Source organism: Anabrus simplex, chromosome 12 (assembly GCF_040414725.1).
Source record: "Anabrus simplex isolate iqAnaSimp1 chromosome 12, ASM4041472v1, whole genome shotgun sequence".
Classification (NCBI taxonomy): Eukaryota; Metazoa; Arthropoda; class Insecta; order Orthoptera; family Tettigoniidae; genus Anabrus; species Anabrus simplex.
In genome coordinates, this window is record NC_090276.1 from 64,827,185 (window position 1) to 65,115,542 (window position 288,358).

The 288,358-nt window shown below is 40.2% G+C and overlaps 1 protein-coding gene across 1 annotated transcript; it reads left to right on the forward strand.

Moving 5' to 3' along the window:
- The first annotated feature begins 2,901 nt into the window (after nucleotides 1-2,901).
- Fbxl7 (F-box and leucine-rich repeat protein 7) lies at nucleotides 2,902-205,851 on the forward strand. The gene is made up of 5 exons (XM_068229810.1): nucleotides 2,902-2,947; nucleotides 9,234-9,439; nucleotides 65,291-66,311; nucleotides 201,621-201,800; nucleotides 205,316-205,851. Exons 1-5 carry the CDS (start codon nucleotides 2,902-2,904, stop codon nucleotides 205,849-205,851), a joined length of 1,989 nt encoding a protein of 662 aa, XP_068085911.1.
- Nucleotides 205,852-288,358: the final 82,507 nt, after the last annotated feature.

Sequence of the window (288,358 nt, forward strand, 5' to 3'; positions counted from 1 at the left end):
CTAGCACTTGGCACAATTAATAAGTGGAAAAATAAACAGCACGTTTCGTAGAAACTAATAAGGCAAACTCAAATATTCAGACTACCTAACTTTACTGTTTCTGAAACTAATCAGTCATGGTTTCCTACTTTTGTGCCGAGAAACACTTTTTCTTTATTTTGCTTCTCAAGTTTCTCAAAACTTCAAGGTCGCGCTACCCCTGCTACTGTTACGACGCGGCAATTTTATCCTGACCCTTTGTAATTCTGTATTACTGTAACTCCTAACGCTCGTGCATTTTTAGTGTTATTGATATCGCGGTTAATCCGCAACGCGGTTGATCCGATTGCGGTAAATCGAGAGTTGAGTGTACATATTATTAGACCTGGGATTTTAAGGCAAATGCTTACTTTGTTCCTAAAAAAAGCATGAAAATTTAAAAATATGTTGACGTTTCATGATGAATCCCTTACATTCATGGGGTTTTATAGTACCCTAAAATGCCTATACGGACCTTTAGACCCTATTTTACTATTTTAGTGCCTAAAATACCTTTTAATTTATTTATTTTAATTTTTAGCCAACATAGGACTACTTAGTCAGGTTTATGGAGGTTTTTCTTCTTTTTGTCAGCCACATACTCTTTCATCCTTCCTGAACATAATTTTCTTTCTGCTTCTGGAATCACTCTTCCTATTCTGTGCTTGTTGATTTTTGTCTGTTGTCTAGTGTGTTTATCTTTGAATATTTTTAATGTATTGGTTTTGTATTTCAAATCTTCTATTGTAATATTCAACTCTCTCATGTCTTTTTTAAGTTATGTAATTCATCTATTCTTACTCTTACTCTTCCATAATTGTTCTATCATTTTTCTACTGATTCTATTTTCTTGTGACCGTATTAGATGGCCTAAGAATGATACCAAGTATCCGTTTCTTTTTCATTGTGCTAGTCACAGGATCTATCTCTTTATAAACTCTCTAATTGGAAGCTAGCCTCCAGACTCCGTTTACTTGATAATTTTTATTTAAACAGGTCCTCACTATTCTCCTTTCTAACTTGAGTACATGTGTCATTTTTACAATCATATAATGTACATCCCTGAACGATATCAGAGCAGCAGAGGTTGGATTTGAGGGGATATAGTAACAGAGAAGTGGACTAGTCTACCACGGAAGAATCCAGGTTGAAAAGGGCTCATCAGGTAGTGGATGGGGAAACGATAGGCGTACGTAGTGAAATGGAACTGAAACTGTAAGTACATTTTTCTATGCCCCTCCAACATCCGTGAGTGTGGAGTATTCTTTTTCTGCTTTCAAAACAGTTTTTTACAGACAAAAGACACAACCTGACCGTGGAAAATTTGCAAAAGGTTATTGTTAGGTAGGTACTGTAAAACAAACTACGAATGAAGGTGATGTAGGAATGTTCCTCATAAATAACCAAACACATACTCCGTTCGCGTTTACACCGTTATGTAACGCCTATAGTGCTGTAATTGTGATAAGTGATTTTAGTGTTAAGGTTTTAGTTTAGTACTGATTATAATTCAGGAATGTCTGTTCAAAAGATGATATTTCCACCCTGAGTAAGTTGTGGAAAAAGGCGAGAAAAAGTATAATAAAAGGCACATGGACCGGACCTACCGCGATCGTGCATGGTCCTACTTTTAAGGACATTTTTCTGTTATGGATTGCTCATGGCATTCGATAGTATTCAAACTACTGCACTGCAGGTGGACAAAATACTAAAAATGTTGATGAAGTGGAAAAAGCACCTTTAGAACGGACATTTAATCGCTAGGTGTTTTTGGCAAATATCTTTAATTCTTTAATTCTGTCTTAATTTTTTTTTAAGAATAGGTATACCACGTTTCGTAAAATAAAAACATCACATTACAGTTAAAGTGTATATTGCAGTATTTTACAGTCTATTTTCTCTCTATTTACACATTTTAAAGCATATTTTAAGTGCCTATTCTCTCCTTTAAAAGCTTATAAAAGCCTATATTTTAGAGCCTAAAATCCCAGGTCTAATAGTCATCATATACTCGAGTCGAAAAGATACAAATTTACTGCTAACGTACATGTCATTGTGAAGTATACAAAACATAACATGTGAGATCATATTACACATACCCAGTATTATGCAATGTCCAGTGCACTCTGACTGGCTTGTAGTAGATCATCCTCTGTTGGGCACAGAGGGCACTGAAGCATGTGGCTCGTGGTTTCTTTTTGTTCACATTCACACCTTGAATCACTTGTGCTGAACCTCCATTTCGTCCAGTTATCCCTGGATCTTCCCACTCCTGATCGTAGCCTGTTCAGGGACTTCCAAACCAGCCTGCTTTCATTATGTCTAGGTGGTAACCTCCCAGCTGCTGGCATCCATCCGCGAAGGTGAGGTGTCCTCTTCTTCCACAGCTCCAGACGGTAAGATGTCCTCAGGAAGCTCTTCCGGGATCGCAGCCGTTGCTGAGGAGAACAGTATCCATGCAGCCGGTGGGCGCTGTTCTGTTCAACTTTAAGCCTCTCCCTGTTGGCAGCTACTTCTCTGCGTACACGGGGTGGCGCTATTCCAGCCAGGTAATAGAGCTTATCTGTAGGAGCAGGCTTTAAGCAACCTGTAATCAACCTACAGGTGCCTCCCCGAAGATTGCGACCCACTTAAGAGTTATGATGCAATCGGGCGTTCCCTGGGCAGCAGTGAAATCGCCGGCTAATCCTTCCATAACAGGCACATCATCTCGGTCCTTTTCAGGACCACAGTTCAGCGTCATTTCGGTGAATATTGAATTTAATATACCAACAACAGAAGAAACCTGTAAATGATGATTATTGGCTAACTAAAGTGAGAAGGTTAAGAAATACTGGAGTAAAGAGATTCAGGACAAAGATAAGAAATTCAAATGAGAAAATCATGATTAAAGTGAAGGATGTTGAGAAGCAGATGATTATGTCAGAATGTGAGACTTAAAGAACATTTAGCGAAATCCTGTGAAATTATCGTTATAAATAGGTCAGGTAACTCTTCTTGATATGCCTGTCGTAATCATGTTGTTTTGTCTGTTCTTTTCAGTCGTTTTATGAACATTTAATAAGAAGCACCTTATTGTATGCTGCAATTCGTAGTCAAAATTTTCATCCATCTGACGTCATAATGCCGTCTGTTTGGTAAAAATGTATCCATATATTCGCTTTTTTATCCTGCAGTGTCGTAGAAGGCAATGGTAATGATATAGAACGGTTGACTTGTGAACTCATGGGTTATGCCTGTTGCTCACGGTAAAATTTTCTGTCAAATTTATTGTACGATAATTTAATTTTATAAAATTTCTGTTGCTCATGGTCAAATTCAAGTTTTGTAAAAACTTTGATAAAACTTTTCATAAAATAGGACATGTTCTATTCCGTAAAATTAATTTTACGAAACGAACCAATCAGCGAAGCTGACATCACGATGATGCTGGCGCTACGTCATGAGAAGATTGCGAAGCTCAATTGTAAACAAACACTTCTTTCTAAAATGGCAGGATCCAGTTGGACTAAGGAAGCGGTTAGCGTTTCTCTGGACGAATACCAGAAATATCCTTGTTTGCATGAAATTAAAACGCCACATTACCACAACAGAAATGCAAGAAGAGAGGCAGAAAACACAATCGCCTAACTCCTATATGAATGCTGGTCTTCTAACCTCAAGTAAATTTCGACCAAGGACAGCAATCCTCTACCTTCTTCTCTTCTTTTGATCCAATCCCGAGTCCAGTATTTCGTGGCATTTCTTTTCTTCCTTTTTACCACTGTACAACATATAATTGCAGCTAAAGCAGCAAGTTTTGCTTTGTTTGTTGGAGCCATACTCTCAAAAGCAATGTAAGTTGAACAGCTGATCCTTGATTTAAAAGTGTATCGATAGATGGCAGCACATACACGTCTTAGTTCAGAAGTGAGTTCATAGTGGCCATCCTGATGCTGTCACGGATTTTATAAAATATTTTTACCGTGAGCAGCACAACTTGTTTTCACCAAATGTTTGTAAAATTAATTGTGCAACGAATTTTACGAAACATTTTACCGTGAGCAATAGGCATTAGTCTCGAAGGAACGTTATTTTTAAGATACATGGCCTTCAGTCTTTCTAGTGTAGCTATCCTTCGATAGGTGTTCCCAGATAATGTCTAAGGCAGATGTCATGATGGAGTCTGTTTGTACGTAGACGTTTTTCTCTTAGCAGCTTGTAAGTTATTAGGCACGCTCTGTCATCTCTTGAATGTATTTGGAAACTGGGAAAGGTTGGAGAATAAAAGAGTATCTAGCATGGAATAGTATTCTTCCGTGATGAGAGGAAGTGTGTACTCTCTGGCTTGACAGGTAGTAATCAAACATGGCTGCATGCAATTACATTAGTAAGGATGAAAATCACAATGTCAGTAGCTTAGCAACCTGCTAAGTACAGAATGTATTGCGGGTTAGGGTAAGCCTTCGCCTGCAATTATTGGAGTGATCATTTAATTATTTGATGTTATGATTACTCAAAGTTGGCTGAACTTAGAGACCTATCAATGTCTCATGATTCACCGGCAGGTAATTCCGGAGAGAATAAAACAAAAATGGAGCAAATCGGTCCAGTAGAACGGACGGACGGATTTGCCAAAGCTGTTTTAATGAACTCTTTTAATATATGGGACTAGCTGTAGTATCCGGCGTTGCCCGAATATTTTCTGAATATTTACCTTTAAGATTTGCATTACCAGTTAGTTATGTGTGATGTAAATTTTTATAGAATTCCTTTTTGACTTGCAGATTGATATGTTATGATCTATTATGTAGTTTTAAAATTATTTAGATGTGTTTGATTTCAAGTTTTAGATTATTTAATTTCCGAGTAAAACTTCGTCCTTATGGAAGCTCGAATCGACTGGGAAGTATTTGATCCTGCCAAAAATTAATAAGTGATAACTATATGTATTTAGCCGTCGCACTATAGATACGATGTACAGGATTTCAACTGTCAATGGGACTGTCCCCCTCCCGCCCTCCACTACTAAGAGATATAAAATCTGGATTGTCACCATTAATCTCAGTGACCCAGAAAACTGTAGATTCGACACTGTTTTCGATTACTTTTATATCTCACTCCCCCTCACCCATACTCCAAAGGGGACTGAACATGAATTTAAAAAAATTCGGAGTGTCACTAATTATTTCAACTACCACAAAACTATGGATTCGATAATATTCTAGATTATTTTTATACCACCCTCCTCGCCCCCTGCCCATAAGGGTGCTAGGGGTGTCTTACCCTCACGCGGTTTGTCTCCTGATACTAATTGATAAGTGCACCAAGTTTGGTGAAATTGCTCCAGAGGTTTAAGAGGAGATGTGTCATGTACACACCCACACCCACACACCCACGCACACACATACATCAATTTTTATATATAGTAAGAAGAAGAAGATAATATTTTTATATGTAGTTTTTCGATTAATTTTATATCTCACCCCCTTCGCTCCCCACTTGGACTTGCAAAAATCCGGAGTAATACTATTCATCTCAGAGACCCTGAAATCTATGGATTCGAAACTGTTTTAAATTATTTCTATATCTCACCCCCTCCCTCTTTGCTCCCCACCTAAAAGGGGGCTAGACTTTAAAAAATTCTAGAGTATTACTTTTCAACTCAATGACCCCGAAAACTATGAATTCGACACTATTCTCGATTATTATTGTAACTACCCCCCCACTGACCCTCTCCCTTAAGGGCGCTAGGGATGGCTTACCCCCCACAGTGATCGTCTCCCGATAGTAAGTAATACGTGTACCAAGTTTGGTTGAAATTGCTCGAGTGGTTTAGGAGGAGATGTGTCATTTACACACACACTTCCATTTCTATATATAGTAAGATTTTTATACTCGTACTTCATCCCCTTTCCATCCCCGCCCAAAGGAGTCCTATGAGTGCCTTACACAACAGTATATTTCTTCCAGATATTAAGTCTTATTTGTACCAATTTGGGTTGGCAGCTATGCCCAAACGTACATACATAATCTCACTGCTCTAGAATTCTGGAGCTGACGTTGCCATGGTTACGACAGTTCATTTCTTTATCCGATTCCTAGAGCAGGGTTAGTGTGGTGCCAATATCTCCGTAACGGGTGGTTTTAGGGCCTTAAAACATGGTTTTCGGGCCCGTATGGCTTACCGAGTTTTGTTCTTTGCGTCAAGAGGATTAAATTGAGCTTTGTCTCGTCCGTACACGACAAATTCGATATTTTGCCTATAATAGTATAAGAGAAAACGGTTTTCCTATAAAACCCCCGTCTTTTCAAAGATTTTAAGATGATATGCATATCGAAACCTTCCCCGGGATGAGTATACTCTACATATGAAGTTTGGTTGAGATCTATCGAGCCGTTTCGACGTGATGGTGGAACAAACAAACAGACAAACAGACACGAACAACTTTATTTATAAGAATAAGTAAGGAAGTAAAGGCTTTCGAACAGAGAAGTAAAAGTTGTGATGTGGTGGCATCTGTTCAGAGTATTTAGGGGAACTGAATCACTTAGTTAAATATTTGGGTTGTGAATATTCATCCTGGGGAGGCGACAACCCGCTATACAGCAGTGATAACACAGGTGGAATGGCTAGGAGTTAATCCGGTAACTTTTCCTTACACGCTGTGCATAACTTCCAGGCGTTCTGAATGGTGATACGAACAGACTTTTCTCCCCACGAGACATATATCCCTGTCATGGCCATCCGTACATATTTCACATCACAGTCTGCACAGTTGCTAGGAAACATTGCGTCTACATTTAATATCGCTAATTTTCACATGACCGCCAGTCAAAAGACATATTTATATCGAAAAGCCTAATACATGTCTTGGCCTGCGAAGGCGACTGCTGCCCAGACAGTAGAGGTGCAGGTAATTCAGAGCCTACCCGCAGACGAGAATTAAAAAAAATCCTTGGACAAACTGGGAATCTTAGCGTGGGTCTCTGCTGCCCAGATACCAGGAGGATGGTTAATATCGAAACTCAAATAAATTAATGTCTGATATTCTACAACGAAGATTAAGAATTTAAAGCTGTAATGTCCAAACTAAGCGACACCCTGCCTCTTAAATGAAAATATCCTACACCTTAATATACTACTTATGCACATTTCATACGAAAATAAAGGAAACACGCACATATTTCCAGGATTATTTACATTTTAACAGAAGTAAAATAACATATTTCGTAAAATTCTAAAACAAGGATCACAAAAACACGTATTTCTACTACTAGTGTTTTGAGGCTCACATGTGGTTGGCGAGTGTTACAAATTTATTTTATGTTTCGACGAATATGGAATAAAATTCTCTCGAATTTCCCCAGCTATCCTTTTCGAACTGCCGCGTTTACTCTGTTGATATTAGATATCACAGAAAATTGGGTTAGTGTCAGGAAAGGCAACCTGCCGTAAAACTCGGCTTAACCCTTTACTGCATGAATTATTTTTCATTTCCGTTTTGTGGCGAAAATTTCAACTTTAAGGTTCAACTGGCGTTCAATGTCTTAGATTTACCAACAATTCTTAAGTGGGGCTAATATCTTAACACTCGTATGTGATATTGTTTGCCATAATGGAATATATATACGATTTTTCGCAATTTTTTCGCTAAGCGTTTAAAATATTCAAAGACCGACCACTAGTGCCTATTGGCCATGGGTGCGCATTGCAAGGCGCAAGTATGCTTGCACGGCCGTAGGTCGGTATAATACTGAGACAGAGGTACTCGTGAAGCCTGTGGTAATATGATGGGGAGGGCACACGGAAAATAAACGCTGGTTGGTTCGCGTGGAAGGAGTACCTTTGGTTGTAGGGCTGCTTTGTCGTCTGGTATGTAAGAAAACAACCAGGCATCATCATATATGTATTTGAATAGCTTTACATGCTGTACAGTTGAAACTATACCGTAAAACTTCAGTAACAAGTTAAAGCAGCAAACTAGAACGTCGTATGATTCAAATATGAATCACTATGCATTGTAGAGTTTTAGTGTACAAATAGTGCCGACCCCAACTAGTTGGGAAAAGGCCGAGGAGAGGAAGAAGAAGAAGAAGAGTATTTGTTGAGACTTGTATGGACAATCTTATCCACGTCGAAAAACCGACACAAACAGCTGTGAGTTATTAAGACACTCACTTTTCTACGTCTCCTTCTGCAGTAGTTTCTGACACTAATGATCTCCACCTCTCCATATAACTCGTCAAAGTACCTCTGCTACTTAAAAATCAGCTCCCTACCGGCGAACTGTACCGCGTATATCGGAATGGGGAGCACGGCTCGATCGCCTCAAGGTAAACACACACAATTGAAAAGCCTTGCAGAATCGTTAGACATAACTTGTGTGGCTTTTGTTTGTAGCTCTGAGAAGTACGCCTCATTAAGCTGGAAGTGGCACAGGTAGATTACATTACGTGGTGCTCATATTTCAGTACACAGTACCGTTCAACCGTGCAACTGCACACAGTTACATTAATAATGTCTTACTGCCGATGGCTAGATTGACCTTCAGCTCACTGTTAATGTATATTAAACTTTATATAATAAAATTTATTGTTTAATAGCAAAGTTGGCCGATTGATGGTTGTTTTACACCACCACCTTCGCTGAATGGTCTGCGAAGGAACCTTACGTTCAGAGGAACCTATGTTCGATTTCCAGCCGTACCCGAGATTGTAATAGCGTCTCATTAATTCCTCCAGATATTCGGTATTTTTGTTTATCGTAAGATTATCTTGAGAGTAATGAAACTAAGCACCCTTAAAAGTTACATTATTAAATAAATGTTATGTAAATGTAAGGTCAGGAACATTACACTTCAAAATTTTGCAGATTTAATTTTTAATCATAGTAAATACTGTATATTAATTATTTTATATTTACATTTTATGAAATTTCAACACATGAAATTGGATTTAAACAATTGTGGTTTCAGACTACAGAGGGGCTGTCACGATCAGATTTTCAATATGCGTCAGGTAACGTAGATCTAGTGAAGGCTTATGACAGAGTACCGAAGGGAAAAACTCTTCGCCAGGTTAGAGTGGCATTAAGGGTATATTATTAAAATCACTTAAGGGAATTTGTGTTGACAATTGGGCTGCAGTGAGAATTGATGGTAGAACGAGTTCTTGGTTCAGGATACTTACAGGGGTTAGACAAGGCTGTAATTTTTCACCTCTGTTGTCCATAGTTTACATGGCTCATCTGCTGAAGAGTATTACGTGGCAGGAAGGTGTTCAATTACGTGAAAATGTTGTAAGCAGTCTGGCCTATGCTTACGACCTGGTCTTAATGGCAGGTTGTGCCGAAAACCTGCAGTCTAATAACTTCGCACTGGAAAATAGGTGCAATGAGTATGATATGAAAATTAGCCTTTCTAGGACTAAAATGATGTCGGTAGATACGATATCCAAGAGAACTGAATGTCTAATTGGTGATACAAAACTGGAATACAAAGATAATTTCAAGTATTTAGGGCGTGTGTTCTCCCAGGATAAATCAAGGTGCAGTAAAGCTAGCTCGCAGTTGCAATCAACATTATTCTATGAGAAGGAAATTAGCTTCCGGACGAAACTATCTTTACATCGGTCTGTTTTCAGACCACTTTGCTTTGCGGAAGCGAAAGCTGGGTAGACTCAGGATATCTTATTCAGTAGTTAGAAGTAACAGGCATGAAAGTAGCGAAAATGATTGCTGGTACAAACAGGTGGGAACAATGGCAGGATGATGGTCGGAATGAGGAGATACAGGCTAAGTTAGGAATGGACTCGATGGATGAAGTTGTACGCATAAACTGGCTTCGGTTGTGGAGTCATGGGAGGCGAATGGTGGGGGAGAGGAGAATAATCGACTCTGTTAAGAAGGGTAAGAGAAGTAGAGGGAGACTAAGCCCACGATGTTTAGACTCAGTTTTTAACGATTTAAAGATAAGAGGTATAGAACTATACGAGATCACAGAACTAGTTACAAATAGGGCATTGTGGTGGCGGGTAGTAAATTCACAGAGGATTGCAGACTGAATGTTGACAAAACATTCTATAACGAAGATGTATATACGTTTTTAAGTTAATTTTAAATTATAATAAATTTAATTTTAAATAGTTATAGTGGGTTTGAACCCCATTGTCGGCAGCCCTGAAGATGGTTTTCCGTGGTTTTCCATGTTCACACCAGGCAAATGCTGAGCCTGTACCTTGATTAAGACCACGGTCGCTTCCTTCCCATTCCCATTCCATCGTCGCCGTAAAACCTATCTGTGTCGGTGCAACGTAAAAAAAATTGAAAAAATAGTTATAGTGTTCGATATATTCCGTTTATGCATGTGCATAGTTATATGGTTTGGCATAATAGCCTAACCCCCAACATGTAGAGAAATAAAATAAGAATACGTGGAGTTAGAGCGTTAAAAATAAAAAAAAGACATTTACAGATTTATATCCTAGAGCAGGGCCTCTCAAACGCCCTAAATCTCACGCGTGCAAATTAAGGTGCAGAGTTCCTGCGCACAGTGCATCGGTCCCATTCGGCTCGGACCAACGCTTCGTCTCTGGGCTACTCGGCTAAGCTCGGCTCAACTCGGCTCTGATTTGGAGCGCCACGGAGCAAGTGAGGAAGAGGGAGACAGGCGGAGCGAGCGAGACAGGCGTGGGGAAAGAGATAGACAGCGCTATTGCTCCAAATGGAGGAGCGGGAGTCTGCACTCTGGTCAACCAAGCGAAGTCGTCTTTTGCACCGTGCACAGGTGCATGCACTCTGAGAGGTCCTGTCCTAGAGTATTATGAATTTCCTGATTAGATTGATTTAGCTCATGTTAATAAATGCGTCCATTAATCGTGATTTGTTTTTAACCTTTACTGAGTACGATGTACGTCCAAAGAAACCTCTGTATTTCTAAACCACATGAAAGAGGAGGCTGTTTTTTTTTACATTAATGTGTGTGGTAAAGTTCATTCTTTATGTTGGTAGCATTGTCCTAAATATGGCTATCAGGAGTTTGAGTATTTACGGACTGAATTTCTTTGATCTCAATTTCTAGCATTTACATTTTTAATGCAATGTGCCCTTGTATCTCACAAATTACTCTGTCCGACTCGTTGGCTGAATGTTCAGCGTACTGGCCTTCGGTTCAGAGGGTCCCGGGTTCGATTCCAGGCCGGGTCGGGGATTTTAACCTTCATTGATTAATTCCAGTGGCTCGGGGGCTGGGTGATTGTGCTGTCCTCAACATCCCTGCAACTCACACAATATACATAACACTATCCCCTACCACAATAACACTCAGTTACCTACACATGGCAGATGCCACCCACCCTCATCGGAAGGTCTGCCTTACAAGGGCTGCACCCGGCTAGAAACAGCCACACGAAATTATTATTATTATTATTATTATTATTATTATTATTATTATTATTATTATTATTATTATTATTATTACAAATTAAACTGATAATATGTAAATGTTTAGAAAAATTTAAAAATCGTAATAATTATGGATACATTAGAAGGATGATTGAAGAGAAGTTGGTCAACAAAATACTTATTGTACAGGAAATGTAGAAGAAACCCAGCCTGGATGGCTTACGAAAATGCACAAAGACCTCGCAGCAGCGGGTGACAAGGAGGAAGAGATACAGGACAGAATAACATTTAGAATGAAGGTGGTAGAAGTGAGGGGTGCACCAATTCGATTCACTACCTCTTCATTCGTGATTGGATCTACCTATCTCACCTTCGGTATCCTTCTGTAACACAACATTTCAAAAGCTTCTATTCTCTTTCTTTGTGAGCGAGTTATCGTCGACATTTCACTTCCATACAGTGCCACACTTCAGGCGAAAGTGTTCAAAAAAACCGCCTTTCTAATTCCTGTATCAATGTTCGAAGTGAGCAAATTTATTTTCTTAAGTAATGCTTTCCTTGCTTGTGTTAACATGCATTTTATGTACTTCTGCCATAATAAGTTATTCTACGTACCAAGTAACAAGATTCATCTACTTCCTTTACGACTTTATTTCCAATTTCCTGCATCACGTGATTTCGTTCGACGGCACTCCATTACTTTTATTTTTGATTTATTTTCATATTGTAGTCCTTCTCCAACGGGGCCTCCGTTGCTCAGGTGGCAGCGCGTCGGCCCTTCACCTCTGAGTTTCGTGCCTCAAATCCCGGTCACTCCATGTGAGATTTGTGCTGGACAAAGCGGATGTGGGACAGGTTTTTCTCCGGGTACTCCAGTTTTCCCTGTCATCTTTCACTCCGGCAACACTCTCCAATATCATATCATTTCATCTGTCAGTCATTAATCATTGTCCCAGAGCAGTGCGACAGGCTTCGGCAGCCGGCGCACTTCCTATCCTCTCCACAAGATGGGGGCTTCATTCATTCCATTCCTGACCCGCTCAATGACTGGAAACAGGCCGTGGATTTTCATTTTAATTGTACTCCCTCTCCAAGACTGTGTCCGTAGTATTCAGCATTTTCTCGAAATCTTCTGCAGTTAAGGACCCATTGCAAATGGTTAGGAGATCGGGCTTCATGCGAAGCCTTATGGCTGCTCAAACTTTATCAGGTCCAACACCATAAGCAGCAGTAAACTGTACATCAGTCAGATGGAACCACAGTCATCTAGATGCCGAGTGAGTTGGCTACTCGGTGTCCGGATCGTGTAGCTACGAGCTTGCGTTCGGGAGATGGTGGGTTCGAATCCCTTTTGATTTCTTTCCAGTCTTTGTGTCGCCTAAAACCTTCGATGTGTTAGTGCTAGGAAAGAAAAATGGTGTCAAATTGCCTTCGGGAAAACCAAATTATCATAAATATCGCTTTCAATAAAAGAAACTCAAATTGATAATGATTCACTAACGCATCTTTTCGAGAGACTTCTGTATGGGATTTCGAGTCGACAGGTGCAGGATTCAGTGCAACGAAAGGGGGAAACTGACCCAGGGCCAGTTATACTACCACGAATGAATCATTCTCAAGAGCAGGGGTTTCCAACCTTTTAGCAACTGCGTACCACTTGATATTGTTAGAAATTTTGGCGTACCAACAGTTCTTTCTTTTCACAAACATATTTACTGTCGGAAAGTGCCCAGTGGCTTGTTTTATTTTAATAAAAAGCTGAGAAAACTTCATAGTTAATTATGGACGCACTTGTATTTCGGTTTTTTCAACCTCCCAGTCAACATTGAATTTCACTGTGAATTCACAGTGAGGTCACATGTGAAGGACATGTGAATTACATGTATTTCGCACGTACTTCACAATTTGCGCCTGATTATGCCGCAAATGATTTTGCAGTGAATTATTTGTTAACTCAAAATGAACTTTCAGAATTTTTTTTTTTTGTGAGTTTCAACGTATTTCTTTACTTCTCAGTCAGCATGCAAATTCACAGTGAGCTCACAGTGAATTTATTGTCAAATTCAGTGCTGACTGGGCTTTAACAAGACAACAATAAATATATATTGATTTTTCAAAATATTCTTGCTAATTCTTATTTAAAATATATAGAGAGATATATGTATATTAATAACATTTTTATCCCTTTCAGACCTGAAAGAAAACTGGAGGCGTGAATTTTTGTTTGTTTGTCAAAAAGTGACTAAAATGCTCCTCAATACACATATTGATAGTTTATTTTACAAAATAAAAACTAACATCCGTAAAAAGGACCCACACAATTGTGCGTATCAAAATTCAAAACCTCGTTGTATCACATACGATGATGTATCTTCAAAATTTACGTTCACTAACCAATGTACACACTTCATTGAATATATTCTGGTATTCAGTAAAGCTTCTAGATTAATATAAATGCAATAAATAAATACTTACTTTTGGCACTACTGCTTCTCGCCATCTCGCCGATCAACTGTGCTTTTTAAACTCTTCTTCCTTCGCCCTGGCGGTCAAGCGCATACTAAAAACAATTGAAATAGACGCCACGTGTCCCGCACAATCACTGCAGTCCGGTCTAGCGCCGAAAAAATATCAAATACGGTCAGGGATAAACAAAATACGAACCCGCACAATTGTGCGTACTCGGTCTGAAAGGGATAATAAAGGAAAAAATAAAACGATTACTGAAAATTATAATTTTTGTTACTCATAGATCTAAAACACAAAATTCTATGTAATTAGTACAAACTAAGCAAAAGACCAACAACATAATCAAAAAACAACTTTCATTGCGAAACTTGTTGTTGTTTGCCTGAGATTAAAATATCAATATCAGGAGTAATGGAACTAACCTTCACTCTTAAGTCCTTTTCAATACTTATTCTGTTTCTATGTTTATTTTTGTTGTATAAACGTTCAGAAAATCTACTCTCACTCAAGTAACTTGTAACAAACGTCCCCTCTTTTCTCTCTCCTTTTACATTCGATGCATCGGATCGACCTGCTTGCGTACTCTATCTGCATTACCTCTATGCTCATATCACCCACGCGTACCACCTGAAACACCGGTTGGGGACCTCTGCTCCAGAATATGATGAGATGAGCCCTCTTTGACAAAATAGCCTTGAATATGTCTCTCAGTTATGCCATCCACTAATTGTTCACATCGACCATCTGTACTCTAACACTAGTCTTTGATAATATGGCCATGCATCAACACTTCACAGACCGTCACATCACCGTCTGCAAGATCACATCTACATCTGTATTCCAACGCCCCTCTTTCGCGAAATGGCGTATGGATTTTAGTTCCGGAAGTGCCCGAGGACATGTTCGGCTCACCACGTGCAGATCTTTTCATTTGACACCCGTGGGCGACCTGCACGTGGTGAGGATGAAATGTTGATGAAGACGACACATACACCCAGTCCCCGTGCCAGCGGAATTAACCAATGATGGTTAAAATTCCCGACCCTGCCGGAAATCGAACCGGGGACCCCTGTGACCAAAGGCCAGCACACCAACCATTTACCCGTTGAGCTATAACCCTATTTGATAATATACCTCTCATTCATTGCCATCCACAATACTTCACATCACAGCCTGCAAGATCACATGCACCGTTTGTACTCTAACGCTCCACTTTGGTCATGGCAGTGCATCAGATCTTCACATCACCGCCCGCAAGATCACTTCGATCGTTTGTACTCTAACGTTACTCTTTGATCATATGATTCTTAGTTATGGCCATCCATCCTTACTTCACACCACAGCCTGCACGTTTGCTAGTTAACATCGTATGACATATTTTGTATCGTTAATATCAGATGACTCACTGCCACAAGACATATTTACCAGCTGTACTAATCGGGCTTTGCCCTCAACATCCTTGTGACATACATAAAAAATGTGACATCGTATTTTCCTTTGTGCTGTTCAAATACAGAAAAGCTTGTTCAATTTCATCTCGAGTTATTAAAAATAGGGCCTTGTCTATAGAACATGATGAGTAATGACAGTTTGTTGGTATCTAAATGAGTTTGACTGCTCGCAGTAGGGAATGTGCTGTTCGTGAGTCACGTCTGCTGACTCTGGCAATAAGACAGATACTATTCTTCTTCCTGCTGGACTCTGTACAATCGTTGTATTGATCCGGATCACCCACCCATGTAGACTAGCACAACCACTTGTCCGCGAGTTTTTATTTTTGTACCGAGGAAGAAATACCACACAGGTGGTCGCCAATTAACCGCTTTTTATCTACACACAGCTATCGTCTAGATCTAGAAGATGATCCTCAGTTTTTATTACATACATACATAGCCTACTTTCATCACTTATATATTTTAGATAGTCTAATATGCAGATGCAATGCCACTGATCAGACAGTGAATGAGTGAATGAATGGATGAATGAATAAATACACTTCTCTCCCAGTCACGAATGACCACCGACTGGGGAGAGCGTATTCGTTTATTTTAATCTAAAACATTGCATGTAGTTAAATTTGAACGTACTACAAACAAACAAACAAACAAACAAACAAACAAACAAACAAACAAACAAACAAAAACAAGATCCTTATAAGGGACTTCTTGGATTTTAACTAAGTTATAAGTTTCTCTGATTTCTTTACATTTCTTTTCCCATATACCTCTAATAATATTAAATATTTCTCCGTGTGTAAAGTTCCTGTTCATTTATAATTTTATCCAGCTCTTTCCCATCTATATATTTCTCTCTAATATTTATCGTTTCTTTACAACCCTTAAGCAGATGTGCCACTTCCGTATGTGAATTACATAAAATACATTTATTTGCCATTTTTTAACGTAAAGCTTTATAAACTCACGTCAGCCAATAAATTATTCTTCTCATTTCCCTTTTTTGTTAACAGTTGCGTCCTTATAGTAATTTTTTACTTATTTTGCAAAATTCTATTAGTGTTCTCTTGCTGTTGAATTCTGTCCTTATTATTTGTCTTTTTGTATCTTTCACTCTTTGGACGACCTTTTTATACAATCTTCTGTCATCCTTTGATGCCAGTAAGATCCCATTCCTATGTATTCTAGAAGCTTCCACCCAGTAGCCTTCGTTTAGATGTTTCATTTGGCGCTGATAAGCTATGCCTAAAATTTCACAACCTCCCCCCCCCCCGTTTTTAATCTCAATCAATACTTCACTATTCGTTTCGCAATATCAGCCCGTATACTCACCCCTTCACACATCATTCTTACTCCACTATTTGCAGTACAGTTTGGCGATCCCAATTATTTTGGAAAATTTAGTAACGATCACCTGTAAGGCTACAATTCCATGATCTATTCCCCAAATTTCCGCTCTTTAAAATACCTTAGCTTTGACTCCTAAAATAAATAGTTTTTCTGTATTTTGTATTCTGTGTTAGGCATCTTTTTATCCAATATTTTTATACTAGCCAGAGCGCTTATTGCCCATCATTTTTGCTCTTTTTATTTGATCTGACCCTCTACCATTGCTGTTTATAATCGCCCCTAAGTATTCGATTTTTTTAATCACTTCTAACTTGGTCTTACCCATTCACTACTGTTCAGTCTTAGAAAGCTTGGCACCCCTTTTACAAACCATTGTTCTGGTTTTCTGTGGATTGATCATACAGTGCACCATTTATTATTTCAGTGTGAATCACTTGAGGGGGGGGGGGATAATCGTTTGATCTAAAGTTATTTTAGGTTCAGAGTCATGACTAGACGTCGGATTTTCAGGCAGTGATACTTTAAATTGCAAATTAATTTGATTAGTAGGAAGTGTCATCCAGCCCGTTCGTCCATAATGTAGCGAGAGTAGCATACATTCTAGGAGCTCTGTTAGGCCGCGCCCCTATTGTTTATGCAAATCTCATAGCATAACCGTTGTGCAGATTAGAATATACTTGTTACTCGGTTCAGTTAGTTTGCATTGTAACCTGTTACTGCATAAATGTGCGGACTCTAGTCATGGCAAATGAGCAAAACAAGGTTATGTTATCTAATCTAATTAATATTTCTCCTCGTGGAGCAAAAGGCATCCAGGAAAGCTGAAACTTCGGTACGTTCTGCGGCCAGGTCTTTTACTTCATCCTCTGTTTCCCGCTATTCCAATCAGTTCCTCTCTAACTATTCGCCTCTAACTATTCCTAGGTCTTTCCCGCTTCCTATTTCCTATTCGGTTCAGTTCTAAGACCGTTTTTTCAACTGCTGCGTCCTGTTTTCTTAATGCGTGTTCTATCCATCCCCACTTTTCCCCCTTATTTCTATATCATTTGGTTTCTCGTTGGTTTTCTTCCACAAGTTTTCGTTTGTGATCACTTCCGGCCATCTTATATCGATGATACGTCGCCACAGCGATTGACAAATACCTGGAATAGGTATGTGATTTCTTTAGTGACCTTCCGTGATTCACACACCTTGATATTGAAGAGTCGGATCTTGGTTCTGCCACTTCCTCTTCCATATGCTCCTCCTCCTTCAACTTCCTTCTTCGACCTCTTTCTTCTTCTGTTACTTCTCCTTCCTTCCTAATTTCTTCCACATATCGGGCTGAGTGCTCAGACGGTTGAGATGCTGGCCTACTGACCCCAAATTGGTAGGTTCGATCCTGGCTCAATCCGGTGGTATTTGAAGGTTCTCAAATACGTCAGCTTCGTGTAAGTAGATTTACTGGAACATAATGGAACACTTGCGGGACAAACTTCCACCACCTCGGCTTCTCCGAAAACCGTTAAAGTAATTAGTGCGGCGTAAACCCAATAATATTATTATTTATTTCTCCCACCTTCTTCTCGTTTTCCGACCTCCTCCCTACATTTATTCACCTTCTTGTCCTTCTTCCACCTCTGTGTTCTTCTCTTTCGTGTACCTTCTTTATCGTGAAAATGCCTATAAAAATGCACGTAATTCAGGAAGATTTATGACCAATGAATTCAAATTCTCTAACTTAATTTTGAACGTCTCATCGAAGTTGGACTGGTGGATTAGAGAATCAGTTAAAGAGTCCTGCAGGAAATTAAAGGGAAGATAGGACTTCTTCTAACTGTGCGGGAAAGGACTGCTTACTTCGTCGAACATACGTTTTCCGATAATACCCTCCAGACTAATTTAATCGAAGAGGAAATAATCGGGATAGTAGACCGTGGTAAAGTTCCTTCATGATTTGATGAAAAATGTTCAGTATACGACCTGTCAAGAAATGAAACGTGTAGTTGAGGACAGCAAACTCTGGTTGCATCAACATGGCATTGCCTGTTGGAACTAAATGACAGACTGATCGAGCTTTATATAAACTCTGTATGTTGCTCATTGCAACGTGTTCAATTTTGCGTAAATATCTCTTATGGCTGTGGGTCACCGGAAATTTTGCGCCACGAAATTAGAGATACAAATATGTGCGACGCGATGATATCTAGAACCGCGCAGGCTGTGATGTGAAGTCCTGATGGACGGCTGTGGAAAGCTGTGTACCTATCTTTGTGAAATGGTTACAATTAATTAATTAATTAATATTAATTAATTAATCGTTATCAGTTTGAGTTTCGCTTCTTTAAATACTTATTTACGATCATTTAATTTTCCCAAAGGAAAATTTGACACCAAAGACAAAAACTCTCACAATTTCAATCTCTTCCTCGTCGCAAACTGCACGTATGAAGATACTGTATTCTCGACATGGCTGTTAAATGGGTAACCTGCCACCCATCTGGTTTTGCAATCTCGAGTCTCGCCCATGCAGGAACCATTGTATTCCTTTAGGGCGTGTAACTTCCGTGTTATTCATAACCTACTTGTATAATCCTCATTGCAAGATTAATATGCTAAATTGTCATTTGAGTAGACAGCAAAATGAGTGGGCTGCGACAGGCTAAGTAATTCTCTATTACGGTGACCTTTCTATTGGGGACTGTTCGAGAGTTTCCTACAAGCTACAAACGGACAGAGGAACGAAAAAACCCACCATAGCGAATTCCTGAAGAGATTTTGGCAGAAGAAAAATAAAAAAGAAGAAGAAGAAGGGGAAGCCGTCAGACCAATCTGACAAGTTCAAACGCACTCTTTAAATTGGGCATAACGAAGAAATAATAATAATAATAATAATAATAATAATAATAATAATAATAATAATAATAATAATAGAGAAGATCAGACCAAGTAAATGGCGCAGTTTCTATGTCAAGGGTGCTTACATTTTATTTATAAGATAAAGTGATGTTTAAGTGCTTTATTATTATTATTATTATTATTATTATTATTATTATTATTATTATTATTATTATTATTATTATTATTATTATTATTATTATTAGAGTCAGGGTGTATAGGCAATAGTAAGTGAGAATTCAAACTTACGAAGGCGACTAACAGAACAGTTCTGCTAGGAATTTGCATACACCTTAGGGATACGGCCTATTAGAACCCCTATAAATTATGCTATTCTCGCTACATTACAGAATAGCGGGTTAGACGACAGTTCCTAAAATCCAAATGGCTTTCCCTTCTAACGTATTACTGCCCAAACATCCGGGATCTAATTGTTATTGTTTTAGTTGTTTCTGTTACCACTGTAACGTCTCACTAACACAGTACGTATTTAGTGACTCTGCAAGAGGTAACGTCTAAGGCAGAGCATATAGCCGACGAGGCTTGAAGTAAGTTACAGCAACATTTGCCTGGTGTGAAAATAAAAGCACCACGAAGAGCTATCTTCAAGGTTGCCGTCGTTGGGTTCGAAACCCTTAACTCCCGAATGTACAGCTGCATGACATCACCGTCATATCCGTCATCATAATGAACCTTTGGCATTCATTTGACCGCAATAAGCAGATTAGCTGGTAGAGGGCAGGGATTCTCATCTCAAGGCGGTGGGTTCCATTCCAGGTCAGTACGCCAGTCTCATGTCCGTAGATTTACCGGCACGTGAGAAACTTTTGGAGAACAAAATTCAGGTAACCTAGCGTCTTCGATAACCGTAAACGTAAAGACACTAACTTTATTATATTATCCTTACGATACAGACAGCAAATTTGGCGATATAACTTCATTAAACATTAACTGCCTTGCTGGTATGTCGGTGTTACTCCATTAAAGACAAATATGACTCGTAACTTTGTGTCTTCAATTTCGTGCGATTAAGGTTCACTCGGCATCAAATATGGCCCGAGCCTGGTTCCCTGTGGTACACCAGCATGCTGGTACTTGTTGGTCACAGTGTACCTCACCAAGAAAGGAACCGGTTTAAGAGTCGTGTCTGGCCCGGGGCTCAACTGCTCAGTCTCCACTAGACCGACCGATAAATCGAAATTTTGGAAATAAAATATAACATTTGTGCTGCAAGGAGGGATAACTATGACTGGACTGGCTATCGCCTGCATCTCTGGTGCCGCCCCACTTCTTGTGCTATCTCCAAACAAGCCCTCAGCGACCATGCCTACCAACCTCTCTCTCTCTCCTCTGATATAAAGATGATTTCAAAGCTGGAGAGTGTTTTCCGTACTTTACTTTCAAATCATAACATATGCCGACAACGTTTAACTTCGTCATCAACGGAACTACATCAAACCTATACAGGATTATTGTTGCTGTTTCAGAACACTTAACATCGCAGTAACGTGGGATTCTGTCGGGTGGGAACGTTCTTAGTCTGACTTATGCTGGCAATTTTGTTTTTAATGTCTACCTAAATGACTCGGAAATCGAAAGGAAATTCAGTGAATGTTGTACTAGCACCAGCATTGAAACGAAGCCTCAGTGAAAAAGAAGAAGATTGTAATAATAATAATAATAATAATAATAATAATAATAATAATACTAATAATAATAGATTTAAGAATTTCTGTGAAAAAACACATTTATGACAAATATAAAAAATGTTCCAGATTTTTAATAACAGAAATTGATCGAATAAAGTAGGTAAAGAAATTCAAATATTTGGGATAAACGATTCAAGAAAATGGTTTGGAAAAATCTGCTGTAGAGGAAGGAATACACAAGATGGAAAGAACAGACGGTATAACTAGGAATATCTACAACAAAAAAGGTGTTTATCTAAAAACCTCAAAATACAACACTACACCGCAGTAGTCAAATCGGAATGCCTATACGCGAGTGATTGTATAGAGCCGGTATTGAATTATAAGCTGAATAAATTAGAAGCCCTGAAAAGAAAAATTATATGGAAAATACTCGGTCCGATAAGAATTGCAGAACTCTGCAAATCACGAAGTAAGGATGAAATATACCGGAACATAGAAAATATAACAGATACAATGCGGAAAAGGCGATTGATACATTTTGGATATTTATACAGAAAGGATGACGACAGGTTAAGCAAACAGATCTTCAAATATCTTTGGAACAAGAAGTCAACAACAACCTGGAGTCATGAAGTCGAGAAAGATTTGGAATGAAACAATATAAGAGAAGAAGAAGCAAAAGAGAGAGAGAGAGAGAGATTTGTAGAAGGAAAGTGTTAAAAATGGAAAGATTCCAAGGTCGGGAGGGAAAGAAAACCAGGCTCAAAATGGGCCGAGGAGAGAAAAAAAAGAGACATAGTGAGCAGATGAAGGTGTAGTGGAGGAAGAAACAGGAACAACAAAGGATGAAGCATTGAAATTGTCTCGCGGTCCCTAGGTGACCCTTACGGAGAAAGTAAGAAGAAATAATAATAATAATAATAATAATAATAATCGAAGGTTTCTACCGAAGCCAAACTTAGTCAGTATCATACAGTCGTTCTTACAGAAGCACTCTACGCAACGGATACGTCATTATTAACTACCACCGGGCGAGTTGGCCGTGCGCGTAGAGGCGTGCGGCTGTGAGCTTGCATCCGGGAGATAGTAGGTTCGAATCCCACTATCGGCAGCCCTGAAGATGGTTTTCCGTGGTTTCCCATTTTCACACCAGGCAAATGCTGGAGCTGTACCTTAATTAAGGCCACGGCCGCTTCCTTCCAACTCCTAGGCCTTTCCCATCCCATCGTCGCCATATGATCTATCTGTGTCGGTGCGACGTAAAGCCCCTAGCAAAAAAAAAATATATATTAACTACCAACGTCAAAGACATCGATAAAATTGAACGACAGATACTGAGGAAAATATCTGGATCCAAGATTTTTTTTTTGGTAGTGGCTTTACGTCGCACCGACACAGATAGGTCTTATGGCAACGATGAGATAGGAAAGGCCTAGGAGTTGGAAGGAAGCGGCCGTGGCCTTAATTAAGGTACAGCCCCAGCATTTGCTTGGTGTGAAAATGGGAAACCACGGAAAACCATTTTCAGGGCTGCCGATAGTGGGATTCGAACCTACTATCTCCCGGATGCAAGCTCACAGCCGCGCGCCTCTACGCGCACGGCCAACTCGCCAACTCCAAGATTCAAGCTGGCATCTGGATGCGTAAAAGCTAAGTAGAACTGTATTCGCTGGATGAACGATTCACCTCACTTTCACGGTAATTTTCTGGTCATATAGTACGAATCGACGACTCTCGCTTGACCAAGAAAGTCTTTCACATCATCAACTGAACCCGACAATCCAAAATACGCTGGTTGGTTGGTACCCAAAGTGACCTCACAGAAATCGATATTGATCCACTTGCAACTACACGGAATACATACAGGCAGGAAATCAGTACACATAACTTCATACCAAAATCCCAACAGGAAGGAATTTGGAACTCAAAAACGCATGGACTCAAGAAAGAAGACAGTCTGCTACATAGAATCATGGGTATGTTTATGGGCTTAGAACACAACAGATGATTACAGATTCTTTGGTTGTTCCCCTCGTAGTAGCCTCTTACGACACGCATGGAGTACACCCCACCCACAGCGAAGTCCCAATAAATCGAAAGGAATATTTTGTATCATGATCGGTGTCCAACAGTATGGCAGCTGATCCAGCATACAACATTCCCAACCGGGCGAGTTGGCCGTGCGGTTAGAGTCGCGCAGCTGTGAGCTTTCATCCGTGAGATAGTGGGTTCGAATCCCACTGTCGGCAGCCGTGAAGATGGTTTTCCGTGGTTTCCCATTTTCACACCAGGCAAATGCTGGGGTTGTGCCTTAATCAGGGCCACGGCCGCTTCCTTCCCACTCCTATGCCTTCCCTATCCCATCGTCGCCGTAAGACCTGTCTGTGTCGGTGCGACGTAAAGCCAATAGCAAAAACAGAAAAACATTCCCATGCCACGTCACAAAATGTCACGGGGAAAACCACGGAAACCTGTCTTCAGGATTTCCGATAGTGAAATACAACCCCTGAATGCGAGCTTACCTCTGTACGGTCTGTACCACACAGCCCGTTTACTAGGTATTCTTCATCTACTTCTTCACATATGTCGTTTTTCCTTTTAGCCTAGTATTCTTTCATAAGTAACGAGTGGGCATGTGTCCGTTGCTCCAACAAGTGTGTGTCGCCTAATCTTTCTCTCGTTTAACTGCCGGTGTTTGTGTGATTTTTCTGATTGCATCTTGGTCCTGTATATTTGGCGATCTTAATTCTGAAAGCTTTCTTTTGTTTGTTTTTACCAGTCCGGTCTCGTAGGGTTGTTTTTGAGGAATATGTTTGGATTTTGTTTGATAGTCTTTTTCTAGGTATCCTACGAATGGGTTTCTTCACATACGCTTTGCGTCTGTCATTTTGTGTATTTGTTGGGTTAATGGTTCCAAAACTTGTGACGCAGCTCTCTTTCGCTGTTTATCACGAACTGGTGGAACTCTAAAATAGAAATTGCCATCGTTTAAGTGTGGTATAGGCCTATACTAAAATTCTTGGACCGAGCTCGATAGCTGCAGTCGCGTAAGTGCGGCCAGTATCCAGTATTTGGGAGATAGTAGGTTCGAACCCCACTGTCGGCAGCCCTGAAAATGGTTTTCCGTGGTTTCCCGTGGTACCTTAATTAAGGCCATGGCCGCTTCCTTCCCACTCCTAGCCCTTCCCTGTTCTATCGTCGCCATAAGACCTATCTGTGTCGGTGCGACGTAAAGCAACTAGCAAAAAAATAAAAATAAAAATTCTTGAATGTATTTTGACATAAATGTGTCTTAGAGCTGGGGGCGGGATTTTCATTCGAAAATTTGTGTGACTGAATATAGTAATGTCTGTGACGAAAGTGTAACCTAGCAATCGTACTGGCTGTGATGTAAAGTGTGTACGGAGGCGAGACAATGTAACCTAGCAACCGTACTAGCTGTGATCTAAGGTATGGATGTATGGTGAGGCAATGAAATCTAGCAACCGTGGATGCTGTGATCTAAGGTATGGATGTTTGGCCAGGCAGTGTTACCTAGCAACCGTGCAAGCTGCGTCTTATGACTGGCGGTCATTGAAATTACCAGTCGTTGATGGATGGCCATGATCCAGAGACATACGTATAAGACATATTTATGATCATTTGATTTTCACATAGGGAAATTTGACACCATTTTTGTGTAGGTTAATACTTGAGGTACAGAAATAAAGGTTAGTAACAGAACAGAATGCCTCTATGCCAGTGAATGCCTGTCGATGAACTACAAGTTGGATAGAAAAAAATGTAAATATATATATATATATATGGGCGCTTTACAAACTGAAGGCAGATGGATACCTCGGAGCAACGGAAGAGTTCACCAGAAGGTGGAGGAGAAATTCTCGGACCGTGAGGAAGAGGCGGCTGGCGTTTCTGGGACATTTGTAGAGAATAAACGGAAGCAGACTTACCAAACAGATATTTGATTGCTTCTGGAAAAGGAAGACCACTACAACTTGGATTAAGGAAAGGTTGAACATCTCGGAGGTCCAAATGTTAGAGATAATAAACAATTTAGGAATGCAGTGAAAAATTTGTGGAAGGAGGAACGAAGAAGACCGGGCGAGCCGGGCAGAAGAACAACGGAAGCAGGCCAGTGAACGCATGAAGGAGTACTGGACACAGAGAAAACTCCATACAAAGAAAAAGAAACAAAGTTGTAGCGTGATCCTAAGTGGTCAGTTCGCTTGTAAGAATTAAAAAAGGAAAAGATACAAAAGTGGTTTAATGTAGCAAGGCAACCTATGTCATATTTATGTTTGTAAATAACTATGTACACTCCACAACACAAAAATTGGCTAGCAAATTTATGTTTAATTTTATGCATTCTCGAGGATATTCGTAAATTGTGGATAGCCGGTGGCCAAAGAGATGACACTTGGAATCCTACCACCTGCGCAATATGTTCATCCTATTTCAAAAAAGAAGATTTTGAAAGAAAGTCAACTACGGCGGCCGGCTCGTGTGTGCTTGAGTGTACATTGACCTTCATTTATACAGTTATTTACAAAATCCTAGGTGATCATTTCACAAAGATGAGACGTAGCGAACCGAATGGGGAAAATCTTATTTTCATTAATATTAATTTAATGGGCTTCCTGATGGATATTATAAGGGTGATAAAAATACAGCAGTAGACTGAACACTATCCCGTAGGCCTTGTAAAGGTATTAAACCCATGCGGATGTGGCCATTTTATCATTTCTAACCACCGGCAATGCTCTGGGCTCCTGGGAACCACGGCACGCACAGGGTGACGAACAGTATACTGTGTCTTTGCTTCTTGGTCGTGAGTGGTGTTTTTAATTTATTGAATCGTATTTGGCGAACTATGGAGCACGTAAATAACTCTCTATGATTTCCGTTTTCTTTGCCTAGTATTCCTTAATACTCCTGCTTGCTGTTTCTTTTCCCCATCCAGTGTTGTTTCTTCTTGGTACTGTTTCTGGTTCCTGCAAACCCTCAGATGTTTTTATGTTGTTTCTAGATGCATTTCTGTCGTGGATGTCTCCTTCCATGACGTTCCTATCTCGGTGTTAATAATTCTCTTGGCAAAAATATGTCTTATAGCTGAGGTCATCGGAAAATTTCTGTAACGTGAGGCGACAAAATGTGTGATGTAAGGTAATGTTACCTAGCAACCGTGCAGGCTACATCTTATGGCTGGTGGCCATCTGAAATTAGCAGCCGCTCTTCAATGAGCATGACCGGGACACATATGTATGATCATTTGATTTTCGCAAAGGGAAAAGTGGGTTCTTTTTCTTATGAGGTGCCCTTTCTATTGGACTTGTTTAAATGATTGATTTTTTAATGCAGCTGTTGTCACTAGTTCTCGATATGTGTCCGAAGAATTTAATTTAATCCTTCGTTTTCGTATGACGTCTGATATCCTGCCGCATGCTTTGTACAATATTCTTTGTTGCTGCGTAATCGGTGTCCGAGGATCTTTCTCTTTAACTTCTCGATTTCTTTGCAGGTTAATCCCAGGCATTCTGAAGCGTATATTATTTTGAAGAGATTCTGAAGGTGATCGAAAGAAAAATGATCTATAATCTATACAAAAATCAGTCTGCAGTGATAAGAATAGCGAGTTTTGAAATAGAAGCAGCAATACAAAAAGGAGTGCGGCAAGGGTGTAGTTTGTCCCCTGTCGATTTAAATGTGTATATGGAAATAGCAGTAAAGGAAATGAAAGAGAAATTTAGAAAGGAAAACACATTCCAGTGGGAGGAAAATAAAACTCTGAGTTCTGCCGATTATATATTTTATCTGGCTCTGCAAATTATCTTGAGAAATTGCTGAATGGTGCAGACACAGCCTTGGAGAAGAAGTACAACATGAAAATAAATAGGTCCAAAACAGAAGAAATGGAGTGCAGTCGTAGGTGATGCAGGAAATATTAGATTAGGAAATTAAGTCTTAAAGGAAGTGGATGAATGTTGTTACTTGGGTAGTAAAATAACTAACGATGGCAGAAGTAAGGAGGACATAAAATGCAGTATAGCACAAGTAACGAAGGCCTTTCTTAAGAAAATAAATTTGCTCAATTCAAACACTGATATTTAAATTTGAAAGATGTTTTTGAATACTTTCGTCTGGAGCGTGGCATTGTATGGAAGCGAACCATTGGCAATAACTGACTCAGAAAAAATAAAAACTTTTGAAATGTGGTGTTACAGAAGAATGCTGAAGGTCAGATGGGTAGATCGAGTCGCGAATGAAGATATACTGAATCAAGTTGATGTGAGGAGATCGATTTGTCTAAATTTGACGAGAAGAATATATAGAGTGAAAGGACACATTTCAAGACACCCAGGGCTTATTCAGTTGGTTTTTGAGGGACGTGTAGGCGGTAATAACGGTAGAGGTAGACCAAGGTGTGAATATGACAAGCAGATTGGATCAGATGTAGGATGCAGTAATAACGCAGAAATTAAAAGGTTAGCGCAGGGCATGGTGGCATGGAGAGCTGGTTGAAACCAGTCTGTGGACTTATGGCTCAACTAAAAAACATTATTATTAGTAGTATTGAACGCCACTTACAGTACGAGAGATTTTAAGTTACGCCAAGGAATTGGGTAATTCTTCCGCAATAAATCTTTAATATGCCGGAGTTGAAATACACATATTTCAAATAGACAAAGAAATTCCTTAAGACAGTGGAGGATTAGACATTGCAATTATCTGTTTAGTATTCAGCCCAAGGACTGGCAAGACCCTCAGAATAGCATAACCAAAGGTTATACAGCTATGGGAAAACCTCGAAACAGAAACGATGGTGGTGTTATACTGAGGCATTCAAGGCATGAGGAGGGATGAGGTTGTTTGCCATTGCTTTCCTCACTGGGCCAGAATCTGCTATTGCAACACCTCTCATACAATCCTGTTCCAGTAGTTCTGCTCCGAGTTTGGTTATTAGAGCCTGATGTTTATGCATTTAGCACAACGGTTGTGCTATGGGCTTTGCACAAACATTAGGGATGCGGCCCATCAGAACCCCTAGAATTTATACTACTCTCCCTACATTACTGAAGAACAGCCCAGATGACACTTCCTAATAACTAAATTTGCTTCCATTCTAAGATATTGCTGCCTAAAATTCTGGTGTCTTAAGATTTATGTCATATTTTGATAGTTTTAGGGTATAGAAATCCGAACCCTAGTAGGTCCTTTGTTAATATAACAATGTTGTGAGATGGACAGCAGGCAATGCTATGATGATAAACGGGGTTAAAAGTCGGGTTATGAGTTTCACTAATAGGAAAAGTCATCTCAGTTTTAATTGCTGCGTTGATGGCGTGAAAGTTCCTTATGAGAATCACTGTATCTAGGTGTTAATATAAGGAAAGACCTTCATTGGGGTAATCACACAAACGGGACTGTAAATAAAGGGAACAGATCTCTGCACATGGTTATGAGGGTATTTAGGGTTTGTTGTGAGAATATAAAAGTGAGGGCATATAAGTGTCTGGAAGGATCCCAACTAGATTTTGGTTCCAGTGTGTGGGAACCTGACCAGGATCACTTGTTTCAAGAACTGGAAAACATCATCCAAGAAAAAACAGCTCGATTTGTTCTGGGTGATTTCCGACAAAAGAGTAGCGTAATGAAAATGTTGCGAAGTTTGGGCTGGAAAGAATTTGGAGAAAGGAGACGAACTGCTCCACTACGTTTTATGTCCCGAGCTGTCATTGGGAAGAATGGCGTAGAATGACATTAGTGGACGGAAAAGTTTGAGTGGTGTTTTTAAAAGTAGGAAAGATCACAATATGAAGGAAAATTGGGGCAAATATCTGCTTATAGGAAGGAGAAATAGGAATAGGAATAATTTCCTAAGAGGAATGTTGAATACATTTCCAAATTCTTTGCAGTTATTTAAGAAAAGACTTGTAACAACAGATAGGGAATCTGCCACCTGGGCAACTGCCCTAAATGTAGATCAATGGTGTTTGATTGATTGATTGATTGATTGATTGATTGATTGATTGATTGATTGATTGATTGATTGATTGATTGATTGATTGATTGATTGATTGATTGATTGATTGATAAATGTTCTGAGACAGATCGAATATCATACCTCACAAATTAGCCATATACTAGAATTACAGATACAACTGTCGGGGACTTGGTTTGCTGGATGGTGTAGCACAACAGAGCACCATTCATAATATGTTGGGTGCCTGGGGGCAAAAGGATTTGTAGAAGTAAGCACCTGGCCGGAAGAGATGAAAGCTGCGTTCCAATAGAACTCTTGTCAGAACGTGTAAGTAACTATATAGGACATGCAGCTGTCTGCATGGTAAATCTTACACAGTTATTAGACCCACACACAACTTATTGATCTTTTAATTAATGCAAAAACCCGTAAAACATTCAGCTGTTCAACCCAAAATTACTGGTTGATGCTATAACATTTTTTTGCAAGTTGCTCTATGTCACACCGACACAGATAGGTCTTATGGCGACGATGGGACAGGAAAGGGCTAGGAGTGGGAAGGAAGCGGCCATGGCCTTAATTGAGGTACAGCCCCAGCATTTTCCTGATGTAAAAATGGAAAACCACGGAAAACCATCTTTAGGGCTACCGACAGTGGGGTTCGAACTCACTATTTCGCGAATACTGTATACTGACCGGACCTAGGCGACTACAGCTATCGAGCTCGTTGAGGCTATAACCGTACATAATGTACAACGAATTTTAATTTGGTTGGGAATTTAAGGCCGGGTAATATTTATGGCGAAAATCTGAACCCCCATTTCACAGGTATTGTGCGCGAAGCTCGGCCATCCGTGTGGGAAGCTACCAACAAAGTCACTGTTTTCATGTCCCCCGGCAACGCAACGGCCACGCCGTTGCTACATCTTAATGAGGTCCCCGTGTGTCACGTTGACCCAAAAATTATTATTTGATTTGTCTTATATAACCTATTATATTTTAATAAACTCTTCCACAGGCCGTGTTGGCCTGCGGTTAGGGGTGCGCAGCTGTCAGCTTGCACCCGAGGGATGGTGGGTTCGCACCCCTCTGTCGGCAGCCCTGAAGATTGTTTTCCGTGGTTTCCCATTTTCATACCAAGCAAATGGTGGGGCTGTACCTTAATTACGGCCGTTTTCTTCCCACTCTTAGGCCTTTCATCTCCCATCGTCGCTATAAGACCTATCTGTGTCAGAGCGACGTAAAACATATTTTAAAAACTTTTCTAGCATATTAATTAATATTGTTTTCATAATATGGCCATATGATCTTGATAATACAGTTACAAATTTATTATTGGAAATTGTTTATAAAAAATCACGTATTTCAAATATTCATCACATTTATGCGGAAATTGAAGAAACACAAAACATACTATTCAGAGTAGCAGTATCAGTCTTAATAGAGAAATTAATGGACGAGGCCGACAACGCAAACTCTCCATGTACGCCGATGATATGGCACTGGTATCTAAAACACTTTCAACTATCTTCAACAAGCTAACAATTCTATTGTCTTTACGTCGCACCGACACAGGTAGGTCTTATGGCGACGATGGGACGGGAAAGCGCTAGGACTGGGAAGGAAGCGGCCGTGGCCTTAATTAAGGTATAGCCCCAGCATTTGTCTGGTGTGCAAATGGGAAATCACGGAAAACCATCTTCAGGGCTGCCGACAGTGGGGTTCGAATACTGGATACTGGCCGGACTGCAGCTATCGAGCTAACAATGTGAGCGGTGGATAATGAATTCCTAATTAACCAGCATAAAACTGTGCAGACGATTTTACGCAAAGGAGGAAGAACAGCATTGAAACGAGAATGGAGAACATATACAAAACGCAAGCAGCTTTAATTATCTAGGTATCACGCTGCAAACATCACAAACTGCCCACACAAGGCACGCCAAGGATAGGGTGGCAACAGCTGTAATGAACGACATTACAATTCTAAGTAAACTCTCAATTGATGTAGAAATAAAGTTGTTCCGTGCCAAAATCTCACAGATAATCACACATGGATTGGAACTGATATGAGGAGTGCCTTTCCAAACGAAATCTACAAGACATCGAAAATGTGAAAGCAGTGCATATGAAAAAATCCATCAGGCAAGCAACTCAGTGTTGAAAACATCCTAGGGATATGAGCTATAAATTTTATGTAAATAAAGTATAATAAAGTTCCGAATATATTCTTTATTTATTCCTAAAAATTACAATCCTTTTCTTAATCATCGTTATCCTGTCGATTAGATGAGCAGTTTTCCCTTTTCTACCACTACGAGCGCTAACGTGGGACAATGCGTTGTTTCACTTAAGCACCACTACGAGCACTAATGTCGGTCAATGCAGAGTTTCACTTAAGGGGATTCGGAAATCAAAAAAATTTTAAAATGACTTTTTCCAAATGTTGCCTCATTCAGTTATATGGACACTGCTGATTAAAATGGTGTATAATTTATTTTAATACGACACATGGAAGTATTCTAAAGAAATATTTAAAAATATCAATGCATAAATGTCAAATTGGGGAACTTAGACGTGTTTTTTTTTTTGAAAATATAAATATCTGGCACCTTTTAATCTAGAAGGCTGTGGTTTTCACTGTTTTATTCCTGAATGTTATGCGCAGAGGTTTCCGGCACTGCCATAACAAACATTTCAATAGTTTCGATTAAATAGAGTTGCATTTTAGGCACTGTTGTGAGTAAATGTGCGAGTGAACATTCTGTTTTACTTTGAAATCATATTCTGAAAAATGACTTTTTTTCCACATGTTTGACCAATTATCTCAGAAACTACACTGGATAGGCAGTTCATTGTTTGCAGAGAGTCACCTTGTGCCATGATACAGCTACTGAACCAGATAAAAGCACTTCACATATATAGTTTCAGATTTACATATATTTTTAATGACATTTTGTTGTAAAAAATTTGGAACTTATTAAACAAATTCACAATTTTACAATCGTTTGTTCCAACCGTTCCATGCTGGTTCAGTACTTACAGAAAGGGTGTATATATAAGTAGGAAAAATATCAAAGCTCTAAACTTAATACTTCCTGAGATAACGGGGCATCTTTTCTGTCAGATTAACATTATCAAGATAGGGCTTTCGGACTCCCCTTACGCCCGTATAAGTAAATTCGGTGCGGACATTTTTCAAAAAATGGAAAAATGCCTTAGGGTATTGAACCAAGGAAATATTACAGAAATGATTATGTAAATAAGTTAATTTGGCTTGGATCTGAATCAAAAAGGAAACGAGTAAAGAAACAAACGATTTTAGGCTGATTCCGGAACTGCATTTAAACCGCAGGTGATTTTCGACATAATTTGTTAAAATTTGATAGAGCTATCCAGTACTTACAACTTGAAACCTTTCCGGGCCCTTTAACCCTTCAACTTTCGGTGCAATTCAGGGAATTGCTTAATTTTACGTTTTTCGTAGTAAGGGGGTCCCTACTTTTTCTGCTAAGAAATGTATTCAACATTAAAAATTGCTTGGCCTCTGCAAACACGGTCAATCCGGACTGTGTTATGAGCTTGCAATAGAAATTTTCCTTACGGAATAACTTCCATCTGTACTTCCCTGTAAACAGCTACAAACAGAGCTGCAGGGAAATAAGTGGGAAATGTGTGAAAGTTTATATTCCACAGACGCTATGAGTAGTACAGACTGGATGACTATGAACTACGACTTATAGTAAATTATAGTAACTATGTTTCCAGTTCACGGTTTTCACCATCGAGTGTGTCCAACAAAGTGTTTCATCTGCCGAATACAGAATGTATTTACGAGTTGAGCGAGAAGACTTATGAGAGATACCATGTTGTGAACTGCGCCAAGAGACAGGCCGCATAAGTGAAATTGTACACGTCATCCTAAAGACTTCCTTCCGTTTCTTTAGCCAGTGCCTTCATTAAGTTTCTGAACATTGCGTCCAGTATCTCTAATCCATTACGAGAAGAAACTTGTATTCATTATCTACGTAATTTCATTGTATGGTCATTGGCTGCAATAACATTTTATTATTAAATCTCTCGGCAGAAATGTTGTACTTATGGCTAGATTGAGAAGCTGGATCAGAATGTAAATAGTGCACAGTTGGGATAAAGAATCCCGTTTACGACCATGTTATACTGTTTTTTTTACGGGGCTTCCTCTCTCCAAATCTGTATTAATACCGAAATAGTACGGCTACCTCAGGTATATTCCAGGCTGCTTCCTTTCCAATCTCATGAAAAAAATTCTTGTCGGTAATGATAGTCATAACACGTCGACACAAATGTCCCAAGATCACTTCATGAAGCAACAACAACTGTCGATTACGTAATGTTGACCGAAACTAATAATATCGATGACTGTGGAAATCGAAATCGTATTAGTATCAGAACGGTCAATGATACAGTATAATTGAAAATTAGACTACAGAACATATAATTTACTCTGCCTTAAGTAACCATTCTAATTGAGTAAGGAACCGGAGTTGTGGGTGTGCCGCAAGGATCTAGTCCAGGACCATGATTGTTGCATTATTAAGGCAACGATTGTATAATCACGTGATGGTGGACAGACATAACCTGCACACTTTTTGGTTTTGAAAATATTACTTTACTACAGGGGATTGTCAATATATGGTTTGCCACAAGAATCTAATTTAGGACCACCGTCATCGAACAGAGCTAAGGTACCAATCATGAACATATTATGTTCTGGACTGAATGTGGCTCACCACTTTTTGCAGTAGATGTCGTCATACTAAGTAGGTGATTCTGGAATGGAGCGATACAAAGCCTGCGAAAGCACTTCATCGCTTCTCATATGCAATCACCCAACGTCGAGGTAGTGAATCGAAGTTAACATGAACAAAATTTCAATCAGATATTAAGAGTGTGTGTTCTGTTATAGAATTTAAATGTATTGTTTATCCCGGCAGAAAATGCATTTGGGGTGGTACAAACGATCCACGGTATCCCCTGCCTGTCGTAAGAAGTGACTGAAAGGGGATTTCAAATTGGGATAGGGGTTGGCGACCTCGGATCCCCTGGCTGAGTCAGACATTGCTTCCACTTGCTTGTGTCGGGGTTCTCAGTCTCCTTTTCCTTGTCCGACCCGCCTTTCAGTACGCCTCCTTTTTTCCGACAACCAACGATATTACGTTTGGGAATCCTTGGGTGTCTCATTTTCACCTCGATTCTGGTCTTTCACTTTTCGTCTTTCTGGTTAATATTAAGAGAGGATGGTTCACCTGTTGTACTTCCTCTTAAACCAGTAATCACCACGAGTACCAACATAGTGTTACCAACACATAAAGGTACTTCCACGCAAAATTCCGGACCTCAGCGTCTCCGATAAGCGTAAAAGTAGTCCGCTGGACGTAAAACCAATATTAGTATCACTCTTCTCTTGTCTTTTCTTGTCTTGTCTTGTCATTATGTCCTACTAGGGACCACGCAACAATTTCAGTTCCTCAGCCTTTGATGTTTACTCTCTTTCTTTCCAATATTGCTTCATCTTTTCGCTGTGTTTCTTCTTTATTTCCTGAGATCACTTTGTGCCAGTTTTCTTTCCCCCTTTTGTCTTGGAATCTTCTAAGTTAACACGTTATTTCTATAAATACATTTTTCATTGATTTCTTCTCCTCTTGAATTATTTCGTTCTATTGTCATTACTTTCCTTTGTTTTTGAACATTCTAAATCCTTGGGAAAAGAAAGAGTCGAGAATAAATTGCATGAATTAATCGTAAAAAAGTAAAGCCAAGCCACCTCTGTTCAGGCCTCCAAAAGGCCTTTGGAGGAGCGGAAGATAAGAGCTTAGACTAGTCCAGGATGTTTAGGCATTTATAGGTTAAAATGCAAAATTACCGATGCGAATAACAAATATACCCTTACCCGGACAACAATTCTGCTATGAAACTTGCATAAATATTAGGCCCTCGGCCTATTAAAACTCCTAGAAGTTAGCTTGCTTGCTTGCTGTTTAGAGGTGCCTAACATCTAGGTCATCGGCCCCCTAGAAGTTATGCTAGTCTCTCTACATTAGGGAAGAGCCGTTTAGACGACACTTCCTACTAGGGGTCCCGCCTGTTAGAACTCCTAGAAGTTATGCTACTCACTCTACATTACGGAAGAGCCGTTTAGACGACATTTTCTCCCAGAGGCCCCGAATATTAAAACTCCTAGAAGTTATGTTATTCTCTCTACGTTACGGAAGAGCCGTTTAGACGACATTTCCTACTATTGGAACTTCTAGAAGTTATGTTACTCTCTGCATTACAGAAGAGCCGTCTAGACGACATTTCCTATTAGGGGCCATGACTATTAGAACTCCTAGAAGTTATGTTACTCTTTACATTACGAAAGAGCCGTTAGACGACATTTCCTACTATTAGAACTCCTAGAAGTTATGTTACTCTCTCCATTACGGAATAGCCGTTTAGACGACATTTCCTATTAGGGGCCCTGTCTAATAGAACTCCTAGAAGTTATGTTACTCTCTGCATTACAGAAGAGCCGTTTAGACGACATTTCGTACTAGGGGCCCCGATTATAAGAACTCCTAGAAGTTATGTTACTCTCTGCATTACGGAAGAGCCGTTTAGAAGACTTTTTCTACTAGGGACCCCGACTATTAGAACTCCTATAAGTTATGTTACTCTCTCTATATTACGGAAGAGCGAGCTACACGACACTTTCTACTAGTCAAATTAGCGTGTAGGACTGTCCTAACCTATTACTGCCTAATCCCGGCTCTTGGTAGGTTTATATATAAGTTCGGCACTGAGTGGGATACACTGGTTAACTCAATACCCGGCCGCCTTTGCCCCCCAGGAATTAACTGGTACTCATTAACATGGGAATTGAACCCACGCCCTTCCGTGTGAACCGTGCATTCCTTTACCGCTTCAACTAGACAGTCATATATAATCAGAATAAGGTGGTTTCTTTTGGACACTGGTTCTCGACAAGGGCAATAAATTAGTAACATTACTTGTTATAACGTCCCTTCTAACAGCTGTCTTTCTTGACGCCGAGGTGGCGGAATTTTGTTTTGCAGTCGTCAGCCTGTTCGAATGGAGGGTGTTTTCACTTTTAAACAACCTCAAATGTCACAGACCTTAGCCGGGATCGAACATGAATAGCGAAGGCCAACCACTTAATGAGTGCGATACCGAATGAGGTCGGCTGACCAAGTAGAGCGCTCACTGCTATAAATAGAACCACTTAATTCCTTTCTGCTGACCTTCCAGTTATGTTTGTGCACGGTATTTGTTTCCATGTAATGAACTTTCACTGCTGACAGTCTTCATTCTATGAGTTGTCTATACATTTTTAAGAAATAAAAGTACCTGTGTTTATCTCAAACAATGCCATTCAAACGTCGTACATAACATATGGCCTGTGAATTGTAATTGACAGGGCAATAAGCTTTCGTAGCTTAACGGTTATCACCATTACCTGCCATTCTAGGTGGGCCACGTCCGATCCCAGGTACTGCCAGAAATTTAAGATTGTCAGGAAGCCTGGTATGTGGTTATGTAGGTACACTGAGGTCACTTCCATTGGGAGTGTGTCTGAAAAGAACTGCACCATCTCGGGTCGAGGACATGAATTCATCCGACTCCGTGGCTAACTGATTAGCATGCTGGCCTTGGATCCAAAACGTCCCAGGTTCGATATCCTGTTGGATCGGGAATTATAACCTTCATTGGTTAAATCCTTTGGCTCGCGAAGTGAGTACTGTATTTGTCTTTCATCTTCAACATTAGGTCCCATACTCAGAGATGCGTTAGGTCGCCCAGGGGCGTCAAATCGAACGTCCTGCATCAGGCTTTTCCAAATGACATACGCCATTATTATTATTATTATATATTTACGGTGTTCGACGGTGCCCAGGTGGATCAATTTAGTCCCACAGAAATTATTGTACTTGCCGGTAAATCTACCGATGTGAGGCTGGAATATCCGAGCACCTTTAATTACCACTGGACTAAGTCGGAATCGAACCTGCTAACTTGGGCTTAGGAGGCCAGCGCTTCTAATATCTGAGCCACTGAGGGTCACTGTTGGATGCGTTGAGACGAACGCCCAAATCTAATCCTCGAAATCCATCTGCAGCTAAAATCGCGGACGTGGCCATGAATCGAACTCAGGGCCTTTGAATGGAGGGCGTTGACGCTGACCAGTTAGGCACGGAAGCAGACTGCAGACATCCATCAACTTAGTAAGCTTGCAGTTTTGCATGACTAAAGCCCGGACATGTAGGTATTTATAGGTTAGAATGTAAACGTACTAAAGCGAGTAACAACTATTGTCTATCCTGCATAACCGTCCTGCTATTAGATTTGCATAAACAATACGGGTACGGCCTATTAGAAGCTCTGGCAACGGGGACAGTCCAGACAACTCTTCCGCATCATACCGAGAGTAGCAAAACTTCTAGGGGTTCTGACAGGCTGTAGGCTACCCCCTAATGTTTATGCACATCTCGTAACAGAACTGTTGTTGAGGCTAGAGTATACTCGCTCTATAAGTTTGCATTCTAACCTATAAATTCCTAAGCATCCAGGCTCTACAAATTATTACTGCCTAAATATGTGGGCCCCATCCATGACTGTTTATATCGCAATCATAACCAGGAGACCACCACTTGTCCGTGGAATCTCATGTACGTGGAGGCAACTTTCCATTTCTAAATTCTCATTTGCGTTGACCGGAATTGGAGAAACGGCCGCCTTAGTGAGAATGACAATACCACGTGACACACCATTATTATTATTATTATTATTATTATTATTATTATTATTATTATTATTATTATTAGTTTTTTTACAATCGGCTTTGCGTCGCATCCGACACAGATAGGTATTTTGGCGACGATAGGATACTAAAGGGCTAGGAGTGGGAAAGAAGCGTCCGTGGCCTTAATTAAGGTACTGCTCCAGCATTTGCCTGGTGTGAAAATGGCAAACCACGGAAGACCATCTTCAGCGCTGCCGACAGTGGGGTTTGAACCTACTATCTTCCGAATGCAAGCTTACAGCTGAACGCCCCTAACTGCACGGCCATCTCGCTCGGTATTGTTACTATTATTAATATACACAGCACACCACTAGCAACCATCACAGAAACTGGCAATGCTGAATACATCCTTTCTCATTGGGTTGGCGTTGTGAAGGGCATTCGACTATAAAATAGGAGCCATGACCACATATGCGACACATTTCGCACCCGAAACTCTACGAGGGTGTGGGAAAAGCAACAGAAGAAGAAGCAGAAGAAGATTGATTTATGTCTGCAACCGGTTTGTAAGTTGGTAACCATTCTTACAGCATACCAGGAGGTAGAATTCTGATATTCCTGTGCTTGGAGACGTGGTAGGTGTGCCTCAGGGATCTGGTCTCGGACCGGCGTTACTTCACAGCAGCAGAAGCATGTGTCGCAAAGAGTGGAGCTGCTCGAGGAGTAAAATAATGTTCACCAAAGATCTGATACAGACCAGTGTTGCTTAGGTACAGCCGCAACTAAAATACAATGCTTTCGTACAAGCACGACGAAAAGTGGTGCCCATTAAGATCTGATCTATGACTGGTTTTGCTTTCGCTGTTCTTGTTAGGAAATGGCAGTACGCCGGTGTGGTGAAATGTATGTAGGTATGAATGGATGTTTTCATCACTGTCAGTTATGGAATGGGAATATCCGTCCTTGAGGAACTTCAGCATTCCAGTCAGGGACATACTGTACGGTCTGTCTTGCTTTTGTGGACATCTAAGTTATTCAAGCACTGAGTGTGTCTTGATACCCAGAAATGAGTGACGTTTTGAGACACGTTTGACAGAAATAATTCCTCTTTCTCTAGCCTTTGTACGGATGATTCACAATAATAATAATTATTGATAAAAACCAAGTAAGTTATATGCAGAATTTTCAGCAAAATTGCAAGAAAGATAAAATTGAAGCGGCATATGGGACAATTTCACAAGCATCTTTCTTTAAATATCTTGGAGAAATAATTCTTCCTTCGGGATTAGACAGTTTGGCCTATACGGAAAGGGCCTCAAAACTTCAGAGATCGTTTAGAGTAACATGTGGTTACTACAGTGAACGAGTAATCTCACATAATGCTAAACTGAAACATAACAAAACAGTTATCCTACCGGAACACAGTGGGTAATTTCTAGCATCCAGCCGGCCAAAAATAATATTTTCAACCCTTGTCTTTGGTGCGCATTTTCTGTGAGTCGTGTTTATAAGATTCTTGGGTACAATAATTAAGTATTGAAAAGTTGCGCTGTCTGATTATATATTCTCACCGAAGGCCTAAAATGGCTCTCCTCCGTCAGGGCATCATATTCTGGCGAGACGAGCGCCCAGTAAAGACATCAGAACTGAATATTTCTTTAGCTTGCAATATGATTATATTAGATGAAGGTATGTATTTTTATATAGTATGTAGCATTTTCTGAAAATTACTATATTGTTGTCCGAAATATGCACTTAAATTCAGGTACACGGTGTCCAAGCGCTATCTAATTATACAAATTCGAGCTGACTTTCAAAATGGATTGCCTTTGATTTCCGCAATGAAAGTCTTTTAGATGAGTTATCTATACTTCAAAGGATAGAAAACTGTGACTTTTTGCTGCGACCAGGCGCGACCATGGGAGTAATTAATTTTTTTCAGAAGCCATGTACTCTGTAACCCGGAGGTCGGTTTTCGTGTTGTTGAGGAACACCAGGGAATACAAGCGGAACGAAGATATTGCGAATATTGTAATTGAACATTTAGGCTTTGAGGATTGTTCCGGGGATATATCCAAGTCAATAAGAAAATCTGCCAGTATTTTGTGTGCTAAAATTCGATCACGCTGGACAAAATGTGGTAGAAAAAGGGACAAATTGCTGAAGTACAATAAAAATTGGTTCGAGCAGAGAATGAGCCTTGCAGAAGGACGTGCATCACAACAATGTCAGGACGAGCCTGCCATTAGCTTACTATAGCTCATTCCATGTTAAGAAAACAGTATTGCTCTTATGACAACAGCGTTGCCATATCGAACGCTCCGCTCAACGCCATCACGGGAAAACGGCGGCACATGCATTTGTGAAATTCAGTATGTAAGTTCAAGACAAAAGGCTGAAGAAACTAAGCTAAAAATTACTTTTATGAACTGAAGGGGACGTGGGGTTTACAGGGGCCACTTTCGGTTCGTACAGAATCAGAGGTAAACTACGGCACATAAGATATTTCAGCACTGAAGTATAAGGCAAAGTGCGAGAGAAAATAGACAAATAATTTTTATGGACTTGAGGGGCGGGTGATGTATTTAATTGCATTTAATAAATTTATCCAGACGATAAAAGCTAGAAAACAGACGCAGTAAATAAATACTGCAGATGACTACAAAAGATCACAGTATTAATGTTAAAGAAATAAAACACACACGTAGGCTTATCGCATAACTCTCATTCAACAGAATACATTTACGCACTGATTTAGAGCCTAAAATACACACGCAATAAATAAATACTGTAGATGACTTCACTACAGAATTTCAGGGGGGAAACGCGTCTATTGGTTGATATCCGAAGCAAAGTGTTGGCAATACCAATGATGGAAACCGCTAGAAGATTCTTCAGAGAGGCTTCGACTTCTGCGGATATTACTGGAGTAGATATAAATTTAATAAACCATCTAACGTGCCATCGTAGAAACTCTTTCGTGTGGGTATGCCATTGATAAAGTAACATTGGCATGTACGCAAAGGAAACTATACAATTATACTTACAAGAATACAAATCGTACTACATGCCTGTAACTTTGCACAAACTCTTGGGTTCTGGCACTGTATTATACCTATTGGACACCTCTCCGAGGAAGCCCAGGAGACCAGGAATGAAGATAATAGGAATACTTCCAGAAAGACACAAATACTGACCTTTTCCATAGGCTGCTTGTATCATCGACCCTTATATTACCAGCTTAGGGAGATCAAGGAGGAGGAAGTTGATATCGCTTTCACGAGAAGTGCTCAACTTACTCTCTGAGCCTCCTGTATCTGGTTCTGCCGAAAGAGATAATGAAAGTGACGATAGCGATTCTGATGTAACTGCACCTAATGAATAAATTGTTTGGCAAGTACATGTATTCCTGTATCTGTTTTTAAACATTCTAAACAGCATGTCCCACTATTAACATCTATTTAATTTCTTAAAGCTATAACGATAAATTATTAAAATTACAAAGATTTCTAATTCTATTCCTGGCGTAGTAATTTGTTCTTTGTACTTGATTGACCACACACTTAATTATCTCCTATAATAGCAGTTACATACTAAGTTTTATGTAAATCGGTCCATTAGTTTCCGAGATACGGTTTTTGGCCGGCTAGATTCCTGAAATTACGCACTGTGCGGAAGCTTTATTGCATCAGTCATTGTAAACTTGCAGATATTGGAAAACAAGAACGTAAAATTGTTAGGAATTTTTTTGTCCCCATGCAGGAAACTGGAATTTGGATCAAAAGGCGAACTGCAGACCTTTGTAGTCACACAGATAGTGTCATCAGTTCTATACGGATGAGACGTTTGAATTTTTTGGGGCACATTTTTAGGATGGATAATAATAGCCTCACAAAGGGGTTATTCATTGTAATACATTCCCAAAAGAGGAAAATAAATGAACTGGAGGAAACAAGAGGAGAGATGAATGAATTGAGTTTCAAGGAAGACATCACGAGAAATCGCGAAGGCTGCAGGACCTCAATAAATAAACATACATTTATGGCGAAAACTAGTAGCAGGACTGGTACAAAGTGGTCAGAAGAACGAAAGAGGGAACACGATGAGTTCATGAAGAGATTTTGAAAGAATAGGAAGGCGGAAGTCGTTGAGCCAGTGAAGAAGTCCCAACGAGCTCTATGAAAGGGCATAACGAAACAGCAACAACAATGATAATAATAATAAATAAATAAAACCTCCTTAAACATTATAAAAATGTAATTCGAAATAAACAAGAAGGATTTCGAAAGGGACGCTCATGCGTTGATGCCTACTTTACCATGAAAATGTGAATAGAAAAATTCAGTGAATTAAACTTGGAAAGTCACGTATTATCTTATTCAGCGCATCAGAATAGCTCTAATGCATGGTAATGTCATATCCCGCCTGGTAAAGATCTGGATGAAGTTTTTCTTGTTTAATGCATGAATTTTTATTTTATGGATATTCAAGATATATTACATTAGTAGTTTAATACATGTAAAAACAAAACAATGTTAGAAATGTAGTTTATTCTAAGCCCTCTAGAGCTGGGGATAAATAACTGTTACGAGAAAGAACTGGAATGAACAATACTCCTAACAGGGTCTTGAGTGTGTTTACTGTGGAGTGACAGTTGTCACAATGACAGTGTTATTTCTCTGAAGGCGATGCTGGTTCGAAAAGCGTCAGCATGTTAAAAGTATCACATTACCTATTATCCACAATATCATTTAGTGGTCGTGAAAATCCACGTCTTAAAATTACATTTCACTATGTACAATCCTTTTTCCCTTTCCTTTTCTACTCCGTCGTTTTTTAATCCTCTTATAATCTTCTTTCTGATTTATTTCTTCTATCAGCTTGCATTCGGGCGATGAGTTTGAATAATAATAATAATAATAATGTTATTTGTTTTACGTCCCACTAACTACTCTTTTTACGGTTTTCGGAGACGCCGAGGTGCCGGAATTTAGTCCCGCAGGAGTTCTTTTACGTGCCAGTAAATCTACCGACACGAGGCTGACGTATTTGAGCACCTTCAAATACAACCGGACTGAGCCAGGATCGAACCTGCCAAGTTGGGGTCAGAAAGCCAGCGCCTTAACCGTCTGAGCCACTGAGGCCGGCGATGAGTTTGAACCGTACTGTCGGCAGCCAGAGAGATTGTTTTCCATGGTTTCCCATTTTCACACCAGGGAAATGCCAATTAAGGCCACGGCCGCTTCCTTCCCACTACTAGCCCTTTCTTATTTCATCGGCGTAACGTAAGGCAGATTGTATTTATCCCTGTCATTTTCAATTACCATCCATTTAATTCCTCTTTGCTCTTTGAGGAACACGAAAATAGGACACATCTTAAGACACCTAGGTGTTGAGGGATGTGTACGCGGTATAAACGGTCGGGTATGAATATGACAGATTCGAGTAGATGTAGATGGAGTAGTTACGTACAAATGAAAAGGTTAGCAAAGGATAGGTAGGCATGGAGAGCTGCACCAAACCAGTCTATGGACTGATAACCCTAATACACACAATTCTTCTTCTCCTTTTTATTCTTCTTCCTAATCTCAACCCCTTCCTCTTGGTCACCTTATCAACCTCTTCCTGGCACTTTTTCTATTTAACTCTGTAAAATCGTGTTCTTTTTCTACTCCGTCTTGTTTCTACGCCCGGCTGAGTGGCTCAGACGGTTGAGGCGCTGGCCTTCTGACCCCAACTTGGCAGGTTCGATCCTGCCTCCGTCCAGTGGTATTTGAAGGTGCTCAAATACGTCATCTTTGTGTCGGTAGATTTACTGGGACGAAAAAGATCTCCTGTGGGACAAAATTCAGGCACCTCGGCGTCTCCAAAAACCGTCAAAAACAAGTAGTTAGTGGGACCTAAAACAATATTAATAATAATAATAATAATAATAATAATAATAATAATTCTATTCTTCTCCTCTTTCTGTTAATTTATTCTCTTATCATTAAGTTTTTCTTTTCTCTTCCTTTTCTTCCCTGACTTTCTCGTATTCTCTCAGATTGTAAATCCCGGAAACGTACTGAAGGTAACTGACATCCCAGGAAATATTCCCAGCTGAAGGACACGCAGACCGGCCTTGCACAGCAGTATTGGCCCACGGAGAGTATAGTGAGGCGCTCGAACGAGGAAGGGGAGATGAACACAGTGACTGAGGTCAGAGACCGGGTAAAGGCACTCTACAGTTCGAGAAGACGTGGGTGGCCATCGCTATTGGTTCGACTCCTAGGCCAGACACCTGTAGGATTGATGGGTTCCGTGCAGGGGCCATGAAAACCGAGAGGCTCACCTAAGTAAGGTTCGAATCTCGACTTGTGAATGTGGATCTTTTGAAGAAAAAATTCCGCCCTTATTGCAAGGGCACACTGAGAGGAGGTCACGTGGTTATGATCACGATATCAGCTATCACGTAGTTCGAAGCCCGCTGCCGGCAGCCCTGAAGATGGTTATCCGTGGTTTCCCATTTTCTCACCTGCCTGTGTCACTGTGACGTAAAGAAAATTGAACAAGAAAGAGCTATCACGTAGAATTGAATGTAAATCTCGATTCATTTTTGGTTTTTATGTAAGTATTTAAAGGTACCGTTAATTAATCGCACGGAGATGAGTGGCTTGGACGGTTGAGCGCTGGTGTTCTGAACCAAAGTTGCCAGCTTCGTTCCTGGCTCAGTCACGCGGTATTTGAAGATGCTCAAATACGGCAACCACCAGCCGGTGGAATTACTAACACGTAAAAGAACTCCTGCGGGACAAAATTCGGGCACCTCGCATTTCCGAAAGCCGTAAATATAATTATTCGAACGTAAAATTATTATTATTATTCTTTCCGATGAGGCCTGCTAAGGACCACGTGCCAATTTCAATTCAATTCTTCATACTTTGTTGTTTTCTCTTCCGTTCCTTCCAATATATTTTTTCATCCTTTCACTATGCTGCTTCTTTATCTCCTCGGACCACTTCGCACCAGATTTTTTGTTCAGTCTTCCTTGGAATCCTTCCATACTTACTACCCTCTTTCTAAAAATATCTCTGTCCCTAGTTTCTTCTTCTCTTATATTATTTCTTTCTAAATCTTTCTTTACTTATTGAATCCAGCTATTTGTTGCCTTTTTGTCTCAAAGGTATTTGAAAATCTTTTTTGTTAATCTGGAATCATCCATTCTGTAAATAAGACCAAAAAATTGCAATCTCCTTTTTTTGTTTCTGTTATGTTTTCTATGTTCCTGTATATTTCATCATTAGATCTCAGTTTCCATACTTCTGTTGTCTTCACAGGGCCTAAATTTTTTTCTCATGATTCTCCTTTCTAGTACTTCACGTTTATCTAATGTATAGTTTAGTACCAGGCATTCACTTGCATGTAAGCATTCCGGTTTCGCCACTGTAGTGTAGTACGTTATTTTATTTATTTACTAATTATTATTATTATTATTATTATTATTATTATTATTATTATTATTATTATTATTATTATTATTATTATTATTATTATTATTATTATTATTATTATTTTATTTTTCCCGGTTGAGATCAAACCAGGAACTCTATAAAACCATCAAAAAAATAGCGACGACGATGAGGAAAAGAAGACTGACATCTTATGGGCACATTAAAAGGATGAATCAAAAGAGATTGGCCAACAAAGAACTCCTTCTGGTAGAGAAGTGTCCTGGGTGTCTTACACAGATCCACAAACATCTAGCATACGTAGGTATCAAGGAGGAAGAGATACAGGACAGAACAACATTGAGGAAAAAGGTTGTGGGAGTGTGATGCACCCGAATATTCACGGAACATCTCGGTGGAAGAAAGAGAAATAAGAAGCCAAAGGCGAGAGTGCAAAGAGAAGGGCATCAGTTTGCGTGACAGAATGACAATTGGATTGTGTAAACCTGGCCAATGGATGGCCGTATCGAATGAATAAAATAATAATAATACTAATAATAATAATAATAATAATAATAATAATAATAATAATAATAATGTAAATCCACAGCCTGTTTCCAGTCATACGACCGGGTCAGGAAATGGTATGAATGAAACCCCATCTAGCGTCAAGGATAGGAGTTGTGCCGGCTGCCGAAGCCTGTCGCACTCCTCTGGGGCAATGATTAAAGACTGTCGGATGAAATGAAATGATATTGGAGAGTGTTGCTGGAATGAATGATGGACAGGGAATACCGGAGTACCCGGAGAAAACCCATCCCGCCTCCGCTTTGTCCAGCACAAATCACACATGGATTGACCGAGATTTGAACCACGGAACTCAGCGGTGAGAAGCCGGTGCGCTTCCGCCTGAGCCGTTTCTCCAATTTATGTGCATCCCTCCATTTGACAAATCATTTGGGAATTGTTCCGCTCGCTCCGAAAAGTAGGTCTTTTACGGTGATTCTGTCCACGTTGTATGATATTTGAAAGAAGGAAATTCCTGGCCCGTAGGCCTATATATTGTTCTTGTCTCCGTTGACCTCCTCACATTGCGAAATAGAGTCTTCAAGTCGAACAGTGCGAACGTTTGTTGCGGTTAATGACGATTATGTCTTAATATTATCCCATTTCTTCCAGGGGCGCTGTTTTATTATGAGCCTCTTCGATTTCTTTCTGTATTTTGCCAGTTCTTCCTCTAAATAATTCTATTTGGGGTCTTCACGCATTAGCTTCATTCGTATTTTCAAAGGCCGTCCTTTCCTTTTTCTCCCTTCAATTTCCGTCTTACGCAGGTCGTTGTCCTTCCTCCGTATAACGCGACCGAGGCTTCTTGGATCTTTTCTGCCATATATATAACTTTCACTGTCCCTCGAATGTGTTCATTCCGGATTCTATCCATCCTGGTCACTCCACACATTCATCACAACATTATTTTCTCAGCAGCTTGCATCCTACTAGTCGGCCCTGTGGTGCAGGGGCAGCGTGCCCCGGGTTCGATTCCTGGCCAGGTCAGGGATTTTTACCTAGACCTGAGGGCTGGTTCGAGGTCCACTCAGCCTACGTGATTAGAATTGAGGAGCCATCTGACGGTGAGATGGCGGCCCCGGTCTAGAAAGCCAAGAATAACGGCCGAGAGGATTCGTCGTGTTGACCACACGACACCTCCTAATCTGCAGGCCTTCGGGCTGAGCAGCGGTCGATTGATAGGCCAAGGCCCTTCAAGGGCTGTAGTGCCATGGGGTTTGGGTTTGGTTTGCATCCTACTAACATTTGCTCTATTAACAGGCAATATTTCAGTAACATACGTAATGGCTGGTCTCAGTGCCATCTTATTATAAACTTTCCCCTTCAGTCTCAGAGGTATCCTTCGATCACAAAGCACGGGTCTAGGATGACACGCCGGTGGACAAAACGCCCATTTACCATAGAGTTCATTTGAAAATACAGGTCCTTACTCCACACATGTTCCTTGTATTTATATCCATTATCAATGTGTCAATTTTACACGAGCTCCACATCTTGTCATTGTCTATTATCTATACAAATAAATAAAATTGATGTGCCTGTTTGTATTGTCAAAATAACAGACTTTTGCTAAGTTTATATTAAAGTATATAGATAGATAGATAGATAGATAGATAGATAGATAGATAGATAGATAGATAGATAAATGTCTTTATTGGCGTAGTTAAGGCCATTAGGCCTTCTCTTACACTAAACCAATTTGTACATAGAATCAAAGTTAACACTACCGTAATTAATACTAAGTATAGCACAGTTAAAGACAATCTAAATATTTTATAACAGAAATAAAATTCCACCCCGGTGAGATAAACATACTTACAACAATAATAATAGGCCTAATAATAATAATAATAATAATAATAATAATAATAATAATAACAGCAATAATAATAATAATAATAATAATAATAATAATAATAATAATAATAATAATAGCTAGTGGTAATAATGTACTAACACCATCAGTAAAGGACTAGAAATGCACAGTTCATTCATATCCTGCTGTACCCCTTAACGCTCTTTTAAATGACCTGGTGGTTGGTATTCCTCTGACGTCATCCGGTAAGCGATTCCATTCTCGGGCGGCAAACACAGAAAATGAGTTATTATATGTTGCAGTTCGATGGTGAGGAATGACGAGCAGGTTTGATGTTTGAGCCCGTGTACCTCTGTTATGCACATTTGAGAAATAATGGAAACGCGAAGAAAGGTAAGTTGGGGATGATGTAGTAAGGACTCGGTGGAGGAGAGACAGAGTATGATGATTACGACGAACGTGGAGTCGCGACCACTCTAGTTCTAGGAAAGATGATGACACGTGGTCATATTTTCTTAGATTGCATATATGTACTTAAAGGCTATAACTAAAAACCAATTTTTACAATTTTTGTCTGTTTGTTTCGGCTAATCTCCGAAACGCTTGGACTGATTTTGACGGAACTTTCACTGGCAGATAGCTGATGGTGTAAGGAGTAACTTGGGCTACATAAAAATTTTCAAAACAATTAGAGGGAGGGGGGGGGCGACAGGGAAGACATAAAAAATAGTAGGCGAAGTAACCTATTTGTTGTACAGGAACTAGACGAAGTTCATTTTAATCCCTTTGACGCAAAGAACAAAACTTGGTAAGCCCTAAGGGCCCTAAAACTATGTTTTAAGACCCTAAAAACAACCGTTATGGAGATATTGGCACTGCACTACCCCTGCTCTAGGAATCCGATAAAGAAACGACCAACCGTAACCATTAAGAGGTCAGAATTTAACATTGTTCCGTATTGAAGTGAGTTCACTAATAAGTTAAAAGAAAGTATATAATGGTTCCACCTCTCAATACTATTAAAATAAGAAATGCACGTTTACATTCCTATTTAATTAAAATTGGTACCGATTTCGACCAGTATTTTTGGTCATCATCAGCCGATCACAAATAAGTGTAAAACAATGCACAGATAAATACATTGCAAAGTATAAAGAATTCTGTAGGTTGCTAATAGTGACGCAGTAAAATATATAGGGAGTACTGTGCGTTGAGTCAATCACAAATAAGATGCACAGGTAAAAGTATGAAATTTAGATGATACTGCCAGATGCAGTTTATGAAGCACTATAACACATTGTTATAAAAAAAGTCTAAAATCAAAATACGTATTTATCAGCTGCAGTTTATAAGGCACTGTATTTTTTTTTTTGCTAGGGGCTTTACGTCGCACCGACACAGATAGGTCTTATGGCGACGATGGGATGGGAAAGGCCCAGGAGTTGGAAGGAAGCGGCCGTGGCCTTAATTAAGGTACAGCCCCAGCATTTGCCTGGTGTGAAAATGGGAAACCACGGAAAACCATCTTCAGGGCTGCCGATAGTGGGATTCGAACCTACTATCTCCCGGATGCAAGCTCACAGCCGCGCGCTTCTACGCGCACGGCCAACGCGCCCGGTCTGTAAAATTTTGGGGAATAGCACTGCCCGTCTATAGATCCGAAAATTATGAAGAAGTCACTGATCAAATACGCAAATGTACTACGGAGTAAGTTCCTGAAGAGTAGATCGGCACTGTAAATCTCTTAAGTTAGATCAATGAAGTTATTAAAACATATGACATAGAGAAAAAAGACAATTGTGAAGAGAAAAAATACTAAAAAGCGCAATGTTGGAACAGTTGAGGAGCGTAATGACATAGCGTGAGATATTTTGAAGGTAAGAGTTGTGATCTGCCAAAAATACTGGTCGAAACCGGTACCAATTTTAATTAAATAGGAATGTAAACTTTCATTTCTTATTTTAATAGTACTGAAAGGTTGAACCATTTTATACTTTCTTTTAACTTATTAGTGAACCGTAACCGTGGCAACGTGAGCTCAAGGATTCTACAGAAGTGAGTTTAGCCACCCAAAATTCGTACGCATATTAATTACTAATCTGGAAAAAGTAAACTGTGCGGAACAGTATGTAAAAATGTATGTATGTCAATATCAATATCTCCTGGCACACATTGACAGACGATCTAGAAAATTGAAATTCTGAAAAATTTAGCCTGTAACCGACGGTAAAATTCCAAGATGTTCAAATGTTATGTCACTCACTTTTTTCTTGAAAGGATCATATACTTCCCAGTCAATTCGAGCTTCCACAAGGACAAATTTTTTACACAAAAATTAAATAATTTAAAACTTGAATAATAATTTATTAAGGTACGCTCGAAAGAGCGTTAACTACAAACCAAAGATACTTTAACACTCATGGAGACCTGATTCAGAGTACAATAACAAAATCATAATAAAATTGAAATGATCTCCCGAACAGGGATTAGTTTTCACTGCTGTAATCAGACAAAGATTTTGTCCTCATCTGACATACTGTTATATGATACAGGGTACATTTCTGTCCGCATAATTCACACACACACCTTTCGTTCGGTGAATGAAAAAGCTTATTCTCACAAATCTTATAATGAAATCCATGAATGGCCAGTCTCGTAACGGTATCTCTTTGCTCCTGGTTCGGCTTTGTCCAGTTGCGGTCGATCATCGCTTATGTTCCAGAAAAATCAATATCCCTGTTCTCTTCGTCCTCCTACGTTACAGTAATTTGTTGGATGCCTCACTAGAAGGCAGACGTAGTCTTAGATCCTCCATAAAAAAACTTGAAATCAAACACATCTAAATAACTCTAAAACTGCGTAATAGGTCGTAAATATGAATCAACATCTCAAAATGGAATTCTATAAAACTTAACTTCACACATAACTAACTGGTAATACAATAATCTTAAAGTTAAACATTCAAAAACTATCCGTACAGCGCCGTGTACTACAGCTAGTGTGTAATAACAGTTTTAATTGAACGTGTTAACTCTGAACTACAACCACCAATTAATTGATTTTTTCGACAACCTATTAAAAAAGTGTACTTAAAACTTACGACTCGGTTTGCCTATAGAGAAGGAGATAAAACTAAAATACATCTTCGAGGCTTTATCTCAAAGAGGTTGAGGTTGTCAGTGAAAACGAAGCTGTATGTATGTCTACCCATTAGAACTGTTTCTTGACACGTGGTCGGGGATGAGATGAGAGGAAATTATATGGCATGTTTTACGGTTGGATGCCCCTCCTGACATCATCTCATTTGAGCAACTAATGAAGACGAAATTGATGACGATGAGTGACAATGGGGTAAGGATGTTGAAAGTATCGGCTGTCGCCCATGAATAAGAACTGCGAAAGTGGGAAACCACGGAAAACCATTCTCAGAACAGCCGCCGGTGAGGTTCGAATCTACGCGTCTCCCGAATAGCTTGGCTTCATAGCCGTAGGGCATTAACACGTGCGAGTATTCCGCTCGGCTAATGAAAACGAAAATATTTGTAATTTATTTTTGTAACTCGCAATTAATTCATAATTTTGCTCACCTTTGAGTGTCCAATCCTCGTTTCCGTTTCTCGACAAGGTCTGGTGTTAAATGAGATTAATTTTCTTAGCGAGTTTTTACGACCACATCTGGGGAGTTAATGAGATGAAATGAATGACGTGTTATATGATTGTAGAGAGGAAGAGGGTGAAACTCTGTGCTGGCACATAGCCTACTCCTGAGCCGGGCTGAGTGTCTCAGACGGTTGAGCCGCTGGCCTTCTGAACCCAACGTGACCAATTCGATCATGGTTCAGCCCGATGGTATTAGAAGGTGCTCAAATACGTCATCCTCATGTAGATAGATTTACTGGCACGTAAAATAACTCCTGATGGACAAAATTCCGGTATCCCATCGTCTCCGAAATTCATAAAAGTAGTTTATGGGACGTAAAGCAAACAGCATTATTACAGTCGAACCTCGATATCTCGAACCTCCGTTACTCGAATTTTCAATATCTCGAAGTAACTTAAATTTCCTGGCCATTTGTCCTATTCTTCACGTGTATTCCTTTCTCTGTTACTCGAAATTCGGTTACACGAATTTATATGATTCAGTTATGCGCTATAGATTCTAAAAAACGGCATTCTTCATATCTCCAAATTTCGATAACTCGAAATAAAATTTAACTCCCGAGGTGATTCGAGATATCGAGCTTCCACTGTATTATTATCTTACCCCTGACGATTAGTAGCGGGTCTGTTCAAAGCTTAACGTCTCCATCCGACGAAAGAATCACTCTGAACAGCGTCATGTGCCCTCAGTCCGTATGAACACTGCGGTAAGGTATTGAATTGAATTCAGGCTTTTAGTATGCAATCTAGTGATTATAAATTGTATACAGGCCTTACCACCACCTCTTCTACCATGCCAGCCAATGTTGTAACGGTGAAAATGTTTTCGAGCAAGGGGACTCGAACCGGTAGACAACAGTATTCGATCATAGACACTTGACGCTTTAACTATCGTGTCCACAAGGTGGTCCATAATTTTGCTGAACTTTGTTCTTTGTCCAATTTAAAATATAACCTGTCAGAAAAAATATTGAATCTTTATTATCTAATACGTCATATGTTCGAAGACATATACAACTAACGTATTTCAATGCCTTTTGGTCTCTGAACATATATTGAGTGGACATGCTTTCATTGTACATGGGAACAAAAGAAAGCTTGGACTCTGAAAAAGTGGACGTTTTGTCAGCGGACATAAAACAGTAGAGTTAACAGCCCTGAACCCATGGCACTCCTTTACCTGTTTCCAGTTGCTCCAGCCAGTCTGAATTCGGCTTTTTATTTTCTAAGTGTCCACTCTCTTCAGTAATCGATTCCAGGTGTTACAATAATACTAATAATACTGTTATTTGCTTTACGTCCCACTAACTACTTTAACTCTTTTCGGAGACGCCGAGGTACCGAAATTTAGTCCCGCAGGAGCTCTTTTACGTGCCAGTTGACGTATTTGAGCACCTTCAAATACCACCCGACTGAGACAGGATCGAACCTGCCAAGTTGGGGTCAGAAGGCCAGCGCGTTAACCGTCTGAGCCACTCAGCCCAGCAAACCACCAAGAAAGAATACAGGCACCCTCTGGACAAAGGAGAGGAAGGAAAAACACTGCCAGAGGATGCGCAATTACTGGGACAACATCAAAACCCACCCCAAACGCAACAGTTGAATATCGTGGTTCTGAGTCAGCCTGTACGGAAATAATAATAATAATAATAATAATAATAATAATAATAATAATAATAATAATAATAATAATAATAATAATAATAATACGGTGGATTGATGGAATATTGTAATGTTAGAGGTTTGCCATGGAGTAATTTTTCCTTGTCTGTATGAGTTGATTAGACCGTTTGTTCATAGGCGTTCCCACTGTGTTCTCTACCTCATCCATGCATCTTGTCGAGCTTCAAGGACCATTCTCCTAAATTAAACCCTGCTTAAAATCCTATAAAGCCTAATTATAGTTCAGCACTTAAAATGGCGGTACATTTTTGTTATGAAACCGTTTGTTTGGCTGGCGTGTTTCTGGCTGGGAATATTATTAAAAAAGATAATTGGCGTTGGCCACGCATTGAAGTCTCCACGGAAGAGCCCGAGGCGTGAGGAGAGAAGGAAAGGGAAGTGATGTACATCTGTATGCGGGACTGACCTGGCGTGAGTTCCGGAGTTCACAGGAATGTTGTGACCTGTCAAGAATCTGAACGTAGCCGTCTGCTCGTCAGAATTCGATTCCCAGTTGATCTTGTGGAGATAAGGAACTGTACTTGCAAGCAAAGAAGGTAGTGATGATGAAGACAAGATATCGTTAGCCAGTTTCTTTTCTTTTTATGGGGGTGTTACATCGTTTTGATTTTAAAATGCAGTGTTTCAATTGATTTATTTACTTTTTAAGAGAAGAGGGTCTTTCTATATTGTGAGCACCACCCACGTTTGATGGTAACAAGGGCTCTGTTTGAGTTGCACCAACGGATTGCAGTTTTGAGTGGAACATGGTGCGTCGAAACTAACAATTGTAACGATGAGAGCTCGGAAGTAAAAATTCGATTCAACTTAATTCATAATTTTAGTTTTAATTACATATTTAATGAAGGAATTCAAAACTTTAAAATGCAAAATTCTGGTAGTAGTCGACGTGAAATACTTCTTCTTTCAGACAGTATATATTTTTAGATAAACATAATTTATTAAAAGGGATCTCGCGTTTGTTAAAGAAAAGTTGCTTGGAGAATTTAGAATCAAATATTTGTTCCACATGAAATGAAGTTGGCAAACCCGCAATGGGCATCCTTGAAAAATAAATTAGTATAACTGGAATCATATTTGGCTTAATCACAGTAGAGTTACAGAAATTGGGATTTTGAAACCTTACCTCTCTTGGTTCTGAAGTATATCAAAAAAGTCATCTCCATGTTCTTAGTTACAGAGGATCGTCGGTTTTCAGGCAGCACGTTGCGAAGCATCCAGAAACTTCCCTCCACATCAACGGATGTCCAGAGTTCATACTTTAAGGAAGTGAGATGTTCCTCTTAAAAAAATACTCACTCACATCAAAATTTCCTCCTTTCAATATTTCACTTATCTTGCGCATAATTTGATATTCCTTTTTCTTTTTCAGGCATTGATTTCATTTTTAATTTCATTTCATTTTCTCTCAACCCCTATGGGTATGGGACGCAGATGAGGAATACACCCACGGTATCCCCTGCCTGTCGTAAGAGGCGACTAAAAGGGGCCGCAGGGGCTCTCAACTTCGGAGCGTGGGTTGGCGACCACGGGGCCCTTAAATGAGTCCTGGTACTGCTTCCACTTACTTGTGCTAGGCTCCTCACTTTCATCCGTCCTTTTCGACCTCCTCGGTGAACTCTTGTTTTTTTCCAACCCCGATGGCCTTTCATTTTCACGACCTTCATGGCCCTTGCCTTTCTTCGTCTGTTACCTCATTTTTTCTCTTCTTTTATATCTCTCTATCTCTCTACTCCCTGTGGGTGGGGGGCGGTGATGTAAAATACTTCCACGGCCAAGAAGCAACTAAAACGGGTGACCAAGGGATGATTGAATGAGAACCATGAAACTACTTGTAATTAGTACCACCACGCGGGGAACACCGTGGGTCGCCTTTACTTGCGAGTAGTACCGCTATATGATGTACTTAATAGTTTTGTAATTAGTAGCAGTAGGCAGTGGTTCACTGTGGGTTTACAGTACTTATGATTAATACCACTAAATGCGGAACACCACGGGCTTACGTTGCCTGTGATTAGTACTCATTGTATGAGGAACATCACGGGAATACCTAGGTGAGGAACACCGGGAGTTTGCGTTGCCTACGAGTGCCGCTATATTTTTAGAAACACCATAGGTCGGTGTTACCTGTGCAACGTACAATACTTGTGCGTAGTACCATAATGTGTGGAATACCGTGTGTCTACGCTACTCTTGATTAGTACCGCAACATGACAAATACCATGGTTCTATTTCATAGTAATAAGTAACCTTAGACCTGGATTTTGGAACCCTTTAGACAAGAAGCCTCATCGATTCAGGATTGTTTTTTTGGAAGCAGTCCCATGGTCAGTAATACTATAGTTCTAGATAGTTCCCGGGAATGTGGAGCATTGCGAGTCGGATCCACTGATTGTTTTAAATTCATATTCATCCGTGCATTCTTCATCATCACGTTGTGAATTCTGGTCAGTGGATGATTTTGGACTTTTAAATTGCCATTACATTTCGTCTCATTTCGTACCATTAGGGGCGGATGACCTGGATGTTAGGTCCCTGTAAACAACAAGCATCATCATCTTTTTCTTTGTTACGAAAGAAAATATATTTTAGAGGTGATAGATGAACTTATGAACGAACGAAAAGTTGGGGGAAAAAGCCGTTAAGCCCTAACAAAAAAGGCTAAACATGAACTTGTAATCGAAGAAACGCCGAGAAAGGCAAATAAATTCAAATAAAACTCATCGTTTTCTGGCCTACAACGGCCCAGAATGAACATACAGTATGTTAGGTCTCGTCTCCGGACAGTCGAGAGAGAGGAAAAAATATTCCTCATCTTCCGAGCCCTAGCAATTATACTTGCCGGCCTGAGAGGCTCAGACGGTAGGGGCGCTGGAGTTCTGACCCCAGCTTGGCAGGTTCGATAGCGGCTCAGTCCGCTGGTATTGAAGGTGCTCAAATCCGTCAGCCTCGTGTCGATAGATTTACTGGCACGCAACAGAATGTTCATGCGGGACGAAATTTCGGCGTCTCCGAAAACATTATTGTAATGAAACTTGTTAGGGTGATCAAATAACACATGAGAGCATCGTTGCGCTCGTGCCTTTGTTATATAGTGTCCACTATATGACAACAAATCTAATTTTTAATATATTCATACGCTGCAGACGTTAGTAAAATAATCATCATTTACCTGTAATGATCACTAACTGATATGAGTAGACTCTGGATTTTTACGCAGTAACAGGTTAGAATGCAAACTACTTTGGTTATTAGAAAGTGTCAGCTTACCCGCTCTTCTATAATGTAGCAAGAGTAACCTAAATTTTAGGGGTCCTGATATACCGTACCCCTAACGTTTATGCAAATCTCATTTCATAACTGTTCTGCAGGTAGTGTGTACTTGTTACTCGCTTCAGTAAGGTTGCATTCTAACGTATTAATTCCTAAAAATTCCAGCTGTAAATTTAAGCAAGAAAGAACTCGCACGAGTACAGTACTCCGCTGCATGGAAAAATATAGAACTGTGGACATATTTTTGGGCTTAGAAGACGAGAGAGTGCAGATTAATTGGTCGTTCCTCTCTTAGTGGCCTCTTACGACATACAGGCGGTACAGTGTGACTCCAAACACAGAGTTCCGATAAACTGAACGAAAAATGAGTGCAACCACAAAAGAGTGATAATGTTCATGAATTGTGAGGAAATGAAAGACATTCTAGATCTCGTAAATATAACAGTAATCTAATTATTATTATCAGTCAGCTCTGTGGTGTAGAAGTAGCGTGCCTGTCCCTTATTGCAATGCCATGCGTTCGTGTTTCGGCCAGTTCAAGTATATTAATTCTGGACTGAGGAGTAGAACAGGGTTCACTTCATACAAGCTCTTAGTTACACGAAGAAAGCGCACAGTGAGAAGATGTCGCTAGTTTACATAGACGAACAGTGGTTGTCATGGTTACAACGATGTCGGGGAATTTTTGACGCCATTTTCAGATAGAACCCCAGCCCATTGTGTCAGATTTCCTTTTGGAAAAATCAAATGATCATAAATATGTCTTTCAATATCTGTATGGAATTTAGAGTCGATAAATGTAGGATTCGGCGCATCAAAAATGGGGAAACTGACTCAGGGCCAGTTAAACTACCACGAATGAAATAATCAGTTCTCCAGAGTGTGGTGAGATGATGTCTCTTTAATACAAGGCCATCCATCAGTACTTCACATCACAGCCTGCAAGATCACATCGACCATATGTACTCTAACGCCTCTCTTTGATAACATGTGTCTCAGTCATGGCCATCCATCAGTACTTCACATCACAGCCTGCCAGATCACATCGACCATCTGTACTCTAACGCCTCTCTTTGATAACATGTCTCTCAGTCATGGCCATCCATTAATACTTTGCATCACAGCCTGCACGGTTGCTATGTAGTACCGCGTCACTCATTTTCTATCGCTCATCGCAGATGACTCCCAGTCATAAAACGTACTTACATCAAAACACGCCTCATATGTGCAAGCAATCTGGTTGAACAATAGTCATATTGGCAGATCAAGATCCTTAATAGGTGGTTGTGCCACGTATTTGATTTTCTGTCCCATGTGAGACGGTTCACTTCTCAATTAGAATGAATGGTAAGGGGAAAGAGAGCTAATGAAAGCAGTAATAGTGACTGGAAGTTACAAAGGCAGAGTACATGCTGGTGAATATTGTTAGCAAATGGTAGGATAACTTCTTGTCATTACGACTCATCCGTCTAGTGAGAACACTACGGTAACAGCCACATTCTTGAAAAAGTCGTAAAAGGAAGCAGAACCATCAAGTGCCGGTTGAGATCAGGAAGAGGAAAGCCGTAAAAATAATATAAAAAACGAAAGCCCTCTATATGGCATGCTCATAAAGATACAGACGACTTCCACCCATTCCACCCCTGCTTCCGTGTCTGTAAAGCGCTTCCACGTGTCTCGCAGGTTAATAAAAATAATTATCAGTCCACTTAGGTCTGCAGAGTGGCTCTCCGGGCTGTTATTGGAAACTTCGTATCAAAATCTTCGTCCGTTATTACTCTTCTAGAATTTTCAGTACTGCCAACATAGGCAAAAACTCGAACATTTCTATTCAAAACATGTGGATGGCGCCATGGTGTAGGCGGAGGTGTATCATGCCTGTCACTTACTTGGAGTTGAGTAGCTTAGAGGGTAGAGCGCTGGTCTTCATAACTTAGGTTGTCGGATTCGATCCCATCTCAGTTCACTGGTATTTGAAGGTATTCGTACACAATAGCCCCGTGTCGGTAGATTTACTGGCATGTCTGCGAGATAAAATTCCTGCACTTCGATGTCTCCGAAAATCGTAAGAGAGACGTAAAATTATCATCTAGCCTACAGCACATGGGCCATCTATCCAAATTATGACCCAGTTTTGCTTAATCTGATCTGATTTTGTTTACAGAGAAAGATTAGTTGCACTTCAGTATTAATGTCCGTCGGCTTGTAAATCCTAACATACTGCCCGATAAAAAAAAAACATTGAAGCACCCATTAGGGGAGGAGGAATTGAAATGAAAATTTAGGTTTTGAGAGGGTGTGTAATATTATTTCAATGATTACAAAATCGACTCTAATTTACAAAAAACTTGGCTGGACGAGCCCCCTTATCAGTATGATATTGCATCCCCTCTGGCATGGATTCATGCGCTGATTCGGTTGGGAAGGGTGTCAGAGCCGTTGTATCCTCTCCTGAGGCAAGCTGGCCCACATCTGTTGCAACTGGTCTTTGATATCCTGGATGCTGGCACTAGGACGGAGTTAATTACCGAGCTGGTCCCGCACAATTTCTATCGGGGACACATCTGGGGATGTTGCTGACTACGGGAGTATCTCAACATCTCGCAGACAGTTCATAGAGACACGTGCCGTGTGTGGACGAGCATTGTCCTGTTGAAAAATGGCACACGAAACATGAGGACGCAGGATGTACGTGAAGTACCCTAGTAACATCAGTTCCCTCAATCCCTAATAGCTGTGATCTCAAGTCATTAGCGATTGCTCTCCACACCCTGACGCCAGGAGTAACACCGCTCTGATTCTCCTAAACATGGAAAGAATGGCACATCTACCCCAGGCCGCCACCATACCCGCAGACGATTGTCATCCGGGGTAGTGCAGAACCGCGATTCATCGCTGAACACAATTCGACGCCATTCATCAGCACTCCATGCCTCCCAGACTATGGATTTAAAAAAAATTAAAATTGAAAATTCTATATTTTGGTCAAAATTCGCAGTATTTAGATCACGACTCCCCTAACGTCTAGTCTTATAAGTAATTCTTCATAGGAGAATGACCATTCTATTTTAAGTTCATCCTACTTTAGATCACATCTTTAAAGATGGTTTTGTTTCTAAGTGTGTATCTCGTATAGATTACAAGTTTCATACTCATGATACTGTTAAGGCTAAAGACTTTTACCATTCTAAAAACTATATCTACACAAATAATTCTAAGTGTTATCCTTGTGATTTTATGCCAAGTCTTTTAAGAAACTGAGATGAAACATTTATTCCATAAAATAATACATAATTAACTGTAGGATATAAAATAATCGACAGTTATAGCCCTTCAGGCAAGCATCTCAATGTTGAAGACATCGTAGGTGATATGAATTACGAATTTTAGGTAAATAAAATACAGTAAAGTAGAACATACATTCTTTATTTATTCCTAAAAATTACAATCCTTTTCTTAATCGTTATCCGGTCGATTAGATTAGCAGTGGCTTTTTTCTACCATCACGAACGCTAATGTGAGTCAATGCAGACTTTCACTTAAGCCTTTATAGCTACATTCGGTGTGGACATTTTCAAAAAATCAAAGAAGCCTGAGAGTATTGAACCAAGGAACACATTGAAATGGCGTATGGCTTTTAGCGCCGGGAGTGTCCGAGGACATGTTCGGCTTGCCAGGTGCAGGTCTTTCGATTTGACGCCCTTAGGCGACCTACATGTCGTGATAAGGATGAAATGATGATGAAGACGACACATACACCCAGCCCCGTGCCGGCGAAATTAACCAATGATGGTTAAAATTCCCGACCTTGCCGGGAATCGAACACGGGACCGTTGTGACCAAAGCCCAGCACGCTAACCATTTAGCTATGAAAGGAACACTTTAAAGAAAGAATTGTGTAAACAAGGTAATTTGGCTACGATTTGAATCAAAAAAGAAAGCTGGTAAAGGAACAAGCGATTTTAGACTGTTTTTCCGGACCTGGATTTAGGTTGGAAGTGATTTTCGAATTTTTTAAATTTAGTTTGATAGAGCTATCCAAGACTCACAATTTGAAACCTTCCTAGGCCCTTTAGCCCTTCACTTTTCGGCACAATTGGGGATTTTTAAAATTTTACGTTTTCCCCAGTATGGGGACCCCTACTTTGTCTGATAAGAAATGTTTTCAATATTAAAAAGGTGTTGAATAGGTGGACATTTTCACTTGACAATCGAACTTTAATCTGCCCCCTTACCGACGGAGCTTGTTTGTAAACCCGGCACAGAAGAAGAGGGACAGACACTGAAGGGCGCTCGCCGCAGCACGCGATCAGAATCAAGAGAGACGAAGGAAGGTTATTTCGCCGCCAGCTATTTCTTTGTTATTCGCTCTGCGCTGCCTCGATAATTACGTTCGTATGGGCGTGGTGTGCGCCATGGGAATATATTTATTTAAATATCGGACTGAACCATATGCTAGTACTCTCACGGTCTAGCTGGTTCATCTCGAGCACGCACGCCACTCACGGCTTCTTGAATACCTCCCACTTTCTCAACCCACCGGCAAAATATAATATGCTCATTGAAATAAAATGGAATCCGCAGTGAGATGAAGGAACCGTTAGATTGGAACGAAATCTTATCAATATGATGGTCATGCTAGAAATCAGCTTTTGAACAGTGCTGCTTTCTCCCCGTGCTGACTTATGGCTGTACAAGGATTGGAAAGGTAGAGTTGCCATCGTTACCGAAACAAAGCCTTCTGTAACGTGCACAGCAGCGTGTCTCGCAAAAACTTGTCTTTTAAGATTCGAGTCTGTTATACCTGTTGTACACCATCAAATTGGTATTTCAATTCAATTCGTCACAAGAAACGTTCTGAAATCCTGTCAAAGACGGTTCGACATTGCTGAAGATATGATAGCATTTTGTTTTAATATGTTCACCAGTGGGATATATTAATGAAATGAAGTGAAACACGCAATAAAGCATGGGGAAATGATTAACGTGGTTACCTTCAACATCATTACTTGCCGTGTACTTACTGCTATAACATCATTTGCACAGGTTATACAGGCTGTTTCTAAATTCCCATGACAGACTTCGAGCGCGTGCAGTGGGGACCAAGACGGTTAAGTTTAACGTAGGAACTTGTGTCCGGAAACGTATCGTCTTCCCTATACCCGTAAAAAACACCAAAGCACGCGTTCAAATCTTCCACATTTTCGGCGCCACTGACTAGTGATCACGTGATGTCTCATACCCCTACAGCTTTGTTGACATTCCAGACATTCAGTTGAGTGTGTGATCCGCACGGAGACGTGTTGTACCTGCTGTTGTACTTGTGATTTTCGTTCATACTACAGTACCGCAGTAATTCTTTAATGCGTACACAGCAGTAAGCTGTACGTACAGTAGTTCAACTGCACCAGAGATATGGCCAATAGTGGACAGGTCGTAGTGGTCCGATTGCTTGGCCTGCGCGTTCACCCGACTTGACACCGCCAGACTACTACCTGTGGGGTCGTATGCAAACTTGATTTATGAGACCCCTGTGGAATCTGAGGAAGATCTACTGGCGCGGGTTATGGCTGCGGCGGATGTTGGAGGACCAGGTATTGATGATCGTGTGTACTAGAAAATGATACGTAGGTACCGTCAGTGTCTGTGTTGATGTCGGTGGTCCTCACATCGACCCCCCGCCTGTAGCTGGACCCAGACGACAAGCAGCAGAAGTTGGACAGAGCGCCGAAAATGAGGGAGCTGTGAAAGTATGCTCTGGTGGTTTTTTAAGGGTAGCGGGAAGACGGTGCGTTTCCGGACATAAGTTCCAGTGCTAAACTTAACCGTCTTGGTCCCCACTGCAAGCCCTCAAAGTCTGTAATGGGAATTTAGAAACACCCTGTATTATATTGCATTTACACACTTCTTCTCAATTCTCAATCCGCTCCCGATGGCTATCTTCCGTCTGTGATGTGTAGTGTAGTCGAGCTCGGAGGTGAAAATACCAACGTATTTCTTCAAATTGTCAACCATTCGAAGACCAGCAGATTTCTGAGAACCTGAAATCGTCCTGATTTCTTTTGGATCTTTTCCAGTTCTGATTACAAGTACTCCTGGTGCGGGTCCTATACACTGGACCTATACTTTAATTGGGAACTTACCAGAGACGTGTACTCCCTCTCTTTTACATCCGTACTGCAACCTCTAAATACCCTCAAAACTAGGGCCCGGATATTTATGCAGTAATAGGTTAGAATACAAACTTACTGAAGCGAGTAATAAATAGAGTCTACCCGCTCGGCAGTAATGCTGTGAGGTTTGCTTAAACATTAGGGGTTCGGCCCATTATTTAGTAACAAATTTACTTAGTAGGAAATGTCAACTAGCCCGGCTCTAACGTAATGTAGTGGGATTAACATAAATTCACCCCGTTTATCATCATACCATTGCCCGCTGTCCATCTCACAACGTTGTCTAGATTTTTATGCAGTCGGTCACAATCCTGTAACTTATTTATTACTCTATACATTACAACATCAGCCGCTGAAATCCCATCTCTGATTCCAGTTCTTTACTCTTATCTTTTATAGACCTTTTTTTTTTTGCTTGTGGCTTTACGTCGCACCGACACAGATAGGTCTTTTGGCGACGATGGTATAAGAAAGGTCTAGGAGTGGGAAGGAAGCGGCCGTGGCCTTAATTAATGTACAGCCCCAGCATTTGCCTGGTGAGAAAATGGGAAACCACGGAAAACCATATTCAGGGCTGCTGACAGTGGGATTCGAACCCACTGTCTCCCGGATGCAAGCTCATATCCGCGCGCCCCTAACTGCACGGCCAATTCGCCCTGTTTTATAGATATTATTATTATTATTATTATTATTATTATTATTATTATTATTATTATTATTATTATTATTAATCGTATTAGAAGCGATGAACATTACATTAAGAGATAATAATACACACGTATAGGCCTATACCTAAAATACTTGGATAACTGTAGAGGACCAAACGCTGCCCACTTCAAGAGCATATGGTGTTTCCCTGTGCAAGTCTTCTACTGTACAACGGGCTGGGCATACACCATACTGTGGTCTGCTCCTCTCCACATTCATACAGACTGGAATCTTCTCTGAAGCCCCACTTCTACAGGTTTGACCTGCATTTCGTGACACCTGAACGTAGTACTTCGAGTGTCTTCCAAGTCACCCTGTCTACTGTGTGACCAGGAGATAAATCTTCTTCTGGCATCATCCAGTCATAAAGAAAATATAAAGGTCCAATAACTCCGTTCTAAAAGAGTTTAGAATTGGAATGAGTCTCTCAGGTGAAATGCGCTTCCATCTACTTAAATACTTTTTGTCATGCAAAGTGGAGAGGACCTAAGGAATATGGAAAAGGTTGTCATCCAGGGCAAGGTTGAGGAACAGGGGTCAACAAGGTAGAAAAGCCAGATTACAAGTAGTGTGCAAGAAAAATGCATGACCTAATCAGGCAAGACAGGGAATCACGGATAAAAGAAACCACTTTTCCCTTTGCGAAAATCAATTGATCATAAATATGTCCCCCGGTTATGGCCATCCATCAACGGTTGCTGATTTCACATGACCATAAGACATAGCCTGTACGGTTGCTAGGTAACATTACCTTACATCACTGTCTGCACGGTTGCTATGGTTACACGTCTGTCACACATTTTGTCACGTTACGTTACACAAATTTTCTGATGACCGCCAGGCATAAGACATATTTATGTCAAAAGTTATTTAAGATGTCACAGTAACCAACAGACCCCAGGATTTAAGAGAGAGATTCTACGGGATTCTTAACATTCGCCTGTATATCCATTTCCCGATAGCTCAAATTATCTTGGCTTCTGTCATTAAGTTTACAAAAGAGAAACTCCAGAAAAGCTGAAGGAAGTTTGGAGGGGTCAGTGTTGGATAAGAAGATGGCAGAAGACATCAGATCGGTCACAAAGGTTAATGACGGCCTAGAGAGAACAACCACCTTGAAATGGCTGTGGGTCGGTCGTGTTCCTTGGCACATGGACGAAATTGATCCTGGGGTGGAATCCAAGAGACCAAGAGGAAGTTTACTGGAGTTCACTGGCAGAAAATTGCCTAAATCCGTTTAACCTGGAAAGAATTTGGGAAGAATTACTTGGACTTAGGAGTTTAAAAGAGACCGAGCAAGTGGCTGTAGGGTTTTCCTTCGGGAGATATTGGGTTCGTACCCCAGTATCGGCATCCCTGAGTATGGTTTCCTGTGGTTTTCCATTTTCACACTAGACAAGCGCTGGGACTGTACCTTATTAACGCTTCGGTCGCGTCGTTCACTCCTCTATCCCTTTTCTATCCAATCGACGCCACAAGACCTATCTGTGTCAGTGCAACGTAAATCCGATTGAAAAAACTTGAAAAGATCACAACACTTTGATAGGAAGGAGGAGAAGAAGGTGAGAAAATCGTGGAGGGATAGTTGCCCTTTCCCAAGCGTTACCATGAGATATAGCCCAATTATTAACTTAAATATTAAACAATAATACAATTCTTTTGTTAATCATTAGGCTGTAATAGGTTAGAATGCAAACATAATAAAGTAAATAATAAGCATACACTGCCCAGACAACAGTTCTGCTATGAGGTTTGCATAAACAGTAGGGCCCCCGCCTATTTGAACCTCTAAAACTTACTATTCTCACTACACTACGGAAGAGAGGGTAGACGAAAGCTCCTACCGGGTAAGTTAGTTTTCATTCTAACCTAGTACCGCCTAAACATCCATACTCTGTTAAACATAAATGAGAAATCCGAAGCCAGTTATTCCGGGGAGGAAATGCTTAATTATGTTTTAATGTTTCAATGAAAACGTACAGGTGATTGTGTACAATATATTTTTGTTTCCTTTCAGGTCATGGCGCACGTTCCTCCACCGTCGCGGTCGTCCGCGGCGTTGCTGGGTCGCCTGTCCCCCATGGTGTGTCCGCTGGCCAAGTTAGGCAGGTCGTCGCCTTCCATGGAACAGTACCACCATCTAGAGCACGGTTACCAGCACCAGGCTTACCATCTGCAGCGTGGATCGCCGTCGCTAGATCAGGGCTACCACCACATGCTGGGCGGAAGCAGCAGTACAGGTCGATCGTCATCTCCTTCGCTGGACTGCGGCGTCACTGGAGACTTCCAGCTCAGGGGTTCCCCTGCGCTACGCAGGGCATCCTCGCCCACACTTGATCACTTGCAGTGTTACCACCAATCCCCCACACTGGAGCAGAACTACAGTGGGGGTAGCAGTAGTGCTGGACACCATAACAAACTTGGGAGGGCTTCGCCGTCTCTGGATCAAGGATACCATACTCTGGTGTCCCCTAGCCCTGGACCGTCAACTCCTGGACCGTGGTCGGATACACACCCCCTTCTGCTGCCTCAGAGTGCAGCTGCGGGGGGTAGTTCAGGAGTGGCAGGATCCTCAGGCAACGGTGCTAGTGCTCCAGCTTACAAAGGTAAGCGTCCTCACTCTAAGAGCTCACCATTCGAACGCTTGCCGGATGATTGTGTTCTCAGGGTGTTCTCCTGGTTGGACAGTAGCGAGTTGAGCGTGTGTGCGCGGGTTTGTCGACGGTGGGAGAGTTTGGCGTGGGAACCTTCGCTGTGGCGTGCTGTGCGCTTGCGCGGGGAGGGTGTGTGTGGAGATAAAGCGATAAGGGCAGTGCTGCGCAGGTTGTGTGGACAAGGGCGGACAGGGGCTTGTCCTAATGTGGAGCGTGTGTTACTCAGTGACGGTGCCAAGGCGACGGACAAGGGACTCACATTGTTAGGCCGAAGGTGTCCGGAACTGACGCACCTGCAGCTGCACGGCTGCTCTGCGGTTACCAACCCTGCACTGTTCGAGCTCGCCGCAAGGTGTACCAACTTGCAACATCTTGATCTCACGGGTGAGTCATCTTATACAACATACCTTGTTTTTTATTTTTTTATTTGGCATGTAAAAGGGCACCATCTCTGTTTCACCTTTCGGTGTACGACGAGTTATTTATATAGCATTTATTTTATTCTTGAATCTTACAGAAGACTGGTGTGATCAAATGCTGATTGTCTTGATGTGATGTTTAAGTTCTTGAGGCTGGGGAAGAGTTTGTAGTACTGTAGAAAATTCCCTTGCAAACGGGGGGGGGGGGGCAATCTGTCACAAGGCGGAGAGTCGTTTGTCTAGATTCCTCTGGCCAGTCACAGAGTGGTGAAGTTATTATATAGAATGTCCCAGGAGTCTTCAAATGGGCATTATGCCTTATTCCGAATTATTTCTGAGATAGAACACATTTAATGTACATTTGTTTTCGGTCAAGTGGTGCGCACATATGTGTCGTACCCACCCAACCTCTACGACATTGTATTCCAGCTCAACCTACCTCATGGGAACTTCTGACGAAGTGAGGACAACTGGACTAGACAAAAGAGTGAGTGAATGTTCGGCTGCATTTACAGAAAATTGAAAGTTGGAATAGGTTAAGCATTATCTGATCCCATAATAATTAAGATAGGGGTTCCTCAAGGATGTGTTATGGGACCTTTGTTATATTATACATATATATAGTGGAAATAATAATAATAATAATAATAATAATAATAATAATAATAATAATAATAATAATCATCATCGTCCCTTCCCCGAGCCATCAGAATTAACCAGTGAAGGTTAAAATCCCCGACCCAGCCGGGAATCGCACCCGGAGCCCCTTTTATCAAAGGCCAGCTTGCTAACCATTTATCCGTGCAGCCGGACAATGATAGGAATAGAGAACTGGGATCAGAGATAAGGCTCTGTGTGGATGATGTTATTCTGTATAGAAAAATACGTACGTTACAGGATTGCGAGCAACTGCAAACAGAGCTTCCCGTTGTTGTGATATGGATAACAGACATGGTGCGATGGCAAACGGGGTTAAAAGTTAGGTTGCGAGTTTCACCAAGAGGGCGAGTCCTCTCAATTTTAATTACTGTGTTGATGGGGTGATAGCACCTCATAGGGATCACTGTCTGTTTCTATGTGGAATGATCTTCCTTGGCTTATTAAGCGTGATTTTAAATGAAGGTTACAGACCTCTTCATATGGTTACGAGGTTATTTATAGTTTTTAGCAAAGATGTAAAGGAGAGGGCGTGTGAGTCAAAGCAAGACCACAATTAGAGTATGGTTCCAATGTATGGGACCCTCACCACGATTACTTGATACGAGAAACGGGAACAAATCCAAAAGAAAAACAGCACGATTTGTTCTTGGTGATTTCCGGCAAAAGAGTAGTGTTATGAAAATGTTGCAAACTCGAAGCTCATCAATCAAAGAGGTCCGCCAATCAGCACAATGAATATACAGTGGTATATGTTTACTTATGTACTACATCTTAACATCATTCAGGAAATATGTTTTGAAATGCAACAAGAAACAGAACTGTTGGCATTTTAATGTTGATTTTTATGGCGACAATTTATTTTATTGTGAATGTTTGTTTTGACGTACGCGTATGTTCTCGTTAGGGATCTTGAGATTTTATAAGTCGCTGAAGAAAGGTTTGGATGTGGTCTCCAGCATAGACAATGTTAGGATGTAGTAAATAAGTAAACATATACTATTGTATATTAATTGTATTGACACGCGGAGCATACTTTAGCCCTGTTTCACGTCTTTGATGAAAATTTCTGGTCAGTACTGATTAATACTAACTTAGAGTTCGGAAGACTTTGGAGTAAGGAGACCAGCTGCTCGACTAAGCGGTATGTTCCGGGCTGTGAGTGCAGAGGTGACGTGGAATGACATTAGTAGACGAATAAGGTATGTTGGGTATTCACACCGAAGGCTGGTTTGATCCTCCTCAACTCCACCAACAGATCTCATAGATAACGTGAAGAAGCATACTAGGGAAATGAGGAGTGATGAAGTTTCCCGTTGCTTCACTCATCGGGCTTTAGGTTGCTATTACATATTACTTTGCCAAGCCCACTGAAATGCACGCTCCAACCGACCCTATGAGTGATATTTCCACACCATTCATAAAGGGACTGGCTGCAATACTAGCGTCGCTCATACCTCAGTCACTTTCACATTGTCAAAGCCAAGGATAAGACTGAGACAGTTCAATGAAAACAACAAATGTATTCTGGCCGTACCAGAGGACACAGTGCACTGTAAACACTGCATCTCGCCTGGGTGGTGTTTTTGAAAGTAGGAAACATCACAATATGAAGATAAAAGTTGTAATTCAAAAGGAGAAATTGGGAAATTATTCGTTTATATGAAGAGGAGCTAGAGACTGGAATAATTTTTCAAGGGTGATCCAACTTCTTTAAAGTTGTTTAAGAAAAGTCTAGGTAAACAACGTATGGTATCCGCCACCTTGGGGACTGCCCTAAATGCAGATCAGCAGTGATTGATTTGATTGGCTCGGCTGTCACGCCCCCCAAGGTATAGTAGGTATTCACTGTTTTTGTGACGGACTGTACTCTGCCAGACACGATATTATCTAGCAGCCATTCCTTATGGTTCTCCCGTAGACAGTTCAACGTCTCTGCAATTTTCTTGTTAAGTTTAAAAGTTTTGGTTGTGGGAGCTCTTAACTCTAATCGATGCAGGTGCGATTAGTAAGTTTGAAATTTTATGGCAAGGCCTCCTGGGAAGCAGCCTTTTGGCATGTTAATGAAGACAAATGTAGAGTTCGTTGGCTGTTTGTGAGTACGTGCATTCTTGTGCAGTTGCTGTTTTAAAGTGAGGTCGACAGGAAACCGTCCTACAGCCTGGCTGCAGCTATTTCAAGGTCGATCACTGGTTTGCATTAGCATAACCCGTGAAAAGCGCTATGCAAAGTTATGACGAACTCCTCGCTTCTTTTACAATAGGGTCCTTTCTCCTCTGCCTTTGTGTACGTCACAGCGTGGCGTGATTTCAGGCTCAAACGCACTTGTAGTGTAACAAAGCATGTGTCCTGTTTGTTTGTTTGTTTGTTTGTTTGTTTGTTTGTTTGTTTGTTTGTTTGTTTTTAAATCCTTTTCTTCCAGAGACTGATCATAATCCTTTCAGATCCTCTGTCATTTACCATATAAGCCTTATTATAAGCTACTAGCTGTTAGCCGCGGCTTCGCTCGCGTGGATTTCCGAATTTCGTTCCTCGATACTGCTACTAAGACATTATTTAAAAATACTTAAAGTATAAAAACTTGCCGAAAAATTTAGTTTTATTTACCCCAGAAATTCTTTGTAAACCACGTTTGTCTTACTGCCTTTAGGGGCTGAGATGACCAGGCTACTGGCAGCACTAACTGTGGAACATGCGACATAGAACTGTACATGCGAGAAACAGTCCTCTCTCAAGTCGAAAAAAAATTTTTTTTTTCTTTGATATTTGCTTTACGTCGCGCCGACACAGATAGGTCTTATGGCGACAATGGGACAGGAAAGGACTAGGAGTGGGAAGGAAACGGCCGTGGCCTTAATTAAGGTACAGCCCCAGCATTTGCCTGGTGTGAAAATGGGAAACCACGGAAAACCATTTTCAGGGCTGCCGACAGTGGGGTTCGAACCTACTATCTCCCGAATACTGGATACTGGCCGCAATTAAGCGACTGCAGCTATCGAGCTCGGTCGAAAAAAAAATACGGTACGTGTTTCTTTAATTTAAACGAGATTCCAAATACCAATTTTCACGTCGGTAATATGTTAAGTTTTTGAGATATACTCATGTTAAAAATTCGCTCCCTCTTTCACTTCTTTTCACTCTCTGAAGTGGATGTTCTGAAAACAAACAAATACGTATTTCTTTATCATTAATGGAGATTCTACGTACCAATTTTCACGTCTGTAACATCTTCAGCTTTGGGGATTTAAGTATTCCCATAAAAAGGATTCAATCCATTTTTCACTTATTTTTAACACACACCCCCCCCCCCCAAGGTGGATTTTCTGAAACCAAAAAAAATGTGCGTTTCTTTATTTTTAAAAGAGATTCCAAATACCAATTTTCACGTCCTTAAACTGTTAGGTTTTTGAGATACAGATATACTCATTTTAAAAATACAAATAAACTTATTCTAAAAATGCAACCCCCTTTCACCCTCTTAGCGACGGTATATCCAAAAATCCTTCCTTAGTGAGCTCCTACAATATAATATAAATGCATCTCCAAAATTTCAATTCTTAATGTTCAGTAGTTTTGGCTCGGCGATGATGAATCAGTCAGTCAGTCAGTCAGTCAGTCAGTCAGTCAGTCAGTCAGTCAGTCAGTCAGTCAGTCAGTCAGTCAGTCAGTCAGTCAGTCAGTCAGTCAGTCAGTCAGTCAGTCAGTCAGTCAGTCAGTCAGTCAGTCAGTCAGTCAGTCAGTCAGTCAGTCAGTCAGTCAGTCAGTCAGTCAGTCAGTCAGTCAGTCAGTCAGTCAGTCAGTCAGTCAGTCAGTCAGTCAGTCAGTCAGTCAGTCAGTCAGTCAGTCAGTCAGTCAGTCAGTCAGTCAGTCAGTCAGTCAGTCAGTCAGTCAGTCAGTCAGTCAGTCAGTCAGTCAGTCAGTCAGTCAGTCAGTCAGTCAGTCAGTCAGTCAGTCAGTCAGTCAGTCAGTCAGTCAGTCAGTCAGTCAGTCAGTCAGTCAGTCAGTCAGTCAGTCAGTCAGTCAGTCAGTCAGTCAGTCAGTCAGTCAGTCAGTCAGTCAGTCAGTCAGTCAGTCAGTCAGTCAGTCAGTCAGTCAGTCAGTCAGTCAGTCAGTCAGTCAGTCAGTCAGTCAGTCAGTCAGTCAGTCAGTCAGTCAGTCAGTCAGTCAGTCAGTCAGTCAGTCAGTCAGTCAGTCAGTCAGTCAGTCAGTCAGTCAGTCAGTCAGTCAGTCAGTCAGTCAGTCAGTCAGTCAGTCAGTCAGTCAGTCAGTCAGTCAGTCAGTCAGTCAGTCAGTCAGTCAGTCAGTCAGTCAGTCAGTCAGTCAGTCAGTCCATGTTATTATCTATCTATCTATCTATCTATCTATCTATCTATCTATCTATCTATCTATATTGCAATGATAAGAAAAATTGACAAGAGGGTTCACCTTTTCAATACAATACATTAAGTATATAGTATTACATTAGTCGTGGGACTAGTTTCAGCCACTTATTGGTCATCATGAGCCAAAATAAAAATTAAGCTGATCATATGATAACAACTAAAACATATGCATATATAATAGAAAGGCAATGCGTTCATTCTTCAAGCCTCTGTGAATTTGTAACTTGTACTATGGCCTTGTTTAGTTCTATAACTGTTTCGATCATTCAAATCTGAGTCTAACGATCGTCGCCTTGATTCTCTACTTCCCTTGCCCTCTATGACCAAGTCCGTTATTCTCCTAGGTAACCTGCCCTCCTCCATTCGCCTCACATGATCCCCTCACACACAGAAGCCAGTTTAAGCGTACAGCTTCACCCATCGAGTTCATTCGTAACTTAGCCTTTATCTCGTCATTCCGAGTTCACTTCCGTTACTTTTCCCACCTGTTTGTACCAGCAATCATTCTCGCTACTTTCATGTCTGTTACTTCTAGGTTATGAATAAGATATTCTGAGTCCGCCCAGCTTTCACTCTCGTAAAGCAAAGAATACTGGTCATCATAACTGTGACCTCGCTGCATTAGCTTTGCTGCTCCTTGAATCACCCTCACTTACTATTCTACCATCGTGGGAGAATACACTTCGTAAATACTTGAAGTTATCTACCTATTCGAATTTTTTATCCCCTGCGTAACATTCAGTTCTCTTGGTTTCTTCCCTGTTGACATCAGTTTCTTCGTGGAAATGCTCATTTTCATACCATACTCATTGCACCTATTTTCACGTTTCAAGATGTTAGAATGAAAGACTTCAAGTACAGTCTAGCATTAACATCAAGTCATCAGCATAAACCAAAGTAATAATAATAATAATAATAATAATAATAATAATAATAATAATAATAATAATAATAATAATAATAATAGCAAAGCAGAGTCATTTCCGTACAGGCCATGAAGGCCCTTGGAAGGGTGGAAGGTAAAGACTTTCACTACCTGTAATCTCGGCTTTTGATGGGGTAGAGTGGTTAGCACTACGTCCAGCCGTCTTTACCCGCAGGAATTAACCTGGTACTCATTCCTGGTATAGAGTGAGTGAACCTCAGAGCCATGTGCACCTTCGGAAGTGGAAATATCATTTTTTAAAGTTTTCAACTTCCTAACGCGGGAACGATCCCTTGTCCTTTCGGGTGAACCGAGCATAATAATAATAATAATAATAATAATAATAATAATAATAATAATAATAATAATGTCTGACTCATTGGCTAAATGGTCAGCGTTGAAGCCTTCGTTTCAGAGGGTCCCGGGTTCGATTTCCGGCCGGGTCAGGGATTTTAATCGCGTCTGATTAATTCTTCTGGCCTGAGGACTGGATGTTTGTGTTTGTCCCAACACTTTCCTCTTCATACTCATACAACATACTACACTACTAACCACCAGAGAAACACGCAATATTGATTACATCCCCCCACATAGGGTTGGCGTCAGGGAGGGCATTCGGCCGTAAACAGGGTCAAATCCACGTGTGCGACAGAGTTCGCACCTGCGACCCCACGGATATGGGAAAAGCGGTATAATAATAATAATAATAATAATAATAATAATAATAATAATAATAATAATAATAATAATAATAATAATCTGCTTTCAAAGTCACAGGTGGGCCTTCAGAAGGTACTGCCAATGGAAAATAGTTCTACAGTTGACTAGACGTTGAAATAGACTTTGATAAAAGAAAGAAGTGCGAATGAAAAGATGTGGAGAATGAGGTTGGCGGACAAGGCCTGCTGGAATATGTCAGCGCTGGCTGGATCCGCGTACTGGCAATCAGTCCAGCAGGCAGTGACTGACCTGTTCTCTCTCTTTGTCGGATGTAAGACGAGTGTAGTGGCAACGTTGCCAATTGTGGCTGCACTGTCACATTCCGGCGCTTAAGAGCAGTGTGTCGCTCAATTGAAAGGTATTGGCGGATGTAGCCTATAGGTCACGCTGAAGGCTACCAGTCTCCGCTCCATCAGATACAGTAGGTTAAAGAACAGGCAGAGAATAATGCTTTATAACTGCTATCTACGACGGCGTGTTGAAGTTCCCACAATTACTTGCTTCTATCGATATCGCTTCGGCATTGAAGTACACTGTCTGCTTAAGGGGAAACCCTTGAAAAATTTATATTCTTTATCTTAAGTCATGACAAATATACCAGGGTGCGAAATCGTAAGAGAAAAAAAATATGGGGGAGAAGGGTTCTGATTCGTACATTATGTGAAAAATTACAGCTAATTTTATTTCTTTCGAATCAAAATCCAGAATACTTTTTAACAAAAGAGCGACAATATTCAAATAAACCTAGGCTTACCTCAAAGACAAATTCGAAGGCGCTATTACTCCTCACTGAGTAGAGTTTACCTGCCAAGTGATGTCTACAAGGTGGTCCAGGTGACCCAGTTATCAGGAAGAGTAACAGAATCTCAGAGTTTCAAAGTGGCCCATTAAGTTCGTCATGGGTAAACTCCGTATTTTTAGGCCGTAATAGGTTAGAATACAAACTTATTGAATCGGGGAACAAGTATAGTCTAACCTACACAACGGTTATGTTATGAGTCTTGCATGAACTTTAGGGGTACAGCCCGTAAGAAACCCTACAATTTATGTTACTCTTGCTAACAACAAGGTATTTCTTTCGGTTGCTTTGATGCTATGAGCAACACTGAACCCACGTAGGCACTAAACGGAGTGTTCGTATTAATGCTTTCAAAAGATCGAAATAATTTATAACGGCCTCACTGGCCGTACAAAACATGATATTCGTTATATGATCTTGGATATACACACATTACAATACATTATTTTCAGTAACATTTGTTTTCTAATTTATTCTTACAGTTCTCTCCTTTGAAAAATTGTAATGAGGGCGAGTATTTTTTGAAATTTCGCACCATGAAATAGGTAGGTAGGTAAGGGTTATTCTGCCCGAAGGCAGGTCCTGAGCCGGAGTTTACGTGCGGTAGGGTGGCCAGTTCCTTTCCGCTCCTCCAGTTCCTTTCCGCTCCTCCATTTCCTTACCCCCACCAACAGCGCGTGGTAACCCATCCAACTCCTGACCACGCCCAACGTTGCTTAACTTCGGAGATCTCACGGGATCCGGTGATTCAACACGGCTACGGCCGTTGGCCCATGAAATATACTACTACTTTATTCAGCGTATCCCAGTTATTTCTGGAGTTGCTGGAACCACCTAGGCTCGGTTTGGTTTCTGCTGGATGCCCTTTCTGACGCCAAGCGACTTTTGAAATGAAAAATCTAAACAAAAGATAGACCGGGCTTCGAACCTAAACCTTCCGGATGGGAAGTGAGCAGGTACCGCTATTGAGCTAATCGCAACCCTCTCAAACTGACAAATATAGGCTTTTACAACTGATCGTAGAAGGTAAGGTAGAAGGGCAACGTGGACATGAATGGACAAAAATCAGGATTACTTGAAAACTATCCAAAGGAAATTAGCACGAATTGTTGTTGATGATTTCCGATAAACGAGTAGTAACTATAATGTTGCAAACTTTGAGCTGGGAAGACTTGGAAGTAAGGCGACGAGCTGCCGGACTAAGCGGTACGTTCTGAGCTGTCAGTTCGGGAGATTGGTGCGGAATGGCATTAGTACTTTTTTTCTTACAAGTTGCTTTACGTCGCACCGACACAGATAGGTCTTTTGGCGACGATGGGATAGGAAAGGCCTAGGAGTTGGAAGGAAGTGGCCGTGTCCTTCATTAAGACACAACCCCAGCGTTTGCCTGGTGTGAAAATGGGAAACCATGGAAAATCATCTTTAGGGCTGCTGAAGTGGGGGTTCAAGCCCACTATCTCCCGGATGCAAGCTCACAGCTGCGCGCCCGTAACCGCACGGTCTACTCGCCGGGACCAAAACAAAACTACCAGTGCCACTATATTTTATTTTTGTATCATATTTTTTTCACCTGCCCGACTCCATGAATGAACGGCCAGAGTTGAGGTTTTCGATTCAGATGGTTCTGGGTTCGATTTCCGGGGATTTTAATCGCGTTTGATTAATTCTTTTGGCTCGGGACTGGGTGTTTGTGTTTTGCCCTACACTCTCCTCTTCATATTCAGTCCTAAAGCCAGGCCAACACTCCACTCTACCAACCACAACAGGAAGGGCTTCCGGCCTTAAACCAGAGCCAGATCCTCATGTGCGACACAGTTCGAACACGCGACCCCACAGGTGAAGCAGAAGAAGATTTTCCCACCTTCCGTGTTTACTGTTTGAGCTGTTGAATATAGTTTTTTTCTTCTTTTTACACTTATCCTTGGGTGACTAAATCTACCTGCTAGAGTGAAATCAAAAATAGCCCACTTCCGCTTGGAGGAAATTCATTGTTATTAGCAGGCGGCTTTGTAACACGCAATGTAAACATAACTGTTGTTTCGATGGGCGAGGAGCTTTACTGGACCGCAAAGTTGGTATGATATATAAGATGGAGGCACTAAACTAATCAATAACGTAATAGAAGGGAAAAGGAGGCACTAAACTAATCAGTAACGTAGTAAAAGGGAAAAGCTCTCCATTGTTTTGAAGAACAGGCCCACTGCTAAGGTCGTGACTCCATACCTGAGGGCAGGCCGCGTGTTTTTAATCGGACATTCCATTCTTTTATAATAGAGGTCACTCTGCTCTCATCTCTTATCTTGGACGTTAATATAAGCAAGTAACGGTAGATTAAAGGATTAGCTGCTTGCCTACGGTGCTAGAGGTCGTGAGGGTGCTTGAGTCTAACTGTATTGCAGGGAGGGAAATTGTCAAGTGCGTTCTTGGGGTTGGACTAACGAAGGAAGGAATTAAGAAAACATAAACTAAGTTGGCCGTTGGTCAAGTCAAGCAAATTCGTTAGAAAATACAATACGTCTGTTGCTTGGTTCTAAAAAGGCCAATGTAATCTCTTTTATCGAAATTGAGATAGTAAGAGATACAAACTCGCTTTATCCTGGCCTAAAATGTATTAAAATGGCCAGTATCTCTGATAAGTACACCCCTTGTGCGTGGGGGACGCAGACGAAGAATACACCCACGTTATCCCCAGCCTGTCGTAAGTGGCGACTAAAAGGGGAGACCGAGAGATGATGAAATTAGAACCATGAGAATACTTGTGTTTAATACCATTACGTGAGGAACACCATAGGTCGACGTTACATAGGAGCAGTACCATTGTGCAAGAAACACTACGGGTCTGGACGTTGTTTGTGATAATGGTCATCGTGTGTGTTCTACCGGTCGGTTTCACTGTGTTCAGAATGGGTCTGCGGTACCTGTGAGTAGTACCACTAAGTGAGAAAAACCACGGGTTTGGCTGGCGCCCATGATTAGTACCACAGTATGAGTAAAACCAAGGGTCTGCGTTACCTGAGAGTAGTAGTACCATTATGGGAAGAACACCATGGGTTTGTCTTGCCATAATGTGTGATACGCTGTGGTTCTACATTGCCTATGATTAGTACCAGTACATATAGGAGGAACACCATGGTTCTGCATTACCAGTGATTAGTACCATTATGTTGAAACACAGGATCCCGTAAGATCTCCGAAGTTAAGCAACATTGGGCGTGGTCAAGATTTTGATGGGTTGCCATGGGCTGTTGGTGGGGGGGTAAGGGCATGGAGGAGCGGAAAAGTACTGGCCACCCTACCGTACGTAAACTCCGACTCGGGCACACCTCTGCGGAGGTTCGGACCTGCCTTCGGGCAGAATACACCCTTACCTTAGTACCATTATGAGGGGCCGGTGAGCTGTATTGTGGACCCCTTTAGATAATGAGTATCATCCCAGTAATGTCCATGGCTAAATGGTTAGCGTGCTGGCCTTTGGCCACGGGGGTCCCAGGTTCGATTCCCGGCAGGGTCGGGAATTTTAACCATCGTTGGTTAATTTCTCTGGCACGGGGGCTGGGTGTATGTGTTGTATTCATCATAATTTCATCCTCATCACGACGCGCAGGTCACCTACGGGAGTCAAATCGAAAGACCTGCACCTGGCGAGCCAAATATGTCCTCGGACACTGCCGGCATTAAAAGCCATACGCCATTTCATTATCCCAGTAATGAAGACATTATGAATTGGATTCGCTGATTTTTTTTTTTTCAATCATGATCTTTTCATCATCATTCATTTTAGATTCTAGGCAGTGGATTTATCTTGAAGTTTCAATTTCCTTTTCGTTCACCTCGTTCCTTTAGGGCCGATGACCTAGCTGTTAGGCCCCTTTAAACAACAACATCATCACAATCTGATAAGTACTAAACGAACAGTTAAAAGTTTATTTTAATAAGCCCTTGTCAATAATGTTAATTACCGACAAAGATTAGAGACCTGGGAATTTTTAAAGCATACGATAGGAAAAAAAAAAATACTTGATTTCCACAAAAAATGTGTGAAGTTATTTAAAGTAAGTTGTTGAAGATAGTAGTTAGAAAATTATATTTTGTTAAGTAGGAAGCCATATTGCCGGCCCCGTGGCGTAGGGGTAGCGTGTCTGCCTCTCACCCGGAGGCCCCGGGTTCCATTCCCGGCCAGGTCAGGGATTTTTACCTGGACCTGAGGGCTGGTTCGAGGTCCACTCAGCCTACGTGATTAGAATTGAGGAGCTATCTGACGGTGAGATAGCGGCCCCGGTCTAGAAAGAGAAGAATAACGGCCGAGAGGATTCATCGTGCTGACCACACGACACCTCGTAATCTGCAGGCCTTCGGGCTGAGCAGCGGTCGCTTGGTAAGCCAAGGCCTTTCAAGTGCTGTAGTGCCATGGGGTTTGGTTTGGTTTGGTTTGGTTTTGGAAGCCATATTTTCCAGTATCGTCTTAGTTAAATGTAACTTAAAAGCTTTTCAATCGTTGAACACACAATTTCAATATAAATTAAAACACTATAACATATTTGTAAAAAATATACACACTATTAAACAAAAATGACATGTTTCGTTCCAGAACAACATCATCAGGTTCTATCAAATCACGAATATGTGTACAGTATTGTTTATGTTGCGTAAACTTGTCAGTGACAGAGAGTTTGGTGAAAACATGAACAAGTATTAACAAATAATACTAATACAATTATTATAAAACTTTAATTCATATTAAAATTATTTATTTGACAGACTGGAAATGTTTAAGGTTACATTTAGAAAATTATAAGAAAAAGTTTAAATGCTCATAGCTCGAAAACAAGATTATTTTTGACATTGGTCCTTTTAGAAGCAAACCACAGATTTCTCGAGAGTACTTCATTTAAAAAAAACAGTAATTATCCACACATATCATACAACGAACTTCTCCTAAATTTTGAAATAGAAAGCTTGGAACTGAGGAGGCAAAAGGATGACATGAAGTTTCTGTACAAAACTGTGAATTCTATTATTGACAACGCTGACTTTTTATGCCTTTTGAGATTCCACGTGCCCCGCTTTAATGCGAGGACAAATGTAAATTTTCATAATAAAAAAAGTCAGAACAAACGCTCACAAAAATTCCCCATTCTACAGGCTATGCAATGTCTACAACAGTGCAGTTCAGAAAAATAATTATTTAGACTTCTGTGCACCTCTAGACCTGTTTCTACAACAATTCACCATCTCCATGAAAACTCTCTAATTTGTAATACTGATTTGAGCCACCAAATGTTTTATAAACATTCCACATTAAGCCATATTCCATAAATGTAATTATAAGTGTTAGAACTAGAAGAAAATAATAGTTTAGATATGAAATTACGATTTTTATTTTTTATTTTACTCTTTCTTGTAAAGATTAAATTAGATTAGATGTGAAATACTGTTCTTTTCTCATTGTAAATATAATATTTTTTTTTTTGCTAGTTGCTTTACGTCGCACCGACACGGATAGGTCTTACGGCGACGATGGGACAGGAAAGGGCTAGGAGTGGGAAGGAAGCGGCCGTGGCCTTAATTAACGTATAGCCCCAGCATTTGCCTGTGTGAAAATGTCAAACCACGGAAAACCATTTTCAGGGTTGCCGACAGTGTGATTCGAACCCACCATCTCCCGAATACTGGATACTGGCCGCACTTAAGCGACTGCGACTATCGAGCTCGGTAAAAATATAATATTAGAATAGTTTAGGTATTAGGTTATTAGAAGAGTTTAGATACGAAATTATGTTTTTATCTACTTATTTCTTGTAAGGGTTAGATATGTAATATTATTTATTTCTCAACTTAAATATAATATTAAAATAGTTTAGATATTAGGTTATTAGACTGATTGAAAGATTTAAAAAAGCACGTGCAAACATTTGCCACTGTAATTGGGATTGGAAATCCTGTAGTGTGCAGTAAATAAATGAATAAATAAATAAATCTCATAAATGAAAAGGAAAGTATGTTTAATTTCTGAAATGTATATTTACAGGAGACTTGTTGACGAAATTACTTTAACCATTTCTAACGCCATTATCATTTCAGTTCAGTTTTAGTCTACAGTGTTTTTATTACTCAGAGAAAAACTTTAATGGGATTTTGCTAGCACGTATAATTGAGTTTAAAATGGCCAAGTAGAAACTGTGTGGGAGAGTTGTCACCTTCAGGAGTGAAAGGATTGCAATTTTCATACTTTCACCTAGCAAATATCCGGTTGAACTTTTGTCTTCTCACTCTCTTTAATTCTCCTTGTGCAATATTGTGATTGAAATATCTTTACTCTACCTTGACTTTTGTACTGAATTTACATAACAAAAAAAAAGAACCTAGAGCGTTATTGTTCTGTTTCCAAACTTATAAACATTCCATAGTAAGCGATGTTGCCGACTGACTTCACAGGAATACCAACCACAGTGTCGTTCAAAAGGGCGTTAAGAGGTACATCAGGATACGAATGAACTGTGCATTTCTGGTCTTCCATTGATTGTGCTATTACATAATTATAACTACCTATTATTATTATTTTTGCCAGTTTCTTTACGTCGCACCGACACAGATAGGTCTTATGGCGACGATGGGATAGGAAAGGCCTAGGAATTGGAAAGAAGCGGCCGTGGCCTGAAGTAAGGTATAGCCCCAGCATTTTCCTGGTGTGAAATTAGGAAGCCACGAAAAACCATATTCGGGGCTGCTGTCAGTGGGATTCGAACCCACTATCTCCCGGATGCAAGCTCACAGCCGCGCGCCACTAACCACATGGCCAACTTACCCGATACTAGCTATTATAATAATATTATTATGTCTCGCCGGGGTGGAATTGTATTTCTGTAAAAAAATATTTTAATTGTGATTAACTATGCTTTATTTAGTATTAATTACCGGGCGAGTTGGCCATGCGGTTAGGGCCGCGCAGCTGTGCGCTTGCATTTGGAGATAGTGGGTTCGAACCCCCACTGTCGGCAGCCCTGAAGGTGGTTTTCCGTGGTTTCCCATTTTCACACCAGACAAATGCTGGGGCTGTACCTTAATTAAGGCCACAGCCGCTTCCTCCCCACTCCTTGACCTTTCCGATCCCATCATCATCGCCATAAGACATATCTGTGTCGGTGCGACGTAAAGCCAATCGAAAAAATTAGTACTAATTACGGTAGTATTAATATATGATTCTAATGTACGATAATTGGTTCTCTCGTGGCCTTAACTACGCCAATAAAGATATGTATCTATGTTTCTTAATCTTTGTATGAGACTACACACTATGAAACACCACAATATGGCATCAAATACGAATTGTATAAGTCTGCTGTGTATCCGTTTTCACTCACCGTCTCCCGTGTCTGAGCCCCTGGCATTATAGCCAACGTTTTGGATACGATTCTGTGCCTATTCGTGGGGTGGAAAATGTTATTTTCAATATACCTTAAACTTAAAACGAAAAGTCAGGCTTGTGAGGTATCTTCTCCACCCTGCTTTGCGGAGTAGTGTTTGCACTCGATACACAGTCCGACTCCATGGCCTGGGTTCGATTCCCGGCTGGTTGGGGAATTTTAACCAAAATTGGTTAATTCCCCTGGCACGGGGACTGGGTGTATGTGGCGTCTTCACCATCATTTCATCCTCATCACGACGCGCAGGTCGCCTAAGGGTGTCAAATCAAAAGACCTGCACCAGCCTCTCTGGAGGCCACACGCCATTATTATTATTATTATTATTATTATTATTATTATTATTATTATTATTATTATTATTATTATTACTTGATACACACACATTTAGAGAGACTCAAAATATTTGAAATACGTGGGGTTCTAGACACAAACACTGCTGGACTAACGAAGTGAGAAATGTGGCGGTATTGGTACGCACGAGAAATCCAGAAAGAAATTGTGATAAATTTCGAAAAGTGGAATCCTGGATATTTTTTGAAAAGTCCTTCGTCACCAGCGAGGTACCGGTGGGAGACTAAAGCGTCTGAAGAACTGATATAGATACAGTAGTTACTTGCCGGGGTTCAAATCTGTTGTCGTAAAATTAAGATGCGTTCTGACAGTTCTTAGAGGGAGGACCGTCTGCTGGCTGGTTGGGTGGGGAGGAAAGAGTTGCCATGGAAACGTGTAGGAACCCACAGCGGTTGCCATGGAGATAAGCCTGCTGGCTTGGAGTTGCCAAAACTCTCACTTCTGAGTTATGTACGGCGGAACACAGCGGGTTGAACATACGAACAAGTGAGCCGAAAGTGAAGGGAAGGAGTAAGAAATACAGGAATGTGGCAACACTGTACAATGCTCCTCCCTGCAGCCCTATCTGTCACAACACCTTTATTAAGGCCACGGCCGCTTCCTTCCAACTCCTAGGCCTTTCCTATTCCATCGTCGTCATATGACCTATCTATGTCCGCGCGACGTAAAGCCACTAGCAGAACGCTTCTTTTAATATTATGGTTATAAGCCAATGCATTGTGGGATTTTTTAAATGAAAAACTATATTCCTTTGATTTGGATTCTATGTTAAACTGGAGGCCGCGTTTCTGAGATCACGATATCATCATCGCGTAATCATCGGGAATCGAATCCGAGACTCTGTGTACTGAAGGCTGTTGCTATGATCAATCACTGTGGGAGTCGGACCTTCTGTCCTCAATATTATGCGGCCCAATCCCGGCTCAATCCATTAAAGGCAAAATTCTGGCACATCGACTTCTCTTAATATCTATAACAGTTCAAGGGTTGTTGTTGAACAAATATAATACTCACTGAATTGCATTCCAGTCGTGAGGCATAAAATGAAAGTGCCCGCCACGGAATAGGCTGTTTATTCTCTTTTATCCTAGTAAAATCTCCGCTTCACGGAAAATCCACTGTTCTAGCCCTTAAGGCAAGAAACGTAATGTGGAAAACATCCTAAGGATATGAGCAGCAAATTTTAGGTAAATAAAATTGAATAAAGTATGAGAATATATTATTTATCTATTTCTAAAATTTACAATCCTTTTCTTAATCATCGTTATCCGGTCGATTAGATTAGCAGATAGCCTTTTTCTACCACTACGAGCGCTAATGTGAGTCATTGCATTATTTCACTTAAGCAGCACTACGAACGCTAATGTGAGTCAAAGCACAGTTTCACTTAAGCCCTTATAACTACATTCGGTGTGGACATTTAAAAAAACACCTGAGGGTATTGAACCAAGGAACACATTACAGAAATAATTATGTAAATAAGTTAATTTGGATTTGAATCAAAAGGAAAATGAGTAAAGAAACAAAAGGGATTTTAGGCTGTTTTTCCGGAAGTGCATTTAGGCTGGAAGTGATTGTCGAATTTTCTTTTTCTTTTTTTAGTTTGAAAGAGCTATCTAAGACTCGCAGTTTGAAACATTACCGGGCCTTTTAGCCCTTCAACATTCAGCACAATTGAGGAAATTGCTTAATTTCCTAACATTTTTCGTAGTATGGGGACCTCTAATGTGTCTGCTAAGAAATGATTTCAACAGTAAAACATAGAATTATCGATATGCCTTTGGGCTTGGAAGACGAGACAGCGAGTAGAGATTCTTTGTTTGTTCACCTCTTATTAGTCTATTACATCATGCAGCATCACTCTACCCACAGGGAGATAAAGAGTTCAGATAAATCGAAATAAATAATTTTCTCTTCCTTCTGTAGTGTTCAAAATTTTGATTAATGTTTTCCCCTTAAAATTATTCGCCATTGTTTTGTTACAGCCGCTCGTTATAGGCCTAATACGTCCAACAAAATGGCGTCGTTCTTCCATCCATATGACGTATAGTACACTGGTTGCCTGGTTACGGTGTCACTCTTTTATCGAAGCTAAAGTTCTTGCGTTAATTCCAGATAGACCTCCAGCCCAAAGATATATCCATGTTAAAACCGCACATGCTGTTGAATAAAACACTAGAAGTCGTGAAGTGCACTTATCCTTGACTGCGGTGACAATCAGAAGTTATTTCATAGCGTGCCTTGGAAAGCACGCTGTGGAGAATGTTACAGCAGCCTCTGTTTATTGCAGCCGTGTCAACTGCTTCACAGTCTGAGAATCGCGCGCTGCTGAGAACGCTTCAGAAGGCCTTGTCAACTCTACTGCCTAGTCATTTCACTGAGACGTGTCTACGCGGTACATTCGATAGTCGTGACAGCGAAACATGCTAAGCAGATCACAAACAAAGAAATAACGTTCTTACTTCTAAGGCTCGCAGACTTCTGCATTGTATGTTACAGTTTATATTACGGTACTTGATGACCTGCTAACCAGTATCCGATGACAGCATCTATCTCTGTCATCTGAAGTTACTGTAACTTGGAGAAATACAGACTGACTGTGTTATATAGTAGTTCAGGCGTTCGGCTCCGATGCCCAAGCTAACTAAGCCGAATACTGGCACAGTCGATCAGCATTTAAGTGGGTTCAAATATTGTTGTTATAATATTTATACGAGGTTTCTGCGCTTGGGATGAATAGGTGGACAAGGAATTGACTAAAGCGTAAGTTAACACAATACATTTTGTAATTGTATTTCTTTCCCCCTTTTTTAAATTTAAAAATTGACGAATAGAATATCTGAATAAGCAATGGCAATCTTATAATAAGCTCTTCAGCTGGACTTAGAAGTCAGAATATCAGGTAGTGTATAAAACTTGAGAGAATTACAAATGAATTGCTCTTGGCGGGTACAAGATTTACTAGAGCACGATTTTCTCCAATCCTTCACACAACATCGTCCAGCCTGGCAGAGGCATCAGTTTCTAATTGCGCACGTCCAGCCTATAGGTTTCTTTTAATTAAAGAATTTACACAAGGTGGACCCGAGGTGGGCTTATCTATTGCCCAACAGTTTATAACTTTCTGTCGCTCAAGGGACTTCACACCAGACTCAAATCTACACACCGCAATAGATTTACAGGGGTATGATTGCCCATACTAAACGGCCTTGATGACAGATGAAAAGGTTAGTTGTAACCGGCCATAAACAAAACGCAAAGGAAGCAAAGCACTTGCACTCCTTCTAGAAATACTTAAAACCCTAAGTGGGCTTATGCCGAAATGATTCAGAGGCCAAGCCTATTCTACACCGGGATGACTAAATGAGAAACATTAAATACCACGAGAGTGTTAAGAATTTTAGAGGTCCAGAAACTTGAGTCACCCATGCCAAGTTGAATTGGAATCAAGAGAGGGTAATCACCTTTTGTTCCCTTAACATTATATATTTCCCAGTAGGGAATAGAACAGAGTCCTAATACTGGCCGAAAATTTTACATTTAAACCACCAGATTTAGAAATTTATATGAAATAAAAGAGGTTGATACCTTCCCTTCAAGCTATCTGTAGGAGCTATCGAATGGTTATGAAAATTCTGCCAATACCTTGTGTTGCTGGGCCTTACGAAGGCCGCCCGGGGCCTCTGCCTCTTTAGTACACGGCATACTCGAATAACTGGAGCAAGATGAAGACAGTACGGCGTAAAACGCCCAGTTTTATAGTATAGCTGAGGGGAATATTCCAGAACTCTTTACTGATAGGCTGGATTCCTGTACACACCCCGAATTTCGATTGGCTAGAGAAAATATTTACGAATTTCTGATAGGTTGATAACTATTGAAGAAGGAACCAGCATAAGTGTTGACAATTTTAACACACGAACAAAACAATCTTCAAAAACTAAGGTTGGCCAATAGTAACAGTAAATTTTCCGTTAAGAATTACTTATCGTTGATCCCGCCAGAGGGGGCACTTAGACCGGTGGTGGAGACATCTAACAGCTGAAAATCCAAGTATCTAGTAATACATCAGTTCAAGTTCAATTACATAGATGGCCTTGTAGAAGGCGCACAGTTAACTGGCCGGAGAAGGTGTACCCCCGGTATTATTATTATTATTATTATTATTATTATTATTATTATTATTATTATTATTATTTTAGTTCGTTTGGGCCATCTGAGGACCATGGAGCTTTTGCTTTAGTTGTGTTGTTGTCGATTTTTGCCACTTCTGGTGTTCTTGTTGGTGAGTTTGTCTGCTGCTTTCTTCTTGGTACCTTGAGGTTTCCTCATGACCCAGTAATCCTCCATTTTCTTGCCGAGCTCTATCTTGAGTTCATCGAGCCATTTCCTGGTCTCATTGTGGTAAATTTCTGTAAGGGATGGTAGGTTTTGGTAGTTGAACGATAGTTGCTTCTGTTAATTATTGTATTATGGCATGATTAATATTAAGATCTCCGAGATCCTTGTCTACCTGCTGGATCCACAGCGATCCATTGGCTTTACCCTTGCCGAATGATTTGAAGATCTTACAGGACAGCCTATGGGAGTCCATTCTATACAGATTTCCATATAAATCCACCTTCTTTTCCGATGACATCTGTAAGGGTTTCTTGGTGTTGGTAGAGATCACGGTTATTATTATTATTATTATTATTATTATTATTATTATTATTATTATTATTATTATGTTAAAAACCATTCAAGTTGGAAGATACCGCGATGGCAATGCTTGCTCATTATAGTATAACAACATAAATTACATTACAACAAAAAATACAACAAAAAGAGGATTGAAAAGAAAATATTACCAGAAATTTAATGACAAAAGAAAAGAAGAATAAAAGGGGAACACTTTAAAAATATTCATTTAACACTACTTACGACTTGTATGACATAATACTTCAGCAATCGCACAGAAATTCATATGAAATTTATGAAATATATTCTATTTCCTCGCTTAATTTTCCCCCTAATGAAATGCCTGCTTTAGATTTTTTAAACGCCAGGCTGAGTAGCTCCGGCGATAGAGAGCAGGCCTTCTGAGCCGAAGTTAAGAGGTTTATTCCCGGTTCACACCAGTAATATTTGAAGGTGCTTAATTACGCCAGCCTTGTGTCCGGTATCCATAGATTTATTGGCCCTTAAAATAACTCATGCGGAACAATATTTTGGCACCTTGGCGTCACTGAAGACTGTAGTAGTTAGTGGGGCGTTAAATAATTATAATTCATCATTATCATCTTTGGTTTACAGTCCTAAGACTGATCACTTTCCGCTTAAAATTTCTATATTATCCTACGATTTGTCGCTTCCTTCATTGAAACATAATTCTGTACCTAGATGTAAATTCGAATTTGTTCAAGGAATCTATTGTAGGTCTCCCTCGTGAAAGTTTTCGTTCAGTGAATCCTTCTGCCACAGTGGAACATTGTGAGACCCCACCATGAAAGATAATGGTTACGAATTGTGCGAAGCATCAATCTCTCTTGGTTCAGTGTGTCTAGAATTCTGGCGTTTGACATCTTATCTCTCCACGTCACATTTACCATCTTACCACATCTCAAAGGCTTCAAGACGGTTCTTTTCATTTTTGTTTAGTGTCCACGTTTCACAGTGCAACTGCTCGTACAAACGCATGTAGCATTCTCACTCGGATGGGTAGAGGAAGATACCTGGAACACAGTAATCTCATCTTCGGCATAAAAGCTGTTTTCGGCTGAGCAATATGGCATTGAAATGGCGTGCCGGGAGTGTCCGAGGACATGTTCGGCCCGCCAGATGCAGGTCTTTTTATTTGACTCCCGTGGGCGACCTGCCCGTCGTGATGAAGATGAAATGATGATGAAGACAGCACATACACCCAGCCCCCGTGCCAGCGCGGAATTAACCAATGATGGTTAAAATTCCCGACCCTGCCTGTAATCGAACCCGGGACCCTTGTGATCAAAGGCCAGCACGCTAACCATTTAACCATGGAGCCGGACAATACGGCATTTAACATTACTGATGCACCTTCAATCCTCTGTAATATTCTGACGTAGGTAAGTGAATGGACTTGCTCTTTATTCGAGTTATCAGTACGGTCCAAATTTTTATTCATTATCAAAGTACGAAATATATACATAAAAATGAAGTAAATATAAGTTAAATATGCAATTAATAATGTAATATTCATAAAATTATTCATAAAAGTGTTAATGCACTAAATGTACAAAAGCTTCGTATATGTTTTGATGATGATTTATGGTTATAATATGATGCAGTACAATTGTTTTAAGTACAGGCAACTAATAAGGATTGCTAAGGCAAGATATAAAGAAGAAGAAGAAGACAGAGACATGCTTTTCTTTTTAGATAATTTATATAATCTACTGTTTATTAAATAATCAAATTAAAGACATAACCGAAATATTCAAATATTTAATAATAATGTTATGTACTGTAAATAGCGGTATATTACCTAATGAATTGTTGTAACTATTTTTTCCTGTTGCTCTCATGTTCTGAAAATGAAATAAATAAATGTCACTAAATAAAGTTCATATTGAACCTGTCCTTAAATCCATATTAAGTAACACAAATAGTACGGTAACTTTTTTTTATCGTGATGTTTTGGGCTGGTCCGATAAAATTCTCAGTATCGCAGGAAGTCTCCGGTGCTTATTTTAAAAGATGAAACCAGCTGGGTGAAGTATCTTACGGGGGATCTTCTCGTTCACCACTAATGATCTTGCAAACAGATAGAGGTTGAATAACCTAGATTTCGTTTCAGGACAGCACGGAGTTCATTAGAAACTCTGACCAATGAAAAGCACCTAGACATCCCAGATTCTGAGAAAGGATTAGTGCTGTCGTATGCAGTTCAACCACTCGGACTTAATGTATTTCACAGACGAAGGGTTAGAAATCCCAATTTTGCAGGATTTTAAAGCCAACCGTAACAATTGAAATATATTCAACATGGGGTGAAATGTGCCGATTAATTTACTGTAGTTTGAAAATTAAACAAGCTGACACTATTTTTAATTTTTTAAATAATTACCTAGATATGTAAAAAATGGTACATTCTTCACATAATATGTAAAAATATAAAATGAAACACAGGTATAACCATATCGCCGACATTTCTCATTGGCAGTTGTCTACAAGTAAAAGAATGGAATGTGTAATTCAGCGTAATCATTAGATAAAAATTCTCGAGTAATTTTCGAATTTTTAAACAGTTTGGGTTAGTTGAAAACGTTAAGAGAACACATCCAATATTCGCGTTTACTGGCAGCTGTTGCTGTAACTCAACTATGAATAAAATTGTGGCCGGATCTGAGGTTTTATGATTATGTTTATAACGTAAGAACAATAAAAGTCATAAGAACACAAAACAAATTCCCCAGCAAAGAAAAAACATAATATGAAAAAACTTGTTTGGGGTCAGCCGCCGACCTCCGCCATTGTTACGCGACTCTTAATAGTTTCGTGAACGTGTTTGCACTGTGGTGAAAATAAGTGTTCTGTGAGAGACTGCCGGTAAATATAATAGCTGTACGGCTGGTTTTAAGTTCGTGTAATTCTGTATGCAAAAGAAAACGGGAAGCGAACTGCGGGCGCATGATGTTTCAAAAGCACATATTCGGAACTGAAAAGACAAAAAGAGTTGGTAACAGCCGCAAAAAAAAAGTTATCGCTGCCAAAAGGTGGAAATTTTCCGGACGACACCGGTAAGCACTGATGCACAACAAATGACGAATCCGAGGCGGAGACGAGAGATCATCATCATCATCATCATCATCACTAGAACCCGAATGTTTAGGCATTTCCCGTATCGGTAAACTGGAGTAAGGGGTTAACACGAAGATTAACAGTAGAATGTGCGGTACAGTGACTTACTACCAGCTTGATATTGTAAATACACCACAATCGCTTAAGGCTGTATCACACTAGACTAGCAACTAGTATTGGCAAACCGTACTTGTGGCTAGCACCAGAGGTCAGTAAACCTGTCACACAAGGCTAGTACTGGTAGATAATTACTCGCCGCTAGTAACCCAGTTGTTGAAGAAACTCTCAGTGTTTGCAGAGCTACTTTTTATTTGCATTCTTCTTCATACACAAATAAATCACATGAGGGATTCCACAAATATCCATACTTTTCTAATATGATTAAAAAGTTTATAATTTGCTAGCCATTCCACTTTAATGTATCAACCATTTTGTATGCACGGAGTACCGAACTACCCCACCTAATCTGCACCTGTTTATCCCTTAACAAGGAAGGTAGGGTTTCTTGAACCACAACAAAAATACAAGCAGCCACTTGTCGATGAGTAATGTGTGGTGTGGGTGCAATTCTAAACCAGACAGCTTTCAGAAATATCGCACCTTGCCTTCAGAATCAATATGTCTTATGGCTGGGGTTCATCCGAAAATTTATGTAATGCGATAAAAATTTGTAAAGGAAATGACGTCACATTAGTCATTACTGTAGGTCTGGGTCGCCAAAGATGCTGCGCCTGTGGATTTGTATAAATAGTGTTGAAATAGAACGTGCACCGTCAATCACGTCACATTAGTCGTTACCGTAGGCCTTGGTCGCCAAAGTTGCTACAAGTTCCTTTGACGTAGAGTTGATATAGCATTGTTTGTGAGATATAGATGATTGATGAGAAAAAATGAACCTCTGTACGCCAAAGATGCTCTGTGAAATGATGCAAGTAAATCGTTCGTTATCAATATTTGAGTTTCATTTATTGAAAAACATAATCATTAGCTTTTCCCAAAGGGAAAAGTTTATTTTTTTGTATACTGTATAGGGATGGCATTATAGTTCACAAATCTTTCTCTACCGTTCAACGTTTCTTTGTATGTTATTAACGAATGATCGTGGACTGGGTACATTATTGTATTATACACGCTGAAGAGAACCATATAGTGGCGATGTATCTGGTTGCACCTAGTTTCCAAAGCGATCATGAGATCAAAACTGAATACGATATCTTCGATAGGGAGAATGAATCAGGAGAGGAGTCATCAGATGCTTTAATTGTAAAACACCAATCTGTGATACATAGTGAGTGACAATTTACGGTAATTATGCCCTCTAAACTTGTCTTCATCCACTATAATAGTGAATAGAAATTAATTTGTTCTCGATATAAGTACAAAAGCATAGAATTTCTCTTGACAGTGAATTCTCACTCTTTATGATTTACAGTATGTGCTGCGGGTCAGTATTTCTCCCACAATGTTATCACATAGCAGTTTTTTCGCAGGCGTAACGACTATACATTGCATTAATGAACAGACCGTGACTTTGCCGACACATTTCCAACATCTACAGGGAAACATTGTTTATGATTACAGTAATTATTCGTGTGGGTTTTTTCTGTTAGTGACGAGTAATTACACAATAAATGTCAGCTTGTAATATTGTAGTACTTCCAGTGTACTCATTAAGACCAGTTTCCGCTGGGGTGTAACAAACCCCACCTCAGTTGGTGCGGAACAAAAACGGTATACTGTATTTACAACATGTATAATTCTGATGTAATAGGCACAGAATCCTCAATGATACAGACACCAGAGGAATACATATTATCTGACAATAATTCCAGGTTGCAGAACAAGAATGTCACATGCTCCAAAAACGGGCTCAGGTGATGGTAATATTTCGCGGATCAATTCAAGATGCTATGATGGAGAGAAAGGGCAGGTTATCTTCAATCACGGCTAGAAGAGCTCTTTATATGGTATAAGGGCATCGACCTTCTCATTACTGAGCCGACATAATGTAAAACAGGATATGATTTAATGTGTAATCGCGAGAGTGATAGCTTCAAGTTATGCACAGTACATTAAACACACGTACACACCTATCTCTTTTAATGGAGATGAAAGGCTATTTACCGCTAGAATACCTCAGTGGTGCCAATTTAAGGGGAAGAAAAGTTACTAAATGTTCGGCAGTGGAGATTTAATGATCATGCTTGAATTTCAGAGAGACGGCGAGATGATGCTGAGCGCATTTAAGTGTCGTGTATGATCGCTCAAAAAAGCTTGAATGTTCCTCCTCGCATTTAATATACTATCAGACTTAATTTTAATTATTATCAAATTATAAATTACAAACGCTGTGGTTAACCACCACAAACATATACGGAGGTCGAGTCATAAGTCATGGCACCAATTTTTTCCTCGCGAACAGGAGACAACACGTAAAATCTAAGATATGCATTTGGAAACGTACGGTATGTACTTGCGTATGATGCCACTAGATGGTGTATGTAAACAACAGTGTGGGTCTAAGCATGTCCCCACGTTTAGTGTGTGAGTGAGAGCGTCACAAAATGGAAGTCAACAAGCAGGAACAACGATCTATATTAAAATAGCAGTTCTCCGCGGCAGAAATGCACGCCAATGCCATGCAGAGCTGCGGGAAGTATTAGGTGTGTGACTATAAACTAATCCCCAAAGTCAAGAAGCCATTACGCGGACAACGGTTTGCTAACAGAAAGGACATCTTAACATCATTTCGGAGAGAGGTGTCACACGTTAGCGATACACATGCAGCGAATGGTATTCAGCGCTTGCCCCTCCGCTGGCAACGCACAGTGGAAACCTTGGGTGATTATTTCGAAGGTCTGTAACCAGTGGAGATCTGTCCTTTGTTCGTAGTCTTGTGTATTTGCTGTCTATACTATAATAAAACAATGTTTACCTATGGCCTGTGTTCTGTCTCCTTCCTACGAGAATCTTCTGGAGTCAGAATTTGTCTTCAGGCACTAAGTACATGCCCTATATTTCCAAATGAATATCTTAGATTTTCTGTGTTTTCTCACGTTTGCGAGAAAAAAATAGTTGCCATGACTTATGACTCGACCCTCATATATGTTCAATTGCTTCCGACAAGAGTTCCTGCGTGTAAGTAATACAATACTATGTGCTGATTCGTTGTTTTTGACGTACGTATAGAGGTTCCAGTAACAGCATCGTGTTTTCGACTGAAACAGTTCAAGAAAATGGTTTGGAAAAATCCGCTGTAGAAGAAAGTATACACAAGATGGAAAGAGTATACAGTATAACTAGGAATATCTACAACAGAAAGTATTTATCTAAAAACCTCAAAATACAACAACACAAAACAGTAGTCAAACCGGAATGCCTATACGCGAGTGAATGTCCAGTATTGAATTACAAGCTGAAAAAAATACGAAGTACTGGAAATTGTACCAAAAATACTCGGATCGCTAAGAACTACAGAACTCTGGAAATTAATAAGTGATGATGAAATTTGCCAGAACATAAAAAACATAACAGAGAAATGCGGAAGATGCTATTTAAATTTTTGGACATTTATATACAACCTGTGACAATAAAGTTCGGGGTATAGTCCTGTACTATCAACATAGATGAACAATGCACGACTGTGACCTTACCGTCCTTCGAAATAGTTCCCTCCCATAACTATACACTGCTGAGATCGGCGATACATGTCCTGGAAACTTTGCAACAAGGCTTCCTCTCTGATGGTGTTCAAAAGCCTCGGCACGTTTCGCTGGATGTCAGGAATATCGTCAAATCTCTTTCCTTTCAAAGCGAGTTTGATGGGTGACTTTTCGGCTCTGACCTTTTCCCGACGAGGGGATTCCGGAGAACGCCATTCCATGCTTTGCCGATTCGTTTCAGGGTCGTACCTGAGACACAAGGTTTCATCCTCAGTGACAATACAGTTCAAGAAGTTTGGTGTCGCATCCGCCGTTTCGACAAAATCCTGTGAAGCCTCTAAACGTGCCTGCTTCTGATCGTCAGTCAAGTGATGTGGCACAAGATGAGAACACGTTTTCCTCTTCCCTAACTTCTGGGTAACGATTTGTCGCACGGATTCACGGTTAATCTGCAGTTCATCGGCTATCATGCGCACAGCTAATCGCCGATCGTTCGTGATTAATGTCCTCACCTTCTCAATGTTTTCGTCACTGACGACGGTCGCCGGTCTTCCGCTACAGGGGTTGACAGAAACACTTTCCCGGCATCTTCGAAAACGCGCGAACTACTCGTACACACACTTTAAGGAGAGTGCTTGATCTTCATAAACACGTACCAGCATCGCATTCGTTTCTTTCGGTGTCGTGCTAAGCTTAAAACAAATCTGTGCATTGATCTTTTGGTCGTTCATGTTCCTGTTCGCAGTTCAGAACCAACACACTAACACGCACTGTGTCAAACAGGTCTTATCCGGCACACACACGATGTTCTACTGAACAACGTTGGGAGCAGGTGGTCAAAACCTGTTGCTACGCAGGTGCAGTGTTGTGTGTCGCCAGTGTTGCCGGATCGACCGTTCTGACTCTATTCACCGAACTTTTTTGTCACAGGTTGTACATGACAACAGGTTAACCAAACAGATCTTCAGATATTTTTGGCACAAGAAGTCAACAACAACCTGGATTCATGAAGTCTAGAAAGATTTGGAAAGAAACAATACAAGAGAAGAAGCAACAAAGTGTGATATTTTAGAAAGTATTTAAAATGTGAAGGATTCCAAGGTCGGGAGGGAAAGAAAACTGGCTCGAAATGGTCCAAGGAGAGGAAAAGGAAGCACAGTGAGCAGATTAAGGAGTATTGGAGGAGGAAGAAGGAACAAGAAAGGATCAGGCATTGACATTGTCACGTGGTCCCTAGAAGACTCCAATGAGAGAGAAAGAAAGAAAGAAAGAAAGAAAGAAAGAAAGAAAGAAAGAAAGAAAGAAAAATAACTAGTGGGCCCGCGCTGCTCCGCACCATTTGTTATAAATAGATCAGATATGCCTGTCTTAATCATAATCTATTGTTTTGCCTGCCCTTTTCAGTAGTTTTTTTTTGAAAATTTAATAGCGGTACATAATAACTAAATCAATCATAATGTAGTTCGTAACACTTCTTCCCATACAATATTCACTTTCTCAAGAGTTTGTTTCTGCGCTTTATTAATGGTCATACTAAAGGCTGGTCGACATGACACCTTCCCGTCTGTACTTACGTAGACTGTCTTCTCTTAGCAGCATGTAAGTTGTTAGGAACGTTCTGCCATCTCTTGAGTATATTCAGAAGCTGGAGAAGGTCAGAGAATCAAAGAGTATCTAGCAGAGAATAGCATTCTTCCAAGATCAGAAGAAGTGTATACTCTCTGGCTTGACAGGTAGTAACCAAACATAGCCGCATGCAATCACATTACTATGGATAAAAATCACATATAGGTTATCAGAATATTAATGAAACTCTTAATGCCTTAGTAACCCGTTAAGTAAAGAAAGTATTGCAGAAAAGATTCGTTAGATGCAAATAAATTAGTCTTTATCATTTTGAGTTCCATTTGTAGACAGACGTGTGATTTTCCCAAACAAAAATTTAACACCATATTTAAACAATAATGGTTATACTATGTAGCATACTTGAAAAACATGTTGTAGAATGAAATATTACAACCTGTGACAAAGTTCGGTGAATGAAGCCAGAACGGTCGGTCCGGCAACACTGTCGACACACAACACTGCACCTGCGTAGCAGCAGGTTTTGACCACCTGCTCCCAACGTTGTTCAGTTGAGCATCGTGTGTGTACCATGTAAGACCTGTTTGACACAGTGCGTGTTAGTGTTTTGGTTCTGAACTGCGAATAGGAACATGGACGACCAAAAGATAAATTTACAGTTTTGTTTTAAGCTTGGCATGGAGAGACGCATGCGATGCTGGTACGTGTTTATGAAGATCAAGCAGTGTCCTTGAAGTGTGTATATGAGTGGGTCGCCCGCTTTCGAGGAGGCCGGGAAAGTGTTTCTGACAACCCCCGTAGCGGAAGACCGGCAACCGCCTTCAGTGACGAAAACATTGAGAAGTTGAGGACATTAATCACGAACGATCGGCGATTAACTGTGCGCATGATAACGGATGAACTGCAGATTAACCGTAAATCTGTGCGACAAATCGTTATCCAGAAGTTAGGGAAGAGGAAAACGTGTTCTCATCTTGTGCCACATCACTTGACTGACGATCAGAAGCAGGCACGTTTAGAGGCTTCACAGGATTTTGTCGAAACGGCGGATGCGACACCAAATTTCTTGAACTGTATTGTCACTGAGGATGAAAACTGGTGTCCCAGGTACGACCCTGAAACGAAACGGCAAAGCATGGAATGGCGTTCTCCGGGATCCCCTCGTCGTAAAACGGTCAGAGCCGAAAAGTCACGCATCAAACTCGCATTCAAAGGAAAGAGATTTGACGATATTCCTGACATCCAACGAAACGTGACGAGGTTTTTGAACACCATCAGAGAGGAAGCCTTGTTGCAAAGCTTTCAGGACATGTATCGCCGATCTCAGCAGTGCATAGTTATGGGAGGGGACTATTTCGAAGGACAGTCAGATCACAGTCGTCCATTGTTCATCTGTGTTGATAGTACAGGACTATTCACCGAACTTTATTGTTACAGGTTGCATGAATGAAATGTGAGGAAGACAGCGTTAGGATAATAACCACAGTGTAACTCTTATAACTTCTTATAAAGTGACCAGGGGAGGAATGTCCTTGAAGGAGTGTTAAAGGAATCAAACTTCTTAGACATACTATAGAGCTCCATCAGACACTCCGGAAACGTGACCTCCCCACCCCGCCCCTCGAAGTTGTGGTCACCACTGCTGTCATCCTCAGTCCCTCCACTCCACGCCCGACACCTTAAGTGAATATTAATCTGTCAAGAAATATGCAAGCTAATTACAATACGACTCTGATTTATTATATACTCTAACTATAATCTGCGTACCTGATTGCTCTGGGCTTCAACAAAATTATATTGTCTAGGTTGCCTTAGGCACACTTTCTAACTAGCATGTATCAATTATCTACTGCCCTACATTCTCTTAATCATGTAGAATAATTTTGCTATTCTTCCCGGATGCATCCACTCTCTGTTCAAATAAATTGACTATCGTATACACTGAGTTTCTTGTTCAATTTTCTTCGTATCATCCTCATCCATAACTTTTCTCTAACTTCTCCAGTCTTTAAACAATCTTTTAAAGATGTGCAAACTCCATTTTTTCAGAACATAGTAAACATATCTGTTTTGTCCCTAGGTTTTTTTTTGTCTACCTACAGTAACCACCATATTGTACCCCTCATTCCTCTTTTCTGCCCACTATCTATGATTGTCCTCATTCTCAAAAAAACATTGCAAAATTCTTCCACAGTCATCTTATTTTTGAACTGTGAATCAATTTGTTGCTTTTCAATATCCGTAACTCTTAGAACTATTTTTTTACACTTTCTTTGATAATATGTACTATCCCTTTCCCACTAGTATCCCATTCCAACCATTTCCAGAAAGTTCCGTCCCCATCCACGCAGTACCCTTGATTTTGAATTTTTCGTTTGGTGTTGACAACCTAAATTGAAATGTTACCATCTGATCCCAACGACAGTCTTAGCCAATACTTAAGTATCGTATTAACAACATCTCCCTATGGACTTGCATCATTATCGAGCAACTGGCTTCGTGGTTTGGGTCACGCAGCATTCAGCTTGCATTCCGGAGAGAGTGGGTTCAAACCGATTGTCGGCAGCCCTAAAAATTCTTTTCCGTGGTTTCCCATTTCCACGCCAGACAAATGCTGGTACTGTATACCTCTTTGCACATCATTCTTACTTCACAGTATGCTGTACAGTTGGCGTTCAGTTGTGTTGTGTTTTTATGTCGGATGATGTGTGTTAAGTAGTTCACTGTGTGGAGCAGTCATGCTGCGAGTTATCGGCTTTGTCTGGAGTCGAGCCAAGTGAACAGCAGTCGTCTGTTTTGATAGTCTAACCCATCTGCAAGGAACTGCTGGCTGAAGTGACCAATGCGCGTGAAGCGAAGTGAAGGGTGAGACTTATCAATCAAGATTACAGAAGCATCTCCCGTTCCGGGTAAATACCACCCAACCGGAGACCTGCTGTGAGAAGGACAGGAAACTTTCGTAAATAGCCATAATTAGTGAAATGTTATCTATTATATGGTATTATTGCGTGAGTTTTCTAATTGGATCATATTAGATCATACGAACATTAGATTAAATTACTCCAATAAATTTTAATTTAATATTATTAGATTGCACGTACTTTGGCTCGAATGAGGAAGGAAAAAAGGAAGAAACAATTGACAAATTATATACCTGGCAACTGCTGGTCAACCTTAGATACAGAGTATAAACACGCCCAGCGAGATCCGCAAAATCATTGCCGTCCTGGTTAATGCGATCATAATGACTCATTACGGCGCCAATAAAAAAACCTATCAGGTGGATCGGGTAGGAAAGGGTTAAGGTTGCGGCCACTGTCTGTCCTACTGCACCCTCATTGAAATTATCCCTTTATTGATGCGATTGTAAGGGTACTAAAAATTACTAGATATACTACATGTAGTGAGAGAGAGAGAGAGAGAGAGAGGGGGGGGGGCGGGAGGGAAAGAAACACACGTCAAGAATCCAAAGAAAATTTAAGCTTGTGAGGTTGCATTCAGGAGGTAGTGGTTTCGAATCTCTCCGTCCGCAGCCCTGAAGATGGTTTCCATGGTTTCCCATTTTCACACCAGTCAAATTCTGGGGCTGTACCTTAATTAACCCTGGATGAGTAAGGTGTAGTTGTTACAGCACTATGAGTAAGGTGGGGTATATACGAACCCCCACACATTGAAGTGTAAATATAATGAGCCGAAACATTTTGAACTTTCCTTTAATATGTTGCAGATCCTAACGTAACATTATGTTATCAATTTAATGCAAAGAAAATTATGTTCTTTAAAAATTATAGCCAGTAGGCCTACATAAAATACAAAAAAAAAGTCACAAAAGAAGGTACTGCAATGTACTTTAGTATTGTTTTTTCCGGATATACCGGGCAAGTTGGCCGTGCGGTCAGAGGCACGCGGCTGTGAGCTTGCATCCGGGAGATAGTGGGTTCGAATCCCACTCTCGGCAGCCCTGAAGATGGTTTTCCGTGGTTTCCCCATTTTCACACCAGGCAAATGCTGGGGCTGTACCTTAAGTAAGGACACGGCCGCTTCTTTCCATCTCCTAGGCCTTTCCTATACCATCGTCGCCATAAGACCTGTCTGTGTCGGTGCGACGTAAAGCAACTAACAATATATATATTTCCAGATATTTCAGCCAATGTACCTATTGTAGGTGATCATTTTGTGTTCCTGACATACCGGTCTATTTCAAACACCACAGGCATAGCATCTTCCATGAGATCAGAAGGTCTTCTTGGAACTTCCTTGCCTAGCTGCTCTTGATAGATATACGGATAGTTTTAATCAGAAGTAGTTTCTCCGTCCATGGAATCATCAATTGGTCTCCTAATGTCAATAAAAGCACGTCTAGGTTTGTTGTACTTTGACCTACTGAAGTTAGGTTATGGCGAAGGATCATGAAGCCATTTAGACAAGCTCCATTCAGCAGAGAGTTTCTTTTTACTAATGTTTGTCAGCGCTGTCTTGTTGTATTACACAATTATATCATGAAAACATGTATACAATTAATTCTGAAATGGTTACATATATGTTATGTATATATACAAATCAGAAATGATAAACAGCTCAGTGACATTGCACAAGAAAAGGTATCACTTTGAGTAAAATGGGGTGAGAAGATACCCCAAGGTCAGTGTCCAGGTGATAAACACGCAGACCGAAGGTCACAGTGGCACTGACTACCTGCTAGAGATACAAATTCAGGGAAGATGAAAAAACCAATGTTACCAACTTCAAACAATCCCGGAATGAAAATGCTCTGGGGTGTGGCTGCACCCCACCTTACTCATGCAGGGTTAAGGCGACGGTCCCTTCCTTCCGTCGCCGAAAACATTCGATGAGTTGATGCGATGTTAAACAGGTAACAAAAATAATAATAAGTCGGCGGAACTAGAGGTCGTATTTCTGTATAGTTAAAAGTGTAAAATCTGTTGTACACGACCAAATCCTAGACTTCAGAAGAATTTTCAGTACTTCATAAGTTTACTCGTCGAATCATTTGTAATATTACAGAATTCTTCAAAAAGTCTTGAAAGTGAAATAAAACAGGTTCCAATCAATCAAAGAGTTGCCAAGTCCTCGACAGAATTGACCAGTGGGATTTGAGTATTAACGGTGCGTGCTAGACCGCTAGGCATGCTGGGATTTTTGGGAATCAAAACAACAAAAATGGCTTCCTCTTTACAGCGAATAAAATGGCAGCGTGCGAGGAGACTGCAAGAGAAATATCTCAAGGAAGTGGGCAGCATTTATGTTTATTACCGTACTGTAACATAGAAGTAAACATTATCAGCAATGTGCGATATATAATTACCGTCCCTTATTATTATTATTATTATTATTATTATTATTATTATTATTATTATTATTATTATTATTATTATTATTATTATTATTATTTCCGATGAAGCCTGCTAAGGACCACGTGCCAATTTCAATTCAGTACTTCATATTTTGTTGTTTACTCTTCCGTTCCTTCCAATATTCTTTCATTCTTTCACAATGCTGTTTCTTTTTGTCCTCGGACCACTTCGCACCAGTTTTCACGTTGAAGCTTCCTTAGAATCTTTCCATACTCACTACCGTCTTTCTAAAAATATATATGTCCATAGTTTCTTATTCTCTTATATTATTTCTTTCTAAATCTTTCTTTAGTTCTTGAATCCAGCTAGTTGTTGCCTCCTTCTCTCAAATGTACTTGAAAATCCTTTTTGTTAATCTGGAATCATCCATTCTGTAAATACGTCCAAAAAATGCAATCTCCTGTTTTCTTATGGTTTCTGTTATGTTTTCTATGCTCCTGTATATTTCATCATTAGATCTTAATTTCCATACTACTGTTGTTTTCACAGGGCCTAAGAATTTTCTCATGTTTCTCCTTTCTAGTACCTCAAGTTTATCTAATCTATAATTTACTACCAGACATTCACTTGCATATAGGCATTCCGGTTTCACTACTGTAGTGTAGTGGTAAGATTTTTAGATAGGCTGTTTTTGTTATAAAAATTATTTGTGATACCATATGCTCTTTCCATCTTGTGTGCCCTTTCTTCTACTGCAGATTTGTCTATTATTATTATTATTATTATTATTATTATTATTATTATTATTATTATTATTGAATTATCATTTTTCATGTAATAAGATATGAATTTACGTTGCACTGCTGTCATATTTGGTCAGTTCATGTAAGTAAACGTAATATAACATAACCTCTACAAATGATGATATGGCAGTAAATATATTACAATCAAAAATTATGTTCAGGGTAAACACATTAATCTCTTCCCTACGTAAATTATGCTTTATTGCATATTTCTCTTCTTTTTAAGGATATATCCCACCAGTATTGTGGCCAGGATCGGCCGATGAAGGGCGTTATAGTTACAGAATGATGGTACAACACAATGAAAGTGCATGCTTGTCTTGCCATTGTAAGGAGACTGATATAAGTGAATTATAGATCTGTTGGTTCTACAGGTATGTCCCGGAATGTTTATTTAGTTTATAGTTTGTCAATTACTGTTTTATTTTCTTTCTGTAAAAATTCCATAGGGGAGGTGTTCTAACGCTGGTAACGCCTCCACCTCCCCCCCTGTATCCCATTGCTAGTCCAGCTGCTGCTTGCATTTCCTCAATTTAAAACTAAAATGCTACCAAACCTTGGCAAATCTTGTCAAATCTTTAGCAATCTTCGACAAGATTTGGCAATTTTTCTTGTAAAATATTGAACTGAAAGAACGATTTGATGTTGTACAAGATGTATAGCAGCAGCTCGTACCTTTAGACAATGGGTTGCGAAACACGCTGCTGTGCACGTTACAGAAGGCTTTGTTTCTGTAACCATGGTAACTCAACTTTCTAATCCTCTCACTGAGGTGTTCACCGATAGTATGATGGACAGTACAATGAAGGTAGTAGCATTCTTGTTTCAATGTATTTAAAACCTGACACTATTGTCTCGTAGGTCAACTGGGATTGATATTTATTGACTGATTGACTGATTCACTTCTAGGGGGCATTAACACGAAGATCATTCCCAGAAGAGGCAGCCCATATCATTATAAATTCGCACTCACTCCGCGATCGTTAATGAGTTTAGCTTTCATAACTCGATAACAGCGCCTTGATTCAATTACTAAGCAATTAATTGAGTCGGACCTGAATTATAAACTCCATTTACTTTCGTTACGGCCATTGAGATTCACTCAGCCTTACAGCGAAGCCGACGAGCGATACTTAGAATATTCTGCTGCAACCACATGTGTTTTTCTTTCTTTTCATTCCTTTTTAAGCTGTTGGCAATAAATGAGAAATGCTTCTAAGACCGGTTCTGCTCGTACATTGATCATTAGAAGATCTGCATTCGCTATACATTGATGTTGTAAAACGAATTCTAGATGCACGAGTGAATCTCATAGTATGCAGCAGGCAAGTGAATCAGAAATATATGATGTTCAACTATGGACAAAATTTATTATTGTTCGTCCCCTATATGTAGGCTTCCCCTTCGTGCTGAAGACAGGCTGTGCAGTGTAGTTGTTCAGACTTCTCTCGTTAAGTCTAGGATGCCTTTTCCTGTATATATATACGCAACACTCCACGTCAAGTCGGGCAGAAAATGAACTGGAGTTTTTTTAAATTACGAAAGTTTTAAAATAGATGTAGAATATCTTCAAAATCAAGATTATGTAAACAAACGTAATTGCTTTCTTCCCGTACCCAGAAAGATACGGAAAATACCCCTGTGGGTGGGGCCGGTACAATAACACCCACGATATCCCCTGCCTGACATAAGAAGCGACTAAAAGCAGCTCCAGGGGCTCTAAACTTGGGAGCGGGGTTTGGCGACCACGGGTCTCTTAGCTGAGTCCTGGCTTTGCTTCCAGTTACTTGTGCCAGGCTCCTGACTTTCATTTATCCTATTCGAAATCCCTTGTTCTTTTCCGACCCTGACGGTAGTAGAGCACTCGAGACCTAGGAAGTATTTTCAAGCCCTCCGTGGCCCTTGTCTTTCCTTGGCCGATACCTTCATTTTTCGAAGTGTCGGATCCCACTTTCCGCACTTTTTTATTAGAAATCCTCTGTGATTGGTTAAACTCCGCTTTATGGTAATGTAAACTTTCTTCAGCCTATCCCAGTTATTTCTGGTGTCTCTGGATCCACCCAGGTTCATTTCGCTTACGACCGGATGCCCTTCCCGGCGCCACGTCATTTTTGAGATTAAATTCTCAACCCAGAATCGACCGGGATTCGAACTTCAACCTTCCCGTGGGCCACTGAGCTAATCACCCCCACCCCCAAATTCACGCTAATATATATAGCATTGCCTTTGTAAGTGGACAGAAATGAAGGTCCTGTTGTTAATAGTTCATTCGAAATGTGTATATAAAAGCTGAGTGTCAGGAAAGTACACTACAGTCGAACCTAGATATCTCGAAGTAATTTAAATTTCCCGCCCGTTTGTCCTATTCTTCACGTGTATTTATTTTTCTGTTACTCGAAATTCGGTTGCACGAATTTCTCGATTTCTCGAAGCAAATATTTCCTCTCTTGAAGCAAAAAAAAAACAAAATCTGTAACTCGGATTTTGTGCAACATTAACTGTGCAATACGGCATTTGTGGTTTGTGAGGAACAGTTAACTAGGTTTTTTTTTTTTGCTATTTGCTTTACGTCGCCCCGACACAGATACGTCTTATGGCGACGATTGGATAGAAATGGCCTAGGAATTGGAAGGAAGCGGCCATAGCCTTAATTAAGGTGTGAAAATGGGAAACCATGGAAAACCATCTTTCAGGGCTGCCGACAGTGGGGCTCGAACCCACTATCTCCCGATTACTGGATACTATCCGCACTTAAGTGACTGCAGATATCGAGCTCGGTCAGTTAACAAGTAGAGAAAGGTTTACATTGATGCTGGGAGCTAATATGAGGGGAACCGAAAACTAATACTTCTAATGATCGGAAAATCGGCGAAGCCTCGCCGTTTCTGGGGTGTGAAAATTACCGGCCCCGTGGTGTAGGGGTGGCGTGCCTGCCTCTTACCCGGAGGCCCCGGGTTCGTTCCCGGCCAGGTCAGGGATTTTTACCTGGAATTGAGGGCTGGTACGAGGTCCACTCAGCCTACGTGATTAGAATTGAGGAGCTATCTGACGGTGAGATAGCGGCCCCGATCTAGAAAGCCAAGAATAACGGCCAGGACGATTCATCGTGCTGACCACACGACACCTCGTAATCTGCAGGCCTTCGAGCTGAGCAGCGGTCGCTTGGTAGGCCAATGCCCTTCAACGGCTGTAGTGCCATGGAGTTTGGTTTGGTTTATAAGCCCGTAGATGCATATGATTAAATTAAACGCTATGCATGCTCAAAAACGGTATTCACTACATATCGAAATTTCGATATCTCGAAATAAATTTTAGCTCCTTCGAGATATCGAGATTCACCATTAGCTGATAATGCGCAGAAAGTAATATCTCCAAGCAATTTAAAAAAAAAAATTTCTTCAAAATTAAAAATATTGTTTCTGTCTGATTCCTTGTGATACGTCCCATATCCTTACTACTGGCTACATGGTGTCTTCTCTGCTTCAGGTTTCTTTTCCTACATTCCTCTGATAATGTTAGATACTTTTTCAGTTCTACGTGGTTTCTCCCCTTCTCTATTTAATAACTTGATAATACATTCTCAATTTTACCTGTGTCTTTCCCACCTATATATTGGCTCTATTTTCCTTGCTGCTTTGCAGTTTTTTTTATATTACTAGGTTTGTCACATCAGTATCTTTATTGCGTAAATCCTCACCTTATTTCCTTGTGGCTTTATTATGATGAACACCTCCCAGCCTCCAAATTATCCATCTTATTTCCCGTCTGATATTTCGCTTCTTGTTGCGATATTTTCACTGATTCTACATAATTATACTGGTTTTCTCTATCGGTTACATTCAGGCATTATTGTTTGTCTTTTTATGTTTGTCACTTTCAACTACCTTTTTACACAATCATCTGTTGTCCCTTGAAAAATCATTTTCCCAGTAGTGTCCCTTTCTTAAGTCACCATAGCTTCTTAACCGCATTATTCCAGTAGCAATTATTTAAATATTAATGAATCAGTGCCTTCCTTATTTTAAAATATAATTGATTCACTATTTTCTTCTGTTTCAGAAAAATAAGGCATTCATTTTTTGTTAACTGCATGTGGCCACTGTCAAAATACACTAATGGCCCCGACAACGTAGTGAGCGTTTATATTAGGTGTTGGATTTGTACGAAATTGTACTTCAACACCCCGCGACACGTAGGCTTGACACAAGCGTACGTCCTGGAATGATGAATTTGTCACATTTGGGGCACATGCTTAGACGTCATTGAGATTCTCCGCTGTAAATCCATTTTCTTCTTCTTCTCTAGAATCCTGGAATACGGGTCCCAGAATATTGAAAATACTTATTTACTTGCCCTACACGTGTGTAGGCGAATGTGTTTGTGAATAACCACTGTCAGCACTAGCTTTTGAAACAAAGACAACTTATTTCAAAACCGAGAGTACAACTTCCTGAATAATAAAACTCTTATATTTCTGAGATATGGTTCTGTGTTCAAAACTGTCGAGATCAAATCCAGCATATTAAGGGGATATTTCACACAGATTCGTATCACTACATTTGGCAGCACATTAAAGATAAGTCCATTTTCAATGCAAAATTCCTACACTTTGAAGTCCAGGAGGAACTTTTGTCACCCATTCTTCTTCTTCTTCTCAGAACTCCCTCTGTGAGGCACTTGCTGAGTTTCGGCTTCCGGATCCCAAGATAGCGGGTTCAAACCCGGCAGAGGTAGTCGGATTTTTGAAGGACGAAAAAAGTCTATTCGACACTCCACGTTGTACGATGTCGGCAAGTAAAAGATCTCTTGGTGACAACATTTGGTGTTTACACGACACAATTCATTAAAACTCAGCCGTAGACGTCCAAGAGAGATTCGGTTTACTCTGTCCAAAGTGACGAGCAAGCAGCCAGATGGCGTCAAATTAACATGGTTATATAGGGTAGCTGAGGCCATACGATTATTATTATTATTATTATTATTATTATTATTATTATTATTATTATTATTATTATTATTATTATTACCCAGGCGTTTAGTCAGTAATCGCTTAGAATGCAAATTAATTTGGCTGGTAGGAAGTGTCGTTTAGGCCGCTATTCCGAAATGTAACGAGAGTAACATAATTTCTAGGGGTTGTAATAGGCAAGCACCCCGAATGTTTATGCAACTCTCATAGCAGACCTGTTATGCAGGCTATGATTTGCTTTACGTTCCACTAACTACTTTTACTGTTTTCGGAGACACTGAAGTGCCGGAATTTAGTCCCGCAGGAGTTATTTTATGTGCCAGTAAATCTACCGACATGAGGCTGACGAGCACCTTCATATACCACCGGACTGAGCCAGGATCGAACCTGCGAAGTTGGGGTCAGAAGGCCGGCGCCTCAACTGTCTGAGCCACGCATCTCGACTATTATTGTTATTATTATTATTATTATTATTATTATTATTATTATTATTATTATTATTATTATTATTATTATTATTATTTCCCGGATGTTTAGGCAGTCATAAATTATAATTCAAAGGAATTCGGCCAGTAATAAGTGTCATGTGTCCTGTTTTTTCCGTAATATAGCCATAGTAACATAATTTCTAGGGATTCTGATATACCGCACCCCTAATGTTTAAGCAACTCTCATAGCAGAACTGTTGTGCGGGCTAGAATATACGTGTTTCTCACGCTAGTAAGTTTGCATTCTAAGCTATGAATGCCTAAAAATGCGTGCTCAAATTATTATTATTATTATTATTATTATTATTATTATTATTATTATTATTATTATTATTATTATTATTATTATTATTATTATTATTATAGCTGCCTCTGTGGATCAGCGGTAGAGTGTCGGCCTCCGGATCCCAAGATAGCGGGTTCAAACCCGGCAGAGGTAGTCGGATTTTTGAAGGGCGGAAAAAAGTCCATTCGACACTCCATGTCGTACGATGTCGGCATGTTAAAGATCTCTGGTGACACATTTGGTGTTTACCCGACAAAATTCATTAAATCTCAGCCATAGACGCCCAAGAGAGTTTCGGTTTACTCGGTCTGCCATCTAGTGGGGGCCTAGAGTAAAACGGAACGTCGAAATTGACGAGCAGACAGCCAGATGGCGTCAAATTGAAATGTCTGCACACGGTAGCTGAGGCCATACGATTATTATTATTATTATTATTATTATTATTATTATTATTATTATTATTATTATTATTATTATTATTATTATTATTGGCAGTGTAAGTGTTGCGGGCGATACCATTTCCGCGAGAAGCGCTGAGTGGAAGAGGACAATCAGAAGCAGCAGCACGTGCATGTGTTAATTGCAGCTTCTGGTTTTACTCCAGCGCGACCGCTCGTTCGGCTTTTCCCGACAATGTTCGGAGGCGCTCGTGGTCGACCTACATCCAGTATGGCGGACTGGTCCGGTCTGGCCTGGTCCATTAGGTGCACGGTAGCTGAGTGGAGCGGAGGACACGTCATTCATTGCAGGCAGGCAGCCTCCTCCTCCTCCTCCTCGCCTTCCGGTCCACCACACACCATACTGTATTAGAACCTGCTCATCAACCTCGAGCCGGCCACATCACCACACTGCCCATTTCAGTGGCACAATCGGTTAGTCATTATGATTGCAGGATAACGGGTTCGATTTCCGTGCCATTTGAATGTGTTGGAATGTGACAGCTCACTGGTGTTGACTTCCAATTCGTTTAACATTTCCCATCCCATGCCCGAGTTAACTCGGATTTCAAGCAGTGCACTTTTCTCCTCGTCCGAGTTCTGTCTGATGCTGCAGTTTTCTTGGCTCTTTTACCAGAAATGTATAGGCTAAGCGAGCAACAGGTATAGTCTAGCCCGGAGAAGAGATCTGTTATGAGAGTTGCATAAATACTAGGGGTACGGCCTATTTGAACCCCTACAAATTATGTTACTCTCGCTACATTACGGAAGAGCGGGTTAGTACACACTTCCTACTAGCCAAATTAGTTTTCATTCCAACCTATTACTGCCTAAATACCGTGGCTCTTATGTTGTTGTTGATGATGATGATGATGATGATGTAGGAAGAGGGTGAAATCCGCTGTCGGCATCATCAACAGTACCATATGAACACAGCGGAAAGGTTTGAAATTCAACCCAAGCTTTTGACACGCTCTTTAGTGATTAGAAACTAGGGGGCTAATACCACTACCTTCCTTACCTACCACCCGGCATTATCATGGCGATGGTTTTTCCACCATCGGAACTCGGAGCAAATAACCACCAGTTAGGCCATGGAGACTTCACGCCTTAAGGATCTTGGCCACTAAGCAGGCTTACATACAGATGAAGTGTTGTGTGTTAAGACCACAACAAATACCCAGACCCTCAAGATAGAGGAATTAATAAACCATATGCATTCCCTTCCCGGCCAGGAGTCGAATCCAGGACCGCCTGAATCGAAGGCCACTGCGCTGCTCATTGAGCCAAAGAACATGACATTATCGTCAATAATAATGTCATTTTCTTCTACGTCTCACTAACTACTTTTTAAGGTTTTTGGAGACGCCAAGATGCCGGAATTTTGTCCCGCAGAAATGCTTTGACGTGCTACTAAATCTATAGACGCGAGTCTGACATATTTGTGCACCTTCAGATATCACCGGACTGAGCCCGGATCGAACCTGCTAAGTTGGGATCAAAAGGCCAGCGCCTCAACCGTATGAGCCACTCATTTCGGCTATTATTATTATTAATAATTGTAATGAATGAACTCCTTAAGTAACTATATGAACAGTGCTACTCGAGTAGTAAACTAACTATGGTAGAAGTAAGGAGGTCATAAAAGGTACACTACTATAATAAGCATGGATAGCCTTTCTAAAGGAAAGAGATCTGGGTACTTCAAACATAGAGATGGATATTAGAAAGGTAGTTCCTGACAGGTGAACGATTTGGTGAAATTTGAAGGGAAGAAGAGATAGAATGGTAGTACAGATATTAACACACCCGGGAGTTGTTTAGTTATTTCTTGAGGGGAGTGTAGGTGGTAGACGAAGGCATGAATATGCCAACAGATTAAGAGTAGTTGTAGGATGTAAGAATTACGAGACATGAAAATATTTGCGCAGGATAGTGTAACATTGAACATCAAGCCAGTCTATGAACTGATGGTACAGTTCTGTAAGAAAAAGGGAAATGAAGCGTGTAAATACTGACCCGCAACTCTTGCGTTTCAGGGTAGTATAATGTAATGAGATGTTTGTCTTGCGGGTCAGTATTTGCATAAACACTGTTCTCGTCACAATAAGTGATCGAATGAAAGTTGTTAAATTCTTGAGTACAAGCACGATCGAAAGGAGATGGCACCACATTACCATAGAGATTTATTTTTGTTATTTGTTTTACGTCGCACTGACACAGATATGCCTTATGGTGACTGTGGCATAGGAAAGGAAGAAAGTGATCATCACGTCCCCAGCATGGGAAACCACCTTCAGGGCTGCTGACTATGTTGTTCGAAACCATTATCTCCCTAATTCAAGCTAATAGCTATGTGACCCAAAATCGCGTAGTCAACTCTGATAGATTATCCACACTTTACCAATGACAGGGCGCTCTCTACGTCTGCTGTGCAATAGAGGTTGAATATGTGTGACATGTGCCCTTTTCATAACCACTGATTTAGTTTCTCTAATAACTGCCTATACGTGCCTATTGACTCTCTCTTTGCCTTGCTAGCGCCCTGATGGGAAAAAGGAAAACGCCTAGCACACGCTCGCGGCGTTCTATCGGCAATACAGGGATACTCATTAGTCACTTACCTAATATAGCGTGGTGTTAATAATTGTAACACATTCCTGTTGAGGGCGCGGTAACGGGTGTTGTGTGGGTGAGAAATCTGACCCGGAAGGAAGACAGCTTGCTCTCTCTCTCTCTCGGTGTGTGGCAGGGTGTGGTCCAGCTCATAACACACGTGAACAAACTTTCTCATTCACCGCCGAATATCCACTAATTGAATGAGTTACCATTGTTAATATATTCAGGTCCTAAAGTGAAAATTTTTCATGCTAGATATATCGATGGTCTAGAACCATGTTGTTCTAACTCCCATTTATCTCATTTTATAATAGAAGCGATTTCATTTTAGGGCAGTCAATTTATACCTCGTGGATTTCATGAAAAGTTAAGCCTTGGCATGTTTTTAAACTATCAAGAATAGTGGTGGGTTTAACTCTATGAACAGTACATATTATAAATGGCCATATCTAGTGAGGGACATATTTTAAAAATCATTATTATTAAAGTTTAGATACAATGTTGGAGGTTTCAAAATGAAGAAAGTAGAATTTGTAACAATATTAGTGCTAGATTTTGTCTTAAATTTCTCTCTAACTATAAATATGATTCTATTATATACTTAATACTAAATAACTGTTAAAATAGAAGGAGATTCAGAATAACTTTTAATAATTCATTAAATTTGTTCATGAGCTCTAATGATTAATGTATTCTTTTAAAGAAATAATCTTACTTTAGTTTGTCCTTATGTGCTATTATCTCCTGATAAGCGTTTTGCAAATTTTGCACAGATATGTTTTCTGTTAACTGTGAACTGTGTAATGCCCGTTACATTCAAAACATTGAAATAACAATAAAAACAGAGATTGTCCACATTTAAATTAAATGTTTGGTTTTCTACAGTCTCTTTGGTCTAACATAAAATTTTCAAGGTTCTGTTAGCTGTCATCTCACAGAGTTTTATTGATTTCCACCATCTGCCTCAGCAAGTGGGTTTATTTCGTGTAACACCCGTTACAATTATTTTTTCTAATATTTAAAATACCGGAAAGGTTTTATCTCAGAAAATAATTGCCCACAGTACACATAAAATTAAGAGCTATCTTTTGCAATTGATGAGATTTTCATCAATTTTTATTTCATTCTCAAAATTTCGGATTCAACAAATTTGACCGTTGAAATATGGGGAATTGTGATGCATGATGTAGAAATCGCTGATGAAGGGAGTTGGGACTCCCGAAACATGTACGGGTGAAATATTGTACAAATTTAGAAACTGATAATATATTGACAGGGCGGACCAAGCAATCACCCGTAGTAAATTATATTCTCCAAATTTGTCCTCTTAACTGTTCACTTGTAACACCCGTTACAGTCGAATGTCTCAACTTATCTAATATCATATGCTGACCTTGTGACTTTATTCGGTTCCTCTGCAATTATAAGATTTATTAATGGACAAACCATTCCACACACTGGAAATTAATAGGTCACACGGAGGTAATAATGATGGGCATAGAACAAAATGACTTACAGAAGTAGATTTATTTAAGACATGAAGGACATACAACATCCATATTCATTTTAACAAATAATTGCAGTACGCTATTATTCACAGTTTCTGGTTACAAGTTTCAATTCAGGAAACAATTCCTTACCTCTTTGTCTTCTAATGAGAAATACTTGTAAAGTGACTTAATGTCCTTTATCTTTATGGCATCAATTTTATTAATTAATTTTGGTTGTCCTAAACTTACAGTAGAATTAGAGCTCGCCTTAATGTGCACTAATCTGTTAATTTCCTTAAAATCACATTCTGAAAATGAGTATTTGTATGTCACTGAACTACTGCATTTTTCATATTGTATGTGCTTTAATTGTGAGTATTGACATTTGATTTAAGAACACCTGATTTAAAATCAAAATCAAAAGCATCTCTTGGCACCATTTGGATAACTTCGAATTTCTTATTTGACCCATAGTTCAGAACAACTCTTAACACAGACAATGGACTATGGAGTTCATATTTTAATGTGTCGTTCTATAACTGCATGCATTGAATCGACCTCTTGAACAACACCATGAGAGGTTCTTGGTATTTATGTTCTGTAGTGTTTGTTATGGATGTCGCTCTCTAAATAATTAAGGCAATGGACATGTGTCTGACGTTACGTTGGTACTGTGATTCTTGAACGTGGAGCAACATGGCCTGGAAATTAACAGGAATGTGGACATAGAACAAAACAGTTCTGTTTATATCGGGTATTTTAAATGGATGTACTCACTCCCTGTCATTCACAGCATAGCTCTGGGCACGGAACATTCGCTGAGCTTCATAACTAATATTTTAATACAAATAGACTTATAACAGTATGGTTCTAGACAATCGATATCAGCAAATGACCTGTTCGATATTCGAGAATTTTACATAGTGTTAGAAATGTAAGCGCGACCAACCATGGGTGGTAATAAAGGGAATTAGGACAGTTATAATGATGGTTGGAACCATGCAGGGTTGCTATCTGTTGCACAATTCTATATATATATATGACACAGTTATTGAAAAAAATAGTGTGACATTTCCTTGTAAGTAAAACAGAATATCATAGATAGGTCTTACATGTCTCTCGGTAGGTTCTGTCTTAAGAGGCAACTAAAATGGGACCCAGAGGTGAGCTGGTGACGACTGGTCTCTTAGCTGAGTCCTAGCATTGCTCCCACTTACTTGCGCCAGGCTCCTCACGTTCATCCTATCCGACCTCCCATGGTCAATTTCTGTTATTTTCCAACCCCGAAGTTATTAAGTGTGGAAGCTTAGGGGGTTTTTCGTTTCAACGCCCTCGCACGCCCTTGTCTTTCTTTGGCAGACCGAGCAAGTTGGCCGTGCGATTAGGGTCGCACAGTTGTGAGCTTGCACTCAGGAAATATTGGATTTGCACACCACTTCCGGCAGTCCCGAAGATGGTTTTCCATGGTTTTCCATTTTCAAACCAGGCAAATGCTAGAGGCCATTGTCGCTTCCTTCTCACTCCTAGCCGTTTCCTCTTAGTTTTACTTACGGTACTGTTTTGATGAGGTGAAAGTTCCTTTTGGGGATCGTTATAAGCACCTAGGTGTTAATATAAGGAAAACTTTTCATTGGGGTAATCACATAAATATTATTGTAAATAAAGGATACAGATCTCTGCACATGATTATGAGGGTATTTAGGGGTTGTAGTAAGGATGTAAAGGAGAGGTCATATAAGTCTCTGGTAAGACCCCAAGTAGAGTATGCTTCCGGTGTATGTGACCCCTCACAAGGATTACTTGTTCCAAGAACTGGAAAAAAATCCAAAGAAAAGCAGAAAAGCAGCACGATTTGCTATGAGTGATTTCAAACAAAAGAGCAGCGTTAGGAAAATGTTGCAAAGTTTGAGCTGGGAGGACTTGGGAGAAGGAGACGAGGTGCTCGACCAAGTGTCATGTTCCGAGCTGTCATTGGAGAGATAGCATGGAACGACATTAGTGGACGAATAAGTTTGAGTGGTGTCTTTAAAAGTAGGAAAGATCACAATATGAAGATAAAGCTGGAATTCAAGAGGACAAATTGGAGCAAATATTCATTTATAGGAAGGAGAGTTAGGGATTGGAATAACTTACCAAGGGAGATGTTCAAAGAATTTCCAATTTATTTGAAATCATTTAAGAAAAGGCTAGGAATACAACAGATAGGAAATTTGCCACCTGGGAGACTTCCCTAAATGCAGATCAATAGTGATTGATTTGATGATTGATTCCTATCCCATCCTCGCCATAAGATATATCTGTGTCGGTGCGACGTAAGTAAATTTGTAAAAAAAATAAATTGGCGATAGGCTGTCACTATTGAATGGACCGGAGGATTTTGATGATTTTGTAGAGTTACTTATTAGAAATAAAACAAATATTATGTCGATAATAAATTTTATTCAATAGAAGTGGTACACTTGGGATGTGGGTACATAACACAGTGTAGTATGGGTCTGATATGAGAAATAAAACCAAACCAAACCAAACCAAACCAAACCAAACCAAACCAAACCAAACCAAACCAAACCAAACCAAACCAAACCAAACTCCATGGCACTACAGCCCTTGAAGGGCCGTGGCCTACCAAGCGACCGCTGCTCAGTCCGAAGGCCTGCAGATTACGAGGTGTCGTGTGGTCAGTAGGACGAATCCTCTCGGCCGTTATTCTTGGCTTTCTAGACCGGGGCCGCTATCTCACCGTCAGATAGTTCCTCAATTCTAATCACGTAGGCTGAGTGGACCTCGAACCAGCCCTCAGGTCTAGGTAAAAATCCCTGACCTGGCCGAGAATCGAACCCGGAGCCTCCGGGTAAGAGGCAGGCACGCTACCCCTACACCACGGGGCCGGCTGATATGAGAAATAAGATACATAATTTAAGAGTTCTTGAGTAATATTACGAGTAAAAGTAAGATCAATAAATTAATTGCTCAATGTGCTGACGTAGTTGCTGGGCACAACATTCAAAATAAAGTGATGTTTTGAGAAAATCAAATGCCGTTTCATTTCTTTCGACCTCTATATTAAAATCGGTCATCGTGATGATTGGCACATCAGCATCGATATCAAACTCTCCGTCAATCATTCGCTTGTTTCGTTTCAACTCTTTCTTTTCCATTAGAGTTAACCGGAGAAATTAATGTAGATTTACAGCCGTAATTCATGAGGTCGGACTCTAGACAGGTTATTCCTAAGTTTATCTCCTGTGTGAAGGAAGAAAAAGGCACTTACGAAATGACAGAGGAAGATATCAGTTCAGGCGAATTCCATTGCGAATTTCTTTGTGGCTTCAACGTCTTAACGACATTTTGTAGTCAATTGTAAAAGTTCAAACCGTCTGATGATATCTATGCAGTGCTTTTCTTGATAGCTTTATGATCTTCACGACATTATTTATGTTGGCTTTAAAACTACATGTATCACCTCTTTGGAAATGCAGTATAACGCATTTTTTTGCGAGTTGTACCATAAAAGTCTACACATACATGAATCTCTTCTTTGAAACTGTATTCTAGTGCCTTTTTTAGTAGCTCCTTTGTCTTAACGAAGTTATGTGTGTCCATTCTAGAAGAATTGGCAAATCTCAGGGTTTTGATTTCCTTTGGATTGTGATTCCTTTTCCAAATTCCTCTTTGATTTCCTTTAGCCTGTTCTATGTAAACATTGAAAAGGAGAAGGGGTAAACTCCTTTCTGGATAGCTGCTTATTTTTCGTAACCGTCGATTATTATCACTGCAGACTGATTTTATTTTCTCGGTATCTTATTCCGATCACCTTCAGAATCTCAAACAGCTTGGTCCAGTCAACACCTAGCGTACTCTTCCGTAACGCAGCTAAAGTAACATAACTTGTAGGGAATTTTAATAGGCCTGGCCCCTACTGTTTATGCTAATCTTATAGCAGGACTGTTTGTTGTCTCGTAATGCCTCAGCGATGGAGCTTCCTAATTGTTATCATTGTGGTCACCAATTATACCAGAAGTGCTCGTGCCTATTCTCGATTGAACTGATTACGTTCATAAGACATTTGCGAACAGCTGGACAGTTAATAGATCATTAGACTAACATATGTTATTAATGATCTAAGGCGGACACGTTACTCCGGTTTCTGTCCACTAAATGAGATCTTTCACCATCTGCCCGGAGAAAGTTAATAATGTCCAGATGTCGATATGGGGGAGATAGCAATCGCTCACCATTATATTTGTCGTGGCACCGGATACTCAGATCTGGGTCAGCATTCTGCTCGTGATCGCCCTGTTCGTTTCCCCATTGAGGTTTCTCCTTTTTAACACAAGAGCGTGCCATTCTCCCCCTCCTACACATCTTGGGAAAGGTTGCGACTTCGACTACCAGATGTTGTTATTGATGGCATTTCAATTCTCTCCTCAAACTTTCACCACTTTAAATTGAATATAAATGGAGCAACCGGCAGTCGTTTTATAGTGAGCCTGATTGTAAGCTGGCTACCATGCTAAGGACTCGGCTAATGGCTTTTAACGAGGAAATATCTCCAATGTCCAATTCTTTGCAGGGAGTCATCAATCGCATAACAGGAGCACCATCGCTGCTCAAGATCTCACCGTTACCAACAGACAACGACTTCGCAACAAAGTGAGAATTCACGTTGTCCATGTGTGTGGTGTGGTTGTGTAGGAAGACCTTACATCATCCACTGTAATAGCAACAGTATGATGATGATGATGATGATGATGATGATGATGATGATGATGATGATGATGATGGCTTACTTTAAGTAACATCACTTTCAGATCGTCGGGCATATCACCGAAGAATAAGGAAAGAGAGCTCCGACAATACGAGAATTGAAGTTGTAGATTAACACACGAAGAACCACATGTAATGAAAGAGAGGAGTATCATTCATTTTCTTTCTTTCTTTCTTTCTTTTTTTTTCTTTCATTCTCTCTTTCTTTCTTTCTCTCTCTCTCTCTCTCTCTCTCTCTCTCTCTCTCTCTCGGTCTCAGAAACTAATTTAGAGTTGCGTAAGTGGGGTCGGACGGGACAAGTTAACGTACGAGCAGGAACATCGTAATCTCTACAAGCTGAAAGCCCGTGAGATTGGGGTGAAAATGTAGGCTTGATTAGCCAGGCTGTGTGGTTCAGAGAGTACATCGCTAGCATTCTGATTCAAGATGGTGAGTGCGATCGGAAGATTTACTGGCACGTAATAGAACCCCTGCGGTACAAATTTTCGGCTCCTCGTCGTCTTCGAAACCCGCTAAAATAGTTAGTGGTAATTAAATTAATAACACTATTATTTGTTGGTGTTGTTGTTTCCATGATACCTTGCGTAATAAAGACGTTCCGAAAAAAAACGGGGAGTTGCCCTTGATTTCGAGTGTTCGCTTCAAACAAGTAGACTCAGCACAACTTCTCCATGATTGAAAGTGTTTGGAACAAACAAAACGTTTTGAGTGATTGGTATGAGGAATAGTGCAATTTTCGGTATTTTAAGGTCTAACTGTTTGAGGAAAATAGTATGAGAATGTTTCAGACAATCTGAAGTGGTTTTGTTTCATTCAGTGGGGCTTATACCAGAGTCGTACAAATGAAATTCACAAACGCCCAACACATTAGGCAACCCAACAAACTGACCTGTATGTAAGTGATTCACCCGTATAGCACCGCCTCTCCAACCCTGCCGAACAACATTCTGATGGTGAGTGTTTTTTTAAAGTAGGCTTACGTTCCTCGACAGTGGGTACATGGAAAGAAAAATTTTAACACGCTTTTAGTGTTTGGGTAGAACGCGTATATCGCCCAGGGTATTTAACTTACGATTGTGTTTAATGCGTCAGTTGACAGATACAGTAGCGGTCAAAAGTTTAGGACCATATAAAGAAATCACGAATTTTCATCTAGATTCTAAAATTGTGCCACTAGATATCTGTAATTTTCCTTCTGAGCTCTCACGTCTGTTAGGATATATGTTGCCTGATTTCACTGAGTTAGTGTAAGTACTGTACAAGTTACGAATTTTTAACTCATGGAAGGTCCAACCAAAAATTTAAAAAATTTAATATCACGTACGGTATACTGTAACTGGTTGCAAGTTTCACCACCAAGATTCTTTTGTAGACTTAGCAATTGGGGGGGGGGGGGTTCATTTCAGTATACATATAAATATTCCGAATATTCCGAGGTTTTTTCGTGTTTTAATTTTTTTCGAAGCAGCGCCAAGACGGTTGATTTGTCTTTGTCTTTCTCATGTATGGCCCAAGGTCTCAGGACGTGCTATCGGCGTCTGACTTATCTGCCCTGATAGTTTCATTTGCACTCTGCAGATGGCATCCAAGAACACATTTTTGATGCTGATAGCTCACACTGACAACTATTAAAAAAACAAGGAAAATCGACCATCTTAGCGCTGGTTTGAAAAAATTAAAAGTATAAAAATAGGTGCCGCATTTTTTCGTAATGTGTATATTTATATTATATACTAAAACGACCCCTACCTATTGCTAAATCTATAAAAGAATCTTGGTAGTGATACTTTCAACCAATTATAGTATATAGTACATGATATTTCCAAAAATTTCGACTTTCTGATGTGACCTTCCAACAGTTAAAAATGTAATACTTCCACAATACTTGGCGTAACTCAATGAAATCAGGCGACGTGTATCACACTAGATGCAAGTGCTGAAGGAAAAATTACAGAGGTCTAGTAGCACAATATTAGATGACATTTCATGATTTTCTTCTGTGGTCCTAAACTTTTGACCGGTACTGTAAAAGAGGAGGCTAACTGTTGCAAAAAAAAAAAAAAAAAAGTTAAAATCTAAACGTAGTTTTCATGAAATAGCGCTTCAAAGTAAGGCAAAATTTGTGCTAAATATGTGACGTCACGCGCGTGCTCTGTTACAAAATGGCGCTGTGTTGACTCGCGCCCTCAGTTGGAGGTTAGCTGTCGTTGTGAATATATCGTGGTCAGTTGTATAGAATGACAAATTTACTAATGGAAAATAAAGTTTTAATTAGGATTCGGGAAAGCGTGCAAAAGAAAGAGTTGAAACGAGAAAAGTGAACGACGAAGGAATAAAACAAATGAAACGAAAATAACGTAATAGGGGTTACTGTGCTGAATTGAAACAGCGAAAACAATATACAATAAGTAACTCTTAACTTACGTCTCTTATTTCTCACATCGCACATAATAAGTCGTGTCTCTTGGGAACGATGAGATTTGGAGCAGCGATGGTGCTACTGTTATGCGATTTGCACTCAGAAAATAGCAGCAATCCAGAAAGGAGTGAGGCAAGGCTGCACAGTTCGTCACAAGTGTACCCACATGTACCACGTTCTATTGAGTGCAAGAAACCCTCAAGACCCTGTCGACGTTAAAATAGTGACAACCTACCGCCAGTGTTTGTCTTACCAACGGCTAACCACGCTGCCAGACTTGTGTTAAGATAAACATGACCGCTACGGCTTAAGTCTAAGCCCGACCAGTGAGTCTAAACCCGGAAGATGGTCTCGACATATGGCAGTATACACTACATCTTCTTAGTGTTCTTTTTTCTGATCCATTTGAGAGAGTGTTACATCCTTGTAGTGAGTTATCTTGACACGATCTTTGGCACATGCCAAGGACACGTCCAAGAAACAAGATGAGATGTGATTGCAGCAGCTTTCTGAATAGTGATCAGCTTGAGGACTCCCACACAAGTGGTCTTGTTGAGTTCTTCACTAGCAGGTAGCCGGTTTGCTTTATTTTTATGACACAGAGTTCCTAGGACCGATTAAGAAACAAAAAGAGGTAAGCTCTAAAATCTGAATCATTAAGACAAGTGCGACATATTCACTGAAGTGTAAAGAGGAAGGAGCAATGCGTATAGCAATAAGTGTCTGGCGTCAGTATGACGTCATCGGATGACACAATTGTGCTGTCATTTTAAGGTACTGAATTCGCCGTGCTGCGCGGCTAACAATTAGTGTAGCACGTTGTGTCGGGTGTCTCTTAATTTTTCTGAGGGATTCTGAAAGTGATGGGGATCACATTTCGAGAAAAATGATAAAAATCGAAGGCTACGAAAAAGAAGCCGTGTCTGTTGGGAACGATGAGATCTGGAGCAGTGATGGTGCTCCTGTTATGCAATTTTCACTGAGAATGAAGCAGCAATCCAGAAAGGAGAGGGGCAAGGCTGCAGTTTGCCCGCCCTCCTTTTTCAATGTTTATATAGAACGGGCAGTAAAAGAAAGCAAAGATGTATTTGGAAAGGGAATCACAATCCAAGAAAATGAAATAAAGACTATGAAATTTGCCGATGATATTATGTTATTTTATATGAGATTGCAGAAGATCTGGAGAAATTGCTTTGGGAAGTTTCTCCCCTACACATGAAAAGGAGCTGTAAAGGAGGAACAGTATGAAAGGGAACACTTTATTATGACGTAGTTTTGATCCTGAACTTACTTTTAGGTGCCTTTATAAGTACCTTGCAATGCTTTTTTCCCAATTTCAGACGAGTTTTCTGTCGTAAAGAACTTCAAAAGAATAGAGGTACCACTTTCCTCAATAAGCACGAATAGCTGAATAAGGAGACATAATATATTGCACACTAGAGGTAACCAATTGAGCTGAAAATTGGTGAACAAGTAAAGGGAGACATGACGATCAAAATAAAACATTCTGCGGAACTATGGGCCCTTATTCCCCAGAACTCCTCACTTGAGATAATAGAACACCTTGAACCATAAAACGCTTTCAGTCCGCCTCTGTGGTGTAGTGGTTAGTGTGATTAGCTGTCACCTTCGAAGGCCCGGGTTTGATTCCCGTCTTTGCCACGGGGGACTGGAACAGGGTCCACTCAGCCTCGAAGTGGTTTTCCACTTCTTCTTCAGGAAAATGCAGGGATGGTGCTTAACTTGACGCCTCGGCCGCTTCCTTCCCTCTCCCTTCTCTATCCATTCCGATGTTCCCATCCCCCAACAAGGCCCCTGTTCAGCATAGCAGGTGAGGCCACCTGCGCAAAGTGCTGGTCCTCCTTCCCAGTTGTATTCCCGTCGAAATGTCTCACGATCCACGACTCTATCCTTGAGGCGGTAGAGGTGGAATCCCTCGCTGAGTCCGGGGGAGAAACCAAATCTCGATGGTAAGGTGATAAATTTGATTCAAAGACTCAGCCATAGACGCCCAAGGGAGATTCGGATTACTCCGCCATCTAGTAGGCCTAGAGTAAGACGAAACGTCGAAATTGACGAGCAAACAGCCAGATGGCGTCAAATTAAATTGCTTGCATACTGTATCTGAGACCATACGATTATTATGATTATTATTATTATTATTATTATTATTATTATTATTATTATTATTATTATTATTATTATTATTATTATTTTATTGGGGAAGAAGAGTGGAAAAGACGAGATTTTTTTTGAAATTTTCCTGTATACAGTAAAATGTATTTATTAGAGAAGTGATAATTGAACACAATAAATATTCATCCCCGTACAGGCGACGAACGCCTTTGGAGGGGGTGGAAGGTAAACGCTTCCATTATCCGTAACCTCGACACTTGGTGGGTTAGAGTGGTTAGTTCTACATCCAGCTGCCTTTCCCCCCAGGAACGAAGTGATTTTTGGTTTAACTGAGTGAAGCTCAGCGTTTTATGTACTTCCGGAAATGGAGATCTTGTGTCTTACATTAGGTGATTTGTATAAATATCTGCTGAACATTTACCGGGCCATTTAGTGTACGGCATCCCTTTTGATGAAGAAGCAAGGCCTGCCTCCACACGAATAATGGAAGAGCAGTCTGGCACCAATGTAATTAATGTAAGACGCAGCGTAATACCATCATGGGCACCATTCACACAGTTTTAGTTGTGGACTCCTGGAGGAAAGAACATTATATATTCCTAGATCACCGTAAATTCTGGAAATTTCACACCGTGGACTAAAATTGTTACTATCGCAATGCTCTGTGTATTATTTCAAGTTCGTGTATCATGTACTGTGAACCAAATACATACAGTTTTATTATAGCAAACATACCACCTTTGTTTATGAACAATTTCCCCTCAGGACGAATTTATTGTGGCACAGGCCTTGATAGTTCCTGTTTTATTTTTTATAGTATCCGTATTCTTCTACCAATTATTATTTTTCCATTAACACAGTATGTTGTAAATTTGCATATGCTGACTGTATAATTGCGTCGTGTAACTTTTTCTCCCCTAGTTCCCTATTGCCTCGAACACGATGATTATAAAATATTCCTGAGCTCAAGGCGAAATTTGCTACTCATTTCTCCGACTCAATGAAAAACTAAGCTAATAGGTAAATGATTGAGGCGATCAATTAAAACACAAGGCAATTTAAAGGAACAGGTGATAATGAATGTTAACCGAACAAGTTGGTCTAAAAATTGACCAGTGTAAAGATAGTCTCGTTCGGGAGCTACCTCTTTCTTACAGAATACTGTTGATCCCAACTTCGACCAGCCTCTGTGGGTGGGAGACGCAGATGAAGAATACAGCCACGGTATCCCCTGAATGCCGTAAAAGGCGAATAAGAGCGTCAAGATGATACTTTTGGAAACTTGAGAATATCTGTGATTAGTATCGTCGGCGGAGGATTATTATGGGAGTTGTACCAGTATATGAACACCATGAGTCTGTGTTGCCTATGGGTGGTGCCATATTATATGATTCGCCGTGTTTCTACATTGCCTATGATTAGTACCACTATGCGAGCAACACCATTATATGAAGCTGCCTCTGTATGTTAGTGGTAGAGTGTCGGCCTCCGGATCCCAAGATAGCGGGTTCAAACCCAGAAGAGGTAGTCGTATTTTTCAAGGGCGGAAAAAATTCGATTCGACACTTTATGTGGTACGATATCGGCATGTAAAAGATCTCTGGTGACACATTTGGTGTTTACCCGACAAAATTCATTAAATCTCAGCCATAGACGCCCAAGAGAATTTCGGTTTACCCGGCCTGCCATCTAGTGGGCCTAGAGTAAAACAGAACGTCGAAATTGACGAGCAGACAGCCAGATGGCGTCAAATTGAAATGTCTGCACACGGTAGCTGAGGCCATGCGATTATTATTAATTTACCATTATATGAGGTCAAGATTTGGATGGGTTGCCACGCGCTGTTGGTGGGGGGTAAGGGAATGGAGGAGGGGAAAGGAACTACCGTACGTAAACTCCGACTCAGGCACACCTCTGCGGAGGTTCGTACGGGCAGAATACACCCTTACCTTACCATTATATGAGGAACACCATAGATCTGCGTTGGTTGTGAGTACTTTCCATATGTGAGGAACACCATGAGTCTCTATTGCTTGTGAGTAGTACCCTTATGATAGGAACAGCATGGGTCTGAGTTGGTTGTGGGTAGTACCCTTATGTGAGGAACACCATGGGTCTGTATTGCTTGTGAGTAGTACCCTTATGTGAGGAACACCATGGATCTATATTGCTTGTGAGCAGTACCCTTATGATAGGAACACCATGGGTCTGAGTTGGTTGTGAGTAGTACCCTTATGTGAGGAACACAATGGGTCTGTATCGCTTGTGAGTAGTACCCTTACGTGAGGAACACCATGGGTCTGAGTTGGTTGTGAGTAGTACCCTTATGATAGGAACACCGTGGGTCTGAGTTGGTTGTGAGTAGTACCCTTATGTGAGGAACACCATGGGTCTGTATTGCTTGTGAGTAGTACCCTTATGTGAGGAACACCATGGGTCTGCGTTGGTTGTGAGTAGTACCCTTATGATAGGAACACCATGGGTCTGAGTTGGTTGTGAGTAGTACCCTTATGTGAGGAACACCATGGGTCTGAGTTGGTTGTGAGTAGTACCCTTATGTGAGGAACACCATGGGCCTGCGTTGGTTGTGAGTAGTACCCTTATGATAGGAACACCATGGGTCTGCGTTGGTTGTGAGTAGTACCCTTATGATAGGAACACCATGGGTCTGCGTTGGTTGTGAGTAGTACCCTTATGATAGGAACACCATTGGTCTGCTTTGGTTGTGAGTAGTACCCTTATGATAGGAACACCATGGGTCTGCGTTGATTGTGAGTATTACCCTTATGATAGGAACACCATGGGTCTGCGTTGATTGTGAGTAGTACCCTTATGATAGGAACACCATGGGTCTGCGTTGATTGTGAGTAGTACCCTTATGATAGGAACACCATGGGTCTGCGTTGATTGTGAGTAGTACCCTTATGATAGGAACACCATGGGTCTGCGTTGATTGTGAGTAGTACCCTTATGATAGGAACACCATGGGTCTACGTTGGTTGTGAGTAGTACCCTTATGTGAGGAACACCATGGGTCTGCGTTGGTTGTGAGTAGTACCCTTATGTGAGGAACACCATGGGTCTGTATTGCCTGTGATTAGTACTATCATGAGGGGATGGATGACCTGGATTTTGGGTCCTCTGGACAACAATAATCGTCCCAGAAAATGTCCGGCTCCATGGATAAATGGTTAGCGTGCTGGCCTTTGGTCCCGGGTTCGATTCCCGGTAGGATCGGTAATTTTAACCATAATTGGTACATTCCCCTGGCGCGGGGACGGGGTGTATGTGCCGTCTTCATCATCATTTCATCCTCATCACGACGCGCAGGTCGCCTACGGGAGTCCAATCAAAAGACCTGCACCAGGCTATTCCGGAGGCCACACTCCTTTATTATCACAGAAAACTGTAAATCGGATCCGCTGATTGTTTTGGATTCATTGTCATTTTTTCATCATCATTCGTTTTAGATTCTGATCAGTTGCACCTCGAATCATTAGCCGTAGGCGCCTTTGAACACGAATCATCATCATCATAATCTAATTTCAATTTCACTGCATTAGCTTTGCTGTACCTTGATTCCATGTCATTTAGTGTACAACCATCCCGGGAGAATACACGTCCAATATTCTTGAAATTATCTACCTATTAAAAATTCTGTATTCCCAAACTGACATTCAGTTATCTTAGTTTTTATCTTACTGACATCACTTTAGTCTTGGAAAGGCTAATTTTCACATCGTCGGCGCTGTGTGAAATATTTCAGCTGTCATCTAAGGCTCAATATCGTACGATGATCCTCCAAGGATTCTCGCTTTTAATAATGTATGTGCCGCGGGTCAGTATTTCTCCCACAACGTTATCACATGGCGATTTTCGCAGGCGCAACGGTAATATCGTAGTCACAAAGGTGGTAGGGGAGCTAAGACAAACAAAAGAATAGGAAATTCCAAAATAGAACAAGTGCAACATTTCTGTTACTTAGGAATCATTATAACTGAAGATGCACCAAGAAAACTAAAAGAAGAGCAGCTCTGGCTAAAGAGGCCTTTCAGAATAAAAGAAATATGTTAACAAATACCCACAGAAGTTTAGAAACAAGACAGGCTTTTGTAAAATCCCTTGTCTGGAGTGTACTACTTTACGGTTGCGAGAGCTGGACTATTGGAATAATAGGAAGTGTTCATTGAAAGCAATTGAAATGTGGATTTGGAGGAAAATAACGAGGACCTGCTGGACTCAAATAAAAAAAATCGAGATGTTCTAAACAAAATAAATGTGCAACGGAGACTGATAAAGGACATGGAAAGAAGTGGTGTTTAGTTACATATCTCAGAAACTAAGACATATTTACTGGTATGTTCTTTTTATACATTCAGGGAATGTTCTTTTTATACATTCAGAACGCACTCATCATTATTTGGGTACAATATGAAGCTTCAATGTTTAATAATTTATGTCAGAAAGAACATTATAAAAATAATATATTTTAAAAATCCCCTTAACTGATATACCTTTTTCTGAGAAAATACTCAAATCAGACCCAAGAAACTTTGCATACATAATATTCAAACCTTTTGTGAGCTGCTGAAATAAAATTATTGTCCAGGAGATGAGAATGTTTTTTTAATATCCTAGTTGAAAACATAAATTTTCTGTAAAATGCTCAGTCCGCTTCAAGCTGGCCTCCATGAAATAATCAAGGTATTTGAATAAATTTACTTCCACAAGCAGATTTATATGGTGTACAAGGGACTGCCAAGTTTCAGATACATTTATGTGATCGTTTCTGAGAAAAAGGTACACAAAGTTTAAAAAAACCTGACTTACGGAAAATCCAGAAAGAATGTTTGACTGGTAGCTGACATGTAATGATATTCAGTGTTCAGAGTTTTTAAACCTAATTTTATTGCCTCAAATATGACTTCACAATAATTGATTCACCAAATTCTTCAGGAAAAATTGGTGAATTGTTTAAACTCAAAAACGAAAATTGACATTTTTGAGGCTGTCAAACTTCCCGTTTCTCTTAAAACTTCTAGGTCATATCCTCAGATTCCTAGTAAACGTCTTGAAGGAAAAATATTAGGAAATAATGGAAGAGGAAGACCAAGGAAGACATACTCCCAGGATGTGAGAAACTTGCTGGCAAGTGAAGAAAACATCGGGATTGAGAGGAGAATTCCTGAAGGTTTCAAAGAGTACTGCAGAATTTACTCAGGTATCACAGATGACCCAACGGACAGATTAAACGTACCGCTAGAATTTCTCTACTCCATTACACCTCAGGAATGCCACCAGACAAACTCATCCTAAAGCTGGTGCAATTGTTATGCTCATCACAAACATGAACTTGCGTGCGTTCAGGATTATTTAAAGAGTTCCCATGGTGGTGGAACGATCTATAAAATTGGAAGCTATTAACGTGTACCGGAAAGGGAAATATTGCTGTACCGGAAAGGGAAATATTGCTTTCAAGCCAAGAATTAAATTAGTTTCTACAAATCCCATCAAGCCTTTCTCCGTGACAAGACTACAATTTGCGTTAAGAGCGGCATTTGCAGTGAAAGTAAATGAAGGCCAAGGGCATGCTTTCAAGGAAAAAAAGGTAATATATCTTCCCAAACCAGTGTTCACGCGCACAAAGATCAGTTTGTAGCATTTAGCCGCGTAAAAAGATCCATGCGATCCCAAATTGTTGTTAAGAACATGTGAACAATGTGAAAATAGTGGCGTTGTATGTAATAAAAGAATTTATTCATAAAGAAATCTTACTGTGAGATTCTGCTTCATAACACAAGGGATGAGAGATTCCGTGGTTCAGGCAGTAGCGCGCCGGCCTCTCAGCGCAGGGTTCCGTGGTTCTTATCCCGGTCACTCCATGTGAGATTTGTGCTGGACAAGGCGGAGACGGGACAGGTTTCCCTCTGGGTACTCCCGTTATCCCTGTCATGTTACTTTCCAGCAAAACTCTCCAGTATCATTTAATTTCACCTGTCAGTCATCAATCATTGCCCGAACGGAGTGTGGCAAGCTTTGGCAGCCGGCAGAATTCCTATCATCGCCGCTAGATGGGGCTTCATCCATTCAGTTCGTGACCAGGTCGAATGATTAGAAACAGGCTTTCGGTTTTTAATACAAGGGGTATGAATAATTATTATCTTGTTTTCATTGCTTGGTTGCATTTACTTTATAACATTCAAGATGCGCAGCTTTTGCTGCTGCAGGGCACTAGTTAGTAATATTACTGGGGTCCGAATGTTTAGGCAGTGAATGGTTAGAATGTAAACCAATATTGTTAGTACGAAGTGTTAACTAGCCCGCTCTTCTGTAGTGTAGCGGGAGTAATATACATTCTAGGAGTTCTGATGGACCGCACCCCTAATGTTTATGGAAACCTCACACCAGAAATGTTGTGCAGTGTAGCCTATACTCGTTACTCCCTTCAGTAAGGTTGCATTCTAACCTCTTCATGCCAGAAAAACCAAACCCCATGGCACTACAGCCCTTAAAGGGCCTTGGCCTACCGAGCGACCGCTGCTCAGCCTGAAGGCCTGCAGATTACGAGGTGTCGTGTGGTCAGCAGGACGAATCCTCTCGGCCGTTATTCTTGGCTTTCTAGACCGGGACCGCTATCTCACCGTCAGATAGCTCCTCAATTCTAATCACGTAGGCTGAGTGGACCTCGAACCAGCCCTTAGGTCCAGGTAAAAATCCCTGACCTGGCCGGGAATCGAACCAGGGACCTCCGGGTAAGAGGCAAGTACGCTACCCCTACACCACGGGGCCGGCCAACCTATAAATGCACAAACATGAAAATGAAAATCCATAGCCTGTTTGCAGTTTCAAACGAGTCAGGGATGGAATGAATGAATCCCCCATCTGGCGACGAGGATAGGAACTGTGCGGGCTGTCGAAACCTGTCACAACTCCTCTGGGGCAATGATTAATGACTGACAAATGAAATGATACTGGAGAGTGTTGCTGGAACGAAAGATGACAGGGAAAACCGGGGTACTCAGAGGGAAACCTGTCTCGTCTCCGCATTGTCCAGCACAAAGCTGGAGTGACCGGTATTTGAACCACGGAACCCAGTTGTGAGAGGTCGGCGCGCCGTCGTCTGAGCCACGGAGGCTAATACGTAAACACTCTGGCTCTTATTATTACTGAACAATAGGAAATGTGCCTGACATTTTTTTCCGCGCTCAAGATGATGTTGATTCTTCCCTGCTTGCTACTCATTGCAGTCTGATCTAACATTTTACTTTATAAGAATTCTCTCTGTCCGCCTCTGTGGCGTAGTGCTTAGCATAATTATCTGTCACCCCCGGTGGCGCGGGTTCGATTCCCGGCTCTGCCACGAAAGTTTAAAAGTGCTACGAGAACGGGATCCATTCAGCCTCGGGAGGTCAACTGAGTAGAGGTGATTTCGATTCCCACCTCAGCCATCCTCCAAGTGGTTTTCCGTGGTTTACCATTTCTCTTCCAGGCAAATGCTGGGATGGTACCTAACTTAAGGCCACGACCGCTTCCTTTCCCTCTTCCTGGTCTAGCTCTTCCAGTCTTCGTATACCTCCACAAGGCCCCTGTTCAGCATATGAGGTGAGGCCGTCTGGGCGAGGTACTGGTTCTCTTGCTCTCCAGTTGTATCCCGCGACCCAAATTCTCACGCTCTGCTCTTGAGGCGTAGAGGTGGGAACCCTCGCTGAGTTCGAGGGGAAAAACCATCCCTGGAGGGTAAACAGATTAAGAATAAGAATAAGAAGAAGTCTATCGCTTGCTGAAATCACTCACATACAGGACTACTCTGCAAGAATTAAATGGAAGTGTTACGTATCGTATATCGAAAATTATTTTATAAATTTTAATCGGAAGGGAAAAGTCTAAATTATGCATATTTTATTTTAGAAGAAGTTGTCCTATATACTGCTTGTTTATATCGACAAAGTAATTATTGAAATTTTTCGGGCCTAAACGCAGGTGGGTTTGCGTGTGATGCTTATATCCTGAGGCTATTCGCATGTTCGCCTGCCTTCAAGTCATTTCTTTCTCTTTCCCCCTCTCTCCGAAATCTTCCTCACATGACTCACGGTACGAATCCCGTTATAATTGTTCGCTCTCAACAACAACAACAGCTTTTGGAACATGTGTTATCTTCCATCTAGACTGTCACAGCTGTGGTTAGCTTACGATTAATATCTGCGCAGTTCTTGTTCACACTAGCCAGCAAGCCAAAACTTATGATTAGAGGTCGCCGAACGGGCAATCACGGCGCTTAACGCTCGCGCAAGAGTTGATTTAGCCACCATTAAGCGACTATTTGAATGTGTATGAACAGCCGCCTGCACTATCCAATAGGCCATTTGTGTGTGCTGGCAGTTCTTTGATTAACATCTTCCTCCAAATGCAACTTAGCTCTGTGAAGGTGAGAGTAGGGGGCTTTGATCAACACCATGGCCTCGAGCTATACAATCTCGTAGAACTATGAACTCCTGATCTGATATCTTCTTCTTCCACAGTTTTCTCTCACACCCTGGTGGGAATTGCGCCGCATATGTGGACTTGGCGCTGTTGTAGATAGGTTTATAGATATTATTCTTACAGCCAACAGTATAAATCACTATTACAGGTTTTTTAAGGCCGGATGCTCTTTCCGAACGGCCACCCTTTGTGTGCTTAGTGTAGAGTGTCGGACTTCTTAAGGGCGGAAGAGAGTCCTCCATTCGGTAGACCATTTCGCACGATTTGGGCGATCTCTGGTGACACATTTCGTGTTTACACTACAAAACCAATTAAAACTCACCCACACATAACAACAGCTTTACGGTTTCTCTGCCATCTGACAGAATAAAATGGATTGTCGAAATTGACACGGATGCTGTTTAAATGGAGTCAGGTAAAAATATGTCTGCAGCACGGTTGCTCTGGCCGTACAATATATTATCAAACTTTATTCAGTTTAACCCAGACCAGTTTTGGCTTGAGCTTTAAGACTGATCGGGATTCGAACCTCAACCTTCAGGGAAGTCGTGGTGGTGATTATTGTTTTAAGAGGAAGTACAACTGGGTGGGATAGTATGTTAGAATGCAGATTTACTGAAGCAAGTAAACAAGTATACTCTAGCCTGCACAACGATTATATAGTGAGTTTTACATAAACATTAGGGGTACACAAATCAGATCTCTAGCCTGCACAACGGTTGTGCAATGAGTTTTGCATAAGCATTAGGGGTATACATAATCAGAACTCTAGCCTACACAGCGGTTATGCAATGAGTTTTGCATAAACATTAGGGATTTGGCGAATCAGAACTCTAGGTTGCACAACGGTTATGTAATGAGATTGTATAAATATTAGGGGTATACACAATCAGAACTCAAGGCTGCACAACGGTTGTGCAATTAGTTTTGCATAAACGTTAGGGGTACGCCCAATCAGAACTCTAGCCTGCACAACGGTTGTGCAGTGAATTTTGCATAAACATTAGGGGTACGCCCAATCAGAGCTCTAGCCTACAAAACACTTATGCAATGAGTTTTTCATAAGCATTAGGGGTACACAGTCCGACTCATTGGCTGAATGGTCAGCGTTGAGGTCTTCCGTTCAAGGGTCCCGGATTCGGCGATTCCCGACTGGGTTGGGGATTTTATCTCCTCTCTTGGTGTAATTCTTCTGGTCCGGAGACTGGTTGTTAGTGTTTTCCCAACACTTGCATCTAACCCCCACAGAAACACGCAATAGTGATTACATCCCTCCATATAGGGTTGGCATCAGGAAGGGCATCCAGCCGTAAAGCAGGGCCAAATCCTTATGTGCTCCACAGTTCGCAGCGACGACCACACAAGTGTGGGAAAGGCGGTAGAAAAAAGAAGAATTAGGGGTACACACAATCAGAACTCTAGCCTACACAACGGTTGTGCAATGAGTTTTGCATAATCATTAGGGGTACGCCCAAACGGAACTCTAGCCTGCACAACGGTTATGCAGTGAGATTGCATAAACATTAGGGGTACGCTCAATCAGAACCCCTAGAATTGATATTACTCTCGGCACATTACGGAAGAGTGGGCTAGTCCACACTTACTAATAACCAAATTAGTTTGCATTCTAACCTTGTACTGCCTCAAACTCTGGGATCTAGTTATTACTCAAACAAGCCTTGTTCTATTTCTGTCGCCAGACCGTTCATTAAAATATGAGATAATTTTTTTTCCAGCGTTATTCATATCCATATCATTGTGAGTTAAATTCGTGTTCTCCTTTCAAGAGTTGTTGAAAAAAGTTTAAAATTAAAATATAAAATAAACAGTATGCCTAACAGCTTGAAAACCATCCCTTAAAATCTGCCGCCCTAGAATGCCTAGGCCTAAACACGCCTCTGAATAGATGCATTATATCCTCTATCTTTTTATGTTCGTGTGTGCGCCGAGTATCCTCGGTTGAACTGACGGTGTTCAGCGCGGCACAGAACGGCCTGTAATGAACGTAGGAATCTGACATTTCGTAGATTTGCTAACTAAACAATGCGCTTGCGAAATATATCGCAAGCGTTATTAGTTCCAAGTTTTGCCACCAGGCATTGGAAGCAGTCCGAACGCGCAATTTTCCGTAACTCCGACGTCAGAATGTTCTTCCGTGTAATTGCGTTGTGTCATTTCCTTGGTTGTTACAGGAACAACCAATGCATTCAGCTTACGTGACTGTTTGGTGTACTGTGACATATGTGCGTTATAGGAACATCCTTGTGCAACACGTGATTCCAGCTTTGACAGAACGCAACTGTGTCCACTTCGTTATTTTCATGCAAGAGGAGAGAACGCTACACGTCGCTCTCCAGGTGAAAGATTTGGTACGAGACACTTTCAGTGGCGACCGCATTATCTCTGAGCATTTTCCAGATGCGTGACCTTCAATATCCCCCGACCTAAATCTGTGTGACATCTGGTTGTGGTAATATGAGGGACATGTTCGATGATGATGATGATGATGATGATGATGATGATGATGATGATGCTTGTTGTTTAAAGGGCCCTAATATCTAGGTCATCGGCCCTAATGGTACGAAATGAGACGAAATGAAATGACAAATTAAAAACCCCAAATCCTCCATTGACCTCAATTCAAAACGTGAGGACGAAGAGTGAATGGATGGCTGGATGGATATGAATTTAAAATGATCAGTCGAACCGACCCACAGTGCCTCACATGCACAGAAGCTGGCGTAAAAAAATAGTATTACTGACCAAGGGACTGCTCCTATAGCACGATACTGAATCGATGATGCTTGTAGTCGAAAGGAGTCCAAAATCCAAGTCATCGACCCTCATAATGGTGCCTATCGCTAGAAAAGTGAACCATGGTATTTGTCATGTTGCGGTACTAATCAAGAGTAGCGTAGACTCGCGGTATTCCACACATTATGGTACCGGTACTGCTCACACGTAATGAAATTCGCACATGTATTACAGACCTACTGTGTTTCGCACGTTGCGGCGCCATTGACAAGCAAAGCAAACCTATGGTGTTCATCACCTAAGTGTATTAACCACAGGGATTCGTACTATCCCGTGGTGTTCCTCATATAGTAGGTACTAATCATAGGCAAGCCAGAACAATGGGTTCCGTCATCCTATGGTGTCGCTAATATAGTGCTACTAATCACAGGTACTGTAAAAGCCGTCGCGCTGTCGTTTGCTACAAATCACAAACCTATTTGGTACCTAACATAGTGGTAGTGCGCGCAAGTAAAAGCGACCCATGGTGTTCCCCGCGTGGTGGTACTAATCACAAGTATTTTTTGGTTCTAATATAATCATCCCTTGGTCTTCCCTGTTAGTCGCCTCTTACGACAGGCAGGGGATACCGTGGGTGTATTCTTCATCCGCACCCCCCACCCATGGGACATGTTCGGCCTCTGCCTGATCTAAAGACTAACATACAATGACACGTCGTTCTGATTTCACGCGATATGTCTTCGTTCTCAAATGTGATCTTATTTGACGGAAATAAATATCACACGGGAACACGTTCCCTTCCTTGTGTAAATTACTTTATTGTCATTGTAAGTCACAACACACAACTATACACAGTAGCAAGTGACACTACAACACTTAATAGCGGAGTACCCTGAAGTAGATCCTGATAAGTACAGATAACAACTCGCGCACTATAACATACTCTCTCTTGAACTCACCGACTGTTGGCCCGATATATATACTGTTCGATCAACCATCTAGAATTATCGATTTCTCGAAGGGTTCTTACAGCACTCTAATGGAACACACTCGAAACATCGATCGACCAGCTGGTCGAATGGAGTACTCCAGTATTGGATCCAGCTAGAACTTTCCTTACTGTTTACCAATACACATGGACATTTTTCCAGCATTCCTAATGTCTCTACGAGTATCTGGATAATAAACCTTACAGTAAGTTTCCAGAACCCGTCATATATACCAAATTATAGTAGAATAAATCTAATATACGAACATTATAGTTGTCTACTCCTTTCGACTATATAGATTTTGAGGTTAAACCTATACGCAATACGTATTTGAGGTTATACAAATTTATAATACATATTTACTTGGAAACCATGAATCAGTTATATTTAACATTTAATAAAAGATAATTTAGCATTTAATAAAATATGACCGACCACAATAATTGAAGGTTTTACACCAGTTACGATGTCGTAACTACAACAATGTAGCGGGCAACTGTCCACGTGCCGTATTCCGCATGCAGCATGTTGCTAAGTTGGGAACCATATCGAATAGTGTTTGTAACCATAAATCCAAATAAATGTGCCAGAACCACCGTTATCATGGGTTTAATTTTTTTTTTTCTGCGATCCTACCACTGCTTACAGCGCCATATTTGCGCCTGGTGGCAAAACTTTGAACTAATAATTTTTGTGGCATAATTCGCGAGCGCATTGCCTACTTAACATATCTACGAAATTTCAGACTCCTACGATGGTTATAGTCCGTGCTTGCCGGCACTGAACAACGCCAGTCTAATTCTGGATATCCGGTAGTATGTAATGCAATTTCTAACCGATGTCCCGTTTATGATTCTCATCCATTTTCATTTCAACTTTCGCTTTCCATTACTCTCTGACCTATTGTAATGTTATTACTTACGAGATAAATTTTCTCGACTTGGCATCATTACCTAGTATATTTTTCACGTCACACTTCAGGCATAAATCATCTTCTTTTCCCACCCAGTATTGTTGCTTTCTTGTCAAGAGAAAGAGAGAGAATCGTGCCGGGGTTTAAATGTATGGCGCCATCTATTAGTCTCCGCACAGTGACGTAAGAAAGAGAACTTCACAGCGCGTTTACGATCACGGAGCAAATGAAATATTATTTGTTCTCTTATTGCTGGCCTCAGGGAGTAATTTAAACAACAAATAAATATATGTTAATGTTTTAAACGCACTGAGAACTGGAATGCCTTGAAATGTTCGTTTGTAACAAAAGAAATTACAAAACGATTAAGAAGTAGCAGTAATGAGGCTTTTGAAGAACACAACGCCGAACAGCAGTTGGTACAGGGTCGTCACGTAATGTGAGACCTGGACGTAATTGCAAAGAAATAGCTTTGCCCATATGTCTGTATTTGAGGCAGCACTTCTGGCGTTCGTCCGTTAGCGGAACGGAATAGGCAGGATACCGTACGGAGTGGATCACATCCGTATGGGACAAAATCATACCGTACATGGATAACAGAACCTAGTTCAATCAATCACCACCGATCTGCATTTAGGGCAGTCGCCCAGGTGTCACATCCCTTTGACTTGTCTTTTCTGAAATAACACAGGCGGTTATGTCGGCAAAAGGTATCGACGAAATGTCACTGTAATATTTGTCCCAAATGGAATATAATAATTTATTTTACTCAAATAAAGTGTAAAATCTGCGGTAAATTAAGAAATAGTACGAAATATTTCACTTGTAAAGAATCATACATACTTTACTAACTTATAACTATTTTTTCTGCTACGCCGCAGCGCTTCCGTATGTGTTTTGTTTGCCTAACACTTTCGTGTTTGATGTCTTTGCTCATTGAAGTTTTTTCAGTTAATTAGGTTCGTTTTACTCATGTTCCTCATTCATTTTGTGCCCTAACTCATTCATTAAATGATATATTTATTGGTCCAGGGATCATGTTGTTTTGCTCTTTGAACTGCCCGCGCTAGTCATATGGACAAAGATAATGACAATTCACAGACATAGCACTTCCATTCGTCGGTGCAAGCCCTGGACCTCAAGAAAGAAACAAAAGACGGCACGAGCAGCGGCATACAACATAAAGGAATCCTGTCTACGGCGCCTGAGTACGTATACATATTTCCCTAGTAACGACGGTATTTCTAAATTTACCGCGGATTTTTCACTTTATTGGTGTAAAAGCAATTATTATGACAGATCCATATCTGTCCATACGTTAATGTTGAAAACATCCTACGAGCTACGAATTTTAGGTAAATAAAATATGATAAAGTATGAGAATACATTCTTTATTTATTCCCAAAATTTAAAGTATTTTATTAATCATCGTTATCTGGTCGATTAGTTTAGCAGTTCCCCTTTTTCTACCACTACGAATGTTAATGTGAGTCAGTGCAGAACCCCACTTAAGCCCTTATAACTGCATTATTTGCGGGAATTTTTCAAAAATCAAAAATGCCTAAGGATATTGAACCAAGGAACTCATTACAGAAATAATTATGTAAATAAGTAATTTGGCTACGATTGGAATAAAAAAGAAAACGAGTAAAGAGACAAGTGGTTTTCGAAATTTTATTTTTTAGTTTGATAGGGCTATCCGGGAATCACAATTTGAAACCTTTCCGGGTCCTTTATCCCTTCAACTTCCGGCACAATTGAGTAAATAGCTTAATTTCGCGTTTTTCGTACTGTGGGGACATCTACTTTGTCTGTTGAGAAATTTTTATAACATTAAAATATTTTAAACACTTTTTAACGTTTATGTGTGATTCTTATAGTTTTGTTGTTACTGATTCCATACCTGCCCTAAATTGTTTTCGTCAAAATGTGATTTCGTTACAAACCACAAAATTGGCAGAACATACTATATATATACCAGGTGGCTCACGGACGCCGTACTTTCTACTTATAAATGTCCCGCATACATAAGTGATGTGTGGGGCGTCTACCAACTGATTTTAACAGGGGAACTACTGCCAGCGGGCAGGTTACGTCAGAATATGAAGAATGAATGAAATGAAAACTAAATTGTTACAGTATGTATTTAAGTTTAAACATGAAAATATCTCCATTACATAGACCTGTATGTCCATCTCGTACTTCCTTTCCCTCTTCACCTTAATGGAAGTCACAACTAAAATTTTCAACTACTACAATTTACCACTTATCACAACCAAATTCAAACCACAAGCATACATTAATAAGACAGAGCACCGCATAAGATTTGAAGTTGATTACTGAATTTGTTGCAAAGTTGCCTAACTCCCCCAGCTACTTTCTGCCAATTTTTAGGCAGGTTGCTTTACTCGGAACGCAGTAGTAATCCCATCTACCGGAGATGAGTGGCAGCAGAAGGGACAAATCACATCGCAAGAATAGTCAATGTAATGTTATTGTTGGCCAGGTTTATGAGCTTTCGATATTGTAGGCCTTCAAATGTAAAGGCAGTCCTCCTTTCTTTCGTGACTCCCGCACCTTCCCCTAAACAACCATTTCATCCGGCGTGAATGAACATTATTTATAGCCTAGACTGTACTTTCTTATTCCCAGACTTTACGTACAGATTTTCATTAAATTATGTTCACTCATTTTCTCGTGGTTCGGCATTGATATGGAGTTAGCAACCGAAATCGAAATTCATGAATATTTCTGTTGTCATGGTTGATACGGTAAACATGTTTAAGCCGGTGTGAGTGGCTCAGGCGATTGAGGCGCTGGCCTTCTGACCCCAACTTGGCAGCTTCGATCCTGGCTCAGTACGACGGTATTTGAAGGTGCTCAAATACGTCAGTCTCGTGTTGGTAGATTTACTGGCACGTAAAATAACTCCTGTGGGACTATATTCCTGCACCTCGGCGTCTCCGAAAACCGAAAGAGTAGTTAGTGGGACGTAAAACCAGAAACATTATTATTATTATTAAATATGTGAAAGACATAAATGATAGGAAATGTAATTCTGTATAACTTCAGTTATGTCGTGTTTATCGATAGGACCACTAATAACGTAAATATTTGAGAATTAAATTTTAGGCCTTTCCCTGTACTACCTTTCGTTTAGTGTGAATAAAATTATTTATAGCCTATATTGCAGTGACTCATTTCTCGCCTTTATATATCGATTTTCATTTAATTCTCTTCAGCCGTTTTCTCGTGATGCCCGAACATATATACTGTACATACATACATACATACAGACAGACAGACAGACAGAAATTACGGAAAATTAAAAAGTTCTTTTCCTGGTTACTTTGGGCACGACCGATACAGAAATACCCCTGTGGGTGGGGGACGTAGACGAAGAATACACCCACGCTATCCCCTACCTGTCGTTAGAGGTGACCAAAAGGGGCGACCAAGGGATGATTCAATTACAACCATGAAACTACTTGTTATTAGGTCCATCACGCGGGGAAAACCATGGGTCGCCTTTACTTGCGAATTGTACCACTATGTTAATTATACAATAGCTTTGTGATTAGTAGCAGTAGTGGGTGGGTCACTATGGGTTTACAGTACCCGTGATTAGTACCACTATATGCGGAACACCACAGGCTTACGTTGCATGTTATTAGTACCCATTATGTGAGGAACACCACGGGTTTGCATTGCCTATGAGTGGAGCCATTATGTGCGAAACACCATAGGTCTACGTTACCTGTGCGACGTCCAATACTTCTGAGTATACAGTACCAAAAGGTTTGGAACACCGTGAGTCTACGGTACTCTTGATTAGTACCACAACTTGAAAAATACTATGGTTCTACTTTAGTAGCGATACGTATCATTATGAGGTCCGTTGATCTGAATTTTGGACCCTTTGGACGATATCGGTCATTTTTCGGATTTTTACATTTCACCCCTTCCTTTAGGGGTGCTAGGGCTTTCTGGCCCCTACAGTAATTTTTCCAGATATTAAGTATATATTTATCTAGTTTGGTTGAGAGCTATGCTGAAACATACACACACATTCACCCGTAATCTCTGGCATTTTCGACATTTTCTTTCTTCACTCCTTCTCACCCCCTATGCAATGGGAACGGAACTTGAATTTTCATACTGTTTATAGAAGAAGAAGATAACTTTTAAGGAACACATCATAATCTGTACATACTGTTGATTAGGCAACCCGCTGATCAAACTTGTCATGCAGTTTACGTATCTTCCCCTATTTTTTTTTTTTTTCACCCTTCTCACCCCCTATGCCGAATTACCGATCAGATTTCGTACAAATCACTTCCTAAACCCCCCTAGGGGTAACAAGAACAAATTGTGAATTTTTCAGGGAAATCATCCAGTAGTTTTTGAGTCCATTTGAGACACACATACGTACGTACATACATACATACATACATACATACATACATATATAGAGAGAAGATTATGATCTTGCCTACTTTTAAAAGCACCACTCAGACTTATTCTTCTACTAATTCCATCCCATGCCATCTCTCCACTGACAGCTGGGTACATCCCGCTTAGCCCAAACTTTGCAACATTTAGATAACATTATTTTGTCGGAAATCAGCAAGAACTTTATCGAGCTGCATTTTTGTGTGAATTTTTCCAGTTCTCGAAACAAATACTTCTGGTGAACGTCCCATTCTCCTAGGTATCTTATCCTCCTCTATTTGCCTCACATAAACCCACTTCCGAAGCCCTTTTATGCGTTATTTTTGAGCTTACTGAAATATCAGACAGAGCTCGAATTGTTATGCAGGAACAGGTTAGAATGCTAACTTACTGAAGCGAGTAACAAGTATTCTCTACCTGCAGAACGATTATGCAATGAGATTTGCATAAACATTAGGGATACGGTATATCAGAAACCATGTCATTTAAATTTTGCAGCAGCTTGGGTTGGCGACCACGGGGCTCTTAGCTGAGTCCTGGCATTGCTTCCCCTTACTTGTGCCAGGCTCTTCACTTTCATCTATCCTATTCAATTTTCCTTGCTCAACTCTTGTTCTTTTCCGACCCCGGCGCTGTTAGGTTTCCGAGGTCTAGGGAGTCTTTCATTTTCACGCCCTTCGAGGTCCTTGTCTTTCTTTGGCCGATACCTTCATTTTTCGAACTGTCGGATCCCTTCCATTTTTCTCTCTCTCTCTCTCTGATTAGTGTTATATAGAGGATGGTTGCCCAGTTGTACTTCCTCTTAAAACAGCAATCACCACCACCACTATGTTACTCTTGCTACATTATAGAAAAGCGGGTAGTTCGACGCTTCCTAATAACTGAATTACTTTGCATCCTAACCTGTTACGGCCAAAAACCGGGATCGAATCATAAATAGAGCCTGAATGTCAAGGCATTTACAGGTTACAATGCAAATTTAAGAAGCGAGTAACAAATATACACTAGCCCGGATAACAGTTTTGCTAGGAGGTTTACATAAACAGTAGGGGTGCGGCCTATTAGAACCCCTAGAAGTCATATTACTATCCTTACACTATGGAAGAGCGGGTAGTCGACACTTCCTCCTAGCTAAATTTAGTTTGCATTTGCATTCTGACCTATTATTGTCCAAACGTGCGGGCTCTAATCATATAAGTTTATTACAACCGCATGCACATACGATGAGTGAACCAAAAATATGATTTCACTTTCAGTATTACAGCCAGCTGCTCATAATCCGATTTGCAGTACATTCTAGAGTTTTAATGTCTACTGAGAATTATTTTCTTTTACGTGCATAAATCTTCATTATGAAATGTTATGCCTTTCAGCGCTCAGTGTGCCAGCCTTCGTGAATTAACTAAACGGCTACGCACACCTCTATTAGTAACTAGCGCTGTGACCTCGTTTATTCTATTTCTTATGTATTTATTTATTTGTTTGTTTATTTATTACCGAACGAGTTGACCGTGCGCAAAGGGGTGCGCTGCTATGAGCTTGCATACGGGAAATAGTGGGGTTTGAATCCCACTGTTGGCAGCCCTGAATATGATATTCCGTGGTTTCCATTTTCACACCAGGCAAATGCTGGGGCTGTACCTTAATTACGGCCACGGCCGCTTCCTTCCCACTCCTAGACCTTTCCTATTCCATCGATCCCATCGTCGCCACAAGACAAGACCTATCTGTAAAAAAAAAAATCTTCTACAGCGGATTTTTCTAAACCATTTTCTTGATTAGTTTCTCTCAAATATTTTAATTTGAATGTATTATTATTGGGAGTTCTGACAAAGTCTTAGTATATATATAGATGACGAACAGTGGTTGCCTGGCTATCCCGGTCCCTAAACGCATCTTCGTTAAAAACAAGCCACTGTGGATGTTACTTGGCTTATAGAAATGTGACCACACAGGTCTAGCGTTGTTCTAAGAATAAATAGCGAAATATTAAGCAAAGAACTTCTAAATGTAATTATTCAAAGCTACAAAAATATTATTGTAGTTAGTTCAAAATATAGCCTATTATTAGCCCAAATTTGCCGCATGCCTGGTACATAGCCGTATATTATAAATCGCATCTGGCCAGCCGCTGGTCCACAGAGGACGGGAGCTGTTTAAATACTGCGGTAAGAGCTCTGCCCGTTCATTGTTAAGTCCAATGATACATTTACTTAGAAACGAAATATTCATCGAACATTTAAGGGACTAATTGAGAAGATTGTACGCTTGTTCGTTTCAATGAGAGATCCTACTTCTTTTTCTTCGTTTGTTTTTTGTTAAAACAGGAGAGATTACATCTTCGCAGTTTATATTCTCACACATTATATAACTAGAATCAAGTTAACTTCGTCGGGTCCACACAGCAAATAATGTGTTCACTCTTTAATTGGAAGCCGGCAAATCTCAAAGGGCACTACTAGCGGGCTGCACATTTCTGCATTGCATCTGAGAGAAGGACAGACAGAATGAAGACTACCTGTTTTCACCTTTGCGCGCGCACTCACATACAGCGCTGTTGCCACATCTCAGCACCGGAGAACAGCTGTTTTTCTTACACTGCCCGTCCGACTGACCAAGCAAACCCAGTCAACCCGTAAAACCGGCCACAAAATTAAAACAATACTCCTATGAACAGGTGAGTGATTATTCTGCTGTTCCTCCTTCAATAATAATAATAATAATAATAATAATAATAATAATAATAATAATAATAATAATGTATAATTAATTCAAAGAAAGTCAAAATAAGCTGGTTTCACGGAAAAGGCTAAACGAACCACAGGGAAACAATGGACGGAAGAACGCAAGAAACAGCATAGCGAGTTCATGAAGAGATTTTGGGAGGAGAAGAAGAAAGGAAAACCATCATCAAGATAACAAGTTCCAACGCGCTCTGTAAACGGGCATAACGAAGAAATAATAATAATAATAATAATAATAATAGGTACAAAAAGAAGCAGAATGTGAAGGTGGATTGCTTAGCATTCGCTGATGAAGTGGCATTGTTAGCAGGAGATAAGGAGGAAGCCCTGATAATGATTGAAAAATTACATGAAAGCTGAGAGAGTAGGCTTCAGGATCTCACATGGAAAGACGGAATACACAGAATACAAACATGATAAAGAAAAGCATCTGGAAACAAAGTATGGGAAAGTCAAGAGGTCAGATAAGTTTAAATATCTTGGTGAATGGATCCAGCCGAATGGGCTTCGTAAAAAACAATTAAGGGAAGGGCCAGAAAGATGGAGTTAGCCTATAGATTAGTACAGAATAGGTACAATATTAGAAAGATATCATACAGAGCAAAGATCGGACACTATACTACGGTTATCAAGCCAGAGGGACTTTACAGTTCAGAATTTCTGATACTGAGTAAGAAAGGGGAAATGGATGAAATGAAAAAATGAAATGGCGTATGGCTTTTAGTGCCGGGAGTGTCCGAGGACATGTTCGGCTCGCCAGTTGCAGGTCTTTTGATTTGACACCCGTAGGTGACCTGCGCGTCGTGATGAGGATGAAATGATGATGAAGACGACACATACACCCAGCCCCCGTGCCAGTGAAATTAACCAATTAAGGTTAAAATTCCCGACCCTGCCGGGAATCGAACCCGGGACCCCTGTGACCAAAGGCCAGCACGCTAACCATTTAGCGATGGAGCGGGACAATGGATGAAACAGAGAAGAAAGATAGAAAGAGAAATCTCGAGAAAGATCTTAGGACCGAAAAAAGAAAGGATGGTACATGGAGGAACAGGAGAAATGAAGGTCTATATAGACACGATACGTAAGAAGATACTGAAATTTTATGGGCACGTGAAAAGAATGAACGAGAGTCAACTAAGAAAGAAAATGTGTAACTACATCCTCAGATTAAAAGCAACCACTAAATGGGTAGAAGAAACAAGAAAGGACATGAAGCAAGTTGGCATCAATCCAAAAGAAATCTTTACTAGAGATATGATTCGAGCTAAAATTGATAAATTCTAGGGGAAAAATAAAATGAAAAGTCCAAGAACATGAGATCAGAGGAAAGGCAGAGGAACCACAGCGAAATGATGAAGAAGGTATGGGGGAAGAAAAACGGACTAACCAGCAAGTTTACCGTGGTCCAAAGTGGGCCATAATCGAAGAAATAATAATAATAATTCATGGTCCCACGAGAGCAAATGGAATGTGGATTAGGAGGAGAACAACGGACCTCTACTCACTAACTGACAGGTTCACTGATGCCGTACGCAAGAGACACCTGAAATTTATGGCCATGTCTATAGAATGGCAAGAGACAGACTCACCAAAAGATTATTTAAAGTATTCAACTCAAAAAAGGTAAAGATAAACCGACTAGGAGTAACTAAGGCGGACCTCCAAGAAATGAATATCACGGACATCATAGAGGATCGTGGAGCCTATAGTACAACAGTAGCCGAGCACAAATTCGTGGAGAAACCTAAAAAGAAAACTGCTAGGAAGTGGTCCACAGAACGCAAGGTGCAACACAGTGCATTCATGAAGAGATTTTGGAGGTGTGAGAGTGGGGATGGGGAAGAGTCACATATAAAAATAATTAAATATAGTGTTGAATCCACAGTTTTTGGGATCGCTGAGATTGTGATATTCTGATCCAGTTTAAGTCAAAGTTCAGCCCCAGTCTGAATGGACGTTAGAAGGAGTGAAAAAGAATGCCCAAAATGACCGAGATTATGGATGTTCTGTATGTGTGTATGTTTCAGCATATCTCTCAACCAAGCTGGGTATATATGACAATCTTCAGCCTGTTTCCAGTCATTTGACCGGGTCAGGAATGGAATGAATGAAGCCCCTTTCTAGCGACGAGGATAGGAACTGTGCCGGCTGCCGAAGCCCGTCACACTCCTCTGGGGCAATGATTAATGAATGACAGATGAAATGAAATGATACTGGAGAGTGTTACTGGAATGAAAGATGACAGGGAGAAAACCGGAGGACCCGGAGAAAAACCTATCCCGCCTCCGCTTTTTCCAGCACAAATCTCACGTGGTGTGACCGGGATTTGAACCACGGAACCCAACGGTGAGAGGCTGGCGCGCTGCCCCCTGAGCCACGGAGGCTCTTCAAACAGGTAATACAAATACTAAAATACTAAAGTACTCGAGCAGAGTCAGGTACTACAGCCAGTTCAAGATATAGTTGTCAAGAATTGCCATAACCTGGTCCAACTACTGAAATTGGGTTTCTTGTCCTGCCGTATGCTATTGCACATTGGTTGTCAATTGTAAATCTTCCCAGGATTCGCTATAATAACTTACAAACTCTGAAGTTAAGTCCATTGTCTTCTACTCAACATTGACAAGTTTCATTACGTATTGAGAAAACTTTAATTGCCGCTCGGAAACACGAAGGTCATGTTCAGTTTCATACAGGTTAGCAATACACGCAAACGTTGTTATTTTCTTTTGACAAACAATTTCAAGGTTATTAGGGGAAGGTTGACCCCATTCCGACACAAGAAAGCATCAGATGTGTATGTGAGTTTTATTTCTAATGCCCAGGCACTTGGATACGATCCATTGACTGCCATAATATGACTTCTCTGTATATGAGCACAGCGGAGGAAAGTTCAACAGTGAGGGACTCAGTACTGTACGATAACGCTAGGAAGGCAGAACAACTGAAGAAAGAAAAATTCTGAGAAAGATACTGGGACCAAAATGAGTAGGTGAAAGATGGGAAAGAAGATCAAGGCACGAAACATGAGGACGATCTTAAAAGAAAGAAGACTCAAAAAGGCATGATTTGCTGGACATATGGTCGGATAGAGCTGGATAGTATGGGAGATAACGGATAGGACGAGAGGAAAGTCGGAAATTAAGTGGGTTGTCTCAACTGAGATGGGGATCAAGGTGGAAGGGACACAGAACTGGAGAAACCAATATGCCAGAGAAACGTACAGGAATGGATAGAGAAGTACCAGTGGAGGAGACAAGAGAAGAGGATACTGGAAATATCAGCTGAGAAAGGGGAAAGAAGAATAAGAAGAGAGAGAGAGGATGAAGAGGTTCTGGGAGGTGAAGGAGAAAAGCCAAACCATTGGCAAAGTTGCCCGTGATCCTACAGAGGTCGTAACGAAAGAAGGAGGTCAGTGGCGGGAGTATCCGAAGACATGTTTGGCTCGCAAGGTGGAGGTCTTTTGATTTGACGCACGTAGGCAAGATGTTTATAATATTGAATTCAAACTTTTTAACGCAATCTGATGATGAGGATTTGTCCCACTTTTTGGCTGAATGCTCAGCGTTGATCTTTCGGATCAGAGTGTCCCGGGTTCAATCCCAGGTCGGATCGGGGATTTTAATCGCGTCTGATTATTTTTTCTGGCTCGGGGAGTGCTCTTCATATTCAGACAACAAACTGCACTACCAACCGCGACAGAAACACGCAATAGTGATTACATCGCTCCACATAGGGTTGGTGTCAAAAAGGGCAGCCAGCCGCAAAACGGCCACATGTGCTACACGGTTTGCACTCGCGACCCCGCAGGTGTCGGAAAAAGTGGTAGGGGAAGGAGATCTGATTGTTAGGAATTGACTACCACCACTTCTTGTCCTACCGTGCCGAACAACATTCAGGTGGTGTAATGTTTCCCCCAACGGGATTCGAACTGGCTAACCACGGTGTCAGGCCGTAAAGAGACTTGGTGCCTTAACGATCATGGCCACCAAGCAGGCTAGAAGAAAAGATCACTTTTTTTTGCAAGTAGCTTTACGACACACGGACACAGATAGGACGATGAGATAGGAAAGAGCTAGGAGTGGAAAGGAAGCGGCCGTGGCCTTCATTAAGGTACAACCCCAGCATTTGCCTGGTGTAAAAATTGGGGAAACAACTGAAAACCACCTTCAGGACAGCCGACAGTGGGGTTCGAACCCACTATCTCCCAATTGCAAGCTAACAGCTGCGCGTCCATAACCGCATGGCCAACTCGCTAGGTAAAAATATGAAATGGCGTATGGCTTTTAGTGCCGGGAGTGTCCGAGGACAAGTTCGGCTAGCCAGATGCAGGTCTTTTGATTTGACTCCCGTAGGCGACCTGCGCGTCGTGATGAGGATGAAATTATGATTAAGACAACACATACACCCAGCCCGCATGTCAACGGAATTAACCAATTATGGTTAAATTTCCCGACACTTGCTAGGTAAAAGATCATCTTGTTGCTTGGAGAGGAATGGGCGAATATTATTATTGTTCTCAGAATCTTGCACCTGTGTACTCTATCCACTGTGGGTGGGGGTTACAATACATCCGTGCCGTTCGTAAATGGCGCTTAAAAGGTCTTTTCAAGAAGCCCCAGCTGAGTCTGATAATTACTTCCACGTGTACCAATCTCTTCGCCCTTCATATCTGACTGTCCTTGGTCACCTCGTCTTGTCTTCCCATCCCGAGGGTAAGGTTACGTGAATCCTATGTCTGCCATCCTCAAGCCCGACATTTTGCTGATACATTTATTCTGTGAAGGTCGGAACTCGTCCATTGTCTTCCTTGAATAGAGTTCACAGGTATCATTATCACTTGAGACGTCCGGCACCATAGCTAAATGGTTAGCATTCTGGCCTTTAGTACAGGCGGTCTTGGTTTCGATTCCCAGCTACATCATTGATTTTAACCTTAACTGATTCGTCTGACTCAGGGGCTGAGTTTTTGTGCCGTTTTCAACATTAGAATTTAGGTAGGGCCCTATCCTCACAGACATGCAGGTTACCTACTAGAAGAAAAGACCTGCATCTGGCCATTCCAGAGGCCATTCGCCATTATTATTATTATTATTATTATTATTATTATTATTATTATTATTATTATTATTATTATTATTATTATTACGGAGATATCGTGCTTGACAGAGGTGAAAGAAGGTGCGGGCACGAATGGGTCGATAGAAGGTAATCAGAAGATGAATTTAAAACTTTATAATTAAGGTTATATTTCCTTCACTTTTTTTTTCCTTTTCTTTTCAGAGTTAGACTTCACAATTTCAGGTACCAAAATTTTGCTTACAAGTTAGGTGACAACTTTTAGAAAATCAGAACAATCAACTAATGACAAATTAGCAAACTTGAGCTTGCAGCTCCCTAATTACCAATGTTGCATGAGCACAACTGCTCCCATTAACAAACAGTGAAGGCGACGGGACTCCCAAGTTCTCTTACATCAAACTCCGAGCATCTTTGCTCTACAAGTTAATCTAGGTGACTACTCCCCGAACCTTATGGCATTACAGCCTATCAAAGACACTATCCACATTTTACAATTCAAGCAGTGCTCAACACTCTACATCTTTACATGAAAGAAATGACACAGGGGTGTCGAGTACCCATTCTACCAGGCTTTTGTGAGAAACAACAGGTTAAGTTACTGGCCCAAAAATCAAAATGGAGAGGAGGCGGACACGTGCGCTCTTTGAAAATTGAAATGAAAGTTTAAAACCTATTTGGGCTTATGGCCCGAAGTTACAGAGGCTAAGCCTATACTACTGAGGTGACTAGATGGAGAGAATATTTAAATTACTGACAAAGGCTACAAAATCATAGTCACCTCAGAATCAAGTTGATAGGGAACACGAGAGGGTAGCACACTCTCTATTCCCTGATTTCGGTCAAGTTCTTTTGACTTGCTTGAAATTTACATATCAGAAAATTAAAGTTATATAGCTAAAGATCAGAAACCTTCCCCTCGAGCTAGCTTTCAAAGACTATCACTTAATAAAACTAGGACTGTCATTACCTTGAGCTGATGGACTACTTGATGATGGGTGAGGCACCCCCGCCTCCTTTGTTAACACACACTCTGTCGACTGGAACGATCAATAAGACAACCTGGGTCGAAAAATGGGCCAGCTTACATACCCGAGAGGAAGGTTCCAGAAAACTCTGAACTAAGGCCCGACACACCCCTAATTTTCATTGGGTAATTTAAATAGATACAATACAGAGCTTATTGGCTGAAAAATAAATATACAAAATTTACTATTGGTCAAGTACGACTCGGTGGCTGAATGGTCAGCCTACTGGCCTTCGGTTCAGAGGGTCCCGGGTTCGATTCCCAGCCGGGTCGGGGATTTTAACCTTAATTGGTTAATTCCAATGGCTCGGGGGCTGGGTGTGTGTGGCGTATTCAACATTAGAAATCATCCTAGGTAAGGCCCTCATCTTCACAGACATGCAGGTCGCCTAATAGGCCGTCTACTAGAAAAAGACCTGCACCAGTCCGGAGGCCATACACCATTGGCATTGACTATTGGTCAACATTTGAAATTGGCGGGCAGAGATAGAAGTGTTGTGAACTTTAACACACCAAAAACACAAAGAATAATCAATTCAGTTTAGGAAACCTTAAAATTACTTTAGAATTTTAATAATTCCTCTTCACACCAGAGGGCATGACATCAGTTTTTTAGTAGAGACATATGTAGAAAAAAGTCCAAACTACTTGTATTAGTTGTTGCAAACTTCATATATCAGATGGCATTCTCCAAGGCGATTCACCTGAATGAACGGAACGGGTGTACCTCCCGGTACAATTTTTATTATTATTATTATTATTATTATTATTATTATTATTATTATTATTATTATTATTATTATTTCGTAGGAACTTAGGACTCGTGTCATTACTTTCCGCTTCCAAATAAGTGCATGCTTTGCCTTTCTTAGGGACAAAACATATTTATAATGCATACTTAATTAATATTTAGCTTAATCATGCGTGTAATGGACGAGTTAATGACAAAAGTGGCAAGGAAAATTGTGGGAAGAAAAATGAAAATGATGATGTTTGCAATGATTTGTTAGTCTGGGCAGAAAAGAATGAGGATATCCAGGAACAGTCAGATGCATAGGAAGATGAGGTGGAACAAAGTGGAGATCGTAATCACAACTAGAAAGAAGGGAAGACCTGTGAGAGGAATAATGCTTGGAGGGGAACAGCTTGGGAAGGTAGAGAAGTTTCATGCACCTGGATATAGAGGAAAGTAGAAGAAATGATGAGGAAATAATCGCGCACGGAAGACAAGCAAGAGCATTCATGAAACGTGTCAGAAGCCTGGTTAGGAGCAAAGACGTCCCTCAGAAAAGCAAGCGAGTGATATACGGGACGAACTATATACCTGTTTTGACGTATGCAGCAGAAACTTGGTAATGAGGCAGAAAGCTGTGACCTGGATACAGGCAAGTGAAATGAAATTTCTGAGAAGCAGGATAGGAGTGACAAGAATGGATAAAATGAGAAATGAGAAGGTTAGACTTATAGTAAAAGAAGAGCCACTACAGAGCAGGATGGACTTAGATGGTATGGACACATAAAGAGAATGACAGAGGGGAGGATGCACGAAATGGTGATAACAGGAAAACAACCAAAAATAAGACCAAGAGATAGGTGGTTAAAAGGAGTGGAGGATTATGTGCAGACATGATGGAAAGACATGAGGAGATGGAGAGGCTGTTGTTGCAAGCAGACCTGGCCAACAGCTGGAAAGTGCATGTGATGATGATGATGATGATGCGCATAATATACATTATATATATATATATTGCTAGTTGCTTTACGTTGCACCGACACAGATAGGTCTTATGGCGACGATGGGACAAGGAAGGGTTAGAAGTGGGAAGGAAGCGGCCGTGGCCTTAATTAAGGTACAGCCCCAGCATTTGCCTGGTGTGAAAATGGGAAACCACGGAAAACCATTTTCAGGGCTGCCGACAGTGAGGTTCGAACCTACTATCTCCCGAATACTGGATACTGACTGCACTTAAGCGACTGCAGCTATCGAGCTCGGCACATTATATTTAGTTTAAATGAATGTTATAATGGTTTTTCAAAAATTGAATATTCTGGCGTAATTTTTCCGTCCCCGGTTTTTTATTTTCCATTCCTGTTCCCTCACCTAAGGCAACGCAATATAATTTTTACATGGATTTGAGCGATTCTTTTGTAGCAGCAAATATACTACTTGAGAACCTCAGAAACCCAAGTTTTATATTATTATTATTATTATTATTATTATTATTATTATTATTATTATTATTATTGATACCGTTATATCCGTGGAGCAGAAAGAGGTGAAAGAAGGTGCCGGCTTCAATGGGTCTAACTACAATATCAAGAACTGAATTAGGGCCGATGACCTTAGATGTCAGGCCCCTTTAAACAACAAGCATTATCATCATCATCAAGAATTGAATTAAAAGTTTAAAAGGTTATATTTCTTTTAGAATATCAAACTTAACATTTTTTCACTGAGTAAACATAACAACATGACAAGAACAATTAGCAATCTTGAAACAAGACTTGGAAAAAATCCAGGATTAGTGAATTTTACAGCTTTGGAGCTTCAAGCCCTTAGAGTACAAATTCTGAGATACCGGATCTAGTTTACAAGACTTGCGAAAACACAATGTTTAGAGAGGGACGGACATATCCCGATTTAAGAGCACTTGCTCCAGGAATAACAATATTTAGCCTTCCAAGAGGCACCATCACTATTACAAAACTTTGAAAAGAGCTTGCATGCTCTCGATTTCTTACAGGACACTCAAGGCAACATTACATCAAAATCTTACACTCTCCGGCCTCACAAGGAAATAGTTTTACACAGGGGTATCTAGTACCCAACCTACTGGGCCTTTGCGGGAAAAGAACATGCTATATAAATGGCCCGAACACAAACTGAATGGAGGCGTACACTTGCGCTCCCAGATAATGAAATATTAAAACTCTAACAGGGCTCTCGGCCCGATAAAACAGGGGCTAGTCCCAAGCTACTCAGGTGGCTCACATGTAAATAAATTTAATGTATTTCAGGAAAGAAAACAGTTACGAAATCGTAGTCACCTCAAACCAAGATGAAGAGGAGCTCGAGAGGGTAACTCACTCTCTATCCCCGATTTACAGTTAAAGACTTTATGGAATTTTACATTAGCCGAAAGAAAATTTACATTTTAGAAAAATTTGTTACATAGTTAAAATTCGGATCTTCCCCTCGGATAAGTCTGCGGAGGAAGCTACAGAACAAGAGAATTTAGGTGGCCATTACCTGACTGATGTACTGCCTGTCGAAGAAAGAGACTCCCCGCCTCCTGTCTTAACACACACACACACACACTCAGAAAACGACGATCGAGATACAAGGAAACTTGAAAAGCCGCAACTTATATACCCTCAGGGAAGGTTCGAGAGGATTCTAGGCTAATCCGAACACACTCATTTTTATTGGCTGAACCCAAAAGTTACACTCAAAACCGAACAAGAAGCCTCTGATAGGCCGAAAATTAATTACAGAAAATTTCCATTGGCCAGATTCAAAACTGGCGGAATGAGAGAGAAGTGTTGCAAACCTAGAATTACATAAAAAACAAATGAAAGTTGAGAAAATCAATAAACACAAAATTTCTTTCAATAACAACTTCCTTTACCTTGCACCAGAGTGTGTGGCCATAGTTTTTTGGTAGTGGCATCTGTGGAAAAATGTCCAAACTTCTTGATGTACAGCAAAAACAAAACCAAGAGAAATCCAATCAGTTTAGGAAACTTCACAATAACACAATTACTTAATACTTCAGTGGTAAAATCTTCTGATTAAAGTTCCAACTTTATGTAGTAGCAGTTTCACCTTTTGGTCGATATAGGAGTTCATTAAGGCGCTTATTTTGAATGTGCGGAGTTGAGGTGTACCTCCCGGTATTATTATTATTATTATTATTATTATTATTATTATTATTATTATTATTATTATTATTATTATTATTATTATTATTATTATTATTATTATTATTATTATTATTATTATTATTATTATTATTATTATTATTATTATTATTATTATTTAGAAATAAGTGGGTACCCAGACTATGGATTATTTTTTGCAGTGAAAGTACAGAGCAGTGTTGCACTCATATGCTACCCCCACAATCCTGACTGGAGCCTGCGCCTCTTCATAAAACACGAAATATTTAAAATAAAGAAACAAACAAACTGGGAAGTAAGATATTAAAATTGGTACAAAGACGAGAGAAGATGTATTCTATGAGACGTACCTAATAAAAGCTAAACGTGAAGATTTGTTTGCAAAACCCTTTAACGTTTTTGTCGTGAGTAATAATGAATTGCGACATCCTTGTCAGAACAGTGTGTATTTATATTTTCTTCCTTTTATGGAACATAGCTGCTGGAAGAATACCTCCTTAAAGTCAAACAATTTTCTTAAAATGAAATTACATTTAAATGTTTTCTAAATGAGCCTGTAATTTCTCCGAGAGGTCAACCCTGTCCGCCAGAGATGAAGGCGATTACGGGACAAATCGTGGGAAACGAACATTTCTGTCGTTAGCATTTAATAGAATAAAGGACTAATTGAGAAAATTATAGTCATTTCTATCTTGAAGAGCGGGATGTAATTGAAGAAGTGTAGTTTCCTTTTTTAACGATGGACTATATCTTGATCGAGGCATAAGTATCTGAGGGTTCCTTGTAACGTGTATGTGATCGGATGCGGCTTTTATGTTGAAAGCTCCGCAGATAATATTATAGGCTAATAATAACAACAAATACATACATCTTGTTTACATACTGCTAGTGCCTATGTAAACCTGTCATGGACAGTAAAAAATAGTAAGATACAGTAAATGTAATTGGGAATTTGAAATGAATATGCTAATATATCTTAGGAACAAAAGTTACACCTCCCGTGTTACGTACATGTCAATTGTATAGAATCGTAGCAGGAATTATGAAATTTCCTCATGAACCACAGTGAGTGCAGTTGCAGATGGGAATTGTGTTTTGACGTTTATGGATCTCTTGAGTTACTCCATTGGCCTATAGTTATCCACGAGTAAACATTGGAGTGGAGAGATAAATCTCAAATCTGTGTAAAGTTTGTCTCTGTGCTGCCTTGTTGCCTGTCGCAATGGTATGTCAACGTTTCCAAATCTATTATTGGCATAACACACGTTCTTCCTGAAGCTGAGCCCATCAGAAATTCTGCATGAACAATACTTTTGTCTATGAATATTGAATTTTCACGTCCGCATTGTAATCGAAATCGACTTTCAACCTATTAGGTCGTGTTACGTACATTTAGTACATGTTGAAGAAATTTCGCGTCGGTTGCTCTACCAATTGAGCTATAGTGGCCCAGGTCATACTTGTTCTGTTGGAAAGGATCTACAGTAAGTTACAGGTCTGGTTGAAAGACGATTTCGAATTTGTCTAGCTTTACCACAGTTAAACTCGTGCCGCCATTTATATATAGATTTCTGATTCCTTTATAAGCCCATACCTTGATGATGATGATGATGATGACGGTTGTTGTTGTTGTTGTCGTTGTTTAAAGGGGCCTAACATCTAGGTCATCGGCCATCAAATAAAACAGTTACTACTGATCTGCATTTAGGGCAGTCGCCCAGGTGGCAGATTCCCTATCTGTTGTTTTCCTAGCCTTTTCTTAAATGATCGCAAAGAAATTGGAAAATTATTGAACATTTCCCTTGGTAAGTTATTCCAATCCCTAACACCCCTTCCTATAAACGAATATTTTCCCCAATTTGTCCTCTTCAACTCCAACTTTATCTTCATATTGTGATCTTTCCTACTTTTAAAGACGCCACTCAGACTTATTCGTCTAATAATGTCCTCCCACACCATCTCTCCACTGACATCTCGGAACATACCACTTAGTCGAGCAGATCGTCTCCTTTCTCCCAAGTCTTCCCAGCCCAAACTTTGCAACATTTTTGTAACGCTACTCTTTTGTCGGAAATCACCCAGAATAAATCGAAATGTTTTTTTTTTTTCTTGAATCAAGTAATCTTGGTGAGGGTCCCATACACTGGAACCATACTCTAGTTGGGGTCTTATCACGGGCGTAAGGAATGTCACACGGGCCCGCCTATCAAAATAAAAATTCGGGCCCCCTCAAATACAATGTAAAACCTCTGAATAACTTAATATAAATTTAATTACGTCACGAAATAATGCAATAAATAGTCAAGTTATATGAACAAAGGGATTATTCACTATTGTAAGATTATTAAAAGTAATGTTTAAAAGCTTTCATTTGGCTGCCTCCGTGGTTTAATAGCTAAGCTGTCAACCATGCATCACTTAGATGTTCGTATTAACTTTAATTGGTTTCATTTCTTAGTAACTCTGTAGCCGATACCGAAGTCGCGGTTATCATATATATTATGTCCCTTTTGCGGCGCTCACAAGTAACCGATCGTGACAAATGAACATTTAAAAAAAGGAGAACAGACATTAGCAGTGAGGAATTTCACTTTCATTTCATAAATATCGATAATTTCTTTTAAAAATGAGTTTTAAAAATGTACGAAGTGTGCGATTTGAAAATACTTTTTCTGTAGGAAAAATACGCGCTCAAAGTGCTGTAATTATTTTTAAATAATTTAGTGCGAGAGACGGCAAGGGCAAGTACATTGGAACTTCGATATCTCGAACCTATATTACTAGAATTTTCAGTATCTCGAAGTAACTTAAATTTCCCGGCCGTTTGTCCTATTTTTCACGAGTATTTATTTCTCTATTACTCGAAATTCGGTTACTGTGCAATACGGCATTTGTGTTTTGTGAGGAACAGTAAACAAGTAAGTAAAGGGTTACAGTGATGCTGGGAGCTAATATGACGGGAACCGAAAAACTAAAACTTCTAGTGATCGGAAAATCGGCGAAGCCTCGCTCTTTCTCGGGTGTGAATTAATTACCGGTCACGTACGAGAGCAACCCCCCCGAAGTCGCGTATGACAACCTCCATTTACGAATCTCGTCTGCGTGGTATTGACGAGAAGTTTCAACGTGAAGGGAGAGACTAACGGATTTTTTTTTCCAAAGGTGTTAACAGAGGTATGTTTCTTGTTTCTTCTAAAACGTTACTATAATAAAGATTATACACTGACTGACAGAGCAAATGCAACACCAAGAAGGAGTGGTCAGAACTTTATGCCAATTGCAGGGTAGACTGACGTCACTGAGGTATGCTCATGGTGTGAAATGCGCCGCTGTGCTGCGCACGTAGCGAACGATAAATGGGACACGGCGTTGGCGAATGGCCCACTTCGTACCGTGATTTCTCAGCCGACAGTCATTGTAGAACGTGTTGTCGTGTGCCACAGGACGCGTGTATAGCTAAGAATGCCAGGCGCCGTCAACGGAGGCATTTCCAGCAGACAGACGACTTTACGAGGGGTATGGTGATCGGGCTGAGAAGGGCAGGTTGGTCGCTTCGTCAAATCGCAGCCGATACCCATAGGGATGTGTCCACGGTGCAGCGCCTGTGGCGAAGATGGTTGGTGCAGGGACATGTGGCACGTGCGAGGGGTCCAGGCGCAGCCCGAGTGACGTCAGCACGCGAGGATCGGCGCATCCGCCGCCAAGCGGTGGCAGCCCCGCACGCCACGTCAACCGCCATTCTTCAGCATGTGCAAGACACCCTGGCTGTTCCAATATCGACCAGAACAATTTCCCGTCGATTGGTTGAAGGAGGCCTGCACTCCCGGCGGCCGCTTAGAAGACTACCATTGACTCCACAGCATAGACGTGCACGCCTGACATGGTGCCGGGCTAGAGCGACTTGGATGAGGGAATGGCGGAACGTCGTGTTCTGCGATGAGTCACGCTTCTGTTCTGTCAATGATAGTCACCGCAGACGAGTGTGGCGTCGGCGTGGAGAAAGGTCAAATCCGGCAGTAACTGTGGAGCGCCCTACCGCTAGACAACGCGGCATCATGGTTTGGGGCGCTATTGCGTATGATTCCACGTCACCTCTAGTGCGTATTCAAGGCACGTTAAATGCCCCGCTACGTGCAGCATGTGCTGCGGCCGGTGGCACTCCCGTACCTTCAGGGGCTGCCCAATGCTCTGTTTCAGCAGGATAATGCCCGCCCACACACTGCTCGCATTTCCCAACAGGCTCTACGAGGTGTACAGATGCTTCCGTGGCCAGCGTACTCTCCGGATCTCTCACCAATCGAACACGTGTGGGATCTCATTGGACGCCGTTTGCAAACTCTGCCCCAGCCTCGTACGGACGACCAACTGTGGCAAATGGTTGACAGAGAATGGAGAACCATCCCTCAGGACACCATCCGCACTCTTATTGACTCTGTACCTCGACGTGTTTCTGCGTGCATGGCCGCTCGCGGTGGTCCTACATCCTACTGAGTCGATGGCGTGCGCATTGTGTAACCTGCATATCGGTTTGAAATAAACATCAATTATTCGTCCGTGCCGTCTCTGTTTTTTCCCCAACTTTCATCCCTTTCGAACCACTCCTTCTTGGTGTTGCATTTGCTCTGTCAGTCAGTGTAATTAAAGTAGTGCCATAAAATAGTTTGTTTGTATATTTGTAAATAATGTTAACATAATGTATTCAGTATAAGCTCGTAGACAAATATGATTCAATTCTGTGCTATACATGCTCAAAAATGGTATTCTCTATAGGCCTATCTAGAAATTTCGATAACTCAAAATAAAATTTAGCTCCCGAGGTGATTCGGGATATCGAAGTTCCACTGTAGTTTCTTTTACGGCTGTGCTGTCTTGCACTGAACTGCTGCAATATAGATACAACCAAGTGGCAATTCCTCTATGTACAAATTGTAAAAAACAAAGTACATTTTCATTTGTACATAACTGCTTCATCCTACATCTGCTCTAATCTGCTTCTCATATTCATACCTTGGTCTATCCCTACCGTTCTTACCGCCTACACTTCCCTCAAAAACCACCTGCACAAGTCCTGGGTGTCTTACGATGTCTTCTGTCATTCTATCTCTTCTTCTCGTCATATTTAGCCACAACGATCTCCTCTCACCAATCCGATTGACTGTCTCTTGATTCGTGATTCGATCTATCCACCTCACCTTCAAGCATTCTTCTGTAACACCACATTTCAAGAGGTTATATTCTCTTTCTTTCTGAGCGAGTTACTGTCCATTTTTCACGTCCATACAATGCCACGCTCCAAACGAAAGTCTTCATAAACATCTTTCTAATTCCTCTGTCGGTATTCGAAGTGAACAAATTTATTTTCTTAAGAAAGGTCTTCCTTGGTTGTGCTAGCCTGAATTTAATGCCCTCCTTACTTCTGCCATCGTTAGTTATTTTACTACTACTATCCTTATATTCGCGTTTTTATCCTGCAGTTCTTGTTGTAAACCTTGGTATTGTGTCGTAGAAGGGAATGGTATTATTAATTGCAGTTCTTCTATGTAGGACGGTTATCTTATGAGCTCATAGGTTAGTCTCGAAGGAGCGGTTAAGATACATGGCCTTCACTCTTTCTAGTGTAGCTACGTTATCCCAGATAACGTTAAGGCATATGTCACAACGACATTAAAAACATGGACTGCTAATCTGATAGCCATCTTTGAATCTACTTGAACCACTGGCAGCCATGACACTTGCAGGCAAAACGTATGCTTATTTCCTCTGAATCTGTCATAGAAAGGATCTGCAGAAGTTGTTGTGTGATGGAGCACGGTCTTTGAGAAGGTGTGCAAGGTTAAACTAAATGATTAAATAGATAAATAACTAAATAACTAACTAAATAAATAAATAAATAAATAAATAAATAAATGTAGGCTATGGCTTCAGTAGAATGAAGTCAGGCGAGGTTTGACCAAGAGAGGTCCGGTAGAAATATTATAGTGGTAAAGCTGGTAGGATACCGTATGTGGAAGGAATGCTGCACTCAACCAGGGGTCAGGTGTCCTCAACTTTAGAATCTGGGGTTACCCAATTTAGTGGCCCCTTACGACAGGCAGAGGATGTCGTAGAGATATTCTACACCGCAACCAACGGATGTAGGTGCTGCATGTCGCACAGCAGTTCTTAGAAAGTAGCCATAAGTAGCAAAAAGCATAAAACATAACAAACCAGACAAAGAAGCATAATTCCAAAATTATACCAGAATGACACTGAAGGTATGTCATGAAAGGCAGGGTATCTTTCTCTACGCGTGTGAATTCCTCAATGAACTGCTGTACGTATAACATGTCTTTCTGTAGTGAATGAGTTTATTGGTAGTGCATGACGCCGAATTATCCATTCTTCTACATACGTAATTCTTGTTTTAACCAAGCAAATGCTCACCATATTCATTGCGCTTATTTCGTTAAAACATCAATGCAACATAAGCATGTTTGAAAATGTCGTGTTAATTTTTAAATAAATCTTTAATTTTCAATAACATATAATCTCATCAATTCATTGAACTGATAAGGGCTAACTGTCAAGACCAAGAAGTGGCAGCCGCCATGACAGTTGCAGGCAAAAGTTAGTTCGCTGTGCATCAACCAGGAGCGCTGTAACGAGTTTGTTTAGCAGTCTATATCTTTCATGTCGTTGATATGTCATGATGGGGTCTCTTTGTACGTAGACTTTTTTCTCTTAGTGCAGCATGTAAGTTATTAGGAACGCTCTTCCATCTGTTGAATGCATTTGGAAATTGCGAAACTTTAGAAAATCAAAGAGTATCTAACAGGGACGGGTATCCTTCCGTGATCAGAGGAAGTGTATACTCCCTGCCTTGACAGGTGGCAAGCAGTGACATTATGTAATGCAAGTGTTAGTCGCTTAGCAACCTACTAGGTACAGAATGTATTGCGGGTTAGGGTAAGCCTTAGCCTGCAATTGTTGGAGTGATCATTTAGTGATTTTATGATTATTCAAAGTTGGCTGAACTTAGAGACCTATCAATGTCTCATGATTCACCAGCAGGTAATTCCGGAGAGAATTAAAGAAAAATGAAGCAGTAGAACGGACGGATGGATTTACCAAAGTTGTTTTTAGTAAACTCTTTTAATAAAAACCTACAACCTGTTGTCCAGTCAATGTCCGGGTCAGGAATGGAATGAATGAAGGCCCCATTCTGCGGCGAGGATAGAAACTGTGCCGGCCGCCGAAGCCTGTCGCACTCCTCTGGGGCAATGATTAATGACTGACAGATGAAATGAAAAGTTAGTGGAGAGTGTTGCTGGAATGAAGGATGACAGGGAAAACCGGAGTACCCGGAGAAAAATCAGTCCCGCCTCCGCTTCGTCCAGCACAAATCTCACATGGAGTGACCGGGATTTGATCCACGGAACCCAACGGTGAGAGGCCGACGCGCTGTCGTCTGAGCCACGGAGGCTTAGTAAACTCTTTTAATATATAGATAATAATAATAATAATAATAATAATAATAATAATAATAATAATAATAATGAAATCGAACCTAGGACCTCCGGTGAGAGGTAGGGACGTTATCCCTAGACCGCAGATCCGTTCTTTTATATCTCCTTTTATTTGTATCGATATTTCCCCTACATTCATGAATGTATTACGTTGAACTTGGTAACATTTCCCTTGTTAGCCCGTAATTTGTGTTCAAGCAGGTTTGCCAGACGATTTACGATAATTGTACTACCAATTTCGTATTTGTAAATCTAATATCTTGCTTCCACCTCAACTCAATAAGAATGTTGCATTATAATAACAATTATTATTATAATTCTACGTACGTACAGGTTTTTTTTTTCTTTTTTTCTTGCGCACCGAGGCCAGTTGCAGACTTGAGAAGCATATAACCGTTTTTGCGCAGCCTTCGCGACCGTGCCGTGTTTGTAAAGAGAAGTTTATGTCTAGTGGCATGTTCAGATTTCACAGTTTAGTATTTCGTGACTTCCACTAACTGGCCGTTAAGAACACTTTCACTGCCAACTGATGGTTAATAAAATGAAGTAAGAAGTACGGAGAATAATAAATACATCCCACCTCCATTAAGTCTATTTTTGTTAATGGTCCATATTCTTTTTGTCCGTGTTGGTGCACGAATGAACGTTATAATTAGCTTGCAACTAAACAAGTCACTGTGAATGCCCCAAATGGGTCTGCCATTGATATCTTTATTACCTCTAAAATTGTTACTTCGGGTACAGCACCGGCCGGCACCACAATTTAAGGCTCTCGTAACTTATAACTAGGGCTAGAATTTATATGTACTAAACATGTTCAAACTGTGTACAGAAATATGTAGCCTGTATATAATAGTCAAAATATCTTCGTATACTCCCTCGCTCGTAAGGTTATACGAGGCATATTTTTTAAGTAAGTACCGTTTTGATATAGAAAAGGAAGTAATGCATTTTTAAACAGTTCTTTTTTTACAGTGTAAGCCTATACCTTAAACTACTTCTCAACGTAAGTTCTAGGCATATTAAGGCACTTGTCATACCGTGAAGCCAACTTCTGAATTCTATCCTCATAGAAATCTGCCGTCTGATGTCCTAGTCTCTTCCGCGCGGTCCGTTTTAGGTCATCATCATCATCATCATCATCATCATCATCGTGGCGTTGACTTCCTAAATGCTTTATCAGCCGCAGGAATAAGTGGTAGTCACTAGATCACGACTATACGGAGGATGAACAAATTGTCCTCAACCATATGAAGCGATGATGTCTCGGGTTCGATTAGCCGTGTGAGATTGCACATTGTCATGAAGCAAAAGAATCCACTTGTGAGCATGACGAGCCGTTTGTTTTTGGATTGCCTGAGCACAACTTCCGGTAATCTAAGCATTCTGACACAATTTCATAAAGAACACTCCTTGAAATTTCAGGCAACTCATAACTTAATGACGAAATCTTAAAGCGTCTGTTTTCTCCAACCTTTGCATCAACTTCTTGCACCAAGTATTCAGTAATGACAGACGGTCCCCCACTACGCTTCTCGTCGTGGACATTAGTATGGCCTTCTTTAAATGTTCCAACCCATTTTCTTACCATTCCTTTTCTTATAGTGTGTTCTCCATACACTTCACTAATCTGCCTATGAATTTCAACAGCTTTCAGGCCTTTTCCATTTAAAAATCGAATCACACCGCGTACTTCACGCAAGCAAACATAAATACGAGCGAATGCTTCCGTAATGTCGTTTGTGGCAAGCCTACAGATGTACGTATTGAGTGCGCATGCTCTGAACGACGATCGAAGCGCTGCAGCGGCCATACTTAAAACGGTACTTACTTCAAAAACATGCTTCGTATCTTCATTAGGGGGCAGTTACATAAACAGGATTGTAAATAAAGGGTACGGATCTCTCCACCTGTTTATGAGGGTATTTACGGGTTGCAGTAAGGATGCAGAAGAGAGGTCGTATACGTCTCTGGTAAGACCACAATTAGAGTATGTAGTTCTAGAGTATGGGACCCTCACCAGGATTACTTGATTCGAGAACTGTAAAAAATCCAAAGAAAGTAGCACGATTTGTTCGGGGTGATTTCCAACAAAGGGGAGTGTGTTGCAAACGTCGGGCTGGGAAGAGTTCGAAGTAAAGAGACGAGCTGCTCGACTAAGTGGAATGTTCAGAGCTGTCAGTGGTTAGTTGGCGTGGAATTACATTAATAGACGAATAAGCTGCAGTGGAGTTTCTAAAAGTAAGAATTATCATAACATGAAGATAAAGTTTGGAATTCAAGAGAATAAATTGGTGGAAATATTCGTTTATAGGAAGAGGAGTTAGGGATTGTAATAATTTACCAAGGGCGATGTTTGATAAATTCCCAAATTCTTTGAAATCGTTAAAGGAAAGACGAGGTGAACGAACGATAGGGAATTGATTGATTGATTGATTGATTGATTGATTGATTGATTGATTGATTGATTGATTGATTGATTGATTGATTGATTGATTGATTGATTGATTGATTGACTGATTGATTGATTGATTGATTGCGCTATTTTGCTTTTAAGCCTCAATTTCAAACATTCCCTCCCAACTCTCCCCAAGGTTTGGAAATTTTCAGACCATCAAAGTATCAGAATCTCGTGTTACCAACTTTTCAGTTTCCAGGATACATGCAAGTGCCTTATTAATTCATCTCTGTTTAAATTTTGTAATTTATCATACTTCGACTTCCAATTATTATTATTATTATTATTATTATTATTATTATTATTATTATTATTATTATTATTATTATTATTACACGTTGTAAACTTGAACGGTGATGAGTAATAACGCGCAAGTCATTCTTATTGTTTAAATAATAGATCTGTTTAACCCCAGCGAGATGGAATCAGAATCACGCTAACATAGATATTCTGGAAATTCCCGATTCAGAATTGTTTCTGTCATTATGTAAAATCATGTTCATGATAGAGCTTTGTACATCATTATACTGAAGGGGAGAAATATATGGAAATTATCCGGTTAACACAAAGAGCTCTGCATTAAGGCAGCGTTGTATTCTCCTTGTACGGTGACGCCAAGGACGCCTAAACCTTCAATTATCTTCCCAAGAGAGTTTATATAAATTACATAGAAGAATGTGAGTGTGTGTATATGTTGCTAGAGGGTACAGCAAACATTTTCTTTTCTAAAAGAACAATATCTGCTTTGCTCAGACGGAAGTGTGTAATCATTCTTTTTTACAAGACTTTTCCCGTTCACTTTCATACGTGGAGCTACATGTTGTGTTACTTCTCACTGAGGAAAAGTGGGGCGAAGGTAACATTCACCTTACATCATTAGTTTCTGTTTAGGTTTTCTTTCACTTTATGTACTGTTTGATTTGGTTCTGTTTCCGAACTGTTGAATTATATCATTTTGCGCAACCCGAAAAGAATAATGTATTTATATCCAACCCTTCCCCGTTTCTCTACAAGGGTGGGGTATGAAGTGACATGAATCTTCGCAGCGAGTTTTTATGACCGGATGCCGTTCCTGACGTCAACCTCATCAGAGGAGTTAATAAAAAAAAGTAAAAAAAAATGGAGTTAATGAGATGAAATGAATGACAGTAGGAAGGGAGAGGGTGGAACTCGGTGCCGGCACATAGCTTACTCCTTTCGAATAGCAACAAGGGTAGTGATGGGATAATAATCGAACAACCTCCATCCGATTATTTAAATAATCGAATGAGTTTCAAATATAATTCAGTTGTAGTGATGACATCGTTGCTTACGCTATTATACAAGGGTAGGAAATACAAGGCCTCGCTGGTCGTGAAACGGGTTCCCACTCGGGCTCGTGAAACGCCTCGTTTTGCCGCTAGGTGCGCTCTTCTTAGTCATAAAATTGCGCGGGGCGAAGTTCTCATTCAAACATTCACGAGTGTGTTAGAACGTATTTTTGTACTTTATGAGCTTTCTTGTGCTAGTGCGGGTGATTATAATTTAGTGACCGAAATTAATGACATATTTACGTAGTGCGAACATGGGATAAACTTAAAAAACACGGTGTACTGTAGTACTCCTTATTGTAAATCAAAGACCTCAAAAGAGTGTGGTATTTCATTTCATAAATTTCTGAAAGACGAGGAACTTAAAACTAAATGATGATTGGCAATTTCTCGTCAAGGAAATAAACTGGGATCCCTGTGGAAACCTAGTGTAAATTCCGCTATTTGCAGTAGGCATTTCAAGGACTCAGATTTTACTGTAAGCACAGCACTAAAAATCCTACTTCAGAACGTCATTCCATCCGTATTGCAAGATTTTCCTGGACACAGATAATCACATACAGGAAGACCACATAAGAGGAAGGCTACAGAAGTGGGAAATGAAGCTACATCCTACAAGAACATTGAACTTCGTGTGGAACCAACCACATCTGCAGCCAGTGAAATAAATGACCCTCCACCTGTAATTATCAGTGAACCTTTATATAAAACCACAGGCACACAGTGTTCTATTAAACTTAAACTATACTTCACTAAAGTAGGTTTGAAACTGAAAAGAACAGTCAGAAAATTTAAGGAAATAAGGAACACTTGTAAGGAAGCAGAAACATACTATTACTACTTTAAAAGAAAGGATGCATCAACTCAGAAATTAAGTAATTGAGTACCTGGCAAGAACTATCTGACTGTGTAAATTGTTACTCTATGGAATTTAATTACCTATGTAATCTAATCATTGCGTGTATGACCGTTAGCTGCAATGAATTATAAATAAAATTAAATTACAAGAACAAGGTGATTTGAAAGCAAATTTCTTGATTGAGAAGATTTAAGCTTTTCGTAAACAAAAGTGTAAATTCAGAGAGAATACTATAAAAGTCTTCATATTACCGTCCAACAGGTCATCAGAACAGATTCATAAGAATTCTTAATATTGTGCACCCACCACACCAAAAATCTTTAAAAACTGACATTAGCCATTCCAGAGGAGAGACAGGAATTACTTCCTTGGTACGAGCACGTCTGATTTCAGAAAATAAATCCTTACAGTGTGATATTGAAAAGGTAGGTTCTATCATCATAGATGAGATGGCAATAACAAAGCTGGTCTATGACAGGAATTTGGATATGCTTCTGGAATGACGGACGTCGAGAGAGAGAGATGCTGTCGTTATTGAAGACAAGCTTGCTAATAAATTGGTCTGCATTCTGTTCAAAGGCCTTTCCGCACATTACAGGATTTCTGTGTCATATTATTTTACACACAGCCTGACAGGAGATCAACTAGCCATAGTAACACGCGACGCTTTACAGGTTGTTGAAGACTGTGGATTCCAAGTCGTCCGAATTGTGACAGACAATTGTCAAGCGAATTTTGCCATGTTTAACTCCTTGTGTGGAAAGAAGGCAGGCCTTGTACATCAAATTCAGCACCCATTAGATCCAAGCAGGCCTATATTTTTGAGTTTTGACCCTAGGCATACATTTAAAAATGTAAGATCACAACACTTGAGCAGGAATTTTAAAGTAAATGGTAACGTGGTAACTGCAGAACATGTGAAAAGACTGTGTCGCCTGCAAAAACGATTGGTAGTGAAACCTGTACGGAAATAACTAGGAAAGTAGTATACCCTACAAATTTGGAAAGGATGAATGTTGCAAGGACTTAAGTTATATAATCGACAGACACTGTTGCTGACCTAAGAAGTTTGGAGAAAATAAACCCAGAAGAAGTCGGTGACAGGAATAGCTTCAATGAAACCATAAATGTTCTTGAAATGTTTCAAACATCGCAAGATATGCATGATTATTGGCACTAGAACAGAAATGGATCATAAGCAACATTCATAACACGTGGTTTCTCCGTAAGCATCATAATTAGCTATACATCAGCGAACTTTCACAAGCACTTGTCACAAGATCCACCCTGAACATAAGAAGACATTCAAAACTTATGTCTAAGAAAGGCGATCCTAGCGGGAGAACTGAAAACTAAATACGGTGACCCACGGCCGACTGGATCCCTCGCTGCGCTGAGCGACGCTTCAAGTCGGCCGTGGGTGACCCTACCTCTCATTGCTCATTTCCCAGCCTTGTATAATAGCGTAAGCAACGAATGACATAATCGAACGAATACTTTTAATATTCGAATAACCTCCATCCGATTATTTAAGCAATCAAATGAGTTTTCAAATACCATTCGGTTGTATCGCATAGAATATTCGGATGCGTCATGAATCAATTTTTTGGTTTAAGTGTGTCGGATGGATAATCGATTGAAATACACGAATAGATGAACTCTTATGAAAAATAGAAATACGCCTTTTTCCAAACGTACCTCCAAATGTTAAAACTAAATGAGTCTCAATAACATCACTTTTCATTCGACTATTTCGAAAGCATTCATTATTCAATTGCCGCATTCATTCGCATGCAGTTTTGGATGAGTAATCGAAAAAGTAATCGGACGGAAAATGTATTCACTATTCCATTGCCTCATTCACTCGAATGGAGTTTCGAATGAATAATCGGAAAAATCATCGGATGGAAAAAATATTCACTATTCCATTGCCTCACTGATTTTAACGGAGTTTCAGGTGGATTATCGAAAAAATAATCGGATGGAAAAAATATTCACTATTCCATTGCCTCATTGATTCTAATGGAGTTTCGGGTGGATAATCGAAAAAATAATCGGATGGAAAAAATATTCACTATTCCATTGCCTTATTGATTCTAATGGAGTTTCGGATGGATAATCGAAAAAATAATCGGATGGAAAAAATATTCACTATTCAATTGCATCATTGATTATTGTAATGGAGTTTCGAATGAATAATCGAAAAAATAATCGGATGGAGAAAATATTCATTATTCAATTGCCTCATTGATTCTAATGGAGTTTCGGATGGATAACCAAACAAATAATCGGATGTAAAAAACATTCACTTTTGCATTGCCTCATTGATTCTAATAGAGTTTCGGGTGGATAATCGAAAAAATAATCGGATGGAAAAAATATTCACTATTCCATTGCCTTATTGATTCTAATGGAGTTTCGGATGGATAATCGAAAAAATAATCGTATGGAAAAAATATTCACTATTCAATTGCATCATTGATTATTGTAATGGAGTTTCGAATGAATAATCGAAAAAATAATCGGATGGAGAAAATATTCACTATTCAATTGCCTCATTGATTCTAATGGAGTTTCGGATGGATAATCGAAAAAATAATCGGATGTAAAAAACATTCACTTTTGCATTGCCTCATTGATTCTAATGGAGCTTCGGGTGGATAATCGAAAAAATAATCGGATGGAAAAAATATTCACTATTCCATTGCCTTATTGATTCTAATGGAGTTTCGGATGGATAATCGAAAAAATAATCGGATGGAAAAATATTCACTATTCAATTGTATCATTGATTATTGTAATGGAATTTCGAATGAATAATCGAAAAAATAATCGGATGGAGAAAATATTCACTATTCAATTGCCTCATTGATTCTAATGGAGTTTCGGATGGATAATCGAAAAAGTAATCGGATGTAAAAAACATTCACTTTTGCATTGCCTCATTCATTTGAATGGATAATCGAAAAAATAATCGAATGAAAAAATTATAATCGAATAATCAAATGAAATCAAACAAGCTATTATTTTTGTCGATTGTCCCATCACTAGCCAAGGGGTCTGCTCGAGAAAGACTTCTCCAAGGAGAACAGTTGAGATTTTCTTCTGAAGACCTTGTTTTCTTGACACGACATAAGGCCAAAAGCCTGTATCATGTCTGCAAGTACGGGTCGTGAAAGCATCAGGGCCACCTTTTCCCTGCAAAAGAGTATTCGTGTGAAATTATGTATTAGTGTATTTGTTTTTGTTTTTTCGGGGAAGTCTGTGTGCCCTAAAGCCTCGGGCGCGCCTGTTTTGCAGCCCTTGCAGGCCCTAACGTTGAAGTACTGTTTCACCGTAAATGTAGGACACGAGAGAAAATGGGCATTAAACTTGCAGGGCGGGGTGATTAAAGAAAAGCTACGATTTTGAGATACGAACCCTCCATTAAGTGGAAACTTACCTTAAACTGAAAATTTCCACTCCTTCAAGGGGGTCTGTGATATAAGGGTAGGTACTGTGTAATGTACATTCCTTCTTTCCCAGCCTCTTTGTTTTGGGGATTAACTACTGGATATTTCGTTCGACAAACTGGACCGCTTGCACCATACAATTCCCGTACCATAAACTTCTCTACAAAGAGGTGTCAATCATCTTTGAAATTCACGACTTGTGTCGATAGTTCACACTACGCGAAGAAGACAAAAAGGTGACGATATTGTGTTCGCAGAAGGAGTGATTGAGAGGAGATTGGAGATACAGGCCTATCAGGATGCCAACAGATGTTTAAAGGAGCTGCAGAAGTTTGCCTTCCGACTGAATTATTAGGATATTTTCGGTGTAATTCCTGCTGCTAAAGTTTAGTTTAAAGTCAATCACTAAAGAGTACGACCAACGTAATTCAGAAAACTCTATTTGTAGCGGTAAAAATAAAAGTTTCCAATTTAATGTTCCACTCCGTGGCTCAATGGTTAGAGTGGCCTTTGGTCATAGGGGTCCCGCGTTCGATTCCCGGCGGAGTCGGGAATTTTAACTATCATTGGTTAATTTCTCTGACACGGGGGCTGGGTGTATGTGTCGTCTTCATCATCATTCCATCCTCATCACGACGCGCAGGTCACCTACGGGTGTCGAATCAAACGACTTCACCTGGCGAGCCGAACATGTCCTGGGACACTCCCAGCACTAAAAGCCATACGCCATTTCATTTCCAATTGAATGCATTTTGATAAAGTTTGACGTGTTTTCAAGTGCCTAAAGGAAATAAACAGAGAATGTACATTATTTCCTAGTACACCTTCATTAAGTGGAAACTGTTTTTAGCGGTAAATTTCCCCGGCTCCTTGCGATTCCGTTAAAGACATGTTTTACTACATATTCCCCACGTTGAGCCTCTACTTCACGCGTTCGAATCGGATCTTCAGTTCTGGAGTTATCAGCTTGAAATTGAGCCCATGAATTCCTTACATTAACGTACGTCGATAAGGCTCTTACACGAGATGTAAGGTATAATGTTAACTACTGCGTGGGAAATGAATATTATGGGAGTAGATCAATTCTCCATAACGTGATGTCTCACGCATTTTGAATGTTTAGAACACATGGCTGATTGCATACTACTGAAACCAGTCTGTAACACTTACGTGAATTGAACACATTAAGTATCATTCTGTGTTTACACGCCACAAAATTCTACAACTGTACATAAATTAAACTTGAATAAACATATGTTGCCTATTTGTTTTTTAATTGCTTCATTTTGTTTACAACCAATAACAAGTTCTATAAAATTAACTGGACCTATAAGAGACTGTTACTTGTTTTTCAATCACGAAGAAGAACTTCTCATTTCGAAGCGGGCCGGTCCAGCGTAAGTCGGAAGTTGTATCGCAAGGGCACTGATTACAGAGCTAGCGCTCCAATTACAACAGGCGGCCATGAACGATTACTGCAGAATCCCCGGCACATGCACAATGGCCAACACGCGTGCTCACTGCAGAACGAACACACGGCGCAGTCGTCTGCAAACACTAATTTGCGAAGTTTTTAAAACTAGAATGGAGAAAACTTCGTAGTTTTGACCAGAGATGTAACGAATATGATACGAACCCGCCTGCAGCAAACAAAATTGAGCCCTCTCAAGGAAACTGTATAAAACCTATCAATAAGTATTAATGAATTTCACGATATTACAATCCCGTTTGTGTGATTACTCAAGTGAAGACGTTTCCTTATATTAACACGTAGATACTTGCAGTTATCCCCATGAGTTAGTCAGCCCATCAATACAGTAATTAAGACTGGGAGGAATTTTCCTCTTTGAGAAACTTACAACCTGACTTTTGATCCTGTCTCACAACTTTGTCCGTGGTTTCCCATTTTCACACCAGGTAAATGCCGGGGCTGTGCCTTAATTAAGGCCGCGGCCGCTTTCTTCCCAGTCCTAGTCCTCTCCTACCTGCGACTTAAAACAAATTGTAAAAAAAAAAAAAAAAAAAAAAAAAAAAAAGACACGCACACAACTTTGTCACCGGGCCGACTGGCTCAGACGTTTGAGGCGCTGGCCTTCTGATCCCACCTTGTCAGGTTCGACCCTGGTTCAGTCCGGTAGTATTTAAGGTGCTCAAATACGTCAGCCTCCTGTCGGTAGATTTTCTGGCACGTAAAAGAATTTTTGTGGAACTAAATTTCGGCACCTCGGCGTCTTCGAAAACCGTAAAAAGTAGTTAGTGGGATGTAAAGCCAATGACATTGGTATTACAACTTTTTCAAGCTCTTTTTGCAGTCAGTCCTTTAACTTCATCCACAAAAAGCCCTATCTGTGATTCCAGTTCTTAGCTCATATCACCTGGTACTCATAGGGCTACTTGTGTTGTAATCTCTGGGCCAGTGAGGAAAGGTGCCTTGTGCACCTTATTACAGCACCTCCATCGGTGTTTGCGATTTCGCTATAAATCCGTAAATTTTGGTAATGTTAGTTGAGGATCCCGCCAGCCTTCGAGCTGAAGATTTGACAGACGGACAGAGAGACAAGTAGGCACTCTAGGGTTATATTTTATCCCGTTATAAACACAGTCCCGTCGTCTGAACAGACTAAAATTTTAGCATGTTCTTCTTCTTTTTTTTTTGTTAGTTGCTTTACGTCGCACCGACACAGATAGGTCTTACGGCGACGATGGGACAAGGAAGGGCTAGGAGTTGGAAGGAAGCGGCCGTAGCCTTAATTAAGGTACAGCCCCAGCATTTGCCTGGTGTGAAAATGGGAAACCACGGAAAACCATTTTCAGGGCTGCCGACAGTGGGATTCGAACCTACTATCTCCCGAATACTGGATACTGGCCGCACTTAAGCGACTGCAGCTATCGAGCTCGGTCAGCCATGTTCAGGTCGCCACGCTGCTCAATGCGCCTGCGGTATATACATATTTATTGACAAACTCAGCGGCTTTCCAGACATTCTGAATTACCACAAGGACAAAATTAAACTACATTAAAACAGTTATTAAAAATTAAATTAATCTGATAAAATACTCTGAAAAAATTCAAAGATTAATAATACAATATATAGTCTACGGCATTAAACATTTGGAAATACAAAAAAGGTAATAAAGCCCAAATACATCGCAATTAGGAAGCCTCCGTGGCTCAGGCGGCAGTGCGCCGGCATCTCACTGCTGGACACCGTGGTTCAAATCCCGGTCACTCCATGTGAGATTTGTGCTGGATAAAGCGGAGGCGGGACAGGTTTTTCTCCAGGTACTCCGGTTTACCCTGTCATCTTTCATTCCAGCAACACTCTCCATTGACATTTCATCTGTCAGTCATTTATCATTGCCCCAGAGGAGTGCGACAGGCCTCGGCAGCCGGCACAGTTGCTATCCTCGCCGCTAGATAGGGGCTTCATTGATTCCATTCCTGACCTGGTCGAATGACTGGAAACAGGCTGTGGATTTTCATGTCATCGCAATTAGGAAATATCCCAGTGGCAGTGGTCACCTACAATAGTGTGATATTAAAGAAAAGTTAAAACATAATTACCCAATAACAACAATAAGAGTACCACATGCAAATCCATGGAAAGAGAATATTACAAGAAATACTACTGATTTAACATTCTAAATCTAGCATCATTAAACAAAAGTTGACACACAACTTAAGTATTTCCAGTGCTTAACACTACGGCTTACAACACTATAGATTGAACTTACTACTAGGAACTGCTGTGATTATTGCCCCTGGGCTCCGCATGGGGTAAGAAACTGGACCATAAAATTTTGCTACGTGACGAATGCCGCTCCAGATCTTGACGAGCCAATGTAATGAGAGGGAGTTGAAAATGTAGGCGCAGCTAGAAACAAGACTTTACTTCCTTGTTGTAAGCCATCTGTTCGGTGAACTGTCACGGATGAAACCAAATAAATCAGCCACGCATATGTGTGTAAGTTGAAACTTCTTCGGCATAATTTATATGCCAATTTCTTGTTTCCTTTTTAAAAAAATCACATTCCTAGTTGGGCGTAAGTAGACATGTTGCAGATTAGTGAGCAATTTAGCACCTGGAGTGACGTCTAACGGCATTCGTGGTTCCCACGGAAGTGGCCTCTACTTGCTACAGCCATATACAGTGCGTCTTATGACTCCACGCCGACAGAGGTCAGGTATTCCTCCACGTGCACTACTGAAACCACTTCTCAATCTTAGAAAATGCCATGTGTTGTAATTTTTCACTATTTCTGTTATATATTTTTTTCTGTTGTGGTTAAGGGTAAGAGAGTACCTTCAGCTCTAACTTCGCCACGAATAAAGACGAATTACTTAGTACTTACTGAAACTGCCAAATTTAAGTGCCTTATGCCTATTGCTCACGGTAAAATGTTTCGTAAAATTTCTTGTACAATTAATTTTATAAAAATTTGGTGAAAACGAGTTGTGTTGCTCACGATAAAATTATTTTATAAAATCCGTGACAGCATCAGCATGGCCATCTATGAACTCACTTCTGAACTAAATGTGTATGTGCTGCCATCTATCGATAAACTTTTATACCAAGAACAACTTACAGTGTGTTTGAGAGTATGGCTCCAACAAAGCAAAACTTGCTGCTTTAGCTGCACTTATATGTTGTACAGTGGTAAAAAGGAAGAAAAGAAATGTCAGGAAATGCTGGACTCGGGATTGGATCAAAAGAAGAGAAGAAGGTAGAAGATTGCTGTCCTTGGTCGAAAATTAGTTGAGGTTAAAAGACCAGCATTCATATAGGAATTCGGCGATTTTGTTTTCTGCCTCTCTTCTTGCATTTCTGTTGTGGTAAAGTGGCATGTTAACTTCGTACAAACAAGGATATTTCTGGTATTCGTCAGTAAAACACTAACAGCTTCCTTAGTCCAACTGGATCCTGCCATTTTAGAAAGAAGTGTTTGTTTACAATCGAGCTTCGCAATCTTCTCATGACGTAGCGCCAGCATCATCGTGATGTCAGCTTCGCTGATTGGTTCGTTTCGTAAAATTAATTTTACGGAATAGAACATGTCCTATTTTATGAAAAGTTTTATCAAAGGTTTCATAAAACTTGGATTTGTCCGTGAGCAACATAAATTTTATAAAATTAAATTATTGTACAATATATTTGACAGAAAATTTTACCGTGAGCAACAGGCATTATAGGTTTCAGGAAAGTCCATAATTTACATATGCATGTTATACTTGTTTTTATCCGGTTCCTGGACATCTATATATAAATAAAATCCAATATTTGACCTATTTTGGCCAAATTTGTAATGTTGGAAACATTTCTCAGCAAAGTAGGTCCCCTCATACTACAAAAAACATTAAATTAAGCAATTTCCTCAATTGTACCGAAATTTGAACGACTAAATCGCCCGGAAAGATTTCAACTCGTGAGTCTTGCGTAGCTCTATCAAACTAAATAAACAAATTTCGAAAAAATCACTTCCGGCCTAAATACAATTCCGGAAACACAGCCTAAAATCGCTCATGTCTTTACTCGTCTTCTTTCTTATTCAAATCCTAGCCAAATTAACTTATTTACAGAATTCTTTCCGCAGTGTGTTCCTTGGTTCAATAGCCTTCTGCGTATTTTGATTTTTGAAAAATGTCCACACCGAATGTAGTTATAAGAACTTAAGTGGAACTCTGCATTGACTCACAATAGCGCTCGTAGTGGTAGAAAAAGTCAAACTGCTAATCTAATCGACGGGATAACAATGATTAAGAAAAGTTTGATAATTTTTGAAATAAATAAGGAATATATTCTCGTACTTTATTGTATTTTATTTACCTAAACTTCGTAGTTCATATCCCTAGGATCTTTTCAACAACGAGTTGCTTGTCTGAAGTGATAGAACTGTGGATTTTAAAAAATGTAATTGTGTGTCGGTTGTGTTCAGAATAAGGAAATGCATTATTTTTGAAAAAATCCGCCATGTCTTCGGCATTTTTCTCTAACACCCCATTTCAAAAACTTCTATTCTATTTCTTTCTGGCGTAGTTATCATCCATGTTTCACTTCCATAAAATGCCACGCTCCAGACGAAATTCTTCAAATACATATTTTTAATTCCTATGTAAATGTTCGAAGTGAGCATATTTATTTTCTTAAGTAAGGCCTTCCTTGCTTGAGCTAGTTTGCATTTTATATCCTCCTTACTTCTGCCATCATTATTTATTCCACCACCCTCGTAATAGTATTCATCTGCTTCCTTTAAGACATCATTTCCTTATCAAATATATCGTGCCTCACCTAACTTCATTCGACTTTACTCCAGTACTTTTGTTTCGGATTTACTTATTTTCATCTTGTATTCAGCAGCTTCTCCACATCTTCTGCAGACTCAAATAAAATAACAATATCATCGGCAAAACTCGGAGTTTTGATTTCCTGTCCTTGGAATGTGATTCCTTTTCCAAATGCCTCTTTGATTTCCTTTACCTTCTGTTCTATGTAAACATTGCACAAGAGAGGGTACAAACTGCAGTCTTGCCCCACTCCTTCCTATCCTTCGATTCTTATCACTGCAGACTGAATTTCATATAGATTGTAGATAATTCTTCTTCCTCGATACCCGTGTCTGATCCCGATCGCCTTCACAGTCTCAAATAGCTTGATCCAATCAACATTATCGAATGCCTTTTGTAGATCTACGAATGCCATTTAAAAATATGAAAACAGGATGTCGATATCCTTAGGAGATCTGGAGATATTTAAGGCGGGCATCTTTATCGACTCGCTTGTAAATATTTCAGTTCGGGATATGCAATCGTAAAAGAAACATTTCTAATGGACAGCTCGCATGAGAAATAGACTGTCATTATTGTTTTTATTTACGAAATTTGAACTGGCTACAAGTTTGTGCTGAACTAACTTTCATAACTATCTGGGTCGTGGTGTCCATAAATCCGACCGGTGAAGCAACCCAACAGCCCGTAGCGGGACCAGGTCGCACGTCTAATGCTTTACTGTTCCCACAGATAAATCCTTCAGAAGTGACTGGCGCAGGAGTTACACTCATCTTCAACAGAGAAGAAAACCACAAATTACCACTGCGAACAGCAGGTGGCTCTTTTGCTCTGTTGGGGAATTATAGAAGGCCAAGGATATACCAGAGACGTCCAAGGAAAAAGTAATGGTGTCAGATATCCCTTTGGGAATCTCAAATTATCATAAATATGCCCAATTCATGTGAAGTTTTTGAAGCGAAAAGCAACGCCCCTGTAATTCAATTCAACGTGAAACTGGAGGTCCCGTGACTACGACTACAGATTTATTTGGTGTACTTGGGACAATGGGATTAAGGGTAGATTATTAAAATCAATCAAAGGCATGTATGCTGACATTTGGGCTGCAGTGAGAATTCATAGTAGAATCAGTTCTTGGTTTAAGGTACTTACGGGGGTTCCACAAGGCTATGATCTTTCACCTTTGTTGTTCATAATATTTACATGGATCATCTGCTGACAGGCATTAAGTGGCAGCGAGGGATTCCGTTAGGTGAAAGTGTAGTAAGCAGTCTGGCCTATGCTTACGACGTGGTCTTAATGGCTGATTGTGCCGAAAGCCTGCAATCTAATATCCTGGAACTTGCAAATAGGTGCAGTGAGTATAGTATGAAAAATAGCCTTTCTAAGACTAATATTGATGTCAGTATGTAAGAAATCCAAGTGAACTGAATATCAGATCATGGATACAAAGCTAGAATAGATAGATAATTTCAAGTATTTGGGATGTGTGTTCTCTCAGGATGGTAGTATAGTGGGTGAAATTGAATCAAGGTGCAGAAAAGCTAATGCAGTGAGCTCGCAGTTGCGATCAACAGTTTTCTGTAAGAAGGAAGTCAGCTCCCGAACGAAACTATCTTTACACCGGTCTGTTTTCAGACCAACTTTGCTTTTCGGGAGTAAAATCTGGGTGCACTCATGTTATCTTACTCATAAGCTAGAAGTAACATAAATTAATGTAGCAAGAATCATTGCTGGTACAAACAGGTGGAAACAGTGGCAGGAGGGTACTCGGAATGAGGAGATAAAGGCTAATTTAGGAATAAACTCGAATGATGAAGCTGTACACTTCACTGGTAGGGTCATGTGAGGCGAATGGATGAGAATAGGTTACCTAAGAGAATAATGGACTCTGTTATGGAGGGAAAGAGAAGTAGGAGGAGACCAAGATGATTGTTAGATTCGTTTCTAACGATTTACAGATAAGAGGTATAGAACCAAACGAGGCCACAGACCTAGTTGCAAATAAAGGATTTTGGCGGCGATTAGTAAATTCACAGAGGCTTGCATACTGAACGCTGAAAGGCATAACAGTTTATAATGAAAATGTATGTACGTATGTGTGTACAAAATTAAAATATCTGGCATCGTAAAATCACTTCTTATAGTTCGTAAGAACAAACACTGTTTTATAAACGTTATAACGTCTGAAAATACACAAAACTCTTTAAAGTTAGTGTGTGGATTAGTAGAAATGCACGCGCGTATAATTTAGTGACCTGCCAATTCCATTATAAGTTCTATTGTGGATTATTTGTTTATTTACAGTAAATATAGCATTTTACAGATGTTACCTTCAATTACAACAAGAAGTACATAGTACATGCATAGAACATTTAAAAATTACATTTTAAAGTTTTAGAAAAAGATAACAGAACAAAACAAAATAAGTCTGTCTCGCAGACAAACAAAGCATCTTCTTTATTGTTAGTCCGTGTCCGGTCAGCATTTCCAAAATGTAGCAACTCTGATGGCCTTGTTGTTCGCCTCGATCAGGTCCTATGTAGTGCAGGGTTGTTCTAGTAGAGGACAGATGAGCAGGTGGTTCGGATCTTGTGTTACATCACACTCGCAGGATGCGTCTCCATCAGCTGTAAGTATACCCCGTTTTTGCATGTTGGTCTTGCAAAGAGGGACGCTCACCCTAAGACGATTAAGTGATCTTCAAATATGGTAGGGCAGGTCATTTCCTGGAGATAGCTCTTCCTTTGCAGGGGTTTCAGACGGCAGCATGTTCTTCCACTTGGTGATGCGGTTAGACTTCGATGTTCCTACCAGTGGTTGAGTCCTGGTGATGAAGCTCTTTCTCGACTTCAGTCGACAGACTACAGCCTGGTGATCATGCAGTGGATGGCGAGAATCATTAGTCTGCTTCGTCCTCTCTGCATCAGCAGCAACAGCCCTTCTGATAGTGAAAGGGGGGGGGGGGGAGCTATTCCAACAATCGGGTAGAGTTTGTCAACTGGAGTTGGCTTCAGACATCCCGACAAGATTCGTACAGTCTCGTTGATTGCAATGTCAACCTTCCGAGTGTGAGTAAATGCACTCCACACAGGTGAAGCGTACTCTGCAGCGGACACACACAAGCAAGAGCAGAGGTTCTCAGGATGCGAGGGCTTGCTCCCCAGGTGGTGGCTTGTGAGCTTTCTCAAAATATTGTTCCGTGAACTAACTTTCAGCCTGGTGTTGTGGCAATGTTTCTTGAAGGACAGTGTTCGGTCAAGAGTAACACCTAGATGCACAGGTGTTGGACAATGTTCAAGTCGTTTGCCTTGCCATGTAATGTCCAATTCCCGCCGAGCTTCTCTATTCCTTAAGTGAAATGCGCACACCTGAGTCTTGTTGGGATTTGGCTTTAGATGGTTGCCTTCATAGTAAGAGCAAAGAGTATCTAGTGCAGAAGTCAACTTTCCCTCCACCTCTTCAAATGTCTTTCCTTGGGCAGCCACTGCAGTATCGTCGGCATAGATGTAAAGCCTGGTATGTTCCGTTATGGGCTGATCATTAGTGTAAATATTAAAGAGCGCAGGGGCTAGCACATTGCCTTGAGGTAAACCGTTCTTTTGTATACGCCATCTGCTCTTCTTACTATGGAGAGACACTTGGAATCTTCTATTCTTCAGGCGAATGCCAATAAGAGATGTTAGTTGATAATCATTAGTGAGCTGGTAAATATTCCTCAGCAACTTTCTGTGGTTGATGGTATCGTAGGCAGCTGTTAAGTCAACAAAGGCAACTCCTGTTGCCTTACGCTGTTCAAAACCATCCTCGATGTGTTGAGTAAGGTTCAATATCTGGCTACAGCATGATTTTCCAGGTCGAAAACCAGCTTGTTGAGGAATGAACTTTCCTTCGAGGAAAAGCATCTTCATGTCAGCCATAATTTGTTTTTAAATTATGAGTGCACTAATTAATATTATCAGTGAAAACGATCCACAGTAATAGGAAATACTCTACTGATAAGACAAAATTTACAATGAAGTGAAGTACAGTATATAGCAATATATTGGAATATTTAGTAAAGACAGCTTAATACTAACCCTAAAGAAACTTCACAAATCAGATATGTGTAAACCAATGTGAAATAGAAATTCACAAATTGGCATTGCAAAATCAGTATTATTAATATTTAAGGCTATTTGATTAAACTGTTCACATATTCTAAACAATGGTAAATTTCATTGACTAACGAACATGGAACGTCCACATTATATTGGTTGCTCTGTCCTGACATTAATCAACTTTACACTGAAGTTCAGCCTAGTAAGTAAATCGCAGTCATCTATTATACGACTTCTTAATTTCTACAGAAATACTTGCTGATTAACTTATCTTCGATTAATAAGAGTGGAAAATTTAAATTCCTGGAGTAAGTCTTTAAAGAGACTCTCCCCTCTAGAGCCGAACTTATATGACTTTTATGGTATTGAATTCTTAAGAAATTTCTTCTGAAACTTTTCATTTTTTTTTTTTTTGTGTAAGATTGTTAACAAAGATTCCACACAACTCACCCATATTCAATTTGCTTCGAAATATTGTTGAACTGGTAACTTTGTAGTATTGCTTAATATATTCCCGTATATTTCATTGAATGCAAAGTGACAGTATAAAATGGCCATCTGTATAGCAAGAAATAAAGGGCATCACATTATGGGTAATAATCGAAGGTTTCACACGAGAAATAACAAATTTTAAAGAAAGAAAGAATAATTTTAACGGATTAAACACTGTAATCATAATTCAAACCTTACAGCAAACTAGAGTTGGGCCCACGAGAATTGAAGTCTGACATTTGAGTGGCGAAAACAGTAACTACAAAGTACGCTGCGTTGTCATAGTTAGCTCAATCTGCGGCATATCACTCTTTCATACAAGCTGAATATTTAACCAACTATGTTAGCCTAATGAAATTCAATGAACTTTGACCCGTTCCTAAGCTTGTGTTAATAATTCCGATATTTAAGACAGAACACGTCATTACTGATAAATACGAGATTTCATATTCACTAAACTGACAACCTCAACAAATGTACATATCAAATACAGAATAGAACTGGACAACTAGCCACTGATTAACTTACAAAAAAATAAAATAACAACGAAAATAATATTCAGGAAACAAACATATCAATAATTACATAAATCAGCAACAACTAACGCAGCTAACACAGTACTATTCCGAATAATATCACAAAAGCGACTGAGAGCAAGCTAAACCACGTGGCGATAGCGTTCTTAAATGTGGCATCTCTGCTATTGTTGCCATAGCAACAGACCATTTTCGAGCAGCGTTAGTCAACTTTTCCTCGCCGGTGGCTCTGAACGTCAGACTTCAACTCTCGTGGGCCCTACTATAGTCAACAAAATACAGTTTACAACAGCAAACACCGTACGAAGTTGCACCAACTGGTTTCAATTTTACAATTTCGTTTCAAAGCCAGGAACTCTAAAAATTCCCCGTTTACCAAATCCCTTTTGGGATGGAAGGGTCTGTTCTTTCATTCACAAAACAGTTTATCACTTTGTTGGATTTTCCCAACTACTTTTTTAATAGCTTGTGTTCACAAGAATAAATACACGAAAATAGAGTACCGGTAACTAAACTGGCGGGAATATCTATGAAAGCTGTTCGAGGTATGCTTCGAAGTGTGTCAAAACTACTTAACTTCAGTTAGCTTTCTGTCAAGCAGATGGGGGTAAATCTCTGTTCACTTATAATGCAAACAGGGTGACCAGATCCAAATTGATAAAAAAGAGGACAAAGTGTGTTTCAAAATCAGTGTTGTGGAATTCCTTAAAGTATGTAGTGCGTTCTTTTTATCCACCTAGAGCGTCAGCTTGGTCATATTCCTCGTCGCTGTGCTCTTTCAGTTAAATTTTCCAGCCTGCTACGAGCTGCCATCTTGAAAGGCTATTATCTTTGATTTCCTGTTTTACCGGCCAACCTTTCTCCGGTACAACTTTAAACTTTAAACCTTGATAATACCTATTATCCGAGATAATGTTGTTGGCGAATACAAATGTAATTGTTACCTCGTTTTCTTAGCTTTAAACTAAGATAAAAGCTTTTAATCGCGTTCGTGAATATGGGCCTTGAAGTGTCCATAACCCGGCAGTATTTCTGATATATTGAGATGAGGACTTCCATAGCAGTAACCATATTTGATGTCAGTATTCACTGTCAAATAAGCTTGCAACATAAGGGATGACTCACGCCAAGGAAAACATGATTGTCCTGCAGACACAACCTTATACGGAACACAAGGTTATGTGATATTTGTCTTGTTAGTAAAGTTATTTTCAACTATGATATTGTAACTACATTTGTTCATCTATTTGTTTTTTCATTATCAATCTCACTCCAGTCTCGTTCTTTTCTGTTTATTTTCCTTTAATTGAAACTTTGCCAAAGCGCGGATCATTAATAAGATATCACATTTAACGTGTCGATGTTTAAGAATTCACGATACAAGGATGTTTATGTTATTCAAACATTTCTTTTCTTTTTCGTGCATATATTCCTCTCTTGTAATTACGCTGTTAAATGTCAGTGGTGACTCATCTAACAGTCCGTGTTACAATGTTTTTATTTTGATGGGAAGATAAACTTCGACACTCACTTTTATACAAAGCAGTCGGACTTATGAGGTGCAATATGTCAAATAATTTCGCAACCGTACTCGGAAAGATCATTGTATCTAGCAACAGGTCTCTGATATCGGTATTAAAATCACCGTGCCGAGTGGCTGGCAATTAGGGTAGCTCAGGGCTGCCGACAGTGGGATTCGAACCCACTATCTCCCAGCTACAGGCCCTAACCGCACGGTCAGCTCTCCCGGTAGTGCAGCTCTTAGGTCATCTTGGAATCACATGAAACAGTTTTTTTCTTCTTGTCTCCCGAAAACTCCTTCATCCTTTCTCGGTGTTTTCTTTCTTCCGTCCATTACTGCCTTTCTTCCTGGCTTTCTCTGGAAATTGTTCTTTCATTTTACCGGGTGAGTTGGCCATGCGGTTAGAGGCGCGCAGCTGTGAGCTTGCATCCGGGAGATGGGGGTTCGAACGCCACCGTCGGCAGCCCTGAAGATGGTTTTCCGTGGTTTCCCATTTTCACACCAGGCACATGCTGGGGCTGTACCATAATTAAGGCCACTGCCGCTTCCTTCCCACTCCTAGGCCTTTCCTATCCCATCGTCGCCATAAGACATATCTGTGTCGTTGCGACATAGATCAAGTTCTAATATATATATATATATCTTTCTTAATTGGTTTACCGTCCAGGATAGATTTTTTCCTCGGACTCAGCGAGGTGGTGCTGGTGATTATTGTTTTAAGAGGAAGTACAACTAGCCAAACCATCCTCTACATAACACTAATCAGAGGGAAAAATGGAAGGGAACCGACACTTCGAAAAATGAAGATATCGGACAAAGAAAGATAAGGGCCACGAAGGGCATGAAAATGAAAGAGTCCCTAGGCCTCCATACGTAATACCGTCGGGGTCGGAAAAGAACAAGAGTTGACCAAGGGAGGTCAGATAGCAGAGATGAAAGTGAGGATCCTGGCACAAGTAAGTGGAAGCAATGCTAGGACTCAGCTCAGGGCCCCGTGGTCGCCAATCCAACTCAGCGAGGGATCCAACCTCTACCGCCTAAAGGCCAGCGTCCTGGAACTTGAGACTTTGGGTCGGGGGATACAACTAGCGAAAAGGACCAGTACCTCGCCCAGACGGCCTCACCTGCTATCCTGAACAGGGGCCTTGTGTGGGGAGAGGTTTAGGAAGATTGCAAGGGATATACAAGAAAACGACCGTGGCCTTAAGTTAGGTATCGTCCCGGAATTTGCCTGGAGAAGAAGTGGGAAACCACGGAAAACCGTTTCGAGATTTGCTGAGGTGGCAGTTGAACCCCCTTCTACACAGCTGACCACCCGAGGCTGAGTGGAGCCCGTTCCGGCCCTCGTACCACTATTCAAATTTCGTGACAGGACCGGGAATCGAACCCGGACCTTCGGAGATGGCAGATAATTACACTAACCACTACACCACAGAGGCAGACTTCTCTGGAAATTTACTACCAAATATTGCTTTCCAAAATCCCTTCCGGTTCGAACCCCACTGTCGGCAGCCCTGAAGACGATTCTCCATGGTTACCTATTTTCACTTCAGGCAATTGCTGGGAGTGTACCTTAATTAAATCCAAGGCCGCTTCCTTACCATCCTAGCCCTTTCCTGTCCCATCGTCGCCGTAAGACCTACCTGTGTCTGTGTGACGTAAAGCAAATTGAAATCATTCTTTTCTACTTGCATTTTTTTTAATTTTCTGATGTTGAGTATTTCAAATCATCTTCGGTTCCTTTGAAAAATGCTGGTTTAGGCCTTTTTTTTAAATTTGCATAGTGTTCAAAATATTTGTTTGGGTAATCTGTCTTCGTCCATTCTGCACGGGTGGCCTTCTTTTTCTGAAAGCGTGACCTTTTTTGTTCTGATGTTTTGTATAAATATTGTTCTTGCATCAGTTTGTATATATTATTCTTCCAAAAAATATCCCGTAATTTTCCTTAGGATTCTCAGTTCTGTCTAGCTTGTTCTTCTATCTGAGAAAGTATTCAAACACTGTATTGCATACAAAGCTTCTGGAAGGATTACAGTTTTGTAGTGTCTCAATTTAGCGTTCCTAGATACTGACGTCTTGTTGTATGTATTCATCGTTGCGTGATAAGCGTTTTCCATTTTTTGAATTCGCGCCTCATGCTCTCCTCTATTGCGCTGTTAATAATAATAAGAAGAACAGCTAGAGGACTCGTGCTGCTCCGTTATAAGCAGGTCAGATAACTCGTCTCGGTATGCCTGTCATAATCGCCTGCCCTTTTCAGTAGCTTTGTGAACATTTAATGTCGGTACATACTAATTGATTAATTCGTTATGTAGTTTATGACAATTCTTTTTATTGACTTGCTTCGATAATTCGGGCGTACGTGGAACTTAAAATTTTCAAACGATCTTGCCCGAGATAGTGCAACACACATTTGGCCGTGACTGAATACTGGTTCGGGTTAGTAGAAACCCATTTTATCACGAGGTTGCCCCTGCGCTTTATTAATGGTCATACAGAAGGCTAGTCGACTTGACACCTTGGGCCTATTCCACAAAAGTATGGTCTTGTACATTACAAGTTACTAGTGTGGGTTCTTGTAATGTATGGAGTTGTACATTTCTGTTACACAAAAGATTGAAAGTCTCTTGTATATTACCAGTTACAAGTTTTACAAGTGACGACATATCAATAAACATACTACGTCATAGCATGAATCAGCTGTTTATCTTCGTAGTCCATTCGTTGAATTAGGTTATGCTTGCCTCATTTATCGTAATATTGTATTTTAAGGTAACTTATGCAGCAAAGATTCAAAGAACTAATATTCCTGTGAATTTCTTAATGCTACGATTTTATTTTTCAGTTTATTTCTTTCTCTCTCTCTTTCTTAGCATTAATCCCGACTTGCAGGGTCTGCTGCTTTGCTACATCTCCTCCATTTCTGTCTGTCGTTGACATCTTCTGGTGTTAAGCCAACACTGTGCATGTCTGCCCTGATGTTGTCAGTCCATCTCTTTGCCGGTCTTCCTCGTGGTCTTGTTCCCTCTGGGTTGATGTGGAGCGCTGTTTTGGCAACTGAGTCGTCCTGTTTTCTCATGACGTGGCCGTACCAGCGGAGACGGGCTTCCCTCACTTTGTCTATGATGGGCGCGACACCAAACCTTTGCCGGACGTCCGTGTTCCTTATGTGGTCACATCGGGTCAGCCCCATGGACCATCGAAGCATCTTCATCTCCATGGTTGTCAACATTTGCTCCTGTTGTTTCGTCATGGGGCGACATTCAGTCCCATAGATCGCTGCTGGCCGTACCACACTCTTATAAACTTTTGCCTTTAGATATTGAGGCATCTTTTTATCACAGAGGACTCCAGTGACCTGTCTCCACTTGAGCCAAGCTGCATTTACCCTCATCCGAGTATCAGGAGTGGTGTCACAGTTTGAGGTGACGACGGATCCTAAGTACTTAAATTGCATGGTCTTCTGCAGGTCTTCTTCACTGATACTTATGGTACCTCTGGTTTGGGGGCCACATTCGAGGTATTCTGTCTTCTGGATATTGAGGTGCAGTCCATTTTCAGCCAGTCTGTCCTTCCACGTTTGAACCTGATGCTGGAGTTCAGGACGGGTTTCTTGTGCAAGTACCACATCATCGGCATAAAGAAGGGTCCAGGGATGTGAAGTCTGTATGTCAGCTGTTGCCGTATCCATGCAGAGGATAAATAGCAATGGTGAAAGGGCAGAACCTTGATTAACACCCACAGTGATAGGAAATTACTCTGTTATCACCCATTCTGTTCTTCCGCGATCCTCGCATATGTTTCACGACAGTCTGACATACTGTACCTTGGTCTGTCATTTAGGAATCAGATGCCGCTAATGACGATATTCGGCCGCCAAACATAATTTTTACGAAATAGCAAACTCTGCATGAATTGTTAAAATGAAGTCAAGAAAAACGAAGTTATTCATTTTGAAGGAAATAGAAAAAAGGAAAGATATTCGTTTCGGTGCATTCAGCGAGATTCTGAAAAAACAAGACAAAATAAAATAAATGGTTGGATGGAAATATTTGACTTGAGAAAAGCTCATGGAGCTTTTGAGGGGAAATGTTGGGCGTATTTAAGAGATATTCTGTTCATTAACGATTCCAGGAATGTCATTCTTGGAACACGTTTTGTTCAGTATTTTCAGGCCAACGAACAATTTGAGGAAATTTTATATCTTTTATTGCAGCTTCCACAGACCGAAGATTTTGCCATCCCATCCATATCTGCAATACCATGGTACTGACCACTATTTCCTAGCCAATGTAATTTTGTTAGTAACTGTTGTTTAACACAGAGAGATTTCAGTTCATAGGAAGTTTTAACCTGTTCCCAATATCTATCAAAAGTTCTTCCACTTGTATTGTGCTTAACCTAAAACGTTCATTGTATTTAAAGACAGTGTTATACTGGAAGTTTATTCTCTCCCTGTGCAGACAGTAGTTTTCATTTTCATCACCAACACTACTGCTAGACTACATATTTATGAAAATATATCTGAAATAAGCATATTTCAATACCACTAGTACATTTATATATTATTGTCCTTTCACTGGTAGAGTATATTTCTCAATTCACTAGTAAGTTACAAGTACTAGTACTTTCGTGGAACACACCCATAAAAATTCACTGGTAATTTGTAAGTATGGAGTAGTAAAGTACAACTGTAGAAAATTCTTTTGTGGAACAGAAACTCTGGTATTTGTACTAGTTACTAGAGAATTTGCTTGTAATGTACAAGACCATACTTTTGTGGAATAGGCCCCTTCACGTCTGTACATAAGTCGAATGTTTTCTCTTAGCAGAATGGAAGTTATTAGGAAAGTTTTGCCATCTGTTGAGTATATTTAGAAACTGGAGGAGGCCAGAGTATCAAGCAGAGAATAGTATTGTCCCATGATCCTTCGATCAATAATGCTCTAACGAAGCCATGATCGGACGACGTGTATACTCTCTGGCTTGACAGGTGGTAATCAAACATGGCTGCATGCGATCACATTACAAAGGATAAAAACCATATATATTAGAACATAGCAACTTGCCATGTACAGAATGTATTGCGTGATAGGGTAATCCTTCGCCTGCAATCATTGGAGTGATCATTTAATGATTTGATTTTAGGATTACTCACAACTGAATGAACCTAGAGACCTATCAATGTCTTATGATTCACCGGCTGGTAATTCCGGAGACAGAGGGAAAAAAAAAGAGAATGAAACAAATCGGTCCAGCAGAACGGACTGGACAAAGCTACTTTTAATAAACTCCTTTAATATATAGATAATAAAAAAAGCAAAGCAAAGTCACCTCCGAACAGGCCATGAAGGCCCTTGGAGGAGTGGAAGGTAAAGGCTTCCACCATTGTTAACCTCGGCACGTGATGGGGTAGAGTGGTTAGCTCTACGCCCGGCCGCCTTTGTCCCCAGGAATTAACCTGGTACTCATTTTTGGTGTAGGCTGAGTGAACCTCAGGGCCATATGCACCTCCGGAAGTGGAAATCTAGTTTCTTAAATTTTACGACTTCCTGACGGGCGAACCGAGCACGCCTTTACCGCCTCGGCCAGGCAGCCCCTATAGATAATAATAATAATAATAATAATAATAATAATAATAATAATAATAATAATAATAATAGAAAACATAACAGAAACCATAAGAAAAAAAGGAGATTGCAATTTTTCGGACATATTTACAGAATGGATGATTCCAGATTAACAAAGAGGATTTTCAAGTACCTTTGGGACAAAAAGGTAACAACTAACTGGATTCAAGAAGTAAAGAAAGATTTTAAAAAAAAGAGAAGAAGAAACTGTGGACTGAGAAATTTTTAGAAAGAGGGTAGTAAGTATGGAAAGATTCCAAGGAAGATTGAACAAGAAGCTTGGTGCGAAGTGGTCCGAGGATAGAAGGAAACAGCATAGTGAAAGGATGAAAGAATATTGGAAGGAGCGGAAGAGAAAACAGCACAGTATGAAGAACTGAATTGAAATTGGCACGTGGTCCTTAGCACGCCTCATCGGAATAATAATAATAATAATAATAATAATAATAATAATAATAATAATAATAATAATAATAATAATAATAATAATAACCTTCCTCTCCGTACTTCCTCTTCTGAATTAGATACTCAACAAATTAATTACCTGCATGAATGCGCAATTTAGATTAGCCCTAAGATCTCCCATACCAAAACCCACATCATTTCTAATATCATACATGCTCCACCACATCTTCTGAGGTGGTGGTGGTGGTTATTATTGTTTTAAGAGGAAGTACAACTGGGCAACCATCCTCTATATAACACTAATCAAAGGGAAAACTGGAAGGGATCCGACACTTCGAAAAATGAAGATATCGGCCATAGGAAGACAAGGGCCACGAAGGGCGTGAAAATGAAAGACTCCCTAGCCCTCGCAAACCTAATAGCGTCGGGGTCGGAAAAGAACAAGAGTTGACCAAGAGAGGTCGGATAGGATAGATAAAAGTGAGGAGCCTGGCACAAGTAAGTGGAAGCAATGCCAGGACTCAGCTAAGGGCCCCGTGGTCGCCAACCCACGCTCCATAGTTCAGAGCCCCTGGGGCCCACATCTTCTGACTACTCACGGTAGAATGGGTTGAATCCAACAATTCTGAGAAGTTCGCCGTCTTAACACGTGCCAACAAGTTTCCGACTAACTCAAAACATACATAACAAAAATTATATCTGTCAACATGCAAAAATTCGACGTTATCAAACTGTAATCAGACCTAAAGCATTATATCCAGCAGAATGTTTAACACTTCGAACACAAAGCCTCCTTGAAAAACTGGCGATTAAGGAAAGAAGGATTATCCGAAAAATTCTTGGTCCCAACTTGAAAGATGGTGTTGCAGACTTCGCAGCAACTTAGAAAAAATATACACCCACACTGAAAAGATATCAAGCGTAATCCTGAAAAGAAGGATAATATTTTACTCTCATCTCTTCAGATTGCCAGCTGAAAGATTCTGTAAACGTTTATCCTTCCTCAGAAGTCACAAAACGATTCCTCCTTGATTGATGGAGATCGAAAGCTCTTTTAAAGTATGGAATCTCAGAAACAGACATTTATGTCCGAGCATCACTCAAACGCAAAAAGGTTCATCAAGAAGTCCCAACTCGACTGAAGCATGACCATTCTGATGCGTGGTAGAAAGCACATTCCGAAAGGATGAAAACCTGATGGGCCCGCAAGAAGACAGTCGGTTGAGATCTCGCGGTCCTTAATGACCCAAACGATAAATAATAATATTATTATTAATAATAATTAATAATAACCCCTTGCGCATTCCAACTTTGCCGATATTAAAACAAGTAAAATAATCACGGACAGACACTATGTCGTTTGCTTTTCTTGAAGCTACTGTGACTTGTTTATTCAGCAATACAATATTACGGTAATAAAACAGTATATTTTGTATCCAGTACTTGACAAGCGTAATCTGGGACCAACCCACGACCTCCAACACTGACAGCTATTAACTAAACCCACTTGCCAATAAGGAAAGCTCTCTCGCACAGTTTAAAGCAGGTATATTCAAGAATTCGGCCGGAAAAAGAATAAAAACAACACTGCGAAAGAAACTGAACATCTGCAATGTCTGGTCGGAGTAAACATGGAAGATGCACTTCCCATTGTTGAGGGTACAAGGCCACAGCCTTGCTGATGAAACATTTCGTATAGAGCGTCCAGACAGGCTGTTTACCAGGCGGTAAGGTCCACATTCCTAACATATTGATGTGACGTTATGCAACTAGCAAGGCCGGACTAGAAAACCTTTCACTCCTTGTTTGCAACTCTGTTCCACGTGTCGAGGAGGACTTGGGATCGCTGCTCGACTTGCCCCATGTAGCCGTTTCAGCGTGGCTACCTAACTTTCTGTTTCAGATAGTTTGTATCGACTTTGAATCAAAAATGTCAGGACATAACACTATCATGCTAATAGTGCTACTTTCTTCTTCTTCTTCTTCTTCTTCTTCTTCTTCTTCTTCTTCTTCTTACGCTTTTGCCACACCTGTATCGCACGTGTGGATTTGATCCTGTTTTACGGCCGGATGCCCTTCCTGGCGCCTGCCCTAAGTGGAGGGATGTAATCACCATCGCGTGTTTCTGTGGTGGTTGATAGTGTGTTGTCTGAATATGAAGAGGGGAGTGTTGGGATTAAGACGAATGAATCACATGCGATTAAAACCCCCGATCCGGCCGGGAATTAAACCCGGGACCCTCCGAACCGAAGGCCAGCAACACTGACCATTCAGCCAAGGAATCGGACCCATGCTTGTAGTGCTACTAATGGGTAAATATTTAATAGCAATACTTTCAATCCTAAGATAGTAGAGAGAGCTAGTGTTGCCAACGCGAATGAATTTTGTAGCTACGCAGAACTGTTTGTTATTCGGTCAGTACCGGTGAGATATGTTTTATCTTGTTCTTGTATTATTTGTTTATTTATTTAACCTCCTTCTTCTTTTTACCGAAGTTACAATAAATTTATTACAGTCGTTTTCACATGGGACAGGCAGAAGATTATCTGAACCTCCCCCTGCCTTCCATTTTCGTCAAGAGAAATTACAAGTGAAGTTTGTGACAAATGCAAAGTTTGCAGACTTACTTTCTTTCTTTCTTTCTTTCTTTCTTTCTTTCTTTAGGGTTCTAGGGGCCGATGACCTTCGATGTTAGGCCCCTTTAAACAACAAGCATCATCATCATCATCTTTCAGGATCTCTGAGTCCCCTTATCCCGTGATATCACGCTTCTGAATGAATCTATGCGAAAAGCACAGCGCAGGACGCAAAATAAAGTAGAGATAACTTAAAGTATCTTATCGACGAAAAAACATCTTTAAGTGACATAATAATGACACACAACCTTGAAAAATGACCTGAAAATTTAAAAATTGCAAAAAAAAATGTCTTTATAATTAAGCATTTCTATAATTTAGTCATCATGACAGCCGTGTCTATATACACGTTAGCAATGTGTTTGATATATCATTTAAAACATGATGTGGGTTGTCTTCGTCTTATTCAGCTGAGATCTCTAGTAGCAAGAAGAAAGGTTAATGAGCTGCCGCTTAAGGAATGAAGAACGGAATTACGCAGGTTGCTTCACAACTGAGATCAACAGCCTTGTTAGCTATGTGGTGCACTGTAATGATCATGGCGAGAGAAATGTCACTGGTACGGTCAGTGTCCACACCTTTCACACGTCCCACTCTCAACTGCCTTTAAGTAGTCTGGAATTAATTTCCGAAAAATATGCCTATAATGACCCCCATGATGTAATAATAGCAAACCTATAGCCTCGACTACCCTGCGCAGGCATTTCGACTTGAAACGATTTACGATTTCAACATTCTGATTTAGTAAACTAGATGGCAGGGAAGTTTGAAGTTTATTGGGCGACCTATTTCAGATATTACATTAGATATCTTCCGACAGCACTTGCAGTCTGCCACAAGGAATAAAAATTATCATAGCCAATATATATTATTTTACAAAAGTGTTTTAAACTTAAATGAAAACAGGGTAGCTTCAAAGTGGTTGTTAAGGTGTATAGGTGTGGTTTCTGAAGATGACTGTCATTATTTATTGGAGAAGGTCAGTATTTCGTCCAAGTCTTTTCAAGACGTTCACGAGTAGCCGGGGAATAGTCCCTGGAGCACCGATTATAGGGCCGTTGATGCTTATATAAGGCGTGATCAAAATAACTCACCGGGCGAGTTGGCCGTGCGCTTAGAGGCGCGCGGCTGTGAGCTTGCATCCGGGAGATAGTAGGTTCGAATCCCACTATCGGCAGCCCTGAAGATGGTTTTCCGTGGTTTCCCATTTTCACACCAGGCAAATGCTGGGGCTGTACCTTAATTAAGGCCACGGCCGCTTTCTTCCAACTCCTAGGCCTTTCCCATCCCATCGTCGCCATAAGACCTATCTGTGTCGGTGCGACGTAAAGCCCCTAGCAAAAAAAAAAATCCGTTTGAGGGCGTTGCAGCAGCGGACGTGCAACGTAGCGCAACTCTGATGCGGGTATATAAGCACGGACATGTAGGCAAAGGGATTAGTGTGGCAGTCGTGTGATGCCGAGATGCGTGCGTTAAATGCGGCCACGTGAACTATGGCGACGTTATTACCAAATGCGTCCAAACAGGACCAACGTGCTGTTATTCTGTTCTTGGATGCCGAAGGACAAACACCGGTGGACATCCGTCAGAGAACGAAGACTGTGTATGGGGCAGCCTGTCAGTCGAAAACCACAGTTGTAGAATGGTGCACCAAGTTCCGTGCGGGTCGCGTTTCCACACAAGACGCCGGTCGACCTGGTAGGCCAGCCTCATCCATTACGGACAACAAGCGGCCGATGGATGGGGCGATTAGAGCGGACCGGCGCATAACCATTCGTGCGCTGGCAATGGATCTCACGCCTTCGGCCCCCCAAAAAGGTCTTGAAGTATCACGCCTCCTGTCGGAGGAGGATGTGCATCAGACGCTTACGGAGTTCTTCACGCAGCAGGACACGGTGTTTTACCGCACAGCGATCTTCAACCTAGTACGTCGGTGGGATGAGTGCCTCAGTGACCACGGTGATTTTGCCTGATTGGCATTCCGATTCAGGACTGTATGGCAATCGAACGGAAACGTTTTGATCGCCCCTTATAGACTCAAGCTTACATTTATCTTTGTAGTAAGGTACTATGGTGCCATAGATCCATCTTATTTTCAAGATCAGCTTCTTCAGGTTGGTCTTCATTTAGTCTTGAACCGGATTAACGTACTCATATGTGAGGGTTGATGGCGATGAACTCTATTCGTCTGACGCTCCCATCAGTGGAGATACCATGCACCGTCTGATAGATTGTGTAACCTTGTAGTGTTAGTCCATCGGCAGTCAGGGGCCTGATGACGAGTATTGCGTAGCAGTTCACCATGTAGACAAGATCCCAGGACACGCGCAAGCGTTTCTATCTGTCTGTGACAGCGTCGACAGATCCTGAGATCTGCCTGGCACAGATCGTACGGCTGACATATTTGCACTCACAAAACCAAATGGCACAATGCGTTGCATCACTAGGACTGTGAAATCAACTCCATATCACTAATCACCTGTGTTAAGTCACATCCCTCCACCACACCTAAGGCAGAAACACGCTCTTCTGAGGGAGGCTAAGAAAATCTGCGCATCGCCTTCTTTACCACTGCATCAGGAATTCTGCCATCCACCACAGCAACGACTGCGATCAAGAATATCAGCAAGTGTCATCGTAGGGAAACTTATTGCGGATATATTTTAATTTAAATGATAGTTGGAAGGAGGAGAGGTTATTGAAATCATTGGGAACAAATGCCCACCGTCTTGATCCCACTAAGAAGCCAAAATGTTTCGACCTACCAAGGCACCTTTGGTGTCGCCTCAACAGACTAAGGACTGAACGTGACTGTTATAACTACTTTCTGTTTAAATGGGGTTGGATCAGCTCACCAACGAAGAACAGACGATTGAGCATCTCGTCCTGCGCTGCCCTCTTCATTCATAGTCTGGATTTCCTGATGACTTGTTCAGTCTCTCTCCAAATTTAATTAAGTGGCTGGAAAGCTCGGACATTAAAGTGTAATTTTGTCTTGTGTCAATTATATATAGTTTGTAATCACCTTGTGTTCATTTCCATTACTCCCATTACGTCAAGCCCTTGTGGTCCTTAATCCATTTGTTAGCTGGTGTATGTTGCTTAAAAAGGATTATTGCCTTTCCTTTATGAGGCTTATTACTCCAGTTCTCGAGCACCTTGAATCGTAGATCTTGTCTTTCTTTCCTTGTGTCGATCCAACCGTGCCGCTTCGCCCATTTCTTCCACAATCTATAATACCTAATGGTGTAAGACTGTCAGAAGTTCCTTGGTAGAATCTTGCATGTATTGATATGTTGCAGTAGAACTTCCAAGGCTGTTTTGTCGAGTAAAGCGCGTGGATAATGTTTGTCTCTTAATATATTGAATCCTTAAAGCAGGGGTCGGCACCGCGGTGACCTTTGGCAAGGTATTTGTCGCCCGCCTTATATTTTATAATTCTGTACAATTTTTGTAGTAGTTTCCTTCGATAAATATTCATTATTTAAATTTGAATTTATTTGTTAAGCAGTTCTCATTGGCCAACCAATTTGAAACTTCGTTATTAGTACTGTCTCTAGTGTTCTCTGTCAAAACGATCATGAACGCCGCCATTGAGCTCTATAGTGATGAGGTAGAGACGTTACGATAGCATATTAGCCGACACAGAATTGATAGTATTTTATGTTGTGACGGACAGTGCAGTCTGTAGAATGCAGAATGAGTAATACCAAGGGACAGAGAACTCAGAGAACTTATTATTTTAATAATGAATTGAAGCAGCAGTTCTGTTTTGCAGATGTAAAAGGTAAAGAGTGTGTGTTTACTTTGTAACGCCAGTGTATCTATCCCCCAAAAAATCAATATCTACCGGGAGAGTTGGCCGTGCGGTTAGAGGCGCGCGGCTGTGAGCTTGCATCCGGGAGATAGCGGGTTCGAATCCCACTGTCGGCAGCCCTGAAGATTGTTTTCTGTGGTTTCCCATTTTCACACCAGGCAAATGCTGGGGCTGTACTTTAATTAAAGCCACGGCCGCTTCCTTCCAGCTCCTAGGCCTTTCCTATCCTATCGTCACCACAACACCTATCCTTATTGGTGCGACGTTAAGTCACTAGCAGAAAAAGAAGTAATGCCAAGAGGCACTTGAATACACTTCACCGATCTTTTAACGATAGTTTTCCTGCGGATTCAGAAATAAGAAAAAGAAAAGTTAGTGGTTTGAAAACCAAGTTGAATCTCAAGTCAGTTTTTACCACACAAAACAAGCTATCATCAAATGCAATAATTGCCTCCTTTAGAGTTTCTCTCATATTACTGAAAAGGAAGAAACCATTTCGGTGACTTTTGATATTTATCCCACCGGGCAAGTTGGCCGTGCGGTTAGGGGTGCGCAGTTGTGAGCTTTAGTGGGTTCGAGCCCCACTGTCGGCAGCCCTGAAGATGGTTTTCCGTGGTTTCCCATTTTCACACCAGGCAAGTGCTGGGGCTGTACCTTAATTAAGGCCACGGCCGCTTCCTTCCCATTCCTAGGCCTTTCTTGTCCGATCGTCGCCGTAAGACCTATCTGTATCGGTGCAACGTAAAGCCAAATCTTAAAAAAACAATATATTTATCCGAATTTCATTTTCAATTGTTTATCATTAAGTGAGACTATCGTAATAAATTAGTCTTTAGGCTTTTAAAAATGATATTTTCCTTGGCACCTTCATATGAACCTCATCTTTTTAAAATAGCTCTTCATGCTTGAAAGATCGCCGACCCCTGCCTTAAATGCATGGTGTAGCATATCTGTGACATCGTTTTTTAAGCGCCTCTAACGGTGTTAAAGCTGAACGTTTTGAATTAGAATACGTGCCTCATGATAGTTATTGTTAAAATAATCTAGCTGTAGTCCTAATATATTATTATTTATTTAATGGAACAGCACTTGGCACAGAGCACGTTAAATCAGTTCTTGCTAGGTTCCTGCTTCCTCTCCACCCACATCTGTTTCATTATTTCTGATCTCTGTTTCCGGAGCTGTTCTATGTTATGTGGCTGTTTTTTTCTTCTTTCTTGTTCATCCCTGATTATCGCTTTTTGAATTTTGTCCTTAAACAACTCCCTGTTATGTGTATCGTTAATCTAAATATTTGCTTGAAAAAATCCACAGCCTTTTTCCAGTCATTGGACCGGATCAGGGATGGAATGAGTGAAGCCCCATCCAGCAGCGAAGATAGGAAATATGCCTGTCGCACTCCTCTGGGGCAATGATAAATGACTGATTGATGAAATGAAATGTTAATGGAGAGTGTTGTGCTGGAATGAAAGATGACAGGGAAATCTGGAGTACCCGCCTCCGCTTTGTCCAGCACAAATCTCACATGGAGTGACAGGGATTTGAACCACGGTATCCAGCGGTGATAGGCCGGCGTACTGCCGCCTGAGCCACGGAGGCTTATAAATATTTGCTTCTTTGAGGTTATTTAACGTCTGCGTAAAGCATGTTGTAAGCTTATGATTTTACTAAAATTGTATTTTGTCAGTCTGTCATTATTCATTCTGTTCAAATGCCCGAAAAACGACATTCTTCTTGCTTTACGTCGCACCGATACAGCTAGGTCTTATGGCGACTATGGGACAGGAAAGGTCTACGAGTGGGAAGGAAGTGACCGTGACCTTAATTAAGGTAAAGCCCCAGCATTTGCCTGGTGTGAAAATGAGAAACCACGGAAAACCGTCTTCAGGGCTGTCAACAGTGGGGTTGGAACCCACTATCTCCTAATAGCTACGTGACCCAAACCGCGTGACCACTTGCTCAGTATTCCTAGCTCAGGGAGGGCCAGTTTACTGCCTGCCTGGCTGCACGGACATGAGTAGGGGTGGGATTGCCATGGAAACGTGCGCGGAACCACTGCGGTCACTGCTGCCTGCCTGCTGCCCGCCTGGAGGTGCCAAACCTTTCACTTCACGTCATACGTTACGACAGAATACAGCGGTCCAAACGAACACGAAAGCGAGAAGGAGAAAGGAACGTAGGAATGTGGCAACATCGCGCAACGGCACTAAAGTATGCCCTCCCACTTGATCCAGCTGTTAGAACACTTCTTGTAATATTAGGAATGTAGTATGGGTTTGACATTTTTATGTTTATATCGTACGGTATTTCTTAATTCTAAACAAATGTTCACGTTTTCAAGACCAAGAGTTCCAAATCATTTTCCATAACTAGGGCAGTAAAATGTGCTCGGCCACGTTCACAACTTTGAATCGTCTAGCTCCATGGCTAAATGTTTAGCGTGCTGACCTTTCACCCAGGGGGTCCCCGGTTCGATTCCTTTAAATACACATTGAAGCATTTTTAATTTATTATAAACCAGTCCTTTAAATACACATCGTAAATAAGACGAGATTGTGAAATTAAATACATTTTTATAACACATCACAAGAAAGTTAAGAGTTTCCGTCTGTATCAAGTATAATACAATAATGATAAAATAACACATGGTAGCCTGTTTGTATGAAAAGTTCAAAAACGCTAGATTTTAGCCTCACTATCAAATTAATGAAAAATGTTCGACCTTAATTCTGGAATTCAGACAGTGACGGCGACTTTGCGGGAGCAAGACGTTTTCTGCCCCCCCAAAAATCATCTTAGGGGGGCAGAGTACCATTTTGCTACACCCTCCATTAAAAAAAATAAATCTCCTTCCGGATGTGAAGTCCCCTTAAAACTTGGAGTTTGGTAGTCTTCGGAGGCGGTTAAGGCGTTAAATCTGGAGAAGGTAGATGGTTTCATATCAAGAAATGAGATTAGAAAGGTGGGCATTCCTTCATAGGACTACATTGCCAAATGGAAACTGTTCAGGCGGCACATCTGTTGGTAGAGCTTTCACATTTCGTATCATGAAGTGCATAATATACAGTAATTAGGATATTTATTAAGAAATTGTATTCATGAAGCAAGTTCTAATTGTTTAATTGTGATTATTTTGTAGCCTGTAGCTGCGTACTTAAACCTCCTTCAAAATAATTATTTATGAATCAAGGTTTCTCTGTTTACTTGTAAATATTGTTGAAATCTCCGGGCATAAAACTCGTTCAGAAATGTATTTGAGAAACAAGCTCTATTATTGTTCTCTTTTTTTCTGTTTGTGAATATTGTTATTAACTTATTATAGGCTATAGGCAGAGCTTTATCCGCCGATATCCGCGAAGTTGGTGCCTTGGCGGATGCGAAATGTATGGCAGTGCGGATAATTTCTAAATAATGACGTTTATTGATTTTGACGCAAGTCCGATAACAGGTATAAGTAAAAAACTATATTCTCTCGCCCATGGGTAACTAATACAAGTATCGAGCTCGAATGATTATGATTATGATGATCATTATTATTATTATTATTATTATTATTATTATTATTATTATTATTATTATTATTGTTGTACCGGTCGGTACACTCCTACGCCGCACCTTTAAATCTTGCGCCAATAAATCCTCCTCTACAGGAGAATCTCTGAACTTAAAAAACTGGATCAACTCATAAGTTTTCTCAGAAGATGTCACTGTGTGAATTTCGACGTGTTTTTGTTTACTAATCATCAAGAAGTGTGGACATTCTCTCATAGATGTTTCTACTAAAAAACTATGATCATACACCCTGGTGCGAAGTGAAGGAACTTTATTTGAAGAAATTTTGTATTCATAAGTTTTTTCTTTACTAAATTTTGTTCATTCATTCTTGGGTTGGTAATATTTATCTTTTCCTTCCGCCAGTTTTGAAGTTAACCAATCAATATTTTCTATAATTAATTTTCAACCAATCGTGTCTTTCTTCTTCGATTTTGAATGTACCCTCTAGATTGACCAATAAAGTAAGAGGGTGTGGCTTGATTATTCATGAAAGGTCCCGAACTTTCCCCGAGGGTTTATATACTGCTGATTTTCTTGTCTCTCGGCCAGTTGATCAACCTATAACCTAGTGTATGGACGTGTAGCAGGAGGCGGGAAGCGCCTCTTTCTTCAGGCAACAGCTCTTCAGTGTCAGATTGGTGATACAAAACTAGAACAGGTCGATAATTTCAAGTATTTAGTTTTGTGTTCTCCCAGGATGGTAATATAGTAAGTGAGATTGAATCTAGGTGTAGTAAAGCTAATGCAGTGAGTTCGCAGTTGCGATCAGCAGTATTCTGTAAGAACGAAGTCAGCTCCCAGACGAAACTATCTTTACATCGGTCTGTTTTCAGACCAACTTTGATTTACGGGAGCGAAAGCTCGGTGGACTCAGGATATCTTATTCCTAAGTTAGAAGTAACAAACATGAAAGGAGCAAGAAGGATTGCGGGTACAAACAGGTGGTAACAATGGCAGGAGGGTACTCGGAATGAGGAGATAAAGACTAATTTAGGAATGAATTCGATGGATGAAGCTGTACGCATAAACCGGCTTCGGTGGTGGGGGTCATGTGATGTGAATGGAGGAGGATAGGTTACTTAGGAGAATAATGGACTCTGCTATGGAGGGTAAGAGAAGTAGAGGAAGACCAAGACGACGATGGTTAGACTCTGTTTCTAACGATTTAAAGATAAGAGGTATAGAACTAAATGATGCCACAACACTAATTGCAAATCGAGGATTGTGGCGACGTTTAGTAAATTCACAGAGGCTTGCAGACTGAACGCTGAAAGGCATAACAGTCTATAATGATAATGTATTATTATTATTATTATTATTATTATTATTATTATTATTATTATTATTATTATTATTATTTTACGAATTATTATTTTACGATTATAGTTATTATTATTACTTGTATGTATGGCTATGAAGCGTTACATCCATTTAGTATTATTATTACATCATATGTACATATGATATGATCGCGCTGTTTGTGAGGTTATGTCATGGAACATGTATTGTACATAAATATTTATATGAGCTCGGTTAATGTAAATACCTGTAAATTAATATTATATAATTTATTCTTACCTGTATTTTGTAATCCATAATTGTGAAACACACTGTAACTTCCAGAATGGTGATAGGTAGACGAGAATGACTGAGAATATTCTGTACACTATTTCTATGTATTAGGCACTCTCGAATTTTCGAGAAGGTATATTTTGTAATGTAACTTCTAGAAGCCTGCCCAGGCACACATATATAAGGGGACGATCTTGACGGAAAAAGTTAGTTATTGGTTGACATGCAATAATTGCAGTCTCCATCAAGGATCAAATAAGAGAAGCGACAGGCAGTCGGTAGTCATCTGTTTTCAACTGTGTTTCAAAGTTGTAATCTCCATGTGCAGCGATTGGTAGTTGTTTTAATAATGGTGGCTTTGTTGATATTCTCAAAGGGAAGTATTGTGTTGTGATTAAGGTTATATGTGTGTGGTAATTTGTAAATACGTGTAAATAAAATAATTGTACCAAGTGACAGCATCACGTGTGCGTCTTTGTGGATACGTTAATTTTCACTCAGGTATACTCTTATTTATATTTGTGGTTAGGCGACCCTTGACAGTGCTATGGGAGAACAGTGATATACAAAGAACCTTGAGACCATAAAGCCGTAAATCTGACCTGAGCCTAACTGGCTCCTACCCGCATTTAATGGAACGAAGGAGCAAAGTTCACTACGTCGGTAGTTGTCGCAAGAGAAAATCCCTCATAAACCTGTCACTGTAGGGGTTCCGGTGCCAGGTTTCAGGCCTGTTGTATTATGTTAACAGATTCATCTCTTTCAGTACCTTGGGTGTAATATACTGTTGTTAAATATTTACAGTATCCGCGGATAACCATTCGCGGGTGCGGATGAAGGAAGTGTGGATGCTGATAGTATTTTGTATAACCACACAGGGATCTAGCTATAGGAATGTTTGCATTAATTGTCGTTCCTCATCTCACATGCCTGTGTTCGTGTTAATATTACCCCCCCCCCCCAATAATTACCCGAAGTCGGCACACCTGAATTCAGACATAGCGAACTATGAACATTTCAATGGGGACGTGTGTGCCTGCATGGCGGGTCGCAGTTTTCTGATGTATCGTAGTCCAGGTGAAACTTTCTTGCGAAGCGTGGCTCATTATGTACATATTTAAGTTTCTTCGTATTTATCAGGGTTTTCTTCCATTGAAATGTTGCTCGCGTACCTCACAAAGTCTCAGGCGTACCACAGTTTGAGAACGGCTAATCTAGCATATAAGCAAGATGGCAAAAAAAATCCCTTTGTTCTTTAAACTACCAACAATAAATTTTTATATAATTTTTCCCTTGCTCTAAACCTTCCAGGGATTCAAAAACTAATTTTGACTTGTCTTTTTTTTTTTTTTTTTTTTTTTTTTGAAATGTACATTTAAAGGTTAAGGTATCACGGAAGCGATTTTAGTTGGACCGGAAGTGCAACTGTTGTAACTTATCTGTCTGATGAAACTGAGAGTTGACCCACATCCGGTATGAACGGAGGTGCACTCCCACGGAGCGCCATCAAGGTCGTGACGTCACAGGGTGGGCCTGCTAAGCTGGCGCCACGGAGACCGCGCGCGACCTGTGACCCGCGGGTTCGACATTGAACCCACTACATTTCAAAATAGTCCACTTTGTGCTGTCAACTTGTTCATGTCAAGTAAAATCTCCACTTCAACAATCGCTTTTATTCATACCCGGTCTCCAAGGTGAACTGAAATATCCAAGGCTTTCATGGTGCAATAGAAATAATAATGGGATAGAGTTGACTCATTCTCACCCAACTTTTGACTTAAGTAAAGTGACCATTCTTGGATGCAGTGGGCAACATTTACAGGGACAACGTGTGGGACGGTAAAATTCTCAAAGGTTTAAAATCACTCAAATCATTTTTGATTAATTATATATTTATTCAGAAGTCCGATTCCTTGGTTGAATGTTCAGCATTTAGTCCTTCGGTTGAGATGGTCCCTGGTTTGATTCCTGGCCGGGTCGGGGTTTTAATCGCGTTTGGTTAATTCTTCTCGCTCGGGGATTGGGTGGTGCTGATTACTGATTTAAGAGGAAGTACAACTGACCACCCATCCTCTATATAACACTAATCGGAGAAAAAAAATGGAAGGGATCTGACACTTCGAAACATGAATCGCGTTTGGTTAATTCTTCTCGCTCGGGGTGGTGGTGGTGGTGATTACTGATTTAAGAGGAAGTACAACTGACCACCCGTCCGCTGTATAACACTAATCGGAGAGAAAAAATGGAAGGCATCTGACACTTCGAAACATAAATGTGTCGGTCAAAGAAAGACAAGGGCCACGAACGGCGTGAAAATGAATGATTCCCTAGACTTCGCAACCAAATACCGTCGGATTCGTATAAGAACGAGAATTGACAAGAAAGATTCGATAGGATAGATGAAAGAGAGGAGCCTGGCACGAGTAGGTGGAGGCAATGCCAGGACTCAACTAAGGGCCCCGTGGTCGCCAACCCACGCTCCCAAGTTCAGAGCCCTTGGGGCCCCTTTTAGATGCCTTTTGCGACATGCAGGGCATTCCGTGGGTGTTATTCTACCGCCCCCACCCACAGGAGGAAAGCAGTCCTACTTACTGAAGGGAGTACGTATCGTTACAGAGTGTGTGAACCTGGCTGATTTGCACCGTAGTCTAAAACTTCCGAGTACCATCTCCCTCATTCTACGAATTGAGCAGTCAGCAGACCTCGTCATCCGTTTTATGAGGGGTAGTGGCCTGTTTTATCTTGTATGAAAATGAGTTCTCTATTTGGTTTTTATTTTCATTTTAGTGTTATCTGCGTTTTATTCCATTGACTCTGTTTCAGTTATTTTTTGTGTATTTTAATGTGTCGTTTTTAAGTTTTAATTTGAAAGATATATACGATTTCCCTTCAAGGCAGTGCTTTATTCTATTTTAATCAATTTTATATCATTGTATAAGAAAATAAGGTATTGCGAATTAGATTCACTGATTATTTTAAATTTATAATCATTTTTTCATCATTTGTTTTAAATTCTAGTCGGGGGATTTAAGAATGTAATTATAATATACATTTTATTTCACTTTGTAATATCAGGGGTCGATGACCTTGATGTTAGACCCCTTTAAACAACAATCATCATCATCATCATCAACATCATCATCGTATTCAGAGTTAGGAAATAATTAAGTAAAAGTGATCGGATTACTTGTAACGATTAGATTCTTAGTAATGTTTACTTGTAATATTTACTTTTTAGGAAGAGTAATTTTCACTTGTAATTTACGTCTTGAAATAAAATTGTTTTCGCCATATTCTAGTAGTTGACATACATCGCACGGAAGAAAAAACGGGGGGGGGGGGGGAGAAACCACTTCCCCTTTGCGAAAATCAAATGATAATAAATATGTCTCTCGGTCATGGCCTTCCATCCATACCTTACCTCACACCCAGCACGGTTGCTATGGTTACACTTCCGTTACACATTTTGTCGCGTTATTTTACGTAAGATATGTTTATATATCTATATATTAAAAATATTTATGAAAACTAAAGTCAATCTGTCCGGCCATTCAATCCGGTCGATTTCCTTCATTCTTTTTTTAACTGAAAGGTATTCATGCACAGATTTGTCATCAGGTACTATAAATCACATAACTTCCGCCTTCCTCAAATTATTTGATATTTTCAATTTCTGTCTCTTTGAAGCAATCATATCTTTGGTTCTAATTGAGGTATGGAGTTCGTTTTGGCCTACGAACACTCAGTGGACCAAGCTCTTTCATTTAAGCTCTCAACTATTCAAATTGGTTGATTCTGAGGAAAGTTATGAGTGCACATTCAATTTGACGTCTTATTTCTTCAACATTTTTTCCGATTAAAGCAATCATATCTTTCTTTCTAATTGAGGTTCGCAGTTCATTTTGGTCTAAAAACACTCAGTGGGTCAAGCGCTTTGTTTTGAGGTAATAACTACTTAAATTGGTAGATTCTGAGAAATTTTATGAATATATTTGTCTCCATGACGAAGATCTTTGGAGGACTTTTTAACAGTTCGGGGCGTAGTGTTCATCCAAGGAACATTTAATTAAATTTCTTTGTGTGATATTCTGATGTATTTTCGAGTGTATTGTTGACATAATATTACATTCTATTACCACAGCAGATCATGTGCTTTATTTCATTAACTCGAAGCTTTGCAAATACATCCGTGAGGATAGTAACGAACACCACCATACTTTGCACATTGCGGGTGGAGCCAGCGGGAAACTGCTAGTTTATACCAAACAGTATTAATGTACAGCATACACTATGACACAGCTGTTACTCGTACAACGGTCACTTCTAATTTTCACATTTTAAAAATGCAAGGCATGAAGTACTGTGGAAGGCTATTGAAACACACAACAGTGCTCTAAAACCATCGTGAGCTGTCACAGGACTGGGGAGTCGGTGACTAGAGAATAGACCAAAGGTCGTTCTCCGCTAACCAGAGTCCAGTGCGATGTCGCCATCGCGATTATTCTCGTGCAGTAGAGTAAGTGGGATTTTTTTCTTTTCGATTTTGGAGATATTTCGGATAATCCTGGTTTCGGTTAACCGGCGTTTTATTCTACCTTCTATGTGTGCTTCCATGTATGTTATGGTGACTATCTCTCATTTTATTCTCGTTTCAGTGTCAGACTTGTACCATTTTAAGTGCGCTGTATCAGTTTTTAAGTCGTAAATGATGACGAAGTTTGTCTGAGCATTCTTGTCTCCTGTTCGCAGGGTGCTCGCGCATTTCGTGTATCAGCGTGACGCCTGGTCCGGAACCTCCTCGACGTCTGTTGCTGCAGTACCTTGACCTGACGGACTGCCAGGCAGTTGAAGACGGCGGACTGAGGGTGATCGTAAGGAACTGCCCACACCTAGTTTACCTCTACCTGCGGCGCTGCATACAGATTACAGGTATGTTTTCCCCTCAAGATAGGTATATTATGGTATACAAGCAAAAGGTAAGTCCCTTGGAGGGGTGGGAGGTGAAGGCTTCCACTGCCCGTAACCTCGGCACTTGGTGGGGTAGAGTGGTTAGCTCTACGCCCAGCCACATTTGTCATGAGAAATTAAAAAGGTACTCATTTCTGCTGTAGGCCAGGCATGTCAAGGTCACCAGCTGACTGACAGTTCTGCGTACACGAGAAAAAGCTGCGACGAGCGCTGGTCCAGGACGTTCTCAGATAACGCAAGCTTGGAGGGGTGTACTACACATTGCACGTTCATAACCACGGTACTCCGTACATGTATATACAGAGTGTCCTTGAAAAAAGTTCCAATATTTACAAAGGATGCAGCACGCAACACACGAAGGAAAAATATCCTGTAAACATTGGTCGGAGTCTTCGGAGTTATGGTCCGGTACCACTGCCAAGTCTTTGATCTGCTCTTCACAACATCTTCTCTACGTGACCACCATCCATTGCAATACACTACCTCGCATGGAATCACGCATTCCTTGGAACACCCCTGGCTGTCGCTGGATTGCATCACAGGCATTGAACACGCGTCCTCCTAGTTTAGCCACATCATTTATGGGGACCGCATACATCATGGTCTTTACATCTCCTCCAGAGCTAAACATCTGAAGGTTTGAAGTCAGGCGAACGTGAAGGCCAAGGTATTGGCCCTCCCAGACCAATCCATTGCTCATGGAAGACCCGTGTTAGGTGTCGCATAACCCTACGATGAAAATGAGCCAGTGCCCCATCATAATAAGACCATAAAACAACACGTAGTAAGTTTACGACCAATGTTTAGGAACATATTTCCATCTTTTATTGCATACGACCCTCCGTAAATTATTGAAACATGGTGATCATTGATAGTAGTAATAGCAGACCGTAACTCAGAAGATAACGGGTTTGCGACCAATGTTTATAGGATCTTTTTTCCTTCGTTCGTTGGGTTTTGTCCCCGTTGTAAATATTGGAACCTTTTTCAAGGATCCCCCGGTATTCTTTAATATAAGGACATACAGAATTAAATTTGTTCAACACGGTGTCTACATAGAATCGTGGAACATGCTTTCTAATAACCGTGTATTAAAAAAAATGAATTATTACTTTAAAGGTTGTCATACGCAATGGAGGACAAAATAAAAGGCATGTACTATTTTAAGGCTCCAACACGCTCATCTCTCCTATGAACAACTATGAAGCTGAATAATGCCGAAAGCTATGTCGCTGCTATATCACTTCAGTGGCAATACGTCACGTTTTTATATACCTACATAAGAAAAAGAAAATAGGCTACAATGAAGGTAGGATCTCTTCAAGTAGCCATGTTGATACAAAGGTACAGATATTCAAACACACACTAACAAATTACTGTCATTTCTTATGCCACGGCCTATCTAACTATGATTCCACATGTCACGCAGTCTACAAGTTCTTTTCACCAATTATTCGCTCCCTATTCGGTTGGACATACTTAATGCAGACAAGTTCCATAATTGATTGTAGGTGCGAGTCTGATAATAGGGACCTGGCACGGTTAGGGTCGCATAGCTTTGAGACAGCATTCGGAAGATAGTGGGTTCGAACCCGTTGTCGGCAGCCCTGACGATATTTTCCCGTGGTTTCCCATTTTCATATCAGGCAAATTAAGGCCACGGCCGCTTCCTTTCCACTCCTAGCCCTTCCCTATCCTACTGTCCCCATAAAACCTGTCTGCGCCAGTGCGATGTGCGCATTTGCATCATTATAATTTTATTTTCAACAATAGCATATTCGGAAGTACAAGTCAATGAACTGGGTAGCTGAACTACTTACTACCCTTGTGGGTTGCAGTTTGCTTGTGACCGAGACTCTCTCCTTATAGCAGGCTTCTTCTCCAAGATACATAGTCAACGGCAACGCGTTGAGACTGTGTACTTTAAAGGTCTGCTCCATGGTCACGTGGGGGTTGTAACCGGGACGCGGGCGTCCTAGACGGTGACGCCATCTCTTAGGCCAGGAGATTCGTATCGGAGAAGGTGAGATGGTTAGCGGCCGTGGCCTATACTAGGAACTATCCCGGCATTCGCCTTAGTGTGGGAGAATGGAAAACCACGGAAAACCATTCTAAGGACAGCGGACGGTGGGGACCAGCCGTTCTCCGTCCCGATGCATACAGCCACGATAGAGCCATGGCCATGCCTCCTTTACTCGATTGGTCGGTCGGAGTGCAGAGCTATCGGACCACGGAGCAGCCGTGACCACTAGTGGACCGAAGCCTACTCTGAAACCGCCGACGGCCAGAACTACCACCTACTGTCCGGCTCCATGGCTGAATGGTTAGCGTACTGGCCTTTGGTCAGAGAAGTCCCGGGTTCGATTCCCAGCATGGTCGGGAAAGTTAACCTCCATTGGTTAATTTCGCTGGCACGGGGCTGGGTGTGTGTGTCATCTTCATTATTTCATCCTCATCACGACGCGCAGGTCGCCTACGGGTGTCAAATCAAAAGACATGCACCTGGCGAACCGAACATGTCCTCGCACACTCCCGGCACTAAAAGGCATACGTCATTTCACTTTTTTACTACTGTACAACTAAAACGTTTTAATTCTGTCCCTGAAGGGGACGGCGGGCCTCCTAGACGATGACGCCGTCTTTCAGGCCAGGGAGATTTGTTACGGTGAAGGAGATGTGCGGAAAAGGTGAGAGGGTTGGCGGCCGTGGCCTATACTAGAAACTGACTCGGCATTCGCATTAGTGCAGGAGAATGGAAAACCACGGAAAACCACTCTCAGGACAGCCGACGGTGGGGACCAGCCCCTCTCCGTCTCCCGATTGTAGAGGCGTAGAGCCACGGCAGAGACGCGGACTCCACTCCTCTGCTCGGTTGGAGTGCAGAGCCGTCGGACCACCCGAATTGGCGGAACTCTGCCTTCTATGTACAGTAGAAAAATTGCGCCGTGTTTTAAACGAGTTTCCACTGTCTTTGACTGGCTTTCCATCTAGGTCACAGCAAAGCCCCTTACACATGGTAACGTCACAGAAGGCAGATCCTCCAGAAGATCGAAAAATTTCTGATTTTATCAAAATACTTATCTTGCAAATATTTATGGCCATAAAATTGTGTGCTAAATCAGCGATCATTTTGTTACACGTAAATCTTGATAGGTGGCGCTTGTGACATGGCCTAGGAATGCTGTGTCAGCGCCTCCTCCTGGCTGTGTCTTAGATCAGTGACCATATTGTTGGACGTAGATCATGACGTCATATGTTTCTTTCAATTTATTGCAACTCTTTACCTCCCCTGTTGGTGGAGTCAAAGGATGTATTATCTGTACCCCCTGCATGTTATAAGAGGGTGCTAAGAGAGGAACAACCAGATAATCTCTTCTCGCTCTCTTGTCCTTTAAGCCTAAAAACATACCCAAGATTCTGTGCTTTTCCATGTAGCGGAGAACTGCACATTTAATCATGATTCATCTATGTTTCAGATGCTGGCATCAAGTATATACCAAGTTTCTGCTCGATGCTGCGGGAGTTGAGCGTGTCGGACTGCAATCAAGTGACGGACTTTGGTCTTTACGAGCTGGCGAAACTGGGAGCGACACTGCGGTACTTGTCCGTTGCGAAGTGCTTTCAGGTGTCCGATGCTGGCTTGAAAGTGATCGCGCGACGGTGCTACAAACTGCGGTACCTCAACGCCAGAGGGTGCGAAGCTGTCAGCGACGACGCTATCACCGTTTTGGCGCGCTCTTGCCCTCGACTTCGCGCTCTGGACATCGGCAAGTGTGATGTCAGTGATGCTGGACTACGAGCATTAGCTGAAAGCTGTCCTAATCTAAAGAAGCTAAGTTTGCGTAGTTGTGATCTCGTCACAGATAGAGGCGTCCAATGTGTCGCGTATTACTGTCGAGGTTTACAACAGCTGAACATTCAAGACTGTCAAATATCTTTAGAAGGATATAGAGCTGTGAAGAAATATTGTAAGAGATGTATTATAGAACATACAAATCCAGGATTTTTCTAATCATGTATGATATAAATTTACTAGTAAAATCATCCTTTATGTGATAAATATCAATCCATCTTTATAAAGGAAGAAGGCAGAGGAAAATTCTCACTTCACTAAGATGTTTTAGTGTATCCAACAGTGTTGTCAGATCCTCTAGAAGTTCGGAAAATCTTCTGATTTAAAAAAATGTTCCAGAAAATATGAAATTAGGTGGAATTCTTCTGATTTTTGCAATCCTCATTTTATAGACACAAGCTACTAGGAAAATACAGGATTAGTCTAAATGAGTTGCCTGAATGTATACCGTAACTGAATAATTTTGAAACTACCATCTGAAATTTCTACGGATGTTTATCAAGCCTCGCGCCATATCATCAAGTTTTAAGACAATTACTCCTCTTGCATCATATCATCAAGGTTTATTTACGCCCTTACAAGTGACAGAGTTAGGGCTCTTGGCCCTCTGTTACACTTAACCACATTGTAAGTCTAATTGGCAGATTTCCCTTCACGCACTCTGCACAATGCTATGGAACGCATGCAGTGTTATTTGTGATACCACTGAATACAGTCGGAATTTGCCGTACAAAGATGTTTCAGATCCACCATAGGTAAGAACTTTCAAAACATGGTATGATAGATTCGTGGGAACATGTTGTGTGCCACACCAAGAGAAAAGGCAGGGAGGAGCCCCCTGTAGTAGACCACCCAGGTGGCAGATTCCCTGTCTGTTGTTTTCCTAGCCTTTCCTTAAATGATTGCAAAGAAATTGGAAATTTATTGAACATCTCCCTTGGTAAGTTATTCCAATCCCTAACTCCCCTTCCTATAAATGAATATTTGCCCCAATTTGTCCTCTTGAATTCCAACTTTATCTTCATATTGTGATCTTTCCTCATTTTAAAGACACCACTGAAACTTATTTGTCTGCTAATGTCATTCCACGCCACTCTCCACCGACAGTTCTACAAGCAACAAATCTCATGTCTGTTCCATATTGAAGATAACAATATGTAAAATTCTTTCAAGAATAAAATTTACTGTATACACCTATTCAATACAATTCATAGCACTTAGTCGAACAGCTCATCTCTTTTCTCCCAAGTCCTCCCAGCTCAAACTTTGCAACATTTTTGTAATGCTACTCTTTTGTCGGAAATCACCCAGAACAAATCAAGCTGCTTTTCTTTGGATTTTTTCCAGTTCTTGAATCAAGTAATCCTGGTGAGGTGTAATAATTTGATGAATACTGATAAATAAAATCATGAATAAAAATATATAATTAAATAACATTACTCAAAAACTTTATAAAATACTTGAAATAAATTAAATTAATAAACATAATTAGTAACAATAATTAATCGAAATGTCCGTAATACGGGTGCCGGAGTTCACCAGAATGTATCCCTCGAATTTAGATAGAGCATGATAATTCTTTATATCCCAGGGCATGTACATAATGCTGCGTACTGGTACATGTGCTTCAGGCCTTACCTAGCCTTCTGAAAATGACTAAATAGGTAGGAACTGCACCTAGGTTCATCAATAACTCCACTGATTCTAAAATATCTAACTATATTCTTAATAAAATCCGTGCATGAGCACCTCATCAACACACCAAAATACACTTATAATACACAAACAAAAGATTGCTGGAAGACTCCGTATTTACAACAACAACAATGAAAACAGTGGGAAAACGAAAGCGAGAACTAAGCCACCATTTGTAGTTAGTTCGTTGAACAATGTACATAATTGTATATAAGAACCCTTCACTGTCTCTACATCAGTACGACTTGCCGATACTCATAATCAGCAGATATAACATCACACAGATACTGTACCTCGTAATACTGTGTTCGCAGACTTATTAAACACTTGTTGTAAAAATATATACATTTGAGCAACACACGCTTGTCGATTCCTGAACATAAATTATGGAACGTCTGAGATAGCTTTCACCAACATATAATGCCAGACCGCCACAAGTGCTACAATACTTAATGCGTAAGCACTCCACAATTTGTCGGTCAGCCACTTTCCATGAACATAACAAGACTACGTTCCATGAACGTTTGAAGTCCAGTCCAGTATATTGCAGAAGCGTCACTCCAGCACCGCCTATCAGCACTACTTCCTTCCCATACAGTCTGTCCGCACTACTTCCTTCTCGTGCAGTGTGTCAGTTGTGGTTCCCTTCCTCTGTGATATCCAAGTTTATATAAACATCCGCTTCTCCCTTCCTCTCAGATGATACCCCGAGATAGATCCTCACCAGCCAATCATGGTAGATCCTCTTGACAAGACCATGCCCTGATCTTCTCCTTGGTCCCAAGTTATAAACAAACTCTCGGGTGTTTCACATGAGTCATAGAACTTTCCTAGTACAACAACAAACACATCTCATCAGACTAGGGTGTCCGCATTAGTCATACAAATTACCAGAGTCCAATATAGCAATGTTTTCCCACTCGTTGTTCAAAACAAATTACTCATACCTACATATGTGGGGACCTCCCAGCTTACAAATATTAATGACAAAATATACAAATGAAATACTGACGATAATAATAATAATAATAATAATAATAATAATAATAATAATAATAATAATAATAATAATAATAATAATAATAATAATAATAATAATAATAATAATCATAATCATAAATAGAATACTGACAATAATGTCTCACACTTCTACATGTAGTGTGAGGGTGTGATATATGTACTATCACAGAGGATCCCATTCACTGGAACCATATTCTAGTTGGGGTCTTACCAGAGACTTATATGGCCTCTCCTTTACATCCTTACTACAACCCCTAAATACCCTCATAACCATGTGCAGAGATCTGTACCCTTTATTTACAATCCTGTTTATGTGATTACACTAATGAAGATCTTTGCTTATATTAACACTTAGGTACTTACAATGATCCCCATAAGGAACTTTCACCCCATCAACACAGTAAATAAAACTGATAGGACTTTTCCTCACAACCTGACTTTTAACCCTGTTTATCATCAGACCATTGCCTACTGTCCATCTTACAACATCTATAACTAGAGCAAGTTAGGAGCTTGCCAATCCACAACCTTTGGTATGGAAAATTTCGATGTTGTGTGGGGTACAAATTACAACTGGCACTGGTGTTGAGTTATGGTGACAAGCAGATATGGTGTAAATTCTGTGTAGAAGCCATGTTAAACATTTGTAAACAAATTTTGAGGTCATGTGAATTTGTGTTTTGGAAATAAAGTAGATGTAGTTATTTAATGTTAGTTTCAGGTAACTAATTTAGAACAACCCTGTATTATCTCTTCTATTCAACTGCTATCATCTTTAAGAGAATTTGGATTGCAATGCTGATATCTTACTTTGAGAATGAGTTTTTTAACGTCCAAATGGTAGAGATCTCTCACATACAAGCACTCTTAAATGTCAGCAGATGGCCGTATCTTCCAAAATATAAATCTTAGATCTGGCAACACTGGACTCTAGATTGTCAAATCAAAATAAATGTTAATGAATGAAGTGCAATGTTTGTTAAATTATTTTCATAGCAGGCTGGATTTACCTCATTGTTGCTTCTGAGCATTACCATATTTTGAGGTTCTAGTACAATCACATCAAACTATTTCTTGAAGTCCTTCTGATATTTCGTTCCTGTATAATGGAATTGCCGTATTTTCTGTATTTACCTCCAGTACTCGATTTCCTTATATTTTGTGAAGTGTGTATATAATTTATAATTAAAATTATAATTTTTCTGTTCATTTCAAGATTTTCAGGGCAGATTCCATGTCAGTTGTTTATGTAGTCTTTTCTTAAATGGTTTAAATGCAATTGGAAATTTATTGAACATCTCCCCTGCTAAATTATTCCAACACCTAATTCCTCTTCCTATAAACAAATATTGCCCCAGTTTGTCCTCTTGTAATGATGGGATATTCAGTTCATTTGATTCCATTCACATTACTGAATCAATGCAGTGATCCGATTCACGGCACATTAGAATCGCCATTCCTAATACAACTGTGTAATGTGTACTGATAGACAGCGGCAACAGCATTCAATGCTCGCAGCTGCCATCTGGTCTTCATTCTAAGAACTGCTTTTCTATGTGTCATTCAGGTTTCTCTTGCAGCCACCTCTTCATTTGATGTTATAAAGTCTTTCCCCCACAGTGACAACTCCATTAAATAAGTACATACAGTCGAACAAGCTGTTACTGAGGCTTCACTCGCAAGGATTTTGTAATTTGATAAAATAAATCATTCCTTGGTACTCCACTAAGACATTATCTGAAAATCCCTAAAATTGTAAAAACCCCACCAGAAATTTGTGTTTCATTTCCCTCAGAAACTCTTTGTAAACCACGTTTGTGTTATTGCCATTCTAACTCTGGAACATGCTACATGGAACTCTACATGTGAGAAACAGTTCTCTCTCAAGTTGAAAACAAAGAATATGTGTTTCTTTATTTTTAAAGGAGATTCCAAATACCTATTTCCACCTCTGTCACATCTTCAGGTTTTGAGTTACAGGTATCCTCATAAAACGAATTCAGCTCCTCCTTCACTTCTTTCCAACACCCCCTCATTTAAGTAGACTTTCTGAAAACCAAAGGTATGAGTTAAAAAAAAAAACGGGATTCCATATACCAATTTTCACGTCTGTAACATCTTAGTTTTTGAGATATAATATCCTCATAAACAGAGATCAACTCCTTCTTCACTTATTTTCAATCCCCCTTAAGTCGATTTTCTGAAAACAAAAAAAAGTATGTGTTTCTTTATTTATAAAGAAGATGCTAAATACCAATTTTTATGTCTGTAACATGTTTCATTTATGAGATGTCTTCATTTAAAAAATTCACCCCCACCCCTCCTCCTGTTTTCACTTCATTTCACCCCTCTTAAGTGGATTTACCTAAAATAACAAAATACTTGTTCCTTTATTTTAAAAGGATGTTCCATATACCAATTTTCTTGTCTTTAAACTGTTCAGTTTTTGAGATATAGATATAATTATGTTGAAAATTCACCCCCTTATTGGCAGAACATCCAGAAATCCTTCCCTAGTGAGCACCCCAAAATATCATTTTGTTATGTCCAGTAGTTTTGGCTCTGCGATGATGAATCAGTCAGTCAGTCAGTCAGGACATGTTATTTTATATATATATATAGAATTAGATGGAAAAAATATCTGTACTCACATTCATCAACGATCTGCATTTAGGCCTGTCGCTGAGGTGATAGATTCTCTGCCATGGACAGTGTCACTTCTCTCACTTTCTTTCCGTCGGATTTCATCTCCATCATCTGTTTTGCTATTTCCTCCTCCATCCTCTTTACATGTCCAAACCATCTTAGTTTTTTCCTATCATACTCCCTGTGGGTGGGGGACGCAGACGAAGAATAAACTCACAGTATCCCCTGCCTGTCGTAAGAGGTCAAGGGATGATGGAATTAGAACCATGAGACTACTTTGAATAAGTAGCATCACGTGGGGAAAACTATGGGTCGCCTTTACTTGCGAGTAGTACCACTAGGTTAGGTACACAATAGGAATGTGATTAATAGCAACAGAGTGTGAATCAGGATGGGATTTACAGTACCCGTGATTAGTACCACTACATGCAGAACACCACGGGCTTACGTTACCTGTAGTTAGTACTGTTATGTGAGAAACACCACGGGTTGCCTGTGATTAGTACGACTATCTGAGAGAGACCCTGGGTCTACGTTACCTATGATTAGTACCCATTATGTGAGGAACTCCACGGGATACTACGAGTCCCTGTGATTAGTACACCTATGTGAGGTACACCGTAGATTTGCATTGCCTGTAAGTGGCAACGCAATGCGAGAAACACCATAGGTTTGTGTTACTTTGCGTATTGCCGGTACCTTAACTGTATGCAGTACCATAATGTGTGGAATAGCACGAGTCTGCATTACTTTTGATTAGTATCGCAACGTGATAAATAGCATGGTTCTACTTTACTAGCGATAAGTACCACTGTGAGGGGCCAATGACCTGGATTTTGGACCCCTTTAGAAAACAAGCATCATTGATTCAGGATTGTGCTGTAGAAGCAGTCCCTTGGTCAGTAATAATATTGCTTTACGATCGTTTCTGGGAATGTGGGGAGCATTGTGGGTCAGATCCACTGATCGTTTTAAATTCATATCCATCCATACATTCTTCGTCCTCATGTTTTGATTTCTGGTCAGTGGTTGATTTTGAACTTTTAAATTGTCATTACATTTCGTCTCATTTCGTATCATTAGGGGCCGGTGACCTAGATGGTAGGCCCCCTTAAACAACAGTCATCATCAACATCATCACCATGATATTCCTATCATATGTCTCATTTAGGTTTTCCATTCTGACCTCCTTTCTCACACCTTCATTTCTCAATGTTTCCTTTCTTGTCTTTTCTATCATACTTCTCAGGTATTTCATTTCACTGTCTTGAATTCTACTCTCCTCCGTACGTGCCATTGTCCAGGTCTCAGTTTCATTGGTCAATATGGGTACATAATACATTTTGTACATTATCTCTTTCCAGTTCCTTAGTACTTCGTTATTCCAGACAAAGTTTCTTACACTCTGGTAGAATGCATTCGTCTGTTGCGTCCTCATGCTAATCTTCATGTCTAGCCATGTATTCTGCATTAACTCACTCCGTAGGTATTTGAAACTCCACAATTTCAAGGGTTTGACTGCTAATTTTCACAGTATCTTCCCTTGTATCTCTACTCTTGATATCACCATTGTATTGCTTTTCTCTGTGCTGATTGTCATACCATACTTTCCAGTTTTCTCGTTCGGTGCATCAAGTTGTTTTTGTACTGCTTTGCTTTTCATTCCCCAGACCACAATATTTATTGTCTGCAAATAATAACTTTTCATCTCTTATTCCTATATGCTTCCTTTGTCTCCCTTACAATTTCATCCATTATTTTATTTATCGTATGGCTGGGAGGGTCCGAGGACATATTTGGCTCAACCGTTAGAAACAAAAGAGGTGACAGCATACTCCCCTGTCTTAGTCCATTTTTATTTTCTAAACAGTACTCTTAATGTAAACAAATATAATATTTCCAAAATAATCTTCCCATGCCTTGTATAAACCACCGATACTGTTGCAATGTTGTGAAAATCGTTGAACAAACAAGACAGGTTCATCGTTAAACACTGTTAGCTTCTTATTGTTTATGAAATGCCATAATGCTTTGTACATCACATGCAGCTTACTGACTTTTAATAACAAATGTACAGAACATAATTTAAAAATAAGTGCCATCTTTTCTTCTGCCTCCTTCCTTGATCTTGTTGAAACTGGACCAGTCAGGTAGCATATTAATATGAAACGTTAGTGAGATTCTGCAAATATGTTGTCAAATTTTATTTACCATACATTTACTATCCTCATTGTAAAAGTGGCCAAAGTTAAGTATCAAGTCTTTTCTTTATTTTGTTGTTCATCATTTTTAAATAACTTTGTTTAACCTTCTTAGTACAATGCTCTCTAGCCGAGAATGTGGTAAGAATGCCACACTGATTAGTAATATTTTGTAAGTCCCTATTTCAAACACCACATAATAAACAATTTTTAATATTATGACTTTAAACTTGCAGGAATTGTTGAGGATGGTATGTACTTACTACTGACAATGATTGCACTACTGTACCATCAAGTTTCTTTTTTTTAAATATTTCTAAACACTTTGAAAACAAAAAGAATCAAATTTCAAAAATAGCAATAAAAATACTGGAGAACCTCTATCAACTGAAACAAAGGGGAGGAAGGGGTTTTTGGATAATCAAAATTTTGGATAATAATTAAATGTCATTTTCAGAGATAAAGATTTGTTTTTTGAAGGTTTAGTTGAAAGTAATGGAAGCAATAGGCTACATATAATACAGTCGAACCTCCCTTCTGCGGACACCATCAGTTCTGTGGAAAAATGTCCGCTACGAGAGATGTCCGCTGAAACAAGGTTGTAAAAATAATCAAACATTTTAACAGCAAAAACATCCACCTTAAATATAAGCATACATCTTTATTTTTATTATTCTAAATAATTTCTAATTAAATATTTGCCTGGGAGATGTTGCAAGTGATTTTACAGCCCTTACATTCATTACAGCTTCGGAAAGTAATCATTCAGATGGGTGTACAAATTTAGCACATTTTTCTTTACCGTGATATTCTTAAAAAGGGAATAACGTCTCGGTGTGAAACCGAATGCTTTATTCAGTTAACCTCAACTTTCCAATTATTTGTGCTTTCTCATGCTTTTTCTTGTAACATTGGCTCAGTCACTCACAGTTTCTATGTTCAAACACATTTGAAACACTCATATACTGCAACTTCCCTCCTATTCACATTCACTGGGCGATTGAAATGCTATGGTATTTCTATCACAACATTCAGCATGACAGTCTCTTCCTTGACAGGTTTAACTGAACTAGCTGACCTCAATCTTATCAGCGACAATCTGAGTTTTGAATAAAATAATACAGGCTGGGTTGGAAAATCCCCAGGTAACTTGTGAGTAAGCAGTCACTGGTAGCATTCCTGGGCAACTTGAATTATCAGAATGTACACTAATTAGAAGACAAGACGACCCTAACGAAAGATTTGCAGAACAGCATTCCTATGTACGTTTCTTTGTTTTCCTTGAACAGGAAATAATACAAACATTCAAAAAGAACTGCCATTTGTTTGCAGAATGATATTAAGATAAAGGATGACAGAGCCTTTTGTAAAGGCAGTGTCCGTTTATGACGAGTGGATGAGACTAATGGCGCTGTCTGCTGTCCAGAATTCAAGCTGTCTGCTTGAATGAGGCTTCTTTTACATGTGTCTTATGTAAAATTAAATTGGTCCCATGGAAAAATGTCCATATAAGGAAGTGTCCGCTGAATAAAGGTGTCCAGTTGAACAGCTTGGACTGTACATTGTTGACAAAGTATTTTAATACTGGAAACCCAAACTACTCAACTGTATTTACAAAATAAAACAATGTTTGACAGTGCATGTACGGTAAATATACAATAGGCCCTACTATTTTTTTCTGCCTGAAAATGTCTTCTATTTTCTTTTGGTTTTCCTGTTCCCATCATTCGCTAGTCACTACGTCATGCCACCATTTCGTTAGCAGAACATCAGAATAGCATAACAAATTATATTTCTATAATTCATTTTTGTAATTTAACCAATTTTTTTTCCTAATCGTTTCGGTTAAACGGTAGTTTGGTTAAAATTGTTTCGGATAACAGAGGTTCTGCTGTAATTCAAATTTAAATTACAGATAAAATGTGGTAATCCCTCTGCAATGCAGCCATTGAAGTGAATAAACACAGAAAATTTGAAAAGTATCTGTTGGATAGTTCAGTAGGTCATTACAGTTACGTAACTGGCAGTCGTCACATGACCAGAGAAACATATGAAATTGACAAATCCATAAATGCCCAAATGAGCCGCATTGTGATAAAATTAGGAACAACCTACATTCTTTACTCTATGGAAACAAAATGTAAGATATTCTCATTTGCCGTTCATAATTGTGCTAAATGCAGATGGTAAGGTGCACTGTTCAAACAATATATCGTTGTCTGGCATTCTAAAGGTTAATATTATGGTAGTCATATATAGAAAGATAGAACTATGAAAAGGAACCCTCAGCAAGATTAACATAATTACAAATTATTGTGGGAAAAGGGAACAACATGATTGTATTGGTCTCCTTGATCAGTTAATCAATGAATTAAATATTCTGCATTTAAGGCTGTCACCCACGAGGCAGATTCCCTGCCAATTGTTTACCTAGCCTTTTCGTAAACATTTTCAAACAACTTGGAAATTCATCTTTCCTGAGGCTCTTTCTTCCCATACTAATCTGTAATTGTGTTAAATATTATTACCTACTTCTTCCTGGGTCTCTATATTTGATTTGTTTTGTCATCAGTTAGTTCCTTTCCTGTACTTGTACTACCTGGTACGCTGATGTAAGCCTTTCCAGTATCCCGTAACCATTTTTGCTTGACATCTTTCCATTCACTTGGATTACTTTTCCTATTTCTTCTGACCTTCTTTATTTCTTCTGATCTTTACGACATTTGGTGATAGGATCACATGATCACTGCTGTTATCAGATTGCATGTTCATTTTGGTAATGACAAAAGACTTTTGAAAGACAGAATGACTCTGGCTGCGAGTTACAGAACAGATCGTTGCTATGATAGTTGTGATTTCTGCTCTTAGAAGAAACAAATCAGTGATTATTATCTGTTTCCTGAAGATATTAAATGAAAATTTACCAAATATTTATCCATATGTGACTGGATTTGAATCAAAATTTAATAATAATAATAATAATAATAATAATAATAATAATAATAATAATAATAATAATAATAATAATAATATTAATAAAGGCTACTGTACCAAATTGGTACAAGCTTACAGAAAAAACATGAAGGCATATTTGAAATTGACCATCCATGTAAGTGTACGTTGTTATCGCTAAGAGGCAACACCATTGGGCACTGCTGCCGAATGATATTGTCCACTTCTTAAAATTAAGCAACATGTCATTATTATTATTATTATTATTATTATTATTATTATTATTATTATTATTATTATTATTATTATTATTATTATTATTATTATTATTATTATTATTATTATTATTATTATTCCTTGTTCAGTCCATATTAAAATAACATGGTGCAGTTCTTTCTGTTATTCTCTTCTCCTACTGTATCTCCTTGTACAAATTTGTATATGTCAATATTATTATGTATATATCATATGTAATTAATGTTTATATATATATATACCATACATAAAATGTATTTCCTATCTTTTGTTACAAAGAATAAGATATTTTAGATATTTAAATTAATATTGCATAATAAAACTGGTTTTACCTACTTTTTTGTATCATCTCTTCATTCCCTCCTCTTTCCTTGTGTTAGTAGAAGGCAAAAGATGAAGATACATTTCGGGGGATTGTCATAACTGCAGGAATTGAAAAGAAAAAAGGTAAAAATTTTTTTTTTTTAATGTTGTCAATGATGCAGCCAGAATCAATCAATCAATCAATCAATCAATCAATCAATCAATCAATCAATACTGATCTGCATTTAGGGCAGTCGCCCAGGTGGCAGATTCTGTTGTTTTCCTAGCCTTTTCCTAAATGATTTCAAAGAAATTGGAAATTTATTGAACATCTCCCTTGGTAAGTTATTCCAATCCCTAACTCCCCTTCCTATAAATGAATATTTGCCCCAGTTTGTCCTCTTGAATTCCAACTTTATCTTCATATTGTGATATTTCCTACTTTTATAAACGCCATTCAATCTTATTCATCTACTAATGTCATTCCACGCCATCTCTCCGCTGACAGGTCGGAACATACCACTTAGTCGAGCAGCTCTTCTTCTTTCTCTCAATTCTTCCCAACCCAAACATTGCAACATTTTTGTAACGCTACTCTTTTGTCAGAAATCACCCAGAACAAATCGAGCTGCTTTTCTTTGGATTTTTTCCAGTTCTTGAATCAGATAATCCTGGTGAGGGTCCCATACACTGGAACCATACTCTAGTTGGGGTCTTACCAGAGACTTATATGCACTCTCCTTTACATCCTTACTACAACCCCTAAACACCCTCATAACCATGTGCAGAGATCTGTACCCTTTATTTACAATCCCATTTATGTGATTACTCCAATGAAGATCTTTCCTTATATTAACTCCTAGATACTTACAATGATCCCCAAAAGGAACTTTCACCCCATCAACGCAGTAATTAAAACTGAGAGGACTCTTCCTATTTGTGAAACTCACAACCTGACTTTTAACCCCGTTTATCAACATACCTTTGCCTGCTGTCCATCTCACAACATTTTCGAGGTCACATTGCAGTTGCTCACAATCTTGTAACTTATTTATTACTCTATAGAGAATAACATCATCCGCAAAAAGCCTTACCTCTGATTCCACTCCTTTACTTATATAATTTATTTTTATTTGGGGAGGGCTATAACGATTAACTGCTACAAATCATATACAAACAAATGTTTTAAGGCCAATGTTATTCAAGCAATTAATTATTGCAATTCTTACACTAGATCTCTTTCATATCAGATACAATGTAGCCTACTTTCTCCCATATTTGACATCGACCATCTATGTAAGTGTAAATTGTTATTGCTAAGAGGCAACACCATTAAGCACTGCTGCCCAATGATATTGTCGACTTCTTAAAATTAAGCAACTTGTCAGTCAATACATTACCTCACCATGGAAGATACTGAAAGTAGTTTATGGCACCCAAGAGAAATAATTGTGTGCAAGACAAGTTCCTGGTCAGTGTATCTTTTTCTCTCTGTCTACCCCCTGTGGGTGGGGGATGCAAACGAAAAATACACCCATGGTATCCCCTGCCTGCCGTGGGAGGTGAATCAAATGGGGGACCAAGGGATGATTGTATTAGAACCATGAAACTACTTTTGATTAGTACCATCTCGCAGGGAACACCAAGAGTTGCCTTTACTTCCGGGTAGTACCACTATAGTAGGTGCACCAGAGGTTTGTAGTTAGTAGTAGCAGAGAGTGGTTCACTGTGGGTTTCCAGTACCCGTGATTAGTATCATTGTGAGAAACACCATGGGTCTGGGCATTGCCTGTGATTAGTACCATTATATGAGCGACACCGTGGGTCTGCGTTGCCTGTGATTAGTACCCACTATATGAAGAACACCACAGGAATACTGGCGTCCGTGATTAGTACACGTAGGTGAGGAACACCATCGGTTTGCATTGCCTATGAGTTGCGCCATTATGTGAGAAACACCATAGGTCTGCGTTACCTGTGCGATGTACAATACTTGTGACCCCCGTGAGTCTACGCTATTTTTGATTAGTGCCCCAATATGACAAATACCATGGTTCTACTTTACTAGCAATCAGTACCATTATGAGGGGCCGTTGACCTGGATTTTGGACCCCTTTAGCCAACATGCCTCCTCGATTCAGTATTGTGCATTAGAAGTGGTCCCTTGGTGAGTAATACTATTTTTTTTTAGTTTTTGGGTCGGATCCATTGATTGTTTTAAATTCATATCCTCCATTCATTCTTCATGGCTTCTTTTTATTTTAGTCAGTAGATGATTTTGAACTTTTAATTTGTCATTACATTTTGTACCATTAGGGGCCGATGATCTAGATGTTAGGCCCCTTTAAACAACAAGCATCATCATCATCATCATCAGACAAGTTCCTGTATTTGTAGTGCTTGTTAGAAAACTATAAACTATAAAGCGTTTCTTTAAAAGTGAAAAAAAACTTGCTTGCATTTGTTATCTGCAAAAGCCAGCCATTAGTTGAAAGAAAGAAAAGCATCTACCAGCTCAGAGTGCCAGGGAGAGGAGGGGGAGCACCTTAAGTGGCTGTGCCACTGAATGTCATTATTATATTTGAATGTGGGGAACTTTAAGTCCGTCTAGCACCTTTCGTGGTTATGCCACTGAATATTATTATTATTTTTTTTAATTCGTTAGGGCCATCTATGGACCACGGTGCTTGTGTTTTAGCTGTTTCTTGAAGTCATCGTCGTTGTTTGCCACAATTGGTGTTCTTAGCGGCTGGTTTGGCAGCTGTTTTCTTGTTGGTACCTCGAGCTTTCCTGATGGCCCAGTAGTCCTTCATTTTCCGGCTAAATTCAATCTTACGTTCCTCAGACCATTTCCTGGTCTCGTCTTTTGGTCTGTGGGTAACTTCTGTGAGGGATGTTACAAAGGATTTAGTTTTAAGAGTTGTATGATAGTTACTCCGATCAGCTATGTCGTTTTGATTTATGTGGAGTTCCAAAAGGTCCTTCTCCACTTGCTTCATCCACACGAACCCAGTAGCTTTGCCCTTGTTAGCAGCCTTGAAGATCCTATGAGATAATCTATTTGAGTCCATTCTGGATGGGTGTCCGTAAAAAGCCAGTCGCCTTCTTCTGATGGCATCTATGAGATTTTCTTGGTGTTTATATAGCTCACGATTTGGTTGATACCATCGGCTTCCATCTGGTAAAATTCTTGGTCCCACTATCCGTCTCAGGAACTTTCTTTCTTGTACCTCGAGGGCTCTTAGTGGGGTCTTCTTAGTTAAATATAGACACTCTGCTGCATAGAGGACTGACGGTCTGATTACTGCATTGTAGTGTCTTAGTTTGACATTCATCGACAGATTTTTTGAAGCATACAGCTTTCTACAGGCATGGTAAGCCTTATCTAGTTTGAGTCTCCTGTGTTCAAGAGCCATTGTTTCGCTGAGGTCCTCTGAGAACCATTCCCCAAGGTACTTTACACTTTTGACTCTCTTGATGTAGATATTATCACTGACTCTCATCTTTCCAGGGGCATCTTTGATGTTAGTAACAAACTCGGTCTTTCCTATGTTGATCAAAAGACCCGTTTTAGCCGCTATTGAGTGCAGTGTTTGGAGCTGAGTAGTAGCCTCCTGTATGTCATTTGCCAATAAAGTCAGATCGTCTGCAAAGGCTAGGCATGGTATCCTCAGGTTGTCTGCTTTAATCCCCATCCGTAATCCAGTGTTCTCTGGAAGGAATCTCATCCACTCTCTAATTATCTTTTCCAGAACGCAGTTAAATAATATACATGAGATGCCATCTCCTTGTCTCACCCCTGTTTTAATGGCGAAACTCTCCGAGAGTTGTCCTCTAAACTTTACTCTGGCTGTGGTATTGTGCAAGGTTGCTTGCACCAGCCTGTTGATCTTGTCGTTAAGTCCTAGTTCTCTTAATGTATTGTAAAGAGTAATTCTATCTACTGAGTCGTATGCTTTCTGGAAGTCGACAAATATAGCTACCCATTGTCGAGCTCTTGATTTGCTGTATTGAAGGATGGTCTTCAGATTTTGTATCTGCTCGGTACAGGACCTCGATGCTCTGAACCCTGCTTGATATTCTCCTAACTCTTTATCCAACTGTCTTGTGACATGGCGTTCCAGAATCTTGGAAAATATCTTATAGGTAACAGCAAGGAGTGATATTCCTCTGTAGTTACTGGGATCTGTTTTGCTTCCCTTCTTGTGGATTGGATGGATAATGGCTGACGTCCAATCATCTGGGAGCCTCTCACTAGTCCATATGTCCAGAATTACTTTATGTATGCTCCTGAAGGTGTGTTCTCCGGCATGTTTTAGCATTTCTGCTACTATCCCGTCTTCTCCAGAAGCTTTATTGTTCTTGAGTAATTTAATTACATCTCTGACTTCTTCATACGTTGGAGGAGGGATAAACTCAGTATTGGGGTTAGTTGGTTCTGTAACTTGGAGACGTTCAATAGGTTCTTCTGCATTTAAGAGTCCTTTGAAGTAGTTAGCTAGGGTCTTGGTACAATCGCTGTCATTAAGACACAGCGATCCATCTGGTCTCTGGAGATGTAAAGCAGGGGAAGCGAATTGGGTTGTTTGTTGCTTGAGGCCCTTGTATAGATCTCTAGAGTTGTTCCTTACAAAATCCTCCTCTGCTTGCTTAATCAGTTCCTGGTTGTGCTTCCTCTTGGCCCCTCTTATGATGCTCGACGTAGTTTTCCTCTGTGCAATGAAGGCTTGTAAATTAGCTTCGTTCTTATGTACATTCCATTTGATCCACGCTAGCCGCCTAGCTTCTATAGCTTTATCACATTCGCTGGACCACCACGGATGCTTGTTCCCTTTAGGTCTATTGGGGATTGTTTCCTGAGCCGCTACTGTTATGGCATCCCTAAGTTGATCCCATTTTGTAGATGTGTTAATCCTGTTGGTATTATGAATCAGCCTCTCTTGGTAACTAGTGCTGTCTTCTTTGAGTTTGGTGATATCAAACCTAGGGATCTTCGTGTTTTTTGCTAACATACCCGTGGTCTTTATTAGTGGTTTCAGGTTCGTTTTAACCAGAGACAGGTAGTGATCAGAGTCAATGTTGGCTCCTCGTATCACTTTGACATTCATAATATCCCTGTGGTGCAGCTTGTCTATTGCTACGTGGTCAATTTGGAATTCACCCATCATGCTATTTGGGCATCGCCATGTCATTGCCTTTCTGGGAAGGTGTTTGAAAGCTGTAGACATCAAAAGTAATCCATACTTGGTGCAGACACTGATTAAGCGTTCCCCATTTTTGTTGGTTCTCTTATGGGCAGGATATCTTCCGACAATCTTCCGGTATTTCTGTTCTCTACCGATCTGGGCATTGAAATCTCCTAACAATATAGTCGTATGATGATTTGGTACTTTATCAAGGGTTTCTTCAAGGGCATCCCAGTACTGGTTTGTCATTTCTGGGTTTTTCCTGTTAGAGTCATTGGTAGGAGCGTGGAAGTTAATCATTGAGTATCCCCTATTCTTGCATCTGAAGGAAAGCACCGATGTTCTATCGTTTGGTGATGAAAAGTCAAGTATGCTTTTAACCAGTAGATGGTGTACTGCGAAACCAGTCCCAAGGAATGGTACATTTTCCATTACTCTATTACCAGGTTTCCCTTTATCCAAGTAAATGCCAATATCAGCATAGAACTTAACACTGACAAAACACTGTTCTTACAAGCCTGCGAGGCAGTTTCTTCGTTCATGGTCAATGGCAAGACCCTGCACAATATAACACTGTCTTTACCTTAGAAGCAACCTCTTGACAAATGCTAGCATTAATGTTGAAATACAGTACAGAGGCGACTAAAAGGGGCGACCAAGGGATGATTGAATTAGAACCATGAAACTACTTATTAGTACCTTCATGTGGGGAAAACCATGGGTTCGGCTTTACTTGCGAGTAGTAAATAATAAGAGAAAAGCGCACAAACGTGCATAGATGTTCTGCATATAGCAATTTAGTCGCTACAAAGTTTTGTTAGGGATACACGTCTCTGGTGACACCATAGCGCATGATACCGATCACACTGTTTATCGCACTGTTCACATACACACGATACTTCGTCCGGAGTGTAGAAACCCTTTTTCTTGCATACGCGATGGTGGAACCCTTGCACTGCGAATCGCGTCAGCGTGTGGCGCAAATCGTAGTCTGCACCTTTCCAGTCTGTAGACATTGCTTCGGTCAAGTAGAATTCCAGCCATATCCCTTTTTTCTTGTTCTGAAGTTCTTCTAAGAGTTCCTGATATGCCTTTGTGGATGGTAGGGGCATTTTCTGTCTTAATTGTTCTATGAAGAAATGTTCTCCGACGAGCTCATATGTTAGTCTAGAGGGAGTGAATTTCGATACACATAATAGCCTCTTAAGATATGTTGCTTTGATCTGCGAGTAGTACCACTATGTTAGGTACACAATAGGTTTGTGATTAGTAGGAATAGTGGGTGGGTCACTATGGGTTTACAGTACCCATGATTAGTACCACTATATGCGGAACACCACAAACTTACGCATCCTCAGCCTATATAATCATCTCAAGGTTAAGACCTGTCATATTTGGTACTTTAGACAAATTTGTGCTTAATTATAAATCTAAAATGAAGTAATAAAATATATAAACATAGGAATTTAAGAACACATTAATAGTTTAACAATATGAATGACTATACTAAAATTGGAATAACCGTTAATTCTAAAGATATTGACGTCCAAAACACAGTATCTTCAAATGTTGAAAATTTGGCTAAAATTGTTTTCTCAGAGTTCTAGTTTATTAAAAACAATTGTAATTTGACTTCTATGTTAAAATTTGAGACTGAGGATGCTTGAAATTCAAGTGTAACATGTCCCTATAAACTAGTGTTGTAGCATTATGATCTAAGAACATAAAAGCAATTGTATTGAAAAGGTGGAATAAAAAGTCACTACATTGTAAGACGATGGGATAAGAAAGTATTAAAGTACAACCCCAGCATTTGCCTGATGTGAAAATGACAAACCATGGAAAACCATCTTCAGTGCTGCCAATGGTAGGATTCAAACCACCCACCTTCGAAACGCAAACTAACTTGTTCGGTCCTGAATTTTTTATTGTATTTTTTTACAAGTTGCTTTACGTCGCATCGACGCAGATGGGTCTTAAGGTGACGATGGGATAGGAAAGGGCAAGGAGTGGGAAGGAAGCGGCCGTGGCCTTAACTATGGTACAGTCCCAACATTTGCCTGATGTGAAAATGGAGAACCACGGAAAACCATATTCAGGGCTGCCGACAATGGGGTTTCGAACCCACTATCTCCCGAATGCTAGCTCTCAGCTGTGTTCCGCTAACTGCATGGCCAACTCATTCGGTTTTGTGATGTTTAATGTCACATTAAAATAACCGACAGTGGCCTCCGACATGCTATTAATTTCTAAGAAGAAAGAGGTAGCAGGGAAAAGTGGGAAGTGATACAAGGAGTATCTGCCAGTTTCCGAGTTAGACTCGCTACCACGGCAAGAGTTTGTGTTAGGTAAGGTGGTGTTGAAGTATAGTATTGAAGGGTCAGGGAAAAACCACATAGGCAGAAAAGAGAAATAGCCTACATGTAAAACCTGACATATTGTGATAGCACATGCAAGGATGTGGGCTGGAAAAGTCCAGAGGTAGTGTTAGTTGGGAACAGGTATCATGCACAAGTCATAAACATATTCCTCGCCATTCCATCTGCCAGGGGATCAGTCCGTCTGGGGACTGTTGTGACTAGTGCAGGCCTTGCCGGCTGCAGAGCCATGCGTCGAGTACCACTAGGGCCCGTCACACAGCACCACCTCCTTGGGGTCACTCGTACCCAGTCTCCGATCCCGGAGAATGAGGCCAAGCCCGCCGAGGCGGGGGCCTGCTGGAAGGGGGTGGGTCATGACGTGGGGCCTCCTTCCTCTCTGCCCGCGCCATGGCCGGGTAAACAGGACAACTGAGATGGGAGGCCGGGTGGCCCCCCGCTCAGTTGGCGCACACCGGCGCCTCCTTAAGTGTTGCATAGGCCGTGTAGTGGTGATCACCACCACAGCAGTTGCACCTCACTTAGAGCCCACACCTCTTCTGCCGGTGGCCCCACCTCAAACAGCGGAAACATTGCAAGAGCTGTTGAGGGGGATGTTTCGATCTCACCTGATTGCCGCTACCCGGTGAGGTCTTCTCCTGGCTGGCTTCTTGGTCGGCTGCTGTCCTGGAAGCAGTCGTGGGTTGCGGCTGGGTAAATATCATTCTTCTCACTCCCCTGTAGGGTATACTTTTGGTAAATAACTTTTAGTGATATAGATGACCTATTTTGGATTTAAATTCACTGTACAGCCCTACATGTGGCGAGACATATCTAGTTAATCAGGAGAGGGATTTTTTTTCATTTAAAGGAGGGATACACGACTGAGTGACTGAGTCTACTGTCTCTTTAAGCGTGCTTCTTTAAGTTGGGCATCGGCACTGCATTGGGTTACGTCGGTAATATGACGTGTTCTATGTATTTACATCGAAAAATGGGTCTTGAAAAAATCCAGTTGAAGATCTTACATCTTTGTCTAACCTTAAAGATATTATATTGGCGGTTATTTTAAACAATTCTGTTGTTCCTATAGACAACGACCTGTACTTTGAGTAGAAAAAAGTAATATAATATTTAAGTGGCCAATATGGAATTCCAGTTCCAGTGATAATTTGTCTATGGAAGATAAGTGTGTATAAATTTTCATGAAATTTCATGTGGAAGCGATCGCTGGTTTAGCATTTTCGTCTGGGCCATTACCCACTTCAGACCCAATTCCTCCCCGAAGCGTGGTTTTCAATTATGAACTTGTTATGGACAGACGGAATAAATAAACTGGACATTGACACTATTATGGCATGTGTGACACTCAAGGTCCGTTCTTTCAATTCTTCGTGTGAACAGTTTCACCAGTAGACACAGATAAAGAAGTTGCTTCAACGAATCCATGATTTGAGCGAATACTCCTACGTGTGGGCACAGTGCAGGAACACCTCAGTAATGTGAGTTATCAATTTATAACACATACTAGTTTGTTTTGTTGAGTGATTTAATTGAAATTTCACAGTTTTTAATGATTATTACACTATAATACACCGGGCGAGTTGGCCGTGCGGTTAGAGGCGCGCGGCTGTGAGCTTGCATCCGGGAGATAGCGGGTTCGAATCCCACTGTCGGCAGCCCTGAAGATGGTTTTCCATGGTTTCCCATTTTCACACCAGGCAAATGCTGGGGCTGTACCTTAATTAAGGCCATGGCTTCTTCCTTCCAGGCCATTCCTATCCCATCACCGCCATAAGACCTATCTGTGTCAGTGCAACATAAAGCCACTAGCAAAAAAAATCCACTATAATACAAGGAAGTTAAAACTTATGTATTTTCTCCTTTTTTTATTTTACATGCTGGACACCCTGTTCATAGGATTATACCATAAAGGGTCCCTGATTTTCACTTCTTTTTAAATAACATCCATACTGTAGGTCTGATTTACCCCAGTCAAGCCACGAGGTGGATAGCAGAATCTGTCTTGTCATTTGAGCCTGAGCCTTTGATTTATGTTGGATGGAAAAGATCTGCTCATAATTCATTGAATGGAATATTTTTAGCATAGGCAACATTCTTGGCTATCAAGTGAGTCATAGATGTCGGAGTATTCCTGAAGTCCAAGAAAACAAAATGCAATGTGATATTTTTTCCTGATGTGGTAGTTACAAAAACAAAAATAGATCGAGCACAATTTGCCATTTAAAGAGCCATAAGATATTTCAAAGCAGTTGAGTATTGGCTTTTTTTATCTTCCAGTGGTGTCTGGTGGTATCTGAAGCTGGGTGTTGCAGCAGAATTTTCTGTGTCATATTTTTATATGAAAAGCTTACAGAAATAACAATATGCTTTATTATAATTAAGTAATGAACTAGATTCCTTTTAAAACTGAAATATATATGGCATTTAAAACACAGAAAATAAGAGGCTAATTATACAGTATAGGTAGGGTCTAACTACAGTTATTTTTAACCTCAATTGATTTGAAAGTTTGCTCTCCTGTTTTTCATTGGTGTAAAATGTTGGTAATATTGTGGATGGTCCGATATGGCATACTCTAGTGGCATGGAAAAAAATTACTATTAGGAGAGGGGAAAAAAGGCAGGAATCAAGTAATATCTTCAGTATGATGCAATCTAACAGAGACATTTGGGATCGTTTCTAAATAGGGGACTTGATGGTCTCGTTCAACACCCAAGGACCGATACTGGCGAGCATATTACCTGATACTACGTACAGGCTTATACTTGTTCCTGCTGAAACTACATTGCTCATGCTGTCTGCCTGGGAGTTGCTGTAGCAAAGCAAACCCCCTGAGTTTGATTTGAAGCTAGCAGCATTTACTGGTCCATTATGAAGCGTTAGTACATCGAACAACCAAAGATGACTGATGTTAACATATTTTAGAATATATTTTAGATTTATTAAACTAAAAAATTAGAAGAAAAGATGGCAAACGAAGTGTAAAATTATTGGGAGTTGTGCAACACTGCAACAATACAACACACCACCTCTGAGATATTCTACTTTGCAGGCTGCATTTGTAGCCTGAACTATGTTATTTTCTTTCTTCTTTCTTTGCAAATAAATAATTACAATTTTTGAGTTAAACACACAGTTTTTGTAAACAGGGAACAAGAGAAAGCAGCACCAGTCATCGCAGCTGATGGTATTATTGTGCTTCTCTATAGGTAAACAACCGGCACCTGAAAGGGCTGCCTAGAAGAGAGTGGGATGGGAAGAGAAGGAACACATCAGTGTTGGTTGTATGAAGTTGCAGTCGCTTTCTGGTCTTCTGTGTGATAAGCCAATAATGTCAGACATGCTCTATCTGAGTCGGACAAGCCAACCCTGAGTGAGCTCGGTAATACTGGTTTCATGGGTACATTATGGCCTGGAAAGAAAAACCAGAGAAGGAATAACATCCTTCAATTTGTAATGAATTGTAAATAATATTGTGTTTGCTTTGTAAGAGTTCACTTTACAATAGAAAAGTTTTTGTTACATCCTCCTTTTCAATACATATACACTCAACTCTTGATTAACTTGGGATAATGTAGGGGCAAGGCTTCCCGGATAAGTAAAATTATGGTTAATCTGCAAAAAGTTAAAAACAGAACAGGCGTACTGAAAGTACAGTTCACACAGGTCATAATCGTCATCCTTTCTTTAGATGCTTTATAGGCTGGTGCACAACGCTCCTGTTTGAAAGCAGGAGTGCAGGTTGGTAGGCATTTCCAATACAAGCCAGGCTCATCTGCATAGTAAATTTGTTCTGGGACCAAACCGTCATCCAGAACAAATTTTTCAAAATCCGAATTGAACTGTTGAGCAACTTTTGTATTTCCACTTAACATCTCGCCTTTTACACTGATATCATGGATGCCATGCCACTATTTAAAGCATGGAAACCATCCGGATGACACATTAAAATCACCCTCCATCCCAAGAGCTTCGAAGAAAAATTTTGCTTTAGTCATACAGATTGGTCCCGATACTGGAGTCCCTTCAGCTCGCTGTTGTGAAAACAACTCCAACATGCATTGGGCAAGCTCCTCAAATGTAGATTTTTTCATAGTTTTTCGGTTTGCCATACCACTGTTTGCATCGGACTAAGTTTGTCTTTGTTGCGTACAATATCCCACAAGGTAGAATCACAATCGTTATATTGGGCACGCACTGTTTAACGGTAAAACCTCGTTCTATATTTCGTACAATATCCAGCTTCTGTTGAATCGTCAAAACGATGCAACGCCCCTAAATACAGAAATAAATAAATGACAGATGTCATAGGGACATTAGCACACAAGGTAAAATTTAAAGGAGCAATAATACATAACAAATCAGCATAAAAACACAACAAGCAAGGAAGAGAACTGGAACCAACCCAAAAGGGAACGAGAGAGGAGTGGATCAAGGGACTACCGGACAAGCAACATCAAAATAACACCCAAAATTTTCATAAAATTTTAAAATAAAAATATAATTAATAAATAATGGTTACCACTATACATCAATTTTACAGAAAATTAAATACCTCAGAGGAATCATAATAAAATTGCAAGAGAAAACAGACACAATATTAAGAAGTAAGATGAGAATTCATTAAAAAAGAAATTAAATAAATTTAAATTAAATGGTACCGTATCTCTAATAAATAGTACTTTTCTGTTACCAAAAATATATATACATGTGTACTGATGCATCAGTTTAATTAAATAGTTATTATTGATAGACACATGCCTGAAGAATGTTAATATTAAATTAATTTAAAATTTAGTACAGAAAGGGGAAGTCATTAGAATGAAAATCGAGAGCTTTCGACAGCACCCCAGTGGAAAAATAAGGTCCCACCAACCCACGTATCACAATAAACACAGAACACAGCAAAACAGACATAATGTCCCGTCAGGAGACACGCCCAGAAAAAAAACGACCTAAATAAAACCAAAATTTAAGACCAAAACGTCATGTTAAGGAGAGACAATAAATAAAAGTACCGACACATAATTTACAGGAAAGAACCAGTTCACATCACGTCACCGTGACCCCCCCACCAAAAAAAATATTTCAGTTCCAGAAAGAAACAGTCATACTAATTATCATGGAGCAATCCACAAGATGCACTTATCGCGCCGGCGACAATTCACACAATCCCCCAATAATGACCATAATAAGTTACGTAACCGGCAGACCAGAGCAGATAACACAATAATACAAATCAGAGGCGATAAGATAAGGACCAGACTACCTTATCTTTCGCACTCGGGTTGTCTAAGTCCTCGATTAAAATGAAAAATAATAATAGCATTGTTGACAAACGTTAAGATAAATACGGGTTTACTAAAATAATTAGAACAAGGATCTCATTAAAAGCCCGCAATAGGAATGAAAATAAACTCCCTAAGCCAAAATAAATATACAGAGAGAGAAAAACAAATTTTAAATCAATGAAAATAATAAAAATGATAATAATAATAAGAATGAAAATTTTAAAAAATTAGAGACATGTGTAAGTGTAGTGTTAGGTCAATTACGGGCACTCGAAAGCCAAAACACGCGACAAGAACCACAAATCACACCCAAGAGAGTAACCACAAACATGAATATGAACCAACAATACATCACGATAGAAGAGACAAAAATATACCAAATTTTAAGGAAAGACGGCAAGGAAACAACAAGGAAACGGAAAATTTCAAATATTATCACAGCACAATAATGGCCATCCGTTACATACCACGCGCACACTTGTAACAGAACACAACATCACCAAACTTAGATATTCATGACGTCCATATAACACACCAAACTGAATATAGGCTACCGTAATACATACGCAGCAAAATAATTTTAACAGGAAAAATACATTAAACATATTTACAAGTAGGCCTTATGCCAAGATAACTCACCTCGTATTTGACCTAACATTACCACATCACAAGTACCAAATAAAACTACCTACTTAGCTACATATTTACTTATATACACTAAGAACTATTATACAAACTGCACGTTCAAAACATAATTCCCCAGGTGGGAAGGTTTTTTTAAAGTTATCACCCTATACCAGTCTGCGACTGCATAGTTCTTTCTTCTTTCTTTCTTTCTTTCTTTCTTTCTTTCTTTCTTGAGGAGATTGGTTGGAATTGAATGTTCTGTTTCCCAGTCACAAGCCGTTCTTAATATTGCACTTAATTCGCTTTAAGGTTACACACGCATCACTAGTAGTCTTAAGAAACATAAAATACTTGGTAGCATGTAATAGAATGAAACGCTATATGACCTACAAAAAAAGGGATGTGGGGAACGCCCTTGTAACTTATAGAAGTGTCACTTCCATGCATTCGTAAAACAACTGAATGACTATAGCATAATTACAACCGTATTTGAGTGGAATCAAGATAATCGTTAAGAATAGTGATGATTTGTGGTGAAGGTTGGAATAGCAATACTGAAACTCACGTGGGCAAAGGTACGTGAAGACTGATTAATTTCCGCATTAAGAGTCTCTGTTGAGGCGCATATTGGGGACACTGAAAAAAAAAAAGATCATTGTCTCCATTATTGTATCCACAAGAACAAGATGGGCTATTTGCTATGTGAAACCGATGTTGATAAACAGGGGTTAGCGAATGATTAAAGCGTAATCTTATAATATTAATAATATGGCGTCGCGTGTACGTACCATTGACAAACCATGGTTGTTTCGGAATGGTAAGCTGCAATTGATAATAGTGTTGTCCCTTCGTACCGGCAGAAAGTCGCCACAGTGTATTCCACGCTTGACGATCATCCCTTTTAATACGTGAGAAGAAATCGGAAACCGGGATTTTAATTTGCAATACATGTGCGATATCAGTACTTGCCTCTTTGGCTGCTAAATCGGCTGTATCATTACCTACGTGATTACTATGTCCTTTTATCCAAAGTAACGTTATAGAAAAGCCAAACTTCTCGAGTTGAAAAAGAAGGTATTTAACCTCGTATACATACATATTGTAAATTTGAGAAAAAGATTGTAGAGCCTGAAGCACACTTTGGGAATCGCTAAAATTATGTATTTTTCTGCAACTCAGTCTTTGAACATATAAAAGAGCTTGGTAGAGTTCCGCTGTAAATACAGTTAGACTATTCGGCAACGGATATTTAAAACTTGTGTGTGTTTGGGGATCAAAGAATGCTGCCCCTACGCCAGTAGACGATTTTGCCCCATCGGTAAATATATGATAATCTTGGTAATGTAATAACCCTTAAATCTCTTATGAGGAAGAGTTTGCAAGTTAATTTCACGTGAATATTGGGTAGTTGGACAAGAAGAAACTATAATTCTGGATGGACGGAATATGATAATGTCGTAAATGTATGAATACATGATGAAACGCGGTGTTCGTAGAATGGAATCGTGAATATTTTGCATTTCAACGTATGCCGTATATATTGCAGGATATCGGTGGCTTTTTGGGGGACGCTGTTGGTAGTATTCATATAGTAATTTCAATTTAGGAAATATAATAGAGTTCGATCTACTGTGCTTGAGCAGAAACTTTTTCGCAATTTTTTACCGTCGAATATGAAGAGGCTCTTCTGTGGCTTCAACTAACAGAGCGTTAGTCGGTGTTGTTTTGAGAACACCAACACTTATACGTAAAGCGGAAAATTGTATGTTAAAAGATTTTGTTTGGAAGCTAAATCTGTTATGTGTGCACTATAATCTAAGGTAGTGCGAATGGTAGCGCGATATAGCTGTAACGCTGACAAGGGATCAGCACCCCACGTACGTTTCGTTACTGTTTTCAAAATGTTGATATAGCGATCTGACTGTCTAGTTAACCGCTGAATTTGATGATTCCATGTTAACCTTTGATCTATGTATATGCCTACATATAAATGGGCAACGGCTGAGTGGCATAGTAAGTGGTCCTGAGAGTCGGGATACCAGTTGCTATGGAATGGGAGTGGGCATCTCGGACATATTCTGAGTCCTGGCCCTCCTTGTACTCAGGCGGCTAGGACTATACAATTCACCGGTGGTCCATAACCCATTAGAGGAGAGATCCTCACTTGGACTATGTGCAAGTAGGGTAGAATCCTGCTTCATGAATTTACCGAGCTCAGAACATTTTAAGCAAGCCTCGGACCTATGGGAGTAATGGAGTCCCACTCCCATTTGACAGGCGAGGGCACCTTGGAAACAACTTGGCGAACGAAATGGAATTCGATGGGGAGCTATCAATATTAATGGGGCTTATGGAAGAAAGAAAGTAGAACTGGCTGAGTCAGCAAAGAGGATGCATCAGGGTGTGCTAGGAGTAAGTGATATTCAGGTAAGGGGAGATAATGAGGAAGAGATAGGAGATTAAAAAGTGTACCTGACGGGTGTTAGAAAGGGAAGGGCAGAGTCTGGGGTAGGGCTCTTTATCAGGAATACCATTGCACGCAACATAGTTTCTGTTAGGCACGTAAATGAGCGAATTATGTGGGTAGATTTGTCAGTTGGAGGAATTAGGACAACAATTGTGTCCGTGTATTCACCATGTGAGGGTGCAGATGAGGATGAAGTTGACAAGTTTTATGAAGCATTGAGTGACATCGTGGTCAGGGTCAACAGCAAGGATAGAATAGTGCTAATGGGCGATTTCAATGCGAGAGTTGGGAATAGAACTGAAGGATACGAAAGGGTGATTGGTAAATGTGGGGAAGATATGGAAGCTAACGGGAATGGGAAGCGTTTGCTTGACTTCTATGCTAGTATGGGTTTAGCTGTTACGAATACATTCTTCAAACATAAGGCTATTCACCGCTACACATGGGAGGCTAGGAGTACCAGATCCATAATAGACTATATCTTAACAGACTTTGAATTCAGGAAATCTGTTAGGAATGTACGAGTTTTTCGCGGATTTTTCGATGATACAGACCACTATTTGATCTGTAGTGAACGAAGTATCTCTAGGCCTAGGGTAGTGAAAGTGAAATCTGTCTGCAAACGAATAAGGGTAGAAAATCTCCAGGACGAGGAAATTAGACAGAAGTACATGGATATGATTAGTGAGAAGTTTCAAGCAGTAGACAGTAAGCAGGTTCAGGATATAGAAAGTGAATGGGTGGCATACAGGGATGCTGTAGTAGAAACAGCAAGGGAATGCCTAGGAACAACTGTGTGTAAAGATGGGAAAAGGCGAACATCTTGGTGGAATGATGAAGTGAGAGCAGCCTGTAAACGTAAAAAAAAGGCTTATCAGAAGTGGCTCCAAACAAGGGCCGAGGCAGACAGTAGATGAAAGAAACAGAGCGAAACAAATAGTTGTTGAATCCAAAAAGAAGTCATGAGAAGATTTTGGTAATAACCTGGAAAGGCTAGGTCAAGCAGCAGGGAAACCTTTCTGGACAGTAATAAAGAATCTTAGGAAGGGAGGGAAAAGGGAAATGAATAGTGTTTTGAATAATTCAGGTGAACTCATAATAGATCCCAGGGAATCACTGGAGAGGTGGAGGGAATATTTTGAACATCTTCTCTTCTCACTGTAAAAGGAAATCATCCTGGTGGTGTTGCAAACAGCCAAGTCATGGGGAGGAGGAAAATGATGTTGGTGAAATTATGCTTGAGGAAGTGGAAAGGATGGTAAATAAACTCCATTGTCATAAGGCAGCAGGAATAGATGAAATTCGACCTGAAATGGTGAAGTATAGTGGGAAGGCAGGGATGAAATGGCTTTATAGAATAATAAGATTAGCACGGACTGTTGGTAAGGTGCCTTCAGATTGGACAAAAGCAGTAATTGCACCTATCTATAAGCAAGGGAACAGGAAGGATTGCAACAACTATCGAGGTATCTCATTGATTAGTATACCAGGCAAAGTATTCACTGGCATCTTGTAAGGGAGGGTGCGATCAGTCGTTGAGAGAAAGTTGGATGAAAACCAGTGTGGTTTCAGACCACAAAGAGGCTGTCAGGATCAGATTTTCAGTATGCGCCAGGTAATTGAGAAATGCTACGAGAGGAATAGGCAATTGTGTTTATGTTTCGTAGATCTAGAGAAAGCATATGACAGGGTACCGAGGGAAAAGATGTTCGCCATACTGGGGGACTATGGAATTAAAGGTTGTAGATTATTAAAATCAATCAAAGGCATTTATGTTGACAATCGGGCTTCAGTGATAATTTATGGTAGAATGAGTTCTTGGTTCAGGGTACTTACAGGGGTTAAACAAGGCTGTAATCTTTCACCTTTGCTGTTCGTAGTTTACATGGATCATCTGCTGAAAGGTATAAAATGGCAGGGAGGGATTTATTTAGGTGGAAATGTAGTAAGCAGTTTGGCCTGTGCTGACGACTTGGTCTTAATGGCAGACTGTGCCGAAAGCCTGGAGTCTAATATCGTGGAACTTGAAAATAGGTGCAATGATTTTGGTATGAAAATTAGCCTCTCGAAGACTAAATTGATGTCAGTAGGTAAGAAATTCAACAGAATTGAATGCCAGATTGGTGATACAAAGCTAGAACAGGTCGATAATTTCAAGTATTTAGGTTGTGTGTTCTCCCAAGATGGTAATATAGTAAGTGAGATTGAATCAAGGTGTAGTAAAGCTAATGCAGTGAGCTCGCAGTTGCGATCAGCAGTATTCTGTAAGAAGGTAGTCAGCTCCCAGACGAAACTATCTTTACATCGGTCTGTTTTCAAACCAACTTTGATTTACGGGAGCGAAAGCTGGGTGGACTCAGGATATCTTATTCATAAGTTAGAAGTTACAGACATGAAAGTAGCAAGAATGATTGCTGGTACAAACAGGTGGAACAATGGCAGGAGGGTACTCGGAATGAGGAGATAAAGGCTAATTTAGGAATGAACTCGATGGATGAAGCTGTACGCATAAACCGGCTTCGGTGGTGGGGTCATATGAGGCGAATGGAGGAGGATAGTTTACCTAGGGGAATAACAGACTCTGCTATGGAGGGTAAGAGAAGTAGAGGGAGACCAAGACGACGATGGTTAGACTCAGTTTCTAACGATTTAAACATAAGAGGTATAGAACTAAATGAGGCCACAACACTAGTTGCAAATCGAAGATTGTGGCGACGTTTAGTAAATTCTCAGAGGCTTGCACACTGAACGCTGAAAGGCATAACAGTCTATAATGTTAATGTATGTGTGTATGTATGTATGTTTGTATGTATGTATGTATGTATGTATTGTGACATTTTGATCTACTGTGATCGGCCGTGAATTTTATAAGACCGGACTGTACCCCAAGTGTCTCGCGCGGTGTGCCGACAGGGAAATGCAAAGGGATGATATTTTTTTTGGTTTATCTTTGGTATAACCTGCTGAGGAGTGAAAGACCATGTTATTACCACAAGAGAAGACGAGAAAATTTTTTAATACAGCTGAACCTTTCACCCACGACAGGTATTACATTTAAAATCTTTCGTCAGATTACCACGTCAGATCCGACATCCTAATAGTCACTCTCCAACAAGTATGTATGATTTGTGTTAATATTTTTGTGAAAGTTTCAGCGTACTGCAAGTAATACGAGTTCGATACCGGCCAAGGAAATGGAAGCACGCAGTGTGAAGTTCGTGTGCCTTGGAGACATCGCTGGGATCATGATGCAGCACTAAAAACCCAGAACCGACGCCAACGGCGTCCTAATGCCTTGAATCCTGCCTAGAAGAACACCATGGTCATCAAGACATCCAAGTTAAGTCGACATTTCATTTATACTGGGTATTATCTGTTCTATGTAGCAGTAATATGTAGTTAACTTTCTTCTTGAAGGGATTATTAATTGTACAGTAGTTTGAGTAGCTTTTTAGTATCTTTACCATGTTAGTTTCTTGCATTATTCGATGTTGGATTTGCAGTTTCACTTACTACGTGATTTTAAGGTGGATGATGACAGGGTGTCAACATCATCGGCCATGCGGGTTTCAAATAGTAATGTCATCGGACATGTATCTGAGTTAAATATCAGCCATCTACTAACCTTTAAGGAATTTTACATTTCTATTCGGTTACTATGATATTGAGGATTGTGTAAGCGTGATATTTTCATTCTTCGAAATATATTTCTCTTATATTTTGCCCAAAAGTGTTTGCTATATTTTACACGAGGCAACAGGCTCATCTGACATATTAACGCTGTGCTAACGATACGGATAGCTTTCTTTGAATCCAATTTCATACTTTTTTAAGGAAGGATAATGTCTTATTATTATATTTATATGTGGTTCAAGTAATTTATGTAAATTTTCCCGTAATAGTTTGAACGGGTGTTGCGAGTTATTTTCGCTATTTTACCTCTCACCTTGTGCCATGTGGTGAATTATGGCATGAGTTATGCTGATTTTATGTGCTATTCGAAGGCGAATCTTCACGTCTCTATGGATAGAGGCACATTTCATATATATTTTTGCGATGTTGAAAGCATTGATGAACGAAGATTTTGGAATAAAATATCGTCATTTGACGTATGTGCGAGTTGTTGTTTGTGAGCGGTAGGCGATAGCGTCTTCATTAAATATTGAATCACGAAGTAAACCACATGTCTTCCTTCAAAATAAAATTGAGTGTATGAGATAAGTATTTGTCATACTGGATGAGCGTCATCACCAATGATATTAAATCGAAGTTGTATAATATTATTCACTTCCTCAATATATGCTAAATGTTGGTAACGTCGAGTTCGATACAGATTGGCGATATTTTTTCAGTCATTACCTAGATTGTTTGTACCAGGTGGATTATATACAGGTGCAGATCATTATTTACAGGAGTCTGCTATTCCCAGGAGATGAATGGACAACGTGTGGACAGATGTATATTTGTAAATAATACTCTTAGTTGTAGTTGGTTGTAATTGTTTTTCCTTGGTGGATGATGGTAATGGGAGATCATTTCGTGCATTTTTATGTTGTTATTCCACAGGTTGTGTGACTTAATTTTATTGTGCAATATCGATTTATGTGTGTAACCATCGTTGTTCCGAATTTCGGCGTTGTGTCAGGATTATGACACATGGTTAAGGATTTAATTTAAATTAATTTCTTTTTCTTTTCTTTCTCTCATTTTCTTGCCTACTTTGCCACGTAATATCACGTGTATTATGTTACAACGAGCAGATAATCATTGAAAGGTCGATTTAAATTGGAAAGTAATTCAATTAAAAGGTGAAATTAAGCGACAAAAGTAATTTGTTAAAATTCTTTTCGTATTTTCATTTTTATTTTTCTTGCTCAGTCATATAACTTCAATATTTAAAATCTTGTTCCAGATTTCCCGGCATGAATTGACATGCGTGCGAGCATCATTTTCTAGAAAATCAAAGATAACATTCAAAGTAATATTCACAAAACAATGTGACATGGACGAAACAATTTTGTCAGAATTAATAAGAATTCATTAACTTGTACCATCCCATTTGTTTTAATTTTTGGATGTACAGCAAGAGTTGATATAAAATTAAAATTTTAGCGATCATTTCACATAATCATCATTCTGAAGGAAGGAATTATTATTTTTGGAATAAATCATCCTCCATTTATTTGAATTTTGATAGTTCATTATTTACGAATATCTGCCCATCTCCTTGATCCACACCATTTTATCATGGAACATGTCAATCCCTTACTGAGCACCCCTGAGAGGGTCGCGTGCCTCCTAATGCTAGTCGTGGCTTAACGGGCAGAGTATGTATGTATGTATGTATGTATGTATGTATGTATGTATGTATGTATGTATGTATGTATGTATGTATGTATGTATGTATGTATGTATGTATGTATGTATGTATGTATGTATGTATGTATGTATGTATGTATGTATGTATGTATGTATGTATGTATGTATGTATAAATATTGAGGGACGAAGGGATGCTGTGATCATAGAAAATAACAGGACTTTTATCAAAAACTCTTTTGTTAGTGAAAACCATTGCCGCACACTTAGGTAAGGAAAGATGAAGGCCATGAGACATTAGCCACCGAAAAACAAGACTCAGAACATGGGATGTTGTGTTTCTGCAATTGTCAATGTTACGATGTGAACAATAAATGACATAATCATCGGCAAAAGCTAATATCCGGGCATACGGTGTTACAATAGATTCTAGATCCTTCATATAGAGAGAAAACAAGATTCCACTCAGTATGAATCCCTGTGGTAAAACCTGTGAAGTATGCCGACTGTCAAATTGATGTTGGGTTGATTTAATTGTTAAAATGCGGCTGGTGAATAATTGGTGTAAAATGGAAATGAAATGGTAGGGAAAGCCATAAGTAGACAATTTCTCCCATAATATATTGAACCCATGACCTTTGTGCCCTAAGAACATTATGCATAATGTAACAATTAAATTAAAAGTTGGATTCTTGATAGCATGGATTTGACACGTGACGAGGGGTTGATTACCTTCGGTCCCACGCTCTGGGGTACGTGACGTCAACCACACGTGTCGACGGCGGAAGAATCTCAAGTCATTTTTATGAACTATTTCAAAGCGCGTGTACATGGCGTGACCACGCCAAGTCAAAAAAATATAGTGCCTATCAAAGGAGGTCAATCATCTCTCAAATCGAACCCGTAAAATTTTTAAATGTCCATGAACACTACCGCCAGAAATGTAGCAAGCATGTAGTCACTTTCAAAACTCTTGAAATTACAGTTTAGGTAAGTCAGAAAATTTATAGAAATTTTCTTGGCGGCAAAGGGAGAGATCCGAAGAGAGGGGGTAACTGCTATAAATATGAAGGGACGCCATGACGAACCTTCCTTCTCCGGCATTTGTGATACAAAGCGGACGAAAAATTGTTGAGCTGCTCTGCGAAGTCAAACCAACGAAAGTAGACTGAGTTCAACTGCAGATTTTAGCCATTGCGGCTAAGTCTTGACTCCATGAGGAGATAGTTTTCTTGAGTGAAATAACTGTACCAGATAGGACGGCCAAAGTACTGAATAAATTCTAATGTGATTAAGTAATTCGTGTGCGGAAATAATTATAGTCCATCGTGTGCGTTCAAGCAAACAAGTGAAGGGTATTTTCTTTTTTTTAATGCTTTATTCCAGGAAACCTGAAGAAATAATAATAAATTGTGAAGCCATGAATGTAAAAATGGCTAAATAAAATGCCAGGGTCGCAGGTGAGCCCTAAGACGAATACTGGCATGAAGACATGAGGTAGGTGACTTTCCATCTTACTACCTCTTATATCCTGTCTCGTGATTTCTTAAAGTGTATTTGAATGGGGATATACGACGCAGTGGTCACCCTACTAAGTTTTGTAAATGTGAGAGTACGACTAAAAGAGTCATTTGTTTTATTTTCCACTTGGATAAATTTTTGAAGTCTTGCGAATGCCGTATAATGTTGTAAAAAGTTATTGAATAGGGTTCCGAAGTGATATCACATCCAATGTAGATCGTCATCCGTGTGAGTGTACTGCCTATATTTTGTGATGTCAAATTAAGATGTTCATTCGACGTAAAATTCTTCTGTCTGCAATTTGACGTTAATAATAATAATCCATGGTCACTCATTTTCAATCGAGTGGAAGCGCGCTGTCGGATGAGAACCTAGGGTGATGAATTTGGTCACGGAGAGAAACGTTTTTATTTAATGCCCATTTTAAACTGTGTCTGACTGACAATAAAAGATCTAGTAGAATGTTTCAGTCATTTCTCGTAAAAATCAAGTTATTAAATACGATATCATTTATGCGAAGTTATTCATGATTAATGCATTGTGCGATATTAGACGTCGGGATTTCTAGTGGGGATTTTATTCCAGTTCTTGGTCGATGATAATTGTGGAGCTGGGAAACAGAGGTTAGTTTTGTGAATCAGGTTGGACCTGTCATTGAAGCCGGGACACGGAAGCCCGAGGAATGTTTTATATGAGTTGAGAGGAGATGTGCGAATCAGGTTAGAGTCCTGTCATTTGAAGCCGGGACATGATAGCCCGAGGAATATTTCATAATGTTGAGAATGGAAAGAAATTCATAGAAATCCATAGCGGTATCAATTGGCGACGCGTATAATTAGTGTGGGCATCTTGAAGCATAATCTGTGCATTTTGTTGGTTAGAATATCGTATTTGTTTAATTATGTCGGCAGAGTTTAAAGGGAGCATTTTGAGAAGTCATTCAACTGTGAATAAACCAGGTGTTTCCTGTAACTGCCAAGCGAGCTTGGGGGGATGAGAGACCTCAGCTATGATAGCGGAAAAGAGTGGAGTTGAGATTGTACTGTAATTCTCGGCCAGGGGAAACGTTAAAATGCTGGATTTAGTTGAAATTCATAGCCGGTAATGATCTAAGTATTGTGAAATACTGTAATTGGGGACGTAATGAACATTTGAAATCACGAACTTTGAGTATAAGGAACAGAGTAACCCAATTTCAGGGTTGTCCAAAATATAGAGCGATGGTCGTTGATGATCGGTTTGTCTGTGAGGGGTGTGCAAAATTCATAATGGTAATGACGAGATATGACATCGTAATTATATGGCGAGTTGTTTGGTTTGTGCGTAGATTATTAGGATATCCAAGTGTTAATAACGGTTAGGACTAGATTAGATTTTTAAGCATGATATCACGAGATAGGATATATATAGCTGGGCATGAATTATGTAAAATTCTTTTCCAGCCAGATAAACATCGCAATGTTGAACTCACATCACAGCTGCGTAGGAATTTGTGAAGAAACCAGAGTCCGCGGAGATAAAATTTACTGATCTTTAACATTTCGTTAAATCATTTAAAGTTATTTAATTATTAAATTCAGTGAAACCGCATTTGAAATAACTTTAATCAAGCGAATAACTTGGAGATGCATTCTGGAAATTTTAGTTTGTTTTCTGGGGAATGTTAACATGTAAAGTAACGATTAAGGGGACATATTCGAAGGAAATGGATTTTACTGCCACAAAGTTTGTGAGCATTGCTATTGTTGTAATTATTGAACTTTGATTGATTGAGCAGTGAATGTGCTGGGGATAGTAAAGTGGAACTTTGGTCATAAACCGATGTAACTTAATTGTGTTTAGCCTTCAGCCTAGAAACTTGGATGGTCAGAGGGTCATCAACCTCAGTGACTTAGACTAGGGCCATATGCCATTGTAGCATCATTTCCTTGCGGTCATCATCCACAATGACTTTAAAGTAACTTAGAAGAGTAGATGTCGGTCCATGACATAGACGCAGGTCACATCGATTCAATTAAGGGTCCATGCCGTAGAACCACTGTGTGGCACACACCGATTGGACGGCCTTAATTATAACCAGAGTCCAGAGTTCGTGTGACGAGAGCTGGACCATAACGAATCACTATGATGGTACATGTGGTCTCACATGGAAGCCGAATTTAAGGATTTCCAGACTTTCCTTTCTTAAATGATTAATAATTGAGACAATGGTTTCTAGTAAGAATGCCCATCAGGCAGTTACGTTAAAGTCTCACACCAGTGTTCTGACATTTATGTAAAATGATTGTGGTGTCCAGTGGACACAATTGACTATGACACCGTTGACATAGTAAATTACTTCAGAATTTTCCTGAATAAATAGGAATCTTCTAAACAGACCTTTCATTCCAGTAGATAGATTAGAATTAATGAACCCTACCTTTACCTCAGCAAGTGACGAAGAACCCGAAACGACCCAAGAGACAGATCTCATGAACTTTGCTGATAGGTAAGGAAGGTAGGTATCCCTCAATATGGACCTAAAGGGTTCAATATATAATAAAACTGAATCATAAGCACCTTTGATGTCCAAAAAAACTGCAATAGTAGATTGCTTCCGCCATTTAGCTAATAAAATATCAAGTATCAGGATGGTAAGAGGTTCTTGTGTACTGCGGCCGCGCATAAAGGCAAATTGATACTTAGGGAACAAGGAATAATATTCTAAAATCCACGCAATTCTTCTCATTAGGATTTTGCAAAATATTTTACGTATGCATGATCCTAAGACAATTCCTCGAAAATTTTCGGGTGCATTTGTTTGTTTGGTGGATTTTAATATGGGGGTTATAAAAAAGTTGTTCAATTGTATTGGCACGTGTACAGACGTAAGAATATCATTATGGTATTGTAGTAAATGAACTTGCACTTGTGAAGGAAGTGATTTCAGCATAATATACGTGATAGCATCTGGTTCCGGCGAGGAACTATTGACATTAGATAGGACAGATTGAATTTCATTATAGGTGATTGGTTGTAACAAAATAGTAAATTGGCGAGAATCACCAGGTGATGAGGGTAGAAAGGGAGGAATTGCTGAGTCTGGGGTGATTGATTGGAGAAATTCTTCTAAAACCGTTCGAGGAAATGAATATTGAGGTTGATATTGAAACGTTCTAGTTATCATACGAATAACATTCCAGAATTTCGCAGCGGGTAGCTGAGGGGTTAAGGATGAAATAAAAGATTGCCAAGCCTTACGTTTCTTGGTGTTAAAAATGAGCTTTGTTTTTGCGATATGCTTGCGTAATAGTAAGTAATGATGTTGTGTCATGGATTGACGATATTGCTTAAATAACTGTTTCCTCTTATTGATGAGTTCATGACATTCTTTATCCCACCTTTAATTTCGTGAACCGGGGGAGGACTCGATGCTTTGATAGGACTGCACGGGTGAAACATGTTTAAGTAATGGGTCGAATAGGTAACCAAAGTTGGAAAAGTGATAGGGGTGCTACATTCATGCTGCAAAATATGATTAATATATGCTTGATAAGTTTGGGTATTGAAATTTTTGTATGGACGTACGTTACGTACTATGTGTGAGGCGTAGGATTTGGAGACAGGTGGGCTATTACCATACGTTATAATGATGGGAAAATGATCGCTGGTGTAAGTGTCTGCTAAGGTATGTCACGTGGTAATAGGAACCATGTTCATACGACACAGCGTGAGGTCCACCGCGCTTGGTGGGGATCCGGGAGGTGTAAGACATGTCGGTGAGCCATCATTTAAAATAAAAAGGTCGTGATTATTTGACATGACTAGTAAATTTGATCCTTTTATTGTATCAGTTGTACACCCCCATTCGGTGTGGTGACAATTGAAGTCCCCGACAACGAAGAGATGCTGAAAGTGTGTAAATTGTTCAGAAATTGTGCCCGTTGTCCTTGGGTGATATAAATTTGAGGGGGGCAATATATATTCAGAAAGCGAATGTTATTATAGACTAGCCCTACCGCATAAGTATGTGGGATAAGATATTGTAGAGTTAGCGTGGTATAACTTAAAGTCTTCTGAATGCACGTGGCTACACCATCATAACCGTTACCATCATGGCGTATGACGTGATAACCTCGTAATCGAAAGGAAAAATGTGTTTGAAACCACGTTTCCTGCAGAAAGATAAGATTAGCCTGCGTCGCATTTATTAAGAGATGTAATTCGTGTTGCTTGGGAATGACACTTCTACAGTTCCATTGCAATAATCTGATCATGTAGGAATATCCATAATATGATCCCTCAATTACTTAGTTGTGGCTCGTGGCATAAATGTTGAATTAACATCACTAGGATACGTTGAATTTCATGTTGAAGGTATTCCTTCGTAGGGATAGAACTTGTGACTTGGGGGGGGGCAAAGGATTTCGCTGCTCACGTTGTTGTGGCGAAGGTTGTGTGTGTAACACTGGTTCAGTTGTTATCGTTGTACTCGATGATGGAGTAGGAGGTTCTGAAGCGGCTTGCTCATTCCTAAGAATGGCTAAATATCCCTGCTTATCGTATCCAGGCTGGGGTGTGGGGGGTGGAGATTGTAAAATAACTTGGGTAAACTTGCGCTTTCGTGGGATTTTTGTGGGTGGAGATTGAGTATCTGTTGGTAAGAGGGGAAATTGGTATGCCTGTTGGTCTGAGTAATAAACTGGGAGAGCTGTTCTAGCCTTTGCCTCCGGAAATGAAAGATATTCCGTACTCATAAGCCGTTTGATTTTGACTTGATATTTATGCTCAGGACAATCCTGGGAGCCCGTAATATGGTCTTTCATGCAATATACACATTGCAGGAATTGTTCCCTACAGGTATTAGTTTCATGTTGTTGGGAACATTGGCCACATCGGGAGTTTTTTGCCTGACATTGTCTGATAGTGTGTCCATATCGCTGACATTTTCCGGCAACGGATAGGAGAGAAAATGAAAGGCTCAACCTCCATATAAACTTTATATAAAGCAACCTGTTGAGGGAGCATTTGCGCACGAAACACTATCATAATGGAGCCAGTAGGGAGATACTTTGTTTCACTGTCTTGGACAACCCTACGATTTAGCCTTTGCACGGATTTAACTGGAGCCACAGATTCTAGATGCTGGAGAATTTCCTCATTTGAGATACCCTTATCAACCCCGCGTATTATTCCCACTCGCAGAACTTGGGAGGAGGCAATATAGGCTTTAATTTTCAATGTTTCTAAGATGGAGTTGTTCAAAAAAGCATTGGCTTGCACAGCAGTATGGAAGGTCACCTGAATTCGGTTTCGGCCTTTACGCTGAATAGATTTGACATTTAACTGTTGTTCATAGAAACGGCGACCAAGGGCCATGGGATGTAAACTACCAATATTCTGATCGGTCGTAGATTCTACAAATACGAAATATGGCCCATGATGAAACCTGTTATAATACTCCGGTGTAGGTACTGCTTGTTGCACTGCTGGTTGGTGGTTAGGTTGTTCATCATTAGAACGAGGTGATACTTCTGTGTTGAGACGTCGCTGGTCACTCTTAGTTGAATGGGATACCTGCTGTTGCTCAGTATTGATAGAGGTATCAGACATGGATTCCTCTTCCATGGGAAGCTCAATTTCACTTTCCACTATTAATTTAGCCCCTGTCACCGCCAATGGCCCTCCACTAGCGGCAGCCATGCCTTACTACGCCCTCACCACACACTCACTAAACACAATTAGTCACCACTGCCACACTCAACTGACACTCACGACCGAGGTAGTGTACCGCACGGCAAACAACGACGAACGACTGCATAGTTTTTGCAGCGGGAACGTTAGCCATGTTCACGACAGCGTCTTCTCTCCAAAGCTTCACGCGCAAAATGCACCACTTCCAAGTTCCCCGCTAGGAGCGACACAGCATAGACCGGATACTCGCCCTGGTGGGCAATGTCGAACCACCCACTGTAATACCAACCGTAGTCTTATAGTTGGCACCAGAGTGCGTGTAGCTGTCCGAAGTGCAATTATACTCTTAGAAATAATAACACACAGTGTAACTATGTGACGAAAGGTTCACTTCTCCTCGTATAGACAGAGTAGATGACAAGTAGTCCAAGCGTCCAAGGTCCTAAGACAGATATTATCAGAGTCCACGAGATACGAAGTTTTTATTAATCCAATACTTCAAATATAATAGAATTCCAGTCTCATCTAATCATGGTAATATCATAGTTCCGCACAGTGACTAGGCCGAGGACACGAGGTCCATAGCAGAAATCAATAATTCACCCAAATTATAAGTGCCGATAAGGGACACAATTTAAATAAATGTCGCATAGACAGTTGATTGTCCAAAGTATATGACATAACAAGAGTTTTTAGTTTAATAACGCCACAGCGACATGCTTCCATTCTGTTGCCTTTGTTTGCAAACTGAACTGCATTAAACAAAAACAAGGCAATGACTGAGAGTGGGGTGGTGTGGAGTAGAGTAGGTGCTCGCGGCTGGTGACACACCAGCTACAAATAACTTCAAGGTCGCGCCACCACTGCTACTATTACGACTTGGCAATATTATCCCGATCCTTTGTAATTCTGTATTACTGTAAATCCTAACACTTGTGCATTTTTAGTGTTTTTTATATCGTGGTTAAGCCGCAATGCGGTTGATCCGATTACGGTAAATCGAGAGTTTAGTGTATCCATCTTTTGATGGAGTGATTTTTAATCAAACATATTTCAGCTCATTTTGAGCCATCTTCACCTTTTTTCCATTATAACTTAGATAACAATTGGACTTTATATGACATTGACGGTTTCCACTATTTGAGTCATACAACTCTGTACCTGGCCTTCGTTTCTCTTATCCTCCGTTCACTAAACTTCTGTTTCCCTCCAGACTACTTATTGAAGATGGACTGTTCCAACTTTTTAATTTGTGATTTTATCCTCATTTTAGACACCAAGAGCTCTGCTCTAGGCTTAACGTAGTCATCCAACAGATGAATCTCCATCAACAGTGTCGTATGCACTCGCTGCATATGAACACTCTGGAGTGGTTTGTAATTGAATGCAGGCTTTTGGCATTCAGTGCAGTGATTAGAAATTTTATACTGTCATCTCTCCTACCCTTCCGACCAACGTTTTAATGATGACATTTTTTCCACCAACAGGACACAAATCGGCTTACCACAGGATCAGACCATATAGACTTGATGCCATAATGACCGTGGACACCAGTTAGGCCAAATCTCTGTTGTAAATTTCAAATATAGGGTTTTTGGAAGAAATTGTCCAGTTCTTAGGCCTAGAGGCGGAAAACTATCGATAGTAATCGCCATCGATATTTTCCGATATTATGAGCTCTACTATCGATAGTAATTGATAGTTTTCAAAAAGTGGAATGAATCATATCATTATGCCCGAGAATAGAACATTTACGTCATTTGCGCGAATAAACGTCTATGTTACATTTTTGTGGCATTTGAGATATTCACGGAACAAACACCTATGATGTGTCCTGGATCTCTGTTTGCAGATAGTTTGAGCATATCTCAATATATGGCTATAGTATTCTGAAAATTGTGAATTGTTCTTGAAAAATAATGGAGCACTCGACAATGTCACGAACTGAATGCAATGTAATGAACACGTTCTAGTCCGGAGATTGTTCTGGTGTGTTCAGTCTTATATTACTGAGTTTATTTAGTTTCTCATCGACACCATAGTCATGCGCGAATGAGTGAGCGCATGCACATCTAACCTGTTGGTTTACGGAACAAAAGTGTATGTTACTTCTCTTGCGTAGCCATGTCCCGCGGTCAACAATCAACTTTTTTGCCGTTTTACTAATATATAGAGAATGTAACATAGACGTTTGTTCGCGCATACGACTTATTTATTGAAAACGATCCACACAAAAAATCAGTAGAAAGTACAACTATTTCATGCTATGTAATTTTTGAAATTCAAATCGGAATCACTCAAAAAATGTCTTCAGGGGCACGTCTAAGACATTCTTGGGCTGCACGCGCTTACCCATTACGTGACCGCCCAAAAAATTCTCGCTCAGCTGCAGTGTTCATTTTGCGATCGCCCGACATTTTCTCGGGTATTGTAATATCTTTGGAAAAATGTTTTACAGCATTCTCAACAGATAGCAGGAGAGTTTTCAGTTGCTTTCGTGAAGTCTTTGACCTAAAATGTGCCTTATTTTGTCTCGCCTACATACAGTCTCTGACAACATTTCAATATCTTTTTTTTGTCCCGTATTGGCATCAACTCAACTAAGGTTAGGTTGAATGGAGAATTCCACCTTCCAAAATGCGAAATAGTATTTCTGGCGGCACTGAAGTTGCAGGTACGCAGAGATACTTAAATGCACACCTGTGAATTGAAACAAACTCCTCACCAGTTAACTGCAAACAGCTGTACAATGTATGTTAGCATGAAAAAAAAACTATCGTTGACTATCGATAATAGGCAACTGACTATCGATGTATGACGATAGTGGTCACTACAAGACCGACTCCAATCCTCAGACCTTAATATAAGAAAAACATGGCGGCCGAAGTAGCCGAATTGCTGGTATTGGCTAACACGAAAATATCACGTGCATTTTATATAAACGGCCGTAATTTAATATGATAAATGTAACATCGTAAGGAAAATCACTTTTACACGTATGAAATCGCTTCGCCAACAAGTACGCACCACATATAATCAACTAAAATCACATATATTCTACTAGAAAAGAGACCAACAAGCTGATTATTTAGACATTTCAATTCGTCAAATAACGTTTTCTCTTAGATTTCACTTCGCTGGATAGATGAAAATATGTGATAAAACTGTTAAAATGATATTTCTAGCATCATTTTGAATATTTCAAAATAAATTAAGGTGCAAAATTCCTCGATTTATTCGCTCTCATGAGAACTGTGAAACACAAACATAACTTGTTGCCTTAGTTTTGAAGTGGTAGATAATTTCTTAAATTCACCACCCAATGAATGGGAAGTACACCCGAAATCATACTGTTATTCGTTTTACGTCCTACTAACTAAATTTTTTACGGGTTTCGGAAACGTCGAAATGCCGAAATTTAGTCCTGCAATAGTTCCTTTACGTGCCAGTAAATCTACCGACACGAGGCTGACGTATTTGAGCACCATCAAATACCACCGGACTGAGTCAGGATCGAATCCAGCAACTTGGGATCAGAAGGCCAGCGCCTTAACCGTCTGAGTCACTCAGATCATTGCTAGTTTTTTTATAATTGCTTTACGTCGCACCGACACAGATAGGTCTTATGGCGACGATGGGACAGGAAAGGTCTAGGAGTGGGAAGGAAGCGGCCGTGGCCTTAATTAAGGTACAACCCCAGCATTTGCCTGGTGTGAAAATGGGAAACCAAGGAAAGCCATGTTAAGGGCTGCCGACAGTGGGGTTCGAACCTACTATCTCCCGAATACTGGACACTGGCGCACTTAAGCGACTGCAGCTTTCGAGCTCGGTGTCACTCAGATCAAGTACACCCGAAATGATTATGTTAACATGATGTTAATATAATGTTGACATATGGCATAACAGCACTTCACGCAATTATAGTAACCTTAGTAATGAAACGTTCAGACACTAAATATATAGCCTAATAGGTTTTTACCCGTTAAATAACATGAGTGCAAAAACTCTATTGACTAAACATTGATATTTAACCACATGCACGAGCTTCAGTTCGGCACAGTCAGCTTAATAACTGATAGCCACAGCATGAATCGGAAGGTGTTGGTAGTGTAAAACCCTACGTTACAAACCCAGCTAAACCCTCTAAGTCACTATTTCTTTTGTGTAACAGTATGCAGATTGCTCCATCTGTCACACTTATAAGTTTTGTTATACTCCAAGTACCAGCCAAACATTTCCGCAGGCAAAGCACAGATTATTGTAAAATACACTTGCATCTAAATCACTAGACACTTTGAAGCACATAGACACTGATGGAATAACACAATATCAAGTATATTCTATCTAAGTTAATATTTTTCGAGGAACACGAATAGTTTGGAAGTGGAGGACTAGATTTCCTAACCTCAGACTTATTCTCAAAATTACGTATGTATGCACGCTATGGTTTTGCCATGGACTTCAAAATAATCACGATGTATATTCCTAATCGATTTCTCTTCTAATGTTCTATTTCGTAGGAAACTTAAGAATTGTTGTATGAGAGGCATTGCCATAGTTAGACTAAAAACTGGTCCACCTAGTGCACTCATGTTTTTTAATGAGTAAAAATACGATCAAAACAAACACATTCTCACATTACTGCGTATAATTACAGATCCTATGTACCCACCGACTCATATAAATACACTCGCACACTTATATTCTACAAAGAAACTAACATTTATCGTCAAATTTAATAAAATTACACCGACTACATACGATAACAACAAACCAAAACAAACCCACATTTCCAACAATTTCGGCTACTCGATTCGCCATCTTTGAACGATCGAGAGTAGCATTAAGGTCTGAGGATTGGAGTCGGTCTTGGTCACTATAGCGCTATCGATAGTTTTCCGCCTCTAGGCCTGTAAAATGGAATTCATCCTATAGTTGCATCTATCTATACCCACAGCTTTTCTTTTAGCATTTGCCCTTTCTCTGAGCTTATTGGCTGTAATCTTGGATTATATTACAGAAACTACTTAGGTGTATTTGTTAACTTAATTGATGTCATCTAAGAATATATTGCCATATCCCTTGTTTCCTGTTTGAAACACTGTTTATTGCTTCATAAAAGAAACATTTGCCACTATTTGTTTTCAACATGAGCCATATTGTAAATACGTTGTGTTGTAAACAAGATAAGGTTTACAAGAACACAACTTATTTATTTGCTTCACACAGAATTCTACAGTATGTACAGGAATAAAACATAAAATTGTCTTGAAGCAAAGTAGATGGTTAATCTTGAGAGAGTTTCTTCTGTTTCTATACACTATGTACACTCTGAATGTATTTACACTCACTGCTATCTTGAAAAGATAGTTCTTGGGAAAGATATAGTTCGTGATAGTTGAAAACTATCATTTGCACCAGCATGGATTAGCTAAGAGAGTTCCTGCTAACTTGAAGTGTCTGAGTTCATAAGCTTGTACTAAATGAAAGCTATGTTCACAATTAGACAATCTAACGTGTGTGTCGGAGCTTGAGTGAGCTTGGGGATGTGCGGCATACAACATCGGGGCTCGACATGGATGAAGGAACGGGAAAGTGGAGTAGTGACCTGAGGTGAAACCTCATACTACCAGAATTCCGTCCACCTGGTCGAGACACATTTTTAAGAGGAGTAGCCTCCGTGTTCGACGTTCAGTGTATTCTGGAGCAGGACACTGGGGAGAATCCTCATAAGTGACAGACAGGGAGCTCCTTATATACTGCACACGACGTAACAGACACGCGCACTGAAGACTGCGCGTCGAGTCTCGAATGATCCACGCTTGCGTGCGTGCGGCTGGCTGGAGCTGAGCGAAGAGAGCGGAGGACATACAACACCTTATACAGCATATTCCTCTCGGACTATGCTCATAAGATTTTCTACTCTTCACTGTCTAGTCATTCCTGTTTTACCTGGATGTAATCCACTATGCGAGTGAGAGTGTCATGCTCCATGTCCCGCAATAAAGTTGCGTGTGGGTTGGTTGTGTGAGTGGGACCAAATACAGTAGAGACAATACACGACACTGAGCGAGATATCGAGGGACAGCTATTGGAGCTCACTCTAGCGGATAGACCTGAACGGTACTGATTCTCTCATAAGAGCACGTGTATTTTTGTGTGAAGTTTTTGGTGTTATTTATGCGTTTTCAGTGAGTTGACATAATTAAATAGTAGCGTGTGTCATTCCTTGATATCTCCTCTCAACATGAGGGGAAAGGTATGTGCTGTGTTTGGCTGCAGTAATTACGAAGTAGAGAAAAATGCGCGCTCGTTCTTCAGGTTCCCTCGTGACAAGAACATGTAAGTAATATTGTGTTTGCATATATATTCTTCCAGTGACAGAGATTTTTATAGTACTTTATAATCTTCTGACATGCTCGACCCATGTTTTAACGGGCTTAAAATATAATACGCATATTTTATTGTATAGTGCAGCAGTTAACCTTGAATACTGATGTGTTGTTGTAGGTGTGATCTGTGGGTTTTGAAATGTCACAGAAGCGATTTGGATAAAGTGTACAAGAAAGAAGGGACGTTACACTTGTACAAGAATTATAAGATCTGTTCGGATCATTTCCAGGCCAGCGACTTTAAAAATCCTCAACTATACAGCCAAGGGTATGTTACATTTTTACTCTAATTGTACGTAAATATTCCTCAAAGCATCACTATCGACAACATTTTCAAACTTTTCTTTCTTTTATCCCTCTTCTCAGATTAAAGCCGGGATTTTATAGATTTTCTTTCTGTTAGTAGGCTTCATGTTAAGAGGAAAATTGTCCAGCTATTAAATGTTAATTCATTGCATCATATGTGTAAGGAATGTGCCGATATTTTTATTGACAAATGTCTTAATGTGATGATACATTTTTTTTTAAATGAGGAAAAAAGACAAATCCAAACGTAAGATTTCAGGCAGGTATGCTAATGCTAAAAAAGTAATGCATAAATGAAAGATCAAGCCATTTCACAGCAGTCCATTTCACACTTTGTTTATATGTCTAATTTCAGTCTTTGAATAATAACCTTTTAAATAATGCTTCATTCATTTTCCCAGAATTGCTTTAGCAACTTCGAAGTTAATATCTCAATACCACTTTCTTTCTAGACGTAATTTATTTATCCATTTCCGTATATACATTTCCATTGATATTTGAATTTAGCGCGGTTTGTTCAGGTCAAGTCACTAGGAGCGCCACCGTCGAATTGTCTCCCATTTTAGCAAGGTGAAATTCGTAAGTGTCGTGTATTGTCTCTACTGTATTTGGTGGGACTCATCTGCGCTGAGCAGTGTTGCCAACTCCTAAGTCCAAATGCCCCCCAGATCACTTCTAAAATCCCTCTAAATGAGACAAACAAAACCAAATTATAATTATTATTTTCGTCACCATCATTTTGATTAAACACAATATTTCAAAAAATTTACAGAAATACTACGGTACACAAAAGAATGATTGGAAACATACAAGAAAATTATTAAAAACCGTGCATGCTACTGTTGAAGAGAAAACTAATCACAAGTTTGTCTTCCTTGTATTCTTGCTGAGTGATCCTCAAAATTTGCTGATATCCTCTAGCACCTCCTCTTTTTCACTCATTTCAACGTTTTTGTAATGATAAATGGACTCACTTAACTTTTTCATTACTCGAGGGGAATGGTTGAAAACGAGTACAACATATTTTTTCCTTATTAAATAATAACTAGATTCAAGTAGAGAATTTAATAGTTCTAACGATATCCTGTTCCTTAATAATAGAAAAGACTGAAAATGCGCGCTCCACTGTGGCATTTGATACTGGTAACGTTAGCAGCCTAATTGCAAAGTTACCAATATTAGAGAAACGATCATTTCCAGCTGCATCTTTATCCTGAAGAACCTCATCTCACAAAGGCGTAGTACTTTATGTGTTGTGCCATTGTTTATCTTGGGAGATGGGTCCACTCTTGAGACAATGTCATCTATATTCCCAGCCACCTTAGGGCCACTGAAATTGGAGACTAGTTGAAGTATTTCATGCTTCTTCTGTGATGTTGCTGTGGACCGATGTAGCACTGCCATCGTCTGTAAAGTTGCTATATTTTCTGTTAATCTTTTCTGTAGTTCCTTGCACAAGTCAATTAAGAATTCTTGCGTCTTTCATGAACGTCGTTGCGTTCATCAGGTTTCGGAATTTGCACCAAACATTCAATATCATATCTTAAATACATACCTGAAGTATGCATCATGTACTTCTCAGAGTCAAAGTATGGGAGATCTACATCCTTTTGCTTTTCTAGCTGAGTGGGAACAACAATTTTTTTCAGTACTGATTTAAAGAGTAGAAAGACATCCTTCAGTGCTTTCTCTGCTTCAGCTCGCTCGCTTTGAAATAGCATATTAATCCTGCATATAGCTTTTAACTCAGTTTTGAGGAACACCAGAAGGGCTTTATAGGCTACGTAGGGCAGTCCATTATATTATTAAGTTCTTCAGCCATGAAATACTTGTCCTCAATTCTTGCTAAGGAAAATAGCAATTTCAGATCTTGTCATTGTTCCAGAGTTGTTTCAATGGTAGCATATCTCGCGAGCCACCGAGTGCCACAAAGCCCTTGAATCCTTTTGAGGTTGCGATTGTTATTCATTGTTTTAAACAGTTGTTTGTAATGGCCTACTCTCTTAGGACTCTAGGAAAACCACTTATGGGTTTCCCTGATTAGAAACTCCAACTGACAAGGAAAAGTTTTAGTAGCTTTCTCGGCACAAAGATGGAGAGAATGACACACGCGCTTCATAATGATAAGGTAAGGGACAGTGCGTTTCAGAAGAGCTGTTACAGAATTATTGATTTTTACCATTACACTTGCACCATTCACCCCAATGCCTACTAAGTTTTCAAGTGTAATGCCATCACTTTCAAGCTATCCTTTCAGTGAATAATAAATGGTTTCTGCATCACAAGTAGTTAGATACAAAATAAAATGTAGAAACAATGTCTTTTCAACAACAGAAATGTACCGTAACATAAAGCTAAGCAGCTTTTGAGTTGTAAGATCGGTACTTTCATCAATAATAATAGAGTAAGGGGAATTTTCAATTTCGAGAACCAAATTTTCTTGCAGAGAAGGGCCTATAACGTTCTTAATAAGCATGGTATATTTTGTTCTATGGATCTTTATACTATATAAAGTAGTAGAAGTAGAAGTAGAACACTCTAACAGAGAAATAATTTCCCCCAGATGATCAACAATCTTAATGGAAGAACGTTGAGCTACATAACCAGCAATTGTAAGTTCCTGCCAATTTCTACAGGTTTGATCTCTTGGCACGATTTTGCGACCCTCTCCATCTGAACTTTATCGCAATCCTTTTTATGAGCTTTGAGTCTAGCGTGGAAATATCTGCAGAATGCTTTGGCCAGACGCTTTGGGTGTTAACCATTCTGAAAAGTGATGAAGAGATTTGTTACTCACTAATTATGAAAGATGAAAAAGAACATGTTTATAACCTAACCATAACAGCAAAACTGATCCACTGCGTCCGTGTACTGATGAGCGATTTACAAACATCTCAAGACAGCTGTTTATAATAACTTAATCTCTTAGGACTGTAGGAAAATCAGTTATGGGTTACCATTGACACCTCATGTCTACCAATATCGTACCGTATTTTTAAATGTACACTTTTCTGTTTGAGATGATGACAAAATGAATATCTCATGAGAGCATTTTGTAATGTGGTACCGTATTTAACACCTTTTAAGTATACTCAAATTGATTAAATTTCAAATATAACTTACCTTCCAATATGGGAAATGTTTCCCACGTCTTTGTATACTTTTAGTGCGTATTTCTTCTTCTATTTGTATGTCATTATATATTACACCGGTACACATTCACAAAAAAGAATACATCACTCCACAGAATTATTAACACATCAAGCAAATAACAGTACAACTGCATGAACTGCACAGTCACAGTGAAAACTGCTTCGAGTTACGCTATCAGACTGTTACATTCACGTACTGCGGGGATTTTCCTCCTACATGACATTTTTTCGACAAAACAGACCAATGAACTATGTGCGAGACCCGAAGTCTCTGATTCCCCTCAACATGTACCAATAGGAATAAATGCTGCTGCGGTTATCGAGGAGAAGGAGATACAGAGAGAAAGTGAGAGATATGCATATTTGTAATATTTTGATGTACCGTATCGGTAGTTTGTAGTTCTTATTAATTGAAAAAATCAGTAGATTTCATATAAATACACCTATCCGCTGGTAGTCAACAGAAATGTAAAGAATAAGGCGGCTGCATGGTTCATAAAAGAGACAAGAAGAGGGAATCCCGAGGCACGTGAAGGCATCGTACGTTAAGAGCTGCTAGACGAGAAAATAATGACGTTGCGTGATTAACTGCAGTGTCTGAGACAGGCTGGTCAACAGTGAAAAATTAAACCTCAAGATAAATTTGACACACTAGCCGACCCAAGCATACTACAGCAATAAATAAATAAATAAATAAATAAATAAATAAATAAATAAATAAATAAATAAATAAATAAAAAATAAAATATGTCATTCCCACAGCCCCTCAAAATTCCCCAAAAAATTATTTTCCCCCTAAAATTCCCTCCGACTCTTTTATCCCCCCAACTTGCCCTCTAGGGCATTTAAATCTCCCTAAATTTAGGGGGAAAACCCCAAGTTGGCAACACTGGCGCTGAGATTGACTGTGTGTACAAGTTCGCTGTACTCTCCAGTAGAGCGGGAGCGCAAGGGTTTTTTTGTTCATCTTTAGTATTTTTAAGAAATACATTTCCTTATAGTCATTAGTTTGGTGTACGGTACTTATATTTTGAACTGTTACAATAGTTAGTGTCATGCAATATTTTTAGTTTTCTCATTTGTTGCTGGTGAATGATATTTTTTATTGTTGATTTAGTAACTTACTAATGCTGCACATTGAAGCTTGTCAGTTTCTACTCATTTTCCTTCATAATTTCTTGTTTGTAATACTATTTTGCGCTATATATCATTGTAGTACTGTTTGTTGAATATGTAGCAGCACTAGATATTGCATATTACTGCAAATAAGTGCTGTTTCAGAACACATTTTTTTGGGGAAAGAAACTTTTAACATTTTGTCTATGGATCCTGCATTGTTGGAAGTATAGGCCTATACTGCAACTTAAACTATCTAGGATGAAGCTGTGGGTGTAGACTGCTCTCCAAACAATGTTTATTCACAGCATAGATATTTGATCATAAAAATATTGTTGTTCAGTAGACGTATAATATTGAAAATCTGAAAGACATTGAAACTAATTTAATATTAATGTAATATATTGGCATGCCTGTGAATTGTGAGGGCAACTAGTACTAGTGTTGAACTACGTTTATCAGTCTCTTTCGAGCAGTTCTGACAGAGATTTTATTTACAGGTATTCTTGTCATATACCGGTACTGCAGGGTTCTTATTATTATAATCATGTATAATTATGAAATTTCACTTCATAATGAAGTTGTAATACTGTCAATAAATTCACCTTTTTCTTGTTATTTCACTATTATGAATGTAACGGCTGTTACAGGAATTGTAACGGGTCTTGCACAGTTTACACGTAACCAATGTCATGATTAGACCCGTATTGAATTTGCTATAATATGCTTACAATATTGTGATTTTTTATATCCCACCTATTCAATACAATTGGTTTTATGTTGTTAGATCATAATGCTACAACACTGTTTTATAGGGACATGTTTCGCTTGAATTTCAAGCATCCTCAGCCTATATAATCATCTCAAGGTTAAGACCTGTTGTAGGTATTTGGTTAGTTTTGACAAATTTGTGCTTAACAATAAAGTAATAAAATATATAAACATAGGAATTTATGAACACGTTAATAGTTTAACAATATGAATGACTATACTAACATTGGAATAACCAATAATTATAAAGATATTGACAACCAAAACACAGTGTCTTCAAATGTTGAAAATTTGGCCAAAATTGTTTTCTCAAAGTTCTAGTTTATTAAAAACAATTGTAATTTGACTTCTATGATAAAACTTAACTATAATTACGACTCAAGACCATTCAGCAGCAACTTCTCGAGATCTTCTGCAGTTACATGTAATTAATAATAATGTTATTTGCTTTACGTCCCACTAACTACTCTTTTACGGTTTTTGGAGACGCCAAGGTGCCAGAATTTAGTTCTGCAGGAGTTCTTTTACATGCCAGTAAATCTACCGACACGAGGCTGACGTATTTGAGCACCTTCAAATACCACCGGACTGAGCCAGGATCGAACCATCTGAGCCACACAGCCCGGCTACATGTAATTAATCTCATAATAGAACCGTATTGAAGATGATATATTCAATACATAACATTGCATACAATACATTACAATGTATTGAATAGGTGGTTGTAAATAAAAGAATTTTATAATTTTTATACACTTCTGCAGTTTCAGATAAAATAACAATATCATCAGCAAATCTCAAGGTTTTGATTTCCTCTCCTTGGATTGTGATTCCCTTTCCAAATTCCTTTTTGATTTTCAATACTGCCTGTTCTCTGTAAACATTTAAAAGGAGGAGAAACTGACTGCAGCCTTGTCTCACTCTTTTCTGGATTGCTGCTTCTTTTTCTAAGCCCTCGATTGACTGATTTTTATACAGATTGTAGATAATTCTTTGTTCTCTGTATCTAATCCCAATCACCTTCAAAATCTTAAATAGCTTAGTCCAATCATCATTATCGAATTACTTTTCTAGATCTACGGACGCCATGTATGTGGGCTTGTCCTTCTTAATTCGATCCTCTAAGATCAGACGTAAAGTCAGGATTGCTTCACATGTTCCGACATTTCTTCTGATGCCAAATTGATCTTCTCCCAACTCCGCTTCAACTTATCTTTCCATTCTTCTGTAAATAATACGTGTTAAAATTTTTCAGGCCTGAGGTATTAAACTAATGGTGCGGTAGTTTTCACATTTGTCTGCGCCGGTTTTCTTGGGAATAGGTATAACAACATTCTGCCAAAAATCGGATGGTACTTCTCCTGTCTCATACATCTTACACACTAAATGGAATAACAAGTGTCTCTTGGAAGTCCACCTTTTCAATACATTATTTATCTTGATTTATTCCAAACCAAACCAAACCTCACGGCACTTAACGCCCTTGAAAGGGCTCTGGCCTGCCCAGCGACTGCTTAGAGCCCGAAGGCCTGCAGATTACGAGGGGCCGTGTGGTCAGCACGATGCATCCTCTCGGCTGTTATTCTGGGCTTTCGAGACCGGGCCGCCATCTCACCGTCAAATAGCTCCTCAATTCTAATCACGTAGGCTGAGTGGACCTCGAACCAGCCCTCAGGTCGAGAGAAAAATCCCTGACCTGGCCGGGATTCGAACCCGGGGCCTCCGGGCGAGAGGCAGGCTCGCTACCCCTACACCACGGGGCCGGCATCTTGATTTATTAGAAATAAAAAACGAAATTACATGCTAAAATTCAGTAATACTTCTACTCAAATCACCAGATAAATCCTCTCTGGCTTTAACTTCGCCCACTAACAGGCCTCATCCCCCTACAACCATAGTACCCTCCTTCCCCACACCCCCCTCTCCTTCTCCTGCATACCCATCCACACACAGCAGATACAATACTAGACACGCAGCCTTGGCCTCGGCAGCACCAACATACTCAGGCACCTAGGCTGTCAGCAGCAAAGTGTGAACGACAAATGGGTAAGGTTAACACTAATTGTCAGTCTTCCATCACTTTCCCCCCATATGTTTTTGCCTGAGATTATAATTAAGGTATTTCCCTTTTACCCTTTTTTCGTTTCAGACAACTCCCTACCACAACCGGAATTTCTAGGACTAAACATAACATTGTCTTAGGAAGAACCTTCTTTGGAAGTCCCCTCTTCCACTCTGTCCACAGGAAGCATTCAAGTCAAGCCCACTTATCTTGATTTTAAACAACCACAATTACAGCCTCAAGTGATAGCACTTTCATTCCAAGATGAAACATGTTTTGAGAACCTGAATGTTTGCAAATATTAACTACCATATAAGATTTATGCAATCTTACTTCACTATGATATTTTATGACTCAACATATGTTATTTTCACTCAAGTGTTCAGCTTATCTTAATAAGTGTGATTATGTGATTTTTTGTAATAAGCCTTTTTATGTAGTATCTTTAAGCTTAGCCTTAAGTCATTTCTACGTCCTCAGTTTTAACCTTAACATTAAGAATCATCATCATCATCCTAAACCATCTCCAGTTTCCCAGGTGTGATATATGAGCCTCCTGCATCTCATCCTGTCGTTGTACCATTCTTCCTCCACCAACTTGTCCCCAATCATGACCTCTGAGCAGTACATCGTTCTTAACTAAATCTATCCATTTCCTTCGTGGCCTTCCCACGGGTCATAATATTAGAATGTACTGCACCACAGCGAGCTTTAGTTCAGGTGCCTCAGCTAATAAATAAAATAAAAAATAAAAAAAAATATCTTCCTGCTATGTTTCTGTCAAATTCCTTCCTTGCAGTTCTGTTTACTGGCATCCTCTTCATATGACCAAACCACTTCAGTCTTGATATCTGAATCTTATTGAGGAGAGAATCATCTCTTCCTACTTCTTCTCTAATTTTCTCATTCCTGATCTTGTCTTTCCTGGTTTTCTGGATCATAGTGCGTAGGAATTTCATTTCAGAATAGCATGGCAAAACATGTCCCAATATTTTAGCATGTAATTTCATTTTTGATTTCTAATAAAATATAAAATAGTGTATTGAAAAGATGGACTTCTAAAAGACACTTCTTTCATAAGCTTATGTATTTTAATGTTATAATTATTCCTGCAACATTGTCTTTGTCTGGTATACATATGTTTTTGTTATCACATAATCTGTTTAATTTTTGTTTGGCTGAAGATGCCACTAGGTGGCTGAAACTAGTCCCAAGACTGATGTAATATCATTTACTTGATATATTGTCACTTTCATTCTTCTTCTTTCTTCTTCTGTTCCTACCGCTTTTCCCACACCTGTGGGGTCGCGGGTGCGATCTGTGTCGCATATGTGGATTTGGCCTTGTTTTACGGCCGGATGCCCTTCATGACGCCAACCCTATATGGAGGGATGTTCTCACTATTGCGTGTTTCTGTGGTGGTTGGTAGTGTAGTGTGTTGTGTGAATATGAAGAGGAGAGTGTTGGGACGGACACAAACACCCAGTCCCCGAGCCAGAAGAATTAATCAGAAGCGATTAAAATCCCCGATCCGGCCGGGAATCGAACCCGGGACCCTCTGAACCGAAGGCCAGTACGCTGACCGTTCAGCCAACGAGTCGGACATATATTGTCACTTTCAGTATTGGTTTATATTCGAACCGAGGCTCGTTTGATTGTAGAAAGTGATATTAATACACTACCACTGGCTTGCTAAGACTATCATGGATCTTTGCATTAATATTTTGTTATGCCTGACATGCATTTCCTCACGTCGGTAAGGTTTATGATTTACCCGCCAGTGTTCGGGAGGCTAATTGCAGTGATTACCCACTGGGTGATGTGGTCGCCACATCCCTACGATTATCCCTATGAGATGGAGGGATGAGGTGGAAGATGACGTAAATCGGAGAGGATTACAGTGGCAGAGAGTGATGAGTGACAGTATGTGGGAAAAAAGAGAAGATTAGAAGAGGCTCTGTGAACAACCTGCATAAGCAGAATCGTATCAGGAAGAAGAATAAGACTTGATATATATTGTATTAAAAAGGTCAATTTATTTATTATACCTACATGGTGTTTCAGACCAGATCAGAAAAAATAGCACAAATTAAGCAAAAACTATTTTTAATGTTACAGAACTAGTAAATCATTTTGCATCAACTTGTAAATAATGTTCAACAGTATTTTAACAGTACAAAAATAGAATGATAAACAGTTGACATTCATTCTGCATCATCACTGGATTCTTGACTTTCTGTATCGCAACAAACACGTGTCACTGCTAAGTGTTCTTTCCAAAAATGTTTCTGGCATACACAGCACCTAGCCTTGGGGTTTTCTTTTTGTTGCAATAGGCACATCTTCCAGGTCCTTCTAGTTCTCGTGCATCTGCAGGGGGCTCCTCTTCTTCAGGCAATCCTCACATTTGGCAAATGTTCCCATTTTTACCTCCCGTAGGGAGAGTTTGAAGAGCGTTGCATTGTTTTCAAATATCTCACGCATAGCTGTTGGCTTAGTTCTTTCAAATAATTACATCTTTGAATGTCAATGTTACCTTTCGCATGCTTGTAAATTATATACGAATTAATTCCAGTATTGTTCAAGATAGTAAAAAAAAAGTCATTGGCCAACGGTTGCTCGTGCGTGAAACTGAGTAACGCTGTTTATAAGTCTTTCAATTTCTCTTTCTCTATTTCTATCCATGATGAGTTGGAGTTCAGTATATATGAAGGCACTATTTTACATGAAAATAAAACATTCTTGCTGTATTAACTGAAAAAATAAAATAAAACTTACTCATAAACACGTGTACGTCTTGGGCCACGCCAAGAGTTTTAGATGGTCCATCAAACAATGCGCTCAGGCTGAAAATGAGGAGCGTGAGTGGTGATTTGTTTATTCACACTGATATGGACGACTCAAATGTAAGGTACTGAGGGATTGGAAGCTAGTGGCCTGCTGCGTTAAAAGCTATAAACATTTATCTCTGAACCCGGTTAAAAAGACCGTGATGCACCCTCTCCAGGGTCAATCAGCTCTGTGCATTCGCGACTTCGAGATCATTTTGACTGCAACACTCGGTTGTTCTATGGGACCAGTGAAGAGGTACACTTTCAGGACTGATGGGCGTAAGGAGAGTGCGCAAGGAGAGGAGCTATGAAAGGCAAGGAAAACATAGCCCAGGTATTGCTGGTGAGTGGACCAGCAATAGGCACTAGCAGCCCCGAAGTTAGCCGAAGCACTGTCTCAGAGTGCATGGTTAAAATTTGCTGTATGTGGTATGTTTTGAAGGGATTTTAATTCCACGTTCTTTTGGTTCTGATGTAATTAACCGCAATGAACCAGAATATTTTGGTAGCTATGGTTTCTATAGCATCACTAGGCATACATAGCCTAAGTTTATGTGTTTCATGAAACTTTTAACCCCATGAGTGCTACGCCCACGTATAGACAGGCTGACGCGGCCGATCCAGCACTGCTACTCCTGTCTATAGATGGTGCATGAGAACTTGTTTTTGTTGAGTTTTTTGAGTTCATTCTGAAGTGCTGATTTGATCTGTGGTATCTTCTGCCATCTGCTGGGCATTATTTAGAACTAATTGATCACGGCTTATAGCTTCGGCACGTAACTTACAGAGCTTTTTGTAGATGTATGTGGAGCTCATCTGTGATGTAAACAAGCCTGGTGAAACAACGAGCTAGTTGCTCCCGCAGCGATGTTATTTCGCATCAAAGAATCTTTCAGTTATTAACCACAGTGGAAAGTGATGATAAAGATGATGATTTTAATGAACTGATAAGAGATTTTGAAAGTGTGAGTAATACAAGGGGTGCTGAAAATATTGTGAGAAGGAAACAGAGTCTCCTTCTAAACGAAGGAAGAAAAACATGGTGAGTTCAAAAGCTATTTCATCATTATTTTTATGGTGGACAGATGACTTTTCTCCACCAGACTTTCAAGTAACTGTGACAGACTCTGGGAGCGAAGTAGTGTTTGATGACAACCCCAAAATAATTGATTTTCTAAAACGTTTTAGCCAGTGGAGTTAGTGTAGCTGGTTGTTGATGAAACAAATGTATAACAAACAACTAGTGGAAAACATTGAGCTCTCACCACATTCAAGGTTTAGAACCAAACCAAACCCCATGGCACGACAGCCCCGAAGGGCCATGACCTACCAAGCGACCACTGCTCAGCCCGAAGGCATGCAGATTACGAGGTGTCGTGTGGTCAGCACGACGGATCCTCTCAGCCGTTATTCTTGGCTTTCTAGACCGAGATTTGAGGTTTAGAAAGTATTTTAAAATATCAACTCATGTATTTGTAAGGAGTTACATGTATTAGTTGCCTACAGATTTTAAGAAATACGTACTTTTATTTATGGCTCTATGCATAAAGGTGATGTGCGTGTGGGCACAAAAAGTGTAATTTTGTTTTCTCTCAAAATAATATTGAACACAAGTGCAGGATTTTCCATTTGCATTTAGATTTATAAAGAACCTAAATTTATAAACATTTTAAGCTAATCATTCCACTGATAAGTTAAAAACTGAGAACCAAATAACATCCCTTGGCACTACAGCCTTTTAAGGGCCTTGGCCTACCAAGCGACCGCTGCTCAACCCGAAGGCCTGCAGATTACAAGGTGTCGTGTGGTCAGCACGACAAATCCTCTCGGCCGTCATTCTTGGCTTTCGAGACCGGGGCCGCTATCTCACCATCAGATAGCTCCTCAATTCTAATTATGTAGGCTGAGTGGATCTCGAACCAGCCCTCAGGCCCAAGTAAAAATCCCTGACCTGGCCGGTAATCGAACCCGGGGCCTCCGGGTGAGAGGGAGGCATGCTACCCCTACACCACGGGGCCGGCTAAAAACTGAGGCTTCTACAATATTTTTACATATGAATGAAAAACTCAGCACTGAGGTACCAAACAGTCAACTGGTAACTCAGCACTTAAAAGGTTAATTAGTAATACGTGATTTTTTTGGAAAGTAAACAGAAAAATACATCAAGATTTATATAACAGTAGTCTGCCTAACATGTTCTTGAAGCAGCAAAGTATTCAAAATTAGAGGAAACTGGATCAGCTTAAAGTAATTGTACCTCATATTCTCTCTCTGCCTCTCTCTCTCCCTCTCTTTCATTACCGTACTCAATGTTTTGGTAACTTCTTCAAGCTGCGGCCGTTTTCCTTAAAAGGAAATTTGCATTGTTAATCAAGCAGTGTCATTATCTTATATCTATGTAAACGTAAATTAACAATAAATCTGGACATGTTATTTTTCAAAACAGTGAACCACTAGGCATTTTATCCACTCGCCACTACTGCCACACAGAGATTTTGTTGTTGGCCTTGGGACCAGCGACTCTCATGAAGGTGATTGCAAAGAAGGCCAGCATCAGATAGGTCAAGTGACCTTGCTCAGCAGAGGGGGGTCCAGAGGTCACCATGGCTGTATATGTCGGGCAATCCCACTATATCTCATCATATCAAGGATTCACATGATATCTCACATGTACGAAGGTGCACCTCTTGGAACAGATGCCTCAGGCCATTAGGAACATACAGGTTGGATGCGATGCAAGAATTAAGATACCAATATAGTTGGTCCGTCATTGGACATTATAAATTTTCCTGCTAACTCATTCCTGGTTGTTTCCAGTGTTTTGCCGCAGTGTGCTAAGCAGGGCTCATCGGTTGATAAATAGCACACCTACCAAGATGCATGGCTAGTGCATACCGTGGAGGCCACTGAGTAGGCTACTTTTACCAACTGATGAGCCCAACTTAGCACACTGCGGCAAAACGCTGGCAACCAGAAATGAGTTAACTGGAAAATTTATTATCTCCAATAACAGACCAACTATATTGGTATTATAAATTTACTCACTCAGGACAAATATTTCAAGTTCCCAATGGGAATCAACATCTGTATCATCTGATGGCCAACCAAGCATCAATTTTTGAAAATGAGACAAAATCTCTCATAGTGCATTGGCACTGCCGGTGACTCCAAGTAGCCTACGCAGTGACCTCCACGGCATGCACTAGCCATGCGTCTTGGTAGGTGTGCTATTTACCAACTGAGGAGCCCAACTTAGCACACTGCAGCAAAACTGGCAACCAGGAATGAGTTAACTGGAAAACTGATGATGTCCAATAACAGACCAACTATATTGGTATTATAAATTTACTCACTCAGGACAAATATTTCAAGTTCTCTATGGGAATCAACATCTGTATTGCGAGAATTAAGGCCACAACGCACACAGACCTAAGCTAAGCTACGCAATCCAACAAAAAATGTCGCGCCAATGAAGTTATATGGAATGGCACACACAGACTGCTATTCTAAGCTATGCTAACATAATCCATGCCAAGCTAAATTTTACAGATTGACAAGGAGGCAATTTTCATACCTGTAGCTGGCTTCATGCATGCGCACACTCATTTTTACCCGGCGTCTAGCAAACTGTCATCTGATGTGTGTGGCTTTCGTGAATTACCTCAATAGAGCAGCTGTTATATTGCTTAGTTGTTTTTGTGTTTGTTAATTATCATGGAAGGCCAATCAAAGGATAAAAGACTGATTGAAGAGATACAAAACTGAACTTGTCTGTCAAAATAATTAAAGAGATATAACCATGAAAGACAAGTGTTTGCAAGAAATAAGTGAAACTCTGGAAATTGATTGTACATATCGTTTATTGCTTTTACATGCATTTTTACCCTGCATTCTATAATTTGGGTACTTCATTACCAGTTAGTTATAGCAATTTGCAGATTCATAGAGCCCTGCTTCCCAGAGAAACAACCAAGCAAAGCTCACAGAAGGAAACTGCCTACCTTCCTTACATTCACAACACCACAGATCAAATTGCCAAGGTCCTCCGCAACACAATATAAAAACCATGTTTGGCACCATCACTAAAATTGCTCACAGTCTGAGTAAAACCAAGGACAAATTGTCACCACTTTTACATCCTGGGGTAAACAAAATTCCCTGTACTTGCGGAAGGTATACATTGGCCAAACATGTTGGTCCATTGAGACTCATATCAAAGAACATGAATGAAATATTCGTCTCAACCAGCCAGACAAATCAGCAATAGCTGAGCACGCTCTATCATGGGGTCATGATGTCATATTCCAAGATGCTCAAGCTCTTACCTCCACTAGACTCTACAGGTCCAGGATTATATATCTTCCCATTCATGAGGATGTATTTGATGAAAATGTTTTCATGGCATCTTTTGCATCGATAGGCTTAATCCTGAGGAGTCATCAGCATGCCAGCCTGGAGCCAGGAGATCATAGGATATAAGCTTCATGGTTTTGATCCGTATTGAATTGTGCTATTTTGCTTTACGTCGCACTAACACAGATAGGTCTTATGGCAATGATGTGATAGGAAAGGCCTAGCAATTGGAAGGAAGCGGCCGTGGCCTTAATTAAGGTACAGTCCCAGCATTTGCCTGGTGTGAAAATGGGAAACCACAGAAAACCATCTTCAGGGCTGCCGACGGTGGGATTCGAACCCACTACCTCCCGGATGCAAGCTCACAGCTGCGCGCTCCTAACCGCACGGCCAACTCGCCCGGTATATTGAATTGAGATCACAATAATAATTATTAAATTAATATCGTAATGGTCCACCCTTTCAATACTATAATGTGCAACATATTTGAAATTACATTACTAAACTAGGTACTAGTTTTGGCCTTGGCTGGCCATCTTACACTGTTTGAGAAATTCAATGCCTTTGCCTAATTTGGCTATGTTGATTTTAAGACCTAAATTTTAATAGGCTTTCTGTTTTGCCTATTTGGGTACATAATCATAGAATATAAACTACATGGTTTTGATCCGTATTGAATTGTGATCACAATAATACTCTTCAGGTGAACCAAACATTCTTCGTCGTTCTACTTCCACTTGTATTAGTAACGAGACTGCTGGTCTTAATAGTCCTGATACTGAGCAAGTTGACTGTGCAGTTAGGGGAATGCAGCTATGAGCTTGCATCTGGAAGATAGCGGGTTTAAACCCCACTGTCTGCAGCCCCGAAGATGGTTTTCCATGGTTTCCCATTTTCACAGCAGGCAAATGCTGGGGCTATACCTTAATTAGGGTCAGGGCTGTTTCCGTCCAACTCCTAGATGTTTCCTATCCCATCATCACCATAAGATCTATCTGTGTCGGCTCGTCCATAAGTACACCTGTTAAGGAATCCTTGGAGACGATTCTTATGGCTAGGCAGGAACGTAACTAACAGAATGCAAGTAAGGCCAAACCTTTAACATAGAAAAGGTACAAAAACAACAACTTCAAGCAAAAAAATTGTAGCTGTAAGATTCTGAAAGCAGTCAGGAAGTATATATGTCAACATGTAAGATTCCTCACACAATGAAGCACTGAAGAAGGCTGGTTCATAGGTACTTGTTTGTTACAAGGGAAAATATCTGAATGTAAGTATGTAGGGCAAAAACTTACCATTGATATGAATAAAATTGCAAGAGTAAAAGAATTTAAGTACTTACGTAATGAGAACACTGAAAATAAATCAGTAGCTTCAAAGAAATCAGAAAACGGAAATTGCTTTTCAACACACAAAGAATGTTCATAACAAAAAAATGCTTGTCCTGAAACAGTAAAATTTGTCATTACTTAACAAAATCTGAATCTCTATCATCATCATCATCATCATCATCATCATCATCATTTTCCAATTTCCAGCTGACACTGGGTGAAAGCAAATATGATTCCTCTCCACTTTGTTCTGTCGTTCCATCATCCTTATTCCGCCACAATGTTTCTGAGACCTGTGCAGAGTCCATTTTTAAGGAATGTTGCTGTATGATATGGAATGTTGTGGTAGAATATTTTATTCATATTCCATTATATGGTGTAAAATATTATTGCAGTATATTTTATCTGTAGAGCCTCCGTGGCGCAGACGGCAGCGCGTCGGCCTCTCACCGCTGGATACCGTGGTTCAAATCCTGGTCATTCCATGTGAGATTTGTGCTGGAGAAAGCGGTGGCGGGACAGGTTTTTCTCCGGGTACTCCGGTTTTCCCTGTCATCTTTCATTCCAGCAACACTCTCCATTCTCATTTCGTAGCATCTATCATTCATTAATATATATCACTTTGGGAGTGGCGACCCCTTCGTAATAATAGCCTATATGTGATTCATTCATTACATCCCTGACCCGGTCAATGACTGGAAAACAGGTTGTAGGTTTTCATTTTCATTTTATCTGTATTCCCTTTATCGACTTAAGTAACCATTAGGTTGTTCTGTGATATTTGGTAGAACTTTTGGAACAGGTTGTGTTGGCCCCTGTCGATTCTAGAAGCACATCCTTACTAATTCTGGAAGATGGAAAGTTCGCCATTAGTGTTTGTCTATGTTCTGGAATATAGTGAAAACATCACGACTGGATAAAGAATTATGATTGGTGGATCTGGGTGGCGGTAGTCAAGCTCCTGTGCTCTGATTGGTCACTCGGTAATCACACCAAGGCCAGACTTCCCTTTTTAAGTGAGCGAGGCAGGATTTCGTGGTTTTTCGTTCTCTCGTCAGTCCAGCGTTTTGACACACATTGGTGAATCCTCCCTCCCAGGATGGGCTACCTTGGGGTAAGCATTGTTGATCTCACTTCCACTTTAAATTATATTTAATGTTCGCTTGTATTTTCACATAGGAGTTTGCCCTACTCGCCCAGACTCACCACTCAATTACTTCAGATGCCTTAACTTTTCAGCTGGGCCTGCCTGTTTGCTTTCGAGGCATTCCCCTTTCCTTGGTTTTGCTAAACATGTAATTTGCAGATTAATTTAATTTCCCTCGGGGTTTGCCTCTTGTATCTCCGTGTCACTTGATGCACGCTAGTTTTTCCGCTGCCCTGCATCAGAAGTGTTTTTGGTGTGGGAGCAAGTTGAACTGGCCTTTGCGCCAAGTTTAAATATTTCTAATTTCCCTCTATTCCCTTTTGTGGCTCAGATGTCTTAGAAAGCACCTTAACGTTCATTTAATATTGTAAGTTTATCCTGTGTTTCGCCTTACCCTCAAAATTGTATTGTAGAACTTGGATTATGCTAAGATATATTTAGTTAACCTCTCGACCTTATAGCAAAGCTCTTGGCAACAACATCTAATCTTGTTTTTGGAAATGTGTAACTGGATTGTTGAGATAGATCAATTTTGTTCGGAATTTACCTTGTAATGTTATTTCGGAAAATATATCTTGAATCGAGAGATCACCGTTGATTTTTCTGGAAACCCGCAACCTTCGTATCTCTACGGCCCTCCCAGATCCGCTCCGCGTTCCTTTACTATAGTCGTCACCTTGCCCAACCTGATATGTATTTGTGTGTACTGACGCGATAATCATTGTACGTTAAGTTTTTATTAAAGTGCCATGCAATTTAACTATTGTCCTCTTATCTTATCTGTGTATCGTGTAACCACTGACTACCGGTTACAGTTTTGTTTTCTAATGCTACTCTTCACCAAGTCCATCCACTGCATTCTTGGTCTTCCTCGTCCTCCCTTCCCTGTCATCCATCCTTCCAGGGCTGGTGTTGGTAGTCTTACTTCATTTGTTTGTCATGTCCAAACCATTTCAATCTGTTTTGCTGCAGTTTTTCCTTTAATTTCTGTACTCCCAGTTCTTTCCATATATCTTCGTTTCTTACTCTGTCTCTCCATACCATACTTCGCAGGAATTTCATTTCAGCTGTTTGTACTCTGAGTCATTGTTCAAGTTTCTGCTGCATATGTCATTATAGGAACATAATAAGCTTTATACATAACTTCTTTAGCCTTCATTGGTATATCCTTGTTCCATACTAGTCCTACCACCTGTTGACAGAAAGCACTCCCCTCTTCTGTAAATTTCCAAATCTATTCTTCCATCTTCAGACAGTACACTTCCCAAGTATTTGAAGTGTTTTACTACTTCCAATTTCTTATCTCCCACTTTGATAATTCCTTTTTTCCTTTCTTGCCTCTACTTATCACCACTGTTTTACTCTTCTCCACATTTATCTTCAATCCCCATTTTTCAATATTTTTATTTATTGCATCTAATTATTCTTGTACCTCCACTTCATCCTCACCACAAATCACCACATCATCTGCAAACAACATCACCTTCATCTTCTTCCTACTATAATCTTTCATTGCTGCCTTTATGATGTCATCCATCACCATTAAGAACAGAACCACTCTGATGCCCTGACTGTAGTCTTCACACTACCGTAGCAATCTTTGTACATTGCATTTATCATGTTTCTCAATTCCTTATCAATTCCTCTGTTTTTTAGGCATTCCCAAACTTTTGTTCTAGGGATGCTATCATAAGCCTTTTCCAAATCGATAAAGGTCATTATCATACACTTCCCATATTCCCAACATTTTTCCATATTTTGTCTCAGGATGAAAATGGGTTCCAACTGTTGACCTGCCTCCTCTAAATCCAAATTGTTCTTCTATTTGGCTTTCTACCTTTACTCTAATTCTTTTTTTTTTGTATTCTTTCCATTACTTTGGCAATATGTGAGATGATTGTGATTCCTTGTTACTTACCGCATATCTTTCTATCGCTTTTCTTGAATATTGGTAATATTATTCCCTTTTTCCAGTCTTCAGGAACTTTCTTCTCTCTTCACACACACATCTGAGAAGTCTGCATGCCCATTGCAATCCCACTGGTCCTGCTCCTTTGATCATTCCTATTGACACTTCATCTATTCCCACAGCTTTTCCCAATGTCTGATTCTTCTTTTATTTTTTCCTCCTCAATTTTGTTTGCTTGTGTAATTTCTCCACTTATATGATGTCACACCTTTAGTAGCTCGCTGAAATATTCTTTCCATCTGTCCGTTATCTCTTCTGGCTGTCAGTATTTCTCCTTCTTTGTTTTTTACGAATCCAGTGTTCACCTTCTCATTCCTTCTATATTTTACAACTCCAAATGATAATTTTTTCCCACAATTTAAATCCTTCCTGATTTCCTGGGTGAATTCTTCCCAGCTTTTCTTTTCCTCTGCAATTACTTTCTTGCAATCTGTTTTTGCTCCTATACAGGGTGAAGCGTAATTCGCGCACTCGGGCGTCGCAGCGCGACTCCTCACATGGCAGCAATAAAAAAATGTCTCTTACAAAATTTTGTCTTGCGAGTATATCCGGTAGAAAACAGACGTTGAAGAGTAGCAATCTGGCAACACTGTAACCATATGTAGGGTAACTACCACTGTCAGCACGTTCTTGTCGTGCTATACTGTTGGTGCAGTGGGTAGAGTTTTTGGTTGGCATGCAGGAGGTCGATGGTTCGATGCTGGGTTGAGGCGCATTTTTTATTTGCTAATTTCCATCTGACATTACCTACTGTAATACAGTAATTTTTTTTTTTTTTGCTAGGGGCTTTACGTCGCACCGACACAGATAGGTCTTATGGCGACGATGGGATAGGAAAGGCCTGGGAGTTGGAAGGAAGCGGCCGTGGCCTTAATTAAGGTACAGCCCCAGCATTTGCCTGGTGTGAAAATGGGAAACCACGGAAAACCATTTTCAGGGCTGCCGATAGTGGGATTCGAACCTACTATCTCCCGGATGCAAGCTCACAGCCGCGCGCCTCTACGCGCACGGCCAACTCGCCCGGTGTAATACAGTAAGACACCGTTTCTTAGGTCACATGTATCCTACATTTACAACATTTTGTAATGCTGAAACAACAAATACCTGGTTTGAATAAGAAGAAATAGACAGCTGAAACAAACAGGCTTCACATCTAGTAGATGAAGTGGTGCGAATAAATTCACGCCCACGACGTGGAAAGGGCGCCTTTCAAAGCTGACCAATGAAAACGATTGTTCGTCCATTTCTAGGATCGTAGTATGTAAGTGCAAATGGTTTTCTAGAGGACCTGCTGCAATCGCTGTTGATGATTAAGATGCCAGATACCATACCACCTGGACTACATTTACGAAATAAAAAAAAACATACGCCTCAACCCAGGATCGACCACTCGACCTCCTGCATGCTAACCCAAAACTCTATCCACTGCACCAACTGTACAGTACGACTAAGTTCTGCTGACAGAGGTAGTTACCCTACATGTGGTTACAGTGTTGCCAGATTGCTATTCTTCAACGTCGTTTTTCTGCCGGATATACTCGCAAGACGAAATTTTGTAAGAGACATTTTTTTATTGCTGGCATGTGAGGAGTCATGCTGCGACGCCCGAGTGCGCGAATTACGCTTCACCCTATATATTTTGTTTTACTTTCTTCAGTGTTTTTAGTTTTCCATTCCTTCCAAGTTTTCTTCTCCTCTTTTACCTTTTCCTTCACTCTATCATTCCACCATTTTGTCGCCTTTTCCGTTACTTTTCCTGATGTTCTTCCACATGTTTTTTCTGCACTACTTACAAATGCCCTCTTAAAATTTTCCCATTCTTGTTCCACATTGCTGATATCTGTAATCTCAAATCTTTCTTAAACTCTTCTCCAACATCCTTTTCTTTTACTCTCCAAGCCTTGATCTTTCTTTCTCTTTTCTCTGGCAGTTTAATGACCTTTTCCACTCTTAATTTTAATAACCCCCAAAGGCTTCTTCTGGTATGGCTGTAACACCCATTAGTTCTTTCCGATGTCCTTTTTCCACTAGTATATAGTCTTCTATCTCCCCATCCATACCTCGTTATCTTCTGACTATTTTTCTTCCTGAACCACGTATTCCCTATAATTAATTGGTTCCGCTGACAGAAGTCCATTTAAACATCCCCTTCCAGGTTTTTACTTTCACAACCGTATGATCCCAAGATTACCTCTCTTCCTTGTCTGTCTCTTCCCACTTGAGCATTTAGGTCTCCCATTATTATTATTTCCTTATCTTCTATATATTTTTCCACATCCTCAATGAATTCTTCTAAGGATTCTTCTTTATTCCCCATTTGCAGAGCATACACTTGAAACAGATCTTTTGTCCCCGTCTCAAATTTTATTTTTCCTATGATCATCCTGTCATTTATCTTCTTCACCTCCTCCACATACTCTAGGACATCCTTTCTTATAATCATCCTTACTCCATTTCTTGCCTCCTGTCCTCCACTGTTAAGCAGTCTGTGTCCTCCTTTTAGTTTTCTTTCATCCTTTCCTTTCCATTTCATTTCACTGAGACCTAGGATAGCTATGTCCTTCTCTTTCATAAATTCCACTAGCTCCTCAGTTTTGAACGTCAGGGTTAGAATGTTAACTGTCCCTATTCGGATACAATGTGATGCTGGTCATTCATTTCTGCCAGCTCCCCCAGCACCTAGAAAACTGCGCTTCGTCTGCCAAACACATCCTAGCATTTTCCGAGTTTGAACCATATTTGCCAAGCTCTTTATGCTTCAGAAATACTTAGTTCACATCATAAAAATTAAAAGGAAGAGTTAGAGATTAAGGAAAGGAAAATCATGAGAAAAATCTTAGGGCCAAGAATTAAAAATGGAATACACTACCCCAAACCCACCCGTGAGGGTTTTCTTACCTGTTCCCCTATCGGATGCGTCCCAGCTGGCAGATAGGGGGCCCTCCGAACTTGCCTGGAAGGTATGAGGGAAATAAAATACCCTCTCGCGGACAGAAACCAGGTATTGCCAGAAAATGTCTTGAAGCATTGTGATTGTTACTAGCCCAAATCAAGGCTTGGAAGTGGAGGCCTCACCCACACATGCTAGAGAGGCATCCATGGTTCCTCCACATGGGTGATACGGTGGTTCAGGGGAAGTGAGGCTGGTGATTGAGGTGAAGGCTCACTGCGGGGTACTGGAGCCAACACATCACTTTGCTCTATATAGCCTGGACGAGTCGCGGGTTGGGAAAGGGTTGATCCCAACCTAGGGGGAAAGTTACGGCTGTGAACTCAGTCATGATAATGCCAAGTGGAGACCACGTGAGTAGGCCTACTGAAGGGGGAAAAAACCTGCTAGGTCTGGGCCAGGGGCAGACCGCTGGATGGACGGACGACTGAGGGGCGTGGTCTCTGCCACGGAGAGCCTGAGTTGCGGGAGGACAATGTCTGGCTGTATGCCTCATCACGGATGGTGAGAACGATGCTCAGGACCCTAGAAGGGGCAAAAACCCTATGATTGATTGAAATATGGATGCTTATAAAGAACCAAAAACTTCGACATCAAGGGAAGCCATGGAAGCTGCAGTAGAGCAGATCCGGGAGAGTGCCCAAGATGACAAAATGGAGATAGAAGTTCCAATTGGACAGGCTGTCGCCGACTCAAAACAAGAAATGTCAACAGAAGCTCCAGTAGAGCAGACTGCTGCCACAAGCAAACCAGGAATGTCCATAGAGACAGAACTGAAGATTTCTGCATCGAAAATCAACAGATTTCATATCGACAGACCACCTCACAACACTGCATATTACAAAGAAAGGAAGAGAGTGAGGAAGGAAGCGAAAATAGCGGCTGGAACTTGAACAGAGAGGAAGCCAAGGAACAGGGATCGGCGAGAGGCTATCCCTCTGACAATGCCCAAAATGCCAAGGTAGGGGGATAGTACGCCATCAAGTTTGGCTACAAAACCACCTGCCAAGAAACAGAAAGAAGAGACGGTCATGTCCTTTTCGGAAAGACTAACTTCAATCAAGGTAGCAATAATACCTAAAACCTGAACGACATCCTTATAAAATACTGAACCCAAGAAAACCAAAATTCCCTAGGGACATACCAATAGAAACCTGGGAAAAACATATGTGTCAAGTGCTTCAGGTTAAAGATACTCGACCACTACAGACACAATCAGAAGATGTAACTGAGTTTTTCCCTATAACAGTAATGAATATCGAGGACGCTATACACAGCATGGGTAATGGAAAGGCTTGTGGACCTGATCAGATTTACTACGAACATTTAAAAACTTTGACTCCAGTTTTCAAGGAAACATGGTCTTATTTGATGAATGAGTGTCTTAGGAGGGGTAGAATGCCAGATAGTTGGAGAAGATCCTACATCAAAATGGTATACAAGGGCAAAGGGGACATGGGAGATCCAGACTCGTACAGAGGTATTGCACTCGAATGCACTCTTTGTAAGGTAATGACCAAAATTCTCACTGATAGGGTAACAACACTTGTGAATCAACAAATACCAGAGCAACAGTTTGGTTTCAGAAGAGGTAGATCTACCCTGCAAGCAGTGGAGTGTTTAAAACAAGATATCGAAAAAGCTCTAAGAGTACCAGGTGGGAAGCTCCACGCAATCTTTGTTGACTTCTCTAAAGCTTTCGATATGCTCAATAGGAACATACTCCTGACTAAGTTGGAACAATTAATTGGTAAGAGTCACTACTTGACGGTCATAATCAAAGACATTCTCTTCAACAATACAGTGTTTATACAGGATAATGTTGTGTGTGTCCTCCGCGCCTACAATTTCCGCAGCCCGCCCGACACATGAATGTTTCCAGAGACCACGAGGCAGACTGCAGTGCGCTGACGTGATCATCTGTGACGTCAGCCAGCGCTATAAAAGGAGCAACGTTTCTCGCCTCTCCAGGACTCCTACAGTGTCCAACAACCAGACTACACCGCAAGTCAGACACGGAGGTACCCTCTTAAAAATGTGTTCTGAATAGGTGGACTGATTCCTGGCCATGAGGTTTCACCTCTGGACATTGCCTCATTCATCCTGTATCCCGTAGCCACGTCGAGCACCCATCCAAGCATTCTGCTACTCACTCAAGTCCCCTACAGTACTCCGATCATAGCTTTCTGCTTTATATGAACACTAGACGCAAGTTCCTTGCAAGTTATACGCCTCCTGTTAGCATTCTGCTAATACGAACTCTCTCTACAAGTTACACTTGTTATTACACATGACCGATAGTTTTCGACTATCAAGAGCATTCTCTCATTTGAACAGACTGTCTCATCAAGACAAGATTGAATGTATATAGGAATCTCAATTTGTAAATATTATTCAGGCCCTCAGCCTACTACCTTATATTAACATTAAACGTGTGCAACTCAACAAGCTTCAAGAAAAGTTTTGTTCTATTTTATGTACATATTGTGTAAATGTGTTGAAGCAATAAACTTTTATGTTGTGCCTTGTATACCAAGTTCCTTGTATACAACAGATAACATATCAATATCAGATGCAATAGCACACACCAATGGTGTACTACAAGGAGATCCGCTAAGTCCTCTTCTGTTCTCAATAATCACTTTGGATGTGACACGATGCATCAAAGATGGTGAAAGTTGTATATATATGCAGACGATATGGTTCTCACTGCAGAACGGCTGGAGGACCTGAAAGAGTCTTTTGATCTTCTGGCAGCATGGGCACATGAAATTAATTTCAGCATAAATGACCAAAAGACCGTCTACATGATTTTTAGAAAAGGGGGAAGGCCAGTAGTGACTGATAGAGTCCATTACAATGGTAGAGAACTAACAATGGTTAGTCACTTCAAATATCTGGGAGTCATATTCCAAACCAGAGGTGATGTTTTCACAAAACATATAGAGAATAGGGCAATCTTGGCATTCAAAGCAGTCAACGAAATCAAAGATCTACGTAAGATGTCAGTTAAAGCAGCGGTACAGCTCTTCAATATTAAAGTTGTGGCTATAATCACCTGCGGTCTACAACTCGTCTGGGAACACCTAAACATTAATAGTCTACGACGAATAGAGAAAGTCAAAGCCCCATACTTAAAGAGAGCTCTGGGGCTTTCGAAGTATACACCATCTCGACTTGTGTATGTTCTGACGAGGGAATCTTTCCTGATCAAAGAGCTACGTTTCAAGGTGGCACTACCATCCACGACAAATTACGATCGACTACTTAGGCTACGGAACTGAAGCAGAAAAGAGGAGACATTTGGTTAGATTTCTATGCAACGGATGCTATGACAACGCGGGATGGATGGATGGAAGCGAACTACGAATTAAGACATGTTGTAATTAGATTGGGTTTTCACTTTAAGCTTTGCAGAACCAAAACATTTCATGAACCTGAATTCGGATGCATGTGTAAACTGTGAGATCGTGAATGTGATAGATACCACCAAATACAGTAGAGACAATACGCGACACTCAGCGATATTGAAATAATAACATTAAGTTATTTACTAGACCACCTAATCAATTGATTAGGTGGTCTAATAAATAACTTAATGTTATTATTTCAATCTACATCATCAATACGGACCAAAAATGATATTTATTACATGTAAACTCAGCGATATATCGAGGGACAGCTATTAGAGCTATTAGAGGTACATCTTCCGGGAGAAGACGCCCTGCAACGCCTCTTCACCTCCGGAGCGACCATTCGCCATAAGACCTACGCAGTGGTGCCAACTCCGTCGTTCATTCAAGACCAGCTCTCTGCAGATCCATCTATTGTTCCAGTCTTGAATGCGCCTCTTCCCCGAACATTGCCTCAGCCACCATCACCCTTCTTCTCAACAACTCCTACTCCCACGACCACTATGACGACCGCATATACCAGTTCTCCACTTCCCATCACCACTGTCACAACTTGTCACCCTTCACCAGTAATGTCTTCATCCCTCCCACTACTCACGACTACCACAACCCCACCACACCCTTCCACCCCGTTGACCTTGACCACCGCAGCTCCGTCATTGTCGCCTCCACAAGACACCTCCGCAGCAGCCGAAGCCCCACCACCATCGCCGCAGCAGCAACCACCATCCTTCCATGCCACGTTTAGTTGCGTCCTACACGGGATTCCACCTGACATCTCCGAACCGGCGGTCCTCCAGGAACTCCACGCGGACGGCGTTCCCGCCTGATGCGAGATTCGCATCCACAACACCAACGGACCTACTTATATGGTGCAGCTCCAGCTTTCCATTGCCGAAGACGTTCAACATCTCATCCGTACCGGCGCTCGTATCAACGGCCACCGCCACAAAGTGGAGCCCTCCTGTTCTCCACCTCAACCTGTTCGCTTCCCTTCAGCTACTTCACATCGTCGCCCCCGGCCAGCCGCTCCTCCTGTTCCACCTTTTCCACAAGTCTGGCCAACCCCCTCACCAACCTCGCTTCATTCCCACACCCCTTCCGATATTCGACCTTCTGCGTTTTCTTGTCACTTTTCTTTCTAATATCACAGCCACCCTCCATCTCCTCACCTTGCATCTCCACCCAAGATCTCTCTTCTAACCTTCATCTTTCCCATTTTTGCACTTCACCTTTTCCCGTCCACCCTTGCACTCCCCTTTGAATATTTAATCCTTACACACATCCCCGATAATTATAATACTATCTGCACACACCTCCTAATTCCACACATCAAATTACCCTCCTCCCCGTACCATAACTTCTCCAACCTGCCGAAACTCCTGGCCAGAGTGAAGGCGTTACCTTCAGGGTGGCCCGCCCCTCCCCTTCAGGGAGGAGAATGAAAGCATTTGTAGTTAGTTTGAATATACCGATATATTATGTGCAATAAATATCGATAATTGAAAATAAGTTTTCAATCAAGACCAGTTGGTCTTGTTTCAATGTATGTCTGTTAGGTCATCAGCCTAGAGGCTGGTTGGATCCCCAAATAGCACCACCAAAGTCTTTGCAGTTATAGGAAAACCATAAAAACCAATGGCAGTACCTAAGTGAGGCGTACTAGGCAAGACGAGGAGTGAGGTATAATTTGCCATTGCTTTCCTCACTGGGCCAGGGAGTGCTATTGTAGCACAACTGACCCTATGAGCAACACCTTTCATAACACTCAGACGCACTGGTTGTGCTCTGAATGCCATTACTCAGCACGGCCAACACCCCAGTCACAGCCATGAGACTGGGACTTCAGTGGAAGCTACACTTTGCTCTGACCTTGTTTCAATATATCACAATATCAATACATCGGTATTTAAAAAAAAAATCGCCATCCCTAGTTACAGATAGTCACCGATATTCTCAAGTATTGATTTAGCTCATATCTACTTAATATTTCATACTTCTTACTAGCCGAGTTAAAAGAGGAATAAACTAGAGCTGGGAACGGAGCAGTTGCTCCTATGATTGCAATCGGTAGTGCGAGTTCAGCGCTCCCTCCGGTATTCTCCGGTAGTAAACTGTTGCTTGGAAACCAATCGGTGTTTTCGGTGGGCGAACGGAGGACGGAGCAACAGTACTGAATGTGTACTGCTTTGCATTTCCAGTAGTGGAGTGCAACGGATATGGTAGCGACGTAGTAAATACTGCTTTGTTAGTGTGAAGAAGTCGAATATATGAAATATATACATTCTCATTTATCGTTAGTGTTTAATAATCTATACATATCCGATAAACGTCCATGCAAATAGAATAAACCTTTTCCATTATATTTCCTTTGAACTATGAAACGTGTTGTCAGGTCCCGCGGTGTAGGGGGCAACGCGCCCACCTGTCACCCGGCGTCACCGGGTTCGATTCACAGCCGTGTCAGTGTTTTTTTGAATTGTAATGATTAATATCCCTGGCCTATGGACTGGGTGTTTTTGACGTCCTTAATCGTGCTTTCCTCACACACTACCGCCATTCCAATTACACGCAGGTTCATACAATATGGTGCCAGTAGGGGCAAAATATTCACATGGGTCGACGCCCCGAACAAATAGCATTTTAAAGAAAATGACACCGAGCTCGATAGATGCAGTCGCTTAAGTGCGGCCAGTATCCAGTATTCGGGAGATAGTAGGTTCGAACCCCACAGCCGGCAGCCCTGAAAATGGTTTTCCGTGGTTTCCCATGTTCACACCAGGCAAATGCTGGGGCTGTACCTTAATTAAGGCCATGGCCGCTTCCTTCCCACTCCTAGCCCTTTCCTGTCCCATCGTCGCCATAAGACCTATCTGTGTCGGTGCGATGTAAAGAAACAAGCAAGAAAAATGACCGGTGTTGAAAAACAAAGCAAGAAGCGGAGCTCGAACCAGCGATTATGGAGCTTGAACGCTAACCACTCGACCACCGCCGTTTCGTGTTCGTGACACCCAAAGCACCGATACATATTCGACGCGAACATTTCTCTTGCGATTTTCTCGAAAACGCCTTAGTAGTACGCCTTACTACTTGCACATTATGTTGTCCTAATAGACTACTAAATGTGTACAAAGTTTGAAGGTAGTCCGTGATCCGAACGTCGTGGCCTCTCCTTGTAAGTGTATTGTACCTGTATTCAGTCTGTGCTTATTAAATTTGCGTGTATATTTCCTCTCCTTGTTGTGTTTTGTAGATAATGAAAAGTATATTAGAAAATAATTGTGGTATTAGTTTGATATTTAATCCCATTTTTAGATGGTAGTTTTTAGAATATTTAAATAATTTTAATAAATTTTTACAGAAATTTGTACCACAAATGCCACGAAGACCGTCTGATGCATGACATTTCTTTGAAATTACTGATGATAAACATCAGCAAAATGCAAATTTTGCGGCCGCATTTACGCGACGGGTGGTAGTGCATCAAATTTGTGGGATCATATCAAGAGGCATCACAAGGATGAAATGAGCAGGTCGGCTTCAGCAGCAGAAAACAACATTGCTGTATTAAGCGAAAGAGTTATGTTGTGAGAAAAGGGCATTGAATAGACGGGTGAAATACCTTTACGTTGTCATACCAATAACGTGTTTAAACGTGCCGCTACATTACATTCACTCCGTACAACCGGGTGATGACGTCACAACAACTGCTCCGCTCCGTCCCAACCACTAGCCAGCGCTCTACCGTCTGAACTACTCAGCCCGGTACAGCATATAAACAATTCCAATCAGTTCTTTCTCTTCAGTAATAAATGAACTACGAGTACCTGTTCACATGCAATGGAATATAATTATTACTTAAACATTTTAACTATTATAATATTGTAAATTCATTTGCAAGGGCATAATACATGGCAATATTCATTCTACATTATTCTATCCACCTGCACCTATTGCAAACTGAATATCTTCTTCTTCTTCTTCTCTTCTTCTTCTATCTGTTTACACTCCAGAGTCGGTTTTTTCTTCGAACTCAGCGAGGGATCCCACCTCTACCGCCTCAAGGGCAGTGCCTGGAGCTTCAGACTCTGGGTCGGGGGATACAACTGGGGAGGATGCTCAGTACCTCAGCATGCGGCCACACCTGCTATGCTGAACAGGGGCCTTGCGGGGGGATGGGGAGATTGGAATGGATAGACAAAGAAGAGGGAAGGAAGCGGCCGTGGCCTTAAGTTAGGTAACATCCGGGCATTTGCCTGGAGGAGAACTGGGAAACCACGGAAAACCACGTCCAGGATGGCTGAGTGGGGGGAATCGAACCCACCTCTACTCAGTTAACCTCCCGAGGCTGAGTGGACCACGTTCCAGCCCTTGTATCACTTTTCAAATTTCGTGGCAGAGCCAGGAATCGAACCCGGGCCTCCGGGGGTGGCAGCTAATCACACTAACCACTACACTACAGAGGCGGACGGAAACTGAATTTCAACCGATCAAAATCTGTTATTCATAGTGTAACAAATAATGAGGCAGCATTTGAATGACAAACGTAGAAAACTCATGCACCTGTGGACTTAGTACTGAAACCTACATTGTAATTCCACCCAAGATGACCGTTACTACATTGCCCACATTAAAGCATTTGAATTTTCCGCCAGTGAATTCAATCGGAGGATTACCGGAGGTCTCCAGAGGAAGAGCGAAAACAATTACTCTGTTCCGCTTCTACCGTTCTCAACTCTAGCCAGTCTGTTTTCGTCTTAGCTATGTCATGTTCCACAGTTTCATCTGAGATTACATCGGTTCGTCATTGGACGTAGAGCTGGGAAACGGAGCTGTTGCTCTTATGATTGCAATCGGTAGTGCGAGTGCCGCGCTCCCTCCGGTATTCTCTGGTAGTAAACTGTTGCTTGGAAACCAATCGGTGTTTTCTGTTGGCGAGCGGAGGACGGAGCAACAGTACTGAATGTGTGCTAGCTTGCAGTTCCAGTAGTGGAGCGCAACGGATGTGCTGGCGACATAGTAGATACTGCTTTATAAGGATGATAAAGGCGTATATATGAAATATACACATTCTCATTTATCCTTCGTGTTTCATTTGTCGATTACTTTTGTAACAATTTGCTAAGTTAACGTTAATTTTAAGTTTACGTTACGTTACGTTTGCATTGTGAATGGGGCTTAACTCTGTACGTTTGTGGGCTTTTTTTATTAATTAATAATAAGTTCCCTCAAAGGGAACTTCCAAAAATTAAGTTTTTACTCGTGCTCCATTACACAAGTGGCTTAGTAAATGCAGCTAGAAATAATTCCAATCAAAATTTATGCCAGAGCATTTGCCATAATATTACGTGTAGTAACTCCGGGATAGCAGATCAATAAAAAAATATTCCTTCATTCAACTTTATTTTTAATTTTTATCTAACAAGAGATATTTTTCCACCATCATATATAGCCAGTTTACTCGATAGATGTTATATACGATCACAGATTTCTATAATCTAGTGCATACGACACCGACACAAGTGCTAAAAATTAAGCCATCTTCCAATACCAGGCTGACCAATCTACGGTCTGGACCGTTCAAATACGGTATTTTGCACTGCCTGCTCGATCTGCATCCGATGGCTGCTTATACTGCCTGCTCATTCCATGTTCAAACGTGTAACACGACTTACAATCGATCTGCCGCTAGATGGTAGCACCAACCGTACTCAATTATCGCGTGAATACAACTAGATAAGCATACAAGCGTACAACAGTAACAGAAAAATTAAAGAATTTTCCGTATAAAGTGCTGCTCTAGAGAGTTATAGTTTTAAGACTTTTCGAGAAAGAGGTTTTGACGAACAAGAAAACCTTGAAACTTTTTCTGTATGGTACTTCCCTACATTACTAAGTAGAGGTTTCACGAATTTGGCAACCACAGCTTCCGACACAAGTTCCTGGTGCTTATTGTTACTAAAACACTTTAAAATATTACACTGGCACAAAGAAGGTAGAACATAGTTTTTATAGTCTGGAGCAGACTTGCAGATTTCTTGCAGTACCGTAGAGCCGCCTCAACAAATTTCTGTAGCCCTATAATTAGGCCATTAAATCTTTGCTGGGGATAGCGCAGGCCTCCTCTACCCGACTGTCTGATTAAGTTCATCAATGGGGAAGCGTTAACTGAGGTGGAAACGTTATTCAAGCACGTACTGCATTCTGTTTTTTCTTCGATTATCCGCACTAAATAACCACACACCAATGCCTGGGATGCAGTTTCCAAAGTGACACACACTGACTCAGGGGGCTCACGAATATCTTCTAGTAAATCAAGTACATACTCAGGGAGCAACACTGGTTTCTTTTTGCTAGGGGCTTTACGTCGCACCAACACAGATAGGTCTTATGGCGACGATGGGATAGGAAAGGCCTAGGATTTGGAAGGAACCGGCCGTGGCCTTAATTAAGGTACAGCCCCAGCATTTGCCTGGTGTGAAAATGGGAAACCACGGAATACCATCTTCACGGCTGCCGATAGTGGGATTCGAACCTACTATCTCCCGGATGCAAGCTCACAGCCGCGCGCCACTACGCGCACGGCCAACTCGCCCGGTATTTTATACTACTAACAAAGGACTTGTAATGGAATATATGACAGCATATTATTCTGTTTTGTACCTTCATATTAACAGTGCAATTATCCCCAGATTTTTTTTTTGCTAGTTGCTTTACGTCGCACTGACACAGATAGGTCTTATGGCGACGATGGGATAGGAAAGGCCTAGGATTTGGAAGGAACCGGCCGTGGCCTTAATTAAGGTACAGCCCCAGCATTTGCCTTGTGTGAAAATGGGAAACCACGGAAAACCACCTTCACGGCTGCCGATAGTGGGATTCGAACCTACTATCTCCCGGATACAAGCTCACAGCCGCGCGCCACAACGCGCACGGCCAACTCGCCCGGTATTTTATACTACTAACAAAGGACTTGTAATGGAATATATGACAGCATATTATTCTGTTTTGTACCTTCATATTAACAGTGCAATTGTCCCCAGAATTTTTTTTTTCCTAGTTGCTTTACGTCGCACTGACACAGATAGGTCTTATGGCGACGATGGGACAAGAGAGGGCTAGGAGTGGGAAGGAAGCGGCCGTGGCCTTAATTAAGGTACAGCCCCAGCATTTGCCTGGTGTGAAAATGGGAAACCACGGAAAACCATTTTCAGTGTGGTTCGAACCTACTATCTCCCGAATACTGGACATTTACTTCCTTTGCTGTTTCCTTCCCTGGATATAATACTTAACCACTTTCGACGCAATTCCGTACTTGAAGGTATTTATGAAATACCACGGCATTCTGGTTTCCCTTTCTTTGATTTGCAGAAAGGCACGCAGCAGTACACCATTTTCACTGAAAACAAGTACAGTACTACCCTATTCCCCGCTATTTCATTCCGACAGGTCTGGAGCCGGTTGGTGCTGCCGCCTGCTGTGGGTATTTGTAAACGGAGTGTTTCATTTAGTGCCATGTTAAAATGTTGTAATGAGCAGGCAGTATAAGCAGCCATCGGATGCAGATCGAGCGGGCAGTGGTATTTTGCCTTTCGCGTACAGTGAACGGTCCGACCTTTGGACCGTAAGTGGCACCTTGTATAATCTTGCTGGAATTTTGTAGTAGAACGTACTTTTAGAAATAGTAATAGTGAAATATAATTGAGAAAGGGGTATGCAATATTTTCTGCATATGTCCTATTTCCCCATCTTTCCACTGCCATTATTAATTTGTTTTAGTCCTCTTAATTTGATATATTTTATTTTTACGATACATTTCAAAAAAATAATTGATGTACGGCCCTTCCGGCGTAAATTCGGTCCATTTTTACAGTTTTTGCATCTCCTGATGTTGGCGATGTTGTAAGTTAAAACCACAGCCAGGATCGAGACGGCGGTGGTACGTAGCTACATATACAGTACTCTGTGACAGAGAGTGAATTTGCTGAGCGAGCTGAAGGAAGAAATGTGCGGAAATTATGGTAAAAGGAAAAGTAATCCTGCAAAATGGTGTCGGGAAATTCAGAAAAAGAAAAGGAATAGTGGTGAGGAATATGTTAATTACAAAGGTGTTGTAATAGAGAAGAAGAAGAGTATTGGTGCAAACTGCCGCTGTTCGCATAAGTGTTTTGAAAAGGTGACAGAAGATTATCGTGAAAGACTTTTTCTCACTTTCTGGAATTTGGGTGACCATGACTTACAAAATGCGTACATTTCTGGCTGTGTACAGATTTGCCCAGTGAAACGAAGATATGTGAACGATTCTCGTAACAGTAGAAGACAATGTTCATGTGTTTTCAAGGTTATGGTAGATGCAACAGAGGTTGTAATCTGTAAAAAGGCCCTATTGTCTATATTTGGATTGAGTAATGGACGACTTTCTCGAATAATTCAAGAGAAGAAAACTTCAGGCACCTTCAAGGTAAGCAATCACTGTGATTCTAATCCCTTTTCACGTGCAGTTCTCTACTTAAGTTAGGTTGTGCTTCAAGATAATAAAACAAGGTTGTAAGAGAACATGGTTTATTCTGTTTTAGTTGGATCAGAGGGGTCAGCATGGAAACCGTCCCAACAAAACAGAAGAGGCAGATATAAACTACGTAAGGGAGCACATTGACAGTTTCCCCACGCGGTCGAGTCGTCATTCTCGGAAAAAGATTCCTAACATGAAGTACTTAAGTGGAGAACTCAATATTAGTGTTTTGTATAACCTTTATAAGGACAAGTGCACCCAGGAAAATAGGACACCAGTTAGCCTTGCCATTTACAGAAAGATTTTCTATAAATATTATAATTTGTTGTTGCAGGCACCTCGTAGTGATGCATGTAAAATATGTGACAGTTTAAACATTCAAATTTCAACATAGAATGATCCTCAGAAAAAAAAAAAAAAAAAAAGATCTGGAATGTAAGTTAGAGCTGCATAAATGAAAGTCAGAGTCGGCCTATGAGCAGTTAAAAGCAGACACACAACTAGCTAAGGAAGACAGCACTGTTCATGTAATTGCTTTTGACATGCAGCAATGTCTCCCCACTTGAGTGTAGGGATAATATTTTATAAACGTCAGCTTTGAACTTTGAATTTTGGTATTCACAATGTTGCAAATAACGCTGCAACAATGTTTATGTGGTCTGAGGGTGTAGCGGGAAGGGGGGCCGATGATATAATCTCATGCCTTCGGCATTATGTTATGACTTCCGTTCCTGATAATGTTAACCACCTGATTGTATATTCTGATTCTTGTTTTGGTCAAAACAAGAACTTTTCTTTAGTTAGCTTTTGGATGTTTTTAGTCCAGACTGGAAGATTTAATATAATAGAACATAAATATTTAGTGCCAGGTCACACGCATTTGCCATGTGACAGAGACTTTGGCCTTATAGAGAAGAAAAAGAGGCAAGTGTCATCAATTTACATTCCAGATCAATGGATGGAACTTGTTAGGAAGACTAGGGTTAAGAAGCCGTTTGCAGTGGTAAAGATGACACGTGACATGTTTATCACTGCTTCGCCTTTACTGGATAAGATAACGAAAAGAACAGTCTCTGATTCGAAGCAAAAGGTATTATTAAGCAAGATTACATGTTGTAAAATCAGTAAAGACGATCCATTTAGGTTACTTTTCAAGTACTCTGTGATTCTGTAGATCTCAGAAAAAAAGTACCTGGTAGACCATCATTCGGTATTGAACACCTACCATGCAAGTACGACAGACCTAGGCCTGTACTACCAGCCAAAATCAAGGATATTTTAGACTTGTTGGATTACATACCCCCTCTGTATCATGCATACTACAGAAATCTTGCTTCCAATGCATGTAGTCCCGTTCAAGAAGAAGACGACGATCCACTTTTTGATATTCCTGATTATGATTAGGTTAAGGTACATGATTAAGTACCTGTAGGCCAACCTCATTATTGCATTTGTTGATATATTATGTATTATTTTGTTTGTAACAACACTTTCCTTATCTATATTATATAATTTATTGCCAGAATTATTTGTATTTCCCTTCCATTTATCACAAAGTCAGGTAGGTGTGTTACAAAACTAACACATGTACATTGAGTATACAACTTCCCGAAAGTTCATTTAGCTACTGCATCGCTAGTCTGCAATAAAACAATTTAAAATTGCTATGAAAAGATTTTCCTGAATGTATACTTTGATTTGATGTGCAATACACCAGGTAAAATTAATGCAGTATATATTTTTTTGTTCCGTTTGCAAAACTTAAATTTTCTCCTTTCAAGCAAAGTGAGGGTTATACCGTTTTTGCGAGCATGTCTTCATATCAAAATATTTATTTAATTTTAAGGAGTTATTTTTTTTACTGTGGACTATAACATAAAATCCCTTCTAGTAGACAACCGGTTGGAAATAGGTATATACCATCAGACTTTTTAGTAGAGGTTTCTATGCTCTACAATGCGTACGCTTACACTTGGGGTCTATTGTTGACGGTTCAGGCAGCATAAATCAAGAAAGCAAGTGACCGACCATTTTCTCTTTTTCTTCGTATTTACTGTATGTCAGATCCGGGGATACTGTATTATTTCACAAGCTTTGAAATATATTCAGAAATGTAAGTTATTAGCACATAATGTTAATGTTATTGGTTTTATGTCCCACTAACTACGTATTTGAGCACCTTCACCACCGGACTGAGACAGGATCGTACCTGCCAAGTTGGGCTAAGAAGGCCAGCGCTCTACCATCTGAGTTGCTACTCAGCCCGGCTATTAGCACATAACAATAATACCTTATATTTCTGAATATATTTCGAAGCTCGTGAAATAATACAGTATCCGTGATCTGATCTACAGTAAATACGAAGAAAGAGACCGAAATGTCGGTCACTTGCTTTCTTGGCTTACGCTGCGTGAACCATCAACGATAGACCCCAAGTGTAAGCGTATGAATTGTAGAGCATAGAAACCTCTACAAAAAAGTCCGTGATGGCATATACCTATTTCCAAACGGTTGCCCTCTAGAAGCGATTTTATGTTATAGTCTGCGGTAAAAAAATAACTCCTTAAGATTAAATAACTATTTTGATATTATCCTCGAATTCCTCATTGAAATAAATTGTTTGACCTCCTCCAGTATTTTATAAGGATTACAGTAACCTTGTCAGGACATTATTTGCATGAATGGTTCAGAAGTTATGACCATTTTAGTCTGTAGTGGTAGTATGTGAACGTACAGCGTTTCCTGTACCTTGCCGCTTGGAGCGCTGTAGTCGCCTCGGATGAAAATATTATCAGAGCTTTGCGGCTGTATATATTAGACTGTTGT

Bases quoted from the DNA above. Each gene is read 5' to 3' on its own strand.
- Fbxl7 (XM_068229810.1), top strand. From the start codon at position 2,902: ATGATTAAAGTGAAGGATGTTGAGAAGCAGATGATTATGTCAGAAT. The intron at 9,440-65,290 runs GTAGATACGATA...GTTTCCTTTCAG, and splicing joins CTAGGACTAAAATGATGTCG to GTCATGGCGCACGTTCCTCC. The intron at 201,801-205,315 runs GTATGTTTTCCC...TCTATGTTTCAG, and splicing joins GCGCTGCATACAGATTACAG to ATGCTGGCATCAAGTATATA.